This window comes from Oryzias latipes, chromosome 23, assembly GCF_053564925.1.
Source record: "Oryzias latipes strain Hd-rR chromosome 23, Olatipes_Hd-rR_3.1".
Classification (NCBI taxonomy): Eukaryota; Metazoa; Chordata; class Actinopteri; order Beloniformes; family Adrianichthyidae; genus Oryzias; species Oryzias latipes.
In genome coordinates, this window is record NC_136259.1 from 403,145 (window position 1) to 691,502 (window position 288,358).

Genomic DNA, 288,358 nt, shown 5'->3' on the forward strand with positions numbered 1-288,358 from the left:
AGAATGAGGGGGTGTAGCGGTGTGTAGCGCCGTACAGGGGTATATAGGAGCTAATGGGGTTGTATAGGGGCATACAGAGTCGTATAGGGGCACCTAGCAGTTTATAGGGTCATGTAGCAGCTTTTAGCGGCGTATAGGGTCGCATGGGGCGTATAGGGTCATGTAGCGGCGTATAGGGTCGCATGGGGCGTATAGGGTCATGTATCAGCGTATAGGGTCACATGGGGCGTATAGGGTCGCATGGGGCGTATAGGGTCGCATGGGGCGTATAGGGTCGCATGGGGCGTATAGGGTCGCATGGGGCGTATAGGGTCGCATGGGGCGTATAGGGTCATGTATCAGCGTATAGGGTCACATGGGGCGTATAGGGTCGCATGGGGCGTATAGGGTCGCATGGGGCGTATAGGGTCGCATGGGGCGTATAGGGTCACATGGGGCGTATAGGGTCATGTAGCAGCGTAAAGGGTCGCATGGGGCGTATAGGGTCATGTAGCGGCGTATAGGGTCATGTAGCGGCGTATAGGGTCGCATGGGGCGTATAGGGTCGCATGGGGCGTATAGGGTCATGTAGCAGCGTAAAGGGTTGCATGGGGCGTATAGGGTCATGTAGCAGCGAATAGGGTCGCATGCGGCGTGTAGGGTCGCATGGGGCGTATAGGGTCGCATGGGGCGTATAGGGTCATGTAGCAGCTAATAGGGTCGCATGGGGCGTATAGGGTCGCATGGGGCGTATAGGGTCATGTAGCGGCGAATAGGGTCGCATGGGGCGTATAGGGTCATGTAGCAGCAGATAGGGTCGCATGGGGCGTATAGGGTCATGTAGCAGCGAATAGGGTCGCATGGGGCGTATAGGGTCGCATGGGGCGTATAGGGTCGCATGAGGCGTATAGGGTCGCATGGGGCGTATAGGGTCGCATGGGGCGTATAGGGTCATGTAGCGGCGTATAGGGTCGCATGGGGCGTATAGGGTCGCATGGGGCGTATAGGGTCATGTAGCAGCGAAAAGGGTCGCATGGGGCGTATAGGGTCGCATGGGGCGTATAGGGTCATGTAGCGGCGAATAGGGTCGCATGGGCCGAATAGGGTCATGTAGCAGCAGATAAGGTCGCATGGGGCGTATAGGGTCATGTAGCAGCGAATAGGGTCGCATGGGGCGTATAGGGTCGCATGGGGCGTATAGGGTCATGTAGCAGCGAATAGGGTCACATGGGGCGTATAGGGTCATGTAGCAGCGTATAGGGTCGCATGGGGCGTATAGGGTCATGTAGCGGCGTATAGGGTCACATGGGGCGTATAGGGTCGCATGGGGCGTATAAGGTCATGTAGCGGCGTATAGGGTCGCATGGGGCGTATAGGGTCATGTAGCAGCGTATAGGGTCGCATGGGGCGTATAGGGTCACATGGGGCGTATAGGGTCATGTAGCGGCGTATAGGGTCGCATGGGGCGTATAGGGTCATGTAGCAGCGAATAGGGTCGCATGGGGCGTATAGGGTCGCATGGGGCGTATAGGGTCGCATGAGGCGTATAGGGTCGCATGGGGCGTATAGGGTCATGTAGCGGCGTATAGGGTCGCATGGGGCGTATATGGTCATGTAGCGGCGTATAGGGTCGCATGGGGCGTATAGGGTCATGTAGCGGCTTAGCCAGTGACAGTGGGTCAAAAGGGAACAGTGGGGGTGCGTATCACCTGCAACGCTGCTTGTAGCTTTGTTGTTTTTTATTTTAATAAACTTTACCAAGTTTTTTTATTTAAATTCAACTTTATTTATATAGAGCTTTTCATCCTACATAGCATCTCAAAGTGCTTCCCAGAGAACGAATGAAATCAAATAAGATAAAATATATATATGGGGCGGCCGTGGTGCAGCGGTAGGGCAGTCGACCCATGATCGTAAGATTGTAGGTTCGATTCCCGCCTTGCACGCCCATGAGTCGAAGTGTCCTTGGGCAAGACACTGAACCCCACCTTGCATCTGGTGGTAGGCGGGCGCCTGTGTTTGGCAGCGGAGCCGCCACCAGTGTGTGAATGTGTGGGTGAATGTGTGTGTGTGACTGTAAAGCGCTTTGTCCTTGTAGGAAGAAAGGCGCTATATAAGTATACGCCATTTACCATATATATATATATATATATATATATATATATATATATATATATATATATATATATATATATATATATATATATATATATATATATATATATATATATATATTAGTTAAAATAATAAACAGAGTAAAAAGAATGCTATAAAAATAAATGCAAATGATAATAAAATAAATGAATTAATAGAACACACAAAAACCCAACACATACTCATCCAACCAACCATTAAAATAAAAACAAATAAAATTAGCTGTTAAAATTTTATAAAATCAAATAAAAACATGTGTCAGTCAAGTCAAAACTATGTAAAAGCTTCACTAAAAAGGTGTGTCTTAAGTTTTTTCTTAAAAACCTCCACAGTGGCTGAAGGCCTCATGTCCTCAGGCTGTTCCACAGGCGAGGGCCTCAGTGCTGAAAGGAGGGTTTTAGCTCTGACTAGGCCTGCACAATATACCGCAAATTTATCGTTATCGTAATATCAAGCTGTGCAACATGCATGTCGCAAAAGACAGCAAATTTGCAATAAATGGTTACCTTAGATGTGGCCAAACAATCTTATAGCAGCTTGAAGTGTTTAATGGATTGAAAGAATCCCTTTCTGCATTTGACCAATCAGAAGGACCCCTTCACGTTAACTGATCGGATGGCGCCCTATTATGTTGTATGTTCGCCTCCTACGTCAACAAGGGTCATTTGTAGTATAATTTTTAAGCTGTTGTAATGGAATGTGAATAATATTTTTGGTTGTTTTGCTAATTGTTCAAATACCGCAAATTATATCGTTATCGCAATATTAATCACTGATATCGCATATCGTGAGTTTTCTTCATATCGTGCAGCTCTAGCTCTGACCTTTGGGACCTCCAGCAGACCTGCACCTGTGGACCTGAGGGCTCTGGGAGGGTCATAGACTAAAAGTAAATCTGATAAAAATGAGGGTCCAGCTCCATGTAGACTTTTATAAACTAATAAAAGAACCTCAAAATCCATCCTAAGTTTTTTTGATGACCCCGGTGTAACCAGGTGGAGCCAAACAAAACCGATTTTAAACCAAAACTGAATCTTTCCTTCAGTATCAGCCGTAAGCTGCTCTGTTGACCTGGATGTTGTCATGGCAACAGCTTCTTGTGTAACCTTGAACAGTGGGACCCGATGATCACCACCCTCCCTGGTCTGTACCTGGTCTCTGTGGGCATCATCAAGCCGGTGGCGTGGCTCTCTGACCTCACGGGCGAGGTCGTTTGCTCCACCGCCATGCTGCGCTTCATCAACCTGCTCTTCAACTGCGGCAACCTGTACCTGATCTACCTGCTGCTCTGCAAGCTCCACCCCCGGGAGAAGGTAAAGCTTGATTGGCAGTAACTGGGGTTTGATTTTGTTCCCTAACGTTGTTTGTCTTCCAGACCCGAACAGCGTCACGCCGCGTCCTGTCTGCGCTTTCGCTCTCCGCCTTCCCCGTGCTGTACTTCTTCAACTTCCTGTACTACACAGACGCCGGATCTACTTTCTTCATCCTCTTCACCTACCTCATGACGCTGTACGGCTGCCACAAAGCCGCGGCGCTCCTCGGCGTCTGCTCTGTGCTTTTTCGTCAGACCAACATCATCTGGTTGGCCTTCTGCGCGGGGACTGTGGTGGCCGCCAAAATGGACGAGGCCTGGAGGGTGGAGCACACCAAGAAGAGGGAGGAGAAGTCTGCTCCCTCCCAGGTGCCGCTGTCGCTGTGTGGCGTGAAGAGAGTTCTGCACTTCTCGGCAGAGTTTCTCTCCTCCCCCGGTCACCTGAAGGCAGTGCTGCTGGCGGCTTGGCCGTACGCTGCAGTTGCTGTGGGTTTCCTGGCGTTCGTGGTGTGGAATGATGGGGTTGTGGTGGGCGACCGGGCGAGTCACGAGGTCTGCCTCAACTTCCCCCAGATCTTCTATTTCTTCTGCTTCTGCCTCCTCCTGTCCTTCCCCGTCTCGCTGTGTTTCCAGCGCGTCCTCCGCTTCCTGCAGGCTGTGAGGAAGCAGCCGCTGCTCTTCCTCCTCCTCGCCTCCGCCTCCTTACTCCTGGTGTGGAAGTTCACTCACGTTCACAAGTACCTGCTGGCAGACAATCGCCACTACCCTTTCTACGTGTGGAAGAACCTCTTCCGGAGGCACCAGCTGGTCCGCTTCCTCCTGGTTCCGGCGTACATCTACGCAGGCTGGAATTTCCTGGACTCCTTGAAATCGCGCTCGCTCTTCTGGACTCTGGCTTTCTTCAGCTGCCTCCTGGTGTCCACCGTCCCTCAGAAGCTCCTGGAGTTCAGGTACTTCATTGTCCCGTACCTGATGTACCGCCTGCACATGCCGCTGCCGTCCCTGCCCCGCCTCGCCATGGAGTTCCTGCTGTACGCGGTGGTGAACGCCGTCACTATCTACATTTTCATCGCCAAGACCTTTCGCTGGCCGTACAGCGTGGAAACGCAGCGCTTCATGTGGTGAGGGGCAGATCGGAGATCCCAGAGAGGCTAGGCAAGGCTGAAGGATGCCGGAGAAAACTGTTTCCATGGAAACGAGCGACATTCCTTAAAGGATCTCTGCGGTCCAATGGGGTAGCCGGGCTGAGTCGGGTGGGAAGTGGACATGGAGGAATCCTTTCTCATGGTTCTGTGGACATGAAGGGATGTTTGGGGAGCGGCGGTGAAGGTTGAAGACCAAAAACATTTGATCAAACGTCCACCGTCAGACTTTTCCAGTGAAGAACAGCGATCCTCTTCTACGCTGATGATCTTTTTCCTAACACATCTGTAAATAAATCTGTGTTTTCCTTGACTTTATGTGTTCTATTCATTTATTTACCGTATTATCCGGACTATAAGTCGCACCGGAGTATAAGTCGCACCAGCCCAAAAATGCATTATAAAGTAGAAAAAAACACAGATAAGTCGCACTGGACTATAAGTCGCATTTTAACTTTCACAACCTTATATGACACAATCATAGCAGACTGTTTATTTAATAATTTCACAGTAATTTTTTCTCAAACCTATTTATTTATTCTTTTCATGAAGCATCATTGGCCAACTAATACTCTGTTTTCATCCTGTATTTGTAGAAACAGTTTTCATTTTTATTGAATTTCTGAATCTATGAAATCATTGGAAAATAGAATATTATGTTTAGGCCTTCAAGATCTTACTGTAAAAAAAAGTTTGCTGATTCTCTGAGTCACTTAACATCCTCTTAACACTTAACATACCTCATACATCAAATTGACCCAGGAACATCATCTCTGTTCCTCACAAATGAACATAACAGGAGGGTTAACAATGTATTTATTTCAATTTATTTCGAATATAAGTCGCTGCGGAGTATAAGTCGCACCCCTTGCCAAACTATGAAAAAAAGTGCGACTTATAGTCCGGAAAATACGGTACCTTTTTATTTCATTCATTTTGCCAAATTCTGTTCTTTTAGAGAAGAACATAGTTAAAAATTCAGAATTTGCTCTTTAAAAGATGATTTACTTTCTGGTCTGTTACTAGATTTTTTTAAAGCTAAAAATGTAAAAGTGGTTCAAAGTTGAGGTTTTTTTGTACATTATTTTGACAGGTCCTTGTTTTTGTCAGGATTTTTTCTCCTTCCTTACTACAGGTGTTTGTACTTTTGTCGTTCCTTGTTTTTTATTATCAATCTTTAAAAATGATGGAATTATTCTCGCTGAGACAATAAACTGTCCTTGTGACTGAGGCGCCTCACGCTGTGTTTTCAGGTACGTTCTGAGTCCCTCAGCTAGTTTTCTCCGTCCAGCTGATTATTAAACCTTTAAAGTTCTGCTGCCCTGAACATCAATGATCGTGTTTCCTGTTCCTCTTTACTAAAGTAAAATTTGAAGGAGTTAGTCTGCAGACGACACACCACTATGCGCTTTAGGCTTTGGTGGGCTTAAAGACCCACTCTGATGAAAAATAGTGTTTTTTTTAATTTTCCATGATGGAAGACGGAAATAAAGAAAATGAAGCTTAAATGTGAATTTCTGAGTTTTTCTTTATTCAAATCCTAAATCAGGAGCAGACAAAAAAACTTGGTTTGAAGAAGATCGTAGAAAATACGCTGGACGAGGCCACCAGCTCCTTGCTCCGCCCCTTTCTGATCATCCACCTGCAGACAAATAGATCCATGAACGTCTGATTTCCTGGTCTGAGCTGGAGTCTGGATCAGAATCTGGGGGGTATTTCAGAAAGCAGGTTCTGCTAGCTCCCAGGGTAAAATGGACGCATGTCTGTCGGTGAAAGGACAGACTCAATATGAAAGGCCCATTCAGATTTTCCCATTGGAGCAATGCCTGACTGAGGTTTGAATCAGGATCCATTCTAATCATTTCCCCACCAAACTGACACATCCGACACAAAAAGGCAACAGAATTACAGAATTCTATCAGTGATCAATCAAAAGTTTGTTATTTCCAAGGAAGACAAGATCCTGTTGTGCATCTGCTGTGTAAAACACGCTGAAGGGTTTTGGTTGGATGTGTAATAGAAAGACAAAAACAGGAAAGCTGCAGCAGTGGCCAGCAGAGGGAGACAAAGGGACGGAGATTGTCCATCCATGGCACTGACTGGGATAGAAGCGTTGTAGCCCAGCAGCACGACACAGTCTCCTTCAGAATGCCGAGGCTGGGTTTTTGGCTTTTTGTTGAGCTCAGACATCGGAGGGACAGCAGATGGGGGCCTGGAAAGTGGAGGAAGGTTTAGAACGCCATGAAGCATAATGACCCACTGAGGTTTGGGAGAGTTTAGGCAGAAAACTCTTCCTGACCAATGGACAGTGTGTTCACGGCGCCATGATAGAAACCTCCACCAAAAGTAGTCCACGAGCTCCAGGATGTGTGCATCAAACATGGAAAGAAAACACACAAAACATTTCACTTCACAATCCTTCCAGACTCCTTCAGCTGGGGATTGATCTGTCCAGAGACGATCCATCAAGGAATGGACTCTCAAGGATGATGGGATGGGAATGACAGCTTGTTAGTGTGATCAAACCCTGTTTGCGGCTGAAAACACAATCATTCACTGGGAAGGAAACATTCAACCACAGCTGCCATAGAAGCTCATTAACCAACTAAAATCTACCAAAATGAATGAATGTTTATTTTACCAAGCCAAGATATCTAAAAATTACATACATATTCTGGGTCTGTTTATGGTAAAATAGAAAGCATAACATTAGTTCAAGTTACAATTTTTTCAAATGTCTGAGCTATCTCACCACATGCTGGGAGGAAGTGCTCAGACGGTTGCAGGTTCAGTTCCCTGCCTGTCTATTTACTGAAAGGTCCATGATCCCCAAAGGCTCCTAGTGGTTGTAGGTTGGTGCCATTGTAAGACCGTTGACTGTGAATGTGTGTGTTCTTGACTGTGACTGTTGAGCACTTTGGGCCTCAGTTAAGATAGAAAAGTGCTATATGAGTTCACAGCATTTACCATCTGAGGTGTTTGGGTCCTGCTCTTTTGTTGATTGTTGTTTGCACTGACTTGTGTGTCTTTCATGTACATTGTGTGCTATGTTCACATGGCCCTCTGTGTTGTGAACAATTCAGTACAGTTCAATTTTATTGATAAAGTCCAACATTTCAATAATAGTCGTCTCACCCCGTGGCGGTCCTGCTGGCCCTGGCCCGGGTGGTGGATGTGGTCGCCCGGTGGGGGGTTGTTCTCTATCTGCTACCGTGTGGGCGTTGGGGGGTTCTGGCTGCCGCTGCCGCTGCGGCGGGGGTCTTGGTGTGGGGATGGCTGGACACTCTGCCTCGTTCTTTTTACATTCAATCATCCACCTTAAAAAGAACATAAATTCAAATTTCTGAAGCTGAAATCGTAAAAAATCATGTCTAAAATATATATATTTATAAGTAGTGCTGGAAACCAAGTCACATTGCCAACAGTTAAGTGGGATTCAGACTTGGGTAGTAATACAGACGACTATTTTTGGTCACAGATTTGCTCAAACACTTTTAGATTAACCAAAAGTCTGAATCTGCAACTGATTCAGTTCAAAACTCTTCATAGAACTCATTACACAAGATAAAAGATGTTCAAGATGGTCTCAGAGACATTTGTGGGTTTTGTAACAGCAATACCCCGGATCATTATTTGCACGCACTGTGGCTTTGCATGTCGGTCTCCTGGTTTTGGCAGAAGATGTGTGTAGATTTGTCCACCTGGTTCGACATCCCTATCACAGCCTTGCCATCTCTTTGTGTACTTGGTGATGTGAGCGCCATCAGTATAGAGGAAAGATCGAAATCCGTCATCTTTACTGCCCCCTAGAATTGCCACTCGACGTCTTGTATTTTTGTGTGTATGTTGTGTGTGAATTGTTTCAGCTTCCTCTATAACTTTTGGCATTCGGAGCAGACAGCAAAGAAAGAATTTCATTGTGCAGGGAAACCCGTTTCTTTACTGTGCATATGAAAATAAACCCTTTGAATTGAATCTTTGAATCTTTGCATTGCTAAAAAAAACAATCTTAGTTAATTGGAAGAGTAAAAACAGCATCAGTTCTAATCAATACCAGAATCTCCTTTTGGATCATGTCAGGTTGGAGTTAACATCCGCAGTGAACAAAAACAATACAGCAGAACTTCAGTCCCTCTGGTCCCCTGTAATTAGCATGTCACCTAGTGGGGAGGGGTGGCCTGTGCGCTTCTTTCCGGGGCCTGTGGGTGGGGGTGCGGTGGTCGGGTCTGGGTCCGGCTTCCGGGGGTTTTCCGGGGCAGGGGTCTGGGAGCTCCGCCATCCAGGTTGGGATCACTACCTGGGATGGGGTGGGGGTTTTTGCCCCAGGGGTCTCTGGGTTGGGGGTCAGGGGTTAGATGCGGGCAGGGCGGGGGACCATGTTTGGAAGGGGGGGGGGAAGGGGGGGGGTTGCTGTGTCAACCCCCGGGTGTATCTGGGGTCGGCCTGCTCCCCGGCTTCTCGGGACTGCGCCTGGCATGGGCGGGGGGCTTGCCTGCGTCCGGGGCTGGGCCCCTGTCGTCTCTGGGGCTGTGTTGGTGCCGTCCTGGTTGGCCTGCCTGTGCCCTGGGGCGCCTCCTGTTGGCTTGACCGGGGCTGGTGGGGGGTCTGGGTGGAACACTTGGCTGCCTGGGGGGGGAATGGGGGTGCTTATGGTTGGCGGGGGACGTCTGATGGGTCCGGGGTTCAGGCACCTGGGAACCAGAGCTCCCATTGGGGACCCGGTTGCCTGGGGCTTGGGCTCTGTTCTACGGCCCTGGGGGTATTGTCTAAACCTGCTCCTCCCTGGGTGTGTGGTCTTGGGGGGCTGGTGATGGGGGGCTGGTCCACTCTGCATTGCCTCTGCCGCACTGTGCGGCAGAGGCAATGCAGAGTAGACCCCTCTTGGCACAACGAGAGGGGGATGGTCACGTTGCTCCCTGTCCCCTGCCCCCCACGCTGACTACGATGGGCCGGCGTCTGCTGCCGGGGTGTTGGTGGGGGTTCCTGCGCCCCTGATCTAGCGACTCTTTTTCCGTGCAGGGAGGGAGTCTACAACATCTGAGCGGGCTGGGCCGCATCCCCTGGGGTCGGGTGGGGCCCCTCTCTTGGGCATACCGGGACACCCCAATCTTTTCCATCGTTGCTCACAGCAACCTGGTTCTCAGGCTCACCGTCCCCTGGCCCCGTCTGGGGCCTCCGCTGATCGCCCGCATCCGCCTTCCCACTCAAGCGGTCGGTTTCTGCCCTTTCCCCCCTCTTGACCTCAGTTGTGCTGGCGGGCAGGTTGCACGGGTGTGCAGTGTGGGCTGACCATGGGCTGTGCCGGCCTGCCTCTGGGGTCAGGGCGGGTGGGGGCTTAGGACTCCCGGGCGGTGGCGTGCCTCTCGTAGGTCTCGAACGGTCAGGAAATTGGGTATAGGCCCGGTGCGCCTTGGGTTGGGGCGGGTCCCTGCCAGGCTCTGGCTCTGCGTGTTCTCTGTTCCTCCTACTCCTCGGCCGGGGGGCTGCTGGGTCCTGACCTCCGTCTCCGTTTTTGTGGAGGGGGTCCGGTGCATGGGAGGGTGGTTGCTCCTGGATCTTTGTCTGACGGTGAGGCTATTGGATGCCTGGATCGCCCGGGTTGCTGTGCTCTCTGCCTCTAGCTCTGGGGTGTGGGGGGCCGGGCCTCCTGCCTTTGCTGGAGCGTTCAGTGTGATCAAGATCGGTGATGTGAATATTGTGTGTACCTGTCTATGTGCAGAAATCCTGGGAGATAAATCTTTAATCATTACTGCATGATTATACTTGTAACCTGTAAATAGTTGTGAGCAGACTATTTTTTTGGTTTGTTTGTTGCTGTGTGAACTCAATTATGTAATTTAATTTACTTACGACACTTTTGTGTTTTAACTTTGTGATGTCGACTACCCCCCCCCCCCCCCCTTTAACCCCTTATCCCCCATCTCTGACATTCCACTCTGTTTCTTTCTCTCCTCTTTTGTTTCTTTTTTCTGTCAGATCCAACAAGGAATGCATAGAAATATAATTTTCATAAATAAAGCTTAGCCTCAAATACAAATGGGGTTTATAGAAATACACTCAGTCTGTCTGAAGATCCATAAACCCCAATTGTTACAGTAAAATCTGTCCAATACAAGAGGCACTCAGCTCTGATCTGCTTGCTCAGCCTTTGGACAGGACAAGTTAAAAAGACAAATAAGAAATAAAAAAAGAACATAAACACTCACTTGAGCACAGGTTCTATCTTACCTTTGTACCACCAGTTTGACTGAAAGAGATGTTTCATTTGTTGGTCTGAATCCATAAGTATGCGTGTGTGAACATGAGTTGTGTTATTTCCATGCTTACTTGTTTACATATGAACATTATTGGAGTCAACAGGTATGTTTGTAACATTTGAGTGTGTGTGGACAGGCCCCGCCCCTTTCAGATATGTTATACATCTAAATCTGACAGTACTTATTATAAACATCCAGCAATTTTAGAAACATAGACCCTCCTTCTCGGTGAGGAAAAACTCCTAAAAAACGGATTCCAGAAAAAAAGAAGAAACCTCAGGGGTGTCCACATGAAGGAGGGATCCTCCCCCAGGACAGACAGGTGATGTTCCAGAACTCTTAGAGAGAATTAGCTCATCTAACTCTACAACTACATATTTAAATACATCCAGTACCATCAGAGCATCAGAATATCTGGAAGGAATCTGTATTCCAAGAGACCATTTATTTATTTATTTGAGTTTTGTAGAAATCCATCGAACATTTTTGACGAGTGACAGTGGTTACTATAACCTGAAAAGGCAAGACAGTTTAATTCAGAACATGACACAGTCCAGGTGATCCAGACTTTGACAGGCAGCTAAAATTCACTGCAGGTTACCGACCGCAAACACCTGAAGGAGAAGTCTATGTTAGGGCGCGAATGCTGCGTTCAAAACTCTCATGTTCATGTGTAGATAGACAGGTTTCTAGAACCATGTTCGGGTTCTAGATACAAAACGCATGGAAACTGAACCTGGTTGAACTTTGACCAATCAGGGACTCGGATTTAGTAGAGATATATAATTGGCCTACCTTTTAAATTTACGGAATTGCTAACCACTTGATAATTGATCACAAAGGAGAGATGAATAATTGCGGTTTGTGCCAGACTGGAATGATATGACGCCAAGTCTTTTGAAAAAAAGCCTGGAGCAAGATTGGCACTGCTTTGACATTTCACACCAAGCCTCTTCCAACAGTAGGTGGCAGACATGTGCTAATAAAACGTAGAAAAAGAAGAAGCCCCTCCCTGTTTGTCCAGTGTGACCAGCATGGGCTGTGAATGTAGCTTGACATCCAACATTCATGATGACATCCAAGAGATCTTCAGCCGAGGCAGAAATTGTCATTGTCCTACAAAGTTGGCAGTTTTTGTTACACCTAATCTGGTGATCGGCCCGTTCCCATCCTACACCTGTCTGTGTGAAAGGTCCATGTCAGAGACCTTTGTGTACTTCAGTCATTTATGATGTACTTCTTGTTACCCAGCATGAATTGGCTGTTCACTCCTTTTGTGATAAAAGCTCATTCATCTCAGCCCCTCCAGTTTGGGACAGTAAGTTACATTTGGTAACGTAACAGGTGATGATTGTTCTTTTGTTTTTAATCACTTATTCACGGTGTTTGTGTGTTCTTTCTTTCTTTCTCTCCTGTCACTTGTTAGTCCATCTGTCTTCCCAGCTGGTTCCTCCCACTCATGGTTTCTCCTCCGCTTTGTCTTTGTTTTCTTACATCTCTTTAAATCTACCGCAGCAAACCTCTCATTATGCTTGAAATGAAAACTCATTTAGTACAAAGAATGTGCAGCTTCTTACTTTTTTTAACCTGTGGTAATTAGTTTAGTAAATTAGTTTAGTAAATTTAGTAAATCGTCCATGCAGATATTCTCTGGAGTAGTGATGTTTTGGGGCTGTCGCAGGACAAAGATTTTCTATGAGGTTGAGATCTGGAGACTGGCTAGGCCACTCCAAGACTTTGAAATGCTTCTTATAAAGCCACTCCTTCGTTACCCGGGCCACGTGTATTTGGGATGGTTGTCATGCTGAAAGACCCAGCCATGTTTCATCTTCTTCATCTACCGGCTTTAGCAGGGGGACACGTCTGGCCCTGCCGGGTTTGAGTCCCTGGTGGTGTAGTGTGTTACTGATGGTAGCCTTTGTTCCTTTGGTCCCAGCTCTCTGCAGGTCATTCACTAGGTCCCCCGTGGGATTCTGGGATTTTTGATCACTGTTCTTGAGATCATTCTGACCCCACGGGGTGAAATCTTGGGGGGAGCCCCAGATGGAGGGAGATTCTCAGTGGTCTTGTATGTCAGAAATACTCCTGTACACAAGGTGGCACTGTGCAACTTTACGCTTCTTAAAGTCGCTTTTCACTCAGAAGAAGAGAGCAAGTATTTACGCGCTTGTCAGAATCATACAAAGAAAACATGAATATTTCAAGCACCAGTAGCTGTAGCTCCAGTTCCAGCGATGAAGAAATTATTGTTCTGAATGATGATAGACGCCGGAAAAGATCTTATTCGCCGTGACGTATGTGTGCTCAGCAAGACAGTTTTGTGTTTGAGCGCCCCCCAAGTTGTGTTTTACTGGAACTTCAGAAGCTCCAGACACGTGTGCAAAAGCGCCATTCTCATTTGTCGTATAGTTTTAGACGCGGCGCGTCAAACCAAAAAAACGAACCCGAGGCGTTTTTAAAAGTAACGCTTTGACGCGTGGCGTTGTTTCGTGTCGGTGTGCACACTCACATTGGTGCCCTTTGTTTAGTCACGAGGCGTTAAACGTCGCCGAATATCGCGCGCGAAATTCATCCCGGTGTGAACGGGCCTTTAGACTGAAAATTCCTCTTTGGACAGGCTTATTGTCAGACTAGTTAGTATTCAGGGAATATTTAGCTTACTGTTAATTTTTTTAAATTAAATTTAACAATAACAACAAAGTTGTCACTAAGCCGCTAGAAGTTGAAGCTGGGGTAACTATGGTGCACTGGGGTTCTGTCCTCTTTCCTGTTTTTACTTCTACCCTTCCTCTCCTCTATTCTTGATCATAATTTATCATTTAGTTCTCCATGCCTCTGTTTGGTGCAGTGATTCATGTATTGTCCCTCTTTTCCTCTCCCCTCCTGGGGTGTTGGAGTGCTTCCAGACTCCAGTTGGCTCATCCGTGCTCCAGTTCCTGACCGTTTACCTCGCCTTTGCTCCTGCTCCTACACCTGGCTGTGGATCCTGCCTCTGGCTCATCTCTGGCTCGTCTCTGCTCTGTACCTGACCGAGTACCTCGTCTCTGCTCCTGCTCCTACACCCGGCTGAGGATCCTGCCTCTGGCTCGACTCGCGCCCCTGACTGTCCCCCCAACCACGGCTGGATGAAGCTCGTCTGCTGGACTTTAAATATGTAGTTGTAGATTTAGATAAGTTAATTCTTCTCCAAGAGTTCTGGTAAATCGCCTGTCTGTCCTGGGGGAGGATCCCTCCTTCATGTGGACCCCCCCTGAGGTTTCTTCGTTTTTTCCGGAATCCGTTTTTTTAGGAGTTTTTCCTTACCGCGAAGGGGGGTCTGAGGCAGGGATGTCAGCTTAGTTTAGTCAGTTTAGTTAACGTTTAGTATTGTCCTATTGAATTCTATGCATTTTTGACCCTTTTTGATTGTATGTTTACCTTGGTAAATGGCGTATACTTATACAGCACTTTCTACCTTCTTCAAAGGCCCAAAGCGCTTTACAGTCACACACTGATGGCGGCTCTGCTGCCGAACACTGGTGCCAACCTCCAACCAAGGTGGGGTTTAGTGTCCTGCCCAAGGACACTTTGACACGTGGGCGTGCAAGGCGGGAATTGAACCTGCAATTTTACGATCATGGGTCGACCGCCCTACTGCTGCACCACAGACGACCTTACAATTACGGTACCAAGCCCATTGAGACGACTGTCGTTGTGAATTTGGGCTTTATAAATAAAATCGAATTGAATTGAATTATCAACCTGGAAGAAGGCATGGAGGGTAAAAACTCCATCCAGTTTTTTGAAACTTGCCTCCTTTCTTGGTCTTACTCAGAAACACAATCCCACGCTTCAAGTTGGACCAGGCACACAGGGGCCTCGGGCCGCTGCAAGGCTCGCGTCTGGTCATCATCAAGCTTCTTGATAATGAAGAAGTGTGGTGCAGCGGTAGGGCGGTATACCCATTATCGTAAGATTGCAGGTTCGATTCTCGCCTTGCACGCCCATGTGTCGAAGTGTCCTTGGGCAAGACACTGAACCCCACCTTGCCTCTGGTGGTAGGCAGGCACCTGTGTTTGGCAGCGGAGTCTGGGTCTGTGACTGTAAAGCGGTTTGTCCTTGTAGGAAGAAAGGCGCTATATAAAAATACGCCATTTACCATTCTTAACTCAAGTGACAAGCAGCAGTTTGTGGCAGCGGTGAAAGCGGCACCAGTGCTGGAAGACGACGGCCAGCGGATTTCTTTTGCTAAGGATTTCTTCAGTGGTGCGTGAGAGGAGGCGTGCTTTCAACAATGTGTGTTGCACACTCATTGAGAGAGGAATCTGCTTCAACGTGCGTTTCCCCGCCACACCTGCGCTGAAGCACCACGGCGCTGAGCACAAGTTCTCTTCTCCAAAAGATGCAGATTGGTTTGTGTTGTTCTTTTCTTGAAGAACACAACACAATTATAATTACAAAAAACAAAAAGACAGTGTGATTTTCTGGATTTATTTTCTCACTTTGTCTCTCATGGTTGAGGTTTCCCTATGATGAAACTTACAGGCCTTCCTCATGTTTTTAAGTGGGAGAACTTGCACAGTTGGTGGCTTACTGTAAGTATAAACCTTACCTTGCTAGCTGGCTTGAAGGATGCGAGACATTCAGTTTTGCAGGATTCGTACGCCGTCCACGAGGAGTCAGTGCCCTCACCTCATTGATGGCTATGGTGCAGCGTAAAGCCTCCGTCCAATAGCTTCACTTGTACATCATAAGAGAGTGTACCTTACATTAGCCTTAAGAATACTTCACATAACACTTACCACACACATTCCAATTTATCCCTTGTTCTATCCTGGGCACTTTAACATTGGGAGTTGGGTCATCTAGACCCACTAGACCAGGGGTCGGGAACCTTTTTGGCCAAGAGAGCCATAAATGCCACATATTTTGAAATGTAATTTCGAAAGAGCCATACAATAATGTAGTGTCCCTTCCCCACACTGAGGCACGGAGACTTAACCTCTTTTAAAGTTCTTTATTCCGATTACTGCAGACCGCAACAAACGCCGTTCAATTAATTCAGGAACTCCTGAATCTCTCCCGCCAAGACGAGAGCGCTTCTCCCAACTTTATATTCCCCTGCTCCCGCTGCAGCCCTCCCATTTCCCTTATTCGGCCCATAGCTGAACCCCATTGGTCCAAACTACCTAACAACAGGCTGAGCGACAGAACTGAGGGCCAATCAGATCTCTGCTTGACGCGTTCAATGAACTCCAGAACTTTTAAGGCGGCCCAACAGCCATCCAACTCAGTCCGCGACAATTTGTTTAAAACTAAATATACAAATGAATGTGTGCATTTGATTTAATTTCAACATTTTTAAAGTACAATAAGTCTGTGGATTCTTTTTAATAACATTGTTATGCTGTTGCTAATAAATGATGAGTATTTCTCGTGGTGGTTTTGCTGATGGTCTAGTCTGGTTGATACGTTGTGAGTTTCTGCTTCATGCAGGCGTTGAGACTTAAACGTGATCATAGGTCTGAATGTTCTGTAGATGTGAGACAGACTGCTCACATGCAGACGGGGAGCCAAACACACACTCACACGCTGCAGTGAGTGACGGGCAGCGGGTTTTACGTTTTTACAATCCCTGCGCGATTCACCTGCTGCCTGTCCCCACAACACCTCAGCCCCACCCTCTGCTTTCTCCCTCACACATCCCGTCCCCGCATCTGCGCGCTCTTTCTCAGAGACGGGAGCGCGCAGTTTTAGGCACGGCAATTCACAGGTTTCCAGCTGGTACAAACTCTATGAAATAATGGATAATAGTAACTGATAGCGCTGGCGCAGATTTCTCTCTCTAAGCACCGCTACTACTGCGCGCCTCTGGCATCGCATCGCGCCCGAGAAGGACTGGTCTAATGAAAAAAAAAAAGTATAATTAAAGATTTGTCTGCGAGCCACATGTGACCATCAAAAGAGCCATATATGGCTCGCGAGCCATTGGTTCCAGACCCCTGCACTAGACAGTGCTCTTGACCTTTTTTCTTCAATGATTTGTGATCTTCACTGGTGTCCATGGATTACATGAAATCTTTCCACCTTTATCCACCTTTGTCATGGTAGGGAGAACACGTCAACGGAAGGGGGGGGTCATAGGATAGCACAAGGGTTAAGATGCGTCCAGACCTGTTCACGACCCCCCGCAGGCCCGGACAACCCAAAAACCCAAACTACCTATATGGGTCAACCCCCTTCCATGTGACTAAAGCAGTAAACACAGAGCTTACATGCCTTCATACCAATATGTTTGCAAAGTTGTTACTGTACAGCTGCTGGAGTAATGCAAATATTTATAAATGCAAATAAAATGCATCTCCAAAGGACAGCGATTAGATGCTTCTTGCAATTTCCTTGGACTTGTTTGCAAGTCAGACTCAAGCTCATAAGAAATGCTTCATTATGAGAAGAATGGACGGTTTCCTAGTTTCTGTTAACTAAATGTGTTTTCCACTTTCAGTAGTTCAACAGACTTTATTGAAGATGGTAAAGTCAGCAGACTGAAGGTGAAGTCATGGCTGTCAGCCTGTCTTAGTATCCGTGACACCCTTGACCCTTTCACTGTACATCAGCCTCTCTCAGGCGCAGGCACGTGCGTGGGTAGATGTTATTTTTATGTGCTGCTGCAGACAAACGCTGCACACATTTTCCCAGCATTCACCAGATTCCCCAGTGACCTACTACCTTCTCTCCCTTTCTCTCAGAGAGCCAACAATGCCTCAAGCAACCTATTAATCTTCCTTGTGCCTAATAGATGAAGAAGGAAAGGCATGTTTGCAGAGGAGGACACAGACGTTTCAAGTCAGGTTAGAGGAAACAACAGACCTGGTGAGGGGTGTTGATTACATTTCTGTCTAAACTGAGTTTGCTTTTCAAAATAAACCCCTTAACCCATGTCCTATCCTGTGACCCCCCCCCCCCCCCCTTCCATTGACGTGTTCTCCCTACCATGACAAAGGTGGATAAAGGTGGAAAGATTTCATGGAATCCATGGACACCAGTGAAGATCACAAATCATTGAAGAAAAAGGTTCAGAGCTCTGTCTAGTGGGTCTAGATGACCCACTCCCAATGTTAAAGTGCCTAGGATAGAACAAGGGTTACTTTAGATTAGTAGGAAGTTTTGTTTGTGACTCACTTAGCCCTGCTGGTGTTGCTATGTAATTTACTGATGATGTCTTTTTTAGTTCATGTCAAATTAGCAGAGAAATGACTGCACACACACTATCTCATTGCTTAATTATCCTGAGATATTTCTATTTTTTAAAGTAAGGATAACAACATATTTACTTGTTTAATAATGGAGTGAACTTTGCAGCACAAACGTTGCTGCCATGGAAACGTGGCTGTTGTGGAGGCACAGAAAGCAAGAGCATCCGTGCACATGTAAAATCAGTTTAAAACAAATGAGCTAATGTCTTGCTTAGTGACAAAAATGAAAACAAATTTCAAATAAAAATGTATCTCTTTCCATCTGCTTTCTTGGTTAATTTTTAGCAGCTGAATGCTCTGCCCCCCATGGTGACCAGCCGAGCGGTGGGTGTAACCAGGGGGGGAAAACATGAGGGAGCGGCAGCATGGATAAGATATGGAGTGGCGAGGTCATGGAGGGCTTTGAAGGTCAGAATAAGGGTTTTGTAGTGTTGCGGCTGCGTGAGGCCTTATCAGGGAAAAACTGGAAAATTCACATGAATCTGCATGAATTTTCAAACATTTTGCAAAAGGAAGAGGTAGTGGCGTCCGCAGAGAAAGTGCTTCTGCTCTGAGTCCCCTAAAGGCACAGATGTTCAGTTTAGCTTAGTCTGTTTAGTTTAGCTTAGCAATTACCTGATATATTTTGTTCATGTTCTTGTACAATTACTGGTTTGAAGCCCATTAAGACGACCATTGTTGTAATATCGGGCCATAGAAATAAAAGTTAATTGAATTGAAAGTGAATATATAATTATATAACCAAGGGGGAGAAGTTAAATGATGAATAACAGGGGCCCCAGGACAGAGCCTTGGGGCACACCTGTTGAACCTGGGACTGTAGAAGTGAATGATTCTAATTGGATGCATTGCGTGCAGCCTCAGAGATGAGACTGGAACCAGCTGAGGGGGAAGTTAGTGATGCCAATGGTTGAAAGTTTTTCCAGAGGGATGGGGTGTGAGATTGTATCAAAGGCTGCAGTCAGAGTTGAAGGAGGATGGATGGAACTGATCTAATGCACTTCCGTCTCCTGAAGGGTGTATGATGCGCAGTTCCCCTCCACCAGCATAGTAGTCCCTCAGTATTTTCATTGCTTTTCTTCAGTTGTTGGGCGCATCCCTCATGATTAACGAAAGGCTTTTGTCGTCCAACAGTCAATTAGCTCGGTGTACGCACCAACATTCTTCATTGCATCAGTCACCACTACAGCGTCACCGTTGGGTTCTCTAAAAACAGTTTTTCAATCTTACCACATGCAAATGTCCAGCCAGTTTAGTTTCCCAATGCTTGTCCTTGCCTTCACCTCCGTCAAACATCAGTCGATGCAACCCGCTGTTCCCTCGTTGATCCATGCTGCTATCCTGCCGTTAGCAAGCTATCCGTCGTGACTTTCTACCGGTGACTGAAAAAAATCTCTCCACCTGTTGAGCTGTGCAGCCTCCCTGGCATCAAACTCAGTGGAAAAAGGCAGTGGCCTCCTTCAGCCTCTGTGCCATATTTATTTCACTGAACAGATCATTCAGGAGTCCACAGAACCGCGCTCAGACCTGGAAGGAAAAGGAAAATCCTATTTCTAGACGTGATGATGTCATATGCATCTCTGATTTATGACTGACACTTAGTGGTGAAAATAAAAAGTGCCTTACTCTGTGACAGTTCAAATGAACTCAAGTAGATTTGACACAGTAACCCTTGTTCTATCCTAGGCACTTTGACATTGGGAGGTGGGTCATCTAGACCCACTAGACAGTGCTCTGAACCTTTTTTCTTCAATGATTTGTGATCTTCACTGGTGTCCATGGATTACATGAAATCTTTCCACCTTTATCCACCTTTGTCATGGTAGGGAGAACACCTCAATGGAAGGGGGGGGGGGTCATCTAAAATAGCACAAGGGGTAATCCAACATGTTGTATTGTTTTTGCCTTGTAATATTTATAACCCTGGCTGCACGGTGGCGCAGTGGATGGCCCCCGCTTCAAGTTCCGGCTGGGAGACATGAACCAGAACATCAATGGGGGGCATTTCTGTGTGGAGTTAGCATGTTCTCCCCGTGTATGCGTGGGGGCTCTCCGGGATCGCCGGCTTCCTCCTATCCGTCCAAAAACACGCTTCATAGGTTAATTGGTTAATCTAAATTGTCCCTAGGTGTGAGAGTGGATGGATGTGTGTTTGTGGACATTCTACCCTGCAACAGACTGGAGACCTGTCCAGGGCGTCCCCTGCCTTCGCCCGCAAGTGGCTGGGATAGGCTCCAGCAGCCCGTGACCCCGAAAGGGACTAACGGAATAGAAAATGAATGAATGAATATTTATAAACTGTGATCCACGATTGAATAAGGGATAAGATGAATATTAGCCTTTAACACTAACAGACAGAAGTTCTGCCTTTGAAATGTTCAAACTGGATTCATGTGACGTGTGAAGTTGTGCTTTACATCTGCTTTGTTTTATGATAGCAGATTGTCCGAGGCTTTTTATTCTGATAAACAGCTTTTCTAGAAAAGCATGATGCTGGAGAAGTGCTCTGACTTTAACCCCCTCCCAAAAAAAACCTTTTTCTTACTGGAGAAATGTGTCCCTTGTTAAGTGCAAGTGTGTCTGCATCATCTTTTGTTTTCAGGCTTTGTAATATGATTCCAACATCCGTTACAATCCATGTTTATGAAGCAACGGTCATTTTCAAATCTGAAAGTTCAACGGTGAAAGCCGAACTTCCAGTCTCTGTCGTCACTTTGAGTTCAGGTCTGGAGTTCCAGCTTTTGTCAAACACGGCAAAGACACGGCGCTCTCAAAGAGGGAGGATTTCATGAAAATAGCTAGTGAGGTGCATGATGGGAAAGACAACGGGGACTAATTGTCAGGGTGGGCGTCACCAACGTGAAATAGTGAACTGGAGACTCAAAAATACTTGTGTCTTTGAACACAACATAGAGAAAACTGTGATTCTCTTCTTAGCATTCTAAAGAAAAAAGTTTGGAAGATCCTGACAGTCATTCACATTTTCAGATGTTCTAAAAACAAACCCCACTGCAGCTGCTGAGAAAAGTTCTATTTCAGTAAAAAAGTGGGAGTTTGGAGGGTGGAGCCGTCAAAAACGTCTTTAATTTTATTGATGGAGCACACCAATTATGCAACATGCCCACATTCACATCAACGCCACCCTGTCTGTCAAAGTCAGAGGTCCACATTCAACCCTTTGGAAGTTGGGTGGTTGCTGCACAATTCCATTTTCTTCTCGTCTCTGAGGAATATTAAAATTAGATCCAACTTTAGCTCCGTCTCAGTCTCAGGTTGCTAGGAGACGGGCTGCTCCAGGAAGTGACAAGCGTTGATAATTATGACCTGCTGACACTCGTTTATTACTTACTCAAGCATTAAGACATCAAGTCTTTCAAAATGACAAAACCTGACATAACCTTTTGTATCAACTGATTACCTCAAAATAAACCGGCGTTTCCTCAGTGGAAGCGTCACACTCCTCCTTTTCCTATGGTGTAAATAGCTTGATGAAAAGCTCTTTTTGCCAAAGGGCTGACCTTCACTACCGTTTTAAGTCCTGTGCAATTTCTTATTTTTCTTCTGGATTCAGATTTTTAAATATCAGACAAAACGCGGCTGTGTTGGTTTGTTTGGAGATAATCGTAGAACAGTTTTTTAGTTATATGGATTTTAAAGGTCTCAGTATTTTTGACAGCAAATTATCTAACTGAACTCCAGACCAGTTGCCCAAGCATCTCAACTGGCTCCTCTGGTTGTAGAGGTGCCTCCACCATCTATCTCTAAGGAACGCCCAGCCACCCTAAGGAGGAAGCTAGTTTAGGCCCCTTGTCTTTGGGACCTCAGGGCTTCAGTCATGGCCCAGAACTCATAGGTGAGCAACGATGACCATCGAAAGATCAAAATTGAAAGCTTGAATGAATGAATGAATAGATGAATTTCTTTGAATAGAGACAGACATAAAAACATAGACATACAGCAAAACACTGGTCCCCATGCCCATACCGTGATGCTTATAGCAGAAGCCTATTTACAGCACTTGTTCCTAGATGGACTTTTACACAGGTGAAAAGAATAATAACAAAAGGCAGCAAAGATTTCACCTGATCAAACGTGTGTGCTGGGACAACCAGGACTTGGCTTGTTTTTTAAAAGCCCATAACTTGTCACAGACATCAAATGTGCAGGAAGTGAATTCCAGAGTCCAGTTCCTTTCACAGGGAGAGCAGATTGAGTAAAAGAGGTTTTGTGGAACATTTACCACAACGGACCAATTCAATTCAATTCAATTTAATTTATTTTATGTCGTCTCGATGGGCTTCGTATCAGTAATTGAAAAAGTAAAACATAAACTCAAAAGGATCATGAATACATAGAATTCAATAGGAAAATACTAAAATAAACTAACAAACAGACTAAACTAAGCTGACATCCCTGCCCTTAGACCACCCTTCTCTGTGAGGAAAAACTCCTAAAAAACTGGATTCCGGAAAAAACAAAGAAACCTCAGGGGTGCCCACATGAAGGAGGGATCCTCCCCCAGGACGGACAGGCGATTTACCAGAACTCTTAGAGAAGAATTAACTTATCTAAATCTACAACTACATATATAAAAGTCCAGCAGACGAGCTTCATCCAGCCGTGGTTGGGGGGACAGTCAAAGGCGCGAGTCGAGCCGGAGACAGGAACCACAGCCAGGTGTGGGAGCAGGAGCAGAGACGAGGTAAACGGTCAGGAACTGGAGCACGGATGAGCCAACTGGAGTCTGGAAGCACTCCCACTCCCCAGGAGGGGAGAGGAAAAGAGGGACAATACATGAATCACTGCACCAAACAGAGGCATGGAGAACTAAATGATAAATTATGGTCAAGAATAGAGAAGAGAGGAAGGGTAGAAGTAGATGAGAAAAGAGGACAGAACCCCAGAGCACCATAGTTACCCCAGCTTCAACTTCTAGCGGCTTAGTGACAACTTTGTTGTTATTGTTAAGTTTAATTTAAAAAAATTAACAGTAAGTTAAATAATCTCTGAATACTAACTAGTCTGACAAAAATATTGTCCACAGAGGAATGTTTTCAGTCTAGCTTTGAATGTAGAAGCTGAGTCGGCCTCTGTCTGGGAGCTTATTCCAGACAATGAACACCACGCCAATCCGCCAGTTGATCTCACACTCTGATCTTGTGAACAAGAACCCTTAGATGCTCAAACTCTTCCAGCTGGTCAGCAGCATTCCACCCACCCAGACAGAAGGAACCATGGCCTCAGACTGCAGTACTGACCCTCATCCCAGCCACTCCTGCAGCACACACCAGTTCTACACTTCCATGTCTTTTTTGAGTTAAAACAAACATCTGTTCTATTCATTTCTTGTTTTTTAGATTAACTTTTGTTGGTTCACTGTTGTTGTTTTTTTTATTTTTCATGACAATCATACATAGTATCAGATGTTTCATTTGACAGCTTTCCTTGTTGGATCCATTTGGACGCCACTTCTCTCTGCTGGACTTTAACCCTTGTGCTATCCTATGGGGTCCAGATGACCCCCCCTTTACATTGAGGTGTTCTCCCTGCATCTGAAGGGTCCAGGGGGCCAACAGCACCACAGCAGCCTGTCAGCAAGTCAATCTTTCCAAAAACAAACACCTGTCTTGTTTTCATCCAGACAGAGGAAGTTCTGCTACATCCAAGATGTGATGTCTGCTAAGCACTTCTGTTGATTGTCAAGACCCTCAGCTCCTCCAGATTTTAACCCATTTGGTCAAAAACGCACATTTAACCCTTGTGCTATCTTAGATGACCCCCCCCCCCTTCCATTGAGGTGTTCTCCCTACCATGACAAAGGTGGATAAAGGTGGAAAGATTTCATGTAATCCATGGACACCAGTGAAGATCACAAATCATTGAAGATAAAAGGTTCAGAGCACTGTCTAGTGGGTCTAGATGACCCAACTCCCAATGTTAAAGTGTCTAGGATAGCACAAGGGTTACACTGCTCGTTTGGCACCATGGCTACATATTACAACATGTAGCCAAATGCTAATTGTGACTATCTTTAGCATGTTCAGTGTAACGTGGTGGGATAGTTTTTCACTGAGCTAGGTAAAAACAACCCAAAGCAAATTCTCAAAGTTTTAAACGGGACTTTTATGCAATTGAGCATAGACGAGTCTGTTTTGGACCCTGTGGAAGATCGAGCACACCCTGCTGGTCGTCTGAGCCGATTCCAAACCCAGGCCTCAGAGATTCCCACCTCCTCTTACTCTGTCCTGCTGCACAGCTGGATACCGCTGAGTTTGCCTGCACAGCATTTTCGCCCGCCAACAGTCGCCCTAACCATCAGATCGGTGAGTCCGTGCACCTTTTTTATTTTTGCTTGCTTAGCAAGTGAAAGGACCCTCTTCAGCACCCGAGCATCGATCAGGCCTGCAACAAAACTAAAAATGGGGGGACGAAACAAATTTGTTGTTGGTTTCAGTCTAAGGAACTGATTTTTTCCCCACTTCTTCTTGATTAACGTAAAGTGTAATGTTTTCAATTTAACTGTGTGTGGGGGTTAATTAAAATTACAAGAAAAAAAATCAAATAGGGTTGTAATGTTTAAATTCAAATTATTCTTTGTAGGAAAATTCTAATGTTGCTGAATTCCTATTACGTGGAGGCACCACCTGTTTCCAGTAGTTTCTATATATTAAATTTAGTGATTTTTGTATTTCCTGTTTACCCCTAACAAAATCAAATTAGACGAACCCAGGACACCCCCCCCCTTAGTAATACGACATAATAACAAAGGGTTATCCATCTAGTCACAGGGGAGGGGTGTAACATAAAGAATTCTACAGTTTGGCATTTTTTAGTCTAGAGTTTTCAGAGGAAAATAAAAAAGAATTGTAAACCTCAAACAAGAGCAGAAATAAACAAAAACTAGATATTATTGCAGATGAGGAGGGGGTGTTTGTCTAAACCTGAATGTCTATAATATCTTCCCAAAGTTTTTAACTTCTTTGTGCTTCCCAATAAATTTACTATTGTTGTTAGTCAATGCTGCCTTCAGATGAAGAGGGAATAAAATGTGGACATCTTAATATAAAAAAATGCAATTGAATTTGCTGTTGACAGTCATCTATTAGAGGGGAAGTAAATTAATCAAGGAATGGCAGGAAGAGCTGAGGACACGTTTCTATAAATAGCTTCACTCTGTAGGGCTGAGGCAGAAGGAAATGTTGGACAGATGGATGTGCATAGAAGATTGAATGAGGAAAGTGTTCATTTCCCTTCATGTAACCCTTGTTCTATCCTAGACACTTTAACATTGGGAGTGGGGTCATCTAGACCCACTAGACAGTGCTCTGAACCTTTTTTCTTCAATGATTTGTGATCTTCACTGGTGTCCATGGATTACATGAAATCTTTCCACCTTTATCCACCTTTGTCATGGTAGGGAGAACACCTCAATGGAAGGGGGGGGGGGGGGGGTCATAGGATAGCACAAGGGTTAAATGTGCGTTTTTGACCAAATGGGTTAAAATCTGGAGGAGCTGAGGGTCTTGACAATCAACAGAAGTGCTTAGCAGACATCACATCTTGGATGTAGCTGAACTTCCTCTGTCTGGATGAAAACAAGACAGGTGTTTGTTTTTGGAAAGATTGACTTGCTGACAGGCTGCTGTGGTGCTGTTGGCCCCCTGGACCCTTCAGATGCTCCTTTTATTAGAAATCTTGGGGTAAACCTTGACAGGCATTTTAAATTTGACAGGCAGGTCAGTGCAGTAGTCCAGTCTAGTTTTTATCACTAGAGGCTAATCAGCAAAGTTAAGCCATACCTTCCTCCTCGTGCTCTGGAACAAGTGATCATTGCTCTGATCGTCTCCAGACTGGACTACTGGCACTCTCTGTACAGTGGCATTGACCGGTCTCTGCTCCGCCGTCTCCAGCTGGTTCTAAAGTCAGCGGATGTTACGCACATTACAGGAAGGAAAAGGATCACATTGGAAAGGCCATTTGCCACACATACTTCACGCGTACAACTGTACCAGACATGAAGCAATGGGTTTCCCACCATATTTTTGTCTTTATGGTAACAGACCTACATCACCAGTGGACTTACTCTTTGACATAAGAGCAAGAGAGTATGCTGAGAAATGGGCTACTCATATGCAGGAGGCACACAAAATGGAGACAGAAAATAGTCAGAAAAGCAAAAAGAAAACGTTTAGATTTAGATTTATTAATCCCACGAATGGGAAATTTCCTTGTCACAGTAGCATGGAGTTTGGCACAGGTATATACAGACAGTAATGACGACTTAAAAATCAAATACACATTTTTGAAAGAATATATACAAAATAAGAGTGTTCTGAAAAATAAACAGAAAGAGATGTACAGAAATATAGAGGTCATCTGTATATACAGTTATGGTACAGTGGAAAAAAAAAACGAAAAAACTATCAAAACTATTTACTTAGGCTGGTGTTGAACAGCCTGATGGCAGCTGGGATGATAGATAGATAGATAGATAGATAGATAGATAGATAGATAGATAGATAGATAGATAGATAGATAGATAGATAGATAGATAGATAGATAGATAGATAGATAGATAGATAGATAGATAGATAGATAGATAGATAGATAGATAGATAGATAGATAGATAGATAGATAGATAGATAGATAGATAGACAACTTTATTTATCCATTTGGGAGGTTCCCCCATGGAAATTGACATCTCCATCGCATACAGCACTGCTTGACATACATATAGGAAAAAGGAAAAAGCAGCACAGTGACTAGAAAAATTAGAAAGATTAGAACAGTAAGAAACAATTTAAATATCTGCAAAACAGCATATATAAAAAAAGGTCATTCAGGCCCTTTCCGTTTCCTTTTCCGTCCCCCCCCCCCCCCCCCCCCCTAAGTGGAGGTTAAAGAGTTTGATGGCCTGGGGGACAAAGGAGTTCCTCAGTCTATTAGTGCTGCACCTTGGGAGGAGCAGCCTCTTACTGAAGGTTCTTCTCTGGCTACTGATGGTCGTGTGCAGAGGGTGGGTGGTATTGTTTTATTAGTGTCCTTCTCTTTGCTACAGTAGCCAGAGGGTCCAGCCTTGTGCCAACCACAGAGCCAGCCCGCCTGATCAGCTTCTCCAGCCTGGAGAAGTCTGTCTTTGAGGTGCTCCCCCCCCAGCACACCACAGCGTACGTTAGAGCGCTGGCGACCACTGACTGATAGAAGATCCCAAGGAGCTTCTTGCAGATGTTGAAGGATCTTAACCTCCTCAAGAAGTACATCCTGCTCTGGGCCTTCTTATACAGTCGCCCCGTGTTGCTCGTCCAGTCCAGCTTGTTGTCCAGCAAACAGCCCAAGATATTTATAGGTCTGCACAACCTCCACCTCCTCCACTCCTATCAGAACTGGTCTGGGGTTGGGTCTGTCCTTCCCAAAGTCGATGACCAGTTCCTTAGTCTTGGAGGTGTTGAGCTGTAAGTTGTTTTTGTGGCTCCAGACAACAAAATCATCCACCAGGCTCCTGTACTCCTCCTCCTCATCGCCACTGATACACCCCACGATGGCTGTGTCATCTGCGAACTTCTGGATGTGACACGTGTCCGAGTTGTAGCAGAAGTCCGCGGTGTACAGGGTGAAGAGGAAAGGGGGAAGTACAGTCCCCTGTGGAGCTCCCATGTTGCTGACCACAGTGTCAGACGTGAAGGACCTGCGGTAGCGTTCCTTTTTGCATCGTGGGTGCAGCAGTCTGCCACTGAAGGAGCTGCTGAGGTCTGAAACAGTCTGATACAGCGGGTGAGAGGGGTTGTCCATGATTGATGTCAGCTTGGCTAACATCCTCTTCTCACCCACCTCCTTGATGGAGTCCAGGGAGCAGTCCAGGACAGAGCCGGCCCGTCTGACCAGCTTGTTCAGTCTCTTCCTGTCTCTCTCCGAGCTTCCACTGCTCCAGCAGACTACTGCATAAAGGATGGCTGAAGCTACCACAGAGTCGTAAAAAGTTCTTAGCAGTGTCCTGCACACCCCAAAGGACCTCAGTCTTCTGAGCAGGTGGAGACGACTTTGGCCCTTCTTTGGTTTAAACTAATATCAGTGCATTAAAAGACATCCCTTTACAACCAGGAGATCGAGTACTGGCTAGGAATCTCTCAGAATGGGGAGGTTCTGGTAACTACAAGCATACTGGAAGAAATGTATCTATCTTGTTGTTAAATTGATAAGAGATGGACCTGTATATCCATTGCAAGCTCAGAATGAAGATCAGAATCATTGAGTCTTGCACAGAAATCTTCTATGATCAGTGAATGATTTTCCACTAGAACAAGAACAAAGTTGCAATGTAGACCTGACAAAGACAAAAAAAGATAAGACAACCTTCGGAAGCTAGAGTCTGAACAATTTGATGAGGAAGAAGAATGGACAAGTCACTGGTAATGTACAAATGTAAATCAGTCGAGAAGCAGGAATTAACCTCCACATCAGACAGTCAGGACTGCAGCCCCTGAAATTTCATCCTGTAAGACTAGATATTCAACCAGCTGAAGAGCAGGAACTGAGGACTTCCCCACGAGCTGAAGTACATTGTTGCAAATTGTCCAACCCAGTTGTTGTACCTGATTCAGCACCAACGCCAGGTCCGGCTGAGAAGAAACTAGAAAATAAGATACAGTAAGTAACATGGACAACGTCAGTGGAACCATTCTTAGGAATGATGTGGAGACGGTTACATCAAATGGACATTGTGATAACGTGTCTGACGTGACTAGATAGTTAGATACAAGACTTGAGATGCCAGAGTGATCTTTTAAAGGTTCAGAGCAGCCAAAGCACAGGCCGACCTCAGTCACACCCGGAGGACGAGACAACCCCTCCCCATCTGTGCAGGGTCTGCACCCCACCCACCCCCAACTCAGAGATCCCAGGGGCAACACCTCCACCCCATCCCAGGCAATCCGTCTGGAGCCCCCAGACCTCTTTCCCTGAGAACCCCTGGGCCCAGACTCAGACCAGAACACCGCACCCCCCACCAACAGGCCCCAGAGAGGAGCACAGAGGCGACCCACCCCCAATAGGTGACAGTGCTAATTATGGGGGACGAGAGGGGCTGAAGTTCTTCTATATTGTTTCTGTTAGCAGCTGCTTTTACTTTTCCAATTACCTAAGATTGTTTTTTTTTAGCTATGCAAAGAGCAGTAAAGAGGTCGGACTTTGGTCTTTCCTCTATACTGAATCTATACAAATGTGGAAGTCTAATAAGTCACATTTGTCAGCCAATGGTGTGCTCTGTGAATGCATGAGGAGAAACTGCTGCCATCCATCCAGTTCCCACTGATAGTGATTGAGTGGGACGTCTGTGAAGAACCGAGGCAGTGTACACACTTGATTACAACTGTCACGCTCAGCTGCCTAGTATATTATGCTGACATGTTTACATTGCATGGTTCAGTTTCTTTTGTCCAGGACAAATGACTACGGAATGTCAATGATTCCAGTGTGAAAAATGATGTTTCTATTGACTACAGGAACCAATTTACCAGATGACATTTCCAGGTCTGGCAGCTTTCTTCAGAACGTCAGAAAAAACCCAGCTCTAAACAGAGAGATGTACTGTATTGGAAGATTGAACTCATGCAAGAGTAGCTTTTCTTGAAAATACTTTTGCTTTGGTAGAAGTACAAATTATTAATCTATTTATTAACTCAATTAAAGCCTTAGTTCGGTCCAGTAGAGGGTTTTAGACAGGAACGGGGCGCAGGTGTGTGTTTTAGTTTCGTTGAAGCTCAAGGAATTTCATGAAAATGGTTGTAAATGTGGTAAGTGTATCATAAAAGATGTGTAAGAATAATGTAAGTTACATACACTCATGAAGCACGTGTGATGCAGTCATACAATGCACTGTAGTCTACAGGAAGGTGCGAGTACTGGCTCTTTAATGACCCCACACACATGCAGGTGATAAATAAGTGCCTGTACGACGCCCATAGGGTGTCCACATAAGCTATGATTGTCTAGTTTCTAACACTGTACAGCACAACTGCATCTCACCTACTTCACCCTTATTGTGTGTTGTTTACGTGTTCACCATGACCTGTTGCCTGCAGTATGCCCACAGGAAAAAGAGGTGCATCAATATTTCCACTCCATTGGTCCAAAGAGCGGTCTACGACCTTGATGTTTAGTCTGGCAAACCTGTATGCCTGGACAGGTTTGTCCACTTTTCTGCTCCATACAGCCTGTGTTCACCTGTAGGGACTAGTTCTTAAGAAAGAGACAGGCAGGAAATCTCTGTGATACAAAAGATCATAACCTTCTTCTGACCCGGCTGAGAAGTCTAGTATCTCTGGTTCTGTTCTTAACTCTTTCACGGATCAAACATGTTTTTGTAAGTATGGATACATACGCCTCAAGAGTCCATGAAATAAGTTGTGAGGTTCTCCGATGATCAATTTTAAATGATAAAATGATGGAAGAGGACAAAAAAGAGAAATAGGAATTTGGTGAACCCTAGTGGCTGGGGGTGGGGAACCACGAACGAAAGCGAATGGGGAAAACACGACCCCTGGTGGACGCGTGTTTACACACATACCACCTCTCTTTGGATAGCATGAGGGCCATCTTGTTCAGCTATCCTTCCATTTATTCATTCATCAGTTTATTTGTTCAACCATACTCCCATTCTTCAATCATTTTGTTTGTTCATGCATCCTCCCATTCATGGATATATTACTTCATCCTCCCATCCATTGATCCATTTCTTCATCCATCCATTCCTTGATTCATTAACTAATTACACTTATCCATCCTCCCATTCATCAATCAGTTACTGGTTCATCCACCTGCCCATTCTTTGAATCATTTATTTATTCATCCATTCATTTATTTGTTCATCCATACCATACACCCAATTATTGATCAATTTAATCATCCATTCATCCTCCCATTCATTTATCCATCACTTATATATTCTTTCTATTCATTCACTTACCAGTTCATCTTTTCATCCAATGCTCTGTATTTCCTCCTCATTTGTCTCTTAACCTTCTTTTCATTCTCTCTGCCCATTCATTCATCCATCCATTCCATTTCCACGTATCTTGTCCCTATCCATCTTTCCCTTCATGTCTTCTTTCATCAGGCATCATCTGGGCTCTGCATTCACAATCAAATCATCAAAAACATCAGATTGAGCCCCCACACAGAATCTGCATCATCACATCTGCTGCAGGGCAGCCGCGTCCCATTTCTTGTGAGGGAAACATCTAAATTCAATCTTTCAACTGTCAGTAAATTCCAATTTTTTTTATCAGATTCATATCATTTCTGGCCTTAAAATATAGATTTATTATGTCTTTTCTGCCTGAGTATTGTTATGTTGTTGATCTAAAACTGATTTCCACTTATTTTTCAAGACTGCTTGTGCTTCTCCACGAGGAGGTAATTATCCATAATTCCATATTTAGCAGATGTCAAATCTTCCTCTATAGAATCTGCTGTTTACATGGCAGCAGATTACATGGGGACAAGAAGCCAACATGAACAATGTGTGAGCGCTCAGAAACCTGTTACTAAGTTACCAAGCATGTTTCTGTACAGTGAGGGGGAGTTTCAGCAACCAGCTCTAATTGGACAAATCTATTAAAGATATGTTTATGCTAAAGGTTTGGAGGGATCTATAGAAAGTATCTATACAGCCTGGCCAGGAACTATCAGGCCGGGTCAAAACAACAAGAGAAGAACATTCTGCGCTGTACAATCCTTATCAGGACAGTTCACTTATTAAAAGTTTATATTTCAAGTTTATATAATTGTTTATATAATTAACGTTATTTCAGTTTTGAACGTCTGGAACAAAACTTTTTACTTGTTACTTTGGATCAGCGGTTCGTGCTGCACGGCGGTTACTGACAAGAAGACGTGGCGTGTTTGCTTCGACTCAGAGGATGCTAGCAGCTGTAGCAATGAGGAGACGTCTGGTATGAAGGTACGCCGATACGTGTTTATGACATATAGATTGTTGGGAAAACAGTGAGAAGCAATGTGGATCACGTTAAAAGTTGTTTTACTGAGTCTGAATTCACCCGTCCACATTTTAATGAGTTGATGTGTCTCATCGTTGTGGTTTTATGACATTGGTTTAAGAGAATTCTGTTAACAAAACCACACGGTAGTCTTTAGGATGACGTCACAGCACGCCGCCTGCTTAACGAGACACAGAAAAGGATCTAAGAAGTGGGTTCAGTGGTATTAAAATAAATAAATGTTCCAACAAGTAAACAGTTGGACCATTTTTTCTGTTTGATAACACGACAACTGTTGCTTTATATTTGTCCACGGCTCATCTGTTGCTTCATTCTTATTCTGTTTACGTTGACTACGGTGGCCATTTTGGTTCAGTTGTTCCTCTCTGAGGACGGATTATATTCAAACTGAGGAATCTGAGAGCGAACCAAAGCTCAGTCTGATTGGAAACAAACCAAGACTTCCTCCAAAGACGGGTCTGACAGCAGTTTCTGGTCCAGGACCAGGGTCTTCTTGGGTGTATTCAGACTGAAAATCTGTTCTGGATTATCAGGGATAACGAACTCTGGTTCACTTTAAGCGGACCAAATGTATCCAGTCTGAATCCAGCCTAATTTTACTTGTCATACATTTAACCATTGTGCTATCTTAGATGACCCCCCCCCCTTCCATTGAGGTGTTCTCCCTACCGTGACAAAGGTGGATAAAGGTGGAAAGATTTCATGTAATCCATGGACACCAGTGAAGATCACAAATCATTGAAGATAAAAGGTTCAGAGCACTGTCTAGTGGGTCTAGATGACCCCACTCCCAATGGTAAAGTGCCTAGGATAGAACAAGGGTTACATAGACTCCTTGTTGCCAAGGGTGATTGGGAACCTACAGCTGGTAAGACTGGCAAGGAAGTAAGAACATGACAAAAATAAATTCAATCCCCCCCCCTACAGGACAGGTGTGCTTAGCTGTACCAGGCGGCAGCCATGGGGACCACCCTGCACCGGACACCAAGACACGGGCCAAGGACGAAGCCAGGGCCCCGAGAACCCAGCAGCCCCCCACCACCCAGCCGGCACCCCGTCTCCGCAAGCCAGCCCCGGCACCCGACCCAACCAACCCAGAGATCACAGCGCAACCACAGCTCTACCCCCCCCCCCCCCACTACTCCACCCTCTACAACTCTCCTCACCCGACATATTATGCAACCCCATCCCCCTTAATGCCCTCCCCACTCTGTGATGGGGAGGGAGAGCCCCAGAGGATCCCGGTGAGCCAGCCCCCAGGTCCGCCACCCATGCACTCTCGCACACATACTCACAACCTTACCAATTCAATTCAGTTTTACTTGTATAGCCCAAAATCACAACAACAGTTGTCTGGATGGGCTTCGTACCGGTAATTGTAAAGTAAACATGAACTCATAAGGATCAGGAATACGTAGAATTCAGACTAAACTACACTGGCATCCCTGCCCTTAGACCCCCCTTCTCTGAGGAAAAACTCCTAAAAAAAAAAATTCTAGGAAAAAAGCAGAAACCTCAGGGGGGTCCACATGAAGGAGGGATCGTCCTCCAGGATGGACAGACGATTTACAAGAACTCTTAGAGAGAATTAGCTTATCTAACTGTACAACTACGTGTTCACACAGTCCAGCAGACGAGCTTCATCCAGATGAGTGGGGGGACGGCTGAGGGCACGAAAAATCAAAGAAACATTACTCAAAGCTAAACTAAACTGCACAGTCTTTCCAGTAACCCTCCCCAAAAGAGCAAATTCCAGGTGACCAAACACAACACAACACCTGGGAAGAGGAGCAAAAACAAGACCAGGTTCCTGCTGCCCAGCAGCAGTGAAGGGAAACACATCCTCAGGAATAAGGCTGTCCCAAAGACCCTCCTCAAGACGGGGAACATGAAGGGGAGCGGGCCAGACAACTGTTTTCAGAAAGAGGCACATGTGGAGGTGGACAGGTTATACTTTTATGAACTGTTGATGTAGGATCCAACTTGCATGAGACCACAGTCCTCACAGTTTCCCTCCCTCTTTACATGTCAACTTTGCACTGACGCGTAACAAATAACTAACATGAAGTGTTTCATTTCAGTGCAAAACTGCTTTTCTCCGCTTCAGAATCCACTGGAATGACGTTATTGCCGTCAACGATTAAGGAGTCGCTGTAGTCGAAAGAAGGTCAACACTGGAGCTAAAGCTCTGATGTTAAAGGGTTAACTGACTAATAAATAACGCTTTAGTAAAAAGTAGGGTTCATTTTTGTAATCAGAAGTGATGCTGGTCTAGCATTGAGCAAGACAAATCTTGTTGATCTTGTTTGCATAAAAAACAGACTGGTACCGCTAAAAGCTAACGTTACTGTGCCTATGCTAACGCTCTGCCTTGCTAGTAACACGTAGAAAAACCACAATCTGACTCTGCTACATGTTGGCCGCGTTAGCATATGCACAATATCACCCAAACTTCTGACGCGATGATGCTTTGGTGAATGGTAGATTCTAGTCATTGGCCTTGATGGGGGGCTGTGACGTAGTATTCAAGGTCAGGATCGGTGACTTGCTTTGGTTGATTTTGAGACCGACCTGAGATCCAAATCAGCTCAACCCGTCAGTCTTGTCCTGTACGTGTCGGTGAATATGAGAGAGCAGAGCCAGATCATCAGCAAACTCGTTGTTGGCAATGTCAAGTTAAGTTTATTTGGGATATTCCTTCAGATTTATTGCTGAGTAAACCATTTCTTTTTACTTTAACTTCATATATAACTTTATTTAGTTAATTTTGTTTTGGTTTTTTTGAGTAATTCTATTCTTTTGAGTTTTCTGGGGCCTGATGACACATCATGAGTGGGAGGAGCTTGATTAGTTCCTGAACTCTTCCATTTATTTGAAGATGGAGGGGGGTTTCCTGTTGGGGGTCAGTTTTAGTTCAGTTGGTTTGAGCTTTTGTTATTGATTCTCTCAGTTACATTTTTGTTAAGTTGACCTCATTGTAATTTAAGCCAATTTTTCTGTTGGATGAAATAAAACCTCTTATGTGAAGATCTTTTTTGTCCTGTGGCTCAATCTCTGCAGAGCAGACCCTGACAAACTCCCTCCAGAGATTTTCTATGGGGTTGAGATCTGGAGACTGGTTAGGCCACTCCAGGACCTTGAAATCCCCCTCCCTCGTTACCCAGGCAACATGAATTTAGGATGGTTGTCATGCTGAAAGACCCAGCCATGTTTCATCTTCAACGCTGATGGAAGGAGGTTTTCATTCCAAATCTGACCATACATGGCTCCAATCATTCTTTCCTTTACATGGATCAGTCGTCCTGGTCTCTCTGCTGAAAAACAGCCCCACAGCATGATGCTTCCACCCCCATGCTTTACAGTAGGTCTCGTGTTCTTTGGATGCAGCTCAGCATTCTTCCTCCTCCAAACAGTAGAGTTCTAAAAAGTTCTATTGTGGTTTCATCTGACCATAGGACATTCTCCCAATCCTCTTCTGGATCCTCCAAATGCTCTCTGGCAGACAGGAGACGGTTCTGCACATGTACTGGCTTTAGCAGGGGGACACGTCTGGCCCTGCCGGGTTTGAGTCCCTGGTGGTGTAGTGTGTTACTGATGGTAGCCTTTGTTCCTTTGGTCCCAGCTCTCTGCAGGTCATTCACTAGGTCCACCATGGGATTCTGGGATTTTTGCTCACCGTTCTTGTGATCATTCTGACCCCATGGGGTGAGATCTTGGGGGGAGCCCCAGATGGAGGGAGATTCTCAGTGGTCTTGTATGTCTTCCATTTCCTAATAATTGATTTCTTCACACCAAGCTGCTTACCTGTTCTGTCCTGGGCTGCCCACTGGACTTTGTGGAGGAAGTGGGTGAAAGGAGGATGTTGACCAAGTTAACATCCATCATGGACAACACCTCTCACCCACTACATCAGACAGTGGAGGCACTGAGCAGCTCTTTCAGTGGCAGACTGTTACACCCCCCATGCAGGAAGGAACGGTTCAGGAGGTCATTCATCCCAACAGCTGTAAGATTGTACAATAACACAGTTTAAATAAGCATGTACAAACCGGTAATCATGTATCCATAGACCATCTATATATTATGTGTTTTTACTTTATTTAATTTTATTATTAGGCATAACATGTGTTATGTTGTAATAGTGTACATAATTTATTACTTACTTACTTTTACTTTTTTCTATTTTTGCACATTTTTTTGTATTTGCATACCTGCACATTTGGGAACACCCCTCACTTTTGCACATTGCTGTCACTTTTCTTTTCTCTGCTCTTTGGAACTGCTGTGACAATTGAATTTCCCCAATGTGGGATCAATAAAGAATATCTATCTATCTATCTATCTACCTGTAGCAGATTCAGTTTTCCAGCCTGGTGCAGGTCAACAATCTGGTTTCTGGTGTCCTTAGACAGCTCTTTGGTCTTGGTCATTGTAGAGTTTGGAGTGTGACTGTGTGAGGTTGTGGACAGATGTCTTTTCTATACATAACCAGTTCCAACAGGTGACATTAATACAGGTAACAGTGGAGGACAGAGGATCCTCTACAGAAGAAGTTACAGGTCTGTGAGAGACAGAAATCTAGCTTGTTTGTTTATTGACCAAATATCCATTTTACACCATTTACAAATAAATTCTTTAAAAAAATCAGAAAATGTGATATTCTGGATTCTTGGCATATTGTGTTCCTCATTGTTGAGGTTTACCGATGATGAACATGCCTCTCATCTTTTTAAGTTGGAGAACGTAACCCTTGTGCTATCTTAGATGACCCCCCCCCCTTCCATTTGGCGTGTTCTCCCTACCATGACAAAGGTGGATAAAGGTGGAAAGATTTCATGTAATCCATGGACACCAGTGAAGATCACAAATCATTGAAGAAAAAAGGTTCAGAGCTCTGTCTAGTGGGTCTGGATGACCCCACTGTCTAGTGGGTCTAGATGTCCCAACTCCCAATGGTAAAGTGTCTAGGATAGAACAAGGGTTAAACAGTTGGTGGCTGACTGAATACTCCCATAGAGCCTGTCATGTCTCGTCAGTCTTATGTCCTGAGTTGTGCGCTTTTGGTTTATGTCTGTCACTTCTGTTGTCTCGTGTTGCACTTCCTGTTTTATTTTGAAACACTAACTCTCCTCTCGTTTTAGGCCTTGTTACTTCCTGCAGTTAACTGCTCCCTACAGGTGTGACTGTGTAATCTTCCCTGATTGTTTCCACCTGTGTTTCCCTTCCTCATGAGTCTCCCCTTGTCCTGTGCCAGTTTGTTGGGTTGTATCCTGTGTCTTAGCCATAGCAACCACAGTAACCATAGCAACCATAGCAAAGATTAAAGCTCTTAAACTCTGCATCTGAGTCTCAGCCCTGAGTTCTGTCTTGACAGAGTTGGACGTAACGCTGAACTCTCACTATCAAATGTGTTCGTCTTTGTCACAATAAACCTCATAATAAATGAGGACAATCAGCCGCAGCATCTGTCAAAGGTCACGATGAGAAGCTGAATAAAAATAAAGATTCCCATCAACCCCCAGTGGATCGGAGCCCCAAACGGGGGCAGTGACAGCTGCACCGCTGCAGACTGCTAACGAGACAAAACATTTAGAAAGAACCCCCCAATTTTGGGGAAAAAACCTGACATAAACATGAAAGATTTTATAAATGAAAACAGAAATATTTCGTTTGATATGAATATTTATTGAAAAATTCCATTGTTCAATACAGAAATAGTCATCTATGTATTAACAGGCAATCAGAACTGCAGCCATGCGTGATTCATCACATTTTTCAAAAGGAGAGATTTTTATTTCTCTGAAAAAACAAACACTGGAAAACAATAGAAACACAAAATAGATACCAATCAATTCCTTGAAGGAACAAATGCTGACTGGAAAGAAGGCATCGCACGATTCCCAGAAGATCAGTGAACGTTTTTAAGGCCATTTAGTACAGTAAAGTTTTAGAAAGACTTCAAGAACACAAAAGCAGGAACCGCTGCTTCCTGTGTGAAACTGTCCATGCAAAACCAAAGTGACGAGCACACACACACACACACACACCAGAGTTTTTGGATATCTTCTGCCTACAAAGGTCTATGTTTAACACCTCACTTGGTCTAAGAAAATACTTGTATAAAGGTACCTCAAAGTACATTAAAAATACATGCATGCGCACACTTCTATATGCTGAGCCGCGTCAATACAACTGTTTGTTTGTGTGCATGGAATAGTTAAGGTTGTGTACTTTGTCGACGTATGGAAGCAGACTGGTTACGAAAAAAATTCTGAAGGTTATATTTTTACATATTTATTTTAAGTCATTCAATTTTTATTAAAAACAATTGAGAAATTATGAGTTTCCCTTAGAAATTGTATGAAATTTACAGTTTTCTGGAAAAGTTTTTGCACAAATTTAGTACAAAATGTTTGAGTTAAAGGACTTCTACCACGTCAAATCAATTCTTTAACATTTTAAGTGTTTTATGATGTTTTTTCCTCACTATAAACAACCCAAAGTGGTATTTTGATACTTCATGTGTTTCTGAGGATTCCTCTAAGAATCTGCCCTCTGAGCTCCAGCCCCTCCCAATCCATCAAAACCAGCGGGTCCTCACATTGTGACATCACAAAGTAAGGAACCGCCCCTTACAGGAAGAGTCTGCGCTGCTAGCCCCGCCCCCAGGCTAACAGACACACCCACTTTCTCTGATTGGCTACAATTCTTTCCTTCATAAGCATCATACGAACATCCGTCTCTGCAGAAGTTCACATGTTGTTGATCAGGTAAAATATCATCATCTAGACAAACCTTTGGAAAACAGTCGCTTCAGTGACGACAAAAACATGACAGAAACATACAAACATAAATGTGCACACGTTCACAGCTGCACCAACGAAGAAGAAACCAAAAGATCAAAGGGAAAAATGTCGTTTTTGCACATTTTTGACACTGGGCTTTCTGTGATTCTGACAGCAGCTGCTGCTGGTTTGAAGATGGCGGGAAGGAGATGAAAGGTTTGGAACCGAGACACCGGAGGAGAACTTCCAGGATGGAAAACTCTGGATGAAAAGGAGGAAGTGCAATGACACCAGGGGAGTTTAGGTGTGAAAAGGAGAAAGCATGTTGGATGGAGACGCCACGGCAACATGGTAGACCCCCCCACGGCCGGATGGGTGTGATCAACTACATGCATGCACTGAGGCTACACTCATGCAAAACGGCTTCACACAAGCACTAGATTTACGGTACAGAAAGGCTACCGGGACCTGCACCACTGACCCCCACCGATGGGGGCCAGGAAGTTCGGCAGGAGTCCGAGCTCCGGCTCCACACTAGAAAAGTACCAACAGTAGAAAGATTTCCTAGGATTTTCTGTAAACAGTTTTGAGCGAGCGAGTGCAGAGAACGACACACAGAAGTCACGCATGCCCAGTTATTTACAGGAGTTAGCTTAAGATCAAGAGATGGATCACTCTCTTTGATGTTTGCCCCGCCCCCTCACAGAGTCTGTCATCGTTCTCTTCCTCAGACTAAAAATCTTTCCTGGATTACTCGTCAGCGTTGGTTTCTGTGTCGATGGTTTCTTTCCTCCGGTCCGGCACGCCACCTTCCTGAACAACGACCACGGCGTCCGCGGTGGCGCCGTGTGGTTAGCAGCCCCGAGCAGGACATGGAAGAATTGAACGTGTTTAGGAGTTTGTCTGCCAAAGGCGCCTTCGGCTTCAGATCTGCGTTTGGATGAGCTGTGCCGGCGGGGTGTAGGGAGGCGGCGCCGGAGACGGTTTTATGCCACGCGTCCGCATGTAGGACAGGAACTGGTCTGGGATCTCAGCCAGGACGTCTTTGGCCAGCCGGGCCATGCTCAGGACATGGTTCCCAGTCCGGTCCATGTAGTCTCTGAAGGGGACGAACTGAAGAGGAGGCACAAGGAGCACAGGTGAGCAGATTGAAAGTCCCGCCCCCATCACCTTTCATCTAGTAGAAGTGTCCTCAGTGCTGTCCTCACTGTAAAATCTGCTCCTGATTCACAAAGATTTCTATAAAGAAACACTCTGAAAGGCTTTTAAGCTTAATGTCTCTATATGGAAAGTTCTGAGTCATTTGGGGAATTCGTCCTGGACAAAGTCTCAGGTGTTTTCCAGGTATTCTCCTCCAACAGCCAAACGTAATGAAAATGAAAGGTTGATGTGTCCCTGATCAGCTCAGGAAGAGGGAGGTGTCAAAGCTAAAGCTAGCTGGCTCTGGTTGTCATGTGAAGCCCCCATGGTTTATACCAAAGGTTTGTGGTGACACCCCAGCACTGGCAGCAGGAAATAGTCTGGTCCCGTTTGAAAAAACCCTGTTTGGAGAAAGTCTTTCTGTGTTTGAGGCTAAACTTCCTTTTGATTTTATCTGTCTGCATTTCCTTTCAGACAAAACAGAAGACAAAGGGGGGGGGGGGGGGGTAGTAGAGTGGGGGGGGGGTAAAGAAGTAGCAGGGGGTACTTTTACACACAAAAGTAGGATTAATGGTAGATGTTTATCAGAATGGTTGGTCTGTCCACAGACACCAACATATTCCACATTCCCCTTTGTGGGATCAATAAAGTTCTATCCAATAAACACCTAAAATACTTTGTCCAATAGAACAAAAATGTGGAGTTATTCCTTTATAAAGTCGCTTTTTTTGTCCTGTTGGTAGAAATGTGTCTTTATTTCCTATTTTACGGTCGTTTCCTTAATGCATTGTGTCTGATATGCTGTCAATAAGGTAATCAGTCAGAAACTGCTTTATTGATCCTCCTGCTGTGTGATCGATCACAAACAGGAAGCTGTCGTCCCTGCAGGACGTCTGAAGCCGTGTGCTCAGGTCCTGGAAGTGCAGTGTGAAAGCAAAGCAGACGGTCTTTATTGAATGTTCTTGGACACGTTTAGCTAAACACAACAGGAATACTCGTCTTCACATAAAAAGGGACTTCAGTCAAAGTCATTTGTGCATCTGGAGTTTAAAACCCCCCATCAAAGATCTACAGTTTTTGAAATGTACTTTTAAGAAAAAACAGCAAAAGGGTAAATTTGCTGCTCTGCTGTAAGGAAATAGTCTTGATCTTTTATTTCCTGAACACTGATTTGGACCCAGCAGTTCACGTCCTTAAAGCGTCTCTGGATTAAAAAAGCTTTTTTCATTCTGGAACAATCCTCAGTTTTCTCTGCAGTCGTGTGTTTTTGGTGCCGGCTCGTCAAAAGCGTCTAATGACGCCTCAGTAGGAGGCGGCGGGAGAGCAGAACCAATCAGAAAGGTCAGAGTGCGACTTCACTGTGGTTCAATCAAGGAGTTCCTGCCAACACCTAAAAACACAAACTCCAAAAAGAGCTCATTAAAACGTTTTTAGTAAACTAAAAAGAAAGACCATAAATGGGTTTTAAGGACCAATCCAGATTTCTAACACCTCAACAGCGTTCATGTGTCTCCTGAAGCTCCACCTGCCTGAAAACAATAGAGATAAAGGAGCAGAAAGGTTCAGAAGTGAACTGCATCCTCATGGTTCATCAGCTCTGCTCTCCTTCCTTAAGCTGCTCTGAAGACGCTTTGGTGAAAGCATGTTTGGTTCTTTGTCTGTCCTGACTTATTTCTCTGGATTTTAGACTTCAGCTGGAAGTCCTCCCAATCCTCCTAAGTGGACTTCAGTGTTCTTCTCCGACCTTGAACATCAGGAAGTATCTTCAACACAATCTGAGGGGTTAAACCCTTTAGCCTGATAGCTAACATCTTCTCCAGTGCCTCTACGGGTCCAGAGGATCCAGAAGTCTCCTCAGCTTCACTCTCATTTCTCTTTTCCAGCGTGTCTGTCACTCTGAGGTTCTGCTTCCACCTTCCACCATGTGGACGTCTTCTACATAGCAGCCTGCAGAGCCACGGCGAAGATCCACAAAGGATCACAAAGGCAGAAGGGATCCAGCTCTGGCTGTGAGGCTCCATCCTTGAGATGGACTAGATGTGACAAAACCCAGAAAAAGCTAAACGTGTGACTTCCCAGACACGCCTGGGGGGGCTTCTGATGAGGCGCTGGATGGTCTTTTGGACCAAAGCATCCACCAACAGTCTGTGGTGAACCCGGTGTTGTCCTGGATGGGGAACAGACGGGCCGGTCCGTGACATCAGAACCTCTGTGTGGCAGAAACTGAGCTCCAGCATTGTCTCCATCAGGGGGGTCCAGGACCAATCACACACCAGCTTCTGGTCCCACCAGGGGTCTGAGAATCTCTGGGAATCTAATGTCAGTCAGGCTACCTGTGGTGAGAACCGCCGGCGGAGCAACGGCCAAAGAAACGCCACCCAAAGCCTTCCTGCCCTGATTATTTTAGGCAGCATAAGTGCAGACAGAAGAGTGGGAACTGCTGTGAGGCAGAAATGAGGGTTCATTTCTGCACAGTTATCTATTTTATGCAGATTATCATTGTAATGACAATCCAGACTTAAGAACATTTGGCAGTTTTTCATCTGAATCGACTAAAAAGTTCTACAAATCCTGCAAATATTTTCAGAAAAGTCCCAATAAATCTGCAGATTTCTGTGCAAAAAGAAAACATAAAATGTATGAATGTATAGTTTTCACTGAAAAAAGACCCATCAAAATTCATGAGGAAAAACAAAATAAGCTGAAGAGGTCAAAGTGTTGAACTGTGTGACTTTCTGCCCAGCGTTTGTCAAGCTAAGCTCATCTTTAGCTCTACAAAAAGAATCTAAATCTGAAAGGACGACCACCACAGACGGATGAAAAGGGAAACCGGACGACCCAAACCTGGACGATGTCTCTCTCTGCCAGTCTTCCTCTGGATGAGATCCGAACTTCATCGCCGTCCAGCTCCACCATCGCTGTGAAGAACGGACGCATGTGAACAACCACTGAACAGAGAGGAGGAGCCTAAACGGCCCTAAAATGGGGGTTCAGGCTGCTGGGGGGTCGCAGAGGAGCGGTAAAAACAGAACATACGACTGTCACGCGTGTGGTGAGCCTCACATGAGTTATGACCTGCAGGGGAAGCTGTGGTACAGTGTCCGTACACCACACTCTAGTCATTAGTGAGATGGCCCTTACCGACCACATCTAAATGCTTGAACGCATGTGACACGTGCGTGTCACGTGTCACATGCGTGTCACATGGGTGTCCGTAGGACGCCCACGCAGACAGCGCTCGGTCTCATTTATAACAGTCAGACTGAGCCGGAGCAGCAACGTCCCTTCTTGCAGATGTAGGAGGGAAAACGTTCAAATCCAGCAGGAGTCTGGCCTACTTCAGCCTTACGTGTTCAGTCTTCACACAGACGTGTTGCTCACGGCATGGCTGTGAACAGGAGCATCTTACAGTCCACTATCACAGACAGCGTTCAGCCATACGGAGGCTGTGGCTGCAGAACAAACCATTCCTGAACATTCTCACCGTCAAACTCTGCCGGGCCAACGCCGACGATGAGGATGGACATCGGCAGACCGGAGGCCTGAGAAAAAACACCAAACATTGGATTATTTCCAAAGGCTTTTCTAAACACACACTGGATGAAACATTTGTGTGGATTTTCTAATTCTTAGCCGTGACCTCAACATGAAACATGAACATTTATTAAGAACTAAAGGTTTTACCGTAACAGTGAAAGATTCACATTTTGTGTCAGATTAAACAGTTCTATTGTTGTTACCTTCCAAAAACACATTATAAATTTTATAAATTCTATTTCAGCCACCAACAGTGACACTGGAAAGCCTTATATAAGTAAACACCAGTTAACACCATATTTTTTACTTTTATGGCTTATTTTCACAGATCAATTGAATCACACAAGAAAAATGTATTTTGGGTTATCAAAACAGTTAAGCTGCATATTTAGATTCACAAAGTTAACTTTGGTGGAACCCTTGTGTTATCCTATGACCCCCCCCCCCCCTTCCATTGACGTGTTGTCCCTACCATGACAAAGGTGGATAAAGGTGGAAAGATTTCATGTAATCCATGGACACCAGTGAAGATCACAAATCATTGAAGAAAAAAGGTTCAGAGCTCTGTCTAGTGGGTCTAGATGACCCCACTGTCTAGTGGGTCTAGATGACCCCACTGTCTAGTGCTAATTGTAGATGCAAATGATTTTTATAAAGAAGAAATACATAAAGCAATTACCTATTAAAACATTACTTTTGCAATTCTTTGTCTGAGGAAATTAGATTTTTTTCATGGCAATTTTGATTTTTTCCTTTATTTTCTTTTTTGTTGTTGTTTTTGTTCAATGTAACTAAAATATACTTCGTATTTCATCAAAGTTCTTATTCCTTTTATGTTCATTTGAGCTTCTATTGTGATTTTTCTTGCAGTTACAAACCCTGAAGAAGTCCTGCACTGTTACCAAACTCTGCTGAAGGAATTTCCACGGACAAAAAGTACGACCCCACATATTCTAGTGTAATATAGACAAAAATACAATAGATTTGACTGCAACTATTGCAGAAAAGACTTTGGCTAGAAAGGGTGAGGATCTGGGGCCATTTCCTGTTTTCACGGTGGGTGACAAACTCATGAGTTATGCAAAGGAGTGTGAATCATTCCTGGAACAGCACAAAACTCTGGAAGAAAAGATAAATATTATGTAAAATAATTTGTTCTTTGGAATCCTCCTTTTCACTGTTTTATTGAGAACTTCAAACTAATTTCATTGTGATTACACTTTGTATGCTGCAGAAGTGTATCATTAAAGATTGTTGTTTTCACTGCTGTCTTGTTTCTCTTTAAATTTGCCACATTTTACAAGAAGTAATCAGGCCAGAACATGTTTTTACACTGCAGTTACTTCACCTTTACCAACAGGTTAGCATTGTCTCCTTTGGCAAGGTCAGAAGACCAAGTGTGTATGTACACTATACAGGAAGGTAATACTTGAACATACCCTGCATTTACTACTGAAAGTACCATGTAGTTTAGTGGAAATAGGGCTGACTTTCTTTTACAGTCTAGTTTCATTGTACTTAAGGGGTAGTTTCTGTGGTAAATTCATGGTAAATACCATGAAACATACGAGTGCAGACCTAAAGGTCAAGGTACTTTATTTGTACTTACCTTGTTCTTACATGTGGTAAGTACCACAAAAGACACCATTGCACAACATGTAAATACCCAGTAAGTATATTAAAGATACCCAGTATGTACCACATAGGTATGAACCAAATAGTACCACATAAATATACAGTAAATACCATGTAAGTACAGAGTAGACACAAAAAAGTGCCCAGTAAGTCCCATAAAAAGTACCAAGTAAACACCGTGAAAGTACCCAGTAGTTACACTATAAGTACCATATAAATACCACTTAAGTACACTGTAAGTACTGTACTGTAAAAGAAAGTGTTACCACTAATTTCTTTCTTCCAGAGAGAAGCTGAAAATCCAAGGAAGGACCGTGTGGTCCAGATCCATCGGTTCAGTGGACAAACACTGAAATGCAGCATAATTACCATTATTATCATCATAATTATTATCATTATTATTATCATTATTATTATCATTATTATTATCATTATTATTATCATTATTATTATCATTATTATGCACTTCTTCTGCCTCATCTCTTTGTTCCTCAGAGGTCTATCAGGATTCTTCTAAAGAGTCCTCAAAAGAGAAGGACTGAAACGCTGACGACGCTGTGATTTTTGTGACAGGCTGACTTGGATGTTTGGTCAGCGTTCTCTGAGCTGAGGCGTCTCCTTCCAGAACATCAACTATGGTTCAGGGACACAGCAGAGCTCCGTTTTCCTGCAGCGATACAAACACTGACCCCCTAAATGCAGCGAGGTGACTCAGTCTCTGTGGTCTGAGGGATCCGCATGGACGATGAGCTGACTCTACTGCTGTCTATCTGGGGTCTGTGATTTTTGTGACAAAGATCCTCTGACTTCCGGTTTGAAGCTGGTTTAAAAATGAAAGTTTGCCAGGTAACCTTGAGATGTCCTGTGATAAATGGTCTTATTCACTAACATACCGCTCTGAACGGACTACAAAATCCTTCCATAGTCTCAAGGATTGTGCCTTAAGCTACGTTCACGCCGTATGCGATGCCCGTGTCCAGGGCGTCCAGTTTCAATGTTGAGTCAATGTACAGTTGGTCCTGGTCCTGCGGTGCATTTTCAACGTCCGGCCCAGTGCGGCGGTCTTGCAGCAATGCATTATGGGTGTTGACAGAGAGGCAGATTTGATGTGCCGACTCAAAAATCCTCCTTGCTTGTGTTTGTTGAGGGGAACTAGTTTTCTGTGGTACGCGGCGCTCAGAATCTGCATGCTGGATTGTTGGAGCATTATGGGTACTGTAGTCAGGAGTCTGGCGGAGTGATACGTTCTGTGCTTCAGCACGATGAGGGGAAAAAGTGGATGTTTTGAGTTGAATGTGTTCCAACTAACAAAGTTGAGTTTTTGTCAGTAAAGTTTGACTTAACTGTTGTTTTCTCTGCAATCACTAAAGACACAAAGAACAACCGCTCACCAGAAAACTTCCCATCAACCTCTGTAGGCATGCTGGGTAGTGTAGTCACATTATGACTGCTTTGTTTCCCTTCATGACGCCGATGACCTGGGTGTTGGATGGTCCATAGACAGTACCGCTGTGGTTTCAACAGCTTTATTCCACTCTGTCTCCATGACAACGGCACTCCAGGTGAGTTAGGTATCAGGTTACCACGTTGATGTCCTCTGACTCTGTTTCTGCTGCAGAGAAAAGCGGCTTTGCAGCAAATGTTCAGAATCTGCTGGAATGTTGTTCTGTCTGTAAATAGTGACGAGTTTGGTTCCTGAAAGAAACGTCTCAAAGGATCAGAAACCAGTTTGTTGAGTTCATCCGATCTTTGGTCAGGTGGTAAATGTCTGATTTTGTGTATGAGATCTGACCTACTCTCCCATGATAACCATGCAGGTCTGGTCTGTAACCAGTCAGGATGTTCCACATTATTATGCAGATTGTATTAAATGCTTTGAACCTTTGGCCCAAAGCCTTTGACTTTATCTTTGTGTTTCCAATGACTTCTGGATTCTCAGGTATCATGACAATCAGCTCAACCTCAACTTTGTGACTCTGACATATTTCCATGTTGTGTTATTAAACTCTTACAAAAAAGGAACATTTAGGCTAGAAAAAGAGAAACTTTTGCTGTGAAAACCCATAAATTTTACAACTTAGAACGAATGTTTTAGGAGTCATTTCACAAAAACAACTTAGAACAAATGTTTTCAACTAAACTAATTGAAATGTTTTGGACTGAAACTGTCATTTCTTTGAGCTGAGCATGATTGAACACAGAGGAACAGCCTCACCACAGACCGTCTGTCCTTCAGCTCCACGCAGCCCAAAACATCTGGACTGCTCCTCGGGGGGGCACTGATGTCCATCTGACGTTTACCCAGAATTCTCTGTTTGCTAACTTTATTCTTTGCTCTTTCTTACATTTTCCTTATTGCATCAGTGGCAAAGAAGAAAAGAGAAAGCTCTTTTGGAGTCTAGATTATTATTGGAACAGCTTTAGATTTCAGTAAATATGACCTCCTGATGCAGCAACAGCCACCAATAACCATTTCAGTCCAAAAGTTCTGGAACTCTTGTAAAAATGTGGAACTGTGAGGTTTTCTTTTGAAAGAGCATACGCTTATCTTTAGGTTATCTTTGACTCGTAAATGAGGCTGACTGTCGCAGAGAATCATCATTTGCAGAATCATTCGGAAAGAGCTGTGTGATGCGTGGCCCCTCCCACGGCGCTGCGTGAGCCAACACATCACAGTAATATGGGAGAATCAGCAACAGCAACTGCCAGCTTCCAAACCACACGTGTGTGATGCGTGTGGGCACGCGTGTGCACCGCAGAGCCGTGTGGTCCTGAGGCTGAGCAGACATAGAGAGCATCTATCCATTCTCCAGGTGGGTCTCTGACCTCTCTGTTAGTCTGACTGTTGCTCCTCCTGTTACTTCCTCTCTAATCCAAAGGAATCTCCTTCCAAACTGGTCACTGTGGGTTTGGGGCCCTGGCTCCACAGAAATGGCGGAGTTCTGGTTTTGCTCAGAGCGACAGTGATGGAGTGGACGCGGCCCGATGGCTAACGTTTCTGCAGACAATGTGGGGGAAGACGTGTGACCCCCTCCAATGAAAATCCTATTTTGGGGTCTTTTATGGAGAACATTAAACGCAGCCGAGTAAATGTTGTAGTTTTCATTTCATATTGACATTTGGCAGAACAGAAAGAAATCTGGGTTTAACCTGACCTTTCTAAGTTAGAGTTCAACCAACCAAAACCCAGCCGAGCAGTCAGAACCGTGAGCAGCAGATCCGCCTCCTGCTCCCTCCATCCACAGACACTCAGTCATTATCACAGAACCGTGAGCAGCAGATCCGCCTCCTGCTCACAGACACTCAGTCATGGCGCTCACCTGTCGCCTCAGAGGCCACGCTTCCACACACGGCTCATCCTCACGTGTCCTTTTCACTGTGACACTTACAGTTTTTCAGTAATTTAAAGCGCTCGTTCATGAAGGCTGACGTGGAAAGCAAAGCACAAAAGTGGCAGCATTTATATAGGTGGGCGGGGTCACAGTAATGGCGTTGTGTAAATCATTTCCTTATGACCCCGCTGGGAAAAGGCTCATTGTGAAGAGAGATTGTCACTCAAACCCAAATTCTTTCAAATCCTCAGAACACAGACGACAGATCAAGTCCATATTATTGTCCCCCCCCCCATGCTAACTGTTGCGTGATGCTCCAGTCTGCTGACCCCTGTAGTCCAGTATTTCTGTAGAATATTTAACTTGACATTTAAAGTTCTGGTCAAAATAAGCATCCAGTAAATGACTGATCCCAGATCAGGTCTGATTACCATCACCTGATCAGTAATGAAATATGAAAATGGAATTTCTTCCCCTGTACAAACAAACGTGTTGATTTTACCCGACTTCAGAGCTAAATCTAGACGAATGGGGGCTTCCTATTAATGTGAGGCATTCATCATCTGAAGGCTTTACATCCTGCTTCAGCCTGTCACAGGAAACTGCAGCCACATATACCATCACTTATGACCTTTGGCACACTAAAGAAGTTATTTTGCAGCTCAGAAGTAGGCTGAGGCTCCGCCTTTTGCTCCATGTGGGCGTTGCCCATTTCATGACATCGTCATAGAGTCGGCCTCAGCGTTTTTACCCCGAAAAAAAAAAACTCAGCAAAGATGGATGTGCATATTGTTCATATAGGGAAACCTTTTTGCCAATCATCACAATCTAGCTCCACTGAGAAAGTGGGCGTGTCTGTCAGCCTGGGGGCGGAGCTGCAGACTCAATGTCTCAATGTGAGAACCCGCACATTTTTGTGGAGTGGGAGGGGCTGAATGAACATAATAACACTTAGAAAGCTGATTTTGCAGGACATACGTCCCATAAAGTAATATGAAATAAATAAATCAATACAATCCTCATTTAATAAATACTAAAATTACAAATGGAATTGATTCAGCATTTAAGCGGCAAAGCTACAATAAAATAGATTTGGATTTTTTAATAGTAGGTAGGTGGTAGAGAACAGTCATTTGGAGGAGGCTGTAACATTTTCCCTCCTATTGTGAAGGAAAAGGGAAACCACCTCTAACTATAGCAACGTTAATGAAAACATGCAGAAATGTTCTTTTTGAAATTTTTAAACCAAACAAACAGAAAAGTCTTTTAAAGCAGATGTTGTGTCTTAGCCTCAGGTTTGTGTTGTTTCTGGCTGCAGTCCGTTTCCAGACAGGACTTACATTCACGATGGCTTCTTTGGTCAGAGCCATGTCTGTGATGACTCCATCTGTGATGATGAGGAGGACGAAGTACTGAGAGCCGTCCTTCACAGAGGCTGCATACCTGCATGGAGAAGCCAGTCAGTCAGGTGTTCAGACCTTCAGAGGACACGCGTGGTTTCTGCACAGCTGGGTTTTGACTTCCTCACACAGACGGTGTGTGCAGGTCAGTCACCGTAGGTGTTAGCGGTGCAGAGATTGACAGCTGGAGACATTTTGAATGGAGGAGAATCAGGGAGCATTGAGAGTAAAATGAATAAGGTGGAGGGAAAGAGGAAAAGCAGGTTTGAGGAGGAGAAGAGTTCTGGATGACAAACAGGCTGTAGAGCTGCAGAAAGTACTTTGTGTATTTGTACTGCAGAAGTTTTTAATGAGCTTACGGAGGAGGATTGTGTGGAACATGTGTTGATTAGTCTGAAGGCAGATTTCATCTTCTGGCCAAAACAACCAATAATCATCTAGAAACTTTTTTATGAACTAAACAAAGTGATTTTCTCTGCAGAAGCTGGTAAAACCATGGAAACCTGAGGAATCTTCTGTTTGTTTGATCCCAATAGTTCATCAGGCTTTTATTCAAAAACTATTAATACAACTCTTTATGAACTACTGGATCTTCTGCTCTATAAGGAGCTTAAAACCCTGAATTTCTGTCAGAAATACTGAGGTTCTTCATCTGGAACAGCTTCCATCTGGATTCATGCTGGTTGGGCTTTCTGGGGTCAAAAGGTCAGTCTGTGTTTTTTACATGTTGCAAACCGGCTCAGGGGCTTTTGGAAATACGCTAATGCGACTAACGAGGGTTTTTAGGTGTTACCAGCAGGATGGGGAGTCGGTGTCAGGGTTAGCGCAGTCATTTGTTTTAGTGCTATCAGTTCTTATTTTTCACAGGCTGCAAACAAAGTTGGAATTCCAAGGATGGTGAGACGCTAACGCGGATAACGAGCAGCGTTTCCTTTAGCAACGAGGCTGCTAGTTAGAGTAAAGTTCCTTTTTATGGTCTCAGTCTTTTTTTAAGCTGGGAGTTCCAGATATTCTGAATACGCTACAGTTTCTAACTTGGTTGCAAACATGTAAAGATTGCTGTGAGAGCAGCTGATGGATTCATCTCAGACTCTGGTTTCCTTCATGCGTCTTTTAGTTCCAACATAAACTGTTCCTTGACGGTGCACCCTAGAGTGTGGAAATGATGGTATTATGGGATGCCAAACTTTGATGCATAACAGGATAAGACAGAAAACATCCGTGTCCCAGCATTCCTTCAAACTGTCTACAAATGAAGACACTGGTTTTCATTTCCATCAGCCGGTAATTAGAAATGCGGCGTTCGCAGCTGAGACTCCCCAACAGACAGCGCTTAATCACACACGGAAAGTTTCAGATGTTTTCCTGTGAGGCTTCACCGCAGCAGAAATCCTGTCCTCTGAAACAAGGAAACAATATGCAATCAGCTCTGCAAACAGCTCCCAGCTCGCTGGCAGTGGCCTCCCAGAGGAGGACGCCTTCAGTCTGTGCTGAGAGAATGAGAATGACACGGTTACCTGGCCACGTGGTTGATGACGGGGGCAAAGTTGGTGGGTCCGTAGAGTTGAACCGACTTCAGGGTCTGATAATAGGCTTCCATCACGCCGTCAATCCCGTCACAGTACGGGTTCTGCGGGTTTCCATTCTACAGAAAACAGAAATGCTTACATCTGTAGTCCAGAAAAGCGACCTGCAGGGCCTTGACTGACTTCCAGTTCCAAAGAAAAAAAGTTATTTTTGCCGCCAATTTTTGGCAATATGGACGTCGGCACGTTAAAACCATAAGCAATGATTAGTCCAAGTTGGTCTGAGTCAACATTTCCATGGCAACCACTTCACCAATGAAGGGGGAACTTGTTGGAGGTCCACACCCCTGCACACCCCCGTCACTGGCATCATGAAACCACCTCCTGACAAAGATAAGGACTGAGCTGTTTGTCTCAGTAGAAGACTGTGGCATTTCAGCGTCTTAGGGCCAGTGGCTACTTCCTGTTTGGAATGCAAGGGGGGGGGTCACTCAGTCCAGTTCTCATTCAAGCAGATTTGGAGGATGGATGTAGGAGCCATTACTGTTCCTGGCTTAGATTACAACCATTGACGCCCACAGAAAATGCAGTGCTTCTGGTTCCAAACCAATGCAGTGAGTTCAGTTACTGTTTTTACTTGATATGTGTGTCTCCATGTTGGAACCAGACGTCCTCAGTAAGCTGTGATTGGTCTTTCTACATTTCTATGGGAACCACTCTCTCCAATCAGGAGTGAGCATGTTAGAAGGCCACACCCCTTCTACTGAAAGTGGCCCTGGCAGAATCTGACAATCAAACGCTTTGAACGTTCGAAGTGTCAGATTAAAACTTGCATAACTTGAATTACAGCAAAAATATGATAAATATCATAAACAATAGGTATGATATGGTGATTCTGACAAAACAACGACTGAACTGGTTATTCCTCAACAGAAGTCTATGGGATTTCAGCTTTTTGGGACCAGCAGGTGCTTCCTCTCGGGGGGGGTGCTCATTTACTGCCATTGACTACATCTTGGTTTAGGTTGTGTGTATGTTTCTTTGTGCAGTGTGGAGTCCCTAAAGTGAACAGGTGTCAGTGTCCAGGTGGTTCCTATCGGGGGGGGGGGGGGGGGGGGGGGCTGCTCAGTCGGTGGTTCTAGGTTCTAGGAATGACCTTTGAAGCGAGCCAGTGACTCCACCCACACCAAAGGGTGACTGAAAGCAGGATTGGATAGCCATGTTTTTACTTCTCCTGGGTTGTTTCCGGCCAAAAAAGTGGATTTTTAGCGAGTTGCTGGGAGTCTTTAGAGAATCTTGACTCTGACACTCACCAGGGCAAACTCGTGGGACACGCGTCCATCAGGAGGGAGCTTGGCTCCAAAGCCCAACGCAGGGAACATCTTGTCACTGTCATAGTCCTGGATGATTTCTCCCACCGCCTTCAAAGCCATGGCGTAGGTGTTGAGCTGGTAGGGGCTCATATAATGGAGCGACGTGGGCTGGGCGGGGTTACCTGCACATCACAGGAGAAGCACAGCACCTCAAAAAGTCATCAGAAATGAGCAGTTAGTCAATTTTTTTTAAAAGGCAAACAAAAAAGAAGTATGTGACAACGACAGGAGCTTTTCTTGTTGAGGAATGATGGAGCTGTAATGAGTCTCCTACTGTTTCCTGAAGCACTGAGTGTTTAAAACCACACTCCAACCCCCCATGACTCATCAAGTCACTCATTTTCTTGCAGACTGAATTGTCACTGATTGGCCTGAAAAAAAATCAGGTACAACTAACACTTTTTTTCCTTGTCCACTGCTTTGAAACCTTGCATCACCTTTGAAATGACTGTGAGAGTGCTGGCATCTGCCTGCTACCCTGAGCTCCATGGCGGAAGGATACTTCAGTTTGCAATCACTGCGCTCCAGCTGCCAGGTGTGATGCAGACGGCCATTAGGAAACACGGCTGGATACATTTCGATAAACTCCCCCCTAAGTGGTGGGTTTGCTTGTGTGTCTGTGGATGAGTGTCTGCCGCTCACCATTGGAAGCTGTGAAATCAATGGCCACGGTGAAGTTGATCTGGGTCCTTGGAAGACAGAGAAGGGACAGGCGTCAATCAGTCAGAATTTAAATGTTAACTCTGGAGTTGAAGTTTGAACGGTGGTGCAGTGGTTAGCGCTGTTGCCTCACAGCAAGAAGGTCCCTGGTCCAAGTCCTGGGACCTGAACCAGAACACCAATGGGGGCCTTTCTGTGTGGGTTTTCCTCCCACCGTCCTAAAACATGCCTCTTTGGTTCCTCTAAATTGTCCCTAGGTGTGAATGTGAGTGTGCATGGCTGTGATTGTGGCCCTGGGACAGACTGGTGAGCTGTCCAGGATGTCCCCGCCTTCGCCCACAAATGGCTGGGATAGGCTCCAGCAGCCCCGTGACTCCGAAAAAGATCAAATGGATGGATGGAAGTTTGCATGTGCCAAAAACAAATTCAATTTACTTCTAGGATACAGAAACTGGATAATCAACCAAAATCAATATTTAGAGTGATGATCTTTTATTTTAGAAATCTAGTTTTTAATCCTGGTGCTATCTTAGATGACCCCCCCCCCTTCCATTGAGGTGTTCTTCCTACCGTGACAAAGGTGGATAAAGGTGGAAAGATTTCATGTAATCCATGGACAGCAGTGAAGATCACAAATCATTGAAGAAAAAAGGTTCAGAGCACTGTCTAGTGGGTCTAGATGACCCAACTCCCAATGTTAACGTGCCTAGGATAGCACAAGGGTTACGGGGGGGAGAGCACCAAAGTACAGGTTGTCATGTGATCACTCGGATATTTTAATGGGTGCAGAACACTTGATCTGCTTGGATTCCAGACACCAATCCTTGGACTTGAGAACAGTCCAGCTATGCTGCTGTCCGGGGGTTGACCTGTACAGGTGCTGCTGGTTCAAGTTGCATCTTAAGGGGGGGGGGGGGGTCTCACAGTTCCATTGAAATGTGGAAAATGGAAGGTTCAACTGTGGTGTGTGGAAAGTATCGATGTAAGTTGCATGCGCTCATGACGTATGGGTGACACTGTTGTGCGGTGTCCTTTAGTCACACTAACCAAAGCTTCCCTCCTTCCTCTTGAGACAAACAGAGCAGCTGATCATCTTTGTACCTTAGAAAGTCAGATGAAGGCGCCATGCAGTCAAGTAGAACAAAAATCAGGTGGAAAAGGTTCAGCACACTTAATGATGGAGGAGTTCTTAGGGTTTCAGATCAAGGTACAAGTCATGCTCTGATGTGGTGGCATTAGAAAGAACCAACAATACTTCTGTAATGAGAAAGGGAAAGCCTGGAAATTTACCCAGAAAGCTCATTTTGGTTTAATTTGCAGAGAAAAACAGATCAATGATCACTATCACTGCAAGTTCTCAGCTCTTAACGGTCAGATTCACCACTAAGACTTTCTAATGAGACGTCTCTGCTTGTTGGAGTCCAAGTTTCTTTTCTTTCTGGTTCAGTCGAGGAGGCCCTCAGGGGCCTGGATAAACACTCCTGCAGGCCGCAGTGGCCCTTTGCTGGGGACCAGACGGCCCTGTCTGTGCGCTCAGTGTAGCTAAACATGCATTTGCAGTGACACAGTACACGGGACGTTTGATTGGCCGTTCTGCATGTCAATCAAAGGACGTACTTCACGGCGAGGATGACTATTCACTGACGGCAATTTCTAAAAACTTCAATTTTCTTTTTTTGATGTTTATTTTTCCTGATCCTCTGAGATCGGCGTAATGAGCACTGATGACTTTGCTTCCTAAAATTCTAACTGTATTCCAAAAAATGGCAAAAATCTGAAAATTAAAACTATTTGCTAAACATTTTCTTCCCACAATATAGAAAAAACCCCGATTTAAAGAAGACAGCTGTGAGTTAGGAGAACATCCTGGCACAGATACGTGATGCACGGCGTCTTTCCCTTTGCAGCATCTGGACAGACGATGAAGATGTTTGAGTGTAAATGTGCAGTGAAGGAAAATCAGAGGAGAGCGGGTCTCTCAGTGAAGACGTCACAGTGAAGCAGCAGGAACAATGACAGAGACAGAGACGTGCACTGATACAGGTGATCAGACCAACAACAAGAATCGGTTGAATTGGGTAAAAACTCTGAAGCTCTGCAGGTTGAGAGGACGACTGGGTTTTTCCTGTTTAAGTAGAAAGCAGAAACATGCAGCTTTACCCATCCTTCCATCCGCAGGAGCAGCAGGACGTCCTGCAGTGAAAACCAGTCATGTATAGACATACATCCAGAAAAAAGGACCAGCAAACCGCACACGTGACAGCATGACTTCAAGTTTTCCTTATACTCCTCGATTGAAGCTGAATTTTCTTAACATATGTCATTCCAGTCCAGTCCATCATCAGAAAAATGCTACAAGAACAAGTTTAAAACCACAAAAGCCAATTTTAACTGGACTGGGTCTTAAAAAGACAAAAACAAACAGGCTAGTGCTCAACGATAAAAACACTCATCTTCTCACTCCGCTACATTGGACCGACTTCCTTTTTGACTCTGGCCCGTCTTTTGTTCTGCTGGAGCGTGGCAGTACATTCACACTGCTGGGAACTGTATCAGTGTTCACCTGCAAATAAACCTGTTTGATTCCCACCAGAGGTCAGACGAAGACAAACTGCTTCGTACCTTTGCCCGTTAATACTGCAGACGTTACCATCAACACCAAGTCAGACAGTCTTCAAACCATTTCTGCTGTTTGCATTCTTTCCACTACCAGAATTATTCAACCGTTTTTCCCATTGAACAGAATTCGGACAGATTCTGAAACTGAGAAAAGCAGCTTTGTTCCGACATGCAGTACTGTACAGTAATAGTGTGGAAGGTTTGTGCAAAGCCACTTTTCTCCGCATCAGAATCAGTTTTACATTACTTCTGTAAAACGTTGCATATCGGTGCAAAGCTGCATTTATCTGCTTCACAATCTACATTCATGAATTGATTAGTAACGGTAATTTAAACATCACAACTAGAGCTAAAAAGCTCCAAGAGTAAAGACAAACACGTGCGACCATGGTCGAAAAAAAATTTTATGAACATTGCTAATCTTTAAAAAAGGAACCAGTCCCTAATATGAACAATTATTAGAGAAAAATGAACAAAACTCTCTTCTGGTTCACAATATTCCAACAATATCTGACAAAGATGGATTGGATTCAAATCAGCTTTAAAGGGCAAATATCATTCTAAAGCCTTTCAGAGTAAATCCATATCTATGATCATCTATGACCTCGGCACACTAAGAGAGGATTTTTTTCTATAGTCCATCTCTGAGGCTCCGCCTTTTGCTCCTTGTGGGCGCCGCCCATTTCATGACATCATCCTAGAGTCGGCCTGCGCAGAAAACTAACAACATCCGAACTTGTGCCGATCACCGCTAGCTTACCTGAGAAAGTGTGTGTGTGTGTGTGTTGGCCTGGGGGCGGGGCTGACAGTGCAGACTCTTCCTGGAAGGGGCGGTTCCTCTTTCATATGTATGAATGTGAGAACCCGCCCATTTTCATGGGTTGGGAGGGGCTGGCGCTCAGAGAGCAGGTTTTCAGAGGAATTGATCAAAATATCACTTTGGGGATGTTTTTAGAGAGAAATGAACATTATAATCCTTTAAAAGCTCAGAAAGTTGATTTAGCACGATGTAGACCCTCTAAAGTTCACACTTGGAGTTACTCTGAGGAATTTATAAAAATAATTCAGAGCTTGCAGCCTGAAGTGTTTTTGGAGCAGCAGGGTGAGCTGGGATGCATGAGTGCAGCCAGGGCCTAAAACAGCGTCAGACGCTGTCTGAGCTCTCCAGATGTGCAAACAGATGTTGGTGTTTGGACCGAGTCCGTGTGTGGAGACGACGGGAAAAGGAGGAAAGAAACCTGATGTGATAGCTGAAGCAGAGGGGGGGTCAGCTTTTCTTTCAGGGAACACACTTTTCTTCACTTCATTATAATACAGAGATGAGAACTGAACAATATTTGAAACAGTTGACAGGAAACCAACGATCTTTCCAACACTGACCTGGTTTTAATATTTAAACCAAACTAACATGAAATGACGACATCAATGTTTGCAGTTTACAATGTCAGGAAGAAGAAACACTTTGTTAGAAGGAAAAGGTATTTGGACGATGCCATTTATACTTTTAAGTCAGGGGCACAGCTAGGGGGGGCTGGGGGCCCATTTTGGAGTCAATATTGGTATCAGTATTGACAAAGATGAATAAATCATCAATACAAGCTTCGTTCAGTTATTAGTAATAACAGCTCAGCTACAAGAACAGCTGTTTTATGTATTTCTACGTGTTTGTCAACAGGCCAAAAACCCGATATTAGGACAAATCCTATTTAATTCAATCATATTCATTTAATATTAATAACAGTTACTATAATAAAACAGCTTCAAATACGTGTTTGGATCCTGTCATTTGTAATGGCCTTCCACTCTGCCCCCCTCCTGCCCCGGTGTAAATGCCCCAGCCCCACCAGAGTTGTCATTTTTCCTATTCTGATTTCATTTGAACATTTCTGTTTTCTTTGATCATTGAAACGTAAAAATGCAAAACCTAGATTTGGAGGAAAATCACCACTAAGCTGAAAGATTTTTCAAAACATTCAGAACCAAAACATTCAAAAGTCATTCTTTAAAGGTTGATTATTAGCTCATTTACAGAAAGATTCACACTCCAAATGTCATAAAGTAGTCTAACAAAGGCTACAGTAGAACATTCTCAGTGTTTTCCTCCTCCAGGTCTCCAGACAGAACATCAGCCCCCCCTCAGCCACCATGTCTGCTCCACGGTTTACTGTTCTGAGCATACGGTGCCATTCTCTTCCTTCCTACTTCACAGTGCCGTCAATATTACTGAGGAGCCCATAAATGGCGACAGTGGCTCAGGTGGTTGAGCGGGGCGTCCAATGATCAAAGGGTCAGCGGTTCGATCCCCACTCCCCCCAGCCAACTGTCGTCGTGTTCTTGGGCCAGACACTTCACCCTCCTTGCCACTGGTGTGTGGATGTGCATGAATGTCCCGGTGATGGTCAGAGGGGCCGTAGGCGCCAAATGGCAGCCACGCCTCTGTCAGTCTGCCCCAGGGCAGCTGTGGCTACAACAGTAGCTACCATCACCAAGTATGAATGAATGATGGACACACTGTAAGCGCTTTGAGCGTCTGGAAAAGCGCAGATAAATCCAATCCATTATTATTATTATTATAAATGTTTACCGCTGCTGTTGCCAGGATACCAACCCAAAAGCATTTATACTGATGTCGGCCATGACTGACAGTCTTTTTAACCTATGCTTAAAAAAAATAACTTTAAGTTAGAGATAGTGGATTTTAATCAATAGAAAGAAAAAAGAATCAGAATTGAGATATTTAAACAAGGATTTTTAACACGAACCATAAAACTGAAGTGTTTGGAGGAAGAGAAGCAGGAATGTTAGCTGTGAGAATGACACTGCAGGCTATTCGTTCATCTGTTTTGTTCATTCAGTCGTTCAGTAGCTGAGGAGAAACAGATGTGTACATGTAGAATAGCATCCATAGATGAGCTTCTCTCTATTTGTTCTGGACATAGATGTATTTACAGCAGACATGTCATCTCTGACATCACCTATAGATATTGATAAAGCTGAAGTGGGAATGACACATGAATAGTTAACTCCGCCCACCTCAACAATGTGTAGAAAATGGCTCATTGGACAGGACAAAGTGCATTAGGACATCAAGCAGTAGTGTGCAGTTAAACTGGACTTTAAACGTACTTTTGCTGTGGTTACTTGTGGATATTAATTGAATGAGTTAGTTCAAAAGGGGCCCAAGTCCACAATTTTTCAAAATAGAGATATTATATATTCTATGGTCTTCAAGGGAAAAGTTATCTGATTCTGTGCAAAAACGTCCCAAGTCCATTGTAATGTATTGACTATGCTTGACATTTAAAATGCATTAATGCAAATTCCTGGTCTTGGGCCTCTCTTGCATGGGTTTAGCTTTATCCCATAGATGGCAGCACTCCTGTTTAATTCAACAAGGGCCCAAGTCCAGAGACTTTAGTTTGCTCGTCCTCTGAAATGATAACAGTGAGGTGCTTCATATTATAGCATTTGGAAGCTATGAACTGGAGCTAAATCTGGGTAAAGTATGAATCATTTGGTGTAGCCTCACTTTAAGATATGCAACTAATATCATTTCCTGGAAAAACAAACCTCTTGGACTTGGGCCCCTTTTGAACTAACCGATTCAATTGTTTTGGGTTTCATGTGGAGCTGTACCTGCCTGAGGCACCCTAAAGATGGCACCAAACTGAGAAGCTCTCCAAAAGGGTTGTACCTGGACTCTAGAGATAGAGATATTCTTTATTGATCCCACATTGGGGAAATTCAATTGTTACAGCAGTTCAAAAAGCAGAGAAGAATGACAGCAATAACCCTCCATGGGGAAGGGTTTCTGCTTTAGTTGATGTTTTTGTCTCAACCCCCCATTGTTTCTTCAGTGGCTTAACCCACTCATTTAAAGGTCTTCGGGGGGGGGGGTGTGGTAATGCACGTCAGTCATTTGAGTTCTTCCCTAAGTTACAAGTTACTTTGAGTTGGTTCAGTTGACCTCTTTAAACCAGTAATGTTTATATAGTTGCACCTTGTGAACTTAGTTTGACATTAAAAAGGATTTATTTGTGGACCTGTGTTCTTAGCCGTGGTCCATAACACCTCTTGGTCCTCAGCATTCTGGGTAGTGTAGTGGCAGCAGATCCTATACTGTAGTGGACCTTATGGTCTAAAACTATGCTAATCGCACTAAAGTTCTTCCTGAACAGAACAAAGTTCAGTCCGTCCAGGTGATGTTAAAGTCCGTTCTTTGCATCTCTGGATGGAAGCAGAAACAATTTGTTCTGTCGGGTCACAGAAATGCAAACACTCAAACAAAAGTACTTCCTGTTATTTAGTTAAATGAATCCTATCAGCCGTTGGTACAGATGAACGATTACAAACTCATTACGCATTATCCCCCCCGTCAGTGACATTGACAGATTTATTGTGTTTTTTATCTGGGAGACGAATTCCCACTGAATTCAAATGTCTTGGTTCTTTCAAAGAGACTGCATATTTTTCCGGATTGTTGGCTCCTCTAACTACTGACAACCTCTCAGAGGCAAGACCGTCAAGACGAGTTCTCTCTTCTGGTTTCAATATTCAATTCAGCCACCAAAACAAATGGAACAATGTCTGTCACTCACAGTGACAGGTCTGCCTTCAAATGACGGGTATCGCCAACAGTTCATCCTCCCACTGTCAGTCCCACCAGAGGATGCCTCTTTGTTCAGCTTCACAGGTGGTGATGATGCCCTCTGAAGAAGAAGGAGACGTTGATGGGAGCAGTTGCATAACCCTGGTTGAGATGAAGCCTTCTAGAATCAGTTATTTATGCTAATTCCAGCAAATCATGCCGCTAATTAGGTCAGATGAACAATGACCCCATTAGGTTCAAACTGCAGTAAAAAGCGGGCTGTCAATCAGCTGATGTGAGAGCGGTGGGAGGAGAGACGAAGGCGGGACTCACAAACAAGGAAAGCACCTGGCAGGCCAGAGCTGTGTGTGCTGGTTTTGTGTTCATTGTTGTGACTTTCCTCCCAATATGCACTATTGTGTAGTTGGGATGGGAGTGTTGTAGTTCATTTGTGTTTCCAACTGTGAAACAGCACTAAACTATGTGAAGAAAGCCCAGCGTTATTGGGGGGTAACATCCGAGTAGTTAAATATATGATCTGTTCCTGAACAATCCAATATGAATATGTTCAATATTCAATGTTGGGTTTTAGGAAACATTTCAGAATAATATTGGATTTTTAAGTGTATAAAAGAAACAAGTCTTTTACCGTCACCGGAGGGAAACACATTTTCAAAGTAAAGCTGTTTCATATATCTTTAAATAAAAAAAGAAACTAAAGTTCAGCTCTGAAAAATTCTATTACAAACTATTTTGCTTAAAATATGGTTGACAAAAAAAAGATTTTGAAATTAAGAATATTATAGAAGTCTGCAGTCTGCCAGCATGATGTAGAATCCGTCCCGGAGCGTCTGTAAAACGTTCTTCTAAAAAGTTAAACGTGTGTTTCTGTTACACATATGTGCGATTGAAAAAACAATTTTTCAATCGCGCCATTTCCATGAAATCATAACTGCGAATAAATAAAAAACCAACTCACGCGATAACTAATTCAAAAATACGGATGTGACCAATACTTTGATTGACAGCAGATCTATTCACATCTCTGCCACGGCGCTAGCGTCATCATCATCGATCAAAGGAGACGTCAGCCATATTCAGGCCGTGAAGCGGCGAGCTCCTCACTCATGGGAGGGGCTACAGATGAAGCCATTTTGGGAAATCATGGTTGGTGATTTTCCAGAGGAGCTGTGGATCCAGGAATTCCAGATGACACGCCCAACTTTGGATGAGCGGCATGACGCCGTGGGACCTCTGGTGGCGCCGCTGTGCAGCGACCAAGGTCGACGGTTCCTACCAAGAAGCTCATCGCCATCCGGTTGTTGGTCACATGACTCACGTAATTAGAAAAAAGTGTTTTGATTTGTTATAAAATGATCGTCAGAAACAGCCATTTCTATGCTTATTTTTGTGCTGAAGTTAACCAGGAAGTTGAAAAAAAAGTACTTTCTTTCTAAATCTTTGTGTTTTTATATGTTATTTTTAGACCGTGGTCTGGGTGAATACTCGATTCTGATTGGCTGCTGGGTGTGCATTAAAAAGTGATACCGCACACTTAAAAAGAAGCTCCAGTCACATAGCTTAAATCTTCTGTATCATCCGTGGTACTGCTCTGCAGTGGTTCAGGTCATATCTAGAAGGTAGAAGGTTTTGTGTAAACCTCAATAACGTTCAGTCTTCCTCTGCTCCTCTACTGTATGGGGTCCCACAGGGTTCAGTCCTTGGGCCTCTGCTTTTCTCCCTTTGCTTCCTCCCCCTGGGTTCCATTCTTAGAAAGCATAACTGTGCTTTTCATTGCTATGCGGATGATACCCAGATATACGTGCCAATAACAAAGAAGGATGCCCACTCAATCAGCCCTTTAATTAAGTCCTTGGAGGAATAAAAGACCTGGATGATCTTAACTTTCTCCACCTCAATGAGGAAAAGACAGAGGTGGTTGTCTTTGCTCCCCGTGGCAACAGTGAGTCACACCCTAAAGCTCTGGGCTCTCTCACTCAATCGTTGAAATCTACTGTCACAAATTTAGGAGTGAAGACGGTTTTAATTTGGACGAGCAGATCAGTTCGGTGGTGAGATCCAGCTTCTTTCAGTTAAGGCAGCTGGTTAAAGTCAAATCGTTTTTATCAAGAAGCACTTTGAGACAGTAATCCACGCCTCTGTTACTACTAGATTACTGTATCTCTCTTTGCTTTGGTGTCTCTCACTCATCCTTGCTCTCCAGCTGGTGCAGAACGCTGCTGCAGGCTTGGTAACTGGAGCGTGGAAGAGAGAACATATCACACCAGATCAGGCTGCCTGTCCATTCTAGAGATGGTTTTCAAATTCTTGTATTTGTTTTTAAATCTTTAAGTGGTCTGGCTCCGCCCACCCATTCCCCTTCCCGCTCGCTTGGATCAGCTGACCAGCTGCTCCTGGATGAAGGACACGGTAGAAACTCCGAGGGGATGGGGCATTTGCTGCTGCTGCCCCATCTAGTGGAATGAACTCCCTATGCAGGTTAGGCAGGTTAACCCGTTCACTGCATGATTTAAAATCCGAGTTAAAAACTCACTTTTTCTCCCTGCCGTTTAACTCAGTGTGAGTTGATGTTTTTATTGAATTTATCAATTTTATGCTGTTTGCTTTAGTTGGTTGTTTTGTGTTTATGCCGTGTTGTTAAGCACTTTGGTCAGCTTCTGCTGTTTCAAAAGCGCTTTATAAATAAAGTTGACTTGACCATCACTGCGCTGGCTTCTTTCAAACAAACTTGATCTTCATCATGGGGTTAAAGGTGAACTTTCTCTCTGAACTGATGCTTTATTTAACACATCGTGATCATCAGCATAGAACTTACTTTCCTTTGCCGCTGCAGTCCAGGTCCCTTTATGTGAAAAAATCAATCTAAACAGAAAAAATGACAGGAATAAAGCCCTAAAACGTGATTGAATATTTATTTATTTCATAAGTGACCGTGGAATAAGCGGGCTAATGGCCTTTGAAGTCTGTATGATCAGAATTAACACACTACGCCGAAGCAACCATCAGACGGTTCAGGCTTCCATAGCCTGCGTTAAATTCTTATAATTCACAGTAACTCTGACTTGATTCTGATTTCCTGGTCTAAAAAACACTTTGGCTTTATTAATCCCAAAGTTCTGCCTGAAAGAAGGATAAATAACCAGAACTTTGCTTTACAGTACAAACAGACAAAAACCAATCGTTTCCCTTTAAAGCCTAACGTTTCTGCCGCTGTCAGCTGTAGTATCTGACTTCTTCTAAACATGTAGCTTTGGTAAAACTGACTCCATGTTTATTTTTGTCATTTTTTTCTCCGTGTTTAAAAGCTCTACTTGCAATGACAGCAGCAGAGACACATACATGTACAGGACATGTTTTTTAGACTTTTGTTAGGCCCTCTGTAACGAATGAAGGCAGAGTGTGTGTGTGTGTGTGTGTGGGGGGGGGGGGGTCTGTGCGCCCTGCTACGGTGCAAACTGTCAAAGCTCTTGTGCGCCAAACACATGTTTAGGGACAGCAAGCATGGGGAGGAAGGAGGCTGAGCCCTCCCTGCGCCACAGCCACAGATTCACAGGAAAACCTCAGAGTTGAATGTGTGCTAGACTTCAGGTCAGCCCATCCGTCTCCTCTGGCTGGTGTGCCGGCTTCCCTCACACTGAGGCATCATTATCTGTGGCTCTCTGCAAACAGCCAGTCCCAACGGGGTCATGCAGAGACCAGCACACTCAGCCTGCCAGCTCTCATTAATAGTACACATCAACACATGCTCATCCACCTACCCCCCCTTGATGTAGTCCAAGAAGGTGACTTCAATGTCCACCAGGAACGACAGCAGCGTCACCTGTCAGCGACACGACTGCAGATCAGTGCCAGAGTCTCCACAGCCATGGAAACTTCATTCCATTAAGTTCCTCGGATCTGTTATTCAGCAGGAATACTCCTCAATATTTGCAAAAACCCAACGGGGTTCAAGCCTTACCGTTCCAGAATTGAGGTATTTTTTCTTCTTTCCCTTCTTTTTTGGATTTACCACCTGAAAAAGAAAGATAAACACATTTTCAGGATTTGACTCCTACAAAGCAAATAAATGCAGAATGTGTTGCATGTAACTAAAGAACAGAGGTGTTTGTCTTCCATAGATAGGTAGAAACTATCCATTAACTGGACAGGAGTACTGGATAGTGATGGGATCGTTGAGCCGAATCCTTTGGATCCGTTTGTTTCAAAGAATTGTTCAAAAGCTCTTTTAATATTTATCAACTTTAAGAACTTTTTAGACGCCAGTCTGGAGTTTATTTCTTGATGCACTGAGATCTGGATCAGAATAATTGAAATTCAGATTTTCTATCAAGAATTGAGTTGGAAATATGACTTTGAGCTTTCTTTGCCATGTGTGGACACGATGTTAAAGTCTGATCTGGATTGATTGTAAATACTGCACTGCCAGCATATCCAGTGTGTTTGATGCAACACTGAACCTCTGACAGAAGGTTGCTCACTACACTGTTTGTAAAAATACACTTCTTTGCAGCCTAATGCCTGTTTGTGTCTAACATGTAGCTTTAAATTTTAGACAATACTTCAACTATAACTGTTATATTTTTCAATAAGTTATATAACAACTATGATTTCTTTTGATCTGACTGCAGCACATTCACCTTCCTGGGTTTTTTCTTTTTTTACAAGTTACTAACATGTTTGGGAGTTAGCATAGTTACAGCAATATTGCTTTTATATTTTGCTTGTTAGTTAGTGTGACGAGGTTCATAAAGTCTGACTGACGGACTTATCCGTGACTCTTTTGTCGTCCTTAAAGCATCTTTTTGTGTGCTGCGCCTACATGTGTTTAAAAACAGACCGTTCACTGACGCTGCATCCCATAGTGCTGAAAATACAGTGAACCTGTTTCTGAAGCACACATCAGTTTGTTGAGTAAAATGTCAATGATGACTTCCAGTTATGTGAAAAGTGGTGTTTTTTGTGGGTCTCCAGCTCGTGCTATACTTCTTTGAAAGGAGAACTTTATTTGCTGCTGTCCAAAATGAAACTACAAGTGGAAGGAAGGAATGATGAACTGGACAAGAAACACCTGAAAAATAATCAAATATTGTCTGTTGTAACCTCCATGAGGTCTGACAAACTTTTAACGGCAGTGGAAGACATAGAAGGGAACTGAACGATCGCGCTGAACGAGTGACACAAACGGAGGTGCGCATTTCCAACATCAGCGTCTGTAGGCCAAGGTGAGCGCACTGGAAACCAAAGGAAAAGCTCTGGAGGACAAAGTCATGGATTTGGAATCAAGGCGGAACAATTTAAGACTTGTCAACTTGCCAGAAGGAGCTGAAGGACAGGACCCGTGCCTGTTCTTGGAAAAGTGGCTTCCAGAGGCGCTCGGCACCGAAAAGCTCCAGACTCCGCTGACCATAGAAAGAGCTCACCGAACCGGGGCGGGGAGAGACGGCAACGCTCCACCTCGCACTCTCATCATGAGATTCCTCAACTATAAGGATATGATGGCTGTTGTCTCTGCGGCGCAGGCCAAGAAGGGTCTTCGCTATGAGGAGCAGCGGATCCGCCTCTACCCGGACCTCGCTGCAGGAGTGCACCAGCTGGTGATAAAGCACGGAGTGATCCAGCCAGCACAGTTACTGGTGAGCTACGAGGGGAAGACGCACGCCTTTAAAACAGCGACAGAGGCTGGAGAGTTTCTCAAGAAGATCCAGAAGAACTCTGAGTGACAGAGATTCTGTTCTGACTCACTATTCTCTCAACAGATGTGAGAAACAGGTAACACGACGGTAAATTTGGCATTCCAATATGGAAACATCTGAGTGACTTTTACTTTCTCCTTTCTTTTAATTACTAATATTTTTCCAAACATTTTTATAACTCTCTATATTAACTGTGAAAATTAGCAGCAAAGTAAAATTATTTTTGGTGAAGGCACGAACAGCAGCGGAGTTAATGTTCGATTTGAGTGACATGGAGGATCAAACACGAGCCCCAATGTGGGGGGGGGGGGCCCATTCAGTTGGGTAGACGGGGTAACGGGTAAGAGAAGCAAAGTTCATTGCTAAGTTTTGTTTTATGTAATTATTATTTTTAGTTATTTGTTTGAGTGCAGATACTTGTTTTGAGGAAAATGTCATACAACAGTTTTTTTCCTTTTCTTTCCTTCTTGCTTTTTGTCTCTTTATAAGGAAAACGTAACTAGAATTATTGAAGTTGCCGTGTTGTCATGACTAATTCTTTAAAATAAAATATCAATGATTCTCCTCTCATGGGGCCTTTATCATACAGAATCATGATACAAGTGTTGTTCATTCCTCACAAAAACAAACCCAAAGTGATATTTTGATCCATTCATCCATTTCTGAGCAATAATCTAAAATCCGGCGCTCTGAGCCCCTCCCAAAAAACGAAAACGAGCGGGTTCTCACATTGTGACGTCATATGGTGGGGAACAGCCCATCCAGGAAGTCTGCACTGCCAGCCCCGCCCCCAGGCTAAGACACACGCCCACATCCATCTTTGCAAAAGTTCAAATGCTGAATGTTTCTTGTAGGCGAAAACGCAGACACGCTTCCAAGGATGACATCATCCTCTAGGATGACATCATGAAATGGGCGGAACCACAAGGAGAGAAAGACGGTGGCTCAGACATGGAGTCGTCTTACTTCAGGAAGAGGCTGATAAAGGCTCTTTAAATCCAACATGGAGGGTAAGCTTTCATGAAATTGTGCCAAGGTCAAACAGAGAAAATGCCTCCAGCAAACGGCACACAAATGTGGGATTCAAAGGTTTCTCCTTCAGGTTCTCCACCAGGACACCTTTCCAATCCCATAACCGCAGCTCTAACTGCACAGCAGCCGTTTATGTTTGAACCAAAAACATTCAGGGTCAAATGAAAGGGAAGCAAAAAACAACCGGCAGCTCTCTGTCATTTAGTTCTCTTCAGTATTTGCAGACCAGAAGCTGCATGAAGCCACTAAGCTGTGCACAGATGTGCATGAAGACTCAGCTACACACAAATACACAACGTGAAGGCAGAACACAAACCTCGTAGACGTTAAACTGGCTCTGCCCTCTGGACAGCTCTCTGTAGCTGGTGCTGAACTCCCCAATGAAGTCGTGACTGCAGGGAGAGACGGAGGCGGAGTCAACAACAACACGAACACACAAGAGCGCCACAAAGTGACAACCCCAAATCAAAAGCACCAGGAGGTAGCACCTTCCCTCACTGATTCAAATTCACCGAAAGTGTCTGATTATTTTTGTCTTCTTATGAAAGAAATCCCCAAGTTTTTCCATGGGTAAGATAGCTGTCAATCAGAAACATACACATAAAAACAACACTGTGCATAAATGAATACTTGCACACAATAAAAATATGAATACAACATTTAGTTTCATGTTTGACACGTCTGCTCTGAAGAGGACTCTGGCTTGTCTTGAATATGAAAGTTCCCGGTTTACAAACTGTCATAAATATGTCACACATGTGCATGTGTGTGTGCATGTGTGTGTGTGCATGTGTGTGTGTGCATGTGTGTGTGCATGTGTGTGTGCATGTGTGTGTGACTGTGTGTGTGCATGGGTTTGTGCATGTGTGTGTGTGAAGGTGTGTGTGCATGTGTGTGTGACTGGGTGAAGGTGTGTGTGCATGTGGGTGTGTGCATGTGTGTGTGTGCATGTGGGTGTGTGCATGTGGGTGTGTGCATGTGTGTGTGACTGGGTGAAGGTGTGTGTGCATGTGTGTGTGTGCATGTGGGGGTGTGCATGTGTGTGTGACTGGGTGAAGGTGTGTGTGCATGTGTGTGTGTGCATGTGTGTGTGACTGGGTGAAGGTGTGTGTGCATGTGTGTGTGTGCATGTGTGTGTGACTGGGTGAAGGTGTGTGTGTGTGCATGTGTGTGTGCATGTGTGTGTGTGCATGTGTGTGTGTGCATGTGTGTGTGTGACTGGGTGAAGGTGTGTGTGCATGTGTGTGTGTGCATGTGTGTGTTTGCATGTGTGTGTGTGTGCATGTGTGTGTGTGCATGTGTGTGTGTGCATGTGTGTGTGACTGGGTGAAGGTGTGTGTGCATGTGTGTGTGTGCATGTGTGTGTGTGCATGTGTGTGTGTGACTGGGTGAACAGCGACCCAACTGAGTGACGTGCGCATTGAGCGCTTTGAGGCTCATCTATTGAACCTTTAGAGTGTTTGTGGCAGGAAAATGATCTGCCACAGCTGTGTAGAAACAGAGAAAACTGACGCATTTGTCTGTTGCTGGCGAGAACAGCTGATTGAAGAAACGATGCGGTGGACCCGGGAGTGGTGGGAAAGAAAGAGCAGCAGACATCCCTCTTCTTAGGAGTAAAAGTCCATGTTTGTCAAAAAAAGAGGATAATTAGAGAATCACGAGGCAAAATAGGAAAACCAGAGGAGGCAGCAGAGGGATTCCCGTTTTCCTGCTGCCACCGCTCTCCCGTCTGCCTGCCGACCTATGGCAGATCCGCGCTCCAGGCCGGTTTATTCCTGCATCAGCTGCCTAAATGCAGCCAGAGATCGCTGGATTCTCATCTGTTTCATTCCATTCCAACAGAGTTAACAGCTAATAGGATCGTTTCCCCGTTATGGGATCAACAACATTCTAAAAAGTTCCATTTATTTTAGTTTAATAAATAAAACTCTGTGCACGCAGTTGGAACAGTCTATATTTCCTGACTCAATGTATACAAATCGTGTTCAGAACAGACATGTCAAACGTAAAACTAAAAGTTGGGTTCACATTTACCACTTTGTCTTTATGAACACGTTTCTCAGTGACAGATTCCTTCTTCTCACCCAATCAAATCAAAGAAAATCTCCGTTTGTTTATCCACACTGTGGGGAAATTTGCTGCATCTGTGCCCACAATTGAAAAAGCATGACGCCACATTGTTGTGGTGATTGATCACATGATTCCATGTAAATAAAGAGAACAGAAAGGGACTCCCTGTTTAATCACAGACTGACAAATGAGGCTCCTTTTTCTTTTTGGTTGACCAGAATCCAGAATCTGGAGTCAACTATGAAAGGCCTGCATGCGCTCTTACCTACTGGAAACAGACTGTTAATGACATTCTACACGCCACACGTATCACACATGTTCATGCTCATGTCATCATGGTAATGAGGATGGATTCATATTTTCTATTTCTTTCGTTTATACAGGATTCACATTCTAAACATGAACTGCATTTGAGGAAAACCTCAAAGTAGAATTCTGGAAACTCCTCACTACACAGACTCAAACAGTTTCACACTCATCGCTTTGTTTAGATCTGATCAGGATCAAAGATTTATCTAAGTTTAGCAAGCTAAACGCATTCTGACACGGAAGAGACTGATTGACTGATTGACAACAGCAACAGCCAATCAGGACGCAGAACAGTTTGAAGCATCAAAATTGTAAAGAAAAAATCATCAAAACTGCAAAAGCTGAGCTGCTATCTAGTGAAGGAAGATTGTATTTCAGTTTGTTGCATGTAGGTGAAGGGGGCTAAGGTTTGCTTTTGGGTTGGGGGGGGGGGTTTAGAAATACAACCAAAGCGGAGCTTCAAGAAAGAAATAGAAAAATAAGATTTATTGACGAGGCAACATGCAGAAGGCAGACGATGGAACAGGAGCCCTGAAATGAGGGAGAAGACCCAGATCGCTGACTTTTTCCCCCAAAGAGAATCTAACAAACTGGGGGGGCATAAAGGGGGGTCCAAAGAAACTTAAGCAAAGAAAAGGAAAACAGACTAAAGCTTTTCTTAAGGACTACTTGGGATTCATTCTGATTCTTAAGGCTGTTTTAGGACCTGAAATACTTTCTATCCTGCAGGAAAAGTATTGCTGACTACTTTGAATTTCCGGAACCACGATGTTCAATTGTTAGCCTAGCTTCTGGCGCTTTAGCTGCATGTTCTCTTAAGTCTCAGGAAGAATTCTGTCGTCTAAATTAGGAGACATATCTGCTTGGTTCAAGGACTAGAATTAGTCATTTCTATCATTTTGATCTGTAAAACTACATCTTCCATGTCTCTGGTTTTAATAACTTCAATGACCTTCTAGGCAGTATTCTAAAGAATTTTAGTAGTTACCTGCCATCTCTGTCCCAGTCGTACACTTCAACCTTGATCGTTCTGTTGAGAGAGGAGAAAAAGTAAAAAAATAACAGCAAAAACGCCGTGGTTTGTTGTTTGTATTCCAAGATGAATGTATTTCTTTTATCAGTCATGTAGTAAGTGACATCATGAAGAAAGGGTCTCTGGGTAACCAACCAGACCGACTCAGTGTCACGCTACCATTAGAAGAAGAGCTGATTGGTCCGATTGGTGTAAGTGAACGTTTCTATGGCAACTGCTCTCACCAATCAGGGGTGAGCTTGTTGGACGTCTACATCCCTACCACTGAAAAGTGTCAGGATGACAAACGCAGGACAGCAGCAGGTTATAGTGGGATGAATGACAGATTTAATGGTGGGAGAACTGGAACTCGTAATACTCGTGAGCAAAGCATTCAGAAGGATCCAGTGACAAAGACAGGGGAGACACTGGCTATATACCAAGACGGTGGGATTAACAACAGGTGGCATCAGGTGAAAACTATGAAGATGGGAGAAGGTTAAGACAGCGGAAAGGTAAAACAGCACGAGAACAGGAAACAACACAATAAAAGCCTCACAAAAACCGCCCTGACCCCAGTGCCTCATAAAGAGCAGGCAATTTCAAATCTGTCAAACATTTCTTACGTTGGTGGAGAGCCCGCATACTTTTCCTGAGGCATCTGATTGGTCAGTTTAGAACTTGAATTAACTAGCACTACAGTGAACACTAAAAAAGTAGCAGAGCTAGAACGGTTATCCTGACAGATATAATGAGCCGTTTGTTTCTCTGAAAATCATTTGAAGTCGTAAATTCTGACATCCTCAGCTTCTCTTATCTTAAAATATAATTTCTTGTTCTTGTTTTCTTAAGATGCATGGTCTCATAATGCACTGTGTTTACACAGGTATCCTGAGTGTTTCTTTAAATGGGGATATCTTGAGTTCAAAGACGTCATTAATGTTTAGTTTTTATAAATAGGCCTGAAACAGCAAATGTCCTGATGTGATACATATTTGTGTATAAATATGTTACAGTACTTTATTAAATATATGCTGTACAGTTTCTCTTGGAGGCTTTTATCTTGTTTTTTCTTTTTTACAGATCTGAAAAATTATCCGAACTGTGAGTTTTGTGATTCGTTGCACCCCTACTTCAAACGTCATGCTAACATGGAAACTGCCAATCAAACTTTGCCTCCAAGTACAACCAACGTTAAACAGAGGCCACGTGGACTGAAAAACCAAGCAAATGAAATCCATCCAGACATGGCTAATATCCCCAGCACACCTGTTTCTGCCTGTTTGTTCCCAACAAAGAAATGGGACCAATGGGAAGAGAGAGGCACAGTTATTTCATTACCCTCAGCCAGAAAGGCTTTTGCTCCCAGAGAATCAAAGGAACAATAATCGGGGGGGGGTTTAATGGGAAACTAAAAGATAAAAGCAACTTTATGTGAGATGAGATGATGATGTCACACCTTTGCTGTAAAACACGCCTGGGCAGCAAGAAAAGCACAGAGGCTTCCTGCTGGATGTGGCCCGAGCCTGGCACATTTCTGCATTTGGAGGTGTCAAGGTGCGTGTGCACGTTTTCACTCCACCCAGTCTCACTACAGTGAAAACGTGAAGCTTGTTTTTTTACGAGTCGCAAACAAGTTCTAGGATTACTGTAAGTGTAGTCAATAAAGTCAGACTTTTCTCTGACTCCTTTGTCTCGCCTAATGTGTTTATGGTTATATAACATGCAGTAAGTTTGACAACAGACCACTGCCCTATAATGTGATGCGCTCTGTAATGTCAGAGATATGGTAGATACCAGAAAAAGGAACTATTTTGTTGTAGTGCTTAACTTTTCAGCATATCCCTTTAAGGGCTGCCAAAGCTTTCACTGATTCTCACAGAAGGTCTGGCAGAGATTTTTACCCCGGATGTCTTTCCTGACTCAATCTGGTATTTTTATCTGGGGACCGGCACAGGGAGACCCAGACTGGGGCCCCACTGTGGCTACATAGTTAGGCAGTAGGAGGAAATGTTTAGCCCTAGGACCCACACTGGATGAAGCTCATCATCATTTTGTGTTTTGTGTAAAGAGGAAGTGTCTGTCAAAAGTTGGATTTTTCTGATCAGTTTTCATACGTCAATAGAAATGACTAAAACAGACATTTACATATATTTAAGCTGCAGTATTTCTTACATAGTAAGTGCTTAGTTCATAACAGAAATAAACATGTAAATGTTCAGAATAAATAGATCTCAGAAACTGGTCTGGTTAACATCTGTACTTGTTTTCTGGAATCTCTTGGACATAAGCTTCTCGCTACATAAATGTTCTGAACTTTGACCTCAATGAATCTGAATTAGTTCTTATATCTCTACATAAAAATGTAAACTTTCTATCAAGCCGCTGACTCTTCATCTCTGCAGCTTCATCTACCTGTTTGGTGTCTGCCTGTGTGAACGCCATATGTGGGCGTAAGACAACGATGGCTCTGAGTGGCTACCGTCACACATGACTTAGGCCTTGGCCAATCGTACGGAATCGCTTATCCTGCTGTTAATGTGACAGAAAGACACTTCAGAGCTCAGTCTGAATAGTGGGGGCTTTGTTTGAAACTGCTTATTTTCAGTTCAAAGTGCGATTTGTGTTTAACATTCTGTTATAGGGCAGCATTAGTAAAAAATAACACCACACTAACAAAGGTACCTTTAACAACATTATTACAAACAGTGGTCAGGATGAACTGGAGCTTCCTTGGGTCATTTTACAAATAGGAGATACAAAAAGAAGACGTACGATAAGAAGAACACACTTTCATGTGACGTATTGTCTACTTTTATCCCATTTAAGGAGGTCTTAGACACGGCAGAAGTGAATATGGGGGGAGGTTTGAGAGGGCGGAGTCAGCTCCATATAAAACTACAAAGCTTCCACTGTCTTGGTTGGTATTCAAAAGACCTGCAGAGCATGCAGACAAACCTGTTTGAGCAGATTATTGTAAAACAATGAAAAGATGGAGACATTCCTGCCGTCTGTCCACATCCCAGAGTTTAATGACTGTCCATATTAGGCCTCTGAGGACGACCAGTTCATTGGGCGTTCATGCAGAACACAATAGGAAACAGAGACGGTGAGTCTGATGTTTAGGAAACAGTGGATGACATGATCTGAGGAACAAACTGAAGGCCTCAAACTCTTGATTTAACTCGTACCTTTACCTTTATTTAACCAGGATAAAAAACTCTCTTTTGCTAGAGCGTCCTGGCCGAGAGGCAGCAGCACAACAATCACACACATTTCTCATTTACACTCACACTCAGTCAACATAAAAAGGCAGTCTTAAATAAAGCATTTGCAGTTTCATAGCTTTGTCTCATGTTCATTTCAAAAATTTAAAAGAGTCCAGAGAAATATAAAAAATAATACATAGTAAATAAATACAATTTTGTAATGATTAGAGATTTTTTCTTTTTAAAATGGGACCCAGATTAAGCATGCTATCAGTTTTAGAAAAAGAAGCCTGTGCCTCTATGGTTTTCCATCATCTGTTTATCACGGGGAGTGGTGACACTGACGGTTTTCACGGTTAACGTCTGACCAAAGCAGCCATTTGTTGTCACTGAAAAAAGCCAGAACCTCCTCCAACATCTGGCTTTGTTGATTCAAAAATATACTGTAACATAAAAACATGTACTTTGAATAGAAAGGGGGGGCACCCCAACATGTGGTTCTATTCTAAAACCTGAGGAGGCCATCAGGTTCTGCTTATGTCATCAACAGGTTCCGTGTTTGAGATGAACATATGCCTGACTTGCCTGTCGTAATCCCCGTTACAGAGAGCTCTCACGGGGATTTTGAAGGCTTGCCACACGGGGTTCAGCGTGTTCTTCACCACTTCTGTCTTGTGGCAGATGGTGAATCTGGAAGGAAAAACAAAAACAATTGAGAGGAATCATTGATTCATGTAAAAAGACACCATAAAAAGGTTGATTGGGACCGAAACCCTGAACCTTTACACAGTGTGTAACCAGCATGCCATTGTTTGTGACCCTTTAACCATGGAGAGGTGGCCTAAATAACACGCTCTGTGACGTGCTGTAAAGCCTTGACCAGCTGATGCTGATGTGGAGAAAAGAGGCTTCCATGTTGGCTTTGCAGCGACATGCGACCCCTTAATGACGTAAAGTGTTGCATAACGGCTGATATTAATTATGCTCAAAAGAAAGTCTGGAGATAAAAGCACAGTGTTAAAGGCTTAAAAACATCAATTCAGTAACAAATCAGACACAAATACAACACACATGTAATAGGAACGCTCGTTAAACATCAACCCTCAGCTTGGAGGGGGGGTGGAGTTACCTCACATTTGTGAATAATGATACTAAAACATGATTAAGTAAAAAACAAATCCACTATTTTTCCTGTAAAGTTTTATTATTTTTCAGTAACTTTAGGAAGTTTTTCCTTCTTCTTGTCCATAAAACCATAATAAATGATTTAATTTTAAAGCTCAAAAGGCTTTAATAGCTAAAACGTCAGATCTTTATCTCAGGGAAAATGAAGACAATTACACAGGAAGGAGGAGGACTCTCTGGGACTGTGGTGTTGCTATGTTAGGTTCTTCCAGCCTCACAGCGTAAAGGTTTCCTGGTACCACGCCGTAGGATGAAAGAGCGCCGAGCAGCCAGATGGAGAACACACAGCCTGGAGCTCTGAACTTCACCCTTATCTCTGCTTCCTCACACGGACACGCATGTCGGGGTGTCGACCGCTCAGTCATATGATGAAGAATCAAACCCAAACTCACGTGCCGTCCTCGTTGCTTCTGTAGAAGATGAGAAAGGGGTCGGACTTGCCGAAGAAGTCCTTTTTGTCCAGCTTGTTCCCACAGAACTGCATCATCACAGATTCCTAGAAACAGATGAGGATGAAGGCCAGGTATCAATGATCTAAACTCAGCTCTGTTTCTGAGCCATACACTCTCTATGCTGACTCCAAGAAAACGCTGGTTTGTAACTCTTTTCAGAGGCGTGTCACATTAACCAACATGACCAAAACCGCCATAACACAAACATCTTTTTCAAAGTTGGACTAAAACATTTGGACAAATACAGAAGAAAGCTGGTTCCAGGTCAGTAAACACGACATTTTTTAAGTGTATTTCTATTTAACCTTTATTTACCAGGAAGGCCCTTGAGATCAAATAAAGCTCTATTTCGAGAGAGCCCTCCCCGAGTACAAATACTGTGTGTATTTGAAAAACACATCCAAACTTGAGTTCTCTGTTCTTGCCTCTAGTTTTGTGAAAATCTCAGGATGGGATTTGCCCATTAGGGAAAAGTGTCCCAACATGAAGGAGTGTTGCAGCACAGTAGGGAGGTTTAAGGTTCAAATGCAACTGTTTCCAGTTTATGAAGGCTCGCTGTGTCTGCAGCGATGATGACGTTTCTAAGAATGTCTCATTAAAGGACTTCAGTAAGTCAAATAAAAACTTGTTTTAGAACGTGGAGACTAGCATGGCAGAGAAGTCATTGGGTTTGAAGTCCTCTCAGTGGTGTTTGAATCTCCATATTTATGAGAGCTATCAGTGGGATCAAACGCTTTCAATCTCAGTCTTGACAATCTTTGTTTGACAATCATATGGGCTAAACAATAGTCGTCACATGGTCTATAGGCACAAGAGACATATCATTTACTTTGAAACACACTGCTGTGGGATTAAAGAGGATAGGGCATTCCAGAACCTGATGTCCTTTGTCCTGAACCCCTCAGAATCATGCTGGACTCTACATCCATGACCTATTTTAACACTGGCTAAAGGAACAGAGGCTCTGCCCCGTAGTTTGAACATGTATTGCCCCATCCATTGTTCTTTTGATGTACCTCAATTTTGCCCTCCCATTTTAGATGGAGGTCAAACACAATGAGTTGAGTTGATGTCCAGGAGCTAGATCTTTCCCCTGTTTTCTGTCCACTACGGTCATTGGCTGGCCTGTTGGTGAGCAGAGGAACTTTGCAGGAGCTGAAGGGTTTCAGGTTCCTACAGCGTCCTTCTATGCCAAGTGTTTTCTGGTTCCAGCTGCCTTCAGACTAAGAGTTCTTCTCAGATTCCTCATGATGCTTTTATGTGACTGTATCTTACAGTTAAAAAAAACCCACCATCCAAATTATCGACAGATCATTTCTTTGTCATTGGGCAAAGGTAAAAAAACAAAATCGACACATATGTCATTTAACAGTCAACTTGAATTGTCATTGTAGTTCTTGTTCCGGTACTTTGTACATGCAGGTACTCACTCTGCAGTTGTTCAGCTCCTCAGCTTTCACAATAATGGTCCCACATTTCTTCCCCGGAATCCCCCTGTGGACGACACCAACAACAAAACAGCTACAGGTCAGTGAAGGCAGCACCTTGACTTTGGTTACTTCCTTTCGCTGACACTACTGCCTCTCTGCTAGCTTACTGAAGAGCAGGGGAGGCGTACTCTGGAAACACCTTAGGTATCCTGACAGGTACTTCTGTTTAGACATTGGTTGTCTTGTGTGTACATTGTACCAATCTATGGAGACGTCTAGTTTGAAGGCAACCAGCTCCATAAACCTGAAACATGGAGGCACAGACTCCATCAGTGTACGTCTGAAACTAGTTCTACTTGACGCCATTTTTGAGAATCTGTTTTTAAAGAGATCAACATTGAGACCTAAGAGACAGATTTATGTTACAAAAAACTGTCACGATGTGGCCCCTCCCACCTGCAGATCAAGTCATCATCACCTCACCTGTTCCCCTGAGTCCCTAAGGACTGCCCCTGTAGTTTCTCCCTGCTAGCAAGTAACCAACCTCGGCTACAGTCTTGCTTGGCTCTCTGTTCAGGGTTTGTCTGGTTCTGGTTCTAGACTGGTTCACGTCCTCAGTTCTACGGTCTCAGTCCTGTCTGGCTCCTCGTCTACTCGCCTCATCTGGCTTTGACCTCACCTGCCTCCTCAGCTCATTGGATTTCTTCTCGCCCTTTTCTGTTCCCTCCGCCTCGCTGACCGCCTCCCCGGCTTTGACCCCCGCTGTCTCTATGCTCCCTGATGTCACCAGACGGGTGCGTCCGGACCCTGCTCCCTGATGTCACCAGACGGGTGCGTCCGGACCCTCATCTCTTTTCCTTTGTGCTCAACATCGGACTCGTCACCCCCCCGACCGGACCAGTACCTCCTTTTGAGCTCCACTGGTCTCAATATCCCTGTTCAACAATAAATTGAGGACAAATGTCATGCATGTGTGCAGATTATGGCATGATTCAGATAATGACCTTCAATAATTCAGTTATTTCATCCATCCAACCATCTTCTAAACCTGCTGAATCCCTGTCTGAGTCACAAGGTTGCCGAAGCAAACCCAGCGACTGTTGGGTGAAAGCAAGCTACACCCTAAACCGGTCACCCGTCTGTGTAAGGGCCACACTATCACTCACTCACTCACACTTAGGGGCAGTTTAGAGTCTGCAATCAAACTATAAAGCAAGGTTGGAAACTTGGAAGAAACCGGAGATCCTGGAGAAAACCCATGCATGGACCGGGAGTTCATGGAAACCCCGAACAGAGAGAACCTAGCCGGAATTTGAACTACAGGTTTCTTACTGTTAGGTGAGAGTGCAAACCACTACACCACTGTGCAGGATTATACAGTTAAGCACTGTTGACTTTGCATGAATTGTAAAATATTTCTAACTTGTTCTTTTTTTGTGTATATTGCTGGCTCAGGATTGGCCCCTTCAGGTTACTCACAGGTTTGTAATGAAATTGTTATTATATATATTTATGGATGAGCATAAATCAAATGAAATGAAGCCATTTGTTCATTCATTCAACTGTCATCTCACTACTGTAAAGCTAATTGCATAATTTGAAGTGTTTCCCCTTGATAGGATGTAAGCCTTTAAGGACATATTTAATGTCATGACATCACAAAAACAATCATCACTTATAGAATCTCACAGCACTGATTGACTTAGTTGAGATAATGTCATTAAGCTTTGGAACCTTTCAAGATGTCTACCAGACTAAAGCCATGTGTGAGCTAACGAAACACATACATGGATGGTATTACTGCTGCCTAGCAGTAAAGATAAATCACGACAACCTACCCCCCCCCCCCCCCCCCCGGGGTAGGTGAATTGTGAATTCAGATGAACAATCGCAGAACAGCTTTTGTAAAAACTTTAAAGCTTCTTAGGAAGAATGTAGTTTTTAAAGTAAAAGGAAAGAACTGGAGCACCTTCATCATCCATGACCACTCCCGAGTATCCGTTACGTTTTAATACTCCACTGCTTGACGACTTCTGGTGACCTCTAAGCATTTTCACTGGAATTCTTTAGATAAAAAGGGCTGTTAAGGGAGGTTATGGATATGAAAGACATGGAAAATTTTCAGAAGGAGAATGCAACTAAGTGTTGTTGCAGCCGTGAGACTGTGTTATGTGCAAATAGGGGTGTGACGATGACCACGGTACTTTTTATTTTTATAAGTTCTGCATAGTGATTAGAACTATAATAAACACATAAAAAACGTTCATCTTTGCTGATAATTTATGCAAACATACTATTTTATGGAACACGCTTGTATGGAGGTGAACTTTGAGAGACAATTTCAGTCACGCTTGACTTGAAGTAACTGAAATAACCTGCAAAATCCTTGTTAGCGATCTGGAGATTGAGCGGCACAAACAATACCTTGCACTGAGCAAAGTAGGATGTGGTTGAGTGAGTGGGAGTCAGGTGTGCGGCATCCAGGAAGTGTGCGCTGGGGTTGCTGGGAGATGTAGTGATCAGAACTCTGGAGACGGTTCACATCGGTGACCAGAGGGGGAGTCAGAGCTCTGACTTCTGACAGTAACCTCCTCATCACCTCTGTTTCCTGCACCAACATGTATATTGAAATCTGCGCCAATGACATCCCTCTCAGTTCTAGAGATACTCATCATCATTTCATCAAGGTCCTATCAGAATTTGTCCTACTCCTCCAGCTGACATCCTTCCTGTGGGGCAAACCCACTAACAACATTAACCATCACATCATCTATTTCCATCTTCAGACTCAACAGCACAGATGGCAGTCATTGGTAACCCGGGCCTCGACCGGAGGCAGAATATTCAAGTTGGAGACAGGCGAAGTTCCAAATTTGACATAAACACAGAAAGTTGAGATTTCACTAGACAGAGAGACAGCTTGTTAAGGAAAGGGGAAGGGACAGGATGATGGGGAAAAACACAAGAGGAAAGCTGAGGTCAGCAGCAGAGCCTGGACTGACACGGCTTGGTGGACGCTCTAGAGCGTGTAAAGCTACGTTTACACCACCCTCAGGAACGCACATTCAAGCAACCACAATAAAATGTCTTTATTAACGCGTGGATATGCACGTTTTGGGCTACCTGGTCTGAACGCGCCTTAAAAGATAAACCAGGTGGAACTTTGACCAATCAGACTTGGCTTTGGTAATAATGCAAGAATGACATCTTCTTTAATTTACGGGAGTGTCAGCCAGTTTTAAGTTGATCATGGAAGAGAATTTAATATTTGCAGTTTGTGCCAGAATTAGCTGACATTAAGTCTTTCGTATGTTAGAATACAGCCGTGAAAGGAAAAGCCAGGATCAAGATGTGTGAGATTTGCACCGCTTCCACATTTCACACTAAGCCTCTTTCAACTGTAGGGGGGGACATGGACTCGTATGGGGTAGTGACAGTCCAGTTTGAACACTATAGGCTAAACGCACGTCACGTGCCTGGTGTAAACGTAGCATGACAAACACCACTACGACATGGTAGAGAAGGATGTGTGAGAAATCTATGTGTTCAGAGAGAAATGGACATAGGTGATGAGTTAGAGTTTTCCAAGGATCACATGGGAGAGTTGAAGGAATAAAGGTAAGAGTGGTGACATGGCTGGAGCATGACAGGCTGAGCAATCTGTGTTTGTATGTTTGTCCTTCAAGCACAGAGAGGATTGGTCCAAGCTACTACCATGAGGAAAGTACAGCAGGCCTAGAAAAGGCGATTACTGCACTGATGTGTCAACTCTCATTAAAATATTGGTAGCTAAAGAGGTTACAGATGAGGAGGAGCCGGAACAGGAGGATATCGTTTGTCTTAACTCCTGATGGTTCCAGGAATTTGACTTTCACAAGCTCCATCACAAGAGCCCCATCTGGCAAAAGTCGACTCAGGCAGTCATTTAGCCAGCCCAGATTGGGGTCGAGGACCTCCACGTCACTGTAATTCAAAGTCTCCTTTTACCACAGCACAAGCATCTGAGATGAACATGCTTAGGAAATGGCACATTTATCAAAAAGAAATGGATATTGGAGCCAGTGAGCTGAAAGCTTTTCTTTATTTCTTTTTTATGTGTGAAAATGCAAAATGAATACGTTTCTGGAAAAAATCCAAAGACTGGGGTGAAAAAGGAGAATTGGAACACTTGGAGGCAAGAATCCTTTTTTTCTCCCACATTTTCCATTAATTACAGATTCCATGGAAAGTTGGGGTCACACATCTCACACGCATTATATTTAGAGTAAAAGGCAAATATTCAGACTATAGACAGAAAGGAGAAAAAGTCATGATCTCAGGGACAGTAGAAAAAAAAGATTGAAACTGAACGTCAAAAAGGTTGCGCATGTAGAACAATAATGACTCAAGTCAGCATCTTTGCAGACACATACGCCACAAAACTTTGAACTGAAGTGAGCAAAAGATGAATAAAGATGAAAGTTTTCAGGTAAAGCATAGAGTTCTACATTCACATAATAGTTCTATGTAGCATCGAGGTTATTAGTAAAGAAAGAGGAAATACTTGAAAGCTTTTAAAGTTGCATTAAAGGGAAACTCTAAAATTGAGCCGTCTTGTGTGCAATGCTTCTTCCTCAGCACTGATGCATTGGTTTTCAATCCTAATCCTGAAATATTACATTTTATAATAATCAAATAATCACGATAAATAGTCTTTTTGTGCATCATGGTCTCAAATATGCAAAAATATCCATGGTAAGTATCACACATTTTACATTTAGCGGTAATACCGTTTCTATGACAGCGTAATACTCTTTCAGAATATTAAGACCCTTAATATTAGAGCTCTTTGGATTGACAGTCCATAAAACTGTCATGGCCGTTCTGTCATCTGATATGAATGTCTGAATTAAAGTTCATAAAATGTAAATAATATTTCATATATTTAATAATTGATGAACAATAAAGAATACTTAGGAAATCAGTGTAAATAGTCTTATACTCTGTTCATACCAAACTGTTCAAATTCTCCTCTCAACGTTTGTGTTCATAAACCTGATGCCCCTGGTGCAGATTAGCGTGTGGGCGGGGCTTCTACTAACCTTTGTTTATTGCTACATTGCTACATTATGGAGGACATGAAAGATGCTAAGAGACTAGCTGGAGTTTATTTATTTTGAAGAGCTCTGCAAAGGCCACAGTGTCAGAGATTCTCCCATTACAGGAAGCTTTTACTGCAGCTGCGTCTGCGTCTGCGTCTGCCTTACTTCCTTCTCTCTGTGAGCTAGTCTTGTGACTTGCTGTCCTGCATTAGTCCATGAAGAAAATGCTACAAAATACAAGTAGGGGATCGTTTTCTTCTTAAAAATACAAAATAAAAACATGAAACATCATAAGGTTTGGGATGAGCATCAACAGCACCAATGAGCTTCTGCTAGAGAATGTGAACATGTGACCTCTCTCTGTGACGGTACGTTCACTCCACTCAACACTGAAACCCAATGCTCCAGATGTTCATTTAGTGCAGTGGTTCTCAAACTGGGGGGGGGGGGGGGCGTGGAGGGGTCTCAGGGGTGGGGGGGCGAGTCACCTGGTGCGGGAAGCCTGGGAGGGGAGGAGGAGGGAAAATAGTTTTTTTCGTTGCAGAACATAAACAAACGGCGCTGTGGGACCACATATCCATGGGTCTTACATCACTTACATGAACCTAATCCTAACCGTGACATTTGAAGACGTAATTGTCATTAACGCCGGTTTTAATGTCTTAAAACAACGGTAAAGCCGCCCGGACGCTGACGCCCTATGCACACGCGACCGGTACGGAGTGGATACCTACACCTGCCTTTTCTCTGCAACTGTGATCAGATTGTTTGAAGAATGGAGAAATGCATATTTTGTGTGTTTGTGTTGTGTGTGGAGCACATACATGAGCATTGAGCCGCTGTTTTTGAGGTAAGAAAAAAAAGTACTGAAGAAATTTCTAAGCCACTCTGGAGGCTCTGAGGGATGGAACGGGGAAGTGAACCCTGAAGGAAGATCAGCCTTCAGCCCTGGAGAAGATCTCTGTGTCTTCCCACCACAAGAGAACAAAGCAGGAAAGGTTCCACACATGTATGATGGCTGTAATGCTCCTCCCCCTCCCAGGGAGGCGTGCCCCACAGTTTGAAGCATCCTTTATTTATTAAAAGTCAGAGCTCTGCAGCTGGAAGGCCTTTCCTGCCGTTAGTCAGATCTGTGAGATTGCATTTATTCTGACAGCTGTGTTGAATTGGTGCAGGTGTTCCTCACTAGTTTGGTGATTCAATAGAAGCTTCTGCTGTTAATATGTATGATTGACAGTTCATGATTAGATCTGTATTTGTGACGTATTCTTCCTCTGTATAATAACTACAGTGGTTCTGATCCCTGAGCTTTCTGGCAAGGCCAGAAGCCGGGGATCACATCACACCTGAGCCGGGGGGTGTCCGTGTCCCTGGGGGGTGGGTTCTGGTCCTTGCCCCTGAGTGCTGTGCCTCGCCAAATTTCCAATTGTGGCCGAGCTTGGTCGGGCCATGTTTACAACACCCCTGGTGAGCCCCCCTTTTCCCCGGGGTGCCCCCCTCCTGGGTGGGGACGGCTGGCCCCTGCCTTGCTCCTTTCTGAACCAACCGTGGGCCGGGTGGGTGGCTGCCTGGAGTGCGAGTGAGTCCCTTGGGGGTCCTGGCTCGTACCTGGGGTTGGGGGATGCCCAGAACTCCTGGGTGGTGATGGGGTGCTCGTCTGGGGCTGTGGCCACCCTTCTCAGGTGGGGCCCTGCGTTGGGCCCTTCTGGCGCGGCGGGGTGCTGCTCTCCTGGTTGGGCTGGGGCGGCGCTCCCTTTTCCCCCATGCCGGGGGAAAGACGCCGCACTGCTCTCTGGCTCCGGGGGCCCCGTGGTCGCCCTGCTGGCCCTGGCCTGGGTGGCGGTTGTTCCCTGCCGGTTCCCGTGTGGCGTTGGGGGGTTCCGGCTGCCGCTGCTGATGCGGCGGGGGTCTTGGTGTGGGGATGGCTGGGCGCTCCTCCTCCTTCTTTTTACATTCCACCATCCATTTTAGAAGAACATAAAGACTCACCTGAGCACAGGTGTTAGCTCACCTTTGCACTAACAGTTTGCATGACTGAATGACTGAAATATTTCACACTAGTTGGTTTTAAGGCATAAGTGTGCGTTTGTGAACACTATCGGTTTTGTGTACAAGTTTGACATGTGGACATTTTTGCAGCTAGCAGGTGTGTTGATGACATTTGAGTGTGTGTGTGGACAGGCTCCGCTCTTTTTGAACTACATTTGAACCTTACCATAATGATTAACAACCAGTAAACCTGTCTGCTATATGCTGCTTCATGGTCTTATCCCCCCTCCTATTATCACCCCTACCCACCCCCCCTCTCTCTAACGTCCCTCTCTCTTCTTCCCCTCTTTCCTTTTCCGTCCGGTCCAACACCAAAGATTTTCAAACATGGTTGAAATTAATAAAGTTTGGCCTCAATTCCAAAAGGGGTTTATTCAGTCATACCTCTGGTTTGTCTGAAGATTAATAACCCCTCTTGTTAAAGTAAAATATGTCCAACACAAGAGGCCCTCAGCTCTCATCTGTCTGCCCAGCTGTTGGACAGGACAAGTTAAAAAAAAAAGACTACAGTGGTTCTTCACAAAATTACAGACATTTATATCTGGGTCATTGTCTACATCCATCTTTGTGTGTTTTTTATTTTTAAAGATGTGTGCGCACTTGGAAGACCACAACATTGTAAATCAGATTTTTGATCTTTTCTGAGAAATCTTACAAAGTTTGGCTCATTGGTGTATGTTTTTATTAATGTTTGATGTTTTATCGTTTTCATTTAATGTTAATAACCTCAAAATTTGCTGTTTTCAAGACATGTTAGGGTTGTAGTGCAGAAAGGAGAATAATTACTTTTACAAAGCTACTGTAGCTGACGTACGTCTATGTATCAGACCTGTTTACAGCCATGCTACTATATTCTAGTAAGTAACGCTACTTTGCTGGCGATTCACACACCTGATTAAACTTGTTGTAAAATCAACCTGTCTGGCTGTTTAATGAACGAATGGGGCTCTAAAAGCAGCTCTGCTTGTTTCCAAGTCTCTCCATGGCCTTAAAGTACATCTCTGACATGTTAGCGTCACATGAACCATCTGGGACTCTGAGGACCTCAGGGACCGGCCTCCTGCGGGGGCCCAGAGTCAGGACTAAACAGCGTTTCAGTCTTATGCAGCTAAAAGCTGGAACAGTCTCTCTGAGGCTGTGCGACAGACCTCTACTGTGTTAAGGTTCAAATCCAGACTCAGAACCTTCCTGATTAGCCGTCTGTATCCCTGAAGGGTCCTCATCCTCACCTCTGTTCATGTTCTTTTCTCTGTACTGTCTTTTAAAGTCAGTTTTATAATGATTATGTATGTTTTGAATCTCTGTTATGTTTTGTGATTGTAATGCATTTTCCTGTTTTGTGTAGGAATTGTGCTACACAAATAGACTTGCCTTGCCTTAAAAGTGCTGCCAAATGTTTGACAATTGAAAATAAACTAAAATAATCCTCTAAAACAGTCTGTTTTTTGGTTTATTGTTGACTTGTTTTATGATTTTGCCTGCCTGCAGAACATCATGATCATTAAATGCCTTTTGAGGGGCTTCTAGTAGGAACAATACTCTTTAGTGCAGCTTGTAAAAAACAGGAAAAGACTTTGGTCTGCAACCAAAAAGGTTTCCAGCAGCCCTATAAACCACAGATATGAGTATTATTGATTTCAGCAAATTTACAAGAAAGTAATTTTGCATTTGTTATTGTCAAGTTCATGTTCCCAAAAAGCCACAAAACTTTTTCATTATTTAAGTAAACTAATTCTGAGTTGAGTGTGTTTTGAGGAAACTCTTGTTGGACTCTTTGGTTCAGATGTGAATATGAATTATTTAGTTCCATCTTTACCATTTGGTGAACTCTGCTCTCTACTTTGCAGAGATTTCACTTCATTGCTTCACTTTCTCTGAAATATTCATGTTGGAGCTCATTTCCTTGCTTTTAATGCTAAGTAACCGGTGGAACTCAGTCTGTGCTGGAGATTTACATTTGGACTTAAACTAGGAAAACTTGATCAGTTTTCATAGTACCGTGTACATTTATGAATGTACATGAATCCACTGAGTTCATGAAGATTTTATTGAAAAAATACATTTCAATACATTTTTGGGGCAAAAATTGTTTCGACGCACTGCATTGTGAGCATCGATGCACACTGGTCTTTTGCAGAGACTTCTGGGAAATTTCTAAGCCACTGAATTTAGGAATTGTAGGTTTTATTGAATTTTGATCTTTTACTGCACCACAATGTCACAAATGAAGATGAATTACCTGTAAATGAGGCGTTTCACCGCATCATAGGTTCAATTAAAAATACATTAAAAACCTATAAAAAACTTAATCTCATAACAACACTGATGTGTATTTTTGTTTTTACTTTTCTTAAAATAAACCAGTAAAAAGTCTTAAAGAGTAACTTTTCAATAAGAAATCATTAATTTAGCAGAAATGGAGTCATTCCCCTCTGTAATTTTGACATTCCCGTTTGGACGCTGCTCCACAGCTGCAGTTCAGTCGCTGCCCCACAGCTGCAGGTCAGTCGCTGCCCCACAGCTGCAGGTCTGGGTCTGCCCCACAGCTGCAGGTCAGCCGCTGCTCCACAGCTGCAGGTCAGTCGCTGCCCCACAGCTGCAGGTCAGCCGCTGCCCCACAGCTGCAGGTCTGCGTCTGCCCCACAGCTGCAGGTCAGCCGCTGCCCCACAGCTGCAGGTCAGCCGCTGCCCCACAGCTGCAGGTCAGCCGCTGCCCCACAGCTGCAGGTCAGCCGCTGCCCCACAGCTGCAGGTCAGCCGCTGCCCCACAGCTGCAGGTCAGTCGCTGCTCCACAGCTGCAGTTCAGTCGCTGCCCCACAGCTGCAGGTCAGTCGCTGCCCCACAGCTGCAGGTCTGCGTCTGCCCCACAGCTGCAGGTCAGCCGCTGCTCCACAGCTGCAGGTCAGTCGCTGCCCCACAGCTGCAGGTCAGCCGCTGCCCCACAGCTGCAGGTCTGCGTCTGCCCCACAGCTGCAGGTCAGCCGCTGCCCCACAGCTGCAGGTCAGCCGCTGCACCACAGCTGCAGGTCAGCCGCTGCCCCACAGCTGCAGGTCAGCCGCTGCCCCACAGCTGCAGGTCAGCCGCTGCCCCACAGCTGCAGGTCAGCCGCTGCCCCACAGCTGCAGGTCAGCCGCTGCCCCACAGCTGCAGGTCAGCCGCTGCCCCACAGCTGCAGGTCAGCCGCTGCCCCACAGCTGCAGGTCAGCCGCTGCCCCACAGCTGCAGGTCAGCCGCTGCACCACAGCTGCAGGTCAGCCGCTGCACCACAGCTGCAGGTCAGCCGCTGCTCCACAGCTGCAGGTCAGCCGCTGCCCCACAGCTGCAGGTCAGCCGCTGCCCCCCCCGGAGCAGTTGGTTTCTCCCACACAAACACTCTCCAGACGCCCACAGGGTCTGACTGAACGGATAATGACTGTAATTAGAGCTCCTTCATTTCCTTAAAGAGCTCTCCTGTTGACTCTGAATGCAGGTGTGTGACGTTCACACACAAACACACACAAACACACAACCGATGACAACAGCTGCAGTCTGGAGAAATGCTGAAAACGGCTTTTTTCTCACGGCGTGTGTTTCCATTAGGGTCAGTGGCAGATTTTGGGACACGGGGAATGCTGCTTTACAGCCTCTACAGACTTTTCTTTAAGGATTTATTAGACATTTTTATTTAAATTGTCATGATTTTTGTTAGATAGCACGTCTTAATGTTTGATATTTATAACAAAATGTTAACGTCAAATTATAGTTTATCCCTTTCTGAGAAACTGTTCATCAGTTTTTCTTGGCTGAGAAAATATCTTGTTTCAAATTCTTCCGATTATTTTAGGAAACTTTCTGAATCCTGCAGCAGTAGAACTGGAGAAAAGACACATCCAGCAGGTAACGGTGACATTCCTAAGTGTGTCTGTGGGGACAACAGCCTTTCTAGACTGCATTTGACCTATTTCAGATGTTGTTTTTGGCAGTGGAGGGCGGTGGAGCTTTCCTGTAATTATACCAGGCAACAGTGGATGCAGTTTATTTTGCAGGCGTTTTGGTTTGTTCGTTGGATTTCTAGCTTTATGAACAAACTTACAATGAAGCTGATTTAGCACAAAGCTGCTTCTATAATGAGCACAAACCTACTGAAAAAGCAGAAGTCTGTTTTTGTTTTTCTCTGTTTTAACATGAGCTGCATCTCTGAGCGTCTCCCATCAGCACAGAATGTGAGTAATCCACTTGAAAGTGTTTCCTTCATGAGCCCTCCAGAGCGTCTTTGCTTTCAGCCAGTATGACATGTATGAAGACCACCCTCTGTCAACACAGGGGTCCCTCATAACAGGACAGACGACACAGGTCTGAATGTTGGCGACAGACATGAGCTCTTCCTCTGACGGGGAAATCACAGACACTGAATTTGAACAGAGGCGTCTGCATGCTCTACATGTCCAGCTTGGCTTTAACATCTCAATGACACCTCTGTGTTTACATCTACATAGTGAAAAATATGTGAAGCAGAGACACACAAACACATATTTCTGTCAAATATTCAGCAGATGGATCTAAAATGGTTCTTGATTCTTTAGTGCTCTCATGGGTAAGAACAGAAAATAACAAGCATTAGAACAGCTGGAACAGCTGCACTCACTTACCCAAGAGGTTTTTCCAAGCGGCTGCCCAATGACCCCACTATCTCTCCGAGGGTGCAGTAAGCCTGGCCCAGGAAGTCCTACAAAGTCAGAGCAGAAACTGAACATTTGTGCCGGAAAACCCTAGAAAGGTCACCAGGTCACCGAGACGTAACAGTTGGAGTTAAAAACCACCACTCATTTGAACCAGCAGTGTCTGAAAAAATGCTAATTAGAAAACACATCTAGGACGACTTTCACTCTTCTAGGATGAGGACGTTTCAGTGAAAGTCATATGAAATGAGGTTTTGAAACTTTTATCGAGGAGGCTAAATCAACTTTGACAATTATGCAACATAAAGTGAGAAAAGCTCCTCTGCTTATCAGAGAAGAAAACATGGATGACCCACTAATGTTCACACCATCACGTAATAAGAACTTCACCAGGTTTAAAACAGATTATTAAAAGAATATGGTTTAAAAAAAAACATGCAAAACAAAATGATTATCAAAAGATGTTGAAATGAGGTTTCAGATCCTTACGCTAAAAGAGCAATCAAGAATGTCAGCTTAGCGCCTTCTTGAACGGGCGGCACACGTCTGGTGTGAACGTAGCTGAACCTTCAGAGGATTTAACCCTCTAAAGAGTGGGTCCAATGAATGTCACGCCCCTCCTATTATCGCTCTTGTTAGAATAAAGTGTCATCTTCACCACAATCACCAATGGCAGAGGTCATTTTTCAGAACTGGTATTCCAGCTCAACTCTGAGCAAACAACAAAATTCAATAAGGAACAATAAAATGGTTGATGTGTTCTTCCTGTTGGTGATGGAGACGCTGCGGTGCAGCCAGTCTCCGCCCAGCAGGACTGGGTCCTGCCTCTAATGGCTAAAGCGAGTAAATATATTAGTACGGTATTTGTAGAAATAGGATTTATTGTGAAAGTCTGGCTTGGTTGTTTTATAAGATCTAAAAAGTGAAAAAATGGTGAGGAATGAATGTGTTAAGATGAATAAAGAGGGAAAATCTCTCAAAGCTAGCAGCAAAAGCATAGCAGTAAGCTCCTTCTTTATCCTCTCATTGCACTATTTTATATTCAGCAAAGATCATAAATAACAAATAAAAAGGGGCAGGGCTAAAATGAGGTTAGATTGCCGTCTTTTTATCAAGTGTAATCAGACTGACCTGCTTTATTCCACTGTATAAAGCAGTCACTGCTCTTTATCTCCCTATAGACGTCTATCCTGCAGCAGACACTTCCTATTTGGAGTGAAGGGGGGAGGGGTGACTCAGTCCAGTTCTCATATACAGTCCAGAACAAAACACAGGCGGATGAGGCAAATTTGATGTGCAAATGGCATTAAGCTTGAAGACAGCCTTCCAATCAGGCACACAGCTCAGGATGTGTCTGTTCTCTACACAAAACAGAGACAGAAGGAGGTTCTTTTTGCTGATCCAGCTGTGAAAATGTGGGTTTTTTCACCCCGCTGCTTTGCTGCTTTTCCCTGAAACCCTCACTGGTTTCTGCTGGGCTCCCAGATGCCCTGCAGCTCTCTGGTAAAGTGTGGTGTAATGGCTGGGCTCTGTCGGTTCCCCTCTGAGGTTTGTATCCAGGCTGAGGAGGAGACGGGAAACTGTCTCTGAGCTCACACTAATGCTGCTCTTATATAAGATTATTGATCGGAAACTTGTGAGGGAAAGTGGAGCCAAGACAGAGCAGATCGAAGGCAGTCTGGATAAAGTTCCCAGAATCCATTGAATACTATTCAAAAAGCCACAGGGGGCTGAAATGCTACAGAGGAACAGCAAACCCATAGAGTTCAATAGGATGTCGTCCACCTTCTGCAGCTTCAACTCTTGTGGGAAGGCTGTGCACAGGCTTGAGGAGTGTTTCTAGGACCCCTCTCCATCAGGTGACGTGGTCGACCACTTGGTGGCTGAGCTGCTGTTGTTCCCAAACTCTGATAGAGCTGACAGCTCTAGACAGATTTAGGAGGATATTTAACCTCTGGATCTGTTGTCCAGGTGGCGTCCTATGACAGTTCCACACTGGAATTCACTGAGAGAGGAACATTCTTTCACAAATGTTTGTAGAAACAGTCTGCATGTCTGACTGTGATTTTATTCACCTGTGGGCAGACCGAGTGGTTAGGACACCTGATTCTGGTCGTCTGGATGGGTGAACCAATAGTTTTTGGTAATGTAGTGCGTCTTGTTGTTGTTCGCCTTTAGACTTATCCCGTTGGTGGTCGCATACTTGCACAAATCCAGCTTTCCCTGATTCGCACGTGTGGTTTGGCAGAGTTTTTACGCCGGATGCCCTTCCTATCACTACCCTGTATATTCCGCCCAGGTAGGCACCAGCGTGTAGGGTCTTTCCTAAGGACCCACACTGGATTTAGCTCATGCATGCCCTGGGAAGCTAACCCAGGTTTCTGCTGCTAAGTTTCAAAATCCCTTAATTTCCTGTATGTCTATGAAGACCTTCATTCATCCAGGTTGGTTCCATCATAGTAGTGGGTTCAGGGGCTGTCATCTGGACTTAGTTTTTAAAGTTAGAAGACGTTTCACCTCTTATCCAAGAACCAGTGGTTCACTGGTTCAGATATGTGGACGACACTTGGGTCAAGATCAAAATCCAGGAAGTGGAGACTTTCCCGGATCATATCAACGCAGTCGACGAGAACTTCAAGTTCACCAGGGACGACACGAAGGAGAACACCCTAGCCTTTCTAGACTGTACAGTGATCATTGGAGAGGACAGACAGCTCCAGGCTGAAGTGTACAGGAAGCTGATAACAAACTAGGCGTCATGAGGACACTACAACACGGAGCCCAGGAGGTGTCCACAAGCTCTGACGGAAAGAAGAGCAACACGTCCATCAAGCCCTCAGAACCTGATATCCAGACTGGGCTTTCACCAGATCCCAACAGAACTGCAGAACAGCAGAACAGTAGAACAGTAGCCAGATTTTCAGTGCTTGGACATTTGGCACCACGCCTCTTCCAACTGCAGGTATGAGCTAGTTTGGGGTTCCAGTCCTGTGTGAACACCACACGCTAAATGCATGTTCAAGAACGGGCGTCACATGCTGGTGTGAACGAAGCACAAGATGTTTTTGCTGCTCAGCACTGATAACCTCCCTTGTTTGTATTTTCCATATGTCCATGAAAGGTTGCTGCTCATGATAAAACAACACAAATGGTCACTAAATGAACTCAGCTTTATCTTGCAAGCTTATCTCTGAGAACCTTGGTAGGAGGTTCCTGGTTTCTCCCTCCTGCTGTGGCTTTTATGATCCCAATAACTCATAAATCAATAAACCTCATGGGACTGAATGACAGCAATAGCTGCTACATGCTGCTAATCTAGATTGGGCCAACAAATCGATACGTGTATTGGAACCAGAATGACGATGATGTCATGAAAAGCAGGAACAGACGCTGACAACAGCAGGATTAGGGGGAGACTTTTTCCCTGACTCCACCTTTTCAACAGCTTTAGGCAAGATGGCGCCTGTGTTTGGCTTAGCCGCTGCCGGCAGGACACTCTCACAGAAATTTACAGTTCTGTTTCTTTCTGTGCTTATTATTTTGTTTTTTGCAAACAACGTTTTAGCTGCTTTTGTTTACGACCGCCTTACGCTGCTGTCTATTGGACTTTCGCTGATCGGGAAAGATACCTCTTCTTCCTGCGCCGGCGTTCTTCGTTCCCTGCATCTGGCGCCTCCAGCCGGCGTCCTGACTGAGGGCCTACCGGTGCCACGCGGATCTCGGTGGAGGAGGAGAGGGAAAAGAGCTGGCGTCCGGGTAAAGATCAGGCTGCGATGGAAGCGAGGAGTGTCTTGTAGACGGCGACGAGCGTTCCTGGTCAGCTGTCATCTGTCGACTTCCACCGACCCAGATGCTTTTCCCGAGTCCCTGCTTGGACACCCAGGGTCTGGATTCCTGAGGCCGTGCTACCTGAGGACCGTTCATCCAAGCTCTTCTTCGACATGGTCGCCTCTCCCTGTGGTTTCCGGATTCTCGGACTGCCTGGGTTCTAACCCTCAGCTCCTGCGGCCCCTGACGCGGGTCGCTGACAACTTGCGCAGGGCTCCCTCCCCTCTGAGCATGGCGCTCCTCAACGCCCGATCCGTGGCTAACAAATCGTTTCTGCTAAACGATCTTATCGACTCCAGGAACGTGGATCTTATGTTTCTGACTGAAACTTGGCAGCGGAATTCCGACCATTCGTCCCTCATTGAACTCTGCCCGGCCGGTTACTCCTTCATCGGACGGCCTCGGCCATCGGGTCGTGGAGGGGGAGTCGCCGCGGTCTTTCGGAATCGCCTCCTATGCCGCTCGGTGAGCGCTGTTCAATTTTCTTCATTCGAGCTCCAGGTGATCAAAGTCGGGAATAAGTACCCCCTTCACTGTGCCGTTGTCTACCGTCCACCTGGATCAAATGGTGTGTTTTTACAGGAGTTCAGCGACTTTCTTTCTTCCACTATGAAGCTGTCTAACCTGATCATAGTTGGTGATTTTAACATGCATATTAATGATGACTCTGATCTATTTGCCAGTGGTTTTATCAGCCTAATGGACTCCTTTAACTTTATTCAGCATGTGTTTGGGCCCACACATGTTAAAGGTGGCACACTCGATCTTGTTTTTAGCTTGGGTGTGCATGTTGATTTTATTTTTTCTGAGGACATTTTTATTTCTGACCATCATTGCATTTTTTTTAACTTATCTTTTTCTGTATCACTTTTGCCTGTACGCAGAGAAGTCAGCTCTCGCATCCTTAACTCCTCCACAGCTGAGGTCTTTTCTAATGCTTTTAACCTGGTCCTTTCTCCGTGTACTGATGTTAATACTTTATTATGTAACTTTAACCGTTATTGTCTTTCCATCTTGGATGAAGTCTGTCCTGTTAAAACTAGACTGGCTCCTGTCACTAAGGTTTCCCCTTGGATTAACAATAGTATTCGCCGTCTGAAACAATTATGCAGAAAAGTTGAACGTTTATGGAAAAGAACTCACCTAAATGTTCATCTCCTTCATCTTAAGGATCTTTTAGTTTCTTTTAACAATGCTGTTAGAGATGCGAGGGCTGCATATTTCACTAATCTCATTTCCAAAAGCAGAGGTAATCCTAAAGTGCTGTTCAACACTATTAGTGATATTGTTATGCCCAGTCCACCTGCCGTTCCCATCCATTCAAATGATGATTGTGAAAAGTTTTTATCATTTTTTATTGAAAAGGTCAGATCTGTGAGAAGCTCTCTGTGTCACACAGCTGGTCCTGGCTCTGGTTCTTTTCCTGGTCCGCCTCGTCCTGTGATTTTAGACACATTCTCGCCTGTTTCCCTCCCTGAGCTAGTCAGATTAGTTGGCACAATGAAGTCATCCTCTTGCACGTTGCCAACTTCTCTGCTCAAAGATGTCTTCCAGTCCATTGGTCCCTGTGTCCTGTCAATAATGAACTCGTCTCTGCTGTTTGGTCAAGTCCCTGAGCACTTTAAGGAAGCTGTTGTACTTCCTCTCCTTAAAAAACCTGGGCTTGACCCCTCCCTCTTGAGCAGTTTTAGACCCATTTCTAACCTTCCTTTCATGTCTAAAATTTTAGAAAAGGTTGTTGCCAAACAACTTACAGCTGCTCTCGACAGTCATGGGATATTTGATCATTTTCAGTCAGGTTTTCGCAGAGCTCACTCCACTGAAACAGCCCTTCTCAGAGTCACTAATGACATCCTGATGCAGAGTGATGCAGGAAAATGCTCTGTGTTACTGTTATTAGACCTGACCGCAGCCTTTGACACTGTGGACCATAACATCCTCTTGGACAGGCTGAAAAACTGGGTTGGGGTCTCCGGATCAGCCTTAAACTGGTTTTCATCATATTTGACTGGCAGATCTTTCTCTGTTGTCTTCTCCAAGTTTAAGTCTTCTTCTGCTCCTCTCACTTCTGGTGTGCCCCAAAGCTCAGTTTTGGGACCTTTATTGTTTATTTTATATCTGCTGCCTTTACAGCATATTTTAAGTTCTTTTAATGACATTTCTTATCACTTTTATGCTGACGATATTCAGCTTTATGTGTCTTTTAAACCCCAGGATGTTTTTAAAATACAGACTTTACAAAAGTGTCTGGATTCAGTTAAGAGCTGGATGAATCACAACTTTCTCCAACTCAATGAAGCCAAAACTGAGGTCCTAGTTTGTGCTCCTGACAGTTGTCTCCCCCAGATAATCCATGAGCTCGGCTCACTTGCTTCTTTTATCAAGTCCTCTGTCAGGAACCTAGGTGTAACTTTAGACCCGGCTTTATCCCTGGACTCCCATGTCGGGTCACTCGTTCGCTCTTGTTTTTATCATCTAAAAAACATTGCAAAATTGAGTCCAGTTGTGTCGCGTTCTGAGATGGAGATGCTCATTCACAGTTTTATATCCTCCCGTCTCGACTATTGCAACTCCATCTTCACATGTTTAAGTAAAAAATCTCTAGAACGGCTCCAGATTGTCCAGAACGCTGCTGCCAGGCTTTTAACCAATTCATCCAAGTTCTCACACATCACCCCGTTGTTAATGCAGCTGCACTGGCTCCCCATTCACTACAGAGTGCATTTTAAAATCCTGGTCTTAACATACAGAGCTCTTAATGACCAAGCACCAGTCTACATAAAAGACCTGGTGCAGCCATACACTCCCAGCAGGTCACTGAGGTCATGTGACCAGGGTCTGCTGGCTGTTAAGAGAACCCGTTTAAAGACTAAAGGAGACAGAGCCTTTGCCACGGTGGCCCCATCCCTCTGGAACTCTCTTCCTCTCAGCCTCAGATCTGTGGACTCAGTGTTTTCTTTTAAAAAGCAGCTAAAAACATATCTTTTTAAAATAGCCTTTTCTTAATTTCTTTTTAACATGTGTTTTTACTGTGTTTTACTGTTGTTTTATCGTGTTGTACTGTGAAGCACTTTGTGATTTTTATCTGGAAAGGTGCTATACAAATAAAGTTTATTATTATTATTATTATTAAGGGAAAAGGCCTCAGTCACAGAAATCTGATTTGATGACAGTTTGTGAATTATTAACCCCTGTGATGGTGTCAGTTATCAGGTTTCAACTGTAAATAAGGGGATGGAAAAGAGCTGGAACTGTGAACAACGAGGTTTCCACACAAGTAGGCAGCAACTATTGGTAATTAAATACCGGTAATTAGGGCCTGCAAGCACATTGTTGTTTCTAATTACTGATGCTATAATTGCTGTTCCTAAGAGAAGAAAAACAAGCAGAGAGTCTTTCCAATATCTAAATGACCAAAAGGCAGTTGAGGACACCTGGTATATCTAACAGTGATGAACTCAGCGATTGTCCGTTTACTGCTGTGTTGCCATAATGAGTCTAATGGACAGTTGAGACAAAGAACCGCTCAGGATTACACAAACAGAAAGCAAAGCAGCATGAAAGCGACAACAGAGGAGCACTCACGTGTTTGGACAGGTTGGCACTCTTGGAGTCCACATCATACCTGCAGAAATGAAGAAAGTGCATTAGTGAGGGAGGGGGAATCAGCGGCAGTTTCCCGGTGAGGATCTCCCAGGAGAGCTCAGTTATTCTGCCTTCCTGCACGGCAGGCTTACAGCCGTTAAGTGTCACTACACAAACTCATTGGATGACACATGCGAGTGTGACCTGACTTTGTTAGGAGGCTAAGGCAACCCAGCAAAGGGTGTTAGTGGGTTAATAAGTCAACTTTTCCTTTTTTATTTGTTTCTCTGTAGCAAAGTGCTGTCCCCCTCATCCCACCGTTTGGTGAGAGGCGGTAAAATGACACCTGATTTCTAAAGAGCCACACTATGAAGAACAGGAACCCTTCAGAGAAACCATTCATTCAGCTATCTGGGAGCATTTTGCAGCTCCTTTCACCAAATTCTAAACATGGATTCCTCCACAATGGGCGGAGCTAAAAGCAATGATCCTGATAGTGAACTCTGGGGTCAGTGTGGTTTTTAATGGCTGGATGGGGATGGTAGGTCAGACTGCACATGCACTTAGAGGGGGTTCTCTATTTTCTAGCCATATTTCTTTGTACTAAGCTTGAGGAGGGAAACACTTGCATCTCAGAATAAATAGGCTGCTGCTGATGATGAGGACCAGGAGGAATGTAAAAGGGGCCAACACAAACATTTGCTTCTTTAACACGCACAAATGATAACAACAACAACACAACCAACTGCACTGCTGCAGGGCTCAATTCCAACCAGCTACCAAACTATCAAGAGACAATTCATTTAAATCGGAAAGAAGTCTTTTTATTTGTCAGAAAAATGCCATGTAATGCTGTCTATGAAGACTGTCATTCATCCAGGTTGATTCCATCATAGTAGTGGGTTTAGGGGCTGTCATCTGGACTCACACAGATCAGTACCTGTTATTTGACTCAAACCACCCCTTACAGCACAAACTAGGCGTCATCAGGAAACTACAACCCAGAGCCCAGGAGGTGCCCACAAGCTCTGATGGAAAGAAGAAAGAACAGCAACACGTCCATCAAGCCCTCAGAACCTGATATCCAGACTGGGCTTTCACCAGATCCCAACATACAAGAAAACAGGACAAGAAGGATCAAGAGCCTAAAGGGAACAGTATTTCCATTCCTTATATCTCTGGCCTGTCTGAAAAACTAAAAACGATTTTCAGACAACATAACATCCCAGTTCATCTCAAACCAGTTAAGACTCTCAGACAAAAACTGGTTCATCCAAAGGACAAAATTCCCAGCCTCAAACAGAGTCATGTTGTGTTTTCTATCCACTGCAAAGAGAACTGCAATGAACAGTATATAGGAGAAACCAAACAACCTCTACACAAGCGGCTTTACCAACATGGCAGAGCCAACCCAAGTGGACCTGAGTCTGCAGGAACCTCCACCTGAAGGCCACAAACCACTCGTTCCAGGACAGTGAAGTCCAAATTCTACCCAGAGAGAAAGGATGGTTGAAATGACCCATTGACTGATCTAAAATCATTTTCCATCTCCAGGATCTCAGCTCTGTGTTCATCCAAACAGGCCCTGATAAAACACTGAGAAGTTAAGAATATGAAAGATCATAAAATACTTTGTGTTTATTTGATTCTATTAAAGACATTTGATGAAAATGACGGTACCGTGATTTAGCCGCAGCTTCAGATCTGTTTTCTGAAAAGTCCCGCCCCTTTAACTGTCTCCACCAATCATTCTTGGAGGCTTAATCACATGTCATCAGTCTGACCAATCAGAAGTGGTTAAAGTCTTCACTTCCTTGTTCTGATTCTGCTCATAAAGTCTCTCAGTTCCAACAAAAATACCAGCTAAAGCTCGTCTTTAGCGGTGTAGCTTTCCACAGAATCCGGTGTCAGACCGTGGAACAAGAGAACAAAACCATGAAGCTCAGAGAAGAGAGTCTGTCTGCCATCACTACATCTCCCATGATGCATTGGGTTAAAGTGACAGCGTCTCAGCGTACAATGAGTCTTCCCTGTTAAACGTCTTAAACAACAAACACACATCAACCAGTTTTAAATCTTGATGAAATCAGAGGTCAGAGGTCAACAGTTTAGTTCTCCTTCAAGGTTTGTGTTTCTTAACAGCCAAACATCCCATAAAAAAACGTTGCAGAGGGACTGTACGTCAATGCAGACTATAGAGTTTCTCCTTTTTTAATTTTTGGATGCCGCAGGATTTTTGTCAAGGATAGAGTGTGCCTTGGCTCAAAAAGGTGGAAAAACACTGAATAACAGACTTAACTGGAAATAGCAGACAGTTGAAATAAAGTGCAAATAAAGGCCCATTAACTTTGAATGGGAAACGTTTTTCCAACAGCAGCAAATCTAAGAAAAACAAACAATTTTACTTTGTCTGGCTTGAACCCGGCACGCTGCCGTCCGGCCGCTTTACCTGCCGTGCTGAAAACGCACTCGACTTGTAGCGCAGACACACAAGTCCTTTTTTTGGCAAGTCGCGACATTTGGGGAAGACGACTCAGCATGGCTCCATCAGAGAAGAGGGAATTATTTCTACTGAAAGAAAATATCTGCACATATTTTAGATAATTTTTCTGCTGTTGATATCCAAAATGGAGTTATGTCTATTTTACACAGTTATGAAGTAATGTGATTTATTGATGCCTAAGGATTCTTAATTCTGTCTGATAGAAGTTATGAACCTGATAATGATCATTCATTTAATCAAATGGTTACAGTAGAACAGGGTGGGATTCTAGACGTTCACTTCCTTCCACTCCCATTCAAACAATCTTTGATTTAATGTCTAATTATCCTAAGTTTGATCCGTCTTTGTGTGAATGTATAACTGATGACTGTAATGTTTACTGCTGCATTCTTCCAGCTTTGACTGCTTGAGATAAACCATTTCAATGAAACTAGAAGGAGCTGCAGGGTTGAATGTCAGATTCCTGAATGAATTTTTAACAGCACCACATGTTAAAGGGGGTTTTTGTTCTTAAACTGCTGTACATAAAGGGAGGAGGGACACTAAAGGAGCATTTATTGCAGCATGTTTCATAGATGCATCAAGCCATTTCAGGGTTTCAGCTTGTTAAAGAAGACAGTCACAAATGCTCTGTTGGCAGTCGTGGTCGTCCCACAGTCTTTACCATCATGCAGAGTATAATATTATGGTCTACCTATAGTGGAAATGAGCAGGAAAACTGCTGAAGCTGCTCTGTTTCACATGGATAACAGCGGCTTTTGCAGCGGGATGACGTCTCACAATACCCAGAGAGCCTGAGGTAACCACACATAGACGTGATTACCGATGCTTTTGGAAAGCTTTTTAAAATAAATCTGATTTAGAAACATCCTTTGTGTCTTCCATGCATTGTGTAATGGCTGATCAAGTGTGCGTTATCAGAATTGAACGCACAACGTGGAAGCCTGAACCGTTCAACGCGAAGTGCATTCATTCTGATAATGCACACTTTGAAGGCCATTAACCCGCTTATACCACGGTCACATACAAAAGAAATTATCATTGTTATTATTATTAAACTTTATTTAATAGGGACAGTGCACATTAATGAACGTCTATCAAACAATGACAGGCGTAAACATGCTGGATTATAGCAATGATGCTAATTTGCATCTATAGTCCCTAGGCAGGAAAAACAAAAGACAGTCACAGATACAATAAATAGTAACCAGTTTTTAGTCCTTTATTCTTGTTATTGTTTCGGTTTGAATCCCTTTTTCACAGAAAGCGGACTATTTGTTACGTGGAGCGGCGCGTTGTCAAATACGATTTTCACAGTCAAACGTTTGAATGTATAGTATTGTTGAGAATTGTTGGTGTGTGGAAGCAGGGTAACTGTGAAGTAGTGTTCCTTCTCCATAGAAGTACTTCCATAGAAGTACATATGTGTGATGCAAACACAGCTTTGGTAAATGATCACATTCACAGAATCAAGCAGCTGCCTCCTTAAGCACAGACTTGAACCAGGGCCTTCTTGCTGTGAGGTTAGAGCGCCAACCACTGCACCACCGTAACATCCTAATGAGTGATATATTCCAACAACCTATATGCAAAACCTGCCTGGGATCCATGACAAATCTTGATGAGCTCCAGTTTTTCCATAGTTTGCATGCAGATCTATTCAGCAGCGTCCGTGTGGATGAGCTGGATTTGCTCTCCGCTCTCTTTGATCATTTCAATCAGGGCTGACCTGAGCTGGATCAGCTGTTTCCATGTTCTAATTGATTGAACGCTCATGATCCAGATATTGGTGACCAGGATTGAACAGTCCTGATCGACGTGATCAGAGTATTTAGAAATACCATAAATACTATGACTCGTATTATAGTATGTTATTTTTGTTGGGGTGTGACGTTTAATCAGTTAATCAATGAATTGATTTATATTTGTACGAAGATCCATCTGTCAGAGGAAAGTTGTTAATCAAAGTGACCTGTCCTTATAGAATGGTTTGAAAATTAAATAAATGAATCATCTCCATTTTGGGGGGAAACCATTGGGATTGAAGCACAGCAGGTTTGTTTACACTAACGTAGAAACCATCACAGCAGACAACACACATGATGACACCTCACAGATCAGAAGATTTTAAATCCCGTCTAACACAGAAAGTCTTCAGCTGCTGGACCGGACAAGGTAAGAACTAAAGGTAAAAAACATAACCAGACATCAGTACAGTCCAATGTTTGGGAACACTGACTTTGCAGAGACATGTTTATTTCTTTATGCATTTCTGCCAAATGGCCTATTAATAGACAAATTCACCATACTGACCATCCAGTGTCTAGAATGTTCTCAGAATGTTCCCTTTGGATTCTTTGGATGTGGAACAACAACAGTGGTGAACTTTAGGAAACTAACATGTGAATGGATTTGACATTCATTCTAGTTTACTTGTTGGTTTGGACACAGATTTCAGTTGAATCAGTTAGTTCAAAAGGGGCCGGAGAAAGCACTGACGCTGGAAATGCTTATTCGACTTGAATAATGCCACGATGTTCACAGGGTGGATGTTAAAATGAAAATGCAATCCCCTCTTTGCATGTTCATTTAATTATGACACAGAATAAGCAGTGTTGAAGTAGAAATGAAAAAGCATTTTGAAGGAATCCTTTTTTATTTTAATTTTGAGTCAAAAAATGCAGCTTCATTTTGAAAATAGAAAGGCATTTCTGGTTTTGACTTTTATTTTTAATTATGCTACAGAATCACTTCCATAAAAGGGAGGCTACACCAAATGATGAATACTTTACCCAGACTTAGCTCCAGTTCATAGCTTCCAAATGCTATAATATGAAGCACCTCACTTATCATTTCAGTGGACGAGCAAACTAAAGTCTCTGGACTTGGGCCCTTCTTGTAGTAACCCTTGTGCTATCCTAGGCACTTTACCATTGGGAGTGGGGTCATCTAGACCCACTAGACAGTGCTCTGAACCTTTTTTCTTCAATGATTTGTGATCTTCACTGGTGTCCATGGATTACATGAAATCTTTCCACCTTTATCCACCTTTGTCACGGTAGGAAGAACACCTCAATGGAAGGGGGGGGGGGGGGGGGGGGGGGGGTCATAGGATAGCACAAGGGATAAACAGGAGTGCTGCCATAATGGATAACTAGTGCTGCCATCTATGGGATAAAGCTGAACCCATGCAAGAGAGGCCCAAGTCCAGGAATCTTGATTAATGCATTTTAAATGTCAAGCATAGTCAATACATTACAACGGACTTGGGACGTCTATTAAGCTCAGTGGGTCCCTGGGGAGCAGACCCTGATTTCCTGCACGACGGCCAACTGAGCACTAGAAATGGAATCGTTTTAAAATGATTTGTTATTTTTGCCATTAAAATTGGTGAGAACGATTTTGCTCTTCAACAGACTTTTTATACATTTAATAATAATGATTCTGATTAAAGACAATAAATTTCAATGACTGTCACAAATCCATTAGGGATCCATTCAAAATCAGAAGACAAATCTCATTTCTGCAAACAACAATGGCATCCTGGGAGACATAACAAAATGTGATTGTTACTTACAAGTCAAGTCTGAGGTTCTGACGCTCTTCAAAGAAGTAGTCCAGAATGAATTTCCGCACAAAGTCTGGATTAAGCGTGTTGTCGATCACTTCTGTTCTCCCAAACTAAACAGACAAACCAAGAAGGGAGGCCTGTGAGAAAGTCCACTTAACAAACACCATAGTGAACAGACCTTGGCTGTTTTAAATGGGGGAAAGGAAATATCTTGTAATGCTCTAAATGTCCCAGACCTTTGATCTGGTGATGATCTTTTTGACCTTTCTGTGTGTTTGAACACAAAGAATCAGCTTTACGGGCTTGATGTGAAGCGGCGGTGACTCATGGTAATCTGTAACCTGGAGCCGTTCCCTCAGGAGACGCATCAGGGGAACCGCCGGTTACAGAAGATTATGTCGAGCCTGCAGAGCTGCTTAAGGGGCAGGTGGCCCCCGTTTGGCATTTAACTTAGCCTGTACATGATGGGTCTGCTCAGAAGGATAAATACGCTGCAGTGATTGGGGCTGGGAGATTCAAGGCTCCTTTATATGCAGGAATATTCAATGTGGAGGGCCACCAGCGGCAGCAGAGAGTTTTATATTATGAAGATGTAGAATGAGTTCTTAATTAAAGACTAAAATAGTATTGTAAATGTATGAAGTACCACTACAATCAGAACAAAGGTCACAGTTTTGAAATCTAAACCTTCTGAAACGCAAACAAAATACATATTTGTGTTGGTCATGAAAAAAACTCAACTTTATTTGCATAAATCACAACAAACATAGACAGCAGTGTTGCATTCTGGGGCTTTGCTGCTCCTCCTTGGTTCTGCTCAGTGAGAAACAGACCACAATGGTTAGAAGTTGCAGAATCGGACCAATAAAACGTCCACCCCCCCTGGCCTCTGAGCACCTGGATGTGAGGTAAAGACATTTGATTGGAGGGACATCCTGACCAATCAGCATCAACCCTCTAATCTGTGATTGGCTGATTTGGTGGCACATTTGTAAATCTGAGCTTAGAGCCAAGAAAAAAAAGATTGAGAGAAAGGGAGATTGGATAGAACACGTCCGCAAAGTGATGAGTGAAATAACAGGATATTAAGCAGGTTTCAAAAGGTCACAAATGCAAAAGTGTATTTTGAAACCGTTGCCTGTATGTGGGAACTGGATGAGTGACCCTTTCTCCCTGGCGTTCCAAACAGGAAGTTCTCACTGGCTCCAGGAAGTGAAAATCCCATAGATACCATTGAGAAATAAACAGCTAGAACTCAGTCATTATAGTTGTCAGGATAACCATTTAACTCTAATACCCTTTTCTCACATGTTCTTGATAATTCATAAGAAAAACTATGCCTCGATAAAAGTAGGTGGAGTCACATCAAACATAAAAACGTTTGATGGACAGATCCTGGACTCCGACCAATCACAGCTCACTGACGGTGTCTGGCTCCGTCATGGTGACATCCATATCGTGAAAAAATGGCCACTGATTTGTCTTCATTTGTTTGGAGGTGGAACTTTCTATGGGGGGCGTGGCACTGTCCCCCACTGTCAGTCAACCAGAGAATGATCCTAGAAAATGATCTACGTTTGCTGGCTGCATAACTGTAGCCTTTGTTCACATTGTAGTGGCACAAATATGACTTTACAGAAATGAAAAGACTGAGGATCACTGTCACACTAATCAATGTCTAGGGCTGCGTCCAAATTCCCTTCTTACTCCCCAAATACTAAAAAACTATACAGTACAGGACTACCTAGTTCCCTGGATTTTAAAAGCAATTTGGACACAATACCCACTACTTTTGCTTTTAAACAGAAAATATGATGTCACCAATTTCACACAGTAAAAACCTAAAAACATGGATTAAAATACTTTGTTCTTTGCAAAAAAGGTTCAAACACAATGCATTGTGGTCTGCATTCCCCAATCTAGTGAGCATCGATGGACACTGGTTTTTTACAGAGACTTCTGGGAAATTTCTAGGGCAGTGGATTTGGGAATGGTGAGTTCAGACTAGAAAATGGAGAATGCACTAAGTAGTGAAGGAATTGGGACCCAACCTAGCAGTAATGCTTATGTACTGGGCGTTTCATCCACGTTCCTGCAGTGACATCATGGAGCCACAGCGCCGTTTTGGTGTTAGATGGTTGAAGCAGGAAAAAGCAGACGAGTCTATCTGTGCGTTTCTTACAGCTGGTTTACAAAAAGTTTGTTTTCAGGTAAAAGAACCGCTGGGTGGCAGGTGTACTTTAGGAACTGAACATGTGCTTCACATGACTAATGCTGCTAAACTGTAAGATACAGATACATAAACTGCTCTAGGGTCACTCTGCTTGTTTTCTTTATTTTTTATTCAAAATTGTTCAGTTCAATCATTACATTAACAATCTTATACAAGTCTGTATATTTTTCCCTAAAATGTTCAAATAACGTGAACATGTTTTACTGAAAGATCTTGTGTTGAGCAAACATGTGCTTCCAAGCATTTTGTCCCACAGAAACACACACTAACCTCTCTCCACTCCTTGTTTCCAATGGCTTGTGTGTAGAGAACACAAACTGTGAAGACAAAAGATGAAAAACACCAAATTATTGGCAGAAATCGTTACAACCATAATGTCAAGCATGAAGCAGATTTTAACAGGTTTTGACAGTGGTCCACTTTAATTAAAATAACAAGTTCGTTTTGGATTGTCCAGTTCAGTCTAGTAGATCCAGTGGTAGAAACTGATAGAAGTGCTGAGGTAGGAAAACCACAAAAGTGTAGACAGCAGAGTGTTGTTCAGGCAGAGATGAGCAGTGGGACACAGGCCTCCTATGGACTAATCATGTGGATTAGATGTGAGCTGTCAGTCAAAATCTGGAATACATGAGTGTGAGAGCTGGAGGGTGAGGTGAGCACAGCCCTGGACTACACAAAAATATATTTTCTGTTATTGTGCTGTTTTCACTTAATTTATGGTCAACTTTGATCATTTCTTTATTTATTTAATGCCATTTATTAGCCTTTAAGTTTCCTATTTTTATTCAACAATAAAACATTCAACCCTGCATCTTCTTCTGGAAATGCAGCTCCTTCTGTTTTCTTGTTGGTGTTTATGCTCAACGCCAAACCGCCTGTGCAAATCAGTGAAAGCTGATTGGCTGTGACGACCCCTGACAGGACACGCCGAAATACACAAAACGTGCTTAACCCTTAGTCACATCTGCCCTTACGACTAGATTTGGGTTGTATGTAACCAAAAATGGGCACATTTGTAGGTGCTTGAAGGAGGTTAGGATGAATAAGAAGGTGGTAGAGCACTGGGCGAGAACGTAGAGTGAAAATGTTTCTCTACAGTCCGGGACTTCTATGAATGAAAAAGGGCCGTGTCAGTACGTCCCTGAATGGTCAAAGTTCAACTGGGTTAACATTCAACACACATTCAATGGCCACGCATTTAGTACGAGAGCTGGAAAACGGACCTAAAACCTGCAAAGTTATTCATGGACACGAGAGTTTTTTAGCGTTCCCGTACGTTTACATTCGCTTTTAGTCCCAGGCCAATGCGAATGTAGCATTAGATAATTCACCATAGATTTACCACCCACACAACCATCATACTGTTCATTCTACACATCCCAGACAACTCAGAACCCCCCATGACTGAGGCCTTACATAAGAAAATATCTACATTTTCAAACCTATGCTTATCTTTTCCTGTCGTTTCCTTTGACTTTGCAGAAAACAGTGTTCCTTTACTGCCTCTTTTACTAACACTGTCATTAACTTTAACTTTAAACACATTAATTGAGGCCTGTAATGTGATAATTACACACTTTAAAATGTGAAAGACTGACTGCTTTAAAGAATGGTTGGAGAACGAAGGACGGCATGTAAATTGAAGCGGCAGTGATGGAGGGATCCCTGTACTTCTCTATAATCAGACACTTCTTTACTCACCAGTGTAGTGTGAAGAGACGCCTGAACGGCTCAGGCCAGTGAAATGCTTTTCACTACTGAGAAGAATTAATTCAAGTGTTGTCTTGATTGGAACCAGACTGGGACTGAATACAGTAAACATGCTGTTTTTGACAAACTGTTTGTGAATCTTTGTCTATAAAATAGTACATATTGATTTTTGAAGAGAAAAACCAGATGGTTTGTATTTTCTGTGAGGGTGTATTTCATGTTTATCTAGAGAGTAGATGAGATTATAACGTTTTACCGTCTTTGGTTTGTTTCACAGTTCATCGTAGTGTTTTGATAGAAATGAGATTTGGCATATTTTGGGACCGAATGAAGAAAAACGTCAACAGTTCTATAAAGTTGACTATTTTTGTATGAAGTGATATTGGTACACCACACTGAGAACAAAAGTCAGTTTTAGGATTCAAATTTCCTACCCTAGACATGAAGTTCAGTATGTGGCGTGTCCATGAGTCTGTGCCTCACATGTCCCAGGAATGGGTGGACCAAAGACCAAGTTTGTAGTATATTTTTGTTATTTTTAGGCATTTTTTGTTCTCAAATTCCTAATTTTTCAGTAATTTTCTAGCATGTTTTTAGGACCTTACTATGTTTTCATTTTGTTACACATACCACAGTTGATAAGAAAACCACTCTGCTTTATCGCGTGTTGTGTTTTGATCTATTTTTAGGACCTTACTCTTTTACTCTACTTTTGTTGGGTATCTTATATGGGGTAAAAAGTACCCGGCAAAAGTGACGGTGTGACTTTTTATAACAAAGGTGTTCTAGTGTTAAACTGCAAACAGAATGTTCAGGTTTAAAAACAAAACTTTCTAACTTTCAAATCAGATGCGTTGTTTCTCATCTCAGTTTCTCCCTAACTTTGACTTTGGGTTCACATCTGGAATCACATCTGCGTTATGTTTGTGCCACCAACAGCCAATCACAGCCAAGAGGGTTCATGCTGATTGGTGTAGCCCTTGTTCTATCTAAGACAACCCCCCCCCCCCCCCCTTCCATTGACGTGTTCTCCCTACCATGACAAAGGTGGATAAAGGTGGAAAGATTTCATGTAATCCATGGACACCAGTGAAGATCACAAATCATTGAAGAAAAAAGGTTCAGAGCACTGTCTAGTGGGTCTGGATGACCCACCTCCCAACGTTAAAGTGCCTTGGATAGCACAAGGGTTAAAGGGAGGAAAATAGAATATACTGACCAACCTTTTTTGGACAAATGTATGTTTTGTTTTTGTAGACTTTATTTGCTCAGAAGCTCTTTAAGCCTCCATTGGCCTCTCTGGCTGAAAGGAGTCATTTTTATTCTTTTAAAAAATAAGTCGTGCTTTATTTTAGCATCAATTACATTTATTTTGTCAGTTTTGTGGAGTGAAGGCTCCTGAAACAGGAATCTAAAATGTGTAAAGTTTTTCTGTCAACATGACACTGATCTAAAAACACTCAGAAGACCACAGCTAAATACTGTAAACATAAAAAGGCTGATCTTCTGTGAGCTTTGTTTAATATTAAAATAGATTAAAGCAAATATTTTCTACAGCACAGCAAATGTTGTCATTTCTGTCCAGAGAGGAAAAGATACTAAAGTCTGTACATAATTTAAATACATTTTTGGATGGTACCAGTGACGCCCTTCATTTGTACAGCAGGGGGGAGAATGAGGAGACCTATGCAGAAAAAATAACATTTTTACCTTTTGCTGTTGATTTTTCCTTTAAATGAATGTGCTTCAGCAGATGATCCTGTCTGGAACAGGGTCCTATTTTTAAGAACTGGTTTGCTTATTTCTAAAGGTAAAAACAGGTTTACTAATAACTAAATGTGTTGTTTCTTTATATTTCAATGTTTTATTCATGGAAAATCAATCGTCATCATTGTCCCGCTGGACGGAACAAGAGTACGAGACGTTTTTTCTGCTTCTGACATTTTAAATGGGGTTAAACTAATATAAATAAACACAGAAGCGTGTTGTATTTGGGCTTTGTCGTTCCTCTGGGCTCAGTTCAGACAGAAACGGGTCAGAACGGTTGCAGACCGCAGAATCCTGGCAAACTGCACCAACTTAAACAGAGTCTGCTGTTTGCTCCAGAGACACATGATTGGATCCGTCTTTGCTGAATAATCCGTGTTCAGAGCAGATCTTCCTCTGCACCTCCATCAGGAAATGGTTTGCTCCTTTCCTCAGTCTCATCCATCTGCTTCCTGCATTCTCAGAAACGATGTCGTGAAGATTCCTCACCAGAATCTTCTTTGGCGGATGCACAACATTTAAAGCCAAATGGAATGAGACTCTGTTGGCTACGCTACACTGGCTAACATCACAAAGACCGGTGTCTGCATGACTGTGCACGGCCCGTGGTTGAGGGCGGAGCTTGTGTGTTGGAGCCCGGCCTAGACCCGGCGTGTGTGTCAGCCTGGGGGCGGAGCTTGCAGTGCAGACTCTGGTCTATGTCGGCTCGAACGGGCCCGCTTGTTTTCATGGGTGGGAGGGGCTGGCGCTCCGAGAGCAGGTTTTCAGAGGAATACTCAGAAATGCTTGAACGGATCAAACTACCACTTTGGGGATGTTTATAGTGAGGAATGAACATTACTTAAAAGCTCATAAAGTTGATTTTGCACAACATGGCCCTTCAAAGATCAACCCTTTATCAGAGCTGTTGCCAGCGGACAGGAAAATAACAGGCATTCTTTGAATTACTGTAGCTTTTCAACCATTTACACAATTAGCGTAATGTTACTTAAGTGTTGCATGGGAGCATAAACTGTTTGCTGAGTTCCCAGGATCTATTAGCATTACGATAATTACACAGACGGTCAAATAGTTGCGGTAATTCAAAGAGCGTCCACACTGAAGCTACGGCACCGTTGTTCCACTCCAATCATATTTTGATCCCAGTGGTATTTTAATTATGAGGACATAGTTTCTGCAGAGCAGCATGAGCTTGTTACAAATTCACCTGAGTTGTGGGCAGGACTGTTGGCGTAGAAGTAAGCCTCCACTGATATCCCATCATCCCTTTGTTTACACTCTTGCTAGCTTATAGCCCCCATAACTCCAAGCTAACATTAGCAGTGTATTTAAATGGCAGCAACATCAGATCCATCCATCCGTCCAGTTCTGATCCAGATTTCAGGAAAACAAAGACGTTCATGGATCTGTTTGTCTGCAGTGGATAATCGGAAAGGGGTGGAGCTGGGAGACGTTAGCCCCGCCCCTTTCACTTGCTGCATCACAAAAGAGAGCTTTTTAGGTGGCAGTTTTCCATCTGCTCCTAATTCGTCCCAATTTAAATAGAGAAATACTCAGAAATGCAGTTTCCTTCTTAAATCCTTTTATAAATGTCCTCCATCATGAGACAAAATGCTACAAGAACAGGTTAAAAACAGGATGGAGTGGCTCTCTGAAGGTTTAGGATGAAATCTGAATATTTGTTAGTCATTGTAAAGCTCAAAGAAAGGAAAACCCAATCTGGATAAATAAGCATGCAGAGAAGAAAATGGAAGAAAAGTTATGACATAAAAGATTCAATGGGACTCACTTGGGTCTGATTTGGAGAAGGTGTCCATGTCCAACAGGTTTCTATAGACACAAAGAGGAAAGAAATGAAAATCTAAATTTCCTGGTGAGAAGCTCAAGTCTGTCCATTTAAACAGATGGAGCATTAAAATACACACATAGTGTCCTGATTTTGAACGGAGTCTACTTTTATAGCGCTTCTCTACCTTCTTAGAAGGCCCGTTCACACATTCACACACTGATGGCGGCTTCGCTGCCGGACCCCACCAGGAGGAACCTGGGGTTCAGCGTCTCGCCAAAGAACACGTCAACACATGGAAGGTAGGGGCTCAACCTGCAATCTTTCTATCAGTGGTCGACCGCCCTACGTCTGCGCCTCGGCCATCATTTCGTTTCTTAATAATGAAGTTGCAGCTTTAAAACACCACATGAGAACGTCTAAAAGCTTCGGCAGGCATTTTCTGTACTGCATGAACTGTACCTGCAGTAAAACCTGCAGCAAACAAGAAAATCTCCATGTTTTGAGGACATTTTAACTCTGGGAATTCATAACATGATCATTTGTTCATCTAATGCCTCAGACCCACTCAATTCAATCCATTCTCTGTGATGAGTGACATTATGTGAAGAGCTGAGCTTCACTGTGGAACAATTTAACGGAGGACCTGAGACACTGAATGGCCTGATGCCACAGAGACTCCATTTCTGTTCTTTAAATGTTGTGATGAATTACTGTGATACTTCTGGAGGCTAACAGTTGAGACAGCATGAGTTGGATGAATTAGAGTTAGAGAACGTGACTGGAGTTTCAGTTCCTCTATGGCTTAACATGCCTCTACACCAGAGGCTCACTCACACAACGCAAATCCATCCCAACTGTGACAACACACAGAACACGCCATTCATGTTATGTGTAGTTTATGTGTTCCTCTTTAAGAAAGAGATGCTGTCATTGGTAATAAAGTTAGTTCAGGTTAGTGAGGTCACTTCCTGTAGAGAAAGCCACGTGGATCACAGGTTGTCTTCATCCAATGCCATCTGCGGTTAGACACACCAATAACTCCAGTGGGATTTATTCTTTCATTACATGCTATTTTAAAGTAATGTTCATTATTTCAAGGCAGTCTGAATCTGTACATGGGTTTTTATTGTTTCCTTTGTATTTCAGTTTTTACTCCCTGTTCACTGAGAGAGTCCAGTAAAACGTATAAACGTTACTGCGACGACTCATCTGATGCTTTGACAGGAGTTCAGCTTGGTGTCCAGTCTATGGACGGGAGCCTCCAGCTCACCTAATCCCAGTTATGTCAGGAAACGTACGAGGAATGGACTGTAAAGAAATGCTGGGAGTTTGTACCCAGTTCTCCAGATATACAAAAAGATCCACTAAGATTCAGAAGTCCAACACTCATCTCTTAGTGTTTTACTTGCAGCAATGGTTCCATTCACTCTGAAATTCACGATCAGGTTCACTGCTTTAGACACAAAGGATTCAGCTTCTTCCCACAAATGCATGTCTGGGCTTTGAAGCCTCTGCAAGCAGCTGTAGACCAATGTCTGCAGATTCAGTTGTCACTTCATAAAAATGACACACACACACACACACGCGCATACACACACACAAAAACTAGGATAATACAGGGACAAGAAAACATCAGAAACAATTAGCATTTCTTCCAACTAAGATTTGGTATGACTATATGATTTAAACTTAAACAATTTGAATAAATGAAAAAACATAACTTAATTCAAATTTACCAGATTATGAGACGCACTCTAGATTTCTGAGACAATTGGGACTTTAGGTGCATCTCATAGTACAGTATAGTACAGTAATCTTTCAACTTGAGCTTTCTTGTTACTGCTGTTGAGTTTCACGTTTGCTTTGTGAAGAATGAGCAGTGCTCCAAAAACAGAACTGTGAATGCATGAAGGACTTTGGTTCCAGGGGGTTTTACCAGCACGTCTGCTGCTCCTGTAACCCATCAGAGGAATGTAGGAATCCTTCCACTGTTTCCTGTCATGGGGTGACGAAAACCAATCTGAGTAATGAATTAAAACACTTCCTCATAAGCAACATGCCAAAGGCTAAGACGGATTAACCCCAAAGAGAAGAACAAAGCTCCATTTCTGGATGCAAAACCTTCTCAGGAATTCAAGCAAAGACAGGAAAACAGTGATGGATAGACACCTGAAGCTCTAAAAGAGACTGAGGCGGAAGTTTCCCAGCTGCAAATGATGATTAGGTCCACGGGGATTAGTGCCTATCGGTCTAAGAACATGATTACACAGATGAATCTTTTTTAATTAGTTCTGTCATTACTTATGCTACAACTCCTAATTGATCTCTTGCTCGTCTGTTTTCATGTCATGCTTTAAACGAGTGTCATGATTAAAGGACCTCCAGGAAACCTTCCTTTACCCACATTTGGTGCCATGGAGAAGAGGAAAGTTCCTTTACAGATGTCCCAAATGAGCCTAACCGTTTCATATCTCGCCGCTAATGATCCTGCGGCGTGACCACGGTTGGTGGTGTACATCAGCGAGGACGGGGAGGTGTGTGAGGCAGAGCTTCAACAGAGCATTCAATTATTCTCAGACATGCCTTGGTCTCATGCTTTCCTGCTTCCATGTTCAGAGCCTTGGAGGTTCCAACCACAAAAGCAGCAGCCAAACATCTGCACAGCTTATGTTGAAAATTCATTGCTTTTTTCCAAAACACAAGTTGTTGGCCGACCTCACTAAGACGTGCCGTCAAACCTGAAGAACCCGTTCTCCGTGATTCAGAACAAGATCTTCAGACAAACTTTACTAAACGGGTGAATCCTGTTTACTTTGCAGAGCTGTGTTGGGTTTGATCTGCATTTACACTTTGGAAAGTTTGTGAACACAGCACTAGGGTTTACTGCCAAAGGGAATCCAGGATCGGATTTTCAGGGAGGATCTGGTTTCACCAGTGGGGTTCATACATCCCTAAACAAAACTGGGTATCCACAGAAACTAACTGGACTGGACCCAAAGGGAACATTGTGAAACTAGTAAAAGCGAGACACATTGGAGCCATTATGGTTTTCACCATTCAAGGGTCGCCCCAGTGAGTCAGGTTTTCTCCGATTCACACAGGTGAGTTAGCAGAGATTTTTACGCCATATCCCCTTCCAGACACCCTGTATTTTATCCGGGCTGGGAACCAGATAAAATACAGGCAAGGGAGACCCCTCGTGGCTACGTAGTTAGGCAGTTGCATAAAGAATCTTGCCCAAGGACTCACACTGGATGAAACTCATTGAGCACCCTAGGAATTGAACCCTGATTTTCCAGTGGACCAGTCCCACACTTAAGGAACTGAGCTATCCATTCACTAAAATACTAGAGCCATGTACAGTTAACTAAATAGCCTGAAGGTGGACGGATCAACGTGTGTAGGGATCAACTCGATCCGTACACACACATGAACAAATTCCTTTATAAAGGAAAAGGTCACAAATGAACCAGACATTTCCTTTAAACATGCTTAAACAGAATTATTTACAAAAATGCAAACATGGTTAGTTGGATTTGATTCAGTTTCATAGCATCTTTAAAATGATTATTACCCGTCTCAAGTTCTTTCTTCGACTATTGCTACTTTTTCTTTCGTGAACCAACAACATTGTTCACGTGTGTGAAAACCCAGGCTTGGTAAAATTTCTCACAGCAGCTACATGTTTTGCAGAAGCAGTAAACAGGTGACCAGGTGACCTGGCTCTTGTAACATAAGACAGCTGACTGTGGCGTTACACCGTGCACAGGTGAAAAAGACTCAAAGTAGAACGGAAGTGTCCAGAAATGAGGCATTTCTGAATACGTGTTGAACTGTGTGAACTAAGCAAATGACAGATTGACCAGAGCCTGATATGTTGCCAGAGAAAACGAAAGCATTTCAGCTCATGAGACAGGCCTGTGGAACTGCCACTCCGACAGCTGTTTGCATCACAGACAATGCTTCTGTAACCCTTGTGCTATCCTATGACCCCCCCCCCCCCCCCCTTCCATTGAGGTGTTCTCCCTACCATGACAAAGGTGGATAAAGGTGAAAAGATTTCATGTAATCCATGGACACCAGTGAAGATCACAAATCATTGAAGAAAAAAGGTTCAGAGCTCTGTCTAGTGGGTCTAGATGACCCACCTCCCAACATTAAAGTGCCTAGCGTAGCACGAGGGTTAAAATGCAGAGAAATGTACATTTTTACATAGATCCTTTTGGGAAAGCAGTGCCAGAAAGACATAAAGCAGAAAAACTGACCTCAAACAAATGGCCAAATTCAAAACCAATGTTGCCCATCAACATATATTAAAAATTAATTACTTTTCTGAGGCAAACTTATAAAAAAAAGATGGATACTTAACTGTGTTATTGTTTTAGACCAGTGTTTTTCAACCAGTGTGCTGCTGCCAATAGAGATGATCAGGTGTGACGTGGGAAATGTTCATTTTCACTCATCTAAAAACATTTCCCATCACCTGATTATCAGCTCCGTGTTCATCAAAAAAGGCCCAGATTTCACACTGAGTAGTTTATAAATGCAAATAGCATATAAATGCTCAGCGTCTATCAACATCTTCCTGTCTGTCAGAAGGAAGGCGAGAAAAACTTTAGACTGTAGCTCCTCCCACACTGTCCATTAATCAATACAAACTACAGAGTTTGTTGATTTACACTGAAAAATAACATGCATCACCAATACGTATCTCCTAAATCATGTTGAATAGCCAACATGAAAATATTCATTATGAGGGATTTTTTGTCAGCATAAGCTTTTTAACGTCGATTGAAACATCGTATTATATTTAAATGGGGTTAAAAAAACAGATGGGATTGCTTTTCTGCTCCCCAACTTTCCAACAGTTAAGTGAAGTTGATGTCCAAAGCCCTGCAGCCGGGTCCAGTTGGAGAGAGACGTGGCCTTCACTACGTCTGTCCCACTATGGGTTGCAGACTCGTCTTCTGACCGGCCCAAAGCAACGGCTTCCCCCATGTGGTCCTCATGACACAAGGCCGTTTGAAGACATCTGCTTTTCAAATTCCAGTCTTGGTTGATGCAGTGGGCAGAGAGGCTAAGATAAGGTTCAGACGTGCGACTTGACCACATGTCAGATGTGGTAGTGAAATATGACACACAACATCAATGGGGGACCTGTCCGTGTGGAGTTAGCATGTTCTCCCCGTGTATGCGTGGGTTTTCTCCATGATCTCCGGCTTCCTCCCACCATCCAAAAACATGCTTCATACGTTGATTGGCAACTCTAAATTGTCCATAGGTGTGAGTGTGAGAGTGAATGGATGTGTGATTGAGGATATTCCACCAGGGTTGTGCCGATGGACGATATCATCGTCCATCGTGATGGGTGACTGACATCCCGATGGAGAGACCACCATCATGATGCCACGCCCCCGCCACGTTGCGCGTCGACACCATAAGCCGCGGTTACATGTACAAAATATCTTGATGGGATCAATGGTCAGATTAGAATCCAACCGTGTACATGGGCCCAGAAAAATGTTTTCAGAATATAGAATATAGGTGGACTTCCTGTGACGTCATTTCCGGGTGAGCTATTCCCAGTGCTAGCTGTGTGACTGCTGTCCTCTTGTTTGGCATTAGCCTTACTACTATTGCTTACTCTAAGGGTTATCTGGGTTAATATTCACATCTAGTACCTTTTATTAGCGAATTCACCACTGTTAAACCGCTTGCTGTTCACTTTTCTCATTTTGCTAAATAAACCACTTCTCTTTACTTAAACACCGCTAGCCTTAGCTTAGAACCTAGTATGGCCACCACCACTCCTTCCGCCTCTCCTCCTCTCTCCTGCCCCATGTGCCATATGTTTAGTGATGATCCTGCCTCCTTTAGTGAAGATAGGGGTAGGTGTGTTAAGTGTAGTCTTGTGTTAGACTTGGAGGCCAGGCTGGAGCAGTTAGAAGCGCGGCTCCGCACAGTGGAAGCTAAGCCGGCTAGCCAGGTCGTTACTCGTAGCGCGGGCCGCGCTACCAGGGCTAACTTAGTTAGCACCCCAGCGCCCTCCCAACAGCCGGGAGACAGTCAGGGGTTTGTACCGGTTGGGAGGAAACATAGTGCTAAACGCAAAAACTTAGAGCACCCTAGACTCCACGTTAGTAATAGGTTCTCCCCCCTCGGCGACACACCCGCTGAACACTCAACTCTGGTTATAGGCTCTTCTGAAGTTAGAAACGTGGAGCTCCCAGCGGCTACAGTCAGGTGTTATCCGGGGGCCAGAGTTGGTGACATCGAGGGGAACCTTAGGATGTTAGCTCAGAATAAGTCCAGGTTCCGTCGAGTCGTGATTCACGCAGGCGGTAATGATGCCCGACGGAGACAGTCAGAGGTGGTTAAGTTAAACGTAACTTCGGTGTGTAAACTGGCTAAGACGATGTCCGACACTGTAATTTTCTCTGGTCCCCTGCCGAACTTAGTCAATGATGAAATGTACAGCCGCTTTTCATCATTTAACCGCTGGCTTTCTAGATGGTGCCCAGGAAACGGCGTATGTTTTGTGGATAACTGGAGCGCGTTTTGGGGGAAGCCCGGTCTCATGCGGAGAGACGCCGTCCATCCCACTCGGGACGGTGCCGCTCTTCTTTCTAGAAACATTTCTGCTAGCCTTAGTCTGTTAACCTGACAATCCAGAGACGAGACCCGGGCGCAGAGCAGCAGTGTAAAACGCTCATCTGAGCCTCCCTTAGGGTTAGTGCCGGTGCAAAACCCATGCAGGGAAAGTCAAGCAGGTCCGAGCTTTAGCTTATGTGCTGAAAGACAAATGAAAGGAGCGCGTCATAGAAACCTCAAAGTGACAGACAGCAGTTCTCACAAGCATAATTATGATGTCATTAAATGCGGTTTATTAAACATTCGATCCATTTCCTCCAAGTCCCTCTTAGTCAATGAGTTAATTACTGATAACAATCTTAGTCTTTTAGCCTTAACAGAAACTTGGCTCCATCAGGATGACTATGTTAGATTGAATGAAGCAACCCCCCCCACTTATGCTAACTATCAGAAATCCAGGATTTCAGGGAAAGGAGGTGGTTTGGCAGTAATATCACAGTCTAGCTTACTTCTCAGCCCTAAAGTTAAAAATGCTTATAATTCATTTGAAAGCATCATATTGTCTTTAAGTCACCCAAACAGGAAAACTCGAAAACCTGTTTTACTCAGAATTATTTATCGCCCCCCCGGCCCATATTCAGAATTTTTAACTGAGTTTTCCGACTTCCTATCGACTATTGTCTTAGATTCTGATCAAATTATAATATTAGGGGATTTTAATATTCATGTTGATGACCCCAGTGACTGCCTAGGAAAGGCTTTTGCAGCTTTATTAGATGATGTTGGTTTCACCCAAAGTGTGAATGAACCCACTCACTGTCATAAGCACACCCTGGATCTTGTTCTAACCCATGGGATAGAGATCAGCCAGCTGAGTGTCCTTCCTCTTAACCCCATCATTTCTGATCACTTTCTGATTACCTTCCAGTTTACACTGGAACATCCTTCTGTCCCAGTGAATAAGAAGCAGCTTAGAAGAACCTTAACTGACCGTTCTGTGTCTGAGTTTAAACACACAGTTCAGCCAGTACTTAGTGATATTCTGAGAAAATACTCTGAGACCAGCTCCCATAGTATCAGTCCTAGTATAAATGACCACTTTGTTAATGATGCCTTACAAGCCCTCAGGAGTACACTCGATGTTGTTGCCCCCTTGAAACCTAAGTTCGTCAGACAAAACCGAGTAGCACCGTGGTTTAACGCTGAAACTCGTTCTCTTAAACGAGAAACCCGTAAGTTGGAAAGAGAATGGCGCCGCTCCGGTTCAGAGCAGTCTCTGGATATCTGGAAACATAGCCTATTAAATTATAAAAAAGCTCTGCGTAGAGCTAGAAGCCAGTACTATTCAACCTTAATATCAGAGAATGGAAACAATCCAAGATTTCTTTTTAGCACTATAGCTAAATTAACTCGCAGTCAGAGCTCAGTAGAACCACATGTTCCTGTTTCTCTCAGCTCTGATGATTTTCTTACATTTTTCGATAGTAAAATCTCAAATATTAGACATAAGTTAAATCAAGTTATTCCTACTATCAGCCCAGATCAGGCTGAAGCGGTAGAAATGGAGGCATCCATAGAAACCTCTGTAACATTAGACTGCTTCACTGCTGTGGATCAAGCGGAAATAACATCAATTATTACGTCCTCCAAATCCTCAACGTGTCTGTTAGACCCAATTCCCACTAGACTTTTTAAAGAAACTTTTCCCCTAATTAATGATCCCATATTAACAATGATAAATGCCTCTCTGGAAACGGGTTACGTGCCACAGTCTTTTAAATATGCAGTTGTTAAACCTCTTCTGAAAAAGCCCAGTTTGGATCCTAGCATCTTGGCCAACTATAGACCGATATCAAACCTGCCCTTTATTTCTAAAATCCTAGAAAGAGTTGTAGTTAAGCAGCTTTACTGCCACCTACAGGACAACAGCCACTTTGAAGACTTTCAGTCGGGGTTTAGACCTCACCACAGTACGGAAACTGCACTAGTTAGAGTCTCTAATGACTTGTTATTGGCCTCAGAAAAGGGACTACTTTCTATTCTGGTCCTGTTGGACCTCAGTGCAGCCTTTGACACTATCGACCACGGTATTTTACTCCATAGATTAGAGCAGGACATAGGGATCAGAGGATCTGCTCTCCAGTGGTTTAAATCCTATCTGTCTGATAGGTATCAGTTCGTTAATGTAAATGGCCATTCCTCTCAGTGCACTCGAGTCAACTATGGAGTCCCACAGGGCTCAGTCTTGGGACCGATCCTGTTTACGCTTTATATGTTACCCCTAGGAAACATAATCAGGAAACACAGCATTAATTTTCATTGTTATGCCGACGATACGCAGTTGTATTTATCCATGAAGCCTGACCAGAATGACCAGATAGAGAAACTGAACGCCTGCATCAGTGACATCAAGACCTGGATGACAATTAATTACCTCCTCTTGAACCCAGAAAAAACTGAGGTCATTATACTTGGTCCTAAAAACCTCAGAGATGCTCTGTCTGCTCAGATAGTCTCCCTGGATGGTATAAGTATAGCCCCCAATTCCACAGTTAGAAACCTTGGGGTTTTACTTGACCAGGATTTATCATTTAAGGCTCACATATCTCAGGCGTGCAGAACTGCCTTTTTTCACCTGCGGAATATTGCTAAGATCAGAAATATACTTTCTAAGAGTGATGCTGAAAAACCCATCCATGCATTTGTTACGTCGAGGCTGGATTACTGTAACTCCTTGTTAGCAGCGTGTCCTAAGAGTTCCTTAAGAAGTCTCCAGCTTGTTCAGAACGCAGCTGCTAGATTGTTAGCTGGAACTAGCAGAAGAGATCACATCACTCCTGTGTTAGTTTCACTCCATTGGCTCCCAGTTGATTCTAGAGTTAAGTTCAAGATCCCCCTGTTAACCTATAAGGCCTTACATGGAATGGCCCCGTCCTATATTAAGGACCTCATAGTCCCTTACCAACCAATCAGAACACTTCGCTCGCAAAATGCAGGACTGCTTGTGGTTCCTAGAATTAGTAAAAGTACGGTTGGAGGTAGAGCGTTTAGCCACCAAGCCCCTGTCTTATGGAATAAACTCCCAGCTCATGTAAGAGAGGCCGACTCAGTTTCTACATTCAAAGCTAGACTGAAAACATTCCTCTTTGGACAGGCTTATTGTCAGACTAGTTAGTATTCAGAGATTATTTAACTTAATGTTAGTTTGTTTAAATTAAACTTAATAATAACTATTTCTTTTAAAAGGCTGCTAGAAGTTGAAGCTGGGGTAACTATGGTGCACTGGGGTTCTTTCCTCTTTCCTTTTTTACTTCTACCCTTCCTCTCCTCTATTCTTGATCATAATTTATCATTTAGTTCTCCATGCCTCTGTTTGGTGCAGTGATTCATGTATTGTCCCTCTTTTCCTCTCCCCTCCTGGGGAGTGGGAGTGCTTCCAGACTCCAGTTGGCTCATCCGTGCTCCAGTTCCTGACCGTTTACCTCGCCTTTGCTCCTGCTCCTACACCTGGCTGTGGATCCTGCCTCTGGCTCATCTCTGGCTCGTCTCTGCTCTGCACCTGACCGAGTACCTCGTCTCTGCTCCTGCTCCTACACCTGGCTGTGGATCCTGCCTCTGGCTCATCTCTGGCTCGTCTCTGCTCTGTACCTGACCGTTTACCTCGTCTCTGCTCCTGCTCCTACACCTGGCTGTGGTTCCTGTCTCCGGCTCGACTCGCGCCTTTGACTGTCCCGATAACCACGGCTGGATGAAGCTCGTCTGCTGGACTTTTATATATGTAGTTGTAGATTTAGATAAGTTAATTCTTCTCTAAGAGTTCTGGTAAATCGCCTATCCGTCCTGGGGGAGGATCCCTCCTTCATGTGGGCACCCCTGAGGTTTCTTCGTTTTTTCCGGAATCCGGTTTTTTTGGGAGTTTTTCCTTACCGCGAAGGGGGGTCTAAGGGCAGGAATGCCAGTATAGCTTAGTCAGTTTGTTAGTTCATTTTAGTATTTTTCTATTGAACTCTTTGTATTCGTGATCCTTTTGATTTCATGTTTTACTTCGAAGCCCATCGAGACGACTGTTGTTGTGATTTTGGGCTATACAAATAAAATTGAATTGAATTGAAAATTGAATACAAAACAATGTTAAACAGCGCCGAGCGGCTATTTACATTGACATGTCAGCTCGGTAAAATACGAGACGATCTTCTAAACGTGCTTTTAATAATGTTACGGTTATTATGAAACACCTGTTCGCTCATCATTTGAATTTTAATCCGTGTGGTCAGTGCTTTTTCTGAACAAAGCCAGGATTAGCAGTATGCTAACACGGGCTAACAACATTAGCTTTGGGTGGTGCTGCTGGCTGGCTGCACGTAAACATGTAAGAATAACATCAGCCTTTATTTAGTCGGGACACGACTGGAAACACAAATCCGCGTGATTGTTTGAATGTTTTCTAAGGACTGAGCGACATTTCTGCTTTGAACCTCAAACCGCTGTGTGTGCTGACGATCCGAGCTGTGCTCAGACACACGTTTAGACCCGGTTCTGAGTTCGGTTGCTTGTACCCCTAGAGCTGCGGGACGGATCGCAGTCTTAAATCTCCCACACATACCGCATACTGCATACCGCTCATGTACCCCCCCCCCCCCCCCTCCCATAAAACACAAAGCTTTAAGTCCGCGCTCCGCCGGTCCACTTCACTAGTGAAGTGCGGGAGCGGACTACTTCTTTTCTATTTTGTTTGTTACTTTTTTTGTTAAAGTCACTTCCCTCAGTTTATACTGGATCATCGCGGATGAGTCATTAGTTGGGAAATAAAATGAAAAAAGCAAAAAAACGAATAGCAGTTATATAAGAACGAAAAATGTAAAAATACCCCCCCCCCCCCCCCGACGATGTCATCGTCCATCCCGATGGTTGACAGCAAACATCGTCAACGGCCAATTTAAGGGACATCGCCCAACCCTATATTCCACCCTGCGACAGACTGGCGACCAGTCCAGGGCATCCCTTGCCTTCGCCCAAGTGGCCGGGATAGGCTCCGGCAACCCCGTGACCCCGAAAGGGAATAAACGGTAAAGAAGATGAATAGATGCTTGAATCCATCATTTTCATTATTGGTAGTATGTCTTTGGCCAGACAATGGGCTTTTGTATCTGTGATGTCACAATGTCGTTTTTTTTTGTCTGGTGTATCACTGAAAAAAGCCGACTGTAAAGACTGTAGCGCAGGTCTTACCATTTTATCAGCTGTCGGAGACTGAGTGTGCAGTAGAGGGTGGTGCTGCTTTAAGGGATAAAAAGGTTGGTGGTATTTCCAGTTTTAGACCGAACCTGTCTTCTGCAAAATTTGCAGTACACGGTACTTTGTTCTTTAAATAACCCAAATACATCCACACAGCAGAACTTTTGGGGCCGTTCAACAATGTAGTCCCCACTTGAACCTTCATCTGCATGCTCTTCATCCGCGTTTGCCAACTTCTCTTCAGCTCTAACTTTTAAGCTGCAATGGATTAATACAAAAAGAAAGTTCACTAAAAGTGTTAATTTCTAATATAGTAAAGTGAACCCACCGTTTAATCAACTTTATTAGCAACATCAATGTAACATTAAACAGTTGATGAATATAAGGTATTCTTCTTATGGTGTAAGGGAACATCTGTTGTAATAAAGTCTCCTGGTTTTTGTCTCTACAATGCAGCTCTCTTTTATTTTGAAGTCAAAGGCTCTTCTGTTTCCTCACTGGCTCTTCTCTGTTGCTCTTTGCCAGCATGGGGGTTTCAAGTCAGCAGTCGGAGCGGCCACTTAAAGAAAGTAGAGGATGTATTTGGATTTGTAAACGAGCGACTTGACTCAAGGAGGAGTCGGATGTGGTGGAGGGAATCCAGTAGCTTTCCAAAATAAAACTTCCCTCAGAAGCCGAATACAAAGAAAACTGGACAAATGTAGGTCTTGTTTCTTTTCTTTGCAGTCCAGTGCCGACGGACCAGTACCGGTGGGGTTGGGGGCAAAGATTAGCCGCCCTCATGACTGCTGTTCACTTGAGGATGATGAATCAGCATATTTTCCTTTTTTTAAGGCTGTTAGAGTGAACATAGAGGATCCTTCACGGATAAATGATTGGCACTTTTGCCATCATTATAAATAAACCTCATGCTCTTTACCGACTCTGCATTAGTGTGCAGCAGGGGGTCAACTTAAGTTAAAAAGCCCACTTGCTATGATGTTCAGATTTAGCCCAGCGTATGACTGACTGCTGCTCCGAGCACATGTGGCGACGCTCCAAATGGGCTCCTGGGCTCCCCCTGCAAGGGTTTGTTCCACTTCACAGAATAGTGTGGGTGAGTCACGCTCTCCCCCCTTTCCTCTGGCTCTTCCTCTCTTTTCATCCAGAGGTAGGCGGCAGGATGCTGAAGGCTGCCATCCGGAGTACACCCAGGTTTGAGGGAATCCCAGTTTGCTGACTGGAATTCATAAATGATTCAATTCAATCGTTATAGCTTTTTGTCATGTTTAAATCAGGCTTCTTTTGTATAATTACCAAGATAGGAAAATGTGATTCCTTCTCCCAAAAACCAGCTGACATTCTGCACTTCCTGCTGTAACTAACTGGCTCTTATCATAAGTTGCTGGTCAGTTGGTTTTTGGTTGAAACATTTTCCAATAAAGCTTTAAGACAAATCATCATTTGAGATACGGTGGTCCCTCACTATGTCGCTATTCATCTTTTGCAGTCTGGCTGGTTTTTTCCGAAGGACATAGCTTCTGCAGAGCGGCAGTAGTTCATCAGAAAGTCACGTGTGAGCTGTTGGTGCAGAGAAAGCCCGCCCCCCAACCCACCTCCATAGCTGAGAGCTTGGAGGATGAAGATTGTGGCCCCCCCATTAACTGTAAATGAGAGCTGCACTGAAGGACCCCCTCCCCCTTTTCCCGGATCAATTCAATCATTGATTTATCTCATTTTTAATTTTTTCTTTTTAATCATGTAGATCGTTTTGATTGGCTTCTGCCTCAGACAGATTGACGAGGTTGGATTGTAGGAATAGAAATCAATTAAATCAATTAATCGATTCATTGTTGCACCCCTTAATTTCCTTAACATGTGTCCTTCATCATCAGAAAAGGCCAGAAGAGTATGTTACAAGCACCAAGACACAACTTTCATCCCAGTGTGTCTTTAAAGGCGATGCCAACACACAAACTGTAAAACCAAATCATGCAGCTTTCAAAACCTGCTTTCACCTGGCCTCACCTGGCCTCACACCTGGCCTCACACCTGGCCTCACCTGGCCTCACACCTGGCCTCACCTGGCCTCACACCTGGCTTCACACCTGGCCTCACCTGGCCTCACACCTGGCCTCACCTGACCTCACACCTGGTCTCACACCTGGCCTCCCCTGGTAGCTGCCATTCACTGAAACAGGCGCTGAAATGCGGTCTAGAAACAAATTGGAGGGAAAGGTTTTCTGCTCATTTGCTTCCATAACATTCCTCTGCCCTGCGACAGACTGGCGACCTGTCCAGGGCGTCCCCTGCCTTCGCCCACAAGTGGCCGGGATAGGCTCCAGCAGCCCTGTGACCCCGAAAGGGACTAAAGGGAATAGAAAATGAATGAATGAACATTCCTCTGCTGCTACCAAAAGGAAACCCATCTGTTCCATGAGAAAAAGATGATGCTTTTGGGTCTTAACACGTGAAATGCCTGATCCCAGGGTCTGAAGGGAATTTGGGGGTATGAGTGTGGGGGGTATTTCCCTTTCACACATGCACACGGGAGGTGTGTCTTCATGCTCACAGGGGGGAGCTACATGGTAGAAGTAGCATGGGGGTAACCATGACAACAGCTGTCAGCCAATCGGGGTCACTTGGCAGACCTGAATGACAGTTGTGTGTCATTTTTTTATTCAGTAAGGGATGCCATCCGTGGTATTTGTGGCTTCACATGTTCTGGTTTTTCTGTTCTTTCCTTTCCTCTCCAGGTGTGACACCCCCCCCCCTCCCATTTTCCCGCCTTTCTCTTTTTTTAAATCCTTTTTCTCTTTTTCATCCTTCTTTCCTCTCTTCTTTATTAGCCTCCTCCCTACTTTTCAATTAAGGAATATATGCAGGGATACTTTCAAGCTGCCTGAAGAGGCCACGTCCCTGACAGCACGTTACCTTGACAACACAACGGCCCCCCACCCCACCCAAACCCCTCTTACACTGCAGAAATAAATTGGGTTTTTAGTCCACTGCTTAGACGAGCAGAGAAGGGAGAGAAGAGCAGAACAAGGAACAAGATGATTAGAGGAAATAAAGAAAAAACATAAAAGAGGATTACTGACAGAATGATATGAGACGAAAGAGTGAAGGCGTTTTACATGAAAGAGCACAGCGGGGGGGCGGACAATCAGTCTCATTAGCTTTCCCCAACTTATTTGCATGGAAATAGTCTGCTTTCCTTTGAGATTAATTAGCTGTACTGTGGAAAATGGACACTTTGTAATAAAGTTTAACCTCTGCATTAACAAAATGAGAATAGATATCCCCAGTCTCCGTGCTCCACTACATTCTGCTGCATCCACTTGCAGACACATAGATCTCTGCAAGTCTTCCTTTTCCTCATCCGAGCTGGCATCAGGCTCAAACCTGTACGGCTGGAAATCTCCAATGTTGCTCACCCCTTTCTGTTGCATCACTTATACTATCTTGGGGTAGTAAGAGGATGTAAGCTAGTGGGAGAGCATAAAAACAAAGGGATGATGGGAAATTAGCAAAGGCTTACTTTTGCGCCAACAGTCCCACCCACAACTCAGAAGCGAATTGCTGATGAAATCCTGCCGCTCTGTACAAACTATGTGCTAGAAAACAATGCCGTTTTTTAATTTGGCTAAAAGCGGCGTGGTCAAACAAAGTATCGTGTAAAAACACAGACTTTGGTGCTTCTTTTTGGTGCATTGTTACGTATAAGTCAATCACTTGTATTCTAGTCAGTTTTCTATGCCATTCTAGCCAATAATATGACCTTTCCAGCAAAGGGTGGGTGGTCTCATATAAGAACGGATGAAGCTGCAAGGCAGTCAACATGCCAAAGGCGAAGCGACAAATGTTTAGCTGCACTTAACAGAAAAAGATTCTAATTCAGCGACCTGATGGATAAGTCTCAAGGTGAACGCTGAAAACACAATCCCGCCACTAAGGGAACCAAAAGAAAGCAAGACTGGTGGCTTGGGTCTGACTGATGTCCCGTAAACAGCCCTGTCGGCATGCCAGTAGATCACGAAATAAACAACATATCTTTGCAAGCGCATGCCACGTCTGGGCACGGTGCAGTTTGGTTTTTCTGTTTTCCAACAAAACCAAAACTGAAATCCCTTTTGAGTAGGTATCTCATGATATGATACAATCATTGATAAGTTGGTAAACATTGGTATCATAGCCACAGTGGATACACATTTTCTTCATAATAGTAATGATAGTATCTTTTCTAGAGTGGTCAGCTTACACTGCCTCTGCTTACTTTTTTTTATGTTCTGTGACATTACATTTTTTTATGTACCCTCCTTTGGTTCTTCAAAGTAAACGACCCTGGGAGTATTTCAGGCAGGCAGCTCAGCAGTGCGTTTACCTGGTTACTCCTTCCTGAGGGCGGTTCAGTCTAATCAACTCACCTGTTCAGCGTCCTACTTAAGTCCAGGTGCGGTCCAATCCCTTCTTCTATTTCCGCGAGCTCTGCGTTCGTCACTGGTTCTCCATGCTCGCTGTTCTCCTTCTCGCTTTTTTCGGCATCATGATGTCTTCCCCCCATTCCTTTACAGAATCGATCGTCCCCCTTCTTCTGATGTGGGGGCATCCGTCTTCCCCGCGTCTTCCCCTCCGTCTTTTGGCGCCGCAGCACTCGCGCTTCAAGCATGCGTCTACGGGGTCAGCGTCCTGCGGTGTTCGGGTACTCTGAAGCTTGAGGCTTTTTCTTGCTCGCAGCCCTTCTTGGTTCTCTGCTCGACCCGGTGACATCACGCCCCTAAGGACCCTGGGAATTGCAGTTCCTTTTCTTAAAAGGAACGATGGGCACCTGGTTTGGTTTTTGCTGTGTGGCTCTGCGTCATCTGGTTATCGTTTCAGGGATTGTGGGGTCTTTTCCGTGGTTGTGAGGGCTGGCGGTCCTCGTCTGGACGGGTTTCTCATGCTGGCTGAATTCGTTGTGGCTTTTGGTGTTTTTCTCTGTTGCTGTATGTTATTTAGGAGCTGGATTTGAATCTTACCCATCATTCGATGCTGGCTTTGTAATGGTGGCTCTCTGTTTTGTTTCTTTTCTGTTGAAGCTGCTGTGTACTGTACATTGGATAGATTAACCAGCATTTGGATTGGTCCGTTGTTGGACCTGTCTCTCATCTGTGGACATTTTACGTGTCATTGGTCTCTCTATGCAGCATCTGTGGCTCCTTTCTCATTTTATTTTGCTTGGTCCGGAAACAGCGATCCTCGTGTCGTCACCACCGCATGCTCAGCATCTGGTTCTGCTCCACCCTTCCTCCCTTGGGGCCGGCGGGTGTGTGGACAGCCACCCCAATCTGTGTTCCCCAGAGAGTCCAGCCCTAGCCTTTGGGTAACTACCATCAGCCATCCTTGTAAATGAGTCAGCTTTGTACGCGTCCCTGTTTCTCAACCTAACACATATTTTGTTATTTTCTCTCTTTGGTTGTTTCAGGGGTTTCTAGCTGGTTTGTGGGGGCTACGTGATGGGCTCTTTCCAGGGCCCTGTTTTTGGAGTCAGCCCCTAAGGGTGGCCTCTCGCAAGTATTCAGGTTTGGAGCGATAAATCAGACCTTTCTGCGCCTCGCAGTTCATCCATTCTGGGCATCGGCGCCTAATTCCTCGTGATCCTTTCTATTTTGTTTTTTGCACTTCGGCTGACCTTGCCATCTCCATGATGATTTCCACCGGACGCGGTGCATGGCTGGGGAAGGCGGATACCCCAGATGTTCTCACTGTTCTGCCTCTCCATCCCTCCCAGTGGCGTCTTCTTGGCGTTAGGTGGCGCTCAAAGTATTATTTATTGGTTTACCTTTCCAATATCCCTTTCTACTACATTTGTCAGAAGGCCTGTGCTGGAAATTGCATAATCCTATGGGCTCTCCTTAAGTTTTGCATCTTCTTGATGTTTTCGGTGGTCGATTTTCCTCCTTTATCCCTGGACATTGCATCTCTATGGTCGCGACTCGTTTTCGAACTTGGGTTTCCGCTTTATCTAAGTAAGACGTATGGTCCTCCGCCCGTCTGGATTTATTTTCTGCCATGGTTTTCTAGTTCATTGATGCAAGCCTCTCTTCCCACTATGAAGTCCCTCGCATTCGTTTTTTCAATCTTTGGATGTATAAAAAGGGATTTTTGTCGCTGTTGGGCCACCTGAATTTTGCTAAGTGCATTATTCCCCACGGTCATTTCTTGTTCCAGGTAGTTCAGTCCCAGACCTCCGTGTTCCTTGTTCTGGATGTTTCTCTGTCTTGCGTTTCTGGTCTCTCCTTCTCGATGCTTGGAGTGGTGTTTCGTTATGACGATGACTTATTTGGGTCTTTGGTCTCCCTCCACTTGTTTTCTGTGGCTGTGCCTCCGTTGGTTTTGGGGGGAATTTTATGAAGAGTGGTTTATGAATGTCCGGCCGCCAGAAATTTAGGATGTTGAACCCAAAATCCACAGCTCTAATGGTCCATTAAGGGATTATGGTGTTCTGAGAGAATACAGCCGTGGAGATTATTACAAAGGTTGTTTCAAGAAGTGCGATGATAAGTAGTTTAATGGGTCATCAGTTGACATGGTTTAGTATTTAAATAACTTTATACTATGAAAAAATTTTATGTGTGTCCTGGTTGTGGAAACTACGTATATCACTGTCGCGCTCTAGCTTCAGTTCCAAGAGTTAAATTTGGTGTCAGCAAGCCAATCTTCAACCTGCCCTGCTTTCAAGCAGATGGCACTCGACTAAGAGTATCTCCAGTTAGAGACTTATTGTCATCCGCCTCTAAATGCATGAAGTTCAGCCAGTTTAAATACTATCAAAACATACGGGCCCTCATGGATCTCAAATTGTTCTTCATTTGCAGTATCAAGACACCCCTTTGCCAATTAATATTTAAGTTATCTGTGCTCTTGTTGTCCACCTATTTGAGAACCGCTGATATCAAGTACAAAACATCAAATCCAGCCGAGCTGCCGTCCATTGCTACGTGGGATGTCGACCTTCCTCATCTACGAATCTCCTTGATCCTTGGATACCCTTCCATTCGCCTGCTCCTCGATGGCTTTCTAAAGGTGCGTCCCTCCGGAAATGACAAAAGGTTACTTCTCTCTACCATTGGTGCATATAACATTTTGGTGGTAAGATTACGTGCAGGTTCCAATTTTCACTGTCAATTCTCTGTTGGAATCTGTGCTCTGATGGTTTTCTATGGTGCAGTGAATACACAAATAGAACCTTCTTTTTAAACTCACTACTTGATTTCACTTTCTCAGATATGTTATTTAAAAGCACCTTTATTCCCTTTATCTCAAGCATTCTAAAACTGATCAGTTTCTAAGTGTTTAATATATAACATATATTCATTGCCAAGACTGATACTGCTTTTGTCTTTATCCATGCATCACTTGCTGAGCCTGTGACCCCCTACTCCCCGGTGAGCACTTCAGTTTTGGTGGATGATGTAAAACCCTTGACAAAGTTGGATTGCTTCCAAGTTCCACAGTCTCTGCTCTCTGCTTCCCTGCAGATCGTTGCCCCTGCACTCCTTGAGAATTGGAGCTGCATCGACGGCTGCACTCCACGTATCTATTTCTGCACTGAAAGTGATGGGGCGGTGGACCTCCTCCACCTTTCAAAGAGACTTCAGAATTGAATCAACCACTATATTAGAAGCAGAAAGGAAAATAATTTCTTGGATTATGGATGTTTGAATACAATATTTTGCAAGATGGAAGCCTTGAATTTGGGATTTTCTTAAGCTTGTATTATAATATGACAAATGGAAGCATCTAATTTATGACCGTTAAGCTCGTATCATTGTACTTCAGATGGAAGCGTCATATTTATGGATGTTACTTAAGCTCGTACGATGGTATCCCAGTAGAATTTTTGGATGTTAAGCTTCGTGTCGTCTTATAGGTTTGGCTCATGGCAGTTTCAATTTATAGTTACCTACAGCGTCTTTCTTGACGGATTGGCTCCACGTTCAATTTGCTGGCTCTTTTTCTCTTCTATCTAGATAGTGTGTTCCCTTCGTGGCGCTGTACTCGAACGGGAGCGGCTCAACAGTCAAAGGTGCCAGGTCACACATACAGTGATGAGAGTCAAGCAAGGAAATAATCCCTGAACTTTTCTTTAAAGCGATATGGCGGGCGCGGAGCGAAATTTTTGAAAAATACATGGTCTTAGATGAATTCTGGTACATTCTGGCAGCTAGTTATACACTTCTTAATCAAGAAACTAAGACTAATTGGAGCATCATGATTTGGCATTCAAACCCCTTGTTTGACTTGCCAATAAGGACTTGCTGGTCCTATGATACTATGATATTCAATGAAAGTACCTCATTTATTTGTATATGTTTCTGCTTTAGAAATACTGTTTTCTCAAACTATAATTACATCAAAATATGGGATCTGCTTTAAACTATCTTTCTATAACATAATACATCAATTCTTCATCTACGAGGGGGGGGGGGGGGGTTCTCCTGGTCAATGGGGCACTGATCAAAGAAATAAAGAAGAAGATCCCAGACCAGATTTAACAAACTACTACAAACGGTACATACAAACCATTCACAGATTTGACATAAATGGCAATTTCAAACAATGTATAAGCATGTTTTAAACCATGGTCAGTTACAAAAGCAATACATATTAACCAGGTTTTAGTCCTTAACTCTTTTTTTTTCTCGATTTGGATCGCTTTTTCTCACAAAAAGCGTACTATATGTTACGTGATATATATATGCTGATCGTCCCGATGGGTGGAACAAAGCATCAGTTTTAGTTGCTTTCTCATCCAAAAGCAACTAAAACGTCCCGTCATTGGTCAATAGGCCGGGAAGACGAAGACAAGATAGTTGCGCCCATAGTGAAAGCAATCCACGGAGAAATATAGAAAATAAAGCGAAAATTCGCCGATTTCATACATTTTTTTCATCCGGGAAGCGATTTGTCCGTAGAGATCAGGTCTTTATTTCCCAGAAGATACGATCAGTTTGCTCAAAAACCCGGATTTCCGGGAATTCCCGGAAGACTTTCATCACTGCACATAGCAGTTTCACTAGATAGTGTGTTCCTTTCGTGGTATTGTACTCGAACGGGAGCAGCCCAACAGTCAATGGTGCCACATCACACATAGCAGTCATACTTGTCTGTTTGAATATGGAATGCGTCCTAAATACACTTCATCTGACTTAATCACACATAATACTGATCTTAACATTCACTTTCTCTTCAAACTCTTGCTGATCTCCATTTTGGTTTTGGTGGTTAGTTTAACACCCAAAGTTTTCTATGGAGATCTTTGTTTTATGAATCTGAACGAAGCCTTAAGCCAAACTGAAAGACATATGGAATAAATCTTCTGTACTGCATGAGTTGTCTGACTGAAATATACATTTTGTACAATAGTGATGTGCGAGTCATGAACGAATCGTTCAAAACTCACAAGTCGCTTTACTGACTTGTAAAATCATGATTCATCTTCCCAACCGACTCATTAACTGATTCATTTCCTTCCACCACTAACTACCTGCATTTGTAGAAAAGTATCCAGCTTAGATTGCGACATCACTAGTTTTTCCTCTCTGTTGAGAAGTAAAAACTCTCACAACACAAAAGGCTCACTCATTGGCCCTGAGCAACACTGCTCTGCTAACAACATGGTGCAGTTCCTCATCCCTTCTTCCCGAAGAGCTAAGAGCCAGCTCTCTGGGTCTGAGCTGAACCGTAGGAACAAGTACGATTCAGGACCTGTAACTCTGGACCAATCACTGAACAATTCACCTCCAGACGAGCTGAATCGTATGAACGCGTAGCCTCTGATTTATGACTCAGAGCTCACTGGATCATTGAACTGTATCTCGCTCCGGACTGATTCATGAATCAGGACTTATAACTCAGAATCAGAATCTTCTATTGTCATTATGCAGTGCACAGCAAATTTATTTTCCAGAAGCTCTTTTTAATAAATACCTATAAAAGTCAGAAAGACAGTACAGTAAAAAAAAGGAATGGTTATTGCATTTAATGTTGAAGTACAGCCAGAGCACGTCACAGTGTATTGACGGGGGCTAGAGGGCTATGTTAAGTCTGTGAGGGGGGTCACAAGTGTGTGACTGTCAAGGTTGAGTCGGGACACAAATGCAGGACAGCGAAAAGAGCTTCAAAAGCAAACAAGGTTTAATCACAATAGTACTTGAAATGACTGAAGCGAACTTACAAAACGACCCAGTGACAAGAAACAAACAGACCAGGGTTTAAATACACAAATGGGAATGACAAACAGGTGAGCAGACAGGTGCCGGTGATGACTGGTGAAGTTACCTAGTGAAACAGTGAGCCCTGAAAGGAAGTAACAAAATAAAAGCCCAAAACCGGAAGTGAGAAAACACCCACCAAACCCGCCCTGGCTCCGGCTCCTGACAATACCCTTCCCTCAAGGGGCGCCTCTGGGCGCACCACCAGGCTTGTCAGGGTGCCGCTTGTGGAAGTCCTTAAGCATGCCCTTATCTAAGATCCTTGACGTAGGCTCCCAGGACCTCTCCTCAGGTCCATAACCCTTCCAATCCACCAGGTATTGAAGGCCCCGACCTCGACGTCTGACGTCCATAATGCGCTTGATCGTCCAAGCGGGCAAACCGTCGATGATGCGGGGTGGTGGTGGTTGGGCGGGCGCGGGCTGGAGAGGACTCGTGATGTAAGGCTTGACCTGGGAAACATGAAACACAGGATGCACTCGCATGGTTCGTGGCAGACGCAAGCGGACTGCCACAGGGTTGATGACCTTCTCCACCACAAATGGCCCGATGAACTTGGGCGCGAGTTTCCTTGACTCCGTCCGCAGCTTGATGTTGGAGGTGGACAGGAGAACCGACTGACCCGGCGTGTAGGTGGGTGCCGGTAGCCGGTGCCGATCAGCCAGTCTCTTGTTTGCTGCAGACGAGCGTAGGAGTGCTGCACGAGCCTCCCTCCAGATGCGTCGACAGCGTCGGTAAAGGTGTTGCACCGAAGGCACGGCCACCTCCCTCTCCTGCTCAGGGAATAATGGTGGTTGGTAGCCCAGGGAACCCTCAAACGGGGACATACCCGAAGCTGATGACGTCAAGGCATTATGGGCATACTCCACCCAGGGCAGGAGGGTGCTCCATGACGACTGGTGACGGGAGCAGACGCACCGGAGGGCCACCTCAAGGTCCTGGTTAGTCCTCTCCGCCTGCCCGTTAGTCTGGGGATGGAAGCCTGAGGAGAGACTGGCCGAGGGACCAAAGGCCGCACAGAAAGCCTTCCAAACCTGTGACACAAACTGTGGCCCACGGTCAGAAACAATGTCCACTGGTATTCCATGTAGTCTGAACACATGTACGACAATGAGCCTGGCTGTTTCAGGGGCAGACGGCAGTTTCCTCAGAGGCACGAAGTGGGCTGCCTTAGAGAAACGATCCACCACAGTCATAACCACCGTCTTGCCAGCGGACGGAGGCAGTCCCGTGACGAAATCCAACGCTACATGTGACCAAGGACGACTCGGGACAGGTAAGGGATGTAACAACCCAGGTGGTGGTTGAGTGCTGACCTTATTTTGGGCGCAGATCATACAGGCCGAAACAAATTCCTTGGCATCCCTAGCCAAACCGGGCCACCAGAAACTGCGACGCAAGAAGGTGATAGTCCTGTGCACTCCGGGATGACAGGTGAACCGTGTAGCATGGGCCCACTGGAGGGCCTGGCTCCTCATGGCCCTTGGGACATAAAGTCTGTTAGGAGGACCCCCCCCAGGGTCTGGCTCGTGGTTCTGGGCGTCCTTAATGTCCTTCTCTAACCGCCAGGAGAGAGCACCCAGAACACAAGCGGTGGGTATTATCGTCTGAGGGGTCTGAACCTCAACTAAGGGCTCCGACTGTCGGGAAAGGGCATCAGGTTTCACGTTCTTGGAGCCAGGGCGATAGGACACCACAAAATCAAAACGAGCAAAGAAAAGTGACCACCGTGCCTGTCTTGGGTTCAGCCGTTTTGCGGTCCGGATATAAGACAAGTTTTTATGATCCGTCCAGACCACAAAAGGCTGACCCGCCCCCTCTAACCAATGCCTCCACTCCTCCAGCGCCAGTTTAATGGCCAAAAGTTCTTTATCCCCGACGTCATACCCCATCTCCGCAGGAGTAAGCCTGCGGGAAAAAAAAGCACAGGGGTGCAGTTTGTTGTCCTCCTTATGTAGCTGGGACAATACCGCACCAACCCCCACGTCTGAGGCGTCGACCTCCACAATAAATTGGACGGAGGGATCCGGCTGAACGAGCACCGGCGCCGTAGTGAACAGGTGTTTAAGTTTACAAAAAGCAGCCTCAGCGGCTTCAGTCCAGCGAAACGGGGATGAGGTAGAGGTCAAGCCAGTAAGTGGAGCCGCAACTGAACTATAATGACGGATGAAGCGACGTAAGTAATTGGCGAACCCCAGGAACCTCTGTAACTGCTTACGGGACTCTGGAGTAGGCCAGTTGACCACAGCACTAATCTTGGCGGGTTCCGGACGAACCTCCCCCTCAGCAATCACAAAGCCCAAAAATGACACGCTGGGGGAGTGGAACTCACATTTTTCAGCCTTGACAAACAACTTGTTCTCCAGGAGCCGCTGGAGGACCAGGCGAACATGCCGCCTATGTTCGTTGAGGTTCCTGGAGAAAACAAGAATGTCGTCAAGGTAAACAAACACAAAATGATGTATGTAATCTCGGAGCACGTCATTTATGAGTCTCTGGAATACCGCCGGAGCATTAGAAAGTCCAAAAGGCATTACTAGGTATTCATAATGTCCCAGGGGAGTGGTGAAAGCGGTCTTCCACTCATCGCCTTTCCTTATGCGCACCAAATGGTATGCATTTCGCAGGTCCAACTTGGTGAACACCCGCGCCATCTGCAGAGACTCGAACGCGGAGTTCATAAGAGGCAGGGGATACCTGTCTTTAATAGTTATGGCGTTGAGCCCCCGAAAATCAATACAAGGACGCAGCGTCCCGTCCTTCTTGCCCACGAAAAAGAAACCTGCTCCAACAGGCGATGAGGAGGGTCTTATGAGGCCCGCCCGGAGAGAGTCAGTGATGTACCGGTCCATGGCCCCTCTCTCAGGTTTAGATAGACTGTAGAGATGACTCCTGGGAAGGGCGGCTCCAGGCAACAGTTCAATAGCGCAGTCGTAAGGCCTGTGTGGGGGTAAGGAAAGAGCTCGCGACTTAGAAAATACCTCTCTCAGATCGCGGTATTCAGGCGGAACACTGGAGAGGTCAGGTGAGGGCGGCTGCCCTACCGGGTCGGCGGAGTCAGCCCCTGGATACCGAGCTGAACGCAGACAGACTCCATGACAGTCATCACTCCAACTCACAATACGGTTAGTAGGCCAATCTATATGGGGATTATGGAGAAGGAGCCAAGAAAAACCTAACACTACAGGATTATGGGAGGACTCGAAAAGATAGAATTCTGTGTGCTCGTGATGATTTCCAGACAAAATGAGGTGAACGGGCTCAGTAATTTGGTTAACAGTAGCAACTGACTCACCATTAAGGGAAATGACCTTCAATGGATGGGAAAGGGACCTGGTCCTGAGACCGATCTGTCTGGCCAGCTCTGCATCCATAAGGTTCCGTTCGGACCCAGAATCTAATAACGCCTGAATGGAAAACCCCTTACCCTCAGAAAAAATTTGCCCCTTCAAAATACAGGAAGTGGATGTAACACTAGTGGGCGCTTGACCCCCGCTCGTCAATGTGCCCACTCTTAAGGACGAGCAGAGGCTTTTGGGCAATCCTTACAGAAATGACCCCGCCGACCACAGTAAAGACACTCACCCGCCGCCATCCGCCGTCTGCGTTCAGTGGGAGATAACCGACCACGCCCTAGCTGCATGGGCTCCTCCGATGGTGCTGCCGGAACGGCTGTGGAGGTGACAGAAGATGAGTGAGTGGTAATACGACCATGGTCAACTGGGGACACCCTGTACGAGGCACCCGCCTCGCGGCGACCTCGCCGACGGTCCTGCAGCCGATTGTCAATACGAATGGCCAAAGCAATGAGCGGCTCCAGAGAAGAGGGCAACTCCAAAGGAGCCAAATGGTCCTTTAACTCCTCCGATAATCCCTCCAAAAACGCGTCTGTGAGCGCTGCGGGGTTCCACCCGCTCTCAGCAGCGAGAGTCCGGAACTCGATGGCATACTCTGCCACCCGGCGGTCCCCCTGAGTCAGCCGCATCAGCGCCCGCGCCGCCTCCCTGCCGGGTTTCGTATGTTGAAAAACCAGGGAAAATGCCTCTAGAAAGGCAGGGAGTGATGAGCAGGTCTCCCCCCCACGTTGCCACTCCGCAGTGGCCCACGCTCCGGCTCTGTCGGAGAGGTGAGAGATGATGAACGCCACTTTGGAGCGGTCCGTGGGAAATTTAGCAGCCTGCAACTCGAAGTGAAGTTCACACTGGGTGACGAACGCTCGACAGTCCCCGGAGTCGCCAGAAAATCTCTCAGGACGTGCCAGTCGAATCCCCGAACTGGAAGACGTCTGGACCGGAACCACCGGGGCGGGCACAGGAGGGGATGGATGAGATGGAAGCGGCTGCTGGATCTGTCTAGCCAAGGCATCAAGGCGGTTGCCGATTAAGCTCAGCTGCTGCTCCTGGCGCCCCGACATCTCCAACATCCCTCGTCGAAGGCAGTTCAGCTGCTCCTCCTGCTGACTGATGATCCAATCCCGGTCACTGCTCTGGGCTCGTGCGCTCTCCGCGTCTGCTGTGTCCATGGTGACTGGGTCGTAATGTCAAGGTTGAGTCGGGACACAAATGCAGGACAGCGAAAAGAGCTTCAAAAGCAAACAAGGTTTAATCACAATAGTACTTGAAATGACTGAAGCGAACTTACAAAACGACCCAGTGACAAGAAACAAACAGACCAGGGTTTAAATACACAAATGGGAATGACAAACAGGTGAGCAGACAGGTGCCGGTGATGACTGGTGAAGTTACCTAGTGAAACAGTGAGCCCTGAAAGGAAGTAACAAAATAAAAGCCCAAAACCGGAAGTGAGAAAACACCCACCAAACCCGCCCTGGCTCCGGCTCCTGACAGTGACTGGGGGAGGGAGGGGGTTGGATGGACTTCACAGCTCTGGGGAAGAAGCTGTTCCTCAGTCTCTTCATGTGGGTCCTGATGCTCCTTTGTCTCTTTCCAGAGGGAAGATGTACAAATAGTTGGTGTCCCGGATGGGCGGGGTCTGCAGCTATACGAACAGCCTTCTAGGTGGGCGGGATCTGCACCTATACGACCAGCATTCTGGGTGGGCGGGGTCTGCAGTTATAAAACCAGCCTTCTGGGTGGGCGGGGTCTGCAGTTACAAAACCAGCCTTCTGGGTGGGCGGGGCCTGCAGTTATACGACCAGCCTTCTGGGTGGGCGGGGTCTGCAGTTATAAAACCAGCCTTCTGGGTGGGCGGGGTCTGCAATTATACGACCAGCCTTCTGGGTGGGCGGGGTCTGCAGTTATAAAACCAGCCTTCTGGGTGGGCGGGGTCTGCAGTTACAAAACCAGCCTTCTGGGTGGGCGGGGTCTGCAGTTACAAAACCAGTCTTCTGGGTGGGCGGGGTCTGCAATTATACAACCAGCCTTCTGGGTGGGCGGGATCTGCAGCTATATGATCACCCTTCTGGGTGGGCGGGGTCTGCAGTTATAAAACCAGCCTTCTGGGTGGGCGGGGTCTGCAGTTACAAAACCAGCCTTCTGGGTGGGCGGGGTCTGCAGTTACAAAACCAGCCTTCTGGGTGGGCGGGGTCTGCAATTATACAACCAGCCTTCTGGGTGGGCGGGGTCTGCAGCTATATGATCACCCTTCTGGGTGGGCGGGGTCTGCAGCTATATGATCAGCCTTCTGGGTGGGCGGGGTCTGCAGGTATATGATCAGCCTTCTGGGTGGGCGGGGTCTGCAGCTATATGATCAGCCTTCTGGGTGGGCGGGGTCTGCATTTATATGACCAGCCTTCCGTCGGACCCGGCTGTCGTACACTGAGTAGAGTTGTGGGAGACGTCCCCCCACAATCTCTTGTGCGGTTTTCACCACCCGGGCCAAGTCCTTCCTGTTTTGAGCGGTGCAGCTCCGGTACCACACCGTGGCACTCAGACAGAGGATGCTCTCGATGGTGGCTCTGTGGAAGTTTCCTAGTACTTGTGTTGAGAGTTCAGTCCCCTTAAGCTTCCTGAGGAAAAAGAGTCTCTGTTGAGCCTTCTTCATCAGGTGGGACGTATCAGCGACCAGGTGAGGTCGGATGTGATGTGGATCCCCAGGAACTTGATGTGGTCCACATGCTCCACCATCTCCCCATGAATGAGGAGGGGGGTGTACCACCTTCCTGGACCTTCTGAAGTCCAAAATGACCTCCTTGGTCTTGGAGGTGTTTAGGATGAGGTTGTTGTCGACACACCGTCCTGTTAGGTGCTGGACCTCCTCTCTGTAGTGGGTCTCATCGTTGTTCTATGAGACCCACTACAGTGGTGTCATCAGCAAACTTTACAACCATGTTTGTGGGATGAATAGCAGACCAGTCATGGGTGAACAGAGTGAAGAGGGCGGGGCTGAGGACACAGCCCTGTGGTGTACCTGTGTTCAGGATCAGTGTGGATGATGTTGAGTCCCCGATTCTCACCACTTGAGGCCTGTTGGTGAGAAAGTCCCTGATCCAGACGCACAGAGAGGCAGGCAGTCCCAGGTTGTGAAGTTTATCCGACCAAATCACTGAACGAGTAGCCAATGATTCATGACTAAGAGTTCACTGAGTAGCGCCTGGCTCCCAGCTGAATCATGATTCAGCAATCACTGAGCAGTGCACAGAAGACTAGCCACAGGTAATTCACTGCACACATGGGTTTCATTGCAGACTCATACACATGGTCTGTGCTCTTTTTTTAAAGATGTCGGTTTTTAGTGTATGAATAACTAACATGTGTGCAGTTTTTGTAAAACCTTACTTTTTTGGATTATTTTAATCGCAAAAAAACTAAAAGTCTTCAATATTACCTTCCATGTTCAGCCATGAATCATGTTTAAATACAACAAAGTTAAAACGCAAACAGCCAAGACATACCAAATATCTTCCAATAGTAGCCCTAACATTTATTTTAAAATATTTTCCGATGGCTTAGCGTTCCAAAAACTCCAACAGTTTTTAGAGATTGGAGATCAGCTTCACCTCCCATATTGGTGATTGGTAAACTAGAGTTATTTGGTAGTAAAATGCAGCATGGTTCCATAATTATGACAACAAAATGTGAGCAACAACATTGGATCAACATTTCAGGATTTAATGAAATGATCAGTGCACAAGTACGTTATTATTAAAGCAGTTGTACTGTGTTATCGTGAGCATGAAAACACAGGTATGGTAGACGTCTACTAAACTTTCTTGCCAACGATTCAAACCAGCACTGGCACACACCAGTATAAATGTCGACAAGAATCCTGTAAAATAGAGGGAAATGCATAAACTAAATTACCAAAATGATTTGCTCATCCATCCAAATGAATCATGTGTCCTAATTACTTAGCCTGGCCACAGGTGAAGATGCATGAAGAGGATTTGTTTACAGAAAGCACGGTTCTTCTTTTGGTACCACGGAAGAAAGTGGTCAGTCAAAAACTCCACCTACTTTTCAGAGGTCATTTTCACACCTTCAGGGACCCTAAAGGGGACGACCAGCAATCTCCCATGATTCCAGTTAACAACACAACTCTGCCACATACATCCTTCCTGACATTGCAGCTTTGATATGACATGGTGACCATGCACCAACATCCCACTACTCCATCTATATGGACCATCTAGAGTTGCACGGCACTCATCAGTGAACAAGACTGTTTGAAAATGAGTCTTCATGTACACTACATTACCAAAAGTACCCATCCAAATGACCAGAACCAGGTGTCCTAACCACTCGGCTACAGGTGTATAAAATCATCAGTCAGACATGCAGACTGTTTTCTACAAACATTTGCGACAGAATGTTCCTCTGTCAGTGAATTCCAACTTGGAACTGTCATAGGACGCCACCTGGACAACAAATCCAGAGGAGATGTCCTCCTAAATCTCCCACAGTCAGCTGTCAGCTCTATCAGAGTTTGGGAACAACAGCAGTCAGCCACCAAGTGGTCGACCACGTAACCTGATGGAGAGGGGTCAGAGGATACTGAAGGTCAAAGAGGTCACCAACTCTCTGCAGTCAGTTGCTGCTGAGCTCCAGACGTCGTGTGATTCAAGATTCAAGATTCAAGATTCTTTTATTTGTCACATACAAAGTTATATTTAGCAAATACAACCAGTAGTGAAATGTAACCCAGGTCCGCTCCCTGGACAGTGCAATAATTAAGGAAAACAGTACAGAAAATGTACATAATATATTTCTGTAAAATATACATAATATACATAAGTAAAACTATGTAAAGATGAAATAAGAAAATAAAGTGTATTTTAGAATTAAATATAGAATGCAAAATAATGTGCATGAATGTGGACTGTAGACTTAAATAATTAAGATACACGTTTAGAGTTAAAGTTTAAGAGCCTGATGGCCTGGGGGTAGAAACTCCTCCTGAGTCTCTCGGTCTTTGCCATAAGGCTACGGTAGCGCTTACCAGATGGCAGCAGAGTGAAAATATGATTACTGGGGTGGGTGGAGTCTTTGATGATTTTTGCGGCTCTACTTCTGCAGCGTTTGAGGTAGATGTCCTGCAGAGAGGGGAGAGCAGACCCTGAAATGCGCTCAGCTACGCGTACAACTCTCTGCAGGGCTTTGCAGTCTTGGCTTGAGCTGTTCCCATACCACACTGTGATACACTGAGTCAATACACTTTCTATAGGACCGGAGTAGAAGGTTTTCAGGATTGCTGGTGAGACCCTGAATTTCCTCAGCTGTCGCAGATGGTACAGTCTTTGCCTTGCTTTATCAACCTGTGTTTGAATGTGAGTAGTCCAAGTCAGGTCCTCCGAGATGTTTACACCAAGGTACTTGAAGCTGCTCACCCTCTCCACAGGGGTCCCGCTGATCATAAGAGGAGTGTAGGGCTGCTGTTTTCTCTTCCTGAAGTCCACAATCAGTTCTTTAGTTTTGCTCACATTCAGAGAGAGACCGTTGTCCTGGCACCATGATGTCAATTTCTCTACCTCATCCAAGTATGCGGTCTCGTTGTTGTTGTGAATGAGGCCCAGAACCACAGTATCATCAGCAAATTTGATGATGGATGTGGAGCTGTGCGAAGACACGCAGTCGTGTGTGTAGAGAGAGTAAAGCAGGGGACTCAGGACACACCCCTGCGGGCCTCCTACGTTCAGGGTGATGGAGTTAGAGGTGTACGGGCCCAGTTTCACCACTTGAGGTCTGCCGGTGAGGAAATCCAGAATCCATTTGCAGAGTGAAGAATTCAGTCCGAGGTCTATGAGTTTGGAAGCTAGCTTTATGGGGACTATGCTATTGAAAGCTGAGCTGTAGTCAATAAATAGCAGCCTTACATAGTTCCTGTTATTGCTGTCAATGTGTGTGAGAGAAGAGTGCAGGATGGGAGAAATGGCATCATCTGTGGATCTGTTTGGGCGATGGGCAAACTGAAGAGGGTCCAGAGTATCTGGGATGGAGGAGCAGATGACGTTTTTAACCAGTCCTTCAAAGACCTTCATGACTATTGATGTCAGGGCAACTGGACGATAGTCATTCAGGCAAGAGGGTTTATTGTTCTTAGGCACAGGGATGATGACCGATTTTTTGAATGGGGTGGGAACCACCGATGCAGCAAGAGACTCATTAAAAATGGATGCATACAAACCAGCGAGCTGATCAGTGCAGGACCGCAGAACACGGCCAGAAATCCCATCAGGTCCGGCTGCTTTCCTTGCATTCACTCGCTTTAGTGCCCTCCGAACCTCGTCTTCCGTCACGGTGATCGCATGATGATCGCTGATCTGGCTGCTGCTTCCTGACGCGCTGATCGGCAGACTCACACTGCTTAGATTGTTTTCAAAACGGCCGTAGAAAGTGTTTAGCTCGTCAGCCAGCGACGGATCTGCTCTCACCACTGCAGAGGATTCATTTCCAAAGTCACAGATGGTCCTCAGTCCTTGCCACATGTGTCGGGAGTCATTTAGCTGGAAATGTGACTCTATGCGTTCCCTGTATCTGTGTTTGGCGGCTCTTACTGCGCGCCGGAGAGCATAGCACGATGCTTTGTACTCGCTCATGTTTCCCGACAGAAGACCGGCGTTGTAAGCAGCAGTGCTTTTGTTTATTGCTGCACGGATTGATCTGTCCACCCACGGTTTCTGATTTGAGAATGTGCTTATAGTTATTGTAGTCGTAGCTTGTTCGGCTAGCATGTTTACAAAGCTTAGCGCTACATCCGTGAACTTGCTGACGTCAGATGAACTTGCGCCAAACATGTCCCAGTCTACGTCATCAAGAGCCGCCTGTAACATTCCTTCTGATTGGGCGGAGCATCGCGTCACCGCCCTCTGCGCCGGGGAATCTTGAACGAGCCTTTGTTTATATTCTGGTGTGAGGAAAATGGCGGCATGGTCCGATTTGCCAAAAGCCGGTAGTGACCGAGCTTTGTAGGCATTCTTAAACTGAGTGCAGCAATGATCCAGTGTGTTCGGTCCTCTGGTTGGACAGGATACATGTTGATGGATGTGACCTTCAGATCAGTCTAAGTCCAGAACACAGAGAGCTTCATGGAATGGGTTTCATGGCCGAGCAGCTGCATCCAAGACACAGGATACCAAACATTTTGGACAATTCCAAGCTCCCAACCTTGTGGGATCATTTTGGAGTTCCTCTTCCAGCATGACTGTACACCAGAGCACAAAGAAAGGTCCATGAAGACATGGAGGACAGAGTCTGGTGTGGATGAACTGGACTGGCCTGCAGAGTCCTGACCTGAACCCCACAGAACACCTCTGGGATGAATTAGAGCAGAGACTGAGAGCCAGGCCTTCTCCACCAACATCAGAGTGTGACCTCACCAATGACCTTTTGGAAGAAAGGTCAGAAACTCCTAGAAACACTCCTCAACCTTGTGGACAGCCTTTCTAGAAGAGTTGAAGCTGCTAAAGGTGGACGACATCACATGAACTCTATGGGTTAGGGACAGGACTTCAGTTCATGTGTGAGTCACGGCAGGAGAACAATACTTTTGGTGATACAGTGTTTGTACAAAATGAGATTGGAAAAGAAACAATAATATTCAGTTCTGTATTCCTTCCAATAGCAGCTACAGCGTTTATTCAAAGCAAATATTGGACGGTACAGAAATTAAAGGGGATCAGATACAAAGCTATGTTAAATAAGTAGCTATCTTGTTGTTACTAAGTTAAAACTTCTTTGCTAGCAGAAGAAATGCTCAGCCTCAATGCGTTTGAAGTAGTTTTTAATCATCTACCAATACCTTGCAAATCCATGACAACCTCTAAGACACTTTCATAAAGAGTGTCTTCCCAAGGTTGAGGAAGAAAGAGCGCAGGAATCTTTGCCGCCTTTCTTCTATTATACGCCACTTTAGCTTTTTAGCTTGTTAGATGTGATCTTGTGCTTCTGAATAGACTCTGCAAACACAAACCAATTAAACCACTCACCAAATTTGACACAGTTTATCTCCATCATTACTACAGCCCTCTTTGTTGCAGGTCCATGTGCTCATCCTGCTCAGTCCACTTCCCAGGGAAGAGGGGGTTTCCTCTGTGAGAGTCCATCCTCATCCGTCGTCTGGTTTACTCATCCCTCCATACTTCCCTTTTTCATTGTCTTTCTCTGACTCTGTCCAACCGTGACCTGAATAGGTTTTGTGGGGACTGACTGAACTAGATACACATGCATTCAGAGTGAGCATGCTCACCAAACACAACCCCTGTCAGGTCCAGTCATTTCTTAGTCCAGCTACTTGTGCTGTCCACCACCTTATTGTGAACCGAGACAAATAAATCAGTTCAACCAATATTTTATTTCATGTAAAAAACAATATGGACTCTAGCTTGTATAAATCATAATTTTAATATCATGCAGTCCAAATCCAGATGTCTTATCAGGAATAATATGATTAAATATTTAGATGTCACATCAACAGTTTCTCCCAAAATAAACCAAGCTTCAAATAGCTTGTAGGGATTTGAGGATGAGGAGTGGCCAAGACGTCTGAATGAGGATATCCCCTCTGTGTGGTCAAGACGGCGTTGCTGCATTTGGCAGAGGCAGGCTTCTCTGCGCATAGATTTCATGACAGACACGCAGCAATGTTCCAGAATTATCACACTCAACTGGCCTCTATAGATATTACTGTAATCAAAAATAAACTTATGGAAGTATGAGGCTGGAGCTTAAAAAGTAGTTGGCAATTTGGCTGCCAGTCAAGCTTTATGAAAAGCTCTGAAGTGAAACACGGCATGGTGACAAATCTGCCGCCCCCACTAAGCACATTTACATATTTAGATCATGGAGTGAGCCGTGGCAGAAATAAGGAGAGTTAGAAATACTTTGTGTAAACTTACATTTCTTACAATGTTATCATGTTTGTATATTTCGAAACAAAATTTGCAAATAAAAGTGGAAATAAGGCTAAAAGCTGGGGACTGCTAAACAGCTAGGGTTTATACCGGGGGTGGGCAAACTACGGCCCCTTCATGTTTGGTCCGGCCCACTGAACAATATCAGAGACCCATTTTTGTTTGTTTGTTTTAATCTGGCCACACGATCAAGACGGGACATTTTCTTCCCCCCAACCTGAAACTCTAACATCTCTGTCAAACAGAACAGAAGACAGTCTTCTCTATCGACGTCACAGTTCATCTTTCACGGTTTAGCTCGTTCTTTTAGAGAGATTATGCTGTCTTTTTTTAAACAGCGCTCTGTTCTGTGTCCTGATTGGCTGGAGAACCTGTCAATCAATCTCCTCCGTGTCTCCTGTACAGAAACACAGAGCTCTTCAGATCAGAAATCTGTGATCAGATCTTTGTTTTCATTCTAAGATCCTGGACTTGTGTGACAAAAGTGGTTTGTAGAGTGCAGTGAGGAGTTTTACCAAATAAAGATGACTACTCTGCAAATTTCACATATGGCCGGATATTTTTAGAAGGCAACTAACATGATTAATAGGGAACAACTGTAAACTTTTCATTCATTGATTTTTTGTAAAAATGCTTTATTCCAACAATTATTGTCATTGAAACTTAAAATTTGCTGAATGAAGATTAGAAATGTGGCCATTTTACCCAGCTCTATAATATATGCAGTGTTCTCTGCCAATGTTTGGCATTTTTCTTAGTGTCTTTTTGAATGTTTTTCTTTTTTTTTTTTTACACAGCACTGTGTTCTGCATCCTGATTGGCTGCAGACTACTGTCAATCAATGTGTCTCCTGTACAGAAGGCCTTCAGTTTGCTAAATATACATTAATCTTTGATGATCAGATCTGTGTTTTCATTCTGTAAAACTGAAATTATTTTTCTATAAAAGCTTTGAAGTTTGAGAGTCTAAACAAGTAAAAAGTGTTTAAAGTGTTTAAAGTGTTTAAAGTGTGTAGTGAGGAGTTTTACAGCTGAAAACATCTGTAATTAGAAAAATAAAGATGACTATTTCACAGATTTCAACAATTGCAGCAAATTTTTAGAACATAACTACTGCAATAAATGAGGGACGACTGTAAAAAACTTATTTGAATTTTAAAAAATGAAACTGTTAGATGGCGACATTTTGTAGCATTGGACTATAAACTTAGCTAAACTGGGACTGGAAATGTGGTCATATCGCCCAGCCCCAAAGTGTATATGTGTATATGTATATGTGTATATATAAGTGTATATGTATATGTGTATATAAGGTATTTGAACCAATATAAAAATGAATGAAAAATGAATTGTTGATTTTAAGTTATAAACAATGAAGCCTTTGAAATAATAGTATTGTTCTTGTCTGAAATATGACAAATCACATCAAGCCTTTATTGGAACAGAGCATCAGCAGCTTGAATTTCCTCTTTGCTTCCTTTAAAGACCTGCCCTAATTCTTCATGACAAGGGCTGGGAGAGCCAAGAGGACATCTCAGCGCACACACACACACACACACACACACACACACACACACACACACACACACACACACACACCCACACGCCACGCCAGCATCATTTACACACAGGCACTGGCGAGGAAGCACCCGTCACTCAAGGCCGACGTGCAGTCTGGGCTATTGGCATTTTACCTTAATTGCCTTTGTCACTGGTTTCAGAGCTGTTTAGTCCAACTGTGCTGCCCCCCCCCCTGTATTAACATATGTCAGAGCACAGACAGTTAAATAAATGCATAAAAATAGCATCCATCCACCACCAGATGCCATGCTATGTGCTTTAAAACCCTCCTACTGTGTCTGGACTCATGCAGCATTAACCTTCTTCTTTATCTCTTTTACACCAGTGCAGCGGCCTCACTGCAGAGTTACCCACGGGAGGCAGGGTGCATGTTTGGGCATGCGAAATAACTACAGAGACATGCTTGGATGTGCAGGCGAAGGCCAGGGGCTTCTACATGAACCAGAGGGGGACGGACAGCCACAGAGGCATCGGGATCCCCGGAGGACCGCAAGCAGCTTCCATGTGATGTGGACAGGATGGAGATAACTTCATCAGACAAGCTGCTTAGCATCTTACTTCATACAGTCCAGTGGGATTGATTCATTTTACTAATACTGTACTAACAATTATCCTCAACACCTCCTAGATGCCACATAATGTACGGGTTTGCTGGATTTGTAGCATCTGTGTGGATTTGTGATCCTTTTGCTGTTGTTCTGTGTTTCTTTTGACAGGTGGAAATCATCATCTGTGTGGAAATATGTCAGTGAGAACATTGACAGGATCTCCTGGATGTGTGTAAGTCTGGCTGAAAATGTCATCAACCCCTGAGTGACAGCCGGTACTGCAGAACCCAGAGAGTCCACGACTATATGCAGTCCGGACCATCAATATTTGGACAGAGACACATTCTTTCTCCTTTAGTTTCTGTACATTACCACAGTGAATTTGAAATCAAACCACTCAGATGCCATTGAAGTGCAGACTTTCAGCTTTTATTCCATGGGTTGAACAAAAAGATTGTATAAAAATGTGAAAAACTGAAGCATTTTTAAACACAATTTTAAACACAAATTAGAAAAAACGTGTCTCTGTCCAAATATTTATAGTCCTGACTGCAAATTCTTTTAAAGGCCTGGGTGCACAGTCTTTGCTAGGTACAACCCCCCAGTCTTTCATTTTTCATTGCTATTGATTAATTCATTTGCTGCTAGGATATACTTTAAAGGCAGTTGAGTAGAACTGCTAATGCACTGCTTGTTTGAGTCTTCAGTTTGATCAGATGTATCTCGGTTAGATTTGGTAAATGGAGTATACTTATATAGCGTTTTACTAAAGTCACAGTCCCATCCACACGCTCCGCTGGCTACCACCGGCGCCATCCTATAACCACCAGAAGCAGTGTGGGTTCAGTATCTTGCCCAGGGACACTTTGGGTATGTCCAAATTTGAGGGTTGCATCCTTTAATAGTCTCTGGTCCCTAAGCCCCCTGAATACGGGGGAATCCTGTACACGTACACACCTCAGGTAGGGGGGTGTCTCATTATACCAAACTTTGTTTTTTACTGCCTGTTGATGGTCTCTATACTTGTTCTTAGCTGTGAACATCAAGGAGTGAAGCCAGTCACTAAATTCAGCTCCATATCCCTAATGGTAACTAGGGCTGAGCCATGTCCTACGGCCGAAAATACAATCTCACATTTTTCCTTCCTAATTGAGTTTTTATTTTAATTGTTTTCTTCCTGCTTTTACCTTCTTTGACAAAAATGATAAAATGGCTGAGGAGCTTAATGTCCTCTACTCAAGGTTTGAAAGAACTTCACCTTCCTCCTCAGCCACCATCTCCATCACACAGGATCTACCTGCAATCCCAACCTGCCCCACACCTGCCCCCTCACCTGTACTGAGGATCTGTGAACGAGATGTGCGTCAACAGTTCCAGAAGCAGAAGATCAGGAAGGCTCCAGGACCCGATGGAGTCTCTCCCTCCTGCCTACAAGTCTGTGCTGACCAGCTAGGGGTCAGGGGTCAGGGTCAACATGGCTCTCCACTACATCCTGCACCACCTGGACTCTGCAGACACGTATGCACGGGTTCTATTTGTGGACTTTAGCTCTGCATTTAATACCATCGTCCCAGAGCTCCTCCACCACAAGTTGTCCCAGCTCACCGTGCCCCCCCCACCTGTCAGTGGATCAACAGTTTCCTGACTGACAGGAGGCAGCAGGTGAAACTGGGTCTCTTCACATCCAGCACCCGGATCATGAACACTGGCGCCCCCCAGGGGTGTGTTCTCTCCCCTCTGTTCTTCTCCCCCCACACCAATGACTGCAGATCAGGGCCCCCCCTGTGAAACTCTTGAAGTTTGCAGACGACACCACAGTCATCTGGCTCATCCGGGACGGTGGTGAGTCTGCATACAGGAGTGGAGCAGCCAGAACCACCTGGAGCTGAACCCACTTAAAACGGTGGAGATGACAGTGGACTTCATGGGTTAAAACGAAACGCTACATCGGGGCATTAGCAGAAGTTACGGGGGTGGGCTGGGGTGGGGCCCTTGCAGAAGAAGCTCCTCTTTGCTTGCTGCCATTTCCACATCTGACTTTCAGTCGATGACGTGATTATCCAGACGGTGTGCGTTTGTTTGCTGATGTACAAAGGTGTGTGTGTCCTTCAGACTGAGTTTGTACCTGCTTTTTAAAATAACGCCCATGTAACCTTGACACACTTATCACCCCCCCATTTACTCTGTCTGCTTGGGGAGAATACCGGTGCTCCTTTGCCTGGTCACTTCCTTCTCCTTTTCTTCAATCTAGCTCTCTACAGAGAGCCAAATCACTGAATGAGGAGGAATGGAAACAAAAGAACTTCCTCCTTACTATACATAAAAGTTAAACACAAAATAGCTACGGGGTAAAGCATCCATAGAACAACCAGCAGAGGCTGTGAGCTAGATAGTTACCAAGTTAATTAAAAGAACAAACAGCCCAAAAGTGACTAAAGTTCAGGGCTGTGCATTAATGCACTTTGAGAGGGGTCAAAGTCTAGAACAGGTCTGGAAGGAGACGGACAGGACAATATCCATGCAATGGATCTCTGAGGGGGTTTCTTCAATATTGCTTTGTGTTGGTGATTGCCAGCCACTGTGATTGCAGCCAGAATCATTTGCTCTCCCCGTTATTGGAAGCAGACAGAGAAAAAGGTTATTGGCTGTCACATTACAAGAACAGCATTTGAGGTTGGTTTTCTCTTCTCTTTTGAACTGCGGCGCAGCAGGTAACATCTTCCCTTCAATGTGCTAGCTGTCAGTCATCAATAACGGAGCTATTATATGCTGAATGGATCCAAAAACTCGTCTCCCACAGACAGAGTGAGTGTGGACACCGTGGAGTCCAATAGTCAGTGGGTGAGGAGCTCAGGTTGGCCTGATGGTAAAGGACTCAATATCACAAAAACTCTGACGTTCTGTATGGTTTTTTTTGCTGATGTTCACACTAAGACAGTCAAAGCTTGTAAAGACGTCTGGAATGTCGCCCATCCTGCCCCCTCTCAATCCAGGAAAACGAGAGGGTGAGAACAGCCCCTTCCAGGAAGAATCTGCCAGCCCCGCCCCCATGCTAACACACACGCCCAGCTAGCGCTGATCGTCAAAACGCTTTCATTTTTTATACACCACATGCACATCCATCTTTGAAAAAGATCGGATGTTGTTTGTTTTCTTGGGCGAAACACAGACACGCTGCCGAGGCCGGCTCTGGGATGATGTCATGAAATGGGCGGCACCCACAAGGAGAGAAAGGTGGAGCCTCAGAGATTGAGTCGTCTCACCTCTGGGTAGGAAAATAGCCCCCGAAAATAACTAATATTTAATAAAAAAGTGTTTTCTGTTGTGTGAAAAGGCAACATATTATCACATGCATGGATATTGTTTACTATAAAAGGCTAGAATAGCGTGGTATAGGTCCTTCACGCCGTAGGATCACCAGAAGCTGATTGGCTGCAGCGACCCCAAAAGGATGAGCCAAAGTGAACAGTAAAAAACTCTGTGACGGTTTCATCTATTCTGAGTTACTAATAACAATAAAATTCCTCGTCTTAAATCTGCACAATAATTCTGTGCTTTTCATTTGTTACCAATTTTTGCTCACATTAACCATAAATTACTGTAGAACATGCACCATGAGAAAAGTTGATACAAAAAATTAGGAATAACTCCTTCATTACTATAAGACGCCATTCATTCAGAATAGATCTAACATTCTGCCTCTGTTGAATAGAAATAGTTTTTGTTTGACATCCATTCAACCTACTTTGTGTCCTTTTCTCGGCTGTGGCCAAATAATATCCTCTATTCACTTTCCAGTGTTTTATTTTTTTAAGTAAAAGAATCCTTTCCTGTGAATAATCACAGGGATTATTAAATGCAAGTGCTTTCTTTAAAAGAAAGACAAACACCAGTTCATTGAAATCAAAGCTTTTCTTCAATCAAAGCCAAATAATATTAACTTAATTCTAAAACAAATATGTGAGACTTCAACAGACAACCACAGGTCAAAGTGAGCAGCAAGCTTGATATTTAGAAGAACGTATTTTCTAAAACTAACAGTTGTGTCCGTTTTAAACTAAACTCACATAAAGATGGCAGTAATCCTTAGGTTATTGAAACCATAAATCTGACATTTCAGTCCAATAGAAATCCAGCAGATGTGGATTTTATTTTAGTTGGTTTATCCATTCACATGTTAGTTTCCTAACGTTCACCACTGTTGTTTTTCCACATCCAAAGAATCCAAAGGGAACATTCTTAGAACATTCTAGACACTGGATGGTCACATGACTTTATTCAAAGTCCATTATTATTTATTCTAATAATGGAAATTGTATTTAACTATCAAGTGTTGATTAGTAATTTTACTTATGAAAAAGCTGTTAATTATGACAGGTTCCTAATTGTGTTCTTTTCTTTATGAAGATAGTTAAATTGATGAAATAAAGCATCAGACTCATGTTGCAGCAGTTATGTATGTCCCAAATAAACATGAATGCAACATGTGAGTATTTTGTGTTGCTTTTTTCTTTCAGAGCTGAATAGGATATCTGTTCCATGGTTTGGGGCCAAAGGTCACATGAAACCATCTTAACCCATAAAACGTGTATCAACATCAGGACCACTGGAGAAAGTGGCCGGAGCCTGGAAAAAAGACTAAAAAGCTCCAACTGGTCAAAACTGGAGAAAAAAAGTCCAACTTGAGCAGTTTCCCTCTGGAATGTGTATTCTCCGCTAAGCGTCTGGGTCTGAAGCATGCAGTTTGAAAGCAGACACATGGGAAACAGCTGGATCAAACACAAACCAGTGTTGTCACTTAAAGCAGTTCCACGGCGTTTAGCAACGATTGGAACCAAATCTGAAATATTCACGGTAGGGTTGGGCCGATGGACGATATCATCGTCCATCGTGATGGGTGACTGACATCCCGATGGAGAGACCACCATCGTGATGCCACGCCCCCGCCACGTTGCGCGTCGGCACCATAAGCCGCGGTTACATGTACAAAATATCCTGATGGGATCAATGGTCGGATTAGAATCCAACCGTGTAGATGGGCCCAGAAAAATGTTTTCAGAATGTAAAAACGTTCACTAAGGTCACAATTTCGGTCGGAATAAATCATTCGCACATGCGCAGTATTCGCACATGCGCAGTTTGAAAACAGGAAGGGGATACAACTTCCGCCGAGCGGCTTTTTTTCCAAACTTTATTGAATATAACAATTCAATACAAAACGATGTTAAACAGCACCGAGCGGCTATATATATTGACATGTCAGCTCGGTAAAATACGAGACGATCTTCTAAACGTGCCTTTAATAATGTTACGGTTATTATGAAACACCTGTTCGCTCATCATTTGAATTTTAATCCGTGTGGTCAGTGCTTTTTCTGAACATAGCCAGGATTAGCAGTATGCTAACACGGGCTAACAACATTAGCTTTGGGTGGCGCTGCACGTAAACATGTAAGAATAACATCAGCCTTTATTTAGTCGGGACACGACTGGAAACACAAATCCACGTGATTGTTTGAATGTTTTCTAAGGACTGAGCGACATTTCTGCTTTGAAGCTCAAACCGCTGTGTGTGCTGACGATACGAGCTGTGCTCAGACACACACGTTTAGACCCGGTTCTGAGTTTGATAGCTCGTCCCCCTAGAGCTGCGGGACGGATCGCAGTCTTAAATCTCCCACACATACCGCTCATGTACCCCCCCCCATCAAACACAGAGCTGTAAATCCGCGCTCCGCCGGTCCACTCCGCCAGTTAAGTGCGGGAGCGGACTACTTCTTTTCTATTTTGTTTGTTACTTTTTCTGTTAAAGTCACTTCCCTCAGTTTATACTGGATCATCGCGGATTAACCATTAGTTGGGAAATAAAATGAAAAAAGCAAAATAACGAATAGCAGTTATATAAGAACGAAAAATGCAAAAATACCCCCCCCGACGATGTCATCGTCCATCCCGATGGTTGACAGCAAACATCGTCAGCGGCCAAATTAGGGGACATCGCCCAACCCTAATTCACGGCATCTCAGCAGTAATCCCAACTAGGGTTGGGCGATGTCCCCTAATTTGGCCGTTGACGATGTTTGCTGTCAACCATCGGGATGGACGATGATATCGTCGGGGGCGGGGGGGGGGGTATTTTTACATTTTTCGTTCTTGTATAACTGCTATTCGTTATTTTGCTTTTTTCATTTTATTTCCCAACTAATGGTTAATCCGCAATGATCCAGTATAAACTGAGGGAAGTGACTTTAACAGAAAAAGTAACAAGCAAGATAGAAAAGAAGTAGTCCGCTCCCGCACTTAGCGAAGTGGACCGGCGGAGTGCGGATTTACAGCTTTGTGTTTGATGGGAAGGGGGGGGGGGGTACATGAGCGGTATGTGTGGGAGATTTAAGACTGCGATCCGTCCCGCAGCTCTAGGGGTACGAGCTATCAAACTCAGAACCGGGTCTAAACGTGTGTCTGAGCACAGCTCGTATCGTCAGCACACACAGCGGTTTGAGCTTCAAAGCAGAAATGTCGCTCAGTCCTTAGAAAACATTCAAACAATCACGCGGATTTGTGTTTCCAGTCGTGTCCCGACTAAATAAAGGCTGATGTTATTCTTACACGTTTACGTGCAGCGCCACCCAAAGCTAATGTTGTTAGCCCGTGTTAGCATACTGCTAATCCTGGCTCCGTTCAGAAAAAGCACTGACCACACGGATTAAAATTCAAATGATGAGCGAACAGATGTTTCATAATAACCGTAACATTATTAAAAGCACGTTTAGAAGATCATCTCGTATTTTACCGAGCTGACATGTCAATATATATAGCCGCTCGGTGCTGTTATCGTTTTGTATTGAATTGTAACATTCAATAAAGTTTGGAAAAAAAGCCGCTCGGCGGAAGTTGTATCCCCTTCCGGTTTTCAAACTGCGCATGTGCGAATACTGCGCATGTGCAAATGATTTATTCCGACCGAAATTGTGACCTTAGTGAACGTTTTTATATTCTGAAAACATTTTTCTGGGCCCATCTACACGGTTGGATTCTAATCCGACCATTGATCCCATCAAGATATTTTGTACATGTAACCGCGGCTTCTGGTGTCGACGCGCAACGTGGCGGGGGCGTGGCATCACGATGGTGGTCTCTCCATCGGGATGTCAGTCACCCATCACGATGGACGATGATATCGTCCATCGGCACAACCCTAATCCCAACATTTTGTCCCATCTGCAAAGGATCAGACAAACATCAAAGGAGATCAAAGGCCATTAATGCCAGAAAAAAGGACATTAATTGCAATGCAAAAACTTTGGTCATGAAAATTCAGTTTGATTTCAGTGTTGTCACTGAAAAAAAGTCAAATGTTCATGACGTCCAAATATTATTATGATATAATTATCCTGAGTTCCCATCATTGTTCGTCCTTGAATAGTCAAATGGGAACAGGAACGTTTGTATTTTACAAAGACAGAAAACATGTTAGACTTGATAACGTCATGAAATACAAACACACTCTTATCTAAAACAAAGACACCAGACTACGCATTTCCTTACAATTACTGTCACACTGTCACTAGAAACAGAGGAAACCCATCAGGGCATCGTTGGAAATTGCTCAGTGAATCAGGCAAATGTACACAAACAGCCACAGGCACAGTAGAACAATGACAGCAATCAATGTTCTGTAGACGACCGCTGCTGGTCCTTTGAGCAACATGACCAGATGACGGCCGACCTGACTGACAGCCAGATCAACCTTCATCTCCAGAGAGAGCGGCGCTCCAGCAGTGACCGATGAGCAAAGGGAATGAATGGGCCACAGATGTGGCATGAGGCCCTGAAGTCCGTCTGTGTCTTCATGTCTGTTCCCCCTGCAGTCGGCTGCTGTTTTACCAAACAGCCGACGGTTTTATCCGGCTGCACTTACTGCATGCAGCCAATGCAAAGCGGTCACTGCAGGTTTTGTACACAACATCCAACTGACAGTTGTATGGTGTGAAAGTGTCTTTGAATAAGCACTTTTCTACACTTTGAAACCGTTTAAACTGCAAACACTGTGCTTGGTGAGCTTTCACAGAAATGAACAAATGCAGGATTTCCACTAGAGAACAGAATTGTGCTCCTCAACATCATGATGAGCGTCTCATCAGCCAATGATCTGAATGTTAACGAGCTCCTTATCAAACAGCTTGAGGGTTAAATCCATTGTCATTGTTAGTTTTGTGCATCATGATCAGAACAGCTGGCTTTGAGATTCAAGGCATGAAGCCATGAAACGGATCCCATTCTAGGTTTTTCACTGAATCCATTCAGATTACAGGCGATGTTCAGATCTGCAGATATTAGTAACCTTCCTCGATAATAACGTAAGGTTCAATGCTAAAGCACGGTTTAGGCTAGACCCTTCACGCTACTGCCTAGCTATGCACTTCAAATGCCGCGTGGGCCGTCCCAAAGCCGCTCCTCGGCTCAGAGACCCGGTTCTCCTGAGTCCAGCCGCCGCTCACACAGAACATCCGGACGGACTGCGGTCCGGAGCCTCCACCGTTGTGACACTGAAACAGAACATCCCCCCTTACCTGCAAACACGCAGCTACGAGTCCGGCTGCTGTGCTCACAGACATGATTGCGTAACAGTCCAAGCACCATTTAGTAATGCGTGTGCACGGATTTACCAAATGGATGGACCAACATTTCCAATAGCTAGTTGTGACAATAGATAAATGTAGTTTGTGTTCTATGTTTCTGTTCTTTGGGTGCAAAAAGACACAATGGCAGCTGTTCTAAGGAAAACAATGAAAAGTTGGAATGAATGCGATTAGCGAATGCGATGAGCCAATGCGATTAGCCAATGCGATTAGCCAATGCGATTAGCGAATGCAATAGCTCCAGTGATCATGTTTCTCAACCCAACGGCAGAAAGAGAAATAAACTGGACATTTCAACACAAACTGTCTCAAGTTAAGAACAGATAGAGACCTGAAATCTGAGAATACACACGATTGTCGGATTGTAGAGCTACAGCTGTTTGCACTGGTGTGAACGGGACTAACTCTGCTGTTTAGAAAGGTCCAGGTGGCTCAATGACCTGCACCTGCTTTGAATTACCTTTGTTTTGAAAGAGTCTTCAATACGGAAGTCAAAGGGCTGCCTTTGTAACAGATGAACAATCAGAGCAAGAAAAGAAGGAATATTCAATAAAAGGGAACGGCCAGAGACAGAAACACTAATTGGCTTAAAAAGTCCAACAGGTGACCAATTATCCCGCCTTTTGCACCGGCCGTGGCTTATTTAATGAAAGAAGACAAGTTATGGACTTTTCTAAAGGCTGAGACAGTTTCTTAAGGTAATAATGAAATGTCTTATGCTCACTCAATAGTTGGGCGCAACTGGGTTGTCCTTTGAAAGCAACCTTTGAGCATTTGTGTCTCTGTAGGGAATCCTTTAGAACAGGGGTCGGGAACCTTTTTGACCAAGAGAGCCATAAACGCCACATATTTTTAAATGTAATTTTGAAAGAGCCATACAATAATGTAGTGTCCCTTTCCCACACTGAGGCACGGAGACTTAACCCCTTTTAAGGTTCTTTGTTCTGGTTACTGCAGACCCCTAACAAACGCCGTACAATTAATTCAGCAACTCCTTATTCTCGCCCGCCGAGACGAGACGAGACGAGAGCGCTTCTCTCAACTTTTTATTCCCCTGCTACCGCTGCAGCCCTCCCATTTCCCTTATTCGGCCCATGGCTGAACCCCATTGGTCCAAACTCCCTAACAACAGGCTGAGCGACAGAACAAAGGGCCAATCAGATCTCTGCTTGATCGATGCGTTCCATGAACTCCAGAACTTTTAACGCGGCCCAACAGCCAAGTTAAACTCAGTCCGCGACAATATTTTTAAAACTAAAAATACAAATGAATGTGTGCATTTGATGTAATTTTAACACTTTTAAAGTACAATAAGTCATCGTTATGCTGTTGCTAATAAATGATTCGTGGTAGTTTTGCTGATGGTCTTGTCTGGTTGATACGTGGTGAGTTTCTGCTTCATGCAGGCGTTGAGACTTTAAACGTGATCTTAGGTCTGAATGTTCTGTAGATGTGAGACAGATTGATCACATGCAGATACGGAGACAAACACACACTCACACGCTGCAGTGAGTGACGGGCAGCGGGGTTTACGTTTTTGCCATCCCTGCGCGATTCACCTGCTGCCCCCCCCACCCCCCCACCCCCTTCTCCCTCACACATCCCGTCTCCGCATCTGCGCGCTCTTTCTCAGAGACGGGAGCGCGCAGTTTTAGGCACGGCAATTCACAGGTTTCCGGCTGCTACAAACTCTGTGAAATAATAGATAATAGTAAACTGATAGAGCCAGTTTAGCTCGTGCTGGTTTGCGGCGCCTTCCGTCCGTGAAACCCGGGTTCGACTCCAGGCTGCTCCCTGTTCCCTTCTCTACCTCTGCCGGTTCCAAGCCCGGTTAGAGAAGGTTGCGCCAGGAAGGGCATCCGGCGTAAAACATTGCCAAATTTACCATGCGACTTGTTCGCTGCGGCGACCCCTGATGGGAGAAGCCGAAAGTGGAAGAAGTAAACTGATAGTGCTGGCGCTGAATTTTTCTCTCTAAGCACTGTTACTACTGCGCGCCTCTGGCATCGCATCGCGCCCGAGAAGGACTGGTCTAATGAAAAAAAAAAGTATAATTAAAGATTTGTCTGCGAGCCACATGTGACCATCAAAAGAGCCATATATGGCTCGCGAGCCATAGCTTCCCGACCCCTGCTTTAGAAGCACGAGCCCACGAACACCCCCACATTTCTGACAAGTGTGTAATTATTAGCAGGAGACAGAAAAGCATGACGACAACGCAAACAACAACTTAAAGATTAACCTTTCAGTTTGTTCTCACAGCTGTTGCGCAATAACGTGCATTCAAGTCAAACGGGGGATTTATTGTTTTTTTTTGTGCTATTTATAAAGCGAGGCTTTTTCTTTTTGGAAGTTTAATTAGTAGAAACACATTCTGGCCCACATAGGCTTAAAAAGGGGTAGGGGTGCCGCCAAGCTACAATTATTCCTAGAAGTCATTAACTAAAAGCAGCACTGGTGCCTTTGGTGTCTTGAAGGGGAAAAAATATGATGTTTTGGAAACAAAGTACTGCATTCCAGCAAGTATTAGTGAGCATAGATGTGGTATGTTTGTCAGAAACAGAAGGAACAGCCTGTGTTTGGAAATAATGAGTCTTTTTTAAGGCATTCGTGGCCGGATCCACGGCTCCCAGACTGCTCCATGTGGGTGGAAAATGCTGAAGTACATCAGGCTGTAATGCTTCTGCTGGTGCCACTCTTTGTACAGTAGATGTAAGCAGACTCTAAACGTATGTGTGGCTTTGTCAGACGCAGCAGGTGGACTTGCTGCAGTATTGATCCCAGCCAGAACCTCAGGTTCTCCCATTGATCAGAATAAAAGGGAGTCTGAGCCGATCTCTGGCCTCCAGAATCAAGACGTCGTCTGCATCGATTCCAAACCCACTCCACACCAAGAGCTGCTGCAGAAGGTTTGTCTCTGAACAAATCTTTGGGTTTCTTGAAGAAGATTGTTAAAGTGGCAAAATCAAAATGTAAAATGATGGAAAATGAAGGTTTTTAGCAAGAAAATACATCTTAACAATAACTCCAGAGCTCCTGCTTTGCTCGGTCATTTAACAAAACCCACTGACTGTAAAAGACAACTGGACTGAGTGACCCCTCCCCCTCACGTTCCAAACAGGAAGTCCCGCTGGATCCAGGTAGCCAGAGTCCCATAGACGTCAATAGAAATAAACAGCTGATTGTCAGTCATTCTATTGGTCAGAAGAACCGTTCTGGATCTGTTCTTGCTAACACTAACTTTTTTCATGATATTTTTCTGCAGTGCAAGTATTCAAGTTGTAAATTGACCAATCAGATGCATCAATTAACGTTTGTGGTCTAAAGCCGAACATTCAAAACGTTCCATTGACAAACTTTGTGTAGCGTGCCGTGGACTCCCACCAAACTCACGCCTAACTGGGAAGAGTGGTTGCCATAGAAACGATGACCCAGACCAAATCGGACCAACCACTGCTGACTGACTTCCTCTGGCTCCCACATGGCGGCATCCCTGTTGCTACAATGGTGACTGAATTCAGGCCTGCATGTTCATCTAAACATTTATTGACATCTTGGTGTCAGCTTGTCCAAAACTCACAAGATGGCAAAAACAGCAATAAACGGTTATTTAAATGTTTACACATATGCATAAACAGAGAAAACCAGTATGTTTATTAAAAAAAGCCCAATAGCACATCAGTGACGCGCCGTCAGGCTGCGTCACTGATGTGCTCACCTGCCATGATCGTGATAAAATAGGAAAAGGTAAATTGAGTAAAGATTATTTTCTACCGATCTGTAGTCAACTCAACACGTTTTCCACAGTTTCTGAGATAGGGCTGGCCGATATGGCCTAAAGATCAAATCTCTGATTTTATTTCCCCCTCCCCCACTTAAGGAAAAAAATAAGTACACACCCCAGACAACTTAAAGCAACTTTTACTTTTATTTAATCAAACTCAAGCCAAATGTTACCCTCATTTCTGGGATGAATAATAAATAAATGAACACGGTCATGGAATCAAAGTCCCAGCTGTGTTTTCAGTCAGACTTTGTCGTCCAGACTAGAAGCAGACAAACATTCACCGTGAGAGTAGCAGCATTTTCTAAAGGATTAACAATACAGCTCACATCTGGGCTCTAAGGTTTGAATTCAATGAAGAAACCCCGTCTTCTCCACCGTATCTATGGGTACCATGACTTTGGCTATATGCAAAGCTACCACTTCGGTGATTGTTCTCCACCGTGCCCCTTTCCTAGGGATGGGTACCGAGCCCCGGTATTGGACGAGCCCCTGGGCGACATTCTTCAGGACCGCAGTATCGTTAAGATCTGACCTCCACAGTTCTGCTATCGGTACTGGAGAAGTCACTTTTTGTGTCCCACAAGATATAAACTAGGGCTGTGACGGTATGGGATTTTTGATCACCGCACTGATGAAGCAGCAGGAGTCGTGGTTCGTGCTGCACGGCGGTTACTGACAAGAAGACGTGGCGTGTTTGCTTCGACTCAGAGGATGCTAGCAGCTGTAGCAATGAGGAGACGTCTGGTATGAAGGTACGCCGATACGTGTTTATGACATATAGATTGTTGGGAAAACAGTGAGAAGCAATGTGGATCACGTTAAAAGTTGTTTTATGAGTCTGAATTCACCCGTCCACATTTTAATGAGTTGATGTGTCTCATCGTTGTGGTTTTATTGTGTTGGTTTAAGCATCTGTTGCTTCATTCTATCCTGTTTACGTCGCTCCGGTGCCATTTTGGTTCAGCTGTTCCGCTCCGAGGACGGATTGCATTCAGGAATCTCAGAGCGAACCAAAGCTCAGTCTGATTGGAAACGAACCGAAACCACCTCCAAAGACGGGTCAGAGTGTGGTTCCTGTTCCCGGAGCAGGGTCCTCTCCATCGCTGGTTCACTTTAAGCACCAAATGTGTCCGGTCTGCATGCAGCCTTAATGTCATTGGAGTAGGAAGTCCCTCACTCCCTCTGGTTCTCACATACCGTCAATGCCAGAACCTCACGCTAGGCTGTAGCTCAGATTTACAAGAGATGCCACCAAACTTTAAATTCTTCTGACTTTTTCCCGTCCATTCTCAGATGAGCCATGCAGCAAACATTACAAGCCAGGCTGTCTGGCATGATGACAACTGATTCACGGTGACCATCGCCACTGCGAGAACGCCTCACTGAAACACTACCCGCCCAACACACACTCATCGGGGAACTTCAAGGTAACCATGGAGATGTTCGTGCAGAACCAGAAAACATCCCCAAACACGGGTTCATCCAAACCTGTGAGTTTGCACCTGGCGGTAACCGCGGCGTCCCGCGCTCCCTACGGTTGAAGGACCAGTCACTGACACGCACATACCGGCCAGCCTTGACAGTGGGGTGACTCAGACCCAGCAAAGTCTGCAAGCATGTTCAAGTGTTCTGCAGGAAGACGGCATGACCTCTGTTATCCAAATGCAGATACAGTAACTACAGGATCTCAGACTTGCAGCTGATTTTTGATGACTTTCTGTCACAAGCATCTGAATATAGTCATTTAAAGTGAATCATTATATGTTTTCAGTGGTGCTTCTAAAAATAGCAGGGCGCAGAGAAATGCCACGCTAAAGTCATTACTTCACCATTGTGCTCCGCTGAATGGTCTGGATGACATTTTTAATGGCATCCTGTTCCAGACGTCCATATTCCACTATACTTCAGAATTACTGTGATCGTGTTTATGTCACGGGGAACACAGATATAACCAACAGGAGACAGCAAAGTATTTGTTTGTGCTACCAACACAGATACAATGACGCCCACTGGAGTAGGACGACTGTCTTCAGTTTGATGAAGCCTAGATCAGCGTCTGTAACCTCATTCTACTCAGCAATGTTTACTGAAACATGTGCAAGAAGGCCAAACCATGAAACCAACACGCAACAGCAACACGCCGGCCTCGCTCAGGCCTGACAGCAGACGGAGTCAGAATGAGTCACTTCATTCTCATCCAGCAGAAACCTTGGAGGAGGAGTTCATCCAGAGTCTCATGGTTGGGGTTAGAGAACTCTGTTGAGGAACTACAAGCTTCTATGGTGACCACACGCTCCTACATCCCACCATACATCCGTGTACAGCAGGGGGGGCAATTATTTTAACTGGGGGGCCACATTGGGTTCTAAAATTGGATAGAAGGGCCGGACCAGGAGCAGATGCATGGAGTGAGAATGAATAACATGGAATGTAGATGAAAACATTTATACTGAAAATGATATTCTAAAACCGAATATTCTAGAGTTTCTGGTTTAAAACCTTTGTTCCCATTTGAGATCATTTTTTATTGTGAAGCCCTTTGGTTCCTTCAATGTGTTGTAAAGTGATATATGTATAAAGTTTCATTCATTCATGACCCTTTTAATAAAATAAATAACATTATCTATGAAATAAAACAATGACCAAATAACACTCTATGATTTCAAAGACAAAGATTCAGGAAAATATACTGATACATTAAAAAACAACAAATATTGGATCCTCTCCTCATAATTCTGCAGAGAGCTCCTCACGTCTCTCAGTTTGAGCAGCTGATCTGTGTTCTGCACGTCTGTTTCTCACACAGTAATGATGAAAAAGCTCATTTCTGTGTCTTCTGCTGCAGCTAATCATTTATCTGTTACCTTTTCACCAGAACAGAGTCCCTCGTATATTGAAGGAGTTATGTTCTACAAATAACCCTGATCGGTGAAACCCACAGAGAATGATTCCAGAGGTTTATGGCAGTAAACTCCTCACTGCATAAATACACTTTCCTCACACAGACATGAACATTTTCACCTTTTCTCTGGTTTAAATTCTCAAACCTTCATAGAAATTAAGTCCAGGATCTTAGAATGAAAACAAAGATCTGATCGATCTCAGATTTCTGATCTGAAGAGCTCCACGTTTCTGTACTGGAGACACGGAGGAGATTGATTGACAGGGTCTCCAGCCAATCAGGACACAGAACAGGGTGTTTAAAAAACCAGCATAATCTCTAAAAGAACGATCTAAACCGTGAAACTGTAGAAAGGGAAGACTGTCTTCTGTTCTGATTGACAGATGTTAAAGTTTCAGGTTGGAGCTCAGACTGCAGGGGGGGGGGGATGTCCCGTCTTGATCGTGTGGCCAGATTAAAACAAACAAACAAACATGGGGGTCTGATATTGTTCAGCGGGCCGGACCACACATGGAGGGGGGCCGTAGTTTGCCCTCCCCTCCTGCTAGCTTACAGCCCCTCACTCCCTGGGTGGCAGTTCAGTGTAGCTCAGGCGGTAGAGCAGGATCGATTCCTGCTCTCCCCAGCCAGCTGTCATCCCCCCAACGTGGCTAGTCTGCAGCTCGCTGCTCCCCCCAGGGGAGGGGTCAAAATGTGGAGAGGTCTTTCCCCATTGTGGAATAACTAAAGTATCAATTATTATTAATTATTATCCTAATTTATCAGATGTAAAACAGGCGAGGAAGCAGTTCTGATCCAGATTCCAGCTCAGACCAGGTCAACACAGACTCTGTGGTTCTATAGCGGGTCGCTGGTGCCGTTGGTGGTTTTATGTCTACCAGCATCTTTCCGTCTGCTCCTGATTCCCAATGATTTGAAAAACCAAATACCCAGAAAAGAAACTTAAAGCTGCATTTCCTGCACGGTAACAGAAACGCCACAATAGAAGAAACGTGATTGTCATGGGGGGGGGGGGGGGGGGGGGGGGGGTAACTGCTCTACCAAGGCTAGAAACCTTTTCTGCTTCTTATTATTGCTGGGGGGGGGGGGGGGGGGGGGGGGGTCACACAATGACTGTTTTTCTAAATTGCTCTACCGTTTACGGGGTGGGGGGTCACATACTTTCCGTTTAGCGGACTTAATGGGAAAAGGAAAACACAGCAGAGGTCAGAGGTCATCTACCGTTAACCACCAACGGCTCCTCCTCCCCCTGCCGGGGACGCTCACGTGTCTCACCGGGAGGGAACCTCGCCGTAAAGTTCCCGGGATCGCTTCTCCTCAAAGCCCGTTACCGAGCAGTGCGGCCAGCAGCCCACCGACAGTCACCGGACCCTCACGAGCGCGTGCTTACCGGCGCGTGCGGGAGGAAACTCCTCTTTAAAGGGGGACAGCCCTCCTCGAAGGAGACTCCGAGACTTCCGTTCAACAGACGAGCCGCCCTGGACCGTGTCGGTCACGAACAAGCCCCCAACGGACGAGGCGCACGAGCCCGCAGCGCACGAGCCCGCTCTCACATCTGGCTCGTTCTACTGGTGTTAGCCTGTGGCGCGCGCGCGCGGCGTTTCACCGGCTGAAAGTGTTCAAGTCCCCGCGCGCTCCGCCAAGTCGCACCTTGTCACGTTGGGTGTCGGTATTTACGGCGCTGAAGTGTCAAAGAATCCCCCAAAGAGACATTCAACCCGGAAACGGAACCGAACCAGACCCAGACTCCAGAACTCTGTCCCGGACGGACGTGGACTCTTACCTGCAGGACACCGTGATTTCAACTTTGGTGGCCGGGATGGACGCGCTGAGCGGGTCGATGTCTCCGACAGACGCCATGTTCGGGAAACTGGCGGTCATCGCGTCTGAAGGTGTTTCCCGCCTCCCGGAGTCCAGCCTCCTCACCGGAGATGAAGGTGTGCCTCCGAGGCGGGAAGCGGAGCGGAGGAGAAGCGAGGAGCTGCGCGATGTGATGTCACCCCCTCCCCCCGCCTCCCGGGCCCCCGGTCACCCCCCCCCCCCGCTTCAGTCCCGCCTTTAGTGACCTTAGTGATGATCTCATATAAATCTGCCATAACTCCCATAGATCTCTTTTCCCGCCCACATCCTCATTGTTCACGTCACTTTGGGCCAGTTTCTGGTCCGGGTGGACTGCTGCCACGGCCACATTCACCTTTTATCAGGGCCGGGGTCCACCTTCAGCCCCCCATGGTGTCATTGAGGGATTTTGGTTTCTCAGCCACAGAGAAAACACTGAAGGACAGATTCAAAACCAAAAACACTCATAAAATAGTCATGGGAAGACAATTAAGCAACTCTTCACACTGTGTGATTTTATTGATCATAAAACTAATTCAATTTACAATGAAACCAGAACAGTGAAGTATAGCCCACCCAAAATAACAGACTATCCTGTGTTTTTGTTTAGTAACCAAAATGTCTGGTTGGGCTTTTGGAGGAGAAAATATCTCCATATGTAACCCTTGTTCTATCCTATGACCCCCCCCCCCCCCCTTCCATTGACGTGTTCTCCCTACCATGACAAAGGTGGATAAAGGTGGAAAGATTTCATGTAATCCATGGACACCAGTGAAGATCACAAATCATTGAAGAAAAAAGGTTCAGAGCACTGTCTAGTGGGTCTAGATGACCCAACTCCCAATGTTAAAGTGCCTAGGATAGGACAAGGGTTAAAGCAGACAGATGAAACAAGACAGAGTGCTTGAAGAGCAGTGGGTTAAAGAGTAATCTTGTCTGACCCCACCCATTTTGGGTGTCCCATCAGAGACTACTTGTAGGTTTTTTTAAATACACGTAAACTTTAGGTTTGTTTTAAACCTTCATCCAGTCTGTTCCATAAATCCACACCACAAAATGATCATTTTCTTTTTTGGAATATGAATGCTTTGCTCTCTGAAGTTCAGCGGATTTCTTACACTGTAACTCTAAACCGTCTCTGTCCTTGAACATTTGTTGTATGTTCATTGGAAGGGAGTTATTTGTCAGGTTGGGGGTTGATGAAGGACCCAAAATGCAGAGACGGGAGGCATGCGGTTCCAAGTGCTAGAGGTTTCTTAGATAAACAAAAGATGCTTCCAAGCAGGGAAACCAAAAAAACATCAACTGTGGGTGTTAACAGGCAAACAGGGAAGCAGACGGTTTGGACCACCGCAGAGGACGGCAGAGACAAGACAAGTACACAAACAGGACTGACCAGATACAGCTGAAAACCATCAGGGGAGGTTGGGACCAGGAAGTCCAACTCAAAAGCAAGACAGGCAGGGAGAACCGTCAAAATAAAACAGGAAACAGAAAGAGAACCCTAATCATGACAGTACCACCCCCTCAAGGATGTTACTCTGTCTCTCCATAATGATCTCTACACATATATGTTCCATGACATCATCAATACAGCCAGACATTGTTTCCACAACTTAGTGATTCAGACTGTTGTGTGTGTAAAGAGCCCCCCCGCCCTGCGTATTTGTCCTGTTCACATATTTAAAGTCAGAGCTCTGCAGCTGGAAGGCCTTTCCTGCCGTTAGCCAGGTCTGTCAGATTGCATTTATTCTGACAGCTGTGTTGAATTGGTGCAGGTGTTCCTCACTAGTTTGGTGATTCAATAGAAGCTTCTGCTGTTAACATGTATGATTGACAGTTCATGATTAGATCTGTATTTGAGTCGTATTCTTTCTCTGTATAATAACTACAGTGGTTCTTCACAAAGTTCCAGACATTTATATCTGTTGCCAGTGAATTCATGAAGATTCTCGGACATTTCGTTGTGTTTTGAAGTGTTGCTGCATAGACGGATTGAATGTGCCCCCCCAACCAAAATGAGTTTGACCCCCCAGCTTTAGAGCATTAAACCCTTTTACTGGAAAGGCTAAATGTGTTTTCAAGGGAAATGTGGAAGAAAGACAAAAGAAAAATCCTAACTGGAAAAACAGGAACGGACAAAGAAGCAGTACTGAACTACACTAACCCTTGTGTTATCCTATGACCCCCCCCCTTCCATTGAGGTGTTCTCCCTACCATGACAAAGGTGGATAAAGGTGGAAAGATTTCATGTAATCCATGGACACCAGTGAAGATCACAAATCATTGAAGAAAAAAGGTTCAGAGCACTGTCTAGTGGGTCTAGATGACCCACCTCCCAACGTTAAAGTGCCTAGGATAGCACAAGGGTTACACTCATTTTGAACTGAACACTTTCCCCCCCATGTGTGTCACTTTATGCTTGCATTGCAGCGATAGGACGTTACCTGACCGTGTTCCTCAGTGTTTACTGGACACACTTCTGAGTACAGCGATGGCTCCTGCAACCGCACACCCAGAGTTTGGTATCAAAACTATCACAGCACCTGTTGGGAAACACTGGATGGTCTGGTTGAGAAGATGACACGCCAGGGCCAGCGCCGACTCAGCACGCCGTGGACCAGGAACCAGCAACGGCTCCTCACATCAGCAGCTTTTACAATATTGATCCTCATAAACCAGCATTCAGCTGCAGACTCCCTGAACATTAAACATGAAGCCATCGCTTGGGAGGAATTTCCTCTACTGACTGAACACAGATGTGGAAAAATGTCCGTCAGTCTGTGGATGAAAAGAAAACTGAGTCAGAAACCCAGAAATGAATTCGAACAGACGGGAGAAGTTTCTCAAATCACCTGAAATTAGAGTTTACAAAATTTAAAAGATTTCTTTTAGCTCAATTATGTAGAACAAGCAGAATGTTTGATGTTTCTTTGCAATTTCAAAGGTCCATATTATAGAAAATCAGCTTCTTTTAGCTTTTAGGTTATTATTATGTTTATTCCTCACTAAAAACATCCCCAAAGTGGTTTTGAGCTTTAGACCCTCACCCTAACCAGCGAGTCCTCACGTTACATAGAGTCTGTGCTGCAAGCCCCGCCCCCAGGCTGACAGACACACCCACTTTCTCTGTGGAGCTAGCGGCTAAACGCTTTCATTTCTATGAACAATATGAACATCCATCTTTGATAAAGCCCAGGGGCCTCATTTATAAATGTTGCGTACGCACAAAAGAAGCAATTAATCCTCATAAATAATATAGTTAACAGAACGAACTAATGTACAAAACTGATGTTCTCGTCAGTGTGTCCGTCTGGCGGAGCAGATAGAGGTGCAGATAGACAGACAGATGGATAGATAGAGAGAGATGTATTAATTATCCACTGGGGAAAGTTGTTTTCATAGTAAACCATTTCTTCATAAGCTATGGAATTATTCATGCATATGCCTTTAGTTTGTTTTATTTTTGATAAAACAATGTATGGCGTATGTCTCAACCATTCAGAAAGCAACAAGAAATTACATTTGTGCTGATCAATTTCCCATTTCCACGTGGATTATTACCGACATCTGTAGCTTGTCAGATGTAATTAAATGGAGGGAAATAAAATGCCCCATCACAATGCGTAATGACGCACAATGGCTGATCTTGTACTCTTAGAAGATGTGGCAAATGGAAGAATTCGGAGTGAACGCATCTTTAGACAGCAAGAAGACTTGCTGGCAAACGAGGACGAGTGGCTTATGAGCCGGTTCTGACTTCTTCCAGCTGTCCTGTTGGACCTCTGCTGGCTTTTGGGCCCGGCGTTACAGAGGAGCACTCGGAGGAACCAGGCGTGTCACCCGGTGCATCTGGCGCTCCGGTCCCCCCCTCCCTCCCATGGAGCGCTGTAGCCTCACAACCTCGGACCGGCCACCGTCTGCCACCGTTTGCCACTCACGTGCCTTTTTGGCATTAGTAATGCCCACACTGTGCCCTCCAAACAACACTTTTCTCCTCTTTTCCACCTCGCCAACGATAACTTCTACTTCACATTGAGTGAAGTCACGTTTTTTTGATTTCCTCTCTGTGATGCTATGGTTTCGCAATCAATGAATATTCATTTGTGGGCGTTTCACGGACTATTTATGGGCAACTATGGGCGTGTCATGAAGCCGCAAAAGCTGCGCAGCATTTAGAATTGGTTGTGATTTATTAAGGGAAAGATGCGTAGGATGTGCGTGCGCACGGTTTTAGAAATCCCAATATTTCTGTGCGTACGCACGTCCTATGTTTCATCCGTACGCCACTTCTGACGCAAATCCTACACAAAGTTTTATAAATGAGGCCCCTGGTGTTTGTTTTTCTGGGAGAAACGCTGCTGAGGCCCACGCTAGGAGGATGTCATGAAATGGGCGGAGCCCACAAGGAGAGAAAGGCGGAGCCTCAGAGATCGAGTCGTCTTCCAGGTAGGAAAAGAACTGAGAAAAATCATTTACTAAAAAATGTTCTTTAGTGTGCCAAAGGTAAGATATTAGGATATCCCTTGTTCTATCCTAGGCACTTTACCGTTGGGAGTTGGGTCATCTAGACCCACTAGACAGAGCTCTGAACCTTTTTTCTTCAATGATTTGTGATCTTCACTGGTGTCCATGGATTACATGAAATCTTTCCACCTTTATCCACCTTTGTCATGGTAGGGAGAACACCTCAATGGAAGGGGGGGGTCATATGATAGCACAAGGGTTACATATGGAGATATTTTACTCTAAAAGGCTTAAGAAAAGCGGGATATTAAACCTTTCAGCGCTTTGAAGCCACAACGTTCAGTTTACCGTACTTCTGCACTATAAAACGTAGAACCAGAACGCCTTAAATGTGGATCCATTTTGGTCGAGTTTACTGATTTTGAAGTGATTTTAAAAGCAACACGGCGTCAAAATGTTTGGTTGGATGAGTCCAAGACAAACGGCTGAAGTTTGTCTAAGACGACTACAATGTCGATCATCGATCAGTGCTAGCTATGCTATCCTATGCTATGCTAGCGTGTAGCGGCGTCAGACTAACAAATTCTTCCAAATCCAAATGTATTTGACCCTTAACTGTTTTCCCTAGAGGCATAAGGAGGTACTGCATGTGTGGAAGGATTACATGTTTTATTAGATTGAACATTTACTCTGCTCTTTATACACAGGAACATTATGTGTGTGTTGACATATATTCATACACTGGACAAGCAGAACTGACATGAGTTACCATATAAGGGCATGGAAGTGCTGAGGGCTGTCAGTGTTCTGTCTGTGCTGAATGGAACAGAAAGGAGACATCTGCAGGGATGTGGACTCTGATTGTACCAGGAAGTGTTGGTCTCTGAATGTCATGGAGTACAGACAGACACAGTGTGCCTGACATGATTTATGCATGTTGGATTAGAAGAACCAGCTGCCATGAGGAGAAGCTCAGATCTGACTGATCAGGTTAGATCAGATTGATCTGATCAGATCAATCAGATCTTCTTTTCTGCAGCCCCCCCCCCACCCCCCTTCTCCCATTGCAAAGGTTTCAAACTGCATGCAGACTTGTGGGATTCTTCTTTCCCCGCTGCACATCAGCTTTTTGGTGTTTAACCATCTGAACCTGAGAGGGCCTCACGCCGCAGCAGCTTCCGTGTTCAGATCCTTTTCAGAAAGACCATGTGACCGTCCTGCTCTGCACTGAACAAGCGTCTGTGTCTCACGCAGCAGAAACAGGTTTTCTCTCACCAATGTCTGCATTCCTGAAGGGTGGAGTCAGTTTGATGCTGATGGACACTTCAGGTCCAACCGGCTTTGACACCGTTATGCTGATCTGCAGTTTCATAAACGTAACCTCTTAGCAGCAGAGGATTCAGTTCCAGTAGCTTCACCGTGTTGAGCAGAGCAGACGCTCAGCCTAAAGATCTGCCCTCCAGCCTCCTCCCTGCAGGAGCAGAAGCCCCGGCAGCTTTGTGGAGCGTTTTTGGACGTTATCGCTCAGAGAAAACAGGAGCTGGAGGCTGTAGCTGCAGATCTTCAGTCCGTGTCACGGCTTACCGGGTCCTAAAGCAGCTGCTGTGATGCTATTTTTAGGAGAAGCTCAAAAAGGACATAAACTGTCCTTTCCAGCCTGATTAGCTTAAAGGCAGAAATGAGGCAGACTCCCACCGCTCTTCATCCTCACTATTCACCTCGTCTGTTCTGCAAGTATTTCATTTCATAGCCCGGATTTTCATGTAAGCCAGAGTTAGATTCATTTTAATAATAGTTGGGACCTTTAACCCCCCCCGGTTGCCTGGAAACCAGCCTAACTTTAGTGGATTCCCTGCAGCCTGTAAGAGGAAAACTTTAGGTTGAATCAGGTTGATTTGTTTAGTCATCCGAGTCCCAGAGGAGAACTTGATAACGGTTCAGTTTAGTGACTGGAACAATGTTTTACACAGTTGAAGGGATTTTATGGGTGGGGCAATTAATGCGGGGCATCAAAAGTAAAAAACAGAAATTTTAAATCTGTCACCTCGACATGCAGAGCAGCCGATGGAAACATTACAAGTTGAAAAAACCACTTTGCTGCAGAATTCCAGGTGGACTGGTAGCTTGTGCACGTCCTGCGCCGTCATCTCACAAAGATTTGGGTCCTTTGACATTTCAGTCCTTGTTTCAAACGCATCTTAAAGTGACCTAAAGGCTCTTGTGTTGTGATTCATTGTGGTGTTTTTGTGTTTGCTAAACAGCCCCCCCTGGTGGAAAGTTGTTTCTGACACCAAATTCAATCTGAGAATGAAAGCTGTCAGATTCTGTTTTTACTGAAGATTATATTTTTAAAATCCCAACTTGCATTTTCTAAATGCATGATGAAGTTGTAACTTAAATTAGTTTTAGTTTGAATGACGGCTGAAGACCTCCAGGCTGCAGCTCGGCTTCGGCTCTTTCAGACGTACTTCAGTGTTTTCCTGGAACCGCCTTTGCTGCTGCATCTCTGCCCACCAACAACACGGCTGCTTATCATTTGCACTTCTCACAGGAGCAAATACTTTTCTGTAAAAGTACTTCTCCTAAATCCCTGTCAGGCAGGAATAAATCAACATGTTTTCCCCGCAGGACCAATTCCACACGTCTGTCCATCCGGACGTGAAACATCCATCCTCCATCAGGTTCCCTCCTGTCATCCATCCTCTGTTCTGTAACCGTTTAAAACACAACGTCTGGATCTTTGCTCTCATTACAGAGAAACAGGAAAGTTCCTGTTTAGTTTTGATGCTTTAGGGTTAGAGATTCGTACAAATTAAAGCCGTAAATATTCACACGACAGGAGAAAAGGAGGACTTTTTGACGAACAACCAGCAGTTTGGACTTTTATGGAGCCGTTTTAAAGTTTCTACATTTTAGAATCACCACAAGTTTCACTTTTCTCCTGTAAAATAGGTGAAAAACTGCTGCTGAAGCAGCTGCCAGCTCTGTCACAGATATTCTCATACGTTAGCGCCACCATGTGGTCACTGCATGGAACCACACCAAAACAAGCAGATGGTTTTTTCGTTTATTTCCACACAAACATGTCAGCTAAAACAGAACAAAATGACCAACCACCGACATCAGTTTTTATTTATTGTGGTGACAATTTCAATAATGATGAAATCCCATTCTGAGAGTAGAGGCACACATACGTCTGTCACATGACACGGATGGAGACGTTCAAACACGGATAGATATGAAGCATCAGTGACTGAATGGAGCTCCAGCATCCATGCAGGAGAGCTGAGCCAAAACGCAGATGTGTCGTCATGACGATGGTCGCAATAACGCTGGTGTTTTTGGGATCCTCACCGTCAGACTCCACCCCACGATTCCCAGAGTCCTGTGCTGTTTGGGGTCAAAGGCCATGAAATAGTTCTGTCACATCATCTACAGCTGAGACGCTGCGATTGTTCTGCACTGGCAGCTAGTTTGCAGTTTGGTGAACAGGAAGTGCTAGAACTGATTCCGATTATTTACAAAATAAAAGCTCATATGTTGATTTACTATTTCTACTTTGAATGAATTCTAAATTCAATTCTACAGTGAAACACGTTCAGGTTGTGTTTTTAGGCCCGATCCTTCCCCTACCTCTGCAACTGTTGGGGCATTTGGAGGGGTAGGGGTGCAGAAATAGTTTTTTAAAGGTGACACCCTGGTGGGGGTGGAAACAGAGCCCCCCCCACCGCCGGACCCGCATGCTGCCGTGGAGGACAAACGCATTTCTTCATGTGGGCGTGGTCTGACGCAGAGCTTTACGTTAAGTCAGTCGTGACCGTGACCTTAAGGATTACACTGATGCTGGTCTGCATCTCCAGCCCTGGCAGCTACGCCTCAACCTGGACGACCGGCCACTGTTGATGATGTCATCGAGTGGGAGGGACTTACAGGTCGCTGAATGTGGGGACGGGTTCTCATGAGTGCTCTCTGATTTAGTGAGGGGAAAATGAAGGTGATCCAACCTGGTAGAGCGTACCTCACCTTCCACCAACATTGGCTGGGATAGGCTCCAGCAACCCTGAACAGAATGAGGGAGTTTAAGAAATGAATGGAGAGTTATCCTCCAATGTTTCCCCAGATGTTTAAAATGGAAGAAAAGATCTGAGAGCAGAAACAGACACAGCAGGCACCGGGAGATAAAGTACAGCAGCGGCGCCGACAAACGGGTCAAAATGCCGACAAACTTCCAAAGGGCAGATTGATTGAAATAAATTAACTAGAACAGCAGGAAATGCATTTCTCTAGAAATGATGAGTACATTTAACAAATTCATGTATTTCAGCTGGTTTTCCCTTAAATATAAGGGGAAAGAAACGGCTCAGAGGTCAGAGGTCAAAACAGCTCTTAGTAATATTTGACCTAATATTCAACCTGGAAAACAGAAGCAGAGTTGAGTGTTTGGTTTGCAGAAGCATCAATGATTGAAGGTACTTTGAGTCCGCATGTTTCCAGTCTTTGGGTTTCACAGTAACTCTTCATGTGTGCATAGTCTGGAGTTTGGACCAAATCCTCGTCAGAGATCCTCCACAGACACAGCGGATTCCCAGATTCTCACCGTGCGGTCGCTAAGAAAGAGCAAAAACAGAAAGGTTACAACTTCTCATTGAAAAAAAGCTGCAACACCTGGATAGACCCTACAACCACCAATCCACTGATCCTGACTGAGAAAGGCCGCTGTGCGCCTATATGATGACGTATGATGCTTTACCAAACGCAGCACTTGACATCACTACTGACTTTACTTTGTGAAAAAGGAGCTAAAACAGTTTTTCTCTGCAGCAAAATCAGAGACTTCCTGTTGATGATTGAACAAATATTATCAAAGGAATTCTGGTACCTTTGGAAAAGTGACACTAGGTCAAATGTCAAGAATGTTTAAAGGGTCTACACAATACTATGGTCCATACTATGGTATTATACTATCTATACCATACTATGGTCCATCCCATACTATGTCCTATACCATACTATGGCCTATACAATACTATGGTCCATCCCATACTATGGTCCATCCCATACTATGGCCTATACCATACTATGGCCTATACAATACTATGGTCCATCCCATACTATGGTCCATCCCATACTATGGCCTATACCATACTATGGCCTTTACCATTCTATGGTCTATACCATACTATGGCCTATACCATACTATGGCCTATACCATACTATGGCCTATACAATACTATGGTCCATCCCATACTATGGTCCATCCCATACTATGGCCTATACCATACTATGGCCTTTACCATTCTATGGTCTATACCATACTATGGCCTATACCATACTATGGCCTATACCATACTATGGCCTATACAATACTATGGTCCATCCCATACTATGGTCCATCCCATACTATGGCCTATACCATACTATGGCCTATACAATACTATGGTCCATCCCATACTATGGTCCATCCCATACTATGGCCTATACCATACTATGGCCTTTACCATTCTATGGTCTATACCATACTATGGCCTATACCATACTATGGCCTATACCATACTATGGCCTATACAATACTATGGTCCATCCCATACTATGGTCCATCCCATACTATGTCCTATACCATACTATGGCCTATACAATACTATGGTCCATCCCATACTATGGTCCATCCCATACTATGGCCTATACCATACTATGGCCTATACCATACTATGGCCTATACCATACTATGGTCTATACCATACTATGGTCTATACCATACTTAAGCCTTTCATAGTAAACAACATCCATGTGATCATATACTGGAACACAAAAGAACCAGCTTTTTAATTATATGGTAGTTATTTTAACAGTTTTTTTCCAACCCAGAAGTAAGACGACTTGACCTCTGAGGCTCCGCCTTTTGCTGCGTGTGTGTTACGCCCATTTCATGACATCATCCTAGGGCTGTCTGTGTTTCTCCCAACGGGAACTTTTGTAAAGATAGATGTTCATATTGTGCGAATAAAGAAAAGAGTTTTTGCCAAACACCGCTAGCTCCACAGAGAAAGAGGGCGTGTGCGTTAGCCTGTGGGCGGAGCTGTAACCACAAACTCTTCCTGGAAGGGGCGGTTCCTCACTGTTCTACATCAGCTGGTTAAAAACCTGCTGGTTTTAGTAATTTTGTTTTTAGAGGAATTTTTAGAAATTTGCAAACAAATTAAAAACCACTTTGGGTTGTTTTTCAAGAGGAATGATTCTTATTACACCTGAAAGCTCCCAAAATGGTTTTGCGTGGCCCTTCGAACATGGCAGAGCTCCACGGTGACGGTCATGACTCACTCTGAGGCGGTGAACAGATGACTTCTGTTGGAGGCCAGGCCGTTGATGGGGCTGTCGTGTCCCTGGACTTCACCCAGTGACGCCATGGAGTCGCAGTGCCAAAGGCGCAGCAGGCCCCCCCTGCAGCCGCTGAGCAGCACCGGGGAGCCCGGGACCACCCCCAGAACACTGACCCAGTCTGGCTGAGTGCTGACCGCCTGGAAGGTCATTGGAGCAGTTTTTAAAATCAGAGTTTATAAAAAAATACTTACAAATTAAAAAAGCTGCATACACACATTAGAATGAATACATTAATAATAAAGAATAAGAATAAATAAATTCATGTATTTATTAATATGCATTACATTTACTTACTTCCACTTATGACAGAAAGACAATAAAGTACCCTTCATTGCCTATTTTGGACTCTACTTGGCCCAGAGAAATTTGACGTTGCTACGGCAACAAGAATAACAACGACAAAAACGTTGAAGAATGCTCCATCCTCCCCAAGAAGAAAAGACCCAAAAATAGACCAAGAGGACGCCAAGCCGGGATCAGAAACCAGGCACACAAACCGGTGCTTCCCACTGTACCATAGCCCAGTATGCCTTTGGAAACTGATCATTTTATTGATCTAAAAACATTAACATCACAGGATTTCAGCAGTGTGTTCGTCCAAACAGGCTCTGATCAAACACTGAGTAGGTAGGATAGGAAAGATCAGAGAAGACGTTGGAGCGCCACGCCAACCGTCTGACCAATGAGACGCGGTTAACGTCCTCACTTCCTGGCTCAGAGTCTGAATCCCCGCCCTAACCCCCAACTACTAGAAAACTATGTAGTGCTCTGGATTTTAAAAGCAATCCAGAAGCCACGCCCACTACTTGTTTTCTTTTTTTTAAGAGATATTTATTTCGGTTATGTTAAACAAACAAACATCAACATAAGCATTGACGTCATTGATTTCACAAAGTTAAAATCTAATTATGAGCGTTTTGAGACGATTATTTATGATTGACCGTCTTTTGAAGACGAAAACGTTTATAGTTTATTAAAAACTACATTAACATACGTTTTTTTGGTAAAAATGTTCTGCTGCAATGCATTGTGGTCTATATTCCCCGATGTAGTGAGCATGGAAACACTGGTTTTTCAGAGAGCCCTGAGGGGGACGTTCACTCAGCCGAGGGGTCAGTGATTTAGGGTTTGAATGTCTGCATTTCCTGCTGCAGTATGTGACAAAGAAGCTGGGATGGATTTTACCCGTAAAAGCTTTTTGCTGGCCAAGTCCCACTTGAGAATGGAACAGTCTCTGGAGCTGCTGTAGAAAACCTCTCCATGTACAGCCAGGGACTCCACGCTGTCCTGGTGGGCGGGGTCAAAAGTATGGCTGGGGGTGACACATCCCTGGACTCCCTCCGCCACCTCAAACATCTGAGCAGAGGAAATCTCCATGACGACCGGACCCTTCAGGGACGGTGGAAGAAAAAACAGCTCCTACTTTCAGGCGGTGGTCCTTGGAGCCGGTGAGCGTGGCGTCCTGGCCGTGGCTCAGCCGCTCCACGCTCAGACACAGCACGGGCGCCGTGTGTCCCGTCAGCTTTCCTGTGGACACAAACCTGAAAGAGGGCGACACTTCACTTAGCCACTCCCACCAGCAGCTGCACGTCTTACTCGGACAATGGTGGAGCCGCAGACGTACTTCCGGAGGTCCCACATGCGCACGGCGTTCCCGGCGGCAGCGTACAGGAAGGAGCCGGACGGGTTGAGGGCGATCTGGCTGATCTGACTCTCTCCAGGCGGAATGGACAAACTCCTGGAGGAGGAGCAGGCGTCCCCTGATGCCACTTGTCCGGATGACCTGTGAAGGAACGGCGGCGGTGGAGTTTGATGCTGCGTTTGGCGTGGGACGTGGGAGGAGGGCGCCTTACGTGAGCGTGCGGATACACTTGGCCGAATCTCTTATGTCCCAGACTTTGATGTAAGCGGAGGAAACGGTGAAGACCAGGCTGGAGGTGTACCTACAACACGCCATTTACCAGGTAAAGGACAGCGACAAAGCAGTTCTGACCAGCGTGTTTCCAGGACGTTTACCTGACCGACGCCACGCTGCTGGGATGATCTGCCAGAGACATGATCTCCTGACCCGTCACCAGGTTCCACACTTTGCACGTTCGATCTAAACGCACAAGTCCGAGGTCAACCAGAGCAACGGCCCCCGCTCAGGGGGGTCTGCAGCAACAACGTACCTTTGGACCCCGTGAAGAGGAGGTCATCTGTGGCGTCCACACACAGCACGGGTTTGGTGTGTCCTTCCGCCACGTGCACGCACACAACGGGACACCCTCTGCTGTTCTTGAGGGCCGACACGGGGTTGATCACCCCTCTGGGACAAAGAAGACAAACCTACAATGAGATTCTCCTCTTCAAATCAGAAAGACACGAGTTCCAGTGGATCAGGGTTTGGTCCAACAGGAAGTCCCACTCCGTTCATCTTCTGATCTCTCAGTGCTCCCTTACTTACGATGAAGCCGTTTGTAGAATCGTTCTCTGGGACACTGATTCTGCAGAAGTCCTCAGACATTTGCATCAGTTATGGGGGGGCTGTTGGCGCAGCTCCACTAGTTTCTTATCATCCCTTTGTTTACACTCTCTCCTGCTAGCTTACAGCCCTCAGAATCACAGCTAACAGATGCGGTGCAGCAACACTGTTCAGTCCTTCAGTTTAGATCCAGATTCCAGCTCAGACGAGGAAAACAGAGACGTAGGTCTAGCTTCTTTATAAACGTTTGTCTTCCATCATCAGAAAATCCCTCAAGAACATTTTTATCTGAATGGGTTTTGATCCACAGCTCCATTCATTCACAGACTTCACTTCTACTTTCACTGCTTGTTAAATTAGTTTACTTTCATCAGGCATGGTAAACTCCACTCACAAAGAGTAAATAAAGAACAAAACAGTAATTATGACACTTCCACCATGGTATGCAAAATGGTCAAAATGGTAGATGGAGTACACTAATACTACACTTTACAGAGCCTGTCCATTCATTCCCATAACACTGGCTCCACCCTATAACCCCCATGAGCAGTGTGGGGTTCAGTGCCTTGCCCAAGGACACTTTGACATGTGTGGGCAGGCAGGGAACCGAACCTGTAAACTCCTGATCAGAGGTGGACCACTCTGCCTCTGCTCCACAGGAACAGACATTGATGGGCCGAAAGTGACTTTTTTCAGATAAGAATAGATTACAACAGTTTTGTTAAAAAAAAAATCTAATGTCAGGAGCTGCAGATGATGTGACAGGTGTGGATTACCTGTGGCCTTCAAAAACAGGAGATTCCTCCAACCTATGAACAGAAGAAAAGGATTTTAAATATTACTTTAGAATCAGAAGAGTTGATGTCATTTGTTTGTTAAGAAGAGGAAAACAAACAACATAAAGTGTTTATTTCAATATAAAGATATCAAATCTAGCCCTGAGACCGTCTTTGGCTTCTAGAGTGAAGAAAGTGAAACTAGCTGCATTTCACCAATAATCCACTAGAGGGAGATTTCTGTTCAGTCCATTGAAACCGATCAGGGTCACCTGTTCCTCCTGGACTCCACCTTGTTTAGCTGCTAACCTGCTTCAGTGGAGGCTGATCAGCTGGACTGAATCAGTTTCTGATTGGCCGAACTCACCTGATCCAGGTGAGCAGCAAACAGGCTTGGTGACCCCCCATTTAGAATTATCCTTTGCTGCATCGCAGTCCACCTTTTTGCCGTGTTACGGGTTTTTTCAGCTTTCAGGTTTCAAACAGAGATGTATTTGTCAAAGCTTTGCTCTGACCGTAAGTCCTGACGCCATCAACGTGGATCAGCTGATCGGCAGAGAGAAACAGCTTTTCACCGGTAATCAAGTGTTGCACACCGGCACAAAGCCACAAAAAAGGGGGCCTGGCTGCAGACACCGTCTTGTCTGCAGCCAGGCCCCCCCTCTTCTTGGTTGAAAAACTCCAGCTTAAACAATGTTGTCATTGGGTCATTTACCCCTTCATCTACATCAGGGCCCCCAAATCCAGACCTCCAGCGCCGGTGTTTTTAACCCAACCTGCCATTAAAGCTCCTTATTGGCTAAACACACCTGATCAGGTGATCAGCAGCAGATAACCAGCAGGACACCGGCCCCCCAGGTCTGGATTCTGGGCCCCCTGCTCTACAGTGTTCCTACTAATGCTATTTCTTCTGGGGAGATGAGTCTGGCTAGCTGTAGCTCCAGGGCTCCAGACTAACTTTTTTCACTAGGAGCAAAGTGGCCCCTAACTGAAAATTTTAGGGGCACAACCAGAAAATTTAGGGGCGCATACCGTAAATCAACATTCTAACCAAATCTACTAATTTCCACTGTATTACTAATAAATACTTTAATAATAGATGCAGAAATTACAATACGCTGTTTCTAATTCAGTGTCACATTTTAATCTTCACTTTTGAAGATGCAACAAGAAGGTAAACTGACAGCACCATCGCTGTCATGACAGTACAAATAAGTAAAGAAAACAGATGGAAATTTATCTTTGTGACACCAAATAGGTGCAGCCAAGATGCACAATAAGCGTGTTTGAGATCACCCAGGTGAACTCAACGCTGCGCAGATCACCTGGGGCCTGTTTCACAAAGGAGGTTAAGTGTAAACTCTGAGTTCATAAACCCGGAAATCAGGGAAACCCTGGGTTTTCCGTTTCAGAATCGGAGGTTTGTCAAACCAGAGAAAGCAGAGTAAGTCAAACCCGTTTCTGAAAGAGAGTTAACTTTTACTCGGAGTCAGTATCCATGGTTACTTATGCTGTGAACCTAACCTGGTCGGGAGCAGGTTTTATTCTCCAAACTCGAAGTTTTTGCCGGTCCCCTCCCCTTTTTAAAGACGAAGCACTATATTTCGCTTCAACCTTCATTGCCCACATTTCCGTCACGCGATCTAAGTGACAAGAATGGCTTGTCCTTTTTTGGATTACCCAAAGATGAGGAGGCTGCATTAATTCGTAGAGAATTACATTTACCTCGTACGAGGATTTTGAGAAGACTCAATATTTTGTCATTGCTCCATACGTTTTTGTTTGAGCGTTACCGTTTTTCGTTGCAGTCAATTACATATACAATGAAAACAACATTAGGTCTTGCTATGTAGATGTTTCATATGTCAAATATTGTCAACAAAGCCTACATCCATGACATGCTCACATTTGAACTGATTGAATTATGTTTTTATACTTCATTTTTAGCTGCTGCCATGTTATTTTAATTCCTGCAGGATTGCATCTACATGAAAATGAAATCAGGGACATTGAATTAGATTAATGTAACAATTACTTTTTGGAAACACAATTTTCTAGCACTGCTTACTTTCTTAATCCCATATAAACCTATACCACTTGATCAATACAGGGGTAGTGTTGCAGCGTGTGTGTGCTGAGCGGGGTGCAATCCACGAGAGACAAGGGGAGGGGCGATTGCAGGTGCAGATGGGGGGGGGGGGGGGGGTGAGCACGGATGAGGAGGACGGAGAAGGTGTCATTCCCAGAATAACTGTTTTGGAGTCATTCTTATTCCGCTCTGGAGGTTGAGGGTTTCCAACGGGAAGTGAACCCCGAAGGAGAATTCCCTTCGGCCCTGAAGGAAATCTCCCCTGCGCTTTTGACCACGCACGGTCGGAAAGACGAGAGAAAAGAAGGAAGTCTTTGCGCAGCGAAAGGTTCAACAGTAGACAAAAGTTCACTTTTAAAAACACAATTGCATGTATTAATATTAAAATGACCAACGTTTGCTAGAGGGGAAGGTTAACAAAAAAGTCCTCTAAACATTACCGACGTTAAATGCATTTTCCCCCAGATTGGTTCTGTACACTATGCAGCATTTCATGCATTTACACCAGGAATAACACTTCAAAAGTACACCTAAATATAGCCATTTTTTATTTCACACCTTACGCTATTTAAAAAGTTATTACAGTCAATATTTATACCAATGATTTAAATGCAAACTTAGGCATTAACTTGAGCAGCTATGTTTTCCACGCTAACTGTCTCTGTTTTGCAGATGCAGCAGTGTTGCTTTTCTTCTGGAATATGTGCTCATATTCACTGTAACTCTGCAGCAGCACGTCAAGTTCAGCTGGAGAAAAATACGCAGACCTCTTTGTTTTCACGGTTGCCATGGTGACTCGTGATATCTGCGCTCCATTGATAATGGCTTCTTATAGACGCGGTGCGCACGCTCACCTCCGAATCAGTCCACTCAGAGTTGATTGATCTAACGCGGATCAGCTGCTCTGAAACTGAAAACTCAGAGTTGTCAATCTCTCGATTGACCAACTCAGAGTTCAGGTTTGACCTCAGAGTTGGTTGAACCTCCTTTGTGAAACAGGCCCCTGGTGTGAGACATATATTTTTGTTTTTGCTCCAACATCAACTGTCAATCATCGTTGGTCTCCCCAACGATCCAGGCGAGGTGCCGGTTCATCTCAAACACGTCTATCGTTGCATTTTCCCCACGTATTTTCAGTGAGTCTAAAACTAATGTTGTTTTTGCTCGAGCGTGTTTAAAGTTCAAGCCCCGTTAGCTGTCACGCAAGTAGGTGTGGGACATTTATTCTCCTCAGCTACCCCGACTCCCGCGGGACGGGAGCGGTGTGCTGCCGTAACGGCCGTACATAACCGTTTGATGCGCCGCCGTAACCGTAACCAAAACCTAAACCTTCCTCCGGGTCTGTGAGACCCAGAGAAAAGTTCAGCACGGACTGCATGTATTTAGAAAATTACGAGCGAATAAATACGTTCTAGAAAGGAAAGTAAGGAACTCCTTCATGTGGTCCGGAGAGGGAGCTGTCAGGTTTCCTGCTTTCAAGCCCTGTCATTGTCCCGCCCCCAAGAGTAATTTACACCACTGTGATTGGTTGGTCAGCTCCGTGCACGACAATGAAAAAGTGTCATTCAATAAACTGGCGGGCTGCAGTTACATTAAATTTTCATATTGAGTCGGGGGCCGCAAAATATCATCTTGGGGGCCGCAAATAGCCCGCGGGCCACGAATTTGAGATCCCTGCTTTACATTAGCCGCAGGTCGGAAGAATGAATCAATGGTTCGCTTGCTCATAGCTCAGACGCACATATCAGGTTGTGACTATATTTGTCTCCGTTTCCTTCCCACAGATGTTTACGCGCGCGCGAATATCTCTAGGCCCCGCCCCTCCACATATTTTAGCCACTTACAGTGACTTACTCTTCTCACACGCAGTGGCCGCCTCACAGACAGGTACCACGCGAGAGTGTGTGCTCGCGTTTTATGAGTATGTGCGCGAGTGTGTGTCTGCCTGCGTGCGTGTGCGCTCGCGTCTCAGATTATTTCATTGATCATTGATGTGCCCCTTCCACGTTTAATGTATAAAAAATACGGAGGGTGGGGGAGGCAAATTTACTGGTCGCACATGTGCGACTGGATGTAAAATTCAGTCGCACACTCTCAAATTTTGGTCGCAAAATGCGACCAATTGGTCGCAGTCTGGAGCCCTGAGCTCACATGTTGATGTCTGACATGCATGATCCTCATGACCTACAGACATTCTTGGAACACCGTCAGTCTTCAACATGATGTGCAGTTCATGTGATTCCAGGAGATTCTGAAGTGCAGAGAAACAACGTTGCTCTGATATGCAAAGCAGGGAAGAGCATGAAGAGTTCATCCTGTCAAGCAATGTCAGTCTCTGTAATGTCTGTTAATGTGCGTTTTGGGCTTCTGCGTTTAAAACGCGTCGCTACAAACGCCTGTACGGCCCTTTGCAGGCTCCACCTACAGTGAGGGGCCACTGAACGCGCTAAAAAGTAAACCAGGTCAGGGACTCGGACTCGGTAATGACCTCTGGGTGACCTCCTGAAAACACTAAAGTACCAACTGTTTGAATCCCAGCGGTTTGTGCCTGGAATTCCATGACACCAAGTCTTTAGGTTTGAATGGAGCCGTGAAGAAAAACTCTATTTGCACCGCTTCAACATTTTACCCCAAGCCTCTTCCAACTGTGAGAACATTCGCTGATATGCAGCGTGGAAATGCTATGCTAATCCCCGAGGCTGTGCTGAGCGCCTTCCTGACGGCATCACGTGTCAGAGGCCGCCCAACGGAGGCGGCTGCTAACGGCAGACTCACAAGGATTTGGAATCAGAGGCTTTAGCTCTGGTTTCTGTCTGTGTCGGTGTTGGGATGTGGGACACCGGAAGGCCTTTCTCATGCATCTTCCGCCGGGTGAGGGGGGAGCGTTCCAACAAATCCCTCCTGTTCCCTGTAGGCGATCTGGATCCAGAACCTCTGAGACCAGCAGTTAAGCACAGAATCAGAAGCTGTTTACCCTAAAATATCATCATCTTTGCTCAGACGCTTACACCCCAGCCGGCCTGGCGGACGGCGCAGACGGGGAGACGGTTGGCTCACGGCTGGGGGGCTGACCCTGCTTTCCTGCAGGCCCTTCCAGGAACTCCGGGAGGGGTAGAAGAGGACCCGGGAAGTCTCCAGTTGGGGGGTCACAGGACCGATCCCCACTGCCGGCATAGAGCAGCTCCATTTGGGTGGTGGTCCGCCTCCGAGCCTGCAGGATCGGAACCGTTTGTAACAACCAACACTTGAATTAGTGGAACAAACTAATTCCACTTATGGAACAAACAGAGAGGATTCTACTAACAAACAGCATTTACACTACAAAAAAACGCATCGTTACAGCACTGCACCTTGTTTCTTGGTTTAGTTTCTCCACATAACTTCATGAGATCTGATGTCAGAGAGCTGAAACAGGAAGCAGAACAGCTGTCAGTGGAACTGGTTTGGTTGAAGACCATGAAACCACAGCACATCTCTTTTCTGTCCTGCCCACTTCAGATTTCTTGATGCCACGTCCTGCTCAGAGGGTGAGAACATCCCAGCTACAGCCAGACGTTTCTGAACTGACTGATCATCTTGGACAACTCATAACAAATCACAGTAAAGATGCAATTTAAGGCAGCCATAGTAACCCGTTAGCTCCGCCCAAACCAACAACAGCCTGAAGCTGGGCAAAAGGGTGAAAATACATTTTTGATGGGTCTACCTACCCAGCAGACCAACATGACCCTAAGTATGCACTAATGTGAGCTCCAGGAAAATCTGAACAGCTGATTTCTAACCCCTCCCCCTTGACTGCTGTGAGAAATACCAACAAGCCAAGAAATATCGACTAATTATTCCTAATCGGTCTGTGATGAATTTAGTGTCAAATTAGCTTATTTAACGTGAAGCTCCAGAGTTGTCATTCCTTTGGCTGCTGTAACTTGTCAGCTGATGTAACTCCGTCTGGATGAAGCTCGTCTGCTGGACTAAACATGTAGTTGTAGAGTTAGATAAGTTAATTCTTCTCTATGAGGTCTGGTACATCGTCTGTCCGTCCTGGGGGAGGATCCCTCCTTCATGTGGACACCCCTGAGGTTTCTATTTGTCCTTTTAGGAGTTTTTCCTAGAGGAGGGTCTAAGGGCAGAGATGTCCAGTTTAGTTTAGTTTAGCTTAGCTTAGCTTAGTTTACTTTAGTTTAGTTAAGTTTAGCTTAGCTTATTTTACTTTAGCTTAGTTTAGTTTAGCTTAGCTTAGGTTATCTTAGTTTAGCTTAGTTTAGTTTACTTTATCTTAGCTTACTTTACTTTAGTTTAGCTTAGCTTAGTTTAGTTTAGCTTAGCTAAGTTTAGCTTAGCTTAATTTAGTTTACTTTAGCTTAGTTTAGCTAATGTTTACTTTAGCTAAGTTTAGCTTAGCTTAGTTTAGTTTACTTTAGCTTAGCTTAGTTTAGCTTAGCTTAGTTTACTTTAGCTTAGCTTAGTTTACTTTAGCTTAGCTTAGTTTAGCTCAGCCATCAGCTGCTGTATTTTATAACTTTGATGTTTTGTCCAGTTATCTTTCAGCTGATATACATATACATCCGGTCTACCATAAGCCACTTTTCCTGCTTCAGAGTCTGTTGAAATGAGGTTGATGAGGTAATCAAAGAACGTGTCACCAACATTATCTTTGGTGCTAAGCCAGGGTTAACATAGGACTAGATGAGACGTTTTCTTCCTTCTGGAACCAGCCTTCAGTGGTCATTTGAGGAACTGCAACATTTAGGATTTGTTGGTTGCCTTAAAATTAGGGAACAAAATGGGGCAACCTTGTTGTGAAAGAGGTTTCTGCCAACGTGGTAAACGTGAAGATTTATTGACCCACCTGCCGTCAGAGGCGGGGCTCGGCGTGGACTCATCGCTGCTGCTGTCGTCTCCATTCTCAGCACCTGGGGAAGCCAAACAGCGTTGTCAGAAGGCGTGGGGGTTCCATGTGGACAGCAGGGAGGATTCATTCAGGAGGCTGGCCTGGGGGGGCAGCCTCAGTGTTTACAGTCAGGGGGGGTACGAACAGACAGACTCCACAAACACAGCAGAGCAGACACAGACTGTGATGCTTCAGCTCCGTCAGCTTCAGTGACAGACTAGCAGGGGGGGGTGACGTGCACATTATTACTGCATCTGTGTTAGTCCTTTGGATGCACGCTGCAGGATTTCTCACTTTTAAACCACTAAACTACAAAATAGAGCCAAAAATGTCCTTTTTTAGAGTTTGGTTGGCATCAATACAAAAAGATGATCATTCTTCAAGGTCTTAGTTGGATGGGAATCGAGCAGCGTGCACGTCTCTCAGATGCGCTCGCACAGCCTCGTACTCACCTGCTGACAGCAGCCCTAACTCTGGATTCACCCAAAAAACAGACAGAAACCAAATCAAAGTCAAACTCAGGAGATGAAGACACAGAAATGGCTCCACAGAGTTTTGCACGCCTCATGTTTGTTTCTCGAGGATTTTAGATGTAGACTTCCAGAATAAAAGCTTGTGAAGTGTGTAAAATGAAGTGCAGCAGCTTGGCTGAAGAGGAGGCGATGGAGACGGTGATGACGGCGCTCCACGCCGCTGAGGACGGCCTCCGTACCTTGCAGGGCGCTGCCCAGCAGGGCGTCCAGCTCGGGGTTGATCTCTGCTTTCTCCTTCAGCATGTGGAACAGCAGCTGGTTCTGCGTGCTGCTGGTGATCTCCGTCTGCTTCAGCCGGCCCTCCATCACCTTCAGCTGGGACTCCTTCTGGGCCGCCTGTAGACCCTGATGGGGGGGCGGCGGGTTAGCACCCGGAGGCAGACCTGAACCATCTGGACTTGGTGGAAAGTAAAGCCTAAAACGTTTCTGTCCTATTGTCTCTACGTTAACCATTTCACTGTTAATCTGGTCAGAATGTCTATTTTAACATTTTCACTGACAGACATTTTTACTGTTAGTGCTCAGATATAAAAAAAAATCCCATCTTTGAAAAGTTCTATTAGAGATCTAATGTATTCTATTTTGCAGATGGAATCAACAAATCAGCCTAAAAACAACTTCAAGTTCAACTAAACCCAAATCAGCACTTCTTCCGCTTTCGGCTTCTCCCATCAGGGGTCGCCACAGCGGAACAACCCTCCCTCGAGGACGAGTCGCATGGTTAACTTGGCAATGTTTTACGCCGCATGCCCTTCCTGACGCAACCCTCTCAATCCAACCGGGCTTTGGACCGGCACCGCAGCAGAGAAGGGAATAGGGAGCAGCCCAGACTCGAACCCTGGTTTCACGGACGGAAGGCGCCGCAAACCAGCACGAGCTAAACCGGCCCCCCAAACCCAAATCAGCACTAAACTAAAGAAAAAGACATTCACTAAATTCAGATTCACTAAAACTTTGAGGAAACCATCTCTTCAGGATATTTAGAGTCATCATCCATCTTCATAGCCCGCTGAATCTCTTTTGGGGTAGTTGGGGCTTATCCCAGGGGGGGCTCAGCCTCAAGAGGCTTCCGGTCTGCTGCAGGACCTCTGTCACACTAGTGTATAAAGCTGTGGAGGAGGCCAAAGTGCTGGTAGAAAACCCAGACATGCACACGAGGAAGAAAGAACTCAGCTGGGACTCAAACCAGGGCCCTTCTGCTGTGAGGCAAGGATGCTGGCCACTACACCACCGTGCAACCTTCAAAGTTGAACCTGTTTACTTTTCAACAATCAGCAGAAGTTTGAATCTGATTGGAGTCCTTAGAAATGCTGTTTTCAAACTCAGATGATGACTTTTGAAAATGTTCAGCACTTTTTTAGCCGCTCTGTTTGAGAAACGCGTCAAGTCAGATCGACCGTAAAAACATTAGCAGTTTTTATGACCCGTGTCGTAGAAAACGACACTTTCTGCAGTATTTCATAAGAAATGGTTGTGGGCGGGGCCGTTGGTGGGGAGTAAGCCTCTGCTCATTTCCCATCATCTCTCTGTTGACACTCTGCCCGCTGGCTTACAGCCCCCACAGCCTGGTCTACAGAGACGTCCAGTGGCCGTGGAGCGATGCAGCTGTACGCTGTTGAGCCAACGCCAGCTCAGATGAAGTTAAAGCAGTGCTGTGTTTAAGAATGCTGTTCTATCCGTCTTCTGGATGAATATGAATACAAACATGACGTAACATCGAGCTGTGATCTGTTACTGTAGATCCACTAAACCGGATGAAGAGCAGATCTGGCACCTTGTTGATGGACATGGTCATGAAATGATCCAGAAGGAATCGAGCCTCGGAGAGGCTGCAGGAGCTGATGACAGCCGTGACGTCCACCGTGTCGCCTTCCTCCTGCAGTCAAAGCAAAATCCCACGGTTAATAAAGACGCCAGCTGGTAACTAGATAGTTTTCCAAACGTCTTGAGTTGAAGTTGGGTTTAAGGCATTAAAAGACTCTTCTGGTAGAAACCACAGCATCAGCAGAGAAACACAGAACCATTTCCCAACCTTTCAATGGGAAAACGGAAAATCTTTGAAAAGGATTTGCTCCCTTTTCTGCTTGCATGACGAACCTCAATGATTTCGATCAAACCAAAATGTAGCAGCAGCTGGTTATTTCAATAGTGGCTCACCTTTCTAAGGAAAACAAGAAGAATCCAGGAAATCACAGTGCCTGATTTTTAAAGAATCTTTTTGTATAAAGGTGCAGAAAATAAAACACAGAGGTTCATCTCAATGGTTTGTAACATTGAAATGATGAGGTCAATGGTTTCCTGTGGGTTTTCCACTCTGTTATTTTGGTCCATTCTTCCAAGCAGATCTTCTCCAGAGCTGTGATGTTCTGAGGCCGTCGCTTTAACGCTCTTTCTATTGGATTACTGTCCACAGACGGGTAGACCACTCCAGAACCCTAAATGCTTTCCATGTAGACACTCCTCCGTGTCTTTGGGATCATTGTCCTCCTGGAAGATCCCGCCATGCTTCCTTCCTAAGCTAATGCGGATCAGTCCTTCTGTAAATCACCACAGAAATAAAGAGACAGCCCCACACTGAGCCTCACAGTGGTGCTCTAGGGACAAAACGCAGCATCCAAACATGCTGAGTGGCCTTTCTACCAAACACTCTCATGATGCAAATGTTCCCTTTCTGTGGATGTGGAACAACAACATTGGTGAACTTCAGAAACTAACATGGGAATGGATTGACATTCATTCTAGTTGACTTGTTTGTTTGATGGTCCTGAAGACATCTGGACAACTTCACCTGCAACGTGTTTCTGTCATAAAGATTCTGGGATAAAGATGACCTGGATCCATTTGAGTTCAGTGGATCGGATCGTTTAAAAGGAACTAATATTGACTTGTATCAGCAACAACAAATGGAACTGATGTAGAAAAATGAATTGTTACAGCCCTACTAAGCAGCCAGATGACTGATCAATAACTGATAACTAGTTGTAAAACCCAGCCGACATGAAAGGATCATGAAAGATCATGAAAGGATCAGAGTGACGTCTGCCCACCTTGGCCTCCTCCATCTGCATGATGTTGGCCTGACAGTCTGCGATGCTGTCGTTGATGTAGTCGATGTTGGCGCTCAGAGACTCCAGCTCCTCGTTCATGGACGCCAAAGAACGCTCGGCATCGGCGCCGTCTGTGGCCATTTTCTGCCTCTTTCTAGACGCCCGCTCCCTTCGTCTGGCCAGCTCCTCTCGTTGCTCCAGAATCAGGGAAACGGCGTTTAGTGGAGACCGTGGACGGCTGTTAGTCCTTTTGAAGCCTGCCCTACCTTCAGCAGACGGTTCATGTCCGCCTCCATGTTGGAGATGGTCATCCTCTGCATGATGATGTCACTGACACGCCTCTCCAGAGACTGCCATTTAGTCCTGGCTGTCCTGGCGCTCCCGCCCCGCACCAGAGAACTCCTAAAACAGGGAGGTGGCCGTCAAACCTGCTGAGGGGCGTCTGCTGGAGAGCCTGGGATGCCGTACCTGGCGCCGTTAGAGGCGTTTGCCCTCGCTGAGGACGGCCTGGCAGGTATCCCCCTTTGGGACTGTTCCTGCAGGGGCTCCGGCAGACTGACCTTCCTGTTCACCTTCCCAGATGCGGGCCTCACCTGCCGCCGCAGAGCGCTCACCTGAACGCACCACGGAAACAGGAAGCCGCTTTAGAGTCGCTGCTGTCGTCGCAGCTGTGTTTTTACCAACTCGCGGCTTGGCGGACCTCTTCGTTCTTCCTGCGAAGGATCAGTTCCTGCTGCCGCTTCTGAGCCTCCAGCTGCCTCATTTGAACCTAGAAGAGAGGAAGACGTTAAGAAGGAAAAGAGGAAAGCAGCAGATGGTTTTTGGACTTTGTCTCGCCTCTGCTTTGCGTTGATCCTTCTTCAGGGTTGCGATCTCTCGGTTCCTCCTGCACTCGGCAGCCCTGCTCCTCTCCTGCTGTTCCTTCATTTGACGCATCAGGGACACCTAGTGGCAGAAAACGGCACAGCCGGGACCAGATTTTGAAACCATAGACTGTACATGATAACTGGACTGAGTGACTAGCGTTCCAAACAGGAAGTACCCGCTGCTTCCAGGAAGCTAAGATCTTCTACTGAGACATGAACTGCTGTTCCTCATTTATTATAAGGAATTACAGACAAATGAATGTGTTTTTTAAAAGCTTTAACTGAATTATTAATGGATAACTATTGTCATGTTGTACAGAAAGCATGAAGGTTTTATTTGAACTCAGCTGTAAAGCCCTCTTGCATTGCTCCCAGTGCAGGTCTTGGTGTCTGTGCACCGCAGTGTCACACGCCGTGATGCTGCTGTGACATCATCAGTCTGTAGTTGGTATTTCTTCACAGAACTACACGCCACAGCCGTTATGATGTAAGCGATCAGCCCGACGAGCTGCTGGCGGCGGATCGCCAGGCACCGTAAAGTGTAGTGAACTGTGTCACATGTTGTGGTATTTATAGTATTTGTGGTCAATATTTGTTGGTTGCTCAGAAAAGTGTTTCTGTTTGTGTTAAATGAGAGGCTCTGTGTGTTAAATCAGTGAACTTCATGAAGCCAGTATTTTGTTTTTGATCTGTGCCTCAATGAGTTTAAATGAAAATGTCTTAGATTGAGGCTTTTTACAGCAATTACTAGCTTAAACATAACTGCCATTCAAACAGATCCCTTAAAGTCAGGATTGTTTAATGTGACGACGGCTCTGGTCATTGTTTGTCACAGTTACCGTTCTTGCTCTGCGACCTTTTGAACATGTTCCTGCTAATCTTCTGTAGTTATTCACCTTATAGGCCGACCAATCCTGCGCCCCAATAAAAGTAGGCGGTGCTTACTGGCCATCATTCAACAGATTGTCCAGTGGTGGGGGCGTGGCCTTCCAACACAGAAATGCTGACTCAGACTGACATGGACCAGTCACTGCCATCCAGACCTGCAGGTCTCACCTTGGTCTTCTTCATCTCAGTGACGTCCATCTGCAGCTTCCTCAGCTGCTTCTCGTACTGCGTCTGGTTCTTCAGCAGCCGGGCGTGCTCCTTCTGCGCCGACTGCAGCTTCTGCAGCTCCTTGTTCATGGAGCTCAGCTTTCTCTCGTATTCCGCCTTGATCCTTTTGGCTTTCTCCTCTGAACCCGACTCCACCGACCCTGGAGACGGAGAAACCAGCTTTTCTAGAGTCTTTGACCGTGATGAAAGCGGCGAGCCGCTGGCGGCCGGTACCCATGTTGTGCAGCACTTTGTCGCGCTCCAGCTGTGTGTCTTTGATCTTGTTCTGCAGCATCATCAGCTTCTGCTCGTACTGCTGCTTGAGGGTCTGCAGGCGCCTCTGGCTGTTCTCCAGCTCGTCTATCAGCTTCTGCTTGATGGCGATCTCACAGGTGATGTTGGCCAGGTCCGCCTGGACGCTCTCTGCACATCCACACATGGCTCACGTCAGTAAGAAGCTCACAGCAGAACACAATGACCGACGCTGGATGAACCTTTCTCGTCCAGTTCTTCAGAATCCGAGTCATCAGAACTCTCTTCTCCCGCCACGTCGGAGTCTTCCTCTTCTCCATCCTCATCGCCGTCTTCGTGTTCGCTCCCCTCCTAATGAAACCAACATTTTGGAGAAGCAGAAACCTAAAAGTGTCCTTCAGGTGCTGCAGCGTGACACTCACCGCCTCCGCCTCCTCACTGATTCGTTCCTGATCGTTGTCCGGGACGCCCTCTTTGACGGCGCTGGCAGGAGGAAGGAGATCAACGTGTCACATTGGCGCTTTAGAGAGACGTCCCCGTGGTTAGACATGTCATCACATGACGTTAGAGGGAGAAGCAGGTTAATCATGGTTCAGCTGGCTGTAAAGACAGACGGACGCTGCAGAGACGCTGATCAAACTGATGACGGCACGGCTGCACGTGTTCACACCGCCACTGGCGATGCAGCTTCATGTATGTTCATGGTAACGCGTGCAAACACGCCTCAAGTGTGTTCAGCCTTCCAGACTCTCGCGTTAACGCGTAGCTACTCAAGCTTTTACGAACTTTTTGGGCGATTGAATGCAATCTTGACCAATCAAGGGCTTAGATGTGGGAGTGACGTCAGGATGGCGTCCCTCTTCATTCTCAGAAGTGGCATAAAAAGTCCGACAATGGCAGAGAAGGAGCCTGGCGTCTCTATGTGTGACGTTACTCCATCATGGTTTCCCGCCCACATTTACACGCTTCAGCGTCTCACACCAAGCCTCTTCCAGCATGTGAACAGCCAGAGGCTCAGGCGGTTGGGGCAGGTCAGCGGTTCGATTCCCACCCCCCCCAGCCAGCTGTTGTTTTTCCTTTAGCAAGACCCCCCCCCCCAGTGTGTGAATGTGCTGTGATGGTCAGAGGGGCCGTATACTGGCAGCCCCGCCTCTGTCGGTCTGCTGAGGTGCATCAGCAGATACCATCACTGAGTATGAATGAATGATGGACACACTGGAAGAACAAATCTAAGCCGTTATTATCATTATCAAAACCAAAGAAGAAGCCCCTTCCATGTGGTCAAACATGCGTCAAATGCGCGGTGTGCACGGAGCATTAAAGGGCCGTTACCATGAGCTTAGAATTAATGCTGCACCATATGAGGAAAACTCACCATTTCAGATATTAGTGATCAATATTGTGATGATGATTTAACTTAGGATACATAAACGACCTGCTAAAATGACCAAAAACCCAATTTCCATTTCACTGCAACAGTTTAGTTTAAATGACTGTAATTATCCTCTAAAGGAGACGAGCATCTATCATAACAGGAGTTTAACCGATAGGTTAAATCAATAAAGGGTTTTTATTAGCTTCCATAAGATTGTTTTAGAACATTAATGGAAACCATTTATCACAATTTTCACAGACTGTGATACGAGTAAAGCACAGCTGGATATCGCGATAACGATAAATTTGTGATTTATTGTGGTGGTCTACTTCTAATGTTCATTCCTCATGAAAAGAAACCCAAGTGGTATTTTCATCCATTCACACATTTCTGAGTTGTCCTCTAAAGAATCGGAGCGCCAGCCCCTCCCAACCCGCCCCTTCCAGGAGGGGCTGCACGGCCAGCCCCGCCTCTCTTTTAACAAACGTTCTTCGCTGAGCTGGCCGTGGTCGGCTAAACGCCTTCTTTTTTTAGGCGCAGTGTGCATCTTGCATAAGTTCGGATGTTGTTTGTTTTCATGGGCGACACACAAACACGCTGCCGAGGTCGACTCAGGGTCGACGCCATGAAATGGGCGGCACCTACACGGAGAGAAAGGCGGAGCCTCAGAGATTGGGAAATAACTAATATTGAATAAGAATGTATTGTGTTGTGTGCTAAAGGTGGTAGACCATCATAAACATGGACGCTGTTGTCAGGCTTAAGAATGTTTCAACCCTTTCAAGACCTTATTTTAAAGTTCAGCTTCAAAGGATCTGATCAGCGTCTTTCAGACAAGAATCAAGAGAAAAACTGCTAGAAAATGAGTCTGTTAGGGATTTTGTTTCCTTTCAGGCGATGTCATCAGCTTGTTGTTAGTTAGAATCAAACCAGAGGCTCTAGAATGAATGAGGTGACGGATTGGTGCGAGCCAAAGGCCCCCCCTGCTCTGGGGAGCCGGTCAGACCTGGTCGGCTGAGCCTCCCGGAGCTCATCCTCCTCCTGTTGCCTCAGTCTTCGGTGGGGGTTAGGGCACAGAGTTTGGGGACAACATGGGGCAGAGTGAGAGAGTGGCAATAAAAAGAGAATCAGTCATGAACTTTTATAAATCCTATTTAGGAAAGCAGCTGCTAATCCTGACGCGGCCTTGATGGAGACCATCACAGACTCACTGGCTCCACTCTAGAACATCTAGAGCTCTGCAATCTAGGTCAAAGGTCCCCCAGGAACCAGGCGGATGCGTGTTTCTACCTCCTCATCTGCCCCTACGTATGTGTTTCCATCCTTTCCAGCACCTGAACTCGCATGCAGCACCTTACACCACAGTCCCGCCTGCTCTTACAGAGATGACCGGTCTTCCACCAGCAGGTTGTCGTCCATGAGACTCGATCTTGAGGGTCGGGGTTGACGATTCATAGAACTAAATTCATGGTCATAGTTGAACCAACAGCAGCAGAGAATCGGATCCAAGCAGGAACGTTACCTCCGTTTCTTCTTCCTCTCCATCTTCTTCAGCTTCTCCAGGCTCTTCTTAGCCATCTCGATGATGTCGTTGGCCTCCTTCTCAGGGGCCAGGAGGGCGGCGGAGAAAGACCCGGCGCCGGCGAACAGCGAGGAGCGCGTGGAGGCCCGGGACAGGCTCTTCCTCAGGCTCTCGTTCACGGATTCACTCTCCAGGAGTTTGGCCCTGAAAGTCATTGACGTCTGCGTTTAGCACATCATCTTCTGTCATGGCTCCCACAGAACGGGTCGGTTCCCACCTGAGCTCCTCAATCTCTTTGATGTAGTTCTCAATCATGGTTCCGATTTCCTCGCTGCCTTCTCCTGAAACAGAAGCAGCATCTTTCTGTCATTGTGCAGCTTAAAGCGTGTTTCATTCACATCCAGAACTATTCTAACAAGTAAAGCTACAATGTCTTTAGTGTTTTTTTCAATTAGAAATAAGTTTCTACATCTGTGGAGTCGGTTCGTGGAAAAAATCCCCCGCAGACTCTTGTTTGGGATTCCTACTGTTCTCCATTGACAAAGCTGCTGGCCCATACCACTAAACTACCTCCACAGTGCAACAGCAGCACTTTCCTGCTACATTCTGACTGAAGGGACCAGGAATCATGCGGTTCCTGTACAGATTCAGGTTCTGGTGGATGAGATGGAACAGTGGCTCACTGCAAACAAACCGCCTGGTCCTGCTTCTCCAAACTCAAATGTGGGGAGTGGAGCCTTTCCTGTGTTTGGCCTCAATGACATTTTTAGGAGAGTTTTTCACCACAGTTACTGTGTCGACTCCCCTGCAGTGGTCCCCAACCTTTCTCAGGCCACCGATCGGTTAAATGCCAGGCAGGATTCTCACGGACCGGCCTTGGAGTGTCCCTTAAGTTTTGAGGTCAAAGTTCATCGTCATCCTCTTCAAACCCTTTATTTTTAGTTTATTGTTTGAAACTAGATTAGGCGTGGAAACTGCAGACTGTCACACAGGAAACCTGGGTCTTTGACCTTCACGCTGCTGCCTATCTGGGGTTGTGTCAGGAAGGTGATCCGGCGTAAAACTCTCTGCCAAACCACCTGTGCTGTGGTGGAAAGGGGACGACATGTTCTTTAGAAACCTGTAAAAGCTCCTTTTGATTCCCTCTTGAGCGTCACAGTGAAGCTAAAAACGACTTCAGCCACGTCTGACTTTAAGGTGTGTCGGATAAATGCAGTTACCAAAGCTGTTTTTAGATATATATGATCCTAAACACGACTTCACCACTTGAAGAATGAGTCTGGTGAGGAGAAGAACCGTCGTTGGTTCTGGTTCTGTTGATGCAGACGTCTTATTTTGGAGCTGAAGGCTCCTCAGTTTCCTCACTGGCTCAAAGGCCTTTGTTTGTGCTGACATGGGCTTTAGATCAGACGCCGCTTTGAGAAAGTTCTGGATGGATTCTCAACACGTGACCGAATGTGGAGAAAATCCAGACGTTTTACAACATTAAACTTTCTTCAGAATCTGATTATAAATAAAATGGAAAAATTGTAGGTTGTTTTTTTTACGGCCCGGTTCCAGCTGTCTCGTGGACCGGCACCAGCTGTCTCATGGACCGGTACCAGCTGTCTCATGGACCGGACTCCAACCGTCTCATGGACCGGCACCAGCCGTCTCATGGACCAGTACCAACCGTCTCATGGACCGGTACCAGCTGTCTCGTGGACCGGTACCAACTGTCTCATGGACTGGACTCCAACCGTCTCATGGATCGGCACCAGTTGTCTTATGGACCAGTACCAACCGTCTCATGGACCGGCACCAGCTGTCTCATGGACCAGTACCAACCGTCTCATGGACCGGTACCAGCTGTCTCGTGGACCGGTACCAACTGTCTCATGGACCGGACTCCAACCGTCTCATGGACCGGTACCAGCTGTCTCATGGACCGGACTCCAACCGTCTCATGGACCGGCACCAGCTGTCTCATGGACCGGACTCCAACCGTCTCATGGACCGGTACCAGCTGTCTCGTGGACCGGCACCAGCTGTCTCATGGACCGGTACCAGCTGTCTCATGGACCGGACTCCAACCGTCTCATGGACCGGCACCAGCCGTCTCATGGACCAGTACCAACCGTCTCATGGACCGGTACCAGCTGTCTCGTGGACCGGTACCAACTGTCTCATGGACTGGACTCCAACCGTCTCATGGATCGGCACCAGTTGTCTTATGGACCAGTACCAACCGTCTCATGGACCGGCACCAGCTGTCTCATGGACCAGTACCAACCGTCTCATGGACCGGTACCAGCTGTCTCGTGGACCGGTACCAACTGTCTCATGGACCGGACTCCAACCGTCTCATGGACCGGTACCAGCTGTCTCATGGACCGGACTCCAACCGTCTCATGGACCGGCACCAGCTGTCTCATGGACCGGACTCCAACCGTCTCATGGACCGGTACCAGCTGTCTCATGGACCGGACTCCAACCGTCTCATGGACCGGCACCAGTTGTCTTATGGACCAGTACCAACCGTCTCATGGACCGGCACCAGCTGTCTCATGGACCAGTACCAACCGTCTCATGGACCGGTACCAGCTGTCTCATGGAACGGACTCCAACCGTCTCATGGACCGGTACCAGCTGTCTCATGGACCGGTACCAACTGTCTCATGGACCGGACTCCAACCGTCTCATGGACCGGCACCAGCCGTCTCATGGACCAGTACCAACCGTCTCATGGACCGGTACCAGCTGTCTCGTGGACCGGTACCAACTGTCTCATGGACCGGACTCCAACCGTCTCATGGACCGGTACCAGCTGTCTCATGGACCGGACTCCAACCGTCTCATGGACCGGTACCAGTTGTCTTATGGACCAGTACCAACCGTCTCATGGACCGGCACCAGCTGTATCATGGACCAGTACCAACCGTCTCATGGACCGGTACCAGCTGTCTCATGGAACGGACTCCAACCGTCTCATGGACCGGTACCAGCTGTCTCATGGACTGGTACCAGTACGCGGCCTGGGGACCAATGTTACACTTTACACCTTTTTCGGTTTTTGCTGTCTTGTATTTGAGTTTTCGTCCCGTTTGGGTCGACCGTTCTTTTCTGTTCCAATGAGGAACCCCCCCCCGTCCTGGATACAGGTCCTTCACCAACACAGTGCAGCTCATAGAATCCAGGAGCAGAACACATGAGGACCAGTGGACCGGGTCAGAGAAAAGGATTTTTCAAACTGATTTTAAAGGGAGATTTGACTAAAGTGAAGGTGTGAACAGATATCTAACTGATGTAGTATTCTGGGATGGATCCTGGGCTGTTTCTGTGCATGAGATGGTTTTGTTGTGTTGTGGCGGTCGTCCGTCCCCCCCACCTGCTTTAGCCAGAGCCTGGTTGGCCTGGTCACTGAGGAGCTGCGTCAGTCTGGCCCTCTGGGCGTCGATGGTCTCCTGCATGGCCTTCACTCTCATTCTCAGGTTGTTGTTTTCCGTCTGCAGCATCGAGTTCTCGTGCACCAGGTCGTTTATTCCCTCCACGCCGTTTTCCCCCACCATCCGTTTTCCCTGACAACCAAGGGGACAAAGTCACCGTTCTGAATCTGAATCTGATGACATGATGGGAAATCAGGCCGGATCAGCAGGATGATGACTGGATGGATATGGGACGTTGTCTCCCAATCATGTCATGTAGTACTGTGACCATCTGGATACATCCTCCACTAGAGGTTTGCATGTCATGAACGGATCGGGACGTTTTACTGCCGTAAAGCGCAGCAGAGTACGGCAGCAGTTCAAGCAGGAAGCCAACTTGAAACAAAACGTATAAAAATATAAACCAAATTTCATAACTGTCACAATGTTGACCACATAGAGCACGGGGGCCAAACTCCAGGCCTGGAGGGCCGGCCTCCTGCTGGTTTTCCAGGAATCCTGCCTCATCTGGTGTTGATTACCTGGAACAGGTGTGTTTAGCCAATCAGGAGAGCATGCAGGTCACCGGCCCTCCAGGCCTGCAGTTTGGCTCCTGTGACATGGGGGAAGTGGCGTAATATTTGGGCAGACTGAGCGGGTAGCCGTTATAGATCGGATCAATAAGTATCTCTATTGTCCAAACGCAAACAACAACCTACTCATGCAGATCAGACTTCTCCCTGTAGAGACGCTGCACAGCAGCAGCTAGCTGTGCTGAGTGCTAGCTGCATGATTTAACCCCTTCAGACCCAAAGTCTACTCTGATGTGACTTTATTTCTCTGACAGAGACCCTGGTTAACTATTGTCCTAATAAAACCCAAACTGTGATGTCATTAGAGGTTAAAATAGAATCCCATCGTCTTAAATTAATAATAAATAAATGGTTCTAATGAACTCAGTCGTGAATAGTCATCATTTTCATGATACAACAGAGTTTGAAATGAAGATATGAATTAGATTTAGTTAAAAATGTTCAAGATATTGGAGCTAAAGTCAGTAATTTTCTAATGATCTCCTGTATTTACTAGATAATAGTTCATGCATGTCCTTGTTAATGGTTGATTGTTCCAGTTACTTCACAGCAGTGCTCTGCTAAAGCGTTCAATGATAAAAGACGCTTCATGTGGGACAACCTGAGTCTGTTCTGCAGTGTTTTACAAAAGTATCGGACCGGGACTCTGTATCGGCAGACACTCAAAATCAAATGACTCTGGTTCGGATCATGAACCTGATCAGGAATTCCCGTCTAGAACCAGAACCGCCCTCACCGCCTTGTACTCCATCAGCTCCATCTGCAGCCGAGCGATTTCTGTCCTCAGGACGCTGATCTGCTGGCTGGCTCTGTCCTGGTTCACCACCACCTTGTTCTTGATGTTTCGGGCCCGGTTGGCGTACTTTAGGGTGTTCAGGGTCTCCATGAAGTCCCGGTCTGACGGGCTGATGCAGGCGATCATCACTGTTTGGCTGCAGAGAAAACCCTCCATACAATTTATTGAGTTTCAAATTAAGGTATCTTCAAAAATCACTTGTGTGTTGTGTTTTCTGTAAATATTTTTATTTAAATTAGCTAGAACGGTGTTTTTGTTGTACAGAATGTACTTTTTTGCTGTTGTGTTTGGATGATGACACTTCTGCACCAAAACACTTGAACTGTGATCCACCAACCTGTTACCCCCCAGAGAGTCCTGCAGCAGCCGGGTCAGTTTGGAGTCTCGGTAAGGCACATGTGTGGAGCGCTTGCCTCTGTCGCCCAGAGCGCTGATGACGTTTCCCAGAGCAAGCTACCAAAAAAGGGGAGGAGCTAGATCACATTTTGAACTGATCTGAAATATAAAAGGTTTTTATACAAATCTGAAACTCCCTAAAGGATAAAAAAAAGACTTTTTCCAAGAGAAGTAAAACAAAAACAGGGTGAAATTCCAAATCTGGTCAACAGGGTGCGCCCTTGTTCCATAACTAATGAGAGCTACAGCTCAGACTCCTCACTAGTCCACAGTTGATGGAGATCCCCTCCTTGGCTCGGTCTCCTGTGGCTCCAGTTCTCTTCAGTCTTTCAGAGCCAGCCAGGTCCACAAAGTGGAACTTAGCTGTCAGAGTCTCAAACTCATTGATCTCTGAATTGTTAGCCAGCCGGTTATCTGTCTCGTTCTCCTGAAAAGGAAGGACAAATTCTTTCAAGTACGAGATGAGGAAGGCATTCTCTGCAGAAGAGACTTTTGTTTTGTGCCGTAGCGTTTACGTGGTTATCGGGGGAGCAGACTCGGACTTGGCACAGGTGGATGGTGAAGATGGCGTGGGAGCGCGAGCTCTGGACGTTCATCTGGGTGCTGGCAGTGGACCGGGACAGAGCGCCCAGCTTCAGACATTGCATCATCTGTGACGACAGAAGACGTGGATGAGTGGGCGTGTCCTCAAAGCAAGGGCCAATCAGGACACGGGTTCACACTGCAAGGCTTAAAACGCCAAATAGTCAGGAATGGGAATTACCATTTAGCATTTAGCATTTAGCATGGCCAACGGTTAGCTTTGAAGAAATGGGTGGTGGTCATTTCTGTCATTCAATCAAAGCATGTTTTGTTTGTTTTAAAAATGTTCCCAACTCAGACAGATGTGCCCCCCATCGGATTCTACGAAGCTGAAAGTATGAAGCCTTAAGGGGGAGGGGCACCTTTACCAAACATAACTCCTCCCACTTTATTATTATTCATGAGTTGGAACAAAGAAAAGGTTTTTCTGTGTCCCAAGGCTGTTCAAGGTGACCTCGGCGGCAGAAGTGACGGTCCGGGTGGTGACTCCCACGGTGTAGATGCCCCCGTTGGCGTCTTCATGGATTTTGATGCCGGATTTCTGCCTCCGGGCCTCCAACTCCCGAGTCGAGTCAAACAGGTCCAGAACCTCTTCGTTGTAGAGCTGGAGAGGAGATTCACTCAATGACAAACACACAAAAACCTGTTCTACACATCTGACAGGATGTTTGCTCCACGTGGCGGCGTCTCCGCTGCTGCCTCACCGGCTGTTAGCAGGCGGGTCAAACTAGCGCCAGGAGCTGAGCTCACATAGACTAATGACGGTTTAACGGCCTCGTGCTGTCTGCATGCTTTTCACTAACGGGCTTAAAGCTCCTTCACCTCACTTCCATTTGCTTTACATCCTGCTAGCTTGCACTGCTATGTCTGCTGGTGTTTCTGCACCTCTAGGAACTGTGCGTTGATCTTGAACTCGGGGACGGGTGTGCCTTGCTCGGCGGCAGCCTGCCGGCGCTCCTCGATGCCTCTGAACAGGTGGTTGATGGCTCGGGGGATGATGCCCAGCTCCTCCTCTCCGATGTTGATGTCGAAGCCCGTTCCCATGGTGAAGGTCTTTCCAGAACCTGTCTGGATGTGAGGCACAGCTTCATTTTAGAAATGGGGCAGGGGGGAAATGCTTTGGGGGGTTTGGAGTCGGTCGTTGCCATGGTGACATAAAGACGTTAACATTCAGTTTATAACCTAAAAAACCTAAAAAAAATGTAAACAACAACAAAAGATAGTCTCTCCAGTTGTTTAAGTCAGAGATGCAAAGACTTGTGCATTATTATAAGGAAGCTGTGATTATTTTAGTTAGATGTCTAAACGGCTTATGTGGCACAAGTTCATCTGTTTCCCTTTCAAAGTAAAAGCATGCAGAATTTGAATGTGTAGGTCAGGTTACCTGTGTTTCTGTCTGAGCTCAGATAAGAACGTGTGCATTTGCATCATAGCCCTGCTGAAAGCATTGATCCTCACAGCTTAGCTTAGCATCAGCTGGATGTCTCTGTCAGCCTGCAGCTTACTTCTCTGTTCTGGTATGAGGTGAGGCCACTTCCTTCTTCCTGGATTTGGACAGGATAAGAAACTCCCTTTTCTAATTCTCCTACTACTATGCTAGACCTGAGCGCTGCTTTTGATACTGTTAATCATAGGATCCTTTTACACAGACTCCAAGAGTGGGATGGCATTTCTGGATCTGGCCTTAGTTGGTTCAGGTCCTATCTAGAAACAGGAAATATTTTGTTGAAATTGGGAGTTGTGTCTCAGACTACATGGGCTTGAATTGTGGTGTGGTCATCGTCTTTGGTCCACAGAAACAGAGAGAAAGTGTCAGCAGTTCCCTTCACTCTCTGTCTCTAAAAACTTCAAATCAAGTCAGAAACCTAGGGGTCATCATGGACTCTGACCTGAACTTTAACAGTAACATAAAAGCAGCATTTTACCATCTAAAAAACAAAATCAAAACCATAGAGTCAAAGTCAGACCTGGAGCTACTTATTCCTGCATACCTGACCAGAACCAGGAAGTACCGTCACATCAGGTCTCGGCTCTGGCTTCCTGCAGCTCAAAGAAATGACTTTTAAGCAGCTCTGCTTGTTTCCAAGTCTCTCCATGGCCTTAAAGTACATCTCTGACATGTTAGCGTCACATGAACCATCTGGGACTCTGAGGACCTCAGGGACCGGCCTCCTGCGGGGGCCCAGAGTCAGGACTAAACAGCGTTTCAGTCTTATGCAGCTAAAAGCTGGAACAGTCTCTCTGAGGCTGTGCGACAGACCTCTACTGTGTTAAGGTTCAAATCCAGACTCAGAACCTTCCTGATTAGCCGTCTGTATCCCTGAAGGGTCCTCATCCTCACCTCTGTTCATGTTCTTTTCTCTGTACTGTCTTTTAAAGTCAGTTTTATAATGATTATGTATGTTTTGAATCTCTGTTATGTTTTGTGATTGTAATGCATTTTCCTGTTTTGTGTAGGAATTGTGCTACACAAATAGACTTGCCTTGCCTAATAAATCAGACTGATGGGAAAATAAGCTGTGGTGTTGAGAGCAGGTAGGAACCTGTCAGGAGAGGTGGTCTAGACAAGCCTAATGAAATGAAATGAAATCCTTTTTCATATCAAATGCTGCCAGAATCTGCAGATTCCTGAAGGCAGCTTTGTGCCCTTGAGCAACGCATGCCTGAGATGTTGCTGAATCAGGGGGGGGGGTGTTAGGAGGACCAACCTGTCCATAGGCGAAGATGGTGGCGTTGTAGCCCTCGAAGCAGCCCTCGATGAGCTTCTCCGTGCAGTGGGTGTAGATGGTTTCCTGCTGAGACTCCATGTCGAAGACGTAGTCGAAGGTGAAGGCCTTGTCCTTTCCCAGAACCACTTGTGGCTCTCCAGGCATTACATATGTACAGATGTGACAGCTCTCGATCTTCTCTTTGGCCAACTGAGGACGGATCCTGGAAGAGGCAACATCATTATATTAATCAGAGTTTTAGTTTAGAATGTTAGAATGTGGTAAAGGTCACAACTGAGCATCGTCACGCTTTCACCGACCATGTACTGTGGGACAAACGTTGCTTTCACGATGCTCCAGCTGGGGGGAAACACGTTTGATTCTTTTACTTTCAGATGCAAACAGGCACGGAGATGGACGAAAGTGCCAGTAACAATAATGCAGTTCCAAAAGCTGCTCACTCGGGGGCAGTATTGACTAAAACAAGATCTCATCATGTTGAAAAATTGGCGTGGAAACCAAGTAGTCATGCTAGTTCCATGATTCCTGTTCAGGAATAAGCACTCTAAAGTACTACTCCACATTTACTGAGCCTTAACACAGAGCTTAGCTCTACTGTTAGCGTTCTGTCGAGCATGTAGCTCTAAGCATTTATTCAATTAACGTCAACAGAGTCTGAAACAGACAATAGTAGCCTTGTGCTGACATGCTACACTGTACAGTAGTGACGTAATGATTCAACCAGAATAAATCAGCTGATTCATGTTGATCACACAAACGGTATGTCAAAGAGAGCATGTTATCTGATGACATCTTTAGTGTTAAAGGGTTCACACTTTTTAGAGGTCTCACATCATTCACTCCCTTTAGCCTGGGTCCAATGTTCAGTTATCTAAATAGCCTGCAGAGGAAACACTGAGTTCCTCTGCAAATTCAAATCCACAGATACATTAATTGAAGATGAAGCCTATAGTGGGAGTGGGAGTGTGTCTGGTTGTTTTTCTCTGTGTGGCCCTCTGAAGGACCGGGAAACCGTCCAGGTGTGTCCCGCCACCGCCCATCAGTAACTGGGATGGGGTCCAGTAACCCCACATGGGAACAAGCAGGTATATAACACGAGTGGATAGATAGCTCAGGCTTTCAGGGAACATTGCCACAGTAAAAACCTGCAATCGGATTCTGCTGTGCTGCCCTGATCAATAAGCACCACCTCTTAGTGACATCTGCCCTTATGGCTAGTTAGTTTAGAGTGAAAATGTTTATACGTCGTGCTGCGGCTCGCAGATCGTAGTGGACACTTCTTCAGCACATCAGGGTAAAGTCGACAGGTGACAGAAATTAGACAATCAGAGCTTAGTTTGTGTGGGGTATCCTACGGGAACTTACCCATCACGTACACACCCCATGTGACTCGAGTGTGGGGTAAGGGCCCTGACCCTCTACAACAGCATCACCCCATATCGTATGTTTGTATGTTTAAGTGCAGCCTACGTTAGAAATACTTCACAATACACTTTCCAAACGCACCACAATGGCACATTCCACTTCCAGCAACAACCCTTCAGGTGGAGAGACACCTGCACTGCCTGGAAGACGACCCCAGACAACTAAAAACTCCAAGCACCTGTCTAGGTCTATCCCCATCAAGGGGCCTAGGCCTTAAACAAAGTAGATGACCTTTGCACGGGATGCAGAAAACAAATAAAGGTCAGTCTACGGTCATCCAATGCATACATTAACATGCTACAACATCAAATGTACAAAGGTCCAATTTCCCTCTATTCTAGTAACTGTGAACATGAATGTTTGACATTAGAAGGCACTATGGCACATACTTGGAAGCCAAAACTACCAAAATCAAAGGATGAGTGCTGCTACAGAGCAGCTGACGCGTGTTTGTGTCTAAAAAGCATATTTCCATCGGCAGCACAGAGCGCTCACTGTTCTGGGCAAAACATGAGCTCTGAGCAAACGGTCCCACCCCGGCAAGCAAACGGTCATCAAGCATTGCTCTGTTTGCTTGAACTCAGATAAACACTTTCTACTTTTATAATGACCTACTCCAGAATTTGTCTCTATGGTTTATGCTTTAGATGAGGAGGAAATGTTTGGAGAAACGGTGGAGAGAAGACAAGCCTCTGGCTGACGGTGTGGAGTGGAGTCTGCTCTGCTTTGTACACATTTTCAAAAGACGCCTAGTTGTGGCAGAAAGAGGTTACAGAAGACATGAACTGGCAGAAAGGAGCCTTCATGAATGTCCAAACAGAAGAGAAAGCCAATAGAGAAGGACAGTGGAAGCTGCTGCAGGCCCACAGAGGCATCACTGTGTGAGTGACAGCAGATGAAAGTGCTTCCAGCACTGACGATGAGGAGCCCACCACCAGCTGCCTGCTGCACATCTCTGCCAGCAAAGCATCACAGCTGCCATGACCGCATGTTTTCCCAGTACGGCTTCCAAAACTCAAGGTAAAAATATAAAAACATGTAAAACTTGTTTCTGTGCTTTTTCAAGAATGTCTGAGTCAATCTTTTTGATAACTTAAAGGCCAACACACCCTTTATTTTTCAACATAATTCACAACTAAGGTCACAATGTTTTAAATAAAAAAACAAAACTCTTTAATACTTCATTTATGCTTTTTTGGTTTTTCTTTCATTTTGGACACTTTTTTTTGTATAATAGAAAAATAGCGCTACCCGCCCTCGCCGCCCGCTGCCATTGTGGCCTGGGTCTAGGCACCATCGCCACTCTCACCGTTGACCCGACCCCACGTGCTGAGCAGCCAGTACACACATCTAACTTCCCCTTCTCTTTCTGTAATCCTCACTGAGCTGCATGTGGCTAGAATCGCTAGCATTGCCATCAGCATCAAAAAGAAGAAGAAGAAGAAGAAGCATCAATCAGAATAAGACATTGCTTAAGATTATCATACTGGTAACATTGGATGGATGGATGGATAGATAGATAGATTCTGGAGCGATTCTGGAGCATAATTAAAAATAAAAAGTCAAAACCAGAAATGCTTTTTCATTTTCTAAATGAAGCTGCATCAAATCACTCAAAATTAAAATGAAAAATCAATACTTCAAAATGCTTTTTCCTTTAAATTTAAAAACAGCTTATTCTGTGTCATAATTAAAATGAAAATGCAAAGAGGGGATTGCATTTGCATTTTAACATCCACCCAGCGAACATTGTCGCATTATTCAAGTCGAATGAGCATTTCCAGAGGAGAGGGGGGGCGATGACGTCACTGCTTTCTCCGTGTGTCCGGCTGCTAACAGACACATGCTAGGAGCAGTGGAGCTTTGTGATGGCGGCAGAGGAGGAGGCTTTGTGATGGTTGTGAACTTCTGATGATTTTACACAGCTTCTCAGGACTACGGAGCAGCATTTACGCCTTCTGCGGACGCACCGCTGTTCGTCGAAGCCCCTGGACAACTTCTTTTTCTTCGGACCGGCAGCCTTTTCCGCTTGTTTTTGTCCAGACGATGGAGTTAAAGGTTGTTTTAAAGAAGCCGGCGCAGTGATACAGAACATTTAAGCTATGTGACCGGAACTTCTTTTTTTCACCGTGCGGTTATCCTGTGGTTTATCACTTTTTAATGTACACCCAGCAGCCAATCAGAATCGAGTATTCACCCGGACCGTGGTATAAAACATAATAATGTCTTATCTAAAGTCCATAAATGTTTTTTTTAAACAATTTTCTTTACTGGGTCTTGTGTGTTTCAAAGGGGGGGCATGTTCCAGACGTGTCTTAGTGTGCTAGTTATCATGAACGTCGTGTCCTCCAGCCTAAAGAGTGGGGAGACCTTCAAGTGTGTTTTCAGAGTACAGGAAAAAAGCCCGCCTCCAAAATGGTAAGGGGGTACATATGTGTACGCATTATGAGCTTAGATGTTCAGGAAGGAACTGTGAGTACTGACTGGTACACAAGTGTTTTAGAGCTGCATCTCCCCTCCAGGCGATGTCTTTTTCAGGGAAGGCTTTGTTCAACAGGACAGAAAAAACCAGACTGGCTCCTGAAGTGGCTTAGAGCTTTCACCACATAATCTGGTTCATATGGAACAAAAACATGTTTCAAACACAAATTCTTCAGCAGAATACGGCCACTATTCAAAACAAAATATCCAGAAACTTCAACCCGCTTTAAACTATTATTCTAATTTTGCATTGTGTAGACAGAACGCAACAATGAGTCATTTCTTGTAATATAATCTCAGTCCTAAATCAATCTGGAAATGTGAGAAAAAACATGGTTTTTGGAGAGACGGTCATATTGTGTATTAAATATTTAATTGTGACATGAACATGTAATCATCATACACTGAATACTCGATTCTGATTGGCTGCTGGGTGTGAATTGAAAAGTGGTAATCTACGGTGATATCCACACGCCTAAAGAAGTAGTTCCGGTCACATAGTTGATATGTTCTGTCTCACTGCGCTGGCTTATTTAAAAAAAGGTTATCTTCATCATCTGGACTAAGAACTAAGAGGTAAACTTTCTCTCTGAACTGATGCTTTTTAACACATCGTGATCATCAGCATAGATATCGCTTTCTGTTGCCGCTACAGTCCAGGTTGGCTCAGCCGGCCACGTAAAACAAAGTCAGTTTTTTGTGAAAACACGATCTAAACCGCAAAAATAACAAGAATAAAGTCCTAAAACTGGTTAAATATTTATTTTTTTGTAAGTGACCATGGAATAAGTGGGTTATTGACCCGCAACCATCCAACCATCCTCTACTTCGTTCAGGCTTCCACGGCGACCTCGTCGGCCATTATCCCTTACATAAATCATAGTTTAAAACACTTAAGCACAAGATGGCTGTGTTTACATTACATATGGAAGACAAGACAAAGTGCAAGAGCTAGTTAAAATTTAGCATATTGTCCATTTACGCTAGGTGACTCATGCTAGCCTGCTAACACTAGTAGATTGTAAATGTTCTCTAAAAGTTGAGAAAATGAATCGAGCCATGGCTCTCATTCATTTGTCTTAGTGTTTAGGAATATAGGGATGATAAACGGAAGATGTTTAATCACCTGTTTCATAACATTTTAAATGAAATGTAAACTAATCTATGCGAAGGAATGTAAACATACACAAAATAATGTCCGATGGCAAAATGACAAGCAGTACTACTGTCCAGATTTACACAAGTAAAGTTTCAAAGCTCATTAAAGTAATATGGCTATGCAGCTTTCACCAAAAACCCTGCAGAGGGGCAGGATCTCGATAGAAATTTGTCTCCGAGTTGTGGGCGGGACCATTGGCACGGGGCAACTCTGCACCCACTTCCCCTTACAGCCCCTCACACCCCCAACTTATCATTAGCACTGTAGCAAAAATGGTGAGCAGTATTGGAGCATCCAGCTGTAGAGTTTAAAGAGGATCCGTTTGTCTGCAAGCGTTTTGATCAGAATGGAGCAGATCCTGGCCTGACCAGCAGACTTTCTACTTAATAGGATCTTTTTCAAACTGCATTTGTTGCTCTGCTGCTCATTCCCAACAATTTGAATAAAGAAATACTAGAAGTCCAGGGGCCTCATTTCTAAAACTTTGCGTAGGATTTGCGTCAGAAGTGGCATACGGATGAAAACTAGGACGTGCGTACGCAAAGAAATATTCGGACTTATAAAACCGTGCGCACGGACATCCTACGCATCTTTCCCTTAATAAATTACAACCAATTCTAAATGCAGCGCAGCTTTTGTGGCTTCATGACACGCCCATAGTTGCCCATAAATAGTCCGTGAAACGCCCACAAATGAATATTCATTGATTGCGAAACCATGGCAAACACGGAGAGGAAATGAAAAAAACGTAACTTCACTCAATGTGAAGTAGAATTTATCGTTGGCGAGGTGGAAAAGAGGAGAAAAGTGCTGTTTGGAGGGCACAGTGTGGGCATTACTAATGCCAAAAAGGCACGTGAGCGGCAAACGGTGGCAGACGCCGTAAATGCTGCAGCCTCACAACCTCGGACTGTGGTTAAATAAAAAAGAAAAGGTCGGACATCAAAGTCGAGGCAAAAAAACGTCTAGCGCTGCATCGCCAGAGTGTGTCTGCCACCGGGGGGGGGGACGCCGGGTCCAAAAGCCCGCAGAGGTCCAACAGGACGGCTGGAGGAAGTCGGAACCGGCTCATTAGCCACTCGTCCTCGTTTGCCAGCAAGTCTTCTTGCTGTCTAAAGATGCGTTCACTCCCAATTCTTCCATTTGCCACATCTTCTAAGATCAGCCATTGTGCGTCATTACGCATTGTGATGGGGCATTTTATTTCCCTCCATTTAATTACATCTGACAAGCTACAGATGTCGGTAATAATCCACGTGGAAATGGGAAATTGATCAGCGCAAATGTAATTTCTTGTTGCTTTCTGAATGGTTGAGACATACGCCATACATTGTTTTATCAAAAATAAAACAAACTAAAGGCATATGCATGAATACCATAATTCTGTAGCTCATGAAGAAATGTTTTACTATGAAAACAACTTTCCCCAGTGGACAATTAATACATCTGTCCGTCCGCCCGCACCTATATCTGCTGCGCCAGACGGACACATTGAGGAGGATATCAGTTTTGTACATTATTTCGTTCTGTTAACTAAATTATTTATGAGGATGAATTGCACAACATGCCAATATTGCAGAACATATTTCACTTTTCTTTTTGCAAATAAGTGTTCATTTGAATTTCTGTTGTAATTTTCGTTTGATTTTTTTATTTGTTTCACTGCTGATCGATCAAACGGGTGTTTGTGTAGCTGTTAATTGTGAGACTTGCTTTGTGAAGTCTTCATGTAATTTCTGAGAGGCAGTATTGTCATTTTCACTTTCACGTGTTTCTTCCATCTGCCGACGGTGTCGCCATTTCTCATTTCACCCGTTTTTGTGCGTACGCCTGGGTCAGAGCGTGAAGGACCGCACATTTTCCCGTCAGGTTTGCTTTTTATAAATCTCAACTATTGCGTAGAGAGTGGCGTACGCCTTCTTTTGTGCGTACGCAACCTTTAGAAATGAGGCCCCTGGTCTTTAGACAAATGCCACAAGAACATGGTCAAAACACCAACAACTTTAATGTCATTAGAGCCGCTCTTTAAAGTCAAGGAAGAAAAGACGAGGAAAATACATTTAAGACAATTGAACACTTTTCTATACATAGTAAAACCTATTTAGAACAGTTTAAAGATGTACTTCTTTTAGAATCTACTGAAACAGAAAAGCGATAAGAAAAGTGCTGAGCTTTTTTCACTGGTGTGTCATTTGTGCCACCGACCAATTTGAGCAATTATCATCATCATTTAGAGGGCTTGGCCCTGTGGCTCAGTGGGAAACAAGCTCTTTTCTTTAGCCACTCAGCAGCGGCTTCAGCATCAGTCCAGCCTCTGAAATGACGCCTAGCCGCTACGCTTCAGCGGTTTTTACTCCACTGTCTGCCTCACACAGACACTCAGCTTTGGTTTGTTTTCATTTCACACACAGTTTTTGCAGAGAAATACACAAGTCACACGAGAAGTCCCCCCCAAAAAAAGTGTAATATAAAATACCTAAAATAGTGAAAATGTGACCCCTTAGAGCAGGGGTGGGCAATTCCAGGCCTCGAGGGCCGGTGTGTCTCCATGATTTCCAGATAGTCTTGCCCCACTCATGGCTGATTACCTGGTTCAGGTGTGTCCAGCCAATCAGAACATGCCAGAGCAGGGTATGCTGGAAAACATGCAGGAATGCGGCCCTCAGTGCCCACCTCTGCCTTAGAGCATCACATGACCTGCAATACGTAGACTTGTTACTATGCAACAATGGTGTCACACTGCTGATTTAAAGAGTTATCTAGAAAAAGTGACAGAAATATGGTGGTTAAGCACAGAAATAGTTGACATAGATCAAAAATGTGAGCAACGTTTTTGAAGTTTCAATGAGGGGCAAAGTGACTGATCTAAATTTGAGCAGTCAATCATAAAATCAAAGGGGCAGTGTACACGCTAGATTGTATACACACACATGCACACACACATTAAACTACACACAGAGAGGCTGTGTGGCTTTTCTGCAACTCCTGCTTTCAACCTCATCAGTGCAATTTCAGTGACAGCCTGTGGGGCAGAAGACTCCCCCCATGTGGACCCAACAAAAACCCGGTGAAGGAAACCCAAACAGTCACTGTCTCTATCATAAAGGTACAGTTAGCTTAAAACAGCAGGGCAGTAAAAACTCATCAAACTGAAATTATTCAAGAGCTTCATCAATACAATAGGGTTCTAGGTGGACGACCATTAGACTGTTGAGTGTTTTTAGGGACCCCTTAAAGTGGTGGTCCCCCAACCTCTTTAGGTTCACAGATCGGTTTAGTGTTAGGACAGTAATTTCACGCACTGGTCTGTTAGTAGCATCCAATTCTTATAGCTTCTGGTTTCCTTTAACTGTTGTAAATAAAAGTGAATCTTTAGTCTCTAAAATATCTGAAGGGGGCTGTAACTTTCTTTGTACACTAGTTTTCATGTAGGACCAATTCAAATGTGACGTGGATTTTCCCTTAACTTTACCCTTAACATTCAAAGAAGAAGTTAAAAAATGCCCGTGGCCCAGAGGTTGAGACTACTGCTGTAAGTAAGTGACTATGTGGGCACACGAAACGTGGAAGCTATGATTTGTCTTTGCTTTCATAGGCCTAGCTAAGATGTTTATGTAGTAATGCAATGCCTGCTAAAGCTAAATAACACACGCTCCATGACATACCCTAAGTCTTAAACAATTGACCCAATCAAGGTCAATGGGTTGATTCTTGTATCAACCCATCAAACATGGTAAATGTTAAAGGGCCTATTCCAAGGATCTCAAGCTGGCGTCCCCCAAGACCGTATTTGGTAGCCCCCCACCTTCATATGAAAGTTTAACGTTAATGCGGCTCGGCCCGTCCGATATTAAAAGACCTACTGATTTTCTTCTGACTGTTTTCAGAAACACTTAATTTTTTGAATGTATATTGTTCTTAATAGATTGGGTGTTATGGTGCCTCTGGTGGTCTCTCCTCCCCCTCCACTCTGCTCCCCTATTTGAACCAGCTGTGACCACTCACCTCATCAACCACCAGACTTGCATAAGGAGATCCAGTTTCAGCATTCATTGCCAGTTCGTTGCCCCTGATGGTGCTTAGTATGCTTTGTTCATGTGTTTTTGCTCCTCGCTAACTTTGTTTTTCGCCTCGCCTACAGGACTTCAAATAAGGAGTGTTCACCTGAGTCACACACCTCCAAGAGCAGCATTAACCTCACTGAAAATCCTGGGAACTCTAAGCCACGCCACGACCTCCAGCCACGCCACGACCTCCAGCCACGCCAACAACAAAACTCAAATACTTACCATCTTACTCACATGTGTTTTCCTTCCGGGTTCCAGCGCCTGGGTCTGTCTCGCCTAGCTAGTCATGACATTGGGAAGCTCATGTTTCCAGTCACATTCAGTAATTGGCGGTTTTCAGGTAAATGTTACTTTTGATTAGGATACATGTTGTTCCTAGTAGATCCCTGGCATGGGGGAGTTATGGTTCACAGTAATGTCCAAAATTCAATAAACGTTCTGAATGCTTACAGATCTATTTATAAGAAAGTTTTAAAGGGATTCTTGTTCTCATGAGATCCTTTGCTTTATGTTAAAAAGGTCAGGTACAATGTGATTGTCCAGTAAAGGAATTTATTTCTAATACAGACAGGGAAATAAAATCTAAACTTTGTGTTACTGTAGACACTAAAGTATCCGTATCAGTAAATATCGCCCATCAGCCACAGTTGTAAAGGAAAATCGGTTATTATCATTAGTCTGAATGGCCCTTTTATATCATTGAGAGCAGAGATGACGAACTGACCAATCACGGTGGGGTATATGGCTCTTGGGGGCGTGGCACTAACCAGGCTGTAGAGCAGGAAACCTGACAGCCTCCGTTTAACATGGGAGCAGCTGGAGGTTAGGAAGCGTTCTTATTGTGGCATTCTCTCACCTAGATCTGATCTGATTCAGACTGCAGACCACATTAATGAGGTCCTTCCTTTATTTTGACCTCAGGTTTGTGTAACGCTTGCTCTGATCCCAAATCCCCGTTCTTTTACCAACCACAGTTTGAATTCAGCTGCCTTCATTAGACCCGGCATTTGGCAGCCGGCCATCACAGACAGATTTCAGGATTTATTGAAATGCTGACAACTAGGGCTGCACGATATGAGGAAAACTTGCGATATGCGATATTAGTGATCAATATTGCGATAACGATAAATTTGCGGTAAATAAACAAATAGAAAAATAAACAAAAACATCATTCCCATTTCATTGCAACAGTTTAAAAATTATACTCCAAATGACCCTCATCGACATGGGGGACAAACGTCAGGGTGGCTAACCCTGGTCCTCAAGAGCCTCAACCCTGTCTGTTTTCCAATTCTCCCTAGACTGCTCGATAATGATAACCAAAATCAGGTGTGTTCAGTCAATCAGGATGTGAAATCACTTGAGTCAGCCAATCAACAGCAAGCTGGTTAAGGAGAGCTGGAAAACAGGCAGGGTTGAGGCTCTTCAGGACCAGGGTTAACATAATAGGCCTCCATCTGATTGGTCAACAATGGGAAGGCGTCCATCTGATTGGTCAAAGCATAAAGGGATTTATTTGATGTGTTAAATGCTTCAAGCTGCTAGAAGATTGTTTTAACACATTTTGGGTTTGCGATTTATTGCGATATTCGCCGTCTTTTGCGATATGCATATTGCAGAGCTGGATATTGCGATAACGATAAATTTGCGGTATATTGTGCAGGCCTACTGACAACGTTGTAGTATGTTCTCTTTGAAGTATCGTTCATCTCAAAACTCCTCTTTGCTTTCATGTGAATCATCAGTCAGTCTCTGAAAAACTAGACGCCGGAGCTACTAAAGGCAACAAACATCCATCTTTGTAAAAGTTCAGATGTTGTTGGAGAAACGCAAAAAACCTGCCGACACCGGAGCCTCAAAGATCGAGTCGTCTTACTTCAGAGTAGGAAAAGAGTTAAACACGAAAATAACTCCTACTTCATAACTAACTAGTCCTTTAGATACGAACATGCATATGGATGTAGTCTAGTCTGACAGGCCTAAGAAAAGCAGCATAAATGCCTCAGAAATGTCCTTAAAAACATCTTTCAAAGGATTTTCCGCTCAAACTCTTGAACTAATTGAACAAACTCAACAAACCAAAACTGTGCCGCCCCTTTGCCACAGTGTCCTCCCCCTGCTAAGATTAAGTTCATCAACTTAAAGGCTGTGAAATGACAAAGCTGGCTCTCAGAACATCCCATGAATAGAAAGCCGAGGCCCAGAGGAACCTGCTGCTGTCGTCCTCACCTGACGCATCCATTTCTTTAGGGCAGTGCACACGCATGCCATGACCACAAGGCGTCTACATTATTGTGTTTGTGAGCGGGGGGGGCTGTGCTGGATTTTCAGGTGTTGCCTGGTCTCAACACGACTAAAGACGGTGGTTTACGTGAAGCTTGCTGCTGCAGAACGTCCCTGAATGCAGCATGTTGTGTTTCCAAACCCCTGACCAAATGATTTAACACTGGAACTTAGAGTTAAAGGAAATCCTTTTGGTGTGCAGATAGAAAAGTGGTTCACTAACTGGAGCAGCTTGGGGTTTAGATTTAATAGGCGGGGGGGAAAACCCTTTGACTTCCGGATTGCTGCTCACTGGAAGACATTTAGCTGAGGCAGGGGATGTCTATGTAACACGCCGGCATTCATGTTGGTCGCGTGAACCGTTCAGACGGACCAATCACATGGTCCACAGGACCGGAACCCACTATAAACAGGCTGGCCCGGTTTCCACGGAAACACGTGTGTGGGGGGGCAGAGCCACAAGCCCAGGTAAACGTGCGTCATTCAAGTTACTTTTTGCTCTTGATTATGTCTTTGAGTTGTAGATGCATCATTTCTGTAGATTTGGTTCAACCGTGTTTTGCTTAGAACTGATGCAACCAGGAACTAGCTAGCAACACCAGCAGGCTAGCATGAGTGTAGAATGAAGCTGTTTTTTTTGATTGATCGACGTGCACAGCTGTTGTTATGAGAATATCTATGATGCTTATCGTGATGCAGGCCAGGTATCCAGAAATGACCACATGACGACGGCGAGCTACGGAGCCACAACCAAGGAAGTCTGCAGCAACTCTTTGAACAACCTGGAGACCAGGCTGCACATCACCTACGGCCCTGAAGTCTGAACACTCACCTGAACTCTCCAAACTGACTGAGCCTCTTTGTGCCAATAATGAATCCTGTTCTCACTGTTTCCCCTCATATCATATCAAACACTTTTGTGTTTGAGGTTACCGCTCTCGGCTCCAGCAGAAAAACCTCTGACTGAATTCTTCATAATCCAATACATTTTTCTACAAATTTCTCCTGCAAACTAAACTTTAGTGCCCCAAAGTGCTACATCTCCCAATAACCACTAGGGGATCCACACACAGGTGAGTCTGTTCTCGTTCACTGGAGAAAAGAATCGTTCCAACAATTATTTAAATCCAGGACATAAATACCCTGACAGTGTGGTCTGGTCATGACTGTGAAATTGTCAGTTGTACCTCATCTTTTTGGGACGAGCTTCAGCTAACAATAGATGAGGATGAAGCAGGAGGTGATGCCCCCTACTGGGGTCACCGTGACCCCGGTGTGCCCCGCCTCTGCCTTCAAGTGGCTGGATAGACTACAGCATCCCCGTGTCCCCAGATGGGAATAAAGCTGGTTTAGAACATGAATGGGTTATAATTTACCCACAATACCACTTTGAAGTATATTCTACAAAGAGACAAAGGTTTTCCAAACTAACCAGCTTTCTAGTAAGAGAATGAAACTGCTGACGCAGACACAGCTGCTGCTTCATTCAGGACATTTCTGTGAATTCTGGATCTACTCTGTTCTAATCACTAAACCTGTTAAAAATGTTTACATTTCAGCTCTGTGGCGTTTTAAACACCTACTCCAGCTTTATTTTGCTCTATAGTCAAAGCGTCCCTGGTGGTCTATTAATTATGACGTTTTCGGCCAAAATCTAAAAACTTGCTGTTTTTTTGGACATAGTTTCTGCAGAGCAACAGGAGTTCATTGGAAGTTCCTCTCTGAGTTGTGGGACTGTTGGCATGAAGTAACCCCACGCTGACCTCCCACGTATCTTTGTTTACACGCCCTCCTGCTAGCTTACAGCCCGTCACCCCCCCCCCCCCCCCCCCCCTAACAATGGAGGGGAAACATAAACGGTGATCGTATCGCAGCCGTCCGGTTCTGATCCAGATTCCAGCTCAACCAGGAAAACAAAGACGGATCCGGTTGATTGCATCAGAAGGGGGCGGAGCTTGGAGTCACAAATTGGAGCTTTTTTAAACGGCACGTTTTTATTTGCTCTAATTTGAATTAAAAATATTCAGAAACGCAGTCTTGTTAAAGTAAAATATGTCCAACACAAGAGGCCCTTAGCTCTCATCTGTCTGCCCAGCTGTTGGACAGGACAAGTACAAAAATAAAAATAAAAAAAATAAATAAAAGAAACACAGTTTTAATCCTAAATTATTTTACATCCGTCGTCAATCAGGAGAAAATTCTACAAGAACGTAAAAAACAGCAAAAGCCGGGTTTTCCTTGGAGTGGCTCTTTAAACACACAAACCTTTCCATCTCATCCATCCTTATTGTGGAATTGTCTTCCAAATAAAGAACTTTCTGTTTTACTTGGTAAGTTCATCATTTTCAAGTCTTGATGCCGGTATTGACAGAAGTTAAAAAGGAAAACGACCACTAAAACCGCTGCAATGCAGCCGAGCGGATGGACGCTCCGAACCGCTGAGCGTCAGTGAGGACATTTGGTCTGGAGGCCGGTGACTCACTGAATTCAGTCTGAGCTCAGTCAGGTTTAGTTCTGTTGCTGCACGTTCCTTCACTTCCTGCTTCAGAGCTTTTTCAGGCATTTCAACTCAAACGCTTCCGTCTACAGAACGTAAAGAATGCTTTTACTGAAAAGTCCATGTATTAAAACTAAGCAGCAGTGCTGAGCAAACATTCACAACAGAAAATGCTGGTGAGTGACGCTGAAGACGGCCAGCCGCTGCAGCCGCAGGATCTCCATCCAAAATGCAGCAGGAGGTTCAGGAGCAGAAACACAACAACAGGTGTGGATGCAGAGAAAACACTCAACCCTTCATGAATGTTCAGACACAACAAAGCTTATCAAAGCCACTATTGTTCAGCAGCTCGTCTCTGCAACAAGAGCCCATTCACAGGGTCTCTTTCCCTGAAACAAGTCCCTACAGCGAGACTCAGAACTGGGCCTCACCTGTGCAGGAGAGGCAAAGACGGGAACGAATGGAAGAGGAAGAAGAACAGCAGGAAGACTGCTTTAGTGTGACTGGAGAAGATAAAAAGCATATGGATGAACATCTACCCTTTAGTGAGGCAAGGTCACAAGAAAACACAGATGCATTCTGGGACATGTGTGTGTCTGCTCCTTGCATGCAGCCTGACTGTTATGAATCAGGAAGTGGATAGCTACAGCTTGCAGACCAATCAATGTCATTGATGATGAGGGTAATGATACACATTGTAACAACGACCCGGTCTTCCCCAAGAGTTACTACTGTGGAAAACTTCAGCAACCTGAACGAAGATGAAAACCAAAAACAGGAGGTGTTGGAGAAGACCGATGCTCACCAGGGATCACTAAACTTCTCTGTACCTGGGGGGGCCGGGACATTATTTTGATTCAAAATGCAGAAAGTTAGAGGTCCATTTTCAAATCTATCCTACTGATGCAGCAGAGCTGGAACAGAGGAAACCGTCGCTTACACAGGATCTGCCTATGAGGTGGAACAGGAAATGATTAAGCAAATACTGAGAAACACAGAACCACTGAGAGATGCCCTGGCCCTACATGCAGGGTCAGACGTGTCCCCCTGCTAAAGCCAGTACATGTGCAGGCCCGTCTACAGTCTGCCAGAGAGCATTTGGATGATCCAGAAGAGGATTGGGAGAATGTCCTGTGGTCAGATGAAACCACAATAGAACTTTTTGGTAAGAACTCTACTGTTTGGAGGAGAAAGAATGCTGAGTTATATCCAAAGAACTTCAGACCTACTGTAAAGCATGGGGGTGGAAGCATCATGCTGGGTAAATAAAGTATTGAATTGAACTTTTGTTATTGACCAAATACTTTTTTTCCACCATAATTTACAAATAAATTCTTTACATTTCAGACGATTTTGATTTTCTGGATTTCTTTTTCCATTTTGTCTCTCATAGTTGAAGTTTACCTGAGGTGAAAATGACAGGCCTCTCATGTTTTGAAGAGGGAGAACTTGCACAATTGATGACTGACTGAATACTTTTGTAAAGTGAATTAGGTAATGAGTAGAGCAGGAATTCAGACAAAACCTTAGTCTCAATCTTAAATTACAGTAATGATGCTATTTTTTTATTCTAAAAAAGGAACACAGTTAATTTATGACATGACTGTGTTTGTTGTGTTTAATCCTTTAAATGTATTATTTTAAATTCATTTGACTTTATTTCCTTAGTCTACGTGTCTGTTGACTGTCTAGGGTTTTTATTTGAAGATAAAGCTTAATAGAAATGACGGACAGTCCCAGAACTTAACTGTAATCATTTTTCAATCAATAAAGACATTTGGGAAAAAAACAAAAAGCTGAATATTTTGAGTAGAATAACATAGAAGTTTCCCGGTCATGTATGTAAATGGACTTTTCTAGAAGGACATGTGAGTTTTGATGCAGCGGGGAAATGCTGAAGCTCCTAGCAGAGGTTCATAGAAGCAGCCTGGACTCTCTGGTTCTGGTTGGAAACGGTCGTCTCAGAGGGAATGACGTAACGGGGGGAGGGCAGCAGCGTCGGAGTGGGAAACAGAATAGTGACAGCTCTCCACCCCCCCTGGAAAGGACCTGTGATGCCGTCGGAGCAGGCAGTCCTTCCAACGGTTCACTGACCACAGCTTGATAGCTTCAGGGTCAAAGGTGAACAGGCAGGAAAACCTGCAGTCCAGGGGGGTATTCCAGGAAGCAGGTTATGCTAGCTCCCACGGTAAGTTTGAGGCTAAGGAAGCGGATAACCTCAGCTTTCGGTTCCAGAAATGGAGGTATGTTTCAGGGTATGTCAAGTTGCCATAGCAACTCATGCTCTGAACATAACCTGGTCTGGAGCAGGTTTAGTTGAAGATTAGTTTGTTTTCAGAGAGGTGAAGCAGCATGGCGTGTCCATTTGAAGATGATTTAGTGGATGAAGAAGCTCAGATAATACTTTTTCCACCATGAGAGGGTGATAAGACCACATATGGATGTTGGAAAGAGAAACTTTATACTATGATCTAACTTCATTATTTGATTCAGTTAAGATAAATCAATTATTTTTAGTTAAGTCGGCTTAAAAATAACACGTAGTTATCAGACATTTATTTTTACTTTCATTCAAATTAATTCAATTAAGTAGGTGTAACTTTGGTGCTGCTGTTAGATCGGCACCGCAAGGGATTGTGGGATACCATTCCCTTTGCCTGTCTGGACGGATTTGGGTTTAAGTGTGGGTTTTTGTCTAAATGTGTTTAGTTGTTTAGCTGTTTTACTGTGTTTTGCTGAGTTATTTTGTCCTGTTATGTTTAATTCTTTCTGCACCATGAGTGAGAGGGAGGGAGAGGATGATGAGTTTATATAGCACCACTACCATTATCTACCATAATGATAATGTCGAAAAATTGGTAAATGAAAGAATACTAACTTCAGAATTCTATCGTTTTCTTTTTATTGTTATAAAAATGAGCATATCTGCCGGCTCAAACTTAGACATATGACAGTTCAAGAATTATAATTCATTAAGATTAAAAAACATTTAATTGAATTGGAGTAATATGACATTTAGTTAAATAAATATGTAAATTTGAGTTGTATAAACAATTATTGAGTTTTATAGACGTAAGAAATTAGGTTGAATAAATTTAACTCAATTGCTTGTTACCAATAGAAGTAATTCATTTAAGCTGGCAAAATTGGAAGGGTTTTTATATATATATATCTCTATATCTATATATCTATATATATATATATATATATATATAGATATCTATATATCTATATATATAGATATATATCTATATATCTATATATATATATATATATATATATATATATATATATATATATATATCTATATCTATATCTATATCTATATATCTATATCTATATATATATATATATCTATATATATATAGATATATATATATAAACTCCCGCTATTATTGGAACTGCCTCTGTTTCTAATATTCACGCAGTGAAGACGAAGATGGTGAGTGTTTTTGCAACCAAATTTGACCCAAGTTTGGATGCTGTTACACTTAACAAATACCTGGAAGGCAAGATGGGACGGGAAGTTAAATGCAGGAAAATTGAGCCTGTTCACGGAAGATTCAGCTCCTTTCACATAACGGCTGAATGTAACGCTGTGGCAGACATGTACGCGCCTGAGCTTTGGCCTGATGGTGTTTATGTGAGGCGCTACTATGAACCCCGCCGGAAAGAACAAACTTCTGCAGCCAGAGGTTCTCTGGCCCCAGAAATCACTCGGAGTGTGAATAAAGCCTCAGTTCCTGTGGGGGAAGGCGGTGAATCCAACGCCTAAACCTCTTGTGTCATCTTACTTGACAACAAATCATCATGCGGATTGTATCATATAATACGCGTGGCTTGCGGACTGGACACAGTGTTGCTGATAAATCCAGTCGCTATGTCGTTGATAACCTTTTGAATGAATGTGATGTATTATGCTTGCAAGAAACTTGGCTTGCCAAACAGGACTTGGACAATCTAAACTCATTACATGTGGATTTTCATGGTGCTGGTGAATCCACCACTGATCTGAGAACCAGAATCGTTCGAGGTAGAATTCCTGGGGGCGTGGCTATCCTCTGGAATGTTAAGTATGATGCTGCTGTTAATGTTGTGAGGCTTAATGTTGATTGGGCTGTTGGCTTGGAAATCGACATTGATGAAAAGAAATTTACAATTCTAAATGTTTACATGCCCTATGAGTCTAATCTATTGGAGGACGAATTCTTGCACAAATTAGCATTCATAAAAGCATATATTGAGGATAGCAGCTCCACTTGTGTGTTTGTTATGGGAGATTTTAATGCTGATCTCTCAGATGACTCATCAATATTTGGTAATCATTTAACTTCTTACTGTGAAGAAAATAATCTCACCCTATCAAGTAAAATACTTCTCCCAGATACAAGCTTAACTTATATCAGTGATGCCTGGCATTCCACCTCATGGCTGGACCACTGTATCTGTACTGCGGATGCTCATGCTTCTCTGAGTAACATAGAAATCCTGTATAACTTGGCTACCTCTGATCACATACCAATAATCTTCTCCTTAAATGTGGCAAATGTACCATCTCTTGTGACAAAAGAAAATAACGATCTTACAGATAAACTTGATTGGTCCAAAGTTACAAATGAGGACATCGATAAGTACACAGCAACCACCGATGCTCAGCTGCAGGCTGTAAAATTGCCCAGGGATGCGCTGGCATGCTGTGATCCAAACTGCAAAAATACTACTCATTGCAATGAATTGTGTAAACTCTATGAAAATATAGTAAAAGCTGTAAAAGATAGTAGTCTTTGCCTACGAAGCAGGAGTCTTAAAAGCTGGACTGTCAAGCCAGGCTGGAATGACTTTGTAGCTGAACATCATGCTGCAGCCAGGGACGCTTTCAGACTCTGGCATGAAGCTGGGAAGCCTCGTCAAGGTGCCTTGTTTGAGAGCAAGAAAATGACTACTGCTAGATTCAAATATTCACTTCGCATTATCAAAAGGCAAGAAAACATGATGAGAGCAGACTCTCTGGCCAGAGGTCTACAAAATAATGATTACCATAAATTCTGGAAGGAGGTTAATGCTATGAATAATCGTAAAACTTCATTGCCATCCAACATTGAAGGTGTATGTGGTGCTGATAACATTGCTGATTTATGGCGTAAGCATTATTCTGACCTGCTTAATTCGGTAAAAAGTCATGCAGTTTCTATTGACAATGTGGATTTTACAGACAAAATGGTTATTCGTGCAAGTGAGATTCAAGATGCAATTTCAAAGATAAAAGAAGGCAAAGCATGTGGTCTTGATGACATCACAGTCGAGCATCTAAAATATTCAAGTTTTAAATTACTGCCCCTGCTGGCCATGTGTTTCACTGGCTTTTTAACCCATGGAGTCCTGCCTGATTCAATTCTCTCAGTTGTATTAATTCCCGTCATCAAAGACAAGACCGCCAGTTTAAATAGTCTGTCGAACTACAGACCGATTGCCCTTTCCAGCAACATTTCAAAAATTTTAGAATATGTTTTATTGACTAGACTCGAAGTGCATCTTTTAACAAGTGAGAACCAATTTGGTTTTAAAAAAAGCCTCGGCACTGATATGTGTATCTACGCGTTACAGGAAATAGTTGGGAAATACCTGCATCTGAATACATCTGTATTTCTGTGTTTTATTGATGCCACTAAGGCTTTTGACAGGGTCAACCACCTCAAGCTTTTTCAGAAGCTAATTAATCGAGGAGTGCCCAAATATCTTGTACGACTCCTGGCTTTCTGGTATGCTAATCAAACAATCAGTCAAATGGGGCAATGTCTTATCAGAGCCTTTTTATGTAAGCAATGGAGTTCAACAGGGGGGGATCCTCTCTCCATTTCTATTCAATGTGTATATTCATGACCTATCCACTAATCTGAATCTGTGCAAAACTGGGTGTGTTGTTGGATGTCAAACCTTTAATCATCTTATGTATGCTGATGACCTTGTCATTTTTAGCCCCTACAGTGCTGGGTTACAAACACTTTTAAAAGTTTGTTCTGACTATGGCAGAGACTTTGACAAAAAATACAATCCCTCCAAAAGCAAAGTAATGATCGTAAGGACCAAAGACGACAGAAATGTAAACTTTCCTGTTTTTAAGCTTTGTGGAACGCCTCTGGAACAAACATCATCTATCAAATATCTTGGACATTTCATTACTGACGATTGGAGGGATGATAGAGACATTCAGAGACCGTACTGTAAACTCTATGCTCAGGCAAATATGCTGATGAGAAAATTCAGTGCATGTTCTCTTCAAGTGAAGTGTTCGCTGTTCAGAGCTTACTGCACTCCTCTGTATACGGCCCCTCTTTGGTGGAACTATGGACGTGGGACATTCCACAAATTCTTAGTGGCCTATAATGATGCTTTTAGGCTTCTGCTACAGGTGCCCAGGTGGTACAGAGCCAGTCAGCTGTTTGTGGACGCTCACATCCCCACCTGTGAAGCACTACTACGTAAGCTTACATACAGCCTTATGGAACGCCTGGACAAATCTAAGAACTCAATTATCATGTCTCTGACTGATCCCAAAAGAAGCTCATGCCGCTACACTTCTGCCCTGAGGAAACACTGGATACAGCGATTATACTCTTTTTAAGTTATATCTTTTTACTTTTTATTATAAATACTGTATTTGTATCTTGTGTTTTATTTTATTCTCTTTTCTTCCTATGGACCACCTGAGTCTGAAATAAAAGTTTGATATATATATATATATATATATATATATATATATATATATATATATATATAGATATAGATATATAGATATATATAGATATAGATATATAGATATATATATAGATATATGCGTCACAAGGACAACAGAAATGAGATAGAAACTTGTGCCTTTACTTTGTTCTTTTTCTCCAAGCAGAAACTCTTTCTTTTGCTGATGATGCAGCTGTGTTACTGTTTTGATGGACCTATAATCTTCATACGCCGTCATTAAAATCTCAGACTCCGTTTCACTGAAGTATAGCGCTCTCTTTTGTTCACCACACGTTTCCATGGTGACTCTGGAAATCGGCGATCCATTGAGAATGTCTTTATTTACCTGCTGTGCACGTGCATTAACCCAGGGTTACAAAGTCCAGCGTAATTACACTAACTCATATCCGGTCTGTTGGAACCGACATACCCAGAGTAAGCAAGTTCAGGACACTTCAGCCAGAGTTCAGGCTTAAAGTCAGGGTAGTTTAAACATGCTTCCTGGAATACCCCCCTGCAACACTCTGGTCTCCACCACAACAGAGGAAAGGAAACGTTTTTCACTAAAGTCAGGAAGATGCTGGAGCAGCAGCCCGATGCTCCGGACGAGAGCGTCACTCCAAAACCAGGACTGCCTTGTTCCAGACATGCATGGAAGAACCTGATCCCCAGAGGCTCCTGAACCCCCCAGTCAGAGAAAAAGCTCATGGAGGCCGCAGCGTGCTTAGTGTCTGTCTCTGTTCGCTTCAGTTGTTGCATGAATATTCACGAGCACACGCCATCTTTACGCCAGGGCAGCAGATGTGAGAGTCCCCCCCAAACAAACAAACAACAACAAGAATCCCCAAAGGGAGGAGGGGGGAGGAGCCATCTGCAGACTAAAATCAGAGGCGGAGCTTTTCTCACAAATGTATCCCTGAGATATTCAGCATGTATTTGTTATCCATCTATAAAGCACTTTTTACACAACAGTAACACAAAACACAAAGACTGCCCTCCACCCCCACCAAGCCCAGCATCAGGAAACATTAAAAGGCGTATGAATAAAACTCAAAATAGAAATAGAAAGTGAAGACAAAAGGCCTTTAGAATTTCTAAAAAGGCCCTCTTTAGAAATGTTAAAGGGTTAGGGTTCCTCTGCAAACCTGCGCTCTGAGCACCAGCTCAAAAAAACAAGTGGCTTGTCACATTGTGACGTCACAAAGGTAAGAACCGCCCCTTCCAGGAAGAGTCTGTGCTGCCAGCCCCGCCCCCAGACTAACAGACACGCCCTTTCTCTGCAGAGCTGGCATTGGCTGGTGTTTTAAGGCCTTCCTGTTGCTTTATAACCCATAAACTTGCAGCGGTGGAACAAACCTCTGGTGGTGACGTTTCCACACAAACCTTCAGATGACCGTCTAAACCCAAACCACCACCAGACCATGGATCCTGCTAAATGTTGGGGTTTTTAGGAAACCAAATCATCCAGAAAACAAACATTCACTTAATGCTTGAATCTTTGCAAACAACGGGGAAAACTGAACGCGTGCCATAGATGATTCCTGGATGGGCTTAAGTTTATGCACTGTGTTTTCAATTTACATGTCAAAGATTTCAGAATAGATACGTGTAAACAGGATCACGAAGGAGACATTAATAACTGCAGTTTGTGTCTAATCGGATTAATATGACACCAAGACGACATTAATAGGAATGAAGCTGAGAAAATAAAAGTTTGGAGAAAGATTTGCAGGATTTGATTCTGTGCACAGAGCCTCTTCCTGTTGTAGATGGTGGACGAGGAAGAAAAACTGCTCCCTGGTGCTACCTGTGTGTGTGGCGCCGGTCCGGTGTGGATGTGCGACGATAACAGGAACTACACCGTGAAAACAGCATGAAACGTGTCTGTCTTCTTCTTCTATGGTTGATAAAAGGCTATACCGCCTCCTCAAGTTCCTGTTGTGCTTTGCGATCCCATTGACTGGCTGGTGGTTATTGTAATCATTTAAAAACAAAAAAACGAAGCGTCGACAAAACCAAATCAAAGCTTGTTTATTGGTGATTAGTCGACGTATAGATCTATATCAGAATGCATACATTTGGTTCATTTCTGTGGTTGATGAGTTCATGGGAAGATTTCAAAAACTACCAAACTCTTTAAGTCCAGACTGTCTTGTGAGAGCAGCTCTGAACGTCTCTCGCTGTTGTGGGCGTGTCTAATGGAAGCGCTGATGTACAGTAGGTGGATTCCAACCATTAATGAAGAATGAAAGCATGTCAGGATGGAGTTTGCACCTACTCGTTTATTTTGACACCGTCTCTTTTGTCTGTGGCTCTTATTGCTCTGTACAATTAAACTGGATAATATAGAACTATACATTGACTTTTCCATGAATAAGAGATGATGATTATAGACAGTATTGCCTTTAGTCATCATTGTCCACTGAAAAAAATCCTGTTCAAAAATATGTTATCAAGCTGACGACTCTGCAGGGTTTCTCCACTTAAACAGTAGATCCTTCCCAGAAGCCATTGGGCCTGCCTCTTGTTAATACAGAGGATAAAACATCTATTGAAGTGGTGGGGGTTGGAAAAGCTCTCTTAGAAAGATCATTTCCGATGTAAGATGTAGCTGCCACATTTTTTGTCACAAACTGGTTTTATTTTTTACTTTGCTAGCTTGCGGTCCATGGTTCCACATTTAGTGGTTGGAACAGCCGCTTTAAGAAGCTAGCAAATGTATTTATTGTTTAAGACACGTAACCAAGGACAATGACTTGATACGTGTCAAGAACAGGTCCTAGACAGACGCTTAGACTCAAAACTGGAAAGAGAGTCTTTACAACTTCCTGTACTTCATTCCTTCAAAACTGTTTTAAAGGGCACAACTCCATCTCTGAGGCTCCGCCTTTCTCTCCCTGTGGGTGCCGCCCATTTCATGACGTCATCCTAGATCCAGCCTCGGCAGCATGTCTGCGTTTCACCCACCAAAATAAACAACATCCGAACTTTCCAATCAACAGATCAAAATAGCACTTTGGGGTTGTTTACTGTCAGGAATGAACATTATAAAACACTTAAAAGCTCAAAAAGTTGATATTGCATGATATAGGCCTTAAAAATAGTGTCCAACACAAATATACATCCCCCATACCCAAAGATAAAGCCTAAGGCTTTAAATATGCCCTTTTCTGAAATGCTCAATGTATGTGTTGTTGCTCCCATTGATTCTTAGTCACAACTGCCCTTAAGAGTGGATAAGCATGTAGTTGTAGAGTTAGATAAGTTAATTCTTCTCGATTCTGGTACATCGTTTGTCCGTCCTGGGGGAGGATCCCTCCTTCATGTGGACACCCCTGAGGTTTCTTCTTTTTTTCCGGATTCCGTTTTTTTAGGAGTTTTTCCTTACAGAGAAGGGGGGTCTAAGGGCAAGGATGTCCAGTTTAGTTTAGTATTATCCTATTGAATTCCATGCATCTATGATCCTTTTGATTGCATTTTTACCTTACAATTACCGGCATGAAGCCCAGTGACACGACAGTTGTTGTGAATTTGGGCTTTATAAAGAAAATTGAATTGAATGCAGAACCTGCAGTTGAAAAATGGGCAAACCTGTACAAAGCACACAGGTGACCTGCAGGAAACACCAAGGAAAAATCAACAATTACTGTTCGTGACCAGCCGGAATTATACGGCACCAAGACTTTCATAAATCGGTATAGAGCTGTAAAAGGAAAAGCCTGGAGCAAGGCGCGCCTGATCTGCACCAGTTCAACATTTCGGACCAAGCCTTCTCCAACTGTGTGGCGGACATGAACTAGTGTCAGGTCACGACAGTCCAGCCTGAACTTCACTAAACGCACTAAACAGACTAAACGCGCATTGAAGAACACGCATTTAGCACGTTCTTGAACTGTCGTCACATGTCCAGAGTGTGTAGCTTGAGACACAACCTGTGCTTCCCTTAAGATGCACCTTGAACCGGACGCTACACGACCCTCAACAAGCCCAGACTACCACCTGGACAGGTGTATGAGACTAGCCTTAGCTACATGGTCACCTGGTCCCCCTCTACTGTAAAGGGGATCCTCACAGACATTCATGATCTATGTTCTCTGCACCTTCAAAGTGATCAGAATAAAGATCCTCTCACCATCTTCTGTCGGGTTTTTCTTTGGTGTTCAAGTATTGACCCAGTTATGACATCAATTCCTCTTGACCTGCTGGTTTATGATGATGAGGAATCAGCTCACGCAAAAACTACCAAACAGACTCATAAAAAAAACAATATATAATTGAAAAGGTAAAGCTATCTTCTGGTGCTTAAAAGGTCACGACGAAACCTGAATCCTCCTTTTCCCTCAAACTGAATTATTAAAAAAGCAATAAGCTCCTCCATTGCTCCGTGAGGAACAAGTCCTATCAGATGAATCTGTAACTTCTTGCACTATGACATGTTTCTCCACACAGAGATTAGATGTTTTATCAGTTGATAAGAAACAGAACCTTCAAACAACAGCAAATCCAATTCTAGGTTGCATAATTGTTGTTCTGATGGATCAATGCTTTCTTGCCCTCTACCAATCAATCTCCAGATTTCTTTTCCTCTTGCACAGTGGGTTTCCATGGAGATGAAAACAGATCATAAATAAGTGTGGATCTACACTTGACAGGGTTTAGCAACTTGTTAACAGACAGCTTCATCCATGCAGGTTGAGGCAGGAAAAGGTCCCAACCTGGCAACCTGTTGGTTGATATTCCAGGTCTGTGGATTTTCTGTCAGATTGAGAGCAGACGTTAGCATAGCCATAGCATCGGTACACATGATATGTTTTGTTTGGGGCACCTGAATAAAACATTCACTTTGCAAAACTGTTTTTCATTTTAAGCATTAACTGAGTCACATCTGGGGGGGGGGGGGGGGGTGTCTTTGTGCAGAATGTGTAAATGACTTAAATGCAGCTTAGCAAATGTAAGTGTGATGTAGGTTCACACTGGGCTTGGAAATCTGCTTTTCAGGGACCACTTTGAATGGAAAGTCTATATCAGGGGTCCCCAAATCCAGGCCTGGGGGGCCGATGTCCTACATGTTTTCCAACCAACCTGCCATTGAAGCTCCTTATTGGCTCAACACTCCAACGCATGTAAGTGTCTGTTTTGGGCTTCTAAATTCAAAACTCTTGAGTTCATACATCGCTAAACAAAACGTGTGGCCACTGAATAGGCATTGAAGGTTAAACTGTTGAACTGTGACCAATCAGAGACTTGGACTTGGCAGTGACGTATGGGTAGCGTCCTGTCACCCCATGGAAGTGCCAACCGTTTTATGACGGAGAAATGAATAATTGCAGTTTGTGTCCGGCCAGAATGATATCATACCAAGTCTTTCCTATATCGGAATGAAGCTGAGAAAGGAGAAGCCTGCAGCCACCGAGCCTCGTCCAGCCCTCAGGTACAGGCGCCAGTATCTGGTAGCAACAGTCCAATGTGAACACTGTATGCCGCGTGTGTTTGTAGTATGTTTACAATGAGAGGTTCTCTTATCATTAAACCTTTGACTTCCAGATTGAAGTCTGTTTAAAAATGAAGCTGAATTGAGGCAAAAGCAGTTCAATAATTAACCACAATGACACCCCAGGGAGAACAGAGACAGAGTGTAAACAAAAAAAGAATCCAGGAAATCCCAGTGTATGCAGAAAACTAACAAACAGAAGTTCATATCAGTACTTTGTATTGTTTTCTTGGTTGATGATAAATGAGGTCAAAGGTTTCTTGTAGGACTTTCAGCTTTTCCCTGTAGCCACTTGTGGTCTGTTCTTCCATGCAGACCTTTAGAAGGTCATGATGTTTGTGACTGAAATGTTTCACGTGTGTTGGTCTGAATGCATAAGTATGCGTGTGTTAACGCTATTTATATTGTGTACATGTGGACATGTTTGTGTGTGAACACTTTTGGAGCCAACAGGTATGTTTGTAACATTTGAGTGTGTGTGTGGACAGGCCCCGCCCCTTTTAGATTTGTATTACTTCTAAACCTGACAGTGATGATTATAAACATCCAGCAACTTGTTGCTTTATGCAGCTTCATGGTTTTACCCCCCCCCCCCCCCCCTTCTATAATCACCTTCCTACCCCCCCCCTCCTCTTTTTTCCCATCCGGTCCAACAAAAAACTGTTACAAATATGATTCAGATGAATAAAGTTGAGCCTAAATTCCAAAAGGGGTTGATTCAAATATACTCCTGGTGTGTCAGAAGATCCATAACCCCTATTGTTACAGTCAAATCTGTCCAACACAAGAGGCCTTCAGGTCTCATCTGTCTGCTCAGCTGTTGGACAGGACAAGTTACAAAAAAGAAAAGGTTAAGATGTTTTGGGGTCGTTCCTTTCAACTCCCTCCACAGACTTTCTATTGGATTGAGCTCTAGAGATTGGTTAGATCCCGCCTTTTCCGTAGCCACTCCTTCGTTGTCCAGGTGATGTGTTTGGGATCCTTGTCATCAGTGTTCTCACTGATGGAAGGAGGTTTCTGCCCAAACTCTGACCGTACATGGATCCATTCATCCTTTCCCTAAAAATACTGGTCAGCAGTTCTGTCCCTTGGGCTGAACAGCAGCCCAAAGCACAATGCTTCCACCCCCGTGCTTCACAGTGGTGATCTTGGGATTCATCAAACAGTAAATGGCGTTTCTACCAAAGATTCCCACGTTCCCCCATGTAGTTCTGGAGTCTCCTCACCATCATCATTGGCTCACCACCAGCTGAGATTTTGCATTGAACTCCAGGTGAGGCTGACTTTACGTATGAAGCAACTACAGTTGCAGGAGATGTTTATAAACTGTAAAGAAACCTCAGGAGTGCTCAGGGAATAGTTTTCCTGACCCCTATAGTTTTCCTGACCCCTATAGCTCACCTGACCCCTATAGCTTACCTGACCCCTATAGCTTACCTGACCCCTATAGCTCACCTGACCCCTATAGCTCACCTGACCCCTATAGTTTGACACCATCAGAGTCTGAATGAATGTGGCTTCAAGTCAAATGATGCTTTAGCTTTCACTGTGACTCTAAAGCTGAGTTCACTCTAAACGCAATTTGCACACCAGGGGCGGACAGTTTCAATGTTAAGTCAATGGTATGGACGCCATCTGAGGTCCTGTGGCACGATTTGAGTGACGGGTGCAATTTGAGTGGCGTCAACCAATCATGGACTGAACTAATGGCAATGTGACATTTTGAGCTTGTTTGATTGGCGGGTTGGATACACATCCTGTACGGAGGATGGATCCGATCGTTCATCCAATCATTTTCTTCAAATCCTATAAAAACGTAACACAAAGTGCTTTACATTAAGAAAAAATGAAACAAGCACAGAAGTCAAAATAGAGCCCCCTCCCCAGACTTATACACATCCCCTGCCCCCTAACTGAGGGGGATAGACAGTGGTAAACAAGCTAACCACGAAACGCTAGTATTTGGCAACATCACTGCCGGGGACCCGCCTCACCACAATCACACCTGGAGGAGAGCAGACGGTACCGAGAGGAGAGCAGACGGTACCGGGAGGAGAGCAGACGGTACCGGGAGGAGAGCAGACGGTACCGGGAGGAGAGCAGACGGTACCGGGAGGAGGGCTGACGGTACCGGGAGGAGAGCAGACGGTACCGGGAGGAGAGCAGACGGTACCGGGAGGAGAGCTGACGTACCGGGAGGAGAGCTGACGTACCGGGAGGAGAGCTGACGGTACCGAGAGGAGAGCTGATGGTAGGTACCGGGAGGAGAGCTGATGGTAGGTACCGGGAGGAGAGCTCACGGTACCGGGAGGAGAGCTGACTGTAGGTACCGGGAGGAGAGCAGACGGCACCGGGAGGAGAGCAGACGGTACCGGGAGGAGAGCAGACGGTACCGGGAGGAGAGCAGACGGTACCGGGAGGAGAGCAGACGGTACCGGGAGGAGAGCAGACGGTACCGAGAGGAGAGCAGACGGTACCGAGAGGAGAGCTGACGTACCGGGAGGAGAGCTGACGTACCGGGAGGAGAGCTGACGTACCGGGAGGAGAGCTGATGGTACAGAGAGGAGAGCTGACGGTACCGAGAGGAGAGCTGATGGTACCGGGAGGAGAGCTGACGTACCGGGAGGAGAGCTGATGGTACAGAGAGGAGAGCAGACGGTACCGGGAGGAGAGCAGACGGTACCGGGAGGAGAGCTGACGTACCGGGAGGAGAGCTGACGTACCGGGAGGAGAGCTGATGGTACAGAGAGGAGAGCTGACGGTACCGAGAGGAGAGCTGATGGTAGGTACCGGGAGGAGAGCTGATGGTAGGTACCGGGAGGAGAGCTCACGGTACCGGGAGGAGAGCTGACTGTAGGTACCGGGAGGAGAGCAGACGGCACCGGGAGGAGAGCAGACGGTACCGGGAGGAGAGCAGACGGTACCGGGAGGAGAGCAGACGGTACCGGGAGGAGAGCAGACGGTACCGGGAGGAGAGCAGACGGTACCGGGAAGAGAGCAGACGGTACCGGGAGGAGAGCTGACTGTAGGTACCGGGAGGAGAGCTGACGGTACCGGGAGGAGAGCTGACGGTACCGGGAGGAGAGCTGACGGTACCGGGAGGAGAGCTGACGGTACCGGGAGAATCTCTGAATGATGCCATGAACCCAAACATGGAGATGTGAGTACCAATCATTCTGTAGAACTCTTGAACAGACCTGACCTCTCTCCATCATCCGTGTCCTCCATGCCCCGTAAATGACTTCTACCCAGACGCCTCTCCAGCTAGCCATCAGGCTAAAAACATTTGGCAGTAGCTCCTCCCACACGCGTCTGGGGCGTCAAGCTCATCAGCACATTTTTGGACAGGCAACGAGCCGTGACTTTGCTCCGCGGCGAAGCGGAGGCGATTGGCGTGAATTTGACTTGCGAATGGCGTCTGGTGTGAACGCAACTGTACTGGATGGGCGGAGCTTAGAAGGAAAAGTGGGACACGTGTGATTGACAGGGGCGTCTGGAATAACAGTGACAGCATTTAAGGCTCCATGTTGGAGGAGAGACACCTGGTCTGATGGTGGCGCACGCACACACGCACGCACGCACGCACACACAGCTGTGAAACTAGCTTCACATGAACCAGCAGGTCACATGACCTCTAGGTGTGTTCATGTCACACAGTTCCATTTGACTTCCGGATTCAACCACTTTTGAAAAAGAAAATAACTGAAGGCAGAGAGGCTGACCAGGTTACAAGTGGGGGGGTAGAAGCAGGTTAGCCCCGGTTTTGACTCCTTCCTGTGAACACGATGATCCTTTGGTATTGGTTTAGGGTTACTTCAGTGAGCATTGTTGTTTTTTCTGGCCTCATTTCGCTGACGGCGGCTGGACTTTAGTGCTAAACAAATGTTTGTTTGTCCAGAGTTCCTGATCCTGACGTCCAGCCAGGATGGGAGACACGACGGCTCAGTTTAAACCAACAGTAAAGTGAAATGAATCACGTCCACATTTAATGTTTGTCAACACAGAACAGTGATCATAATTATAAGTAGACTATGGATTATTTGGCCCTTTATTCTGTGATTTCTACCCCACAAGATTTTCTTTTTGCTTAAATTGTGCAATAATTTCCCTCTAAAAAAAGGCAGAAGATGAAGAAATATTGATTAATCACTTTGTTACTCATATTCAATGCAGAAACACTGACTGAACATTGGATCAATATGGAAGCACATTGCTGTCAATCTGAATGAAATGTTCAGAACATTTACCAAAGTCTGTAGGAAAAACCGCTCTGCACCCATATGCCCACTAGATGGACAAATACAGACCATAATAAGCTGCATGTCAATGATTTGTCATTAAAAATGTATTTTTGTTTAGAGATGCTTTTCTCATCAGAACACAATGGATGATGTTTAGTCTGTTTGTTGTTGAAACAGAAACAGCAGTGAGGATGGCCCCGCCTTCACCCACGAGTGGCTGGGATAGGCTCCAGCAGCCCCGTGACCCTGAAAGGGTCAGACGGGTTCAGAAGACGGATGAGTGAGTTTTCTGTCCTACAAGTTTGAAAGTAAAAACCATAGAAATGAAGCTTTCTGATGAATCAATACATCCGTCAGTTCAGTGTACGATAAACACCTACATAGTATTTAAAGTACAAACACTACACACTACTACCTAAAACACAAGGAGGTTTCCACAATAAGAGCCTTTCTGTGGATGACAAAAGGCTGCGTGTTATGGATTATTTATGGTCTGTAGAGGAGGCCGGCGGCCTGTAAACCGAGCCCAGGCAGTAAAGCCGGTTCTGGGTCAAAGTCTGATAACAAGCAGGACAGAGAGACGAGGAAGAGGAGAACCGTGAGGAAGAGGAGAAACGTGAGGAAGAGGAGAAACGTGAGGAAGAGGAGAAACGTGAGGAAGAGGAGAAACGTGAGGAAGAGGAGAAACGTGAGGAAGAGGAGAAACGTGAGGAAGAGGAGAAACGTGAGGAAGAGGAGAAACGTGAGGAAGCAGCCTTTGTCTCCTTCTGCTCCAGTGAGCTCACATGACATTTTAGAGTTCAGCACACGCAGGTGTACACACACACGTACACACAGACACACACACATGTACAGACACACATGTACACACAGACGTGTACACTGATGTAGTACACGCACGCGCACACACACGTGTACCAGGGCATGGGTCATACCAGGCCAATCCAACTCTACAGGAAGTCAAACTACCAAATTAAAAGCCTTTCACCGTGGATCTTTAGCTCGTTCTTGCTCCACTGCCGCTTAACCCCAGCAGACAGTTTAGTCCGACCTTCAATCACTGTTTAGGGAAAACATTGACGTAAAAGTTGGATCCGTTGATTTCCGGTTGAATCATTTCACACTGATAGTCGAAGCACTATGTGTTGATTTTCAAAATAAAAGCACGGAGAGAGGGGAAGGGGTGTCCGGTGTCTGATGCTGAGGCGGGAAAGCAGGTGTGACACAGCAGCATCCTTACCTCAGGGCCACGCGCACCGCGCTTTCATCCGCGCCGCTGCCCATGGCGCTCGCGCTGCAGTAGTCCGCTTAGCGCGGTTTCCCTTTTCCTTTATCCTCTTATCCTCGGCCGTCCCTCCCCCCTTCTCCTCCTCCTTTCGACACCTCCCGGTGGAAGCGCTTCTGTCTTCAGTCGACTTTCACCTCCGCGAGGACATCAGTCACATTTCCGGGCCGCGAGCCGTCGGTGTCGGTGGAGTCCCGCCGGCGGGAGCGGGAGCCTCGGCAGCCTGACGGCGGTCACCTCTCCAGCGGCATCTTCCAACCTCCAGACCCGGTAATCTGTGAGAGTGAGGAGCGCGCGGGGCAGTGACGTCATTCACTCAGGCCTGACGACGCACGCGGACTCCTCCCCGTTTGCACCGGGCTGTACCAATCCACGCGGCGCGTGACACAAAGATGCTTTTATAGGTTAAATTACGATAAAAATATGTAACCGTGAGCACGTGCTCCAAAACATTACTTTAAACTCCTACAAATATTCAAATGTGGTCAACAGTTCAAATCTACTAATCTACATATAATATCATTTCAAAGCCTGACCTTTTTCTAAGTATGAAGCCTTTCTTCATTGTAAAACAGCTCGTACTCTGCCATCTAGTGGTCAATTGATATTAGTGCAAACACTGCCTATGAATAAGTGTCAACTGTTTTAACATTTTTATGCCAAATACAGATAAAAAACTTCCAAAAGTAAAGAAAGATGATGCAAAAACTAGAACCGACGAAGAGAAACTATGACTTGGTGCTGCTGCTTTAACGTCTTTTATTTACAAGAATACATCATGGTTGACTTCATCTTTGAAGGTAAAGTGACATTAGCCATTAGTTAGTTTTTGCTGATGTGTCTCATTGAGATTATGTTTAAAACAAACAGAAATGTTCAAAGGCCTACAGAAAAACATTTGAGTATTAATTACTGTAAATTTCAATTACTTTTCTTAAAGGTAAACTTCAGTGATCCCTTGCTTTTTTAGAAATAAGAAGAAGAGCAAATGAAGTGACCCATGTACCTGAAAAACGACAACTCAGACGATAAATCCTGCAGTTACATTCTCAGCTTTAAAAAAAAAGTATCATTAGAAAAACCAGAACTGGAACCACAATGCTGAACCCATCACACATGACCAGAACTCTATAGAATTCAAACTTCATTCCAAGCATTGACCATATCGAGGTCTGAACCTGTTAGGTACATTCTCCTCACAGAAATACTTTATTACTTAGGGGGGGGGGGGGTTACAGCAATAAATTCCTACAGTATCACAAGCACTTTAAATCTGCCTGTTTTTTTTTTACTTCTACAAAAGCAGAAACAGAAAAAGATGTTTAAAGTGATGGGAAATCAGGGTGTAGTGTGTGTTTTCAGTCACTAGGGGGCAGCAGAAACAAACAGCGTTGTCCAGGACTTTAAAAGGACACATCAACATTTCTGGTGTCTAAATTCACACATTTTCTGCTTTAAAATGCAGATAAATAATTCCATTTGATTGGGAGCATAAAGCACATACAAATATAGAGGCACCCTATTATTTCTTTAGTCTAGGGGGTCAATTTGAAACCATTTTTTAGACTAAAGATCCTCAAGCACATGGCTCCATGTTATACAGCAGACTGTCATTCAGAGACTTCTGTCAGCATCATCTGCATAGAAAACAGCCTCAGTAAAACTAAAACCAACGTTCTTAAAATCAACACATTCGTTTTTTGCAGTCTGGATTACAAAAGATCATCACATCTTCACAAAGATATAAAAATGACTGCAATGCAATATTTAAGTCTCCATTTTTGCTGTTTTTTAATACATTTTCTTGGGAAATAAAGATTTGCTTTCATCACAGCAGGGTTCTGTTCTTCTGAACTAAAGTCCTCTGCTGGAAAAGTCAAAGTTGAAGACAAAAGCTTCCAAAAGACCTGAAAGCTAAACTCTGATGTGCAACACTATCATAGTTATTCCTATATTAAAATCTATAAGCTTTCACCAAACGGAACTACATCAGACCTCATTCTGCTCATTCTGGACAATCCCAACCACTTAGCAGTGCATCTGTTGATGGATTGTCTTTTTGACAAACAGAAGCGGTTTGACATTGAACGCGTCGCCTCTTCATCCTCTCTTCAAGAACTCATGTTTGCCTCTCAGTCTTTTTTATGAAATGATGCTAAACGTGAAACGTTGATAGATGTTTGCATAAACCAGAGCTTTAATACCGACTCAAGGCTGGTTTATACTCCCAACATCTAAACATTTGGAGTCCTGCAGTGTCTACGGCAACCCACTGGAGTCAAAAGTCTGGATTTATGCTGCACTGTTTGGCCTTTTCTCAGTTTATTTTTTACTCGCATCTCGGTTTTCTCCAAGTTTCTTTGTCTTGTTCTAATCCCATCGCTACATGTACAAAAATAGATGAGGATTTCTTAAATATAAAGTGTTACATATAAAAATTGTAATAAAAACTTACAAAGAAATGAAAGGGGGGGGGTGAAGGCAAGCATTCATGAAGAAAAAAGCCGTTTTAACACCTCAGAATTTGCTCTTTCCCTCTAAAGTATTTAGCTTTACTATGCAGTGGTTTTTATAGTTCTAGAACTGTATTTCCTGCAAAACAACAAAAAACACGGGCCTGGGCAAAAGTAACTAAAGACATTCTACTAATAACATTACAGGTGGACATTGTCGGACTAAATGATGTTTTCTGTGTTTTTTGAGGTCAGTGATTGGCCCTTAAAGGGGTTTCCTGTCATTGCTGGCTAACGTTCCCAGCATGGAACGCGTCGCAAACTTCTAGAAAGGTAAGGTCTTTCATTTCCATCCCAATAAACACATTCTGATTGTCTTTTTGTGGCCAAACATGACCATTTAGTGGCTCAAACTGAGATCATATTTGACCATATTGCTTGTCCAATAAAGTCCGAATGTATCTCCACGTAAACCTGCTCCAAGCGTTCCACGTTAGGTCGTGTTGGGTCACGGTGGGTCGTTTTGGGTCATGATGGGTTGTGATGGGTCGTGATGGGTCGTGTTGGGTCACGGTGATGTGTTGGGAAAAAAAACTGCATCTTTCCAGAAATGAAGCAGAGACCAAAAGAAAAAGCCATTACGGGAGTATAAACCAGACTTGAGGTGAGTGTTTTCTGTTTATGGACCGACTGCAGAAAGTAAAACACAGCTTTAGAATGTTCTGATACTTTTTGAGACAAACAACTAACTTCACAGTATCACAACTTCTGACGCCCAGAAGTCAATCCAGCCTGAACAACAAACCAAAATCACTTTGGTTAAGGAGTTCTGGCATCTTAGAGGTAACTCCACCTTAAACATCTACAAACACGTCATGTGACCGTCCTATCAGGAAATGTTACTCTGATCCTATTCAGCTCATTCCAACAGAGTCCCATCAGAAGGATTAAAGTGCATGGATACACACACGAGCTCTGGTTGGACTCCATCGGAACCGGCTCAGATCCAGAACTGTCCCATCTGAACCGGCTCAGGTCCAGAACTGTCCCATCTGAACCGGCTCAGGTCCAGAACTGTCCCATCTGAACCGGCTCAGGTCCAGAACTGTCCCATCTGAACCGGCTCAGGTCCAGAACTGTCCCATCTGAACCGGCTCAGGTCCAGAACTGTCCCATCTGAACCGGCTCAGGTCCAGAACTGTCCCATCTGAACCGGCTCAGGTCCAGAACTGTCCCATCTGAACCGGCTCAGATCCAGAACTGTCCCATCTGAACCGGCTCAGGTCCAGAACTGTCCCATCTGAACCGGCTCAGAAGGAAAAGAAAAGAAAAGAAGAAGCCCCTCCCTGCTTGTCCAGTGTGAACACAATGAGCTAAACGCACGTTCTAGAACGCGTGTCACATCCCCGGTGGGAACGAGGCAAAAGATGAAAAGCAGGGGTAGACATAGCCCAGAAATTTGCACTGGCCCACAGGGCCAGTAGTTTTTGAAACTTACTGGCCCTGCCTGAAAGTTACTGGCCCGACTCCGCGCATAGCGGGACCTGCCGCTCCGCAGGTGCTTGCAACTTTAGGGGGGTCCGGGGGCATGCCCCCCCGGAAACTTTTAATATGGTGCAATTTGGTGCATTCTGGTGACATCACTTATTTCTACACTTTTCAATGACTGAAAATAGACCATATCAAACTTAAATCTGCTTTAGTCTGTTTCAGATGTTTTGAAGAGAGCACTGCAGTGTAGTAGGTAACACTAGTTCAGAAGTTTTCATGGTGCTTCTAACGGCAAATATCGCAATAAATCATAAACCTTAAATGTGTTAAAACAATCTAATGGCAGCTTGAACCATTTAACGAATCAAATAAATCCCTTAATGCATTTGACCAATCGGATGGACGCCTTCACATTGTTGACCAATCAGATGGAGCCCTGTTATGTTAGATGTTTGTAACCTATGTCAACGTGGGTCATTTGGAGTATAATTTTTAAACTGGGAATGGTTATTTGGTTATTTTGCTGTTTGTTTATATACCGCAAATTATATCGTTATCGCAATTTTAATCTCTGATATCGCATATCGCGAGTTTTCCTCTTATTGTGCAGGTCTCACTGAGATCATTCAGCTAACTAGAAATACTTACTGCTTACAGTGTTGTAAAGAAAAACAAAATTACCATAATTTCCGGACTACAAGCCGCTACTTTTTTCCTGCGCTTACAGCCTTGCGGCTTATTCAGTGACGCGGCTAATTTATGGATTTAATTAGCGGCAGCCATGTACGTACTTTCGAACTCAGTGAATAGTTTGAATTCTCTATCCAACACCAAGCACAAGGCATTTTTATTCAACACACCTCTTAGCAACCAAACAGCATGGACTTGACTTCAGGTCTTAGACACTTCAGTCATGGTTCAACAAAACGAAACACGCATGCCCGGCCGCATCCCAGAATCCTTTGGGGCCATTAGACCCAACGTGCACGTGATCGCCGCTACATTATGATGAAGCTTTCAAGTTAAAAGCAATCGTTAAAAGCAGCGTAAAAAAGTCCACCGTCACCAACGGGTTTGGAAAAGCCGGTTTGCTGCGTGACGGAGAGAACAGCGCATGGAGTGAATTTACACTCCATTTACGGTTTCTAAGGAAACCGTAAAAGCGGAATTTTGCTTTGAAAAACTCACAGCCTCCGTGTGAGCTGGAGACATCTTCTCCTGCTGATTGAGCTGCGGGGCCGATGGCAGTCTGATGGCTCCCACACGTAACCACGCACCCGCCCCTCATACACAAAACGTACAGTATTAAGTCCGATTGCTCTGCACAGAAACGATTTGCTCGGTCCACCGGCGCAACGGGGACGAAGTGCTCCTCCTTGAAGCTGCCCTGGCCAGAGGTGTCGGAGTAGATAGGAAGGGGAGACAAGGAGCGCGCGGGGCGGGAGCGGAGTGCAGAGGCTTCTGAATTCTGACGCACGCGCCGCACTGAGGCGCGCGCTTTTCAGTCGCCGCTGCTTTATTTTACCGGTGTATTTTCTAACCAGCCCTGTTACTCCCATAACGCTGCTGCGACACAAGCGGAAGGAGAGCTGTACCCGTTCACCCCTCCATGCACTGCTGCTACTTGCTCATTCTTAAACACGTACAACAGAATGGCGAGCCGGGCGTTGGCCCCGCCTTTAGCCCCTAAGACTCATGGGAAATGTGGAATCGCGGATGTAAATTTCCTCATCATAACTGAGGGATGTAATGTTGATTATATGGTTACTGTTTGTAATTTTATGTATGATACCTAGATTGTCAATAAGTAAAAAAAAAATGAAATAAAAACACCATAACTGAGGGACTTGTGAACAGAATAGAGCTCCATGCTGTTTGACAGATGTCGATACACTTAAATACGTAACCCAGAGGCAAAACTGGCACCACCCACAATGTGCTAATGAATTGCACTCACTCTGGGATGCTGGGCGTGATCTATCAGGATGACAATACCGGCTAACACATGCGCGGCTTGTACTCTGACGCGGCTTGTGTATGTATAAAAGCAGTCAAACACGTGAATATGGGTGGGTGCGGCTTGTAATCGGGTGCGCTTTGTAGTCCGGAATTTACGGTAAATAGTTTAACATTCTACTGCATTTGAGTCTGAGATTCAGGTATTTGGAGTTGCCTTTGATTCTTTGACATTCAGCTTAAAGATTAGTGGATACAGTTTCATCTTCAATGCATTCATTAAATATCTTGCTGTCCATACTACTAATTAATAACTACTAACATATTCCTATCTATTCCTGCCATGTCTTCCACATCTCTGACATGCTTCAGTCTCTCTTCAGTGACGGTGTCGGATTTATAATCAAATGTAATAATAACCCACTGGCTTGTGCCTTCGTTGTTGCTGTTTAACATTGTTTTGTATTGAATTGTTACATTCAATAAAGTTTGAAAAAAAAAAAAGTAGTGAGCGCGTGCCGCGTGGTGCTCGGCAGTGAAAGCCGCGCGGGAGCAGGCGGGAGAGAAGGAGAAGTGATCAAAGGTTTCCCATAGAAACCCTTGAAGTCTGAACACAGGACTAGCAGAAAAAGTGAATTATAAAGACGAGGTAAATCTACACGTTTTCGCAAAATTTACTTTATTGAAAAAGGTGAAGAATATATAAACCGTTAGATATTTTAGTGGCCCGAGCGGACAAGTGAAAAGTAAAGTCTTGTGGTCCGCACTGCTCGAAAAACAGGACCGGGCCAGCGGACAAATGGCTATGTCGAGCCCTGCAAAGTGTAGTCTCGAAGACGTTTTCTCATTTTTCTGGAAACAAGTACCGACTTTCTAGAGATCAGCAGGCCGAGCGTGGACGCGTCCTCCGCCTGCTCGCCTCACGTTTGCACATACGTGTCCGGCCCCCACCATAACCCAGAATGCAGCAGGTGGGGGCCGGGGCCACTGAGCGTTGTAATAATAAACCACGGAGAGTCTGCATCTGAGCCGGTGTGGCAGAGGGAACACGCCAGATCTACACAAAAGCACATCCTAACAACAACCAGTTATCCAGAGGGAAACAGGAACGCACTGGAATACTGCTCTGGAAACCCGAGTGGCTCCACATTCGTGTCCTCGTTCAGCAGCAGAGTCAAGTGCCAGATCTGAACTGACCAGCTCTACGCTTTGACTGCTGAGGATTTTCCAACAGGAATCAGGAAAATGAGGAAACGCTAAGAACAGAAGACAAAAGCAGCTTTGCTACTTGGATGGAGAGCAAAGGAAAACCCACACACGAAAGACGGCCTTCTTCTTCTTTCGTCGGGGGGGGGGGCTCACTCCTCCGCCGTCTTGAGGACGGAGTCGTCTCCCAGGATCTTGCACAGCTCGTTGAGGCGAAGCTGCATCTCAGGAATGCCGGCCAGCTGGGCCTCCAGCCGCTGCTTCTCCTCCGTCAGGGAGAGGCGCGTGGCCGAGTCCAGCTGCTCGAAGCGCCAGCCGCCCACGCCGTCGAACTGCAGCAGGTGGGTGTGGTACTTCCTTCAAGGAAAGACAGCGCTTTGAGAAAACACCTGAAAGGAGAGCAGGACTCTCACGGGTGTCAATCAGGACCCACTGACCACAGGGAGGGCCGGTGAGTGATGGACAGCAACGAGATGCCCGTGTCCTTGGCGGCCTGGAAGATCTTTCCCTCCACGTCGATGCTCACGGCGCTGGTACACTCGTCCAGCAGGGCGTACTTGGGCCTGACGGACAGGAAGACATTTCAGTCGAGTTCAGGACAGAAAGGTCAGACGTAAAGGATGAGGACAGAATCCGTTCAGCCGTGTTTCATTCTGCTACCTTTATCCGGGTTTTATTTGGGGGGGAGGGGTCAAATGCTTCATTTTCATCTATAAGTTTTGTGGTGGTGAAAACCTGTTGACTTGCCTGAACGCCTCCTTACCTTCCCAGCGCACGCAGGACGCCGCCCTGCTGCTCCGCCCACAACGCCACAGCTGCTTTCTATGAGTTAACCATTCTTATTTAGGATAACGGGTAACGGGAGGGCCGATCTATCGGACATTTAACCGTGGAGTGAGGAATGTCATCATGCTTTATGGCAGGGCTTCTCAAAGTTTTGTAGCAGAGGGCCAAATTAAGAACTCGCCATTAGACTGGGGGACAATTTTGGTGAAAAAAAAGCTGATAAACAGAAAAAGTAGATTTTATTAACTTGTGTCATTTTTACAGTTACCCAGGCCCTCCAGATGTTTTCCAGAGGTTGCTGTCCAGATCTTCTACTCGTCTAGTAATAATCATTTGACAGACAGATGGACAACAGCTACTTTCAGCATCCGTTCTTTTTATAAACTCCCCACCAGAACCACAACGTAGCTACTAGCTTCTGTCTCAGCTTCACTGGATTTATGAAAAATGTTAGTAGAGCCAAGTGCAATTTGCCTAATAACCACTAAAAGTAAAAAAAAGTGACTAATCTAACAATTATTCTGGAACTTGACTGTTGATTTCTGTGATGGTTTAGCAAATTGAAAACTGCTTCCATGAAATCGTTTTGTTTGACCTCTGTGACCTCTGTGAGGAGGGTCAGCAACACACATTTTTTCCTAAATGATGTGAGTTGATTGCAACGGCACAGATCCACAAGGCTGTCAGGCCGTACCTGTGGTAGAACATCCGGGCCATCCCCATCCTCTGCTTCTCGCCTCCAGACAGCACGTCTTTCCAGTCCAGCTCAGCATCCCAGCCTGGACAAAGGACGGTATTACAAAGGCTTCTCCTTTATGACACACACTTGCTTTATGGACACATCATCTGCAGGGCAATTTACCTAGAGCAGTTGTTTCCCAACCCAGGTCCCTGGTCCCTGTTTAGACACACCTGACTTTCATGACTGTCATTGTCTGCTTCTGCAGAGGATCACTTGCATCAGGTGTGCATAGGCCGGCCAACATGGGAACCATGCAGGAAGGTGAGCCGCCAGGACCAGGGTGGGGAAACACCCATTACTCCAAACCAAAGTGGTCCAAACCAACTCAGGACGTAGTGTTACCCCAACTTCTGTTAGAGGCATTTCCTGAATCTGCTTCAAACCCTTCCGGTTATGGCTCTGAATGTCATCATATCTCAATTATCTTCTTGCTTTTCCAGCTTTGGGTCTCAGGACCACAATGTCAAGCTAAGTTTGCATCGATCGCCATCGATCGTCAGGGCCGTCCAGTCTCATGTACTGAAGAGACTAGAGGTGGGGCGGGGCGAGCGACAGGCGCGGCGTGGCCGTTTGGCACCAGTGGGTTTGGTTTCGGGCATCGTGTCCAGAATTCCAGTGGCTGACCTTTGGAGAAGAGTTTGTGTCAGGGTCTAGGATTCGCCCCATGATGTAATCAGTGGGTGGAGTCCACAACCAGGATGGGGGAGAATCTGACGGTTCTCTTCCTGAACTTTATGGTATTCTTCTCACTTCTATCAAGGTCAAGGCAATGAGTAAAAAGTGAGTTGTTCCGTCCTTGCACTGCTGCTGGTCAGCCAGTCTTGAAATGGGTCACAGATGCGGACGCCCGGCTGAAAGCAGCTGTCATTCAGATGAAGCTCCTCCCACAGTAGACTGGACCTCCCCGCACTGAGAGGGTCTCTGAAGGATCGCGTGCACCCAGACCGCATTACTGGTACTTTAGTACAGTTCTTAAAGATAAGTAAACAGGGTCTATCAACATCATGTGTGTCTCCCAAGCTTTGACTGTAAATGGGACATAAAATCAATTCTTTCATGTAGCCATGAGGCTAAAAACAATAGCTCCTCCCACTCGCGGCGGGAACATCAAGACATGTTTGGACAGGAGTTGAGCAGCGAATCTGAAAGAGAGGCGGTGGAGGCAAATCTGAATGTGGATTGTGTTGGTGTGAAGGCAGGATGCCGAACAGAAACCTTCTCAGAGGAAACATCTCACCGTGACGCCATCAAGGAAGCATTTCTATCAGCTGTCCAAACCTTTTGGGCTGAATCTGTTCAATAGTAGAAGCTTTTGAGTGTTGGGAACCCTATGAAGGAAGCTAGATTTATTTAAATCTGTGCCTTTCTGAGGATGCAACACTAATCCTTCCATCAGTCTAAGTTTCCATCTTTCCCTAACTATCTTTTCCAGTGAGGGAGTAACTCTGACCTCTCCAAACCCCATGACTAAGTGTTAGAGTGGAAAGCTACAGCGTCCATAAGAGCAGTTTGTTCTGTGTCTTTGGCTCATAGCTGGGACTCTCAGCAGACTTTAACCACTAAGATCTGTGCTGCTTTTACATAAGTCCATTTATTTCTGCAAGCACTTTTTCCCACTGTTCCCACAATGCATCTACTCATGCACTAAATCCTCTTTCAGCATTAAGATGTCTACAGTAGTCGGCCTGCAACAATAGTCTCATTTGTTGGGCTGCCTGTCAGTCACACGGTTCAGTTTAGGGATTCCAACACACAACCTCATTTGTTTGATCTCCGACACGAGAGCAGCAGCTCCTTATAGACTGTAACCAAAATCTTTGTTTGGAAACCACACTTCACTCATTCTGACCAAACACCCACCTCCTTCTCTGGTGACGATGTGATTCAGGTTGACTATGTCCAAAATGGCCTCCAGGTCCTTGTCGCCGAGTCCTCTGGCAGACATGTCCTCGGCGGTGTCCGGGTAGATCACCTGGTCCCTCAGGGAGCCCATGGACATGTATGGCCTGGTGGGACACGCATGTCATCAAGGATTGGTACATGAAAGAACCTAGGGAAAGACCGGGATTGTTGTCTTGACGCGTCGTGGCATGACGTTGTCATGGAAACGAGGGGGGCCTATCATCCTGGACATAAAAGATTCATGGCTCTGCAGGAGGGAGGGGGTCACGGCCGTTCCTCTGACGAAGCGTGGATACAGTTACAGATGGGGGAGTACCACCCCAGCATGGGGCTGCACCATGTCACTCTGGGGGAGGTAGTTGGTTTTAATAGAACCGCGTCATCAGCATGTGTGCAGTCTTAAAGAACCACAATGAAAACTGGGATTTTGGTATTTGGAACAGGTTCTTCTGCTACTTTTTTGATGTTTTTTTTTCTATATCTTGATGTGAATCAGCAGCTTTTTGAACAAGATGGTATGTGTTACGTAGAAAATACGCTGGGCGGGGCACAAGCTTCCTGCTCTGCTCCATTCTGATGCATCCACCTGTAGACCGGATCCATGAGCGTCTGTCCTCGTCCCAGCTGGCATCTGGCTCAAAACTGTTGGGCTACTTGGCTGCAATATTGCTCGCCATTTTAGTTGCATCGCTAACGTTAGGCCGGGGGTGTGAGGGGCTGTAAGCTAGCAGTATAGAGAGATAGCTCAGACATGGTGGGGCTGCGTTAACACGACCCAACGGCCTCACTTACAACTCAGGGGGGAAATTCTAACAAACCACTTTCTGGAAAATGACACCTTTTTTTTAATTTGGGCTAAAAACAGCATCATCATAATTAAGAAGCTTTATTGCTACAGCACTGTCTCTTTAAGTGCTTCACAATACAAGGAAGACTGAAGAAAGTTTAAAATTAGGCAAATTAAGAACAACATTAATAATAGTGTAAAATGACAACAAGCAGTCAGCCATAAAATACATCAAAGATAAATAGGAATGTGATAAAAACAAATAAAATACAACTTCTCCATGTTAAAAAGACTTCAACCAGTCATGAACGCTGACTGATGTTCTAGTGGAGACAGTAGGACCGTATGGTCAAAAGCTGCTGTCAAGTCCAACAGCACCACGGCGACGTCACTGAGGACCTTCAGCAGGCCGGACTCTGTGCTGTGCCGCGATCTAAAACCTGACTGAAACTTCCCAAAAAGAAAATTGCTTCTAAAAAGGACTGCAACTGCTAAAAAGCGACTTTTTCCAACAACTTAGATAAAAAGATAAATGTGGAAACGGGTTTAAAATGAGATAAAATGAGGCTTTTAAGAAGAGGCTTAACCAGTGCATGTTTAAAAGCAGACAGGATAACCCCAGAGCTTGAAGAAGTGGTAATAAAATCAAAAGTCCAGGCCTTACAGGCCGGAACTTGCGAAAACTTTGCGAAACTTTTTTTTTTTACTAGGGGGGGCCTTGCAAAAAAATCTACCGTAATTTCCGGACTATAAGCCGCTACTTTTGTCATGCGCGCACAGCCCTGCGGCTTACACACTGACGCGGCTAATTTGTGGATTTATTTGGCAGCCGCCTTGATGCACTTTCTGTCTTAGAGCAGAGGTTGAATGCGTTATCCAACTCCAAGGGACAAGCCATTTATTTTCAACACACCCCTAAGCAGCCAAACAGCATGGACCTGACTTCAGGTCTTAGACACTTCAGTCATGGTTCAACAAAAAGAAACACGCATGCCCGGCCGCATCCCACAATCCTTTGGTGCCTTTAGACCCAACGTGCACGTGATCACCACTACAATATGATGCAGCTTTCAAGTTAAAAGCAGCGTGAAAAAATCCACCAACGGGTTTGGAAAAGCCGGTCAGCTGCGTGACGGAGAGAACAGCGCAACTCAGGAGTGGATTTACCTCAGAGTCACAGTGACACTAACCCATATATTAGCAGCTCCGTAATATACGAGATGATCTTCTAAGCGTGCTTTTATTAGGGTTATTATGAAGCGCCTGTTCGCTCATTTTATCTTTAATCTGTGTGGTCAGTGCTTTTTTGTGGCAGAATGAAGCCGGAAGAACGGTTAGGTGAAGACTAACAGGCGCTAACAACATTTAGCCTGGATGAACATGAATCCATGCGGGAAAAACTGCAATCTGCAGCTTGGCTGAATGTAAATATGTGGGAATAACATCAGCCTTTATTTTGTCAGGACACGACTGGAAACACAAATCCATGTGATTGTTTGAACAGTTTCTAAGGACTGAGCGGAATTTTACTTTGAAAAGCTCACACCGCCCCAAAGCCGCCGTGTGAGCTGGAGACATGTTCTCCTGCTGCTCGTTCACATAGAGCTGCGGGACAGATGGCAGTCTGAAGGCTCCCACACGTAACAACGCATCCTCTCTCGCCCCTCATCCACAAAACGTACAGTATTAAGTCGGATTGCTCTGCACGGACACGATTCGCTCCGTCCACCGGCAGCCGCGCGCAGCGATCGGGCGCAATGGGGATGAAGCGCTACTCTCTGGAGCCGCCCTCGCGAGGCGTGTCGGAGAAGATAGGAAGGGAAGACAAGGAGCCCGCGGGGCGAGGGCGGAGCGCAGAGGCGTCCGCGGAGCAACAGTGTGCCACTGTTGTGGAAGGAAACTTCTGGCGCACGTGCGCGCGTATCGCGCTTTTCAGTCGCCGCTGCTTAATTTTACTGGTGTGTTTTTTTAACCAGCCCTGTTACTACCATAATGCTGCCGCGGCACAAACGGAAGGAGAGCTGCCCCCCCCCCCACATCTCCCCTCCATCCACCGCTGCTCCTTGCTCATTCTTTAAACACTGACAACAGTGTGCCGACCTAGGGATTAGCCCCGCCTTAAGCCCCTAAGACTCATGGGAAATGGGGAATCGCAGGTGTAAATTTCCTCATCATAACTGAGGGATGTAATGTTGATTATTTGGTTACTGTTTGTAATTTTATGTATGATACCTCTATTGTCAATAAGTAAAAAAAAAAAAAAAAAACTGAGGAACTTGTGAACAGAAGTGAGGTGCATGCTGTTTGGCAGATGAGCTGATGCTATCTGACTCCTCCCACAGTGAGGTTTAAAGCTGCATCCAGTCTGTGAGTCAGGACATGCTTTGTCAGGCTGGCCGTGTTGCTTAATGCATGTGGTTTGTACGCTGATGCGGCTTATGTATGTTAGAAAGAAGCTTAATACGTGACAATGAGTGGGTGCGGCTTGTGATCGGGTGCGCTCTATGACCCGGAAATTACAGTAATTGAGAAGCACTCCTCTGTGTTAATCTGAATGTGTGGAGTTATGCGGCCCTTCAATGGACTAGCAAAGCCTTTGCCTAACAGTAGCTGACTTCTAAAGTTGTCACACCATATTGTGATCAGGTAAAGTTCTGACAGGTGAACAGCCCATAAAGCCTCATTGGTTTCTGCATTGCACCTTGTAGGATATAACGTTAGCATTTGGACAGAGCAAAAACAGACACATTTTGCTTTGTACTGCCAGCAAACAGCTGCCTTCTATTAACCAAAGCTTAAACCAAATTTTCTGATGCAACAGAAGAGAATTTCACTTGTAAAGCAGCTAATCCACATCGTCTAGGTGGTATATATTTCACTCCATGCAGAGTTTTTTTACACGGGTCTTGATACTTAATAATCTGAAGATCCAACCCTGTGTGTGTATCTGCTGTTGTGCAGTAACACATCACTGCAGGACTGTTTGTACCTCTGAGGGATGTAAAACATGTGCTGTGGAGAAGGTTTGTGCAGTCGGCCTCCGTAGACGGGCCACAAGCCACTCAGGATCCGGAACAGGGAGCTTTTTCCACAGCCGTTGGGCCCAGTGATCAAGAGATGCATCCCTTCCTCCACCTGTGAGGACGAGACAAATGATTCACACCAGCTGATTACATGGCGCCATGACAAGGTTGGACGTGGAACTTGAAGGAGACCATCAAGTTGTGTGTTGATGCCTTAAACCACAGATGACCATCTAGAGCAGGGGGGCTTTGTGGGTAGATCACAGGCCATCAGAGATAAACAACCAGAAAAAATACAAATAGATTTTTTTAAATCCGTCAGCGAATCATCATCTTTGCCATGAATTACGTGACTTGATTGACATGCAGAACATCCCGTGATCCATAGGTCACTGCACGCGCGTGTTTAAATACGCCGAGCGCCGCTGTGCGCCTAGTGCCCCGGTGGAGGACCAGGCACTCTGGCCTGCAGGAGGGGTTATTGAAGCCCGGGTCGCCCTGCGTGCGTCCTCTAACAGGAACAAGACGGAGACGCCCCGTCTGACCCAGCCGTCCCGCCACGGCGCCTGCTGCCGGCTCCACAGTTCCCGCCTGGAGGATCCCAGCCCACCAAAGCAGCAGTGTTTTGCTGAAGTCTGCGCCTCTGGAGCCACGGAGAAGGGGACGCCCTTTGTTCAGCTGTGGTTAAGCCAGGCTCGCTTTACAAATGTCATGCCCCGCCCCCCCATTACATGATTTACAGCAGAGCAGAAAAACGATCGTTGCTGCTTTCTGTGTCCATAAGAAAACACCTCATTTGTTTTAATTATAGATTAATACAAAAATATATGAATACACACAACAGATATCTCCTCACAAAGATTTGTGTACTCTTACTGAGTAGTTTTTGAATTGTTAGTACATAAACATAGTATTTAGATTTTAAATTCTTAATTCCTAGTACAGTACATGATCATATTGTTTCTGGGGGGCTCGCCTCACACCAACTTGGTTTGTATCCCACTATTTTGTGTGGAGTTTGCGTGTTCTCCTCGTGTGTGTGCGTCTTCTCTGGACGCTGGTTTCATTCCACGGTCCATCCTTCATACGTCAATCAATAATATCTAATTTCCCCTTTTGACCAACTTAATATTTAAGAGTCTCATGTGTCATTTTGCACAAGTTAATGTGTCTATTTATGGAGTAACAATGTATGTGAATGTATGTATATCTGATATATCCCTGTATAGATATACATTTCTGTTGTCTGTCTTGTTTAGTTTCATTTTTGTTTTGATTGTTTGAAATACGCCATTTTCAAATCCAAATCAAGGTGTGCGGCTCTGCAATGGACTGGCGAGGGGTTCAGGGTGTACCCCACCTCCACCCAACAGTAGAAGGGACAGGCTCCAGCAACCCTAATGGCTCCAACAGGCAGTATTTTGATCCGTTCACACAGTGTTACTCTGAAAACCTGCTCTCTGACCACCAGCACCTCCCAACCCCCAAAAACGAGCGGGTTCTCACGAGCTAACATCGACTAGTAAGACCCGCCCCTTCCAGGAAGAGTCTGTGCTGCCAGCACCGCCCCCAGGCTAACAGACACACCAACTTTCTCTGGGGAGCTGGTGGCGTTTGGCAAAAACCTTTTGCTTTTCTATGCACAATATGCACATCCATCTTTGTAAACTTTTGTTTTTGGGGGCAAAACGCAGACAGGCTGCCAAGGCCGGATTTAGGATGACGTCATGAAATGGGCGCCACCCTCACGGAGAGAAAGGCGGAGCCTCAGAAAACGAGTCATCTTACTTCCAGGTTTGAAAAATAACTCAGGAAAATGACAAATATTTAATAAAAATGTGTGTTCCAAAGGTAAGATATTATCAGAAACATGGATATTGTTTACTATGAAAGGCTTACTAATAGCTTGGCATATGACCTTTAAATTATTTAGCCAAATTTCGGGTTTGACTTCATCTACACAAACATTTAAAGTTCTCTTTTGTGTTCACTTCTGTTTTATCACAGCAGTTTCATTGCTCCTGTAGGTTAGTTGAGGTCATTGAGCTCGTTTTCATTAGACAGCATTTTTGCTTTTTAAATTTGAATCCAGGAGTTTTCATTTCCAGGGTTCCAGCGCTGACATCCTGGTGGTTACCCGGATCAGGTGCGTTTGCCATTTAAGAGGCTAAAACGGCAGGTTAGTTGGTAAATATGTAGGAAAGTGACGTATGGATAACTTCCTTTATAGGCCTTTGACACACCAACAGTGTTGAGTCTTTTCAAAGGAACTGCTTCTCTATTTGCTCTGTGCAGTTCATAGCCTATGTTTCCATTTTATCTAAAACTAAGAGTTGGGTTCTCCATTTGGGTTTCCTGCACCTTGACTTTAGCAAAAATAAACTATATTATTAAATTACATCACCGTGATCTAAGTGTGAAATACAATGCCACTTTAGAGATTGTTACGCTTTACTTCCACAGGTTTTCCAAACTCCTAACCTTTAACTCATGAGATGTTGCCGGTGAAAGCTGAAAAACGTGCTCTTTGACCTACCGTAACTCTCTGACCGTTTATGGGATCAATGTGAATCAGCCGATTCTGATGTAGAGAAAAGTGCAACACATTACTGCTGCACAGTGTTGCATTTCGGAGCAACACTAGTGTTAGCAACACTAACAACAGAATCCTTTAGAGTGCCATTAACTGCGTGAATAGAAGAGTTAAGGAAGTTCGTAGCATGTCAAAGGGTTAAGACTTCAGTGTAATTCAAGAGAAATGTGTCCATTTTGAACACAGCAACACTATGAGAAACGGAATGACGTTTGAACATCAATAACGAGTCTTCTGTAAAGAATTACCGTAACTTGCACAACACTACTTACGGTAGCTAGTCCTCCAACATAAAACATTACATTCCTACACAGTTGAACACAGGAATTCTTCAGAGACTCTTGTTCCAATAACTGTAGTTTAGAATCTTCTTCATGCTTTTAGCGTATGGTTTTCACACTGGACTGTCACATGTACGCATGTTGGTACTTCCATGTTTTGAAAAGGATGCTTTCCAGACATCCCTCCCTAATCTGAGTCCCTGATTGATCAAAGTTCAACTGGTTTAACATTCAGTTCAATGGCTGCACGTTTTGCATGTAAAGTCCAAATGCAAGGTTTACTCCGCTAGGTGTCATAAATATGCATTTAGCTGCTGGTGCTCACACAGCGGACAAGCTAAGAGTGGCAGGTGTCTTCTTTTGCTTTTTTTACTGTTTACTAGCGTTTGTCTGCCACCTACAATTGGTAGAGGCTGCAAAGTCAAAGGGTTGAAAATCCCGTAAATCTTCATCCAGGCTTTTTCCTTCACAGCAGTATTTCTATAAATGTATGTCTTGGCTTCATATGACTCCAGGCGGACACAAACAGCAACTATTAGATTCTGCACTGTGATCTATTTTTTAACAGTTGTACCTCCGTGTTCTGAAAAGGATACTAACTACACACCACTACCAAAGCAGACTCCCTTACTGGTCATGGTTCAGCGTTTTCACAATTTTGAAGTCAACTGATTGAACTTCCAGTGTGCGGTCAATGAATGCCTGATTGGTAATTAAAGCCCGAGACTGGACTTAGAAACTTGCATCATGACGTGTGGATGGAAGAGTTCTGGACACGGAAGCCTCAAATAAGGGTTTATGTGTTTTGCATAGACTTTTCATTGGAGGTGGACACCTAAACACAAGTCGACGCGGCCGGTGTGTAAATACCTAAAGACAAACTTTAACACCTAAGTAAAAGGCGCATATAGTAGATATATATAGATATATATAGTACATATAGAACATAGTATAGGGATTTACCAGAGCCCATTATGCTTCTGATAACACACTATTGTCCTAAGACGGGCTTATAAACCTATAAGTTATGCTGCAATCTATACGACCATTTCAATTCAAGATCTAACTTTGACTTCAACCAGAACACTAAAAGGGCCTTTGGTTCACGTCAACAAGATTTCCTCCTTTTTAGTGTCGGTTTGTATCATTTTAGTGTCATTCTTTATTAGTTTGACTTGTTTCACTGTCAAGTGGGGAAATAGCTTCAATGGTTCACAATAAATGTTCAGTACAGTGATCCCTCGCTTTAACGCGGCTTACTTTTCACGGTTTCGCTACTTCACGGATTTGCATCGTGCATTGTGTCCTGCATTCTGATTGGCTAAAAAGTCCCTCCGCTTCTTCTCTACCTGTGCGTCAATAACGTTGCAGTTGAATATGGACACGTACGTAAAACAGCTTGCCAAATTTACAACACGTACGTACAAATCATCTTGAAATTTGGAGTTTCTCTAAAACCCATAGAAAAAAGAGCGACAACAACTGCCTATCACTGTGTTCTTCTCCTGAACAAACACAGCTGCACCGCGGGCTTCAAAAGAAGAAAACACTGCAGAGCGGAGTCAGGATGCAGCGGCTCAGTCTGAAGAGCAGTGAAATACACCTGAGTCACTATTTGTCCCACTGTACTGTATAATCATTTTAAATTTTCTCCTGTTTAATCCAGTTACTCGGTTCACGGTGGGCGGGGCTAATCTCTGCAATTTGAAGCCTTCTGTTCAAATTGATGATTCAAATTATTATTTGACAGTACAGTACAGAAGTTATACTTTTATTTGTGAAACAAATGCTTGAGCCTGTAAAATGGTTTGTTCTTTCTTTTCGATGTATAATAGAGTATTTAATTGTATAATAATTGTAAGAAGAAATACAGGTTTCTTCTTCACGGAGTTTGCCTATCACGGGTTCTTTTTGGAACGTAACCCCTGTGAAAAACAAGGGTTTACTGTAAACCATTTGTAGTAAACTCCATTTCAGATTTCAAAGTGTTTGGTCTACAATGACCTGAAGCAGGCGTTTCTAATTAGTCCTTTGATAGATTACCATCTCAACTTTCTGTTTTTCCCGGTTTTTCATCTTTTCAAAATGATTTTTTTGTATTTTTTTAATGTTTAATGTACTTGTTTCTTAAATTAATAAAAGTTCGCTTTTCACAAAAGTACACACATGTGTTTGAAAGTGACTCGTTTTTTCAGCAGGGAAGCTTTTATCTCTCAAATCTTCTGACCGGAACAAATGTGTTTGTTCTTTGCCGTTTCTTTAAGGACTTGTTGACTTGTTAAGGAGATGTTATTTAAGGTTTTCAATCTGACAACAACTTGATTCTTTTACACCTCAAAGGGTGTCCATAATGTTGTAATCTCTTGTTGTTCTTAGACATCTGTTTTTATGGTGGTTTTGGTGAGCATACAAAACAATCCCTGTGATGTCTCAATGGCAGCGATGCACGCCATGTCAGCATGTTTTCCTGTTATCTGTCCCAGTCTGCTGGGCTGACATTGACCCTCCGCTCGGCTTTTCTGCACAAAGGTCTGTTCCAATGAGCTGATGTTTGACATTGATAAGCAGCGTCTTCCTGTTACAGACATGATACCTTACACAAGCCTGAGATCAAACCAAACATTGCATTCATTTGAAGCTCAGGAAGTCCAGGCGTGTGTGGAATTATTAGCAATGAAATCAAGCTAACCAGATGCAAACAGCAGACATGCAACCTCTCTTCATGTTTGAGTGGAAGATAATCTGCTATAGATGGTAGATTTTAGATGGTTAACACAAACACTCTGGATCCCAGCTGCTGATGAGAGAAACTCAACATCACCTTCCTAACAGGAAGTTGCTCACCTTTCGGCATATCCCTCCAGGCGTCGCTACAGCAAATCAGCTTTCACTGATTGGCACACGTGGTTTGGCAGAGGTTTTAATGCCGGATGTCCTTCTGATACGGGAAGACCCGGACTTGGGCCCCAGGACCATTAGGGAATTTTCTAAAATGCTAATAGATATGGCATAAACCATTCTCTGCTACTAACTACTCAGTGCAGAGTAGAGTCTTCCCCATTTTCTGACCAAATCTACAATTCCAGAGTCCAGTCCCACGGAAATTTCCCAGAAGTCTCTAGGAAAAACTAGTCTGCATCCATGTTCACTGGATTCATGTATATAGACCAGCATGCATTGCATTTCAACGATTTGTCATTTGAATACAGAGAATGTGTTTAAATGTATTCTTCATAAATCATCCAGGTTTTCATCATCAGGACCCCATAAATAATAAATAATCATAAATGATTAAAAGGTTCATATTTATTAGGTTTTTACCTGGGGAAATTGGTGATGTCATATATGTCATTACAAAAAAAGAAGAGTAATGAGCGCCTGTCTGAATTAAATCGAGGGAACTGGATAGTCTCACACTATCTAGTCTAATAGGAAGTAGTGAGGACATTTGGACACAGCCTCTATCTCATAGGAAGTAGTGAGGACATTTGGACATAGCCTCTATCTTATAGGAAATAGTGAGGACATTTGGACATAGCCTCTATCTTATAGGGAGTAGTGAGGACATTTGGACATAGCCTCTATCTTATAGGGAGTAGTGAGGACATTTGGACACAGCCTCTATTTTATAGGGAGTAGTGAGGACATTTGGACATAGCCTCTATTTTATAGGGAGTAGTGAGGACATTTGGACACAGCCTCTATCTTATAAGAAGTAGTGAGGACATTTGGACATAGCCGCTATCTTATAGGAAATAGTGAGGGCATTTGGACATAGCCTCTATCTTATAGGAAATAGTGAGGACATTTGGACATAGCCCCTATCTTATAGGGAGTAGTGAGGACATTTGGACACAGCCTCCATCTTATAAGAAGTAGTGAGGACATTTGGACATAGCCTCTGTCTTATAGAGTATAGTGAGGACATTTGGACACAGCCTCCATCTTATGGAGAATAGTGAGGACATTTAAACACAGCCTCCATCTTATAGAGTATAGTGAGGACATTTGGACACAGCCTCTATCTTATAGGAAATAGTGAGGACATTTGGACATAGCCTCTATCTTATAGGGAGTAGTGAGGACATTTGGACACAGCCTCTATCTTATAAGAAGTAGTGAGGACATTTGGACATAGCCTCTATCTTATAGGAAATAGTGAGGACATTTGGACATAGCCTCTATCTTATAGGAAATAGTGAGGACATTTGGACATAGCCTCTATCTTATAGGAAATAGTGAGGAGATTTGGACACAGCCTCTATCTTATAAGAAGTAGTGAGGACATTTGGACATAGCCTCTGTCTTATAGAGTATAGTGAGGACATTTGGACACAGCCTCCATCTTATAGAGAATAGTGAGGACATTTGGACATAGCCTCTGTCTTATAGAGTATAGTGAGGACATTTGGACACAGCCTCCATCTTATAGAGTATAGTCAGGACATTTGGACACAGCCTCCATCTTATAGAGTATAGTGAGGACATTTGGACACAGCCTCTATCTTATAAGAAGTAGTGAGGACATTTGGACATAGCCTCCGTCTTATAGAGTATAGTGAGGACATTTGGACACAGCCTCCATTTTATAGAGTATAGTGAGGACATTTGGACACAGCCTCTATCTTATAAGAAGTAGTGAGGACATTTGGACACAGCCTCCATCTTATAGAGTATAGTGAGGAACATTTGGACACAGCCTCCATCTTATAGAGTATAGTGAGGACATTTGGACACAGCCTCTATCTTATAGAGAATAGTGAGGACATTTGGACATAGCCTCTGTCTTATAGAGTATAGTGAGGACATTTGGACACAGCCTCCATCTTATAGAGTATAGTGAGGACATTTGGACACAGCCTCTATCTTATAAGAAGTAGTGAGGACATTTGGACATAGCCTCTGTCTTATAGAGTATAGTGAGGACATTTGGACACAGCCTCCATCTTATAGAGTATAGTGAGGACATTTGGACACAGCCTCTATCTTATAGAGAATAGTGAGGACATTTGGACATAGCCTCTGTCTTATAGAGTATAGTGAGGACATTTGGACACAGCCTCCATCTTATAGGGAGTAGTGAAGATTTTTGGACACAGCCTCTATCTTATAGAGAATAGTGAGGACATTTGGACATAGCCTCTGTCTTATAGGGAGTAGTGAGGACATTTGGACACAGCCTCCATCTTATAGGGAGTAGTGAGGACATTTGGACACAGCCTCCATCTTATAGAGTATAGTGAGGACATTTGGACACAGCCTCTATCTTATAGAGAATAGTGAGGACATTTGGACATAGCCTCTGTCTTATAGAGTATAGTGAGGACTTTTGGACACAGCCTCCATCTTATAGGGAGTAGTGAAGATTTTTGGACACAGCCTCCATCTTATGGAGTATAGTGAGGACATTTGGACACAGCCTCCATCTTATAGCGAATAGTGAGGACTTTTGGACACAGCCTCCATCTTATAGGGAGTAGTGAGGACATTTGGACATAGCCTCCATCTTATAGAGTATAGTGAGGACATTTGGACATAGCCTCCATCTTATAGGTTATAGTGAGGACATTTGGACACAGCCTCCATCTTATAGAGTATAGTGAGGACATTTGGACACAGCCTCCATCTTATAGAGAATAGTGAGGACATTTAGACATAGCCTCCATCTTATAGATTATAGTGAGGACATTTGGACACAGCCTCCATCTTATGGAGTATAGTGAGGACATTTGGACATAGCCTCCATCTTATAGAGTATAGTGAGGACATTTGGACACAGCCTCTATCTTATAGAGTATAGTGAGGACATTTGGACACAGCCTCTATCTTATAAGAAATAGTGAGGACATTTAGACATAGCCTCCATCTTATAGATTATAGTGAGGACATTTGGACACAGCCTCCATCTTATAGAGTATAGTGAGGACATTTGGACACAGCCTCCATCTTATAGAGAATAGTGAGGACATTTAGACATAGCCTCCATCTTATAGATTATAGTGAGGACATTTGGACACAGCCTCCATCTTATGGAGTATAGTGAGGACATTTGGACATAGCCTCCATCTTATAGAGTATAGTGAGGACATTTAGACACAGCCTCCATCTTATAGAGTATAGTGAGGACATTTGGACATAGCCTCCATCTTATAGAGTATAGTGAGGACATTTGGACACAGCCTCCATCTTATAGAGTATAGTGAGGACATTTGGACACAGCCTCCATCTTATAGAGTATAGTGAGGACATTTGGACACAGCCTCCATCTTATAGAGTATAGTGAGGACATTTGGACACAGCCTCCATCTTATAGAGTATAGTGAGGACATTTGGACATAGCCTCCATCTTATAGAGTATAGTGAGGACATTTGGACACAGCCTCCATCTTATAGAGTATAGTGAGTACATTTGGACACAGCCTCCATCTTATAGGGAGTAGTGAGGACATTTGGACATAGCCTCCATCTTATAGAGAATAGTGAGGACATTTGGACACAGCCTCCATCTTATAGAGTATAGTGAGGACATTTGGACACAGCCTCCATCTTATAGAGAATAGTGAGGACATTTAGACATAGCCTCCATCTTATAGGGAGTAGTGAAGATTTTTGGACAAAGCCTCCATCTTATAGAGTATAGTGAGGACTTTTGGACACAGCCTCCATCTTATAGGGAGTAGTGAGGACATTTGGACATAGCCTCCATCTTATAGAGTATAGTGAGGACATTTGGACAAAGCCTCCATCTTATAGAGTATAGTGAGGACATTTGGACACAGCCTCCATCTTATGGAGTATAGTGAGGACATTTGGACACAGCCTCCATCTTATAGAGTATAGTGAGGACATTTGGACACAGCCTCCATCTTATAGAGAATAGTGAGGACATTTAGACATAGCCTCTATCTTATAGGGTAGTGTTCTAAAGCAAAGAAAGTCAGGAGCAGCACCTTCAGGTTCAGGCAGGACACCACCACGTCTCCGCTCGGCGTGATGATGGGAACGTTCTCACACACAATGCCTTTGTCCACATCAATCACCTCACCTGCAACAGGTGAAGGGAGACAGTCATAAGCATAGCAGTAATCTACATTATTCACTGACTGTGTTTGCTGAAAAACCATAAAGGAATCCCATTCCAGATGAAGTCAGCACAGTTTTATTTTGCTACTGATAAAGCATGAAGACAAACATATTTCAGATATTGTACATTAACAATTCAACAATGCAAAGAATTCAGAACAAAGTTCAAATTAAGTTCCAAAAGTGACAGGCTGGTGACCTGTCTAGGGTGGGCCTTGGCTTCGCCCAACAGTAGCTGGGATAGGCTCCAGCAACTTCACGACTTCAAAAGGAATGAAGCTAAAGGATGGATGGGAGGTTAAAAAACTGGAGAAGATTCTGTCAGTTACTGTGATGATCAAACTGTGGTGAGAATGGAAACAGTTACGGGGACTAATGTGCTCAAATACTACAAGTATCATATATTGAAAACTCGACCATATTCCCACTAAACTGGTCAGAAAGTGCAGTTTGCTTGACAAGTCCTAAATCTAAGACGTTTGTTTTAGAGTTAACAGATGGGTCAAACTTGAAGGACAGTGTGTCTCTACAGATCAGATCAGATCAGATCTGATCTGCACCAACATCACGTTTATAAACCCCTGCTGTGAACACAACAGTGAAATTATGGCTGAAAAAGGCGCTTTAATGCTTGTCGCTGTGGTCTTCATGCAAAAAACTTGCATTCTGTTTTTGAAAAAGACTGTTTTTTGTAATTTGCTCTCTGAGAAACATGTCAATAATATAGGAAGGCCTAATGCACGGATCTGAAGGAAAAGACTATGTAAACAGGATTAGAAGAAACTCAGGATGAACGGGCCCTTAGATTGAAGAAACAATGACCCAAAGATGTTCTCCAGAGTGAGAACATCGTGAACACACAGCAGCATACCCTTTATCTCCAGGGGTCCATCAATGTGCATCTCCGGCCTGTTCTTCTTCTCGGTCCCTGCGGCGTCCGACAGGGACGAGCGCTTGTAAATCCCCTTCTGGACGTCCTCAAACACCACAAACATGTTGTGGACTCGAGCCGTGTAGCCTGCCAGCTCTGTGATCTGTGGCAGCAAACAAACAGGGGTCAGGGGTCATCGTGTGGGACAAGAGGAGAGCATGTTAGTGGGACCAGAGGGGGCATCGACAGTTCTGGTCACAGACAGCAGCTGAATCAAGAAGAACTGGAGTGTAGGGTTGTGCCGATGGATGATACCATCGTCCATCATGATGGGTGACTGACCTCACGATGGAGGGACACCATCGTGATGCCACGCCCCCGCCACACTGTGAGTCAACACTGTCGACACCATAAACCGCGATTACTTATGCAAAATATCTTGATCGGATCAATGGTCGGATTAGACTTCAACCATGTACATGGGCCCAAAAAAATGTTTTCAGATAATAACAAACATTCACATGGGTCACACTTTCAGTCAGAATAAATCATTCAGACATGCGCAGTAGTGTTTGAAATACCAGAAGAGGAAATGAGTTCCACTGAGAGGCTACATACGTAGATATCTGGCAGCTCTGTAATATACGAGATGATTTTCTAAACGTGCTTTTATTAATGTTACGGTTATTATGAAGCACCTGTTCACTCATTTTAATTTTAATCCGTGTGGTCAGTGCTTTTTCTGTGGAAGAACGGTGCTAACAACATTTAGCCTTTGATGAACATAAAATCCATGTAGGAAACGCTGCAATCTGCATCTTGGCTGAACGTAAATATCTGGGAATAACATCAGCCTTTATTTTGTCGGGACACGACTGGAAACACAAATCCAGGTGATTGCTTGAACAGTTTCTAAGGACTGAGCCACATTTCTGCTTGAAGCTCACACACTCACCGCCCCAAAGCCGCTGTGAGCTGACGGTCCGATCTCTGCTCAGACACACTTTTAGACCCGGTTCTCCTGAGTTCGGTAGCTCGTTCCCCTAGAGCTGTGGGGCGGATCACAGTCCTAAGTCTCCCACACATATCGCACACGTAACAAAGCATCCTCCCTTCCCCTCAAACTCAAAGCTGTAAGTCCGCGCTCCGCCGGTCCACTTGACTAATTAAGTGCGGGAGCGGACTACTTTTCTATTTTTTTTTTTTTAAAGTCACTTCCCTCAGTTTATACTGGATCATCACAGATGAGTCATTTGTTGGGAAATAAAATAAATAAAGTAATAAAATAAAATAACAAATACTTAAAAAAAATTGTAATAACGAAAAATTAACACCCCCCCCGACGATATCATCGTCCATCCCGATGGTTTACTGCAAACATCGTCAACTGACAATTTTAGGGACGTCGCCCAACCCTACTGGAGTGTGTAGAGGGCTGCACTGCTAGCTCTATGGGACATTTAGAAAATAGTGCATTAACCACAAAATATCATTAGAAAACGCCACAAAAACAGCTAAACTCCCAGTCTGACCATGGTTTGATCTATTCTAGATGATTATGTTGTATTTAGCCTAAATCAAAAACGCTGTGTCATTGTGGTTTCTGCTGAGCAGCAGAAATTTTGCCTCCGTGTTGTGGGCGGGATCAATGATGCAAAGCAGCCCCGCCCCCTCGAGAGTTCTCCGTTTTTAAACCCCCTCCTGCTAGCTTACAGCCCCTCACACCCCTATCTGGCATTAGCGGAGCAATTAAAACAGCAGCAACATCAGATCCATCCATCCGTCCAGTTTAGTTTTACAGAGGATAGCTAATTAGTACAGCGAACTAATCTGAATACTCTAATGGTAACAGTGAGCAGTAGTAGCTGATGGTTAGCAACGTTGCAGAAAGACTCATAAATAGTGATTTTGATAAAAAATGTTCAAATGTTCCCAAAGCAGCTTCATAAAAATGTCAACGAAACCAAGAATAGAGTGCCTGTGAGCACACGCAGCACGCCATGGCGTGATTGTTCCCTTAGGGGTGATGCGCCCCAAGCCGGCTGTTGACACAGCTCGCCGGCGTTACACAACACTTTCTGAGAATTCAGTCCCTGACTGGGGCAGCACACACGGGACCGTCCCTCATGTTCAACAACCACTGCAGCCTTCACCCTACAGGAACATCCAACACTTCCTCATCTCCTCAGAGATCAGCACACCAGAAAGCTTTACATTGGGCTATAGGACTGACCTGTTTTTAATAGCTCTCATTCAGCTTTGATGTTTTCAGGTCATGATATTAGAAAACACGGTGGACCATGAATGAATTGGTCCAATTCAAGGTAAATAAAAGCAAAAGCAGACAGGGCTGAACAGACATGAACCTTTTCTATGAATGAGAGGAAAATGATCCCTGCAGTTAATAAAACATCTCAGTTTCAATCCCTTCATTCACTAAACGCTGTTTATTGGTTCTTTATTCACACTGAAGCTGCCATCTTTGTCTCAAAAACACCACAAATTCGCCTTTTGGGGTTAAATATTTGCTGCGGCCTGACATTTAGATTATACATTAATTGTGTGCATGGATTTCAGGTAACAATAAAGTAATGGCGGTCATTCCGACATGACCATGTCACCCACCCCCGTTACTCAGGAAGGAACAGAACTTTACATGCTTCACAACAAAAAACATGAAAGAAATTAAGTATGCCAACTAAGGCTACATTCACACTGCAGGGCTTAATGCTCCATTACGGTTTTTTTTAAATATTTGATTTTTTTGCATTTTTGTGATCTCCTGTGTGACCGTGAAATGACCCACAAGTGAGAAGAGTGCGCAGAAGAGTACTCAGCGGTAAACTATGTCACTCGTTTTTTGCGGAAGTAGCTAACATTAGCAATGGATTTCAACAATAGTGTTGTCAACAGCAGAGCTGTTTACATTTATTTTCACAAAGGAGCCAGTACAGTTACAATCTCATTTTAAGAAGGCATTGGAGCCAGGATCGTCTGTAACCACTGTTGTGGAATGGGGATGTGTATGTGCTGGGGCCGCGGGCGCGCGCGTGTGTGTGTGTGTGTGTGTGGGTGTGTGTGTGTAACAGAGAGGAGAGAGCGCGTGCAGCGCAGGAGGGAGTGAGGGGGGCAGAGGAAGTGTGTTGGGGGCGCATTCATGTTGTGTGTTACGGAGGAAGGAGAACGGTAATAAAAGAAGGTTTCCCCCAGAATAAATGCTATTGACTCTTTATTAACCTGCTCTGGAGAATCTGAGGGTCCGGACGGGGAAGTGAACCCCGGAGGACGATCCGCCTTCAGGCCCCCGCGCTTCTGACCACGGTCGGAAAGGGAAAAAAAAAAAAGTCATTGCGGGAAAGGTTCAACACCACGCTCGGGCATTTCGCTGGAAATGTTTTCAAAAATCGGCTGGTTACGATTAGAGCCTGAATAGAGCTGTCACCCCAAATAGTCATCCAATCGGTGACCTGGCTTCCCTTCCACTGACTGGTCTCAGCAGCATCGGCCGCCATGGTTGATGTTTATGTTCTCGTTCCCGCCTACTTCAACGCAGAATTATGACGTTAGTAGCGTATCGATGACGTACGGGTCGGATACATGTGGCCTGGCCGTTCAGACGGCGGTCGCATTTCAAAAGATGGGATACGTATCGGATTCAGGACCACATAGCCAAGTGGCCTGGGTCACAGTTGAAAAGATGGGATCTGTGTCGTTCAGACTGAGAAGATCAGATACAGGTCGCATAGGGGCAAACAAATGGGAATTGGGTCGTTTCTGCCTGCAGTGTCAACGTAGCCTAATAAATATCAAAGAAACTAGGTTCTAGTTTTGGCTAGCTAAAGCCCATGGACTGTTTATGAGAACAGAGTGATGTCATCCTTGGAAAACAGCTCACTTCCTGTTCCAACCAAATTAAGTTAATTCCTTTGCCATTTTTTGTGATAAGGACGCTGCCATGTTGGAGCCAGACAATGCGGGGATTGGTCAATGTTTCTATGGCAACCACATTTACCAACCAGGAATGAGCTTGTTGGAAGACCAAACCCCGACCACTGGCTTGGGAGAATCTGTGTTTGAAATGTTTTAAACATCCGAGGTGTGGGTCCCCACATAGCATCTTTGTTTGAGTCATGCAATTGGTCAGTCCATAACTTGAAATAAAAAACACATTAAAAAAAACCAGGATGAGCAAATACATGTAAGAAAAGGTATCAGACACAAAACGGTTCTTCTGTGACTGAATAACAGCTGTTTATTTCTCTGTAGAGGTCTGTGGGATTTTGGCTTCCTGGAGCCACTTCCTGTTTGGAACGGCAGGGGGCGGGGTCACTCAGTCCAGTTCTCTCTTTTACAGGCAATGTTTGAACTGTAAAAAGAACTTTGCTTTGGGCAGATGCTGTTAAATACGTGGGACCTTTAAGCCAGGAAGTAGTCTACTCTCCAGCGAGCATAAAACTACCAAACCTGCGGCGTTTAGACTATTTAGCCGTAATTTGAGCATCGTCGCTCGCCAAAGCAGTGGGATTATTTCATCAACTACAGCATGCTACCCTGTTAAACAGGACTAAGTAACATCTATTGAAACGTGCAGACAGAGAGATCAACAGTTGTTGGATTATTCACAGTGGAGCTCAGCTCTGACCACACGCGTGTGCGCAAACACAAACACACAAAGGTTTCCCTGCCGACAGAGTAACACAAACACCAGAACAGATCCCGTCTTGATGCTCGCCGCTTCGGCTCTGCTGCCGCGGACTGATGTAGCTAAGGACTCACTTGACCCAGTTCACATAATCTGGCCCGCAGATAGAAACTGGAACATGCTAATACACTTAGCTTTTGTTTTAGCCTACTTTTTTGCTAGCTGTTTTGTCCTAAAACAGTTAGGTTGTAACGTTTTGTGTTAGATCAAATTGGAGGTTGTTTGAAGAGGATTTGTTCTTAGAAATCTATCTAAACATCCAGATGGGGATAGAGCCGGCTTTACCAAGACAGAAGACTAGAGACTTTTTTACCACTCCAAGCCTGCTACAATGTCACTGTATACATATAAATATGAACAAAGGCAATAAAGAATTCTGATTATGAAAAAAGAAAGAGTAACAATCAACCAGAGTCCAGGATGTGTTAGGGGAAACAAGCTAAACAAAAGAAAAGAGACGCTGTCTTTTTAAATTGCTTCATGGATGCAGAAGTGGAGAACGCGCTCCACGTCTAAAACACGCTTAAATGCACACGCCTGCACTTCTAAGCATGCAAAGACCTGCAAGCCAGCAGGAGCTGCAGCCCTAAAGCGTGGAATGTGTAGCCGCAAAGACCAAGCTGCAATGCTGGAGAGGCAAAGCCGAGATGGTTCAGAGCAAAGGAAGCTGACAAACTCGAAGCTCCGCTTCCATCCAGCTGCTTCCCTCCACCGCACACAGATTAGACTTCTGCTACTTCCTTGTAGTTTCTATTTTAGTAACAGAACATCAGTATCTATGTGGATGACAGACTCATGCCAGGAATGCAGTTCAGCACAGATCAGCTGCTCTGACATGCATGCTGCTGGCAAACACCTGCTTTGGATCTTATGTTGATGCCTTTTCAAAGCATCATTTTCTGGGATGCGTGAACACACACGCTTCTGTTGGTAAAGGTGAAAACAGTGTGGAGGTTTCCATTTGGGAGGCCAGATTCCTGGAAACACACATTGGATGCATTGCATGGCAGCTACTGATAACAGCAGATTGGTCCCATATCTCTGACCAGACTTTACTCCTTCAGAGTGGAGGGAAAGGTGAGGAAGAGGAGACGTGAAGGTGAGGGTGGCAGTGAAATCAACTGCAATAAATAAAAGGAATTAGGCGCAAAACCTACATCTAAATTCCATGTTTACATTTTGCTACATTACACAGTAAAGGTGATGACTTCATGTTTCAACTACTACTTGATCTGATTTTCTGCAACAATCCTGCAACATGTTGTGCTTTTCCTGAGTTTTTAAAACATTAATGAAGTTAATTACCAGGCAGAAAATGGTGATTATTGACAAGCAATCAAAAAAGCAATCACTGCATTTCACTTCTTCTAGAAAACCTTTGAAATAAAGATCAGATAATTCAAGTTGATGTTAACTAATCACATGACTTATTTTCATTAATTCATCAAGGAATAAAATAAAATGCCATCTTTGACTTTTCTTCCACTTCAACTACTGTAAATATTTCCACAAATGTCAAAGTAAATTCTAGAAGCTGCAGATGCTCAGTGAAAAACCTGTAGTCATGCAGATGAAAGTAGGTTAAAAGGACTGAAATAGAAGCTAAAGATACTAAAACAAAATAGCAAAAATGCAACACAAATGTGCAAATCAGGGAGATGGGACCAACTGATTTATGATGATAACAAATTATATAAGTATAATGATATATGTTAAAGAGAAAATGTAATGGTATACATTAAAAGCTTCATCTATAAGTTTCCTCAGAAAGCTCAGTGTTGCTAAAAAATTTGAAGCAACTTAGGCTACTATAATGGCAAAGAATAATATATAATTATGTATATATTGCCAAATTAGGTCATGAACGTATAATGACCAAGTATAAATAAGTACCAAGTATACACTTAAAGGCCAAAGCTGCTATTTTAATAGTCAAAAACAAGAAACTACAGAAACTACAAATGAGTATTTTCAGGAAAGCAAAACAACAACAACAAAAAAATCATTTTAGCCGCTAAAACTGCAAAAAAATAAAATGAGCTCAAGTGTGGTGAAGAATAGGCCTGAACAATATACCGCAAATTTATCGTTATCGCAAAAGACGGCGAGAATCGCAATAAATCGTATACCTTAAATGTGTTAAAACAATCTTATGGCAGCTGGAAGTATTTAATGAATCAAATAAATCATTTTATGCATTTGACCAATCGGATGGAGGCCTTTAATGTTAGATGTTTGTCACCTATATCGACGAGGGTCATTTGGAGAATTATTTTTAAACTGTTGCATTGAAATTGGAATAGTAATGTTGGTTATTTTACAATTTGTTTATATACTGCAAATTATATCGTTATCGCAATATTAATCTCTAATATCGCGAGTTTTCCTCATATTGTGCTGCCCTAGTGCAGAATGTCTCAGCTTTACGGTCTAAAGGATGCAGGAAATGCCATCATGTGTCCAGAAAACAACAGTGTCAAAGTTCTGTGCTAATAGCTATGCTCAAACGTAACTCCAGCTGTAAAGTACTCTGTACTGGCGAGCTATGACCCTGTAGGGAACGGTTTATCCACGTACATCAGAGGACTGATGGCAGATAAAAGCAGCTTTGTGCCGTTATGCAACACTTTACATTTGCAATGTGTTGCTGTTGGTGCAGAAAAGATGTGCATCTCTGCTGCGCCTCAGCCAACTTTGAACCGTTTGTTCAGGTTGAACTGGCATGTAATGTCGTGTGTCAGTGTAAAAGCTGTACATTCGACAATAAAAGCTTCTGATTCTGAAAAGACTTTAGTGGTTTTTCTCCATCAACATGTAGCCAGTTAGCAGCTATAGCAGCGATAGCCTGAGGCAGGGGGAATGTTGTTTAGGGACATTTATTTTCATAGCATCAGGGCTGGGGATGAGCTCATACCTCTTTGTAGGAGGACATGATCCTCTCAATGGCGTCGGCCCCCGAGACCAGGAGGTTGCGGGCCGTTGTGAACGCCTCCGTCCTCTCGCTCACCATGACCTGCGTCTGTCCATCCACCTTTTCTGCAAACACACAGGAACCAGGACCGATAGCTCAGACGCGTGACATCAGGACGGCATGACGGCACGTTTGCATTGACATAAAGGCTTGTGACGATCATGAAACCCAGGTTTGCTTCCTGCTGTGAGAGCGGCTAACCACCATGTTTCACGGATGCAAATCCTCCCCCATGAAAGGGAACCAATGCCTTTCTGTCAGAAGTCGTGCCCTGCAGCATTTTCCTCAAAGGCTCCTAGATTTTTACGGCACACAGTTCAACAGGAACAACAGAAGAGGACTGAACTTGAAGCAAAGTGACTGAGGGGGTTTACTGTGGATTCCCCTACCGCTGTCGGCAAATCCGGTGGCTGTGATGATGGGAACGGCCACCATGACGAGTCCACAGCCACTCCACACATACTTCATGAGGAACTGCTCGATCATGATGTACCAGAGGCGCTTGGACAGGATCAGGTTCATCTGGTCAGCCAGAGCCTTGTAGCACTTCTGCAGCTGACACATCTCCACCTGCAACACACACCTGACCTTCAGACGCACTGCCAGGAAAATGGCTTTCAGATGTTCTCTGATGATGGAGGACATGCTAGTAAAGACAACTGAAAAACGCATTTCTGACTCTCTTTGTTTCAATCGTTGTGAAGACAGATATGCGGTTTGAAAACAATCCTATTTGTTAGGTAGAAAATGAGCTTGGGGGGGGGGGGGCAGGAGCTCCCTGCTCGGCTGGTGGTACAGCCCGTCCACATGCAAATGAATCAGAATGGAGCAGAGCTCGTGGCCCGCTGATGTATCGTCTACATCATACATTTATGGTCTAATCCTGATTCATCCAGCTGTTCACGACTAAATCCTGGTCTGAACTGGATCTGGCTCAGAACTGGACTGCAGGACTACAGCTGGTCCCACTAATGTTAGGCTGCACAAAATGAGAAAAACGTCCAATGTTAGTAATCACTATTGCAATGATGATGAGACTTGAGGGAAAAACAACTTCATAATCCCAGTTTAGCACGAATAAGAGACTGCAATTTCTCTGAATGGGACACAGGGAAGACAAAGAACAACTATCTACCTTTGTGACAGTAAAACTACTATGGTTTAGACCAACGTAGGAAGCATTGGGCTTTTTAAAAACAGGATGGTTTCTCCTAACCCTGTCTGTGCGTGTGTGTAAACATCTAAGGTAAGCGTTGATCACGGTCTTTTGCTAAACGTGTTTCGCACAGTCTGACATCAAGATGCTGACGTTTTCTGGATTTTATTGTGCAGGCCTAGATGGTGTAGGAGTGGCTAATACTAGCAGGAGGGCATGGAAACAGAGAGCTCTCAGTTATGAGTGACAGGAAGAGGGGCGGCGGGATTGAGCAGCGCCACCCACTGCCACTCTGCAGAAACTATGTCCTAGAAAACAACACAGGTTTTTTTATTTTGTGTAGAAATTGCATTTTCACGAACAAGAAACCACTGGGAAGGCTTTGGTGTAAACAGAAAGCTCTCATTTTGGGTGAAGGGGGCCGGGGTTGCTTTGCAGCAAGCTATGACTCAAGAGGCAAGTTTCTAATAAACTACTGTTGCTCTGCAGTAACGTCGCTTGTTTTTTTTTGTTCAAACGGCATAACCATTGGACACAGATGCACATCTGCATTAATGCATGTCCAGACGGCTGCTTGCCTTGTGTCCTCTGTAGAAGGCGATCTCCTCGGCATTGGCGATGATCCGGGAGTGCACGTACCGCAGGAAGCCCTTCCTGTGCGCCTCCTCCGCCACCAGTTTGCCAAATTTGGGCGAGCACGCGCGCAGGACCATCGCCGTGACGCACACCACCGCCCCGGCCAGCAGGGTGGGCCCGGTGGGGCTGGCCCCCCTCGTCCTGGCGGTCTGGATCAGCGTGTAGGAGGTCAGGACCACGTCCAGGATGGGCTTGGTGAGGTTGGAGTACAGGTGGGCCACAGACTGGGAGAACATCATCACGTCCTCCGTGAGCGATTGGTCCGCGTTGGCGAGCCTCCCGTCCATGTTGCTGACTTTGTAGTAGGTCTGGTCGGTGAAGTAGGTCCGGTACGCGTGGTCCACTAGTCGGGTTCGGAAGGCCAGGGCCAGTTTGCACTCCAGGAACCGGATGGCGCTGTTGACGAAGGTGGCCGGGATGGCGATGAGGAGCCATTTGACCAGCTGGAGGATGAAGCGCTGCGGTTCCTTCTCCACGATCGTCTTCACGATCTTCCCGTCCAGGCTGGCCACGTAGATGGACAGAAACGTCCTGGAAATGAGCGCCACGGAGTGGAGGCTCAGCAGGCACAGCTCTTTGGAGACCAGCCGGGGGAAGAGGATTTTACCGAGCTCCAGGATCTGATGGAAAAACTCGGCGTTCAGCCCCGGCGAGGCTCTGGCTCCGGTCCCGGCGCTTTTGGGAGCTCTTCCCGGCACGCCGTTCGTGGTTTCCGCCAGCGAGTCGCTGCGGGGACTTTTGCTTTTGCAGATCAGCTTCCAGATGATCGGATACAGGCTTTTGACGCCGTAAGCGGCGGCCGCCAGGAACACGGCTCGCTTCGCCGCGGCCGTTCGGTCCCATTTCACTTTGGCCGCCGCATCGAGGAGGTTGGCCATCTTTGAGTGTTAGTGTTCTCCGCCAACGCGCCGCATGATGTCCATCCTCCGAGGTCGACGAGGGAAGTTGGCGTAGAGTGAATCCAGACATGTACCGCTACACCGGACGCCTTTTTGTATCAGAGACTAGCAAGGTAAACTAGCTAACAGCTGCACTTCCTGTTGTTCCACCAAAATTAAACGTCCCCACAGAGAGCAGGACAGTGCAGTAGAGTTCCACCTATGCTTTTATTTGATAAAACAGTTCAACTTCCGGTTTTAGCATCATCTTCTTCTTCGTGTTGCCTTTATGTACACTCTCGGTTCTTTATTAGAAACCCCCTCCAGAATCGACTCCATCAGGGTTTGTCCGTTTGCGCAGTTAGCCTATTTTTTGAGAGAAATAAAAACTTTTACCAAAGCTACGCCTACTAAGGCTTTTTTCAGCGCCTTGGTGGGGCAATAGCGCCTCCAATCGGGTGGCGCTGGGAACTGCGTCATTATTTGTTTGGTCTGCCTCAAGACTTTGGTTTAACGGCGCCGCGTGCCAAAAAAAATAAAAAATAAAAATAAGACAATGACATGTGAAGTGTATTAGTACTCTCCGTCCACCGGAGGGGAGTCCATACCGCCGGAAGTATCGTTGTTATGAAATAAGCACCTTGTTTTCTATTGGCCACGACAACAGTTATAAACGCTTCTTTTCTGCTGTATTAACAGTACATTCACTCTAATTTCACTTCTGTAAATACAGCAAAGCAAGTATCACAATTTACCGGTATATACATTTAAAAAGCCTCCACAAGGCACCGAACTATAACCCGATCTTTGGGAATGTATTCGTTCTCATCTAACGGTTGTTCTCTGACGTCATAGTTTTTTTAGCCAATCGGTATCCACCTGTTTTGGCGGTTATTACAGCCCTGTTACAGTTTAGCTAATTCCAGTGACATTTTGTCCATAAATTGTCTTTAAACATGAACTGGGTTGGAGGTTCAAGGTAAGTAAAGTTTAGCATAACTGCCTTTGAGCTAACTAAATGACCAAGAAATGATCAATACTTCAGGAACCGCTTGGTGATGAAGAACAATGCTAAAAAGCAGAGGGTGAGACAACCTGCAAAGAAAATATTTTCAAAAACTAAACTAGTAGGTTGTGCCCAGTAATACTTTATATTTTTTGTTTTTGTGTGTCTTAGGAGTTTTTTGAAAAGAAAAAAATGGAGCAAAAATTGAAGAAGTTGGGCATAAATCTTCCAAATTCCTCGTCTGGAAATGTTGGCTCTGGGAGCACAGACCTGATGACTTTACTTATTGTTAACCAGATCGCTACCAAGAAAGCAAACCAAGGTAAGATGGTGTTAGGCCACAATTATGCATTAGAATAATCTTCTAAATATCTCTGTGGCATAAAAGAAAAAATGCTTTTTGTACCAAAACCTTTTTTTAAAATTATGCTAATACGGGAACTTTTACTTCTCTTCAGTTCAATTCTCCAACCTTTTCTTTTCTGTCAAACAAGCTAACCTCCAGAGGTTTACTTTAGCCAGAACATGTTATAAAAACCATGAATGGGGCCCTGCAACAACATGGCACCTGTTCAGGGTGCTTCCTCCTATACAGGCCATGCTTGTTGTCCAAATCATTTAGATCAGTCTCTATTGAGTCCTAAACTCCCTCAGTGATGAGTACTGAGGGAATTCAAAGACAATGCTGGATAAAAGAACAATTCTTTACTCTGTTGTCACCACTGGATGGCGTTCTACGCACCCTGCAACTATAAATTCTATTCTAAAGAGATAGAAAAAGGCTTAAATGTGACTGTTAGAAACCCTGTTTTTTACTGTAATACCATAAACTTATGATAAACACAAGTAAATGTACATTTAAAGTTCAAAGTTGTATTTTTGTTAGTATTTCAGTTATTTTTTATACCAGTTCTATTGCAATAAGAGCTTTTTATTTCAGATCCTCCCAAAGTCACAGTTTTTGGCAGCAGTAAAAAAAGCCTCAAACACAGGAGAAATGAAGCTCTTGTGCTGCCGATGAGTCCTGGTTCCCCGTCTAAGCTGTTCCTTGCAGACAGCCAACCTCATTATAGGTAGAGTGCTGGATTAATGAAATTGTCCAAGTATTGAACACTTGTTTTCATTCAAAAGATGCTGTTTTTTCTCGTTTCATCTAGTTTTCAAGGAATGCAAACAAGAAAGACTCTTAACCACCAGGGATTCAAATGTGGACAGGTTGTACATTTCCTCTGAGCTTTAATACAAAGAAATTCATTTACTGTATTTTTTGGACTATAAGTCGCAGACACCCAAAAATGCATAATAAAGAGAATAAGTTGCATTTTTGGGAGACATTTATGTAAGAAAATACAGGAACAAGACAAACATTTCATCTTGGAAGGTAAATCATAATAAGAGAATAAAAAACAATAATAGACTGAATATTTGCACGCTTCACTACCGTGACATGTTGATGCTTATTTAGCTTCATGAAACATTGGAGGAATCTAATATAATTAGCGCAACATATGAACCGATAACCACAGCATAACGAACATGCTAACACATCAACTGAAAACTATTTGTATCACTTGAAATCACCAAAACTGCTGAATTCTTCATCCTCTGTGTCGTTTTGGAAAGATTCCCCAAAGGCCAGCATAAGACTGAGCGCTGCTTCTTCTTCTGCATGGATGTCAGTAGCAAATACTCATACACACACCTGCATGCCCTCTAATGGTTGTTAGTGGAAAAATAACAAACACATGAGCCTATTTACAAAAATCACATGTAAGTCGCACTTGAAAATATACTACACTACAGCCATCCAAATGACCAGAACCAGGTGTCCTAACCACTCGGCTACAGGTGAATAAAATCACAGTCAGACATGCAGACTGTTTCTACAAACATTTGTGACAGAATGTTCCTCTCTCAGTGAATTCCAGCGTGGAACTGTCATAGATGTCCTCCTAAATCTCCCACAGTCAGCTGTCAGCTCTATCAGAGTTTGGGAACAACAGCAGCTCAGCCACTAAGTGGTCGACCACGTAACCTGATGGAGAGGGGTCAGAGCAGCGTTAGAAATAAGGAAAGAAAATGGTCGTCCTCCGGACAACCTGGCAAGTAATATTTGGTTGTCTTCCCCAATTTTTGGTCGTCATTCGATACCAATATTTAACAGCAACGAAACCTACTCAGATGTCAGTACTTCCATCTTTATTTCTTCTATACATCTAATATCAACTGCCTCTTATGATTGACATTTAAAAACTCTTTAAATATTAAAAACAAACATTTTACTTAATATTGAAGCATTTGGTTACACAAAATATTGCCATGTAAATCAAATACTGTTACGGTCAAATGAAAATACTTTATCTTACCCCATAATATATCAGAAAATTGATTACATTAACCAACACTGTAACCTAATGAGTATTTTTAAAATTTAGAACACTTTTATGGACTGGGACTAGTACAGCATTCCAAATATAAAGTAATATTTATATGATAAAAAGTTATAATTTGATATGACATCTATTTCAAATAAACACATGTGTAAATGATACCATGTTTAATTAAAGACTAATTTCCCTGATCTTTTAGACAAGACATGCAGGTGCAATGTTGTCATTTTTGACAAGTTCCTCTAGATCAGGGGTGTCAAACTCATTTTCACCAAGGGCCACTTCAGCATGGTGGTTGTCCTCAAAGGGCCAGATATAACTTATATATGTAACTAAATGTAATGAAAAATAAATGTAACTACTCCTTAATGTTAAATAACTCATTTATTTATTTATTATAACTTTTTAAAGTGACATTTGCAGTTACATAGAAAACATGTTTGCTTGTTGCTCTTGCATAAATTCTTTTAAATTCTATTCTGTCAGGTTAGGCTAAATGGACAGTATTTAAGTCCTAATGTATAGCTGCCCAATCCCAGATTTCAAGTTCGATTCCCACTAAATAGGAATAAATACACACCAAGTTTTTATTTTTATGTTAAGAAATTAAAAACTTTTATGCTCTCGTAGGCCACATAAAATGACATGGAGGGCCACATTTGGCCCCCGGGCCTTGAGTTTGACACATGTGCTCTAGGGTTATGTCATCATCATCAGCATCTGACTCAGACTGCTGAGGCTGATGCCGCTCACGTCTTCGGGCGTACTCGGAAGTCACGTGACATTGATCGTGTACACTCGGTTTTATCTAAAAAAGTCGGACGTTAGTTTCCCAAAAACTTTGAAAAATAGTCGAAAAATTCCAAAATGTTGAATAAAAGACCAGGTTGTCACACGGACAACCACCAGGTTCATTTTTGGTTGTCCTCCGTGAAATCTGGTTGTCTCGGACAACAGGATAACCGCTTATTTCGAACGCTGCAGAGGATGCTGAAGGTCAAAGAGGTCTCAGACTTTCTGCAGTCAGTTGCTGCAGAGCTCCAGACGTCATGTGACCTTCAGATCAGTCTAAGTCCAGAACACAGAGAGCTTCATGGAATGGGTTTCATGGTCGAGCAGCTGCATCCAAGACACAGGATACCAAACATTTTGGACAATTCCAAGCTCCCAACCTTGTGGGATCAGTTTGGAGTTCCTCTTCCAGCATGACTGTACACCAGAGCACAAAGAAAGGTCCATGAAGACATGGAGGACAGAGTCTGGTGTGGATGAACTGGACTGGCCTGCAGAGTCCTGACCTGAACCCCATAGAACACCTCTGGGATGAATTAGAGCAGAGACTGAGAGCCAGGCCTTCTCCACCAACATCAGAGTGTGACCTCACCAATGACCTTTTGGAAGAAAGGTCAGAAACTCCTAGAAACACTCCTCAACCTTGTGGACAGCCTTTCTAGAAGAGTTGAAGCTGCTAAAGGTGGACAACATCACATGAACTCTATGGGTTAGGGACGGGACTTCAGTTCATGTGTGAGTCAATACTTTTGGGGATACAGTGAAAGTCGTACCTCCAGCCAAGCTATAGAAAATAATGGGACTCATACTCTGATCCTGAATCATTAAGCATCATTCTTTTTCTAGCTTTCACCGGTCCTGGAGTCAGCCTTCTCAGACAACAGCGCTTCGGACTACCTGCCACCCAGAACCGACCTCCCCAGCCCTTCTTCCTCAGCCTCATCACTGTCCTCAGGCAGAGGTGGTTTTACTAGAACTTCATTTCTAGAATATCCAGTCTGTATTCTATACTTTGTGTTTGTTCTGATCAGGACTGGCACTGTCAGGAATCTTCCAGTTCCAGATGAATCCAGAAAAGGAAAGCCACAGTCAGGCCCAGGTTATCGTTCAGCGTTCTCCTTTACCCTGGGATGACATGCAGCAGTCAAGACAGGTTGGTAATATGTCTGTCCATGTAGTATATACATGAGAATATGTATTTACATGGGCATGAAGGTTATGATGCATAAAAGTAAAATGCAAAAATGTTTTCTTGTTTATTGTGGTTCTTATCCTAATCTAAGTGATTTACTCGTCTTAGTTTCAGCCTTTCTCCCAGCCCAGATCTATGACAGAAGCCTGCTGCTGGTCCAACACATCAGAACCACCCCTTTTCCAAATCCAGACCTCCTCTCCAGCCCAGGGGTTCTTTGGAAGTCCAGAACCAGAGTCAGCACTTTCATTCTCAGACATTTGGTTTTCTGCTCTTGGAAAGAACCAGGATGTTGTGAACACGTTGAGTGTCGTTGCAGTAGAAGTGAAGGTGAGGTCTGTAGAATGAACACAGACATTTTTCCAACACAACCGGAAGACGAGGGGCTGGACTTCACACTCAGCCAGGAAGACCCAGAACACGCCACCCACCAGGATGTCTTCAAGCGGTTCTGTCAGGATGAAAATGGAAGGGAAGGTGGGAGCTGCAGATCCCAGAACTGCATGCGTCCTCATCTGGTCTACCACAGAATCGGCATTCGCTCATTCTTTCAGGTTCTGGCTGTGGAGGGCCGCAGTCCAAACTATTTCTGGCAGAGGAAACATCCATCAGACCTTCAGGCCTCCAGTAGGTGTTGGGACTCAGATTTAGGTTTTAGCTTCAGTTTTATTTAAGGTTTTTCTGTCACATTTCCCACAGAACTGTGCCTGACTGTCAGTCCATGCTCGCTGAGGTAAGCATGACCCTGTCCCTCTGTCGCCGTCTAGTGATAGATCCTCATAGCTGTGTGGCAGAAAGCATGTCGAGCTTCCTAAATGAATCCTGCTGCTGTCTTTGCTGTTTTCCCTCACAGTTCTACAAGAACGCAGACTTCCACTCATGTAAGGCAGGTTATTCATGATGGAAGTGGTGGAGACAGAAGAGCTGAAGTGTTTTTTGGTTTCTCTCTTTAACCCCCCAGCATCTCCAGGACCAACCCCCCGTCCTGTGAGCGGCTGTGAATATTCCCCGAGCTGCTCCTGCACAGCGGGTTACTATAGTTCAGATTCTAATGACGTGAGTTCATTTACATCAGAACGCCTCCTGGCTTCCTGCCGCTACAGCCGTATTTCAGAGAAAACTACCTGAAGAACAAGACTGCTGTTGGAGTTTCTACTACTAAAATACTCTCAGAGTCCTGTTTGGTACTTTGACATATTGAAAAACTCAATTTGCTTAAGCAGGTCTAAGTTTTTAAACATATTTAGGTTATTTTTTTTAATTTTTTTTTTATTTATTTTTTTATACACTGTATTTTATCCCACGAAGGGAAATTCTTTCTCCGCATTTGACCCATCCCCTGGGGGAGCGGTGAGCTGCAGCCGAAACCGCGCTCGGGAGGCAGTAGCGTTAAGGGTCTTGCCTAAGGACCCTCACTGAGTGATGTTAACTGTTCGCCATTGATATGGTAATTGCCCCCAGTACCATTGCTCATTCCCCTTCGGGAATCGAACCCTGGTTTCCTGCATGGTAGCTTCCCACCTTACCAACCGAGCTACTCACATACATAAGATTTCCTTTTGAAACTCTAAACCTTCACAGACAGCAAATCCCTTCTGTAAAATACTGTTTCAGTCCTTGAAGCAGCTCAAGGTTTCTGTATTTGACAGCTTTTATCCACACAATGGATATAACCTAAATACAATGGATAGAACAGCAGGAAAACAATCAAATAAAAGCACCAGAAAGGCTTTGTAGGGAACTAAACCCGCCGAGGAAACTTTGTTGGGGTGTCGTTTCTTTATTCGCCCATTTCCCCTCAGATGTCACAAAATCTACGGGATTCCAGCCGCATGTTGAAGACGCCGCTAAAGCCTCACTTCAAACTTGGTTTTTGGAAACACCAGCATGCATTGTGGTCTATTTTACCTGATCTAGTGACCATCAATGCATGCTGGTTTTTTGCAGAGGCTTTGGGGACATTTCACTCAATTCTGGAATAACTGAGAAATGCTGAACACACTAATATAGGGGACTAAATAGTGAGTAGTGAAGGAATTCAGACACGACCACAGACATACGCTACACTAGAACAGAGGCGCGGCTCACAGAGCAGCCAATCCGCTGCTGTTAGGCACCGGATTGGCTGCACCTTTGACCAGCAGAAGTAACAGGAGAAGAACTGCTGAACATTAACAGCCTTTATATTATATTTACTGTAAGAAGTAAGAAAAATGCACCTTTTTATCCCTTGTGTTATCCTATGACCCCCCCCCCCCCCTTCCATTGACGTGTTCCCCCTACCATGACAAAGGTGGATAAAGGTGGAAAGATTTCATGTAATCCATGGACACCAGTGAAGATCACAAATCATTGAAGAAGAAAGGTTCAGAGCTCTGTCTAGTGGGTCTAGATGACCCAACTCCCAATGTTAAAGTGCCTAGGATAGAACAAGGGTTATTATGTTGTTACATGTTGAGCAGCCTTTATTTTTAACCTGAATCCATGTGTTTTTAATGGGATTTTCAGAAACAGAATGACATCATAATTCCTGTTTGACAGAACCATAACACTTGAACTGCCCCTTAGTAACCCCACATAACACTGCTCTCTGTTTTATAGGATGAACCATGCTGTGAGCCAGTTTCTTCCTCCTGTACGGCCCATGCTTGTTATCCAATTCATTTAGATCAAGCTTTATTGAGTCCTAAACCCCCCCAGTCCAGACCCCCTACGCCATCAGAGAGTTCCAACACCAGCCTAAAAGATGAAGAAAACATTCTGAAGACATCCAAAGCTCAAATGATGGAAACCACGAGTCCAGCTGTCCGTCTCAGTCTGGAACAAAGTCCAGAGTTCAAGCCGTGCGGCTGCAGAAAAGCCCGAACCCAAGACGCAGCAGCTCAAACGCTGAGCCTCTGCAAACCTGACGCTCGAGATGCCACCACCCAGTGTGGCCCAGACGTCAAGGCTGCAACCCCACCCTTCAGTCTCCATCCGCCGGACGGTGAAGGCGTGTCTGGGAGGCGGAGTCACGCTGAACCACAGGAAGCTCCCATCCCAACAGACAGGCAGGAAGCGGCCTCGTCTGCAGGGTTGGAGGTTCAGAGAGCGACGGTTTCATCTGGAGACAGTCTGAGGTACCAGCCAGGACTCTGAGGTTCTGTTCAGCCATGGCCTCTGTCGTCCTTTAGGAGCTGAAAGAAGACAGCTGTCCCATGAAGAAGAGGACAGTCCACAGGAACCCAGCACCCCAAGAAGATACAGCGCTGGAGGGAGGAGCCGGCATCTCATTTTGGTGAAGCAGAAGATATCATAGCAGGAAAAATGACGTGTTGGGCTGCAGTTTTAATTTAAGCCTCGTTTAATAGTAAATAAAGAAAAGACGTCAGCACATTTTCTGTTGGTCACTAAGTGAAATAAACCCCACTTGGATTTCAAACTTTATTCATTTATCCATAAACACACAGTTTCATCAGGTTCATTTTGAAAGAATATAAAGTGTAGCAAAACATTTACAGCTCCAACAATAATTAAATATACTTTACAGCACTGTATTTGTAGTTCTGGATCAACTTTAAAACATCAGTTCACATAGAAAACTTCACCGCTAAACACAACGAGCAGCAACTCGCTCATGGTAAATACTGGGATTGGCACGAGCGACGTCACACAACCACTGTACAAAAGTAGCTTAGGTGAGTTTGGAGACAGCTGCTCCTGATCTACACGCAACCACAACGGAACCACTGAACACTTTTAGTCTACGAGGATGAAGGAGGAAACCAACCATTCATGGAGAACTGAGCAAAAACACTGAATGAATGGCTACGCCCCAACTGCCTCACCAGTATCCAACCTCTAATAGTCAGGCCCATGCCCAACATGTAAAAACCTAAGACTATTTATGAACCTACTGTGTTCTGACAATAAAAATAAATAGAAGCTAATATAATGAAGACCCCTATCTCATTAGTATGATCCAAACTTTCCTTAAAACCCATTGGATTTAAATTGGTCCATATTTCCTGCCCTGTAGTTCATCATCAGCCCACCAGAGGCAGTAGAGGAGCTTTTCCTGCTCATTTCAAAATAGCTGCTTCCATTAAACACTTTTGGCGGGAAAAAGTTTTGCAAATTTTTAAACTTGATTTCAAAAGATTTGTTGACTTGTTTCTAAAAGAATGACATCATGTTAAAAATGTGTGGATCACATTTAGGTCAGCGGGTAAATGCAGTTCTCCAGAACAATCAAGTCAAGATGTTTTTGTTCCCAGATGACCCAAACCATCACAATCTATACCATCTATATCTGATAAAAAGGATATTGGTAAATGTTAGGTGGGTTTCATGGAAAGTTAAAAAGATCTAAATTAGAAAATAAAAAGGAATTTTATCTCCGTTCTTTGTTGTAGTGGGCGTTACAGAGTTAAATATTATTTGCCAATATTAACCATCGATGCACACTAGTTTTTTTATAGAGACTTCTGGGAAATTTCCAGGGCTCTGGATTGTGGTATACTAGATTTGGACACCCTGAAAAAGGCAAACGCCCTACATAGAGCACTAAGTAGTGAGAGAATTCAGAAACAAGGTAAAACGTTTCGCCTCATCCGTTGGGTTTCCATGACTTCTGTCCAGTCAGAGGAAGCTGATCCACAGTTTGTGCTTGAACCTATTCTCCACTTGGGGGCGCTGCTCCCCTTCAGTGTCACTTTTACCACCAGAACTTTGCTTAAACACAACATCATAACTGCTGGAGTTTCCCTTTGATTTTAGGAGCTTATTCTAGGAGGATTTCACAACAGAATTTTACGTGAACCTGACTTTTGTTCCCCACAATCCTTCATGCATGTAATTACAAACATGTAAAATCCCACTGCAGTGCCTCAAACATTTAAAGATTCTTTAGTTTGGAAACAGCAGCTTGATTTGAACACAAAACAGTGGAGGAAGACAACAAAAACACACACTTTCTGAGGCAAATATACTGAAACATGCATGGAAACAAAATGAAAAAATGAAGTTTCATGTCATGTAGACACTAATGAATATAAGAAAATGTCAGAAAATAAGTTCTGCTGCGTCACATGAATACATTACTTCTGCTGGCTGATACACAAACCTTCAACCTGAAGCAAATACACAAATCTGGTTTGTGATGCTGCTTTTCTGTACGCTTTGCACAAACTTTGGGCAGTGATGTCAAATTCTGTGTTTTTTGATTGTGCCAGAAATCCTTACAACAACAACCATTCATTAAAATAAATAAGTATCTGAGGAGACTTTTTGTGGTAATCTGCCAACAAGTTTCCTTCAAACACAATGTGCATCTCTGATGTTTGCATTTCAGGAGAAAACTAAATGTTAGGACCAGACCGCCAGTGGCGTCTCAACAACCTGCAGCTCTTATCGTAAAGGCATAATTGACAAATGAAACATGAACATGACGCAGGGATATTGTGCTTCACTAAATCTTGAGTTCTGGCAGAGCTATTGTCCTCATTTTTAGCTTTTTCTGACTGGAAAATGTGCAAAGTGGGATACAAAGACGAGGTGTACTGGTGTCGTCAATATAGGCACATAGGAAAGCTACAAAACAACGCTGCTTGATACTTTGGATAGCTGGATAAGGTAGTGGTAGAAGTACAAGACTTGAAAGAAGCTACTGACGAAGTGAAATGCTGTCACAAAATCCTGTAAAAATGAGGAGTTTGAAGATAACATGAGCAGCTGTGGAGCAGCAACAGGTCCAGAAAGTGTTTGCAGACCTGCAGCAGGGATGCACACACATCTACACACCGTAAGGTACAAAACACTGCCATGAAGACACAAAGTTACATGTGACATTGATGGACTCACAACAGGGATTCTGAGCTTTGCTCCACCGCGCCACATCATTGACTGTATATGAGACCTGGACTGAATGACCACTCCCCACTGGCGTTCCAAACAGGAAGTACCCGCTGACTCCAAGAAGCCACAATCCCATAGACTTCTACTGAGAAATAGACAAGTTATAAACTGACCAATCAGATGCCTCACTAAAAGTAAGTGGTGCCTACTGGCCCCCATGTCCAGCATCCAAAACATTTGATTGACAGATTCTCCCAAGTCTGCTTTCAAGTGGAAAGGGTGTGGACTTCCAAAAAGCTTGCTCCTGATTGGTGAGAGTGGTTGCCATGGACATATTGACTCAGGTCGATTCAGACCAATCACTGCTCACTGATGTCCTCTGGTTCCAAAATGGTGGCGTCCACATAAAAAAGGCCACTATATTGACTTTATTTCATTAGAGCCAGAAATGAGTCATTTTCTATTGGTGATGTCACACTTCCTCCGTCCAGTTCCCAGATACAGTCAATGCTCTAATGAATTGATGCTTTAACAACAAAAATGGGTTGTAACAAGTAACAGTTACTCAGTTACAATGAGTTTGGGTATTTGGAATCAAACTGTAGTCTTTCTACTCCATACTTTTACTCGAGTAAATTCGTGATGGACTTTTAGTAACATTTAGTTATCAAAATATTGTCAATTAGGGCCAATTTTTGTGTTTTTATTGTTTAATTTTAAATGACATTAAATCAGTTAAGTTAAAATGAACTTAGATTCAAACTGTAACTACTTTTAGTCTCACTTGAGTCATTATTATACACTTTTTATAGGTAATGCAACTCTTCCCCGACCACAACTCTGACCATTTTTGCTCCACTCTTGACCACCAGAGTGTCGTCTGGGACACAAAAAACACTCTTTAAACTACCGGAACTCTTTGACCGTTTAAGCCACCAACGTGAATCTGGAGCAGAGAAGGACGGCTTTTGTTGCTGCTTTTCTCTGCGACAGAATCTGCTGAATTACATAGATCACATCAACACTTCACTACTGTAAGTGTAGCATATGAGTGTAAAACGGCTTTTTCCCCCTTCACAATTCAGAATTACATTAACTGCGTAAACGGTAGAAAAGACACGCTAACTAACAGAGTGTAAACATAAAGCTGTTTTGACACGTTCACACCAGGCATGAATGTGCTGTTCACATTGGACGAGTAAGAAGGGGCTTCTTCTGCTTTTCCCACTGCTTATTAGCGCATGTCTGCCCCCTACAGTTGGAAGAGTCTTGGTGTAAAATGTCGAAGGGGTGCAGATCTCACAAATCTCTTTCACAGCTCTCTTCTGAAATATGAAAGACTTGGCGTCATATCATTTCGCCTGGACACAAACCACAATCATTAAATTCTCTTCCATGATCAGTTTTGAAACGGCTGGCACTTCCGTGAGTTAAAAAGACAGCATCCATATGTCTCTACCAAATCTGAGGCTCTGATTGGTCAAACTTCAACCTGGTTTAACTTTTAATGAGCGTTCATTGGCTAGGCATTTTGCACAGAGCCCAGAAACAGTCCTAGAGACTTGAGAAGCTACCGGTGAACATGAGAGTTTTGAACGCTGAAGCCCAAGTGCGCATTTGGTCAGACTCTTCACTGGAGGCGGTCCCTTGAAAGCGAGTTGCCGAGGGCGGTGTGAATGCAGCTTTAGCTAAATTGGACTCATTTGTGTCGTTTTCAGACATGTAAATGTTACCTGCTGTCTCAAGTTTCACCTCAAAAATGACATGAAGCCTCATTTTCATTTGTTTTCTCTGCTGATCCAGTTGTCCAGGACCTACACCCGTTCCTGTCACTGCTGTGTGTGTCAACCTTATGGTTTTCCTCTGCAGAAACACATCTTCTGTTTATTTTGGAACAAATATGCTGGCAGTGATGATCACTTTGCTCACGCTTATCTTTTTCTGCTCTTGTGGAGTTTAAAGTGTTGAAACTAACAATGACACAACAAAGGTTCATAAACCGGCTGAGCTTTAGGAATGAGGTGGAGTTTTCCCACATACTATTTAATGCTTCACCTCTACTGTGTAGTGTCTACTCCAGGTGAAGTCTATCGCCTGATAAGGTGTGGGTCACCTTTGATACATACAGTGAAACACCAAACATTTTTGATTTGACCAAAGGCTCGTTGAGAATAGTATCTTCGCTTGGCGATGAGGGAAACCAGGGTCCGACATGAACGCTACACTCTGCTTGTTCCACCGACCACTAAAGGAAACGCATGAAACACATTCAGAGCGGGATCACAGGCTTCCCTCCCTAATCCACGTCTGAGGCGTCGTTGTCCGATAAATGGTAGTTTGAGCCCTTGACGCGGATGTACTCCACCTGCCGTCCCTCGTCTGAATCGGAAGCACCGCAGGAGCAAAGCTGATTCTCAAACAAAGCCTCGATCTCCTCCAGGCGGCGAGCTTTGGTTTCGGGCAGGCAGCCGTAGACGAAGACGAAACCCAGCAAAGCCAGGCTGGAGTACAGGAAGAAAACTCCTGACAAGAGCAAAAAGAACAGAGAGGAAACACACGGTCAGTGATTGGATGCCAAGAGGCGAAGATGCGATACGACAACAAAGAAGAGAGGACGGTGACAGCGGATCCAACAGCCATCGCTCATGCAAGTCTGGAAGTTTGAGCTGGGAAAAAACTCAAAAACTGCCTTCAGACTGCCAGTGGAAATAGGACAAGGCACCTGATAGAATCCATGCACACCAGGTATCGCGCGCTCTTGTAGAAGTCATGTCAATGACATTTCCTGACTGCTGTGATCCATATTTTCCTCCCGTCAAAGCAGAGTTTTTGGTTTACAAGCGAGCCCCACTTCAAATTCCACCTCCAGGTCAGTGCTTTTCCAGCTTTAACGTGTCACACAGATTGGAGGATTACCATTAACCAGACGAATGGGATTATGACTTGAATCGATAAATAACTTGCTGCCTCACCACTGTGATTGATTTTCTTGTTTCACCAAAGGTCAGCTCCTGCTGGTTTGAAGGGAAAACCTGCAGCTGAGCGTCAGCGACAGAGGAGGCGGGACTAAAACACGGGGCCTCAAACTGACCGTAGTAGGTGAGGTACTGAGCCAGATGGAGGAATGTCACAGACACCAGGATGTTGAAGGTCCAGTTGACTCCAGCGGCGCAGGCGTTCCCGGTGCTCCTGGCCCACAGAGGGTAGATCTCAGAGTTGATGGTCCATGGCATGGGGCCCATCCCTGGAGGACAGGAACAAAGGGGTAGATAGCCTCTGCTTCAAACATCATGACAGACCCTGATTTATCTTAACTGCCACATTCGGTGGTCCAACAGATCAGAAAATAGTAAGATACCAGCAAACTACAGATTTTATACCTAAATTTGATGCACTTTAATGGTTTCAAATGAGGTTTTTAAGCCGCATCAGGATTTTTAAAGTCCTGTATATCGTAACACAGTCATTAATTTGGAAAAATGGTTCTTAACTTATTTTCTACTCCATTTCTTGTTCAACTATAAAAGCTTTTCTGGAAGCCCGGTGTTTGTCAAGCCAAAGTTTTCTGTTTAGAGATGAAAGTGTCCATCTTTTCAATGCACAGAAATACAAACAAGCAGGGGGAGACGTGTAAAAAACAAGAAAAACCCAAAATGGAAGCAACGAAGTGCTCTGCAGCTTCATATTCATGTGCACTAGTACGGGTGCTGCAGATGTTTGGGTTGTCTGGACACGTGGAGGGTCATAGAGAAGAGTGGCTGCCTTTTTGGGGGGAGCGCAGGGGGTCTGAGGCTCGTTGAAAATCAAAATAACGATTGTCAAACGTGTGGTAAATGTGTTGTAAAGTATTAGCACGGCTAATACAAGTTGCACACACTTATGATGTATGGGGTATGCGGTTGTACGATACCCCTACGCTAAAGCCTTAGTCACAACTGCCCCTACAACCACACACAGACTGTCTGTGCGGGGCATGCAATGGGCGTGCACTTCACTTATCACTTGAATAGCACTTACAGTCACCTCGCATGGGTAAAACATTGTGCGACGTGGCTGCGTCTCACCTACTTCACCCTTACTTACCCCTGGACGTTGTACTAGTAGGAATATAGCGATTCATTTTAACATCGATTTGATTCAATTCGATATTTGTGGTATATAAAAAGGTTTTGGCTCTATGAGACCACCAAGTGATCCATTACTCTGATACTTTGTGCCGGTCGCTTGTTTTGTCCGACCATTGATATCCGCCCATGAGGGCAGTTGGGACTAAACCATACACTGTTTCTATACTCGTTCACTCATCTGTGATCACAAAAGCAACACACAATGTGTAACAAACACAGCTCTGTGACTAGTCCAGCCTTTCAATTGTGTCTTCATGAAACAAAGGAAAACCTCAACAATCCCATTTCAGTGAGATGGAAATCCATCAGCAGTTATTCTGTAGTGGACTGATAAATCAGAATGTTTTAAGCACTTACAGATATTAAAATTTTTGCCAATTTTTCCATAAATCTACAAATAACCAGGGCACTCTAAAGAAGGCCAGTTTAAAGACCGTTTTCTTGTCCTTTCAAACAGCTGAGCAGACAGACAGGAGCTGAAGGCCTCTTGTGTTGGACAGATTTTACTGTTAAGGCCCGTACACACCGGGACGAATATTCGCCAGCCGTTACTCGCCAGCGTTTTTCTCCACGTTTTTTGTGTTCACACCCAGGCGATTTTCGCTGACGATGAGCCGAGCGAACATGCAATTTCATTCCCTGACATTAGATGGCGCTTAATGTAAAACAGAAATACTCCTGTACACAAGGTGGCGCTGCGCAACTTTACGCTTCTTAAAGTCGCTTTTCACTCAGAAGAAGAGAGCAAGTATTTACACGCTTGTCAGAATCAAACAAAGAAAACATGAATATTTCAAGCACCAGTAGCTCCAACTGGTGCTTGGTTCGGGGATATTTTAGAATGTCCGTCATTATTTCTTCGCGGCTGTGTGTAGACGCTACTTGGCGTCTATCTTCTTCGCTGGTATGTGTGCTCAGCAAGGCAGTTTTGTGTTTGAGCGCCCCCAAGTTGTGTTTTACTGTAACTTCAGAAGCTCCAGACACGTGAGCAAAAGCGCCATTCTCATTGGTCGAGTAGATTTCGACGCGACGCGTCGAAAAAAAAAAACGAACCCGAGGCGTTTTTTTTTTTTGACGCTTTAACGCCTGGCGTTTTTTCGCGTCGGTGTGCACACTCTCATTGGTGCCCTTTGTTTAGTCACGAGGCGTTAAACGTCGGCGAAAATCGCCGGCGAAATTCGTCCCGGTGTGAACAGGCCTTTACAATGGGGGTTATGAACACCCTGACACACTAGGGGTGTATCTATATAAACTCCTCTTGTAATTTCTATTTATTTATTTTTACATGAATTACATATGCCTCCTTTTTTTAATGCTGGACCGGTCGTAAAAGAGGAAGAGGAAAGAAGGGGGGGGATGTTGGAGACAGGGGGTAAGGGGAGTTAAGGAGACCTGGAGGATTGATTTTTTTAAAGCCTTTCTGGTATTGACTTTTATTGTTAATTATGCTACAGAAAGGCTTCCGTACCTATGGCCTTCTCGACTTATCAGTGCGACCTCTCTTCACTTAAGGATTTAGCCTTTAACACCGGAGCTTTGGCTCAAGTGTTGATATTCTTTCAACTACTGCAGTCCTTTAACTGTTTATGAAATTAACCAAATTTCAAAGATTCTGTTGCAGAAAAATGCAGCGATATGCAGCACTTTACGTTAGGAATGTGATGTATACATGTGGACATTTTTGCGGCTAGCAGGTGTGTTGATAATATTTGAGTGTGTGTGAACAGGCCCCGCCCTTTTTGTACTACATTTGAACCGTACCGTAACGATAAACAACCAGTAAACCTGTCTGCTCTATGCTGCTTCATGGTCTTACCCCCCTTCCCCTCCTATTATCACCCCCTACCCCCCCTCTCTCTAACGTCCCTCTCTCTTCTTCCCCTCTTTCCTTTTCCGTCCGGTCCAACACCAAAGATTTTCAAACATGATTGAAATTAATAAAGTTTGGCCTCAATTACAAAAGGGGTTTATTCAGACATACCTTTGGTTTGTCTGAAGATTAATAACCCCTCTTGTTAAAGTAAAATATGTCCAACCCAAGAGGCCCTCAGCTCTCATCTGTTTGCCTAGCTGTTGGACAGGACAAGTTAAAAAAAAAAAAAAAAAAAAAAAAAAAAAAGGAATGTGATGTATAACGGTGCAAAGCCGATAGGAAAAGTAGGTAGAATCAGCTGATCCACAAGGGCCTACATCCCACTTTTCCTAAGCCTTTTAGAGTAAACCATGTCCATATGATAATCTATGACCTTTGGCACACTAGGGAACACTTTTTTAAATGAAATATGAGTTCTTTTCTGCTCATTTTCCTACATAGAAGTAAAACGACTCCACTGAGGCGCCGCCTTTCTCTCCTTGTGGGTGTGGCCTATTTCATGACATCATCATAGAGTCGGCCTCAGCAGCGTGTCTGCGTTTTTCCCAAAAAAACAAACAACATCCGAACTTTTACAAAGATGGATGTGCAGATTGTTCATAGAAAATGAAAACGTTTAGCCGACCATCACTAGCTCCACTGAGAAAGTGGGCGTGTCTGTTAGCCTGGGGCGGAGCTGGCAGCACAGACTCTTCTTGGAAGGGGCGGTTCCTCACTTATCTATGCTTATTTTTATGGATTGGGAGGGGCTGATGCTCAGGTTTTTAGAGGAATGCTCAGAAATGTCTGAATGGATGAAAAAACTGCATTAAATCATCATAAAACACTTAAAAACTCATAATATAGACTCTTTAAATGAGAATTCAGTGTGCTTTAGGAATTGTGCATGTTAAATAAGTGCAATGGAGAATAGAGCATGAGTGCAGGGTATAAAACCGTAATAAAGACGTGACATCTGTGATGCAGGAGGAGCCTGTTTCTGCATCAGTGATGGACAACAATGTCCTCCAAAGAAGCAAATGTTTCCAAGACATTGAAGAAGGCAGCAGTCACTCTCTGAACTGATCCCTGTGTGCAGCCATGGATCCTAACTTTCTGTTTAGAAACTAAAAGAACGGCAGGGTGTCCTCAAACGTCTCTCATCGGTAGGTGGGATAGGCTCCAGCAACCGTGTCTCCCCCAAGAGAGATTTGGAAATGGACGTGTAAACAGCAGCTTTTTAGAAACAAACACGTTTGACTCTTAGTGCATAAAATTCTAATATTTTGCTCTTCAAATACTAAAATGTAAATACTTGGGTCTCACCTGGAGCAAAGGCAGCAAAGTACATCACCAGACCCAGCAGAACCAGCCAGAAGTAGGAGGTGGGGCAGTAGTTGTAGGCCCAGTACGTCTGATCCTTCATCAGGGTAGAATTGGAGCACCTGAAAGATGAATGTCACGGATGTCAGGTGAAGCTGACACGTCACCTGTGGGAATGCTGTGACTCACCTGCCCCACGCCGCGTGCTCCGTGGACGCCTTATTGACGGCCACACAGGAGGTGGCGAGGAGCGCCGAGCTGTTTCTGCGGTAACAGAAGCCGCAGCTGGGATCCAGCATGCAGGGCTCACACAGCCTGAGGAGCAGACAGCGGATAGAGCAGCATTGTCCATTCTGTCCGGTCAAACCACACGTTTCATCAAAGACATTCAGAATTCTTCTAATCGTCTGTGGCCCCGCCCAGCCTGTTTTCTACGTCACAATAGGATCTTTTTCAGACTACGTTTTGCTCCTGGTTCACAACAGTTTGAATAAAGAAATACTCAGAATAGCAGTTAAAAGGTTCATTTTTTATCCATTTAAAAATGCAACGATGTTAGAAACACCAAAAACACAAAGTCTATTAAAGTGAGCATTTAAGGCCATCCCATTACTATTTCCTAAAAAGATGTCATAAATAAATCAATGAAATGTTTTCTGTCCTGCAGGCATTTTGTCTACTAGAACCAGACGAGATGCTTCTGTCATTCCATCCAGTTCTCCCTCCTGTGTGTCTCATTCTGGCTCTTAAGTTTGGTCAGATTCATTCATCGAGTCCAAACTTGCTTTCCATTGGTTGCCTTGGCAACAGAGCTCTCCAAAGTTAATTATACCCCCTGGTACAAACTGTAAACAAAATGC

General features: G+C 44.5%; 6 protein-coding genes across 26 annotated transcripts in view; 2 read left to right on the top strand and 4 right to left on the bottom strand.

Moving 5' to 3' along the window:
* The window catches only part of alg10 (ALG10 alpha-1,2-mannosyltransferase), a 7,604-nt gene extending 1,509 nt beyond the window's left edge, over positions 1-6,095 (top strand). Inside the window, exons 2-3 of the mRNA XM_011492546.4 lie at positions 3,249-3,446; positions 3,509-6,095. Of these exons, the coding sequence (XP_011490848.1) occupies positions 3,249-3,446; positions 3,509-4,570 (1,260 nt within the window). The 3' untranslated portion in view covers positions 4,571-6,095. The remainder of the gene's footprint in view (positions 1-3,248; positions 3,447-3,508) is intronic.
* A 31,664-nt stretch (positions 6,096-37,759) lies between these two features.
* Positions 37,760-163,849, bottom strand: LOC101158741 (copine-8). Of its 5 annotated transcripts, XM_078941880.1 has the most exons (21): positions 163,490-163,625; positions 135,526-135,612; positions 109,880-109,920; positions 104,884-104,930; positions 102,387-102,490; positions 96,307-96,346; positions 88,864-88,940; positions 77,104-77,167; positions 75,614-75,717; positions 74,622-74,726; positions 70,804-70,845; positions 67,753-67,828; positions 64,670-64,723; positions 64,470-64,531; positions 53,466-53,512; positions 52,764-52,945; positions 51,442-51,569; positions 49,865-49,967; positions 43,505-43,562; positions 42,865-42,938; positions 37,760-39,993 (listed from the first exon to the last, which is right to left on the bottom strand). In XM_078941880.1, the coding sequence occupies exons 3-21, from the start codon at positions 109,905-109,907 to the stop codon at positions 39,805-39,807; spliced, it is 1,584 nt and encodes a 527-aa protein (XP_078798006.1). In that variant the 5' UTR covers positions 109,908-109,920; positions 135,526-135,612; positions 163,490-163,625; the 3' UTR covers positions 37,760-39,804. The 5 variants fall into 5 exon arrangements, with proteins under 5 accessions (XP_078798006.1, XP_023808225.1, XP_078798005.1 ...); XM_023952457.2 differs by lacking the exon at positions 135,526-135,612 and having other exon boundaries at positions 163,490-163,849; XM_078941879.1 differs by lacking the exons at positions 135,526-135,612; positions 163,490-163,625 and adding an exon at positions 163,097-163,386.
* A 7,216-nt stretch (positions 163,850-171,065) lies between these two features.
* On the bottom strand, positions 171,066-233,834 carry LOC101157410 (kinesin-like protein KIF21A). 4 transcript variants are annotated; one of them, XM_020714266.3, is made up of 37 exons: positions 233,420-233,834; positions 201,780-202,002; positions 199,957-200,139; positions 199,526-199,675; positions 199,005-199,139; positions 198,752-198,916; positions 198,431-198,546; positions 198,034-198,229; positions 196,668-196,857; positions 193,578-193,641; positions 193,301-193,504; positions 192,785-192,832; positions 190,826-190,886; positions 190,646-190,754; positions 190,386-190,574; positions 190,113-190,312; positions 189,028-189,135; positions 188,891-188,959; positions 188,659-188,804; positions 188,457-188,592; positions 188,191-188,385; positions 186,918-187,019; positions 185,323-185,488; positions 185,063-185,083; positions 184,569-184,632; positions 183,070-183,124; positions 182,728-182,930; positions 182,495-182,653; positions 177,631-177,663; positions 176,562-176,698; positions 176,407-176,491; positions 176,244-176,333; positions 176,015-176,173; positions 175,814-175,931; positions 175,576-175,746; positions 174,331-174,527; positions 171,066-172,619 (listed from the first exon to the last, which is right to left on the bottom strand). In XM_020714266.3, exons 1-37 carry the CDS (start codon positions 233,461-233,463, stop codon positions 172,568-172,570), a joined length of 4,743 nt encoding a protein of 1,580 aa, XP_020569925.1. In that variant the 5' UTR covers positions 233,464-233,834; the 3' UTR covers positions 171,066-172,567. The 4 variants fall into 4 exon arrangements, with proteins under 4 accessions (XP_020569925.1, XP_078798002.1, XP_078798001.1 ...); XM_078941876.1 differs by lacking the exon at positions 192,785-192,832; XM_078941875.1 differs by lacking the exon at positions 185,063-185,083.
* Positions 233,835-240,033: 6,199 nt separating this feature from the next.
* Positions 240,034-268,981, bottom strand: abcd2 (ATP-binding cassette, sub-family D (ALD), member 2). Its single transcript, XM_004082836.5, has 10 exons — positions 268,046-268,981; positions 266,701-266,881; positions 266,255-266,376; positions 258,639-258,801; positions 257,635-257,729; positions 247,777-247,922; positions 243,959-244,104; positions 242,051-242,135; positions 241,008-241,133; positions 240,034-240,927 (listed from the first exon to the last, which is right to left on the bottom strand). The coding sequence occupies exons 1-10, from the start codon at positions 268,979-268,981 to the stop codon at positions 240,723-240,725; spliced, it is 2,205 nt and encodes a 734-aa protein (XP_004082884.1). The 3' UTR covers positions 240,034-240,722.
* redic1 (regulator of DNA class I crossover intermediates 1) lies at positions 268,977-277,782 on the top strand. 14 transcript variants are annotated; one of them, XM_020714101.3, is made up of 14 exons: positions 269,813-269,960; positions 270,027-270,066; positions 270,159-270,309; positions 270,928-271,060; positions 271,145-271,202; positions 274,016-274,130; positions 274,201-274,322; positions 274,470-274,597; positions 274,681-274,838; positions 274,916-274,988; positions 275,061-275,094; positions 275,215-275,242; positions 275,323-275,417; positions 276,963-277,782. In XM_020714101.3, the coding sequence occupies exons 1-14, from the start codon at positions 269,938-269,940 to the stop codon at positions 277,497-277,499; spliced, it is 1,695 nt and encodes a 564-aa protein (XP_020569760.1). In that variant the 5' UTR covers positions 269,813-269,937; the 3' UTR covers positions 277,500-277,782. The 14 variants fall into 14 exon arrangements, 13 of the variants coding, with proteins under 13 accessions (XP_078798010.1, XP_011489136.1, XP_078798008.1 ...); XM_078941883.1 differs by having other exon boundaries at positions 269,815-269,960; positions 274,684-274,838; XM_078941884.1 differs by lacking the exons at positions 269,813-269,960; positions 270,027-270,066 and adding an exon at positions 268,977-269,115 and having other exon boundaries at positions 274,684-274,838.
* The window catches only part of slc2a13a (solute carrier family 2 member 13a), a 146,075-nt gene continuing 135,487 nt past the window's right edge, over positions 277,771-288,358 (bottom strand). The window contains exons 7-10 of the mRNA XM_023952454.2: positions 287,688-287,813; positions 287,502-287,620; positions 283,288-283,440; positions 277,771-282,719 (exon numbers count right to left, since the gene is read on the bottom strand). Coding sequence (XP_023808222.1) covers positions 282,493-282,719; positions 283,288-283,440; positions 287,502-287,620; positions 287,688-287,813 — 625 coding nt within the window. The 3' untranslated portion in view covers positions 277,771-282,492. The remainder of the gene's footprint in view (positions 282,720-283,287; positions 283,441-287,501; positions 287,621-287,687; positions 287,814-288,358) is intronic.

Bases quoted from the DNA above. Each gene is read 5' to 3' on its own strand.
- LOC101158741 (XM_078941878.1), bottom strand. From the start codon at position 134,792: ATGGACCGGTACATCACTGACTCTCTCCGGGCGGGCCTCATAAGACCC.
- LOC101157410 (XM_020714266.3), bottom strand. From the start codon at position 233,463: ATGGGCAGCGGCGCGGATGAAAGCGCGGTGCGCGTGGCCCTGAG. The intron at 190,887-192,784 runs GTCTGACCGGCT...TCCTCCTGCCAG, and splicing joins CGGGAGGCTCAGCCGACCAG to CGCCGTCAAAGAGGGCGTCC. The intron at 182,654-182,727 runs GTAAGCGTCTGA...TGCTGGTCTCAG, and splicing joins TCCGCCAGGCCGGCTGGGGT to AGGTTCTGGATCCAGATCGC.
- abcd2 (XM_004082836.5), bottom strand. From the start codon at position 268,981: ATGGCCAACCTCCTCGATGCGGCGGCCAAAGTGAAATGGGACCGAACG. The intron at 266,377-266,700 runs GTAGGGGAATCC...GTGTGTTTGCAG, and splicing joins CACCGGATTTGCCGACAGCG to AAAAGGTGGATGGACAGACG. The intron at 241,134-242,050 runs GTACGGCCTGAC...CCTGTCCGTCAG, and splicing joins GCCCGGATGTTCTACCACAG to GCCCAAGTACGCCCTGCTGG.
- redic1 (XM_020714098.3), top strand. From the start codon at position 269,938: ATGAACTGGGTTGGAGGTTCAAG. The intron at 271,203-274,015 runs GTTGTACATTTC...TTCTTTTTCTAG, and splicing joins AGGGATTCAAATGTGGACAG to CTTTCACCGGTCCTGGAGTC. The intron at 274,989-275,060 runs GTAGGTGTTGGG...CATTTCCCACAG, and splicing joins ATCAGACCTTCAGGCCTCCA to AACTGTGCCTGACTGTCAGT.